The 288,358-nt window shown below is 42.4% G+C and overlaps 2 protein-coding genes across 6 annotated transcripts; one reads left to right on the forward strand and one right to left on the reverse strand.

The window, feature by feature from the left end:
• Positions 1–75,816: 75,816 nt before the first annotated feature.
• CAMK2G (calcium/calmodulin dependent protein kinase II gamma) lies at positions 75,817–197,408 on the reverse strand. 5 transcript variants are annotated; one of them, XM_086467196.1, is made up of 23 exons: positions 197,344–197,408; positions 195,388–195,482; positions 143,758–143,817; positions 128,522–128,576; positions 127,842–127,907; positions 124,918–124,990; positions 121,711–121,813; positions 120,745–120,828; positions 119,778–119,872; positions 117,124–117,246; positions 114,770–114,853; positions 114,054–114,096; positions 104,704–104,744; positions 95,964–95,996; positions 92,007–92,075; positions 90,347–90,391; positions 89,661–89,709; positions 87,493–87,606; positions 85,692–85,817; positions 82,996–83,071; positions 82,402–82,496; positions 81,056–81,301; positions 75,817–78,535 (listed from the first exon to the last, which is right to left on the reverse strand). In XM_086467196.1, exons 1-22 carry the CDS (start codon positions 197,406–197,408, stop codon positions 81,069–81,071), a joined length of 1,827 nt encoding a protein of 608 aa, XP_086323322.1. In that variant the 3' UTR covers positions 75,817–78,535; positions 81,056–81,068. The 5 variants fall into 5 exon arrangements, with proteins under 5 accessions (XP_086323322.1, XP_086323323.1, XP_086323324.1 ...); XM_086467197.1 differs by lacking the exons at positions 85,692–85,817; positions 95,964–95,996; XM_086467198.1 differs by lacking the exons at positions 85,692–85,817; positions 92,007–92,075; positions 95,964–95,996.
• A 77,767-nt stretch (positions 197,409–275,175) lies between these two features.
• On the forward strand, positions 275,176–282,503 carry PLAU (plasminogen activator, urokinase). The gene is made up of 10 exons (XM_009959014.2): positions 275,176–275,235; positions 276,313–276,367; positions 277,255–277,359; positions 277,917–278,082; positions 278,434–278,519; positions 278,622–278,811; positions 279,445–279,599; positions 280,595–280,735; positions 281,302–281,450; positions 282,309–282,503. The coding sequence occupies exons 1-10, from the start codon at positions 275,176–275,178 to the stop codon at positions 282,501–282,503; spliced, it is 1,302 nt and encodes a 433-aa protein (XP_009957316.1).
• Positions 282,504–288,358: the final 5,855 nt, after the last annotated feature.

Genomic DNA, 288,358 nt, shown 5'->3' on the forward strand with positions numbered 1-288,358 from the left:
TCCAAGGGCCACGTGGCGGTGCAGTTACGAGTACAAGGAGACAGAGCCAGGGACAGGACTAAACACAAGACATAGTATCTACAACACAGGTTCATGGTCTATGCAGGAAACAAGGCTGAAGACAGAAGAGGAGACAGGCACACCTACCATACCATGCCACTCAGGCTGGGACAGAAGGCCCAGGCCTGAGCTTGAGGGTAGTCCCTGGACCCCTGGGGAAACAGCGCACAGGTGCGGGTCCAGAATGAAGCTTCTCAGGTCATTGGTGCCCTCAGAGCTGATGCTTAGCTGGCTTCTGCAACCTCCAAACGCAAGGAAGGGCTGTGCACATCTCAAGGAACAGACAGATGATGTGCCAAAGATGTGGTATCAAGAGTGGTTTATATTCACACATTCTACTGTCCCCATGGGAATATACACAAAATTACACATATTTGAGAGCAGTTTTCCTACTTGTTATGTAAACATATTGCTATCAAACGGGGTGGGGGGGGGTGGATACTTTTTTGCCCACTTCAGCTGCACTGGAGTGCTCTCCTGTAATTGCTCTTTCAACCCACACTGGCCTCTTTATACCAGTGCAATCTCCACTCAACTATATCTTAAAAGGTCTGAAGCAGTATTGTGTCTCCAATAATCACCATCCCAAATGTTCTAAATGCTCTGGACAATACAGGCAATACAACTGCATGCCCTTCTTCAAGATATGCTATCGTCTCTCACACCCTCTTGTAATAAACCCTTCCCAGGGAAGGGGAGCCTCACCTTTGAGAGAAGGCAGTCCTGGAAGTCAGAAGGAAGGAGAATAGTGAGGAGGTGTGACATGAGTAAGGAATAGCAAACCTAGACAGAAGATAAAATCTTCTGGACCAATTCCTTCCACATAAGGAGCATTAGGCTTGTCTACACCGATACTCTTTAAAATTTCCTCTGTTTCACTGCTGCCAGTGCCCGCAAGGGTTGCGGCGTGAAGTGCTGGTCTGTACCAGTTTCCCAGGCACAGCCATTACACTTGTACACTGATTCATATGGGAGATAAGAGATACTCAATTTCCCTCTCGCCTGGGATCTCCTTGCTTTAAAACGCTTGACAAGAATGGTTCAAAATTTCAAAACCATAAATACACGCTTCTCTGCACGTTGGAGGAAAAATGGGAGCCCAAGAGTTTTTCGCTTCACACGTTCACTTAGGCCATGAAGAAAGGTACTATGAATGCAGAAAAATAACAGCCTTCTGTGATTTGCTGGGCTTTGACCCCAAAAAATTACCATAATTATTAATTTTTTTTTAATTAAAAATCATACCCCTAAACTTTCTGGTTTTGTCAAATTGCTTAAAAACGTAGAAGTACACAAAGTTGCTATCAATGTTCAGCCAACAGTTACAACACACTGACCTCTACCTTAACTCAACATGGCTCTAACTTCAAAGCCTGCTTAAAACTATTTAAATACCAACACTATTAAGCATAGCAGGCATGCTGAATACTCAAACACAGCCAGCATGCTTTATGCGAAACCCAGTCTCTGTAGTTCCACCCCCTTATTTCCCAGGCTAAGCTTAGCTGTTCTCCAGAGCAGGACTTTCCTGTCACACCTCTTCTGACAGAAAGGAGTGGTGTTTCCCTGCTCTCTCATCCTTGGACTACTGCTTTTTATTTCCCCATCTCTTTTTACTAACTGCAATGGAGGCTAAGCACATAGCCTCTTTGTTTCAAGTCACAGGCTTGCACCCTTACCCCAGTGGCTCTGCAGGCACCTTCTCGTTGCTGATGGGGGGAACCAAAGGCTGGACTGAAATCCAAGCATGGCTCTCCTGCTGTACACCTGACAGAGCTGAATGGAGATGCCCGCTACCACTGACTGAGCTGGAGGGGTTCTGGGGGGTTCATGCCTGATTGCACCTGCTTGTGCTGTTTTAGAGGCTGTAACACTACAGAGATTTTTTAAAATAAGCAGCATACAAGGAATCTGAAAGTATTACCTACAGAAGGACAAAACAATACAGGAATTTTTGCAATTGTTCATAACATTAACCAAGAACAAAGCTATTGTAAAAGGCTCTATCTCATAAGATGACAGACAAGTGGTGGAAAAGCCTGGACTGCTAAAGCCCTTCAACAGGGACTTTATAGAACTTCCATCATCTTTTTCTCTGCATTTGTTACTGATCATACACCTTGATTGTCACTGAAGCAAAACACCACATGAAGAAAATGATCTGCCATCAGCAATAGTATAAGCTAATGATGTAGCTGCGCCAATGTCAAGAAGAATTTAACTGCGCCACTAACAAATGCTTCGCATACTTTAAAAGCAAAGCAAAACTTTCAACACAGTTTCACAATCATCACTCAAAGGCTGCCATTAGTAACATTTTGATCTCAAGAGCATTCAGTAGCATTTATAGCTAATATCTGCCAGCAAAATAAATGTTTAGTAGCCCGAAAAATGTCCAAGGGGTGAAACTGCAACAGATCATTTAAGATGCAGCTATGAGGCTGCACAATCATGAGCACAATCCCAGAGGAACAAACTTCAAAAGTCTTCACAAGAATGAGGGTATTTTTGTTGGTGGTGGTTTGTTTGGGTTGTGCGTGTCTGTCTGTTTTTTAAAACTCTTCTCCCTTCTGTCTCTTAAGGGTCCTGGGTGCAGTTATGATACCCAGACTAGTACTAATCCCTGTGTTTCATGTATCATTTTCCTCCTGGTCCTTATCGCTGTGGCCCAAACACTTTCAGTCTCTCCTGACAACCAGGGTACGGAGACATACACTGTTCACTGAGACCCTTTATTCCAGACTGCTAGACTCCAAGGTACAGTCTTTCAGCCAAATTATTCTTAAGGCTTATGTCATGTGGCAAATGCATCAAATTCTTGGCTCCAACAAAACCAAAACAATTCCCTCCAACCTAGAAGACGTATCCTTTCCAGGGTAAAATTTTCAGAATTGTCTTTTGCCTAAAAGCCATAGACCTAGTGCTTGTAAGTAATAATTTGCTTTTAAAAATACTACCCTTGAACATGACTTTCTGTAAGCAGGAAAGAAAAAGGAGGAACGTGGATAGAAAGAGTCTGTCAGCACATGGGGAAATCTCTGTTCTGTGCTCACAAGTTAACCACTACTTGGCACAGGTATTGCATTTTTCCACAAGTTATCTTCCCTGCCTCCAAAGTAATATTTTTCAGTCCTATCTACAAAAGGTACATACAGTAAATGGAAATTAGGATATCCTTAAGCTTATGCACCAGCAAAGGACTGCTATTTACAGTCACTTTCTCCATTCCCTTCCCAAAGTTACTCTTAGTGTCTGGGTGAGGTCATTCTCCGGCAGTTTCCAATGATCTGTTTTACATTCTAGATACTTACTGTGTAACCTCAGAGGTGCTGGGGGACAGACAGGGAGTAAAAGGTGGATATAAGAGACCACTCCAGCACAAATAACCCAGTTCAATTACCAATATAGATCCACTGCATTAAAAGCCTCCTCTTTCTGAACCCTTCCTAAAAGGTCCCTTGAGCTCACAGTCCTACTGTACGTAACAATGGGATAAATTAAAAATGGTAGGAGGCAGAGGAAGCACAGAAGAATCCTAAACATAAGGAGTTTACCTAAGGAAAAGTAAACATGTTCAAAGAAACAATCACAAACACAGTAACATCTACAGACTCAAGCTGGAATTCAGGTACATATTTCTGGTACCTGATCTACATATCATGGAGCAGTCTTGGCTACTACAGTCAGCCTTAACACACTGAAGCCTTCTACAGCAAAGGCTTTCCACAGCATCATTGGAAAGCTTTGAGTACTAGCTCATCTTGCAGCTGCAAGACATATCTTCTTTTGCAACTTGGAAGACATACTTTGATGAGGAAGGATAAGGCAGGAAGGGACCCCAGGACTTATTTACAGGTTCAAGCAGTCTTTCCATTGCTTCAATGCAGAGTACTCTTGAGAACTTTCTTAGATCAGTTCAGAGTTGAAATCTGCCTTCCTCTCTCTCAGACATGCTTCTACCCCTCAATACACTGTCAAAATTATTACTTTGACAAGTAACTTCCAAGTTATCACTACAGGGTTAATTTCCTTAGTTCAGTGCAGAGTGCTCAGCTTGGCTAAAAGCTCAAAGGGCATGAATAATGTAAGAGGACTCCACTGAGAGGACCATTAATGCCTCAGAAAGCCTTCACTGGATCTCTCACCAGTTCTCACTTGCCATATCCTTAACTTCCTTTAAATGTTACAGTACCAGCTCTAAATCGAACTCAAAGCTCTCACATCTAGCACCTCCCCACTAGCAATGCAGCCAATAGACTACAGGGACTTAGGAGTCAAAGTAGGGCCAGGACAGGAGTGGCCCCCCACAGCCCCCTGGCTATGCCAACTAGCTCCTCCAACTTCTCAACCTATTGTCAATTGCTCCTCAACTTCTTCAACTTTTGCCTTCAGCACTGAAACATTACATCCTTGGTTTAAGTAAAATCGCTTCAACTGCCTTTGAGTTACATAAAGAGCTAACAAATGCAAGAAATAGTTTTAACACTTGGAAAGAGTACTTTTTGCTTTCAGGGATGGCTGAAATCCAACTGAACTCTTCACCTTATAACATAACATGGACATCAACCTTACTAGATGGCCCCTATCATACTAAGCTTGCGAAAATTTGTCAATAAAATGAGTTGTGGTTACAAGAAAACCCAGTCAGGTGTGTGCACAGAGGGAAATGGTGAGTCTGGACATTATCTGATGAGCCACAAACTTGATACATCGCACATCTATGAAATTACATATAGTTCTTAATTGAATCATTCCAAATCAAATCAGGAAAGCACAACCAGAATTACAGGAAATACTGGGATCTTGGGCAAATTGCCTTCAGCATCTGCTCTCAGTAATGCTATCTGCAAAATACAATCAATAAACGTAACTATTAAGTAAATGATTAGTCCAGTTCTTAAACAGAAAAAAATTAGGCGGGGACTTGTTTGGTGTCGTGTGTCAGATATCTACTTTGCACTACATTGCAATTATAATGCAATTTCTGAATGCTGCAGAGGCTGGAATATGGGAGCTGGAAAAGCGCATTACAGGCAAACAATTTGAACGTAGAAAATCCTTAGATTTGCATACGCACAACTACGATTTCTATCAGCTTTCCCTGCATGCACAGACTGAAGCAACAAAACACATAAAAACAAATTGTGAGGACTTAAGGAGGAGTATCTTATCCCATAGCTATGAACCCAACATCGCATACAGTAAAAAACCCTCTTCTGCACTTCAGTTTTTCAGTTAATGTGGCAAAGTCCACATGACAGGAGTTTTAAATGATGCAAGTAGGCACCTAAGAATAACTAAATGAAAGATCGGAAATCATGAGTATTTTCTGTGCTAATAAAACAATATTAAAAGAAAATGAGAGGAGAGGCTTGAAGAGCACTAAAGATTCTAAGACTGGATGGAAAGGAATACTTAAGCAGTTTGAAGCTGTGGTTTGAAATATTTAATATCTATAGAGGCATCTGTTCCAACCTTTAGAGGGTTAACTCAAACCTTCTACCTTCTTCTGCAAGCTATATAAACTGAGTTCTGTGTTAGAATCTACTAGACAACTATTTTGTACTAAACACTAAAATTGTAATACAAGACATCTGTTGAAGTTATAAAATGTCCTGTAGCTCTTTAAAATGTATAAATTTGCTTTGGTCATTATACTACCTAATACGTTTTCCCAGTATCATACATGATTGCCTGAAGTGCTTTGAACGGAAAGATGCAACGTAAGTGCAAAACATTACTGCAATATACTCAACTTAATTTGGACATGCTATAGTAGGATGGCTCCTTTATTGAGACATCTGCTAGGAAACCAATTTGGCCAAATCACAGTGAAATCATAATGAGTGCTGTTTAATCAAGACAGTATTAACATAAATTTTAACTTGTGTCAAGTAGCTTAATGGTAAATTACTGAATGTTAAACAGACATAGAATTTTACATTCTGGTCTTTCAATAAACAAGTTCTTGAGTAAACTAAAATGTTCAGTTTCTTCAACGTGCTGTCAAAGAGAGCTACATACAACCTAAGAAAAGAAAGAGTCGAAGCAATAGAAGATGTGAAATCATAAACTTCATTTTCAATTTTAAAAAGGTTCAGTACTGCAATGCTCTTCATCTTTGAACTAAATACAAGATCTTAAAAAAGAAAAGATGTGCTCATAATTAAAAAGTAATAAAAGGTATTTTAATTCATTTCTGGCTTGGGTACATATATGACATGTCTGACTTGGATGCTCAATCCTGAACAGCTTTTTACATTTTATATGGATAAGCATCAGGAAATTTCTGGCCTTAGCACTGTAAAGATGGCTATAAGCAATGCACTTTTCCATAATAACCCCCAATTATGTGGTTTCATCGATTAGCCATTGATTTTGCCAGTCAACACATCCACTTACTATTGGTCAGAGAAGAAGATAAAACTTTTGGCATTCAGACTCAAAACTACTAGGAACTAAAATACTGATGGTGAAGAGCCACCACACTCTGACATCAAGCATAAGCCTTTACTGCAAAAGCATAACATAGTGACAGACTCTTTTAGCTACTCTTAAAGGAAGAGAGATTCCTGAATACAATATTAATCATGTAATTGACTTGTCTGGATTTTACAATAGAATTCTAAATTATTTCATAACATACTCAGTGTGTTAAGAGCAGAACAGCACTTACTACAACGTTCCCTAGAACATACAATTCCTAAGAAAGGGAAGAGAAGTAAAGAAGACAAAAAAAAGAAAAAAATAAATCACACAGTACCACAAATTATATCTCTGCAGGAAAAGATGACAGCTTAGTTCTTTGGACCAGGATACTGCAGAAGAAGTAAACTAAAATAGTTGAAAAAATAAAGCAATTGTATTTAGGCTTGCATTAGGCGCCCACATAAGAAGAGACTGCTTCCTTAACTACAGATAAAAAAAAGTAAGCCCCAGCAAGATTTTTTTTTTTTCCCATCTGTAGTTAAGAAAGCAGTCTCTTCTTATGTGGACGCCTAATGCAAGCCTAAATACAATAGCCTACAATACATTAGCCTCCAAGCCTACAATAAAAAGAAAAAAGTAAACCCCAGCAAGATATATCTGCTTGAGAGTAGGGAAGCTCTACAGAGGGATCTAGATAGGCTGGATTGCTGGGCCAAGGCCAATTTCATGAGTTGCAATAAGGGCAAGTGCTGGGTCCTGACTTGGGCCACAACAACCCCCAGCAGTGCTACAGGCTTGGGGAGGAGTGGCTGGAGAGCTGCCAGGCAGAGAGGGACCTGGGAATGTTGACTGACAGCTGACTGAACATGAGCCAGCAGTGTGCTCACGTGGCCAAGGTAGCACACGGCACCCTGGCCTGTATCAGAAATAGTGTTGTCCGCAGAAGTAGGGAGGTGATCATTGCCCTGTACTCGGCTTTGGTGAGGCTGCACCTCAAGTAGTGGGCCCAGTTTTGGGCCCCTCTCTACAAAGGACACTGAGGTGCTGGAGAGGGTACAGAGGCAGGCTACCAAGCTAGTAAAGGATTTGGAGCATGTCTCATATGAGGAATGGCTGAGGGATCTGGGGCTGTTTAGTCTGGAGAAGAGAAGGCTGAGGGGAGACCTTATCGCTCTCTACAACTACCTGAAAGGAAGTTGCAACAAGGCCAGTGCTGGTCTTTCTCCCTAGTAACAAGCGACAGAACAAGGGGAAATGGCCTTAAGCTGCACCAGGGGAGGTTCAGGCTGGATATTAGGAAGAATTTCTTTACTGAAAGGGTTGTCAGGCATTGGAATAGCCTGCCCAAGGAGGTGCTGAAGTCACCATCCTTAGAGGTGTTTAAGAGACAGGTAGATGTTGTACTTAGGGACATGGTTTAGTGGTGCTGGCAGACCTAGGACAAAGGTTGGACTCGATCTTGAAGGTCTCTTCTAACCAAAATTGGTCTGATTCTATGATATTACTATACTTCTGTTCTCACCCACCTTTAAATGATAACAACAAGGGGCTCATCTATGGAAATATTTCAAAAATTGAAAGCTTCTTAGTCCTCCAAGAAGCATCAGATGCTGAGACAGGCATGTATACTTCAGTTTAAAACAAAGTGTCTCGCTACCTACAGGAGGTACCATGCCCAAGAGGTGGCTTAAAATTTACTTCATATTTCAATGGAGCAATTAAACATAACATGTCCCTTCGCCACAACACTAGGATGAATGCTGTGACAGAGAATACATTTCTTAATGTGACATGCAAACAAAAAGTGTCTATGAGCAGGTGGACAGAAGAATGTATACCTGGTTTTGTACGGTGCACGAACACATGCATGAAGTGGACATGGGTACTAAATGATTACAAGAGCACTTGCAAACACGATTGTTGCTAATGTCCCAGTTCCAAGCCTTTCATTTGCAGAGCTTAGAAAGAGCCATGACTTTCAACATGATCATTTTATTAACACTAAAACACACAATTAAGTAGGACTCATTCCTTCCACTGTCACTTCTTAATCACACTGGCTCCACTGAGAGTCACACTCTTCCCATCCTACTCCTTCCACTCTTGACCCGTGCAAGCTGAAATCTCAATACAGGATAAGAAGGCCAAGCTTTTCCAAAGGTCCGATTCTCAAAGCAACTGCCACCTTGAGAGGAGAAAAAAAAAAAGAAAGCGTGCTGTTGCTGTGGAAACAGAACACAAAAATACTCCTATTCAAGTACCTCTTAGAGGATCAACACCGCCAAATGGTTACTGGAACTTCCCCTAGCTTGCAGGAAGGGTTAGGACAGGGAACACAGGCAGTCCAGATGTCTCCACCATCACCCAGATTTCAGGACATCTGGGACAGCTTTTTGTGAGTCCCTCACTACACTTGGTGAGGAAAGGTTACTTGTTTGTGAAAACAGTTACCATCACATGAAAGCCCTGAACTGGGAACAGGATAAATTGCACAGCTTGCTTAAATTCTTGATAGATGTATTAATATAGAATCCAGGACATGGTGTTTAACAGCAGACTGCAGAAATACCTGGTCCAGCCCCAGAAATTTACAGGCTGAATTAGGGTCAGAAGGCTCTACAGAGGGATCTGGACAGGCTGGACTGATGGGTCGAGGCCAATTGTATGAGGTTCAACAAGGCCAAGTGCCAAGTCCTGCACTTGGGTCACAGCAACCCCACACAATACTACTGTAGGCTTGGGAGAGAGTGGCTGGAAAGTTGCCCAGCAGAAAAGGACCGGGGGGTGATGGTCAACAGCCGGCTGAACATGAGCTGGCAGTGTGCCCAGGTTGGCCAACAGCATCTTGGCCTGTATCAGAAATAGTGTGACAAGCAGGAATCCAGGGAAGTGATCGTGTCCCTGTACTCAGCACTGGTGAGACCACACCCTGAGTACTGCATCCAGTTTCGGGCACCACGGTATAGGGAAGACATTGAGGTGCTGAAGCAGGTCCAGAGAAGGGCAACGAAGCTGCTGAGGGGTCTGGAAAACATGTCTGATGATGAGCGCCTGAGGGAACTGGGGTTGTTTAGCCTAGTGAAGAGGAGGCTGGGAGGAGACCTTATTGCTCTCTACAACTACCTAAAAGGAAGATGTAGTGAGGCCGGTGTTGGTCTCTCAAGTAACTAATGACAGGACAAGAGGTAACGGCTTCAAGCTGTGTCAGGGGAGATTTAGATTGGATATTAGGAAAAATTTCTTTACTGAAAGAGTGGTTAGACATTGGAACAGGCTGCCCAGGGATGTGGTGGAGTCACTATCCCTGGAGGTGTTCGAAACAGGTGTAGATGGGGTGCTTAGGGACATGGTTTAGTGGTGGGCTTGGTAGTGTTAGGATAATGGTTGGACTTCATGATCTTAAAGGTCTTTTCCTACCAAAATGAAACTATGATTCTATGAAAGTGATAGTCCGCCTGTACTCGGCACTGGTCCTTTCCAACCTGAACGATTCTATGATTCTAAAAGCGATGCTGGTGAATGGTAAAGAAGAACACTAAGATACATCCTAGTAGAGTTGTTCTTTTCCTTGTTCTGTAAGAGATGAAATGGAATAAATAGAATGTAATAATGTAATTAAAGACTACATGATAATTAACATACAAAAATGTCTTAATTAAGACCACGTGGGCAAACTCAGTAACAGACTACTCTAATTTTCGAATGACTTGACTTTAAAATCATTCTACAGTTTTGGTCCTCTCTCCATTCCCTTTGAGATCCCTTAACCATCTAAGCCGTTCATACCCTGAACTACAAGAACACCATGAGACTGGAAGAGTCTAATACAAATCAGCCAGAGAAAACACTGTAGTGAAAAACAGTGTTAAGTAATGAGAACACCACATGCACAAAAGCCAGCTCCAGGTTTTCAGGAAGACACAAATCGCCAAGTGTCAGCATTAGAACTCCTCATACTATCAATCATCAGGTGAAACCACCAACCAGTAGCTGTTTGATACTCTAACCCACTGATTTTACTAGGACATTTTAAACATCAGAGAGAAATGGCAAGGCATTCCAAAAGGTTAGAAATTTGTTTAGTTTATCAATGCTACAATGCTACCAGACATTAATTCCCCCAACTCTGAATCTTCTACCCTTCCTTCTCATCCCCACAAAACATCTCATATTAAAAGAAACTACACATTGGCAAGCTAGAAGAATGATTTATTTTACAAGGGTGTTGTGAAGCTTAATTCATGTTTGTAAAGCCCTTTGTATTGTGCCTTTCATCTACTGTGGGAACCTCACAGTATTATCAATAAGGTCTTTTCTACACTAGAAAGGCTTTGCTAAAATAGCTATACTAGCAAATCTGCCTAGTCGAGATGTGGTTTACACAGGCAAAAAAGTTATTTTGCCAGAACAGCCAATACCAGTTCCCCGAAAAAACAACCTATACTGGCAGAAGCATGTTTTTGGTGGTAGCTAACTGAATCTAGCATAGAATATTGTATGTCAACTAAGGCTGATTTCTGCAAAATCTTAATCAAACATGGTTATGCTGGTAAAACCTTGAAGGGTAGCTCTGATCAACATATTTTGAAGACTGCAAATGAAGGATGTGTATTTACTGCTTTGACAACACCAAGCCTCTGTGTTCATTTATTCACGTGAATGAGTTAGAAGCAACAGAGCCTTCTGTAAAGAGATCCCTTTAGCAGCAAATGCGTTCGACTATTTTATACAAAATAATTATTGGGGTTTTTTTTCCCTTTATGAAGCACGAAGCCAAAGGAAAAAAGACGATTAAAATAAAGCCTTGGTCAGATATATTCCTCCAAATAGAAAAGAACAGAATATTAACAGCACTAGAATGAAAGCCTAGAAACTACTCGTACAATTACAAAGAACACAGACTGTTGTACAAGAAACTAGTTCATGTGACAGTCATTTTCAAGTGTGCTATTATTTTTATTATTATTTTCTATTAAAGACTACAGTTTTCTCACTCAAGTTTAAAACATCAAATATCCAATTGTTATTTGTCTCCTAACAAAGGTTGAGAGGCAACATCATGCCAGGTTCCCAAATGACTACTCACCATTTTTTTCCAAGTCCTGTTTAGCCTTATTCTGAGCTGCTTAGGGTGGCAGCCTGCAGCTACCAGCAGTAGTGCATTTACATTTTGCCTTTCAACATTCTGAATCTTGCTAGAAGTCTGTAGCAGATCTTATCACCTAAGGGCTTGCTTACACAGCATCTGTTCCACATCTCCGGAAGGCTTTTTCCAGTAGATACCTGTATTTATTTTAGAAAGGTGTCTCTCCATAAGCATCTGCAGTAGCACACAATTTTCTAACACCCACAGCACCAAAGGTATGCACTACAGCGTAAGACTTTGGCAGAGCCATGTTTCAAATCTGTGGTGGGTTAAGAACTGGCTAAACATCTGCCCATCTTTGGACCAGACATGCTTGAATCTGGAATGGAATTCAAAATCCAAAGACAGATATTGCCATAGTTAAGGGAAGTAAGCTACTTAACAAAATGGAAAATATGTTTTCCATATGAAAGATGGTTTCATTACCAAAATTTAAGCAAGTATATTCAGTTGCTTTCCACTGAAAAGTAAACTTAAATCTACTTTAAAGCAAAACTACACACGAAACTCAATCTTCTCTGCTATTGAGACAAATTAGAAAAAGACTAGCTACCATAAATTAATGAGTAACCATTGTTTACCAACATAGCATTGTTGAATACACAGCCCACGTACCAGGACTACCAGATGCACTGTTTTGTTACAGTCAAGAATTATTTATATGACCTCTTAAATGATAAGCATAATAATAAGCAGTAATTTATAATTGCTACATGTTCTCTCAGTCACCTGTGTACCTGTCTATATAGCATGAAGAACAGCAATGACCTAAAAACCAGATTTGACAGTTCTGGACTAGGCTTAAAAAGAACACAAGGTTCAAACGAGAGCCAAAATACATGAATCTTCTCTCAGATTGGCTAGCTATAGACCACAGCGTGCCCAGGTGGCCAAGGCAGCCAAGAGCATCCTGGCCTGTATCAGAAACAACATGACCAGCAGCAGTAGGGAAGTGATCGTGCCCCTGTACTGGGCACTGGTGACGCCGCATCTCGAATACTGTGTGCAGTTTTGGGCCCCTCACTACAAGAAGGATGTTGAGGTGCTGGAGCATGTCCAGAGAAGGGCAATGAAGGTGGTGAAGGGTCTGGAGAACAGGTCTGATGAGCAGCGGCTGAGGGAACTGGGGTTGTTTAGTCCGAAGAAGGCTGAGGGGAGACCTTAGCGTGCTCTACAACTACTTGAAAGGAGGTTGTAAGCAAGGAGGGTGTCAGCCTCTTCTCCCAAGTAACAAGCAATAGGACGAGAGTGAACGGCCTCAAGTTACACCAGGGGAGGTTTAGATTGGATATTAGGAAAAATTTATTCACTGAAAGGATTGTCAAGCATTGGAATAGGCTGCCCGGGGAAGTGGTGCAGTCACCAGCCCTGGAGTTATCTAAAAGATACGTAAATGTGGTGCTTAGGGACACGGTTTAGTGGTGGACTTGGCAGTGCTACCTTAACAGTTGGGCTCGATGATCTTAAGGGTCCTTTCCAACCTAAATGATTCTACGATTCTATAAAGCTACAGCACCAAAAGGCTAGGCTTTCTGCTTCCAGTTAAGATGCATTTTCTTGTCATGAGCATTAAAAAAGGCTGGATCATGTTTCCTTTTTCCATTAGCATACATTTTGCATGTAAGCAGCTGTTCCTAATCAATGAGAACTAGATAGTAACACTTCATACAACATGAAAATTTATGTTACAGCCTTCTTTCAAAAACTATAAAGACATTTTCCCCACTAGCTCTGTACCATAGGCCAGACAGCACTCAATTTGCTGTACCTACAGCATAGCAACAATGTACCCCTCCATTCTCCACAGCATCCTCCACTGGTATCACTAGAAGGGTTGCACGAAGATCAAGGACAGAATATGGCCATCAGACAGTAACTATATTTCTAGCTGGAAAAGTTAATTCTTGCCTTCAGGATACTCAGCAGGAAAATTTAAGGTTAACCACCTTTAAAGGCAAGGCTATCTTGCCCCTGTTTCTTCCCATTCCACTCACTTTTCTGATTTTGATCCTTCCCGTCCCTTCTTAACTGTCATCTGTCTTTAGTCTCTGACCACACTGACTGATCCCTTCGTTTCTTCCCAGGAAGAGAGCTTACACGGAATTTAAAGCGTTCAGTGCATAATCTTTCTGTATGCCCTGGGTCCTGCCTACACAAAACTGCTCCCTTGCTGAGCAAGTCCTGGCAGTGAAGTTTAGCTAAAGCATTTGGAGCAAAAGCCTAGAAGCAAATACATGGAGGCTGAGGCCAGGCTTCCCAGTGGAAGGTCACCTACTCTGAAACATCCCTCTGTCAGTGGCAAAGATATCCCACATTTAACTTCAAGTACACTTCAAGGCCAACTTTCTCTTAAACAAGAACGGAAGAAAAGGCATACACTCAGGTTGAGGCTTTTTTCCTTAGTTTTCTGGAATTTATAACCACTCAAAAGTTTCTGCAGGGTTAGAAATGAAATTTATAGGGTAGAAACAACAGTTACTCAGTATGATCAGCTGTTGTGTTCTACACTGAAGCACAAAGCCACAACCACAAAAGAAATGCTATTAAATGATGAGAAGCTCACTTCTACTCAGACAGACAGCTGAGGTGCCCTGAACTATATGCGAAGACTGAGGCTACATGTTTTCAGCAAGCTCACACAAACAAGCTCAAGCTGTTGCTTTTGACCTTTGATGCCCGTTATGATTTGTGTCCTGAACCACTAAGATTAGGAAAAAGTCTAGGACAGGTTAAAGATTTAGCCAGTAAAGAGCATTTACATCACAATGATGAACTTACTAGTTCTAACAGAATGGAGGTTCACTGACTTTCAGAGCATGCTAGGACTCACGTACTCAAACTTTATGGGGATGATGGGAGGAAGGATACAGAGGAACAAAAGATTTCATTTTTTGAGATTAGGTTTTGTAGCTCTCAAATCATCTGTATAGCTGAAGTTTACAATTAGATCTAACTGCACCTGAAGATATTTATTGGAAAGGAACAACATGGTTTGAAAAACATATGCAGAATTGAAGACTACTAATTTCGCACAAAGGGCTGTAGTACAATCAAAATCCAGAATTTCTTGCACATTAAGTCTCATTTAAAAGGTTAACCATAAATACATGAAGGGGGTTTTTTTCAGTAAAAAAAGCAGAACTCTGGGAAATCAATCAGCCTAGGAATCCATTTGTGCACATTATTTCTTTGAATGTAAAACACAAGCTTCAAATGCAGCTGCACCTATTTCATAATTCACATCTTCATCACTTAACTATAAAGGCAGCATCACAGTCTGTACTTACACACAAGGTATCTATGACAAATCATCAGTTCTAATTGAGGAAAATACATTACAGGCACAATGTTCAGAAAATTAATTGCCTTTTGGCCCTCTGAGAAACAGCACTGAAATTCCCATTTGTCCTCATTTTAACATATCTGTATTTTAACATAACGAGAATATACTTGGATGTAGTTTTATCCCTTCTTTCACAAAGGAAAAGAGCAGTCAACTTCTCAGCTGAAAATGGGTCTGAAAAATGTTACCTTAAGACTGAACACGTGAGACACTTTATATGCAGGTGCTTCCTGCACCAAAATGTTAATACTTTTTACACTTTTCCACAAACATTTTATTTATAAACAATTATTTTGTAAGTTTTTCTTGAAACAGCTGTAAAACAGTTGAAGATCAAAATTGTCCAGTGTGTTACACCTCTCCCCACTTTCCAGAGCATGTGTGAGAGCCAGTGTCTTGCACAGAAGTACAGAAGAGTACCTCTAAACCAGCAGACAAATCCATGACATGAAAATCTGCAACGTGATCTTATAATAACTGATCCTAAATTAATTTTAGAATCCCACGATTTGAAAAAAAAGATTGAAGAAAAAAAAAATCAGTGCTGGGTAAGTTTCATACAATCATCTGAATGGTTCTTTTGTGTCTTTCATCATGCTAAAGTTTGCTTTGTTGTTGTTTTTATCTTTCCTTTTAAAATAGCCTCCTGCAGCTCTAAGCTAAAGATCTTCCTGGAGCTTCTATGCGACAGCTGCAGTATCTTAGCCATCTGTTTAATTTATATCTGCTAATGCAGCTCCTGCTGTTTTCAACTGACAGCTTTTTTCTCTCTTATTACCCCCACACGGGAAATCATTGCACTTGCCAAAGTTTCTCTGTAGTCTCAGATGTCAAATCAAGTCTGGTGACAAAAGGTGATGAATGAAGCTTCTATGCACCTCCCTTTTGTTTTGTTAAAATTATTAAAATCTGTAAGGGGGTTTTATGTTATTTCTTTAAAGAACAATTATGAACAAAAAGAAAGGAAGGAGTACAGAAACAAAGAGAGAGACAGTAAAGGGAAATCATCCCCCCTTCCTCTTAACATGGCAATTCGGTGGGAAGGTTGAGGCTGGAGGATCTCCAAGATACTATCAGAAGTGGAACATCCATTCCATTTCCATTCACTAAAGCCATCATTCAGCCTCTCAGTTATCTATGCCCATCTGCCAAGCTCAGGGTTTGGCTGACTATTGTCTTTCCCCCACTTGCAATGCCTCCTAACTTTTCTGGGGTGCTCTGGATCTCAGAAGTATTCACAAGTCAATGGGAAGTGATGGAACCCCAAGGCTCACATGTTGCAATGCCAGTAGTTACTGCCATCCTGTAAAGCCTCCTGCAGGAAGGTGCAGGGCCTGCATTCTCTGTGCTATTAAGAAATACTGGATAAAAGTACAAACTGGCTCCTGAAACAGCAGTCAGCCTTATACAACAAGTACAGACGTTACTGTCCCTGTAACTCCCCTACAGCATGATAACAAGAAAATTAACGAGTCTATCCCTGCTGAAAAGTGCCATCAGGTTTAACATAAAACTTTGAAATTTAACATAGATAACTCTGTCCTGCTTAAAACCGTATCAGCTCAATCACAGTGAGCTCTGCAATACTTGTCCAGGTGATGCAACACTCCTGTGTTATAAGGACCACATTTCAGTCACTAACCCCAGCCCAGAAATGAGTAGACACATTAAACATGAAGAGCTGCTCATAAATCAAATTCAGAAGCATGATTGCTCTTTCTTTCTAAATTCCCCCTTTCAAAACAACTTTATTAACTGGAGAGGTACACAGAAACATGAAATGGGCGCTTCCCAAAGGGCTGGAAAATCTGTGCTTTCTGGTGCCAGAGAGAGCCCGGCACAGCAGCTGATAAGGAGCTACCAGGGATGCATGTTTGAAGGAGTATTGGGAGACAACAAGTCATAATCTCTTATTACCACTGTTCCCAGGAGATGACCATGAGAAATTAGATCTATTGTTCTGACACTCTAGAGTTGGCTCCAGCTCCTAACATCAAAGCAACCCATAGCATGGAACTTGTGACAGCTCCCTATATTGTGCACAATCATCTCACCGAACTCTGGAGGATAAAGCCACTTGAAACAAAATGAACATTTCTGGTTTTGAAAGTACAAGCAAGCTAGTGTCAAAATTAACTACTGGTGCACTCTGGAGAAGGTTACTGCTTCATCTTCATATCCCCACTCCTTGAATAACTGTGGTACAAAAAGTCCATCTTTGAGGAGCATATTGGACAAAACAGAAAAGCTAAAAAGAATAACCTAGAATAACCTTAGACCTAATATACTAATAGCTATACCATACATGAGGACATTACATCTTTTCCTACCCAGGAGATTTTGTCAAAGAGCCAGACCAGTCAACTCTTAATTTTCATCCTGTATCCCAGTCTTTCCATCTGTAAATATAGGTAAATGCGGATGTACTTCACTATACATACTACTATACAGCACTATAACCTAGATATCCAGCACAGATTCTAATGCTTTTATAACTCCGTGCCAATACTAAGGGGGAAAAAAAAAAAAAAAAACACCTCAAGGAGTATACAGGCCTGAAAGCCTGAAGAGTCTCTATTTAGCTTCAGCCGGTTACTTGTACTTCATTGCATTTCATAAATAACACAATTAAGAAAGTATAAAGTATTAAATTATAATAATGTAGCTATATATTAATGTCCCAAGTCACCAAAGATTTCTTTCTTCTGAGTTTCATCAACTGAACCAAAGACTCACAAAATATTAATTCTCTCCCAGTGTCTCTCTCTACTTGCTATCCAGGCCAAAATTATCCTTTATATCAATTCTTCCTTACCTCAAGAAGTGTATGTGCAGTCTCAGAAAGAGCTGTGTTGTACCAGACACAGACTGAATGAAAACACCACGAACCTGGGTAGAGAGAAGTAGTTTTGTATAAAGATGTGTACCTGACAGTGTAAGGCAGTAATATTTTCCAAACTGCAAACATTCTCCAGCCAGGGTATCTGATGCATTTCAGTACCTGTACTGCAGTTTTCAGCTCAGGAAACTAAAGTAAAGTAGTGCTGATTTTAGTGGTTCCTTCGGCCAGAAACAGGAATAACTGAACTGACTAGAAATTACCCAAAGCTGCAAATAAAATAAAAAGATTAAAGAAGAACCTCAAGTTAGACATACTGGTCTTATCTTTTTCAACCAGATTTTTTTGTCTTCCTCCTCTTTTCTGGGTTAATAAAAATTACCAAGGATTACTTTGACTAGCCTCTGGTCACAAGCTCCTGAAGGAAAGAGGAGGCTTAGCCATGCGCCATTGCTCAGACTGTTACACGTTACTGTACCTGTTAAGGAGAAATGCTTAAACCAAGGACCAGGAAGACCACAGAAAATCAGTGCACAGCGCAGTGCTCTCCTAGGTGAGCAAAGATGTCTTGCACAACGTGACATGACACTACTGAAGACCTGGCCTAACAAATGCTGCAAAACCAGGTGCAGGAAACAAATCCTTCAATGTAAGAAGGCAACAGATTTTACAACTAACAAACTGGGTTAATGTCCTCTCTGTAGACTACCACAGCTCAAGGACAGAATAATACTTTTCTACTCCTTAGGGGCAAACACAAGTACATATTAGAATCGTAGAATAGTTTAGGTTGGAAAGGATCTTTGAGATCACCAAGTCCAACTGTTAAGGTAGCACTGCCAAGTCCACCACTAAACCATGTCCCTAAGTACCACACCTACGCGTCTTTTAAATACCTCCAGGGCTGGTGACTCCACCACTTCCCTGGGCAGCCTGTTCCAATGCTTAACCACCCTTTCAGTGAATAAGTTTTCCTAATGTCCAATCTAAACCTTCCCTGGCGCAACTTGAGGCCCTTTCCTCTTGTCCTATCGCCTGTTGCTTAGGTCAAGAGGCTGACACCACCCTCACCACAACCTCCTTTCAAGTAGTTGTAGAGAGTGATAAGGTCTTCCCTCAGCCTCCTTTTCTCTAGACTAAACAACCCCAGTTCGCCCAGCTGCTGCTCATAAGACCTGTTCTCCACGCCCTTCACCAGCTTCATTGCCCTTCTTTGGACACACAAAGCATTGCTTCCTGTGGGGGGTTATATTATGGTAAGGAGTTTATTTTCACAATCCCACAACATAATACATAAGGGGGAAAAACCTGACACTTTTTCACTGGAAGAAAATTTGGTTTGGTTTTGTTTTTTTTTTTTTTCTTCTTCCATAAAATACCTCTGCTATACAACTTCTTAGAACATGCAAACCACACAGGCCCACAGGCTTTCCCGTAACCACAAAATAAAAAAGCACCTTTGCCATTCATACTACAGAGATAAAAGATACCTCAAACTGAGTATGTTTGTTTTGGCAAGAAAGCCATTATTCAAGGATAGATGGATTTGGCAGTAGAGTCAGGTACAGGATTATCTGCTTTCTCAATATTTTTCCATAAATGTTCTGAACATTGAGCATCCCAGAAGAAAACATCTGAACTAAACACTTTATTCATAGCTTGGCCAGACACCACTTGATACAGCCTTCAACCAAGCATTAATTAAGTCAGCTTTCCACTGCTGAGGATAGCGGAGGATGAAAACAGCCAGATAACAGAAAACCCCTGAGCACACAAAACCTGCTACGCAGAGGCAAAAGCCCAGTGACTTTGCACTGTGCTTTGCAGTGCTCCAGGTTCTGGGAAGACCCAGCTGGGCTACAGAGGCAGCCCTGTAAGAAACTCCATCTGACAAATCTCAAAGCAGAAGGGATCACAGTACACAGAATATGGTACTCTTTCACTGTTGCTGTCATCAGCTCCACGGCTCTAAGTCTTGCAGAGCCAGAGCTTCAGCCCAAATCTGCAAGTCGTGGACCTGAGCTGGCTCCTGAATGCTCCTCCAACTCCTCCAAAGCCAGTTCCCAGCATCCCATGTTCTGGGAGCACAAAGCAGACATCAGCAGTGGCTCTGAGCAAAGCTGGCAAAGGCTTAGCAGGTAAATTAGCTCAGGGTCTGAGCCGCGCAAAAATCTAGGTACTGCTTCCAGGTCTGAGCCTGAGATTTCTGTATGGATAACTTGTGACCTGAATAATGTACCCATGGAAAATAAAACATTAGCTGTAAAAATTACATAGAAGAAAGCCAACTTCAGTGCCTACACAGTAATTCAGAGGTCAAAAATTAATATATCATGCTTATAAGGCCTATTTGCAACATCCCCCATATACAGCGTTTGAAACCCTGTCCTCTAAAGTTTTGTCTGTGTGTATTCCTCTTCACTTCCCAGCATCCTCTGGCATTCCCCAAGAGCCACATCTGCAAAGGGTATAAAGACAATACTCTCAAGGAAATCAGACGTGACTCTCTAGTCTGTCCAATTATATGCAAGTAACACATTTAGTTAACCACAACTATCCACACATACAGAGCATTTCAACACCAAACGATTATAGACCTTAATAGGCACCCCCCCGAACCTTAACTCTGAGCTCCAACAAACAGGTCACAGCCTTCCCCCAAAAAGGCTAATGCTAATTTACTTTAAGCACAGAGGCAACAGCCTCCAACAAATTCCAAAGAATCTAAAAGTGTTACCCTCCAGAAACCCATGTTTTGCTATTCATCTACACTTTAGGTGCCTAGATTTAAAACGAAAGTACAGCTGCTCACAGCTGATAAGGCCTTATGCTACTGGCATCTATTTCTATCCATGATCCAGAATAACAAACCCATGTACTTTAAACAACTGAAGTAACTGTTAGATAAAATATGGAAATGGGAAGATGGGATTAGAAGCCACCTTGTTTATTGTGTAAATCTCTTCCCTATAAATCATGAAAAAGCAGATTTAGGTGAAGGTAATAAAAGATCCATACTGACTCTGAAGATCAAGTATCAAAGCAGAGAATCTCAAAAACAACTTCCAAGTTAGTACACAATGGCACTCCTGATATTATCTTGTTGGTTCTCATCTGAACACCGGGGCCAGCACCTCTGCCAAGCCAGTTAATGTCTTTTGACTGAGGTCACTAACAGTTTTGTGTACAGGCAGCTTCTGCTGCTCAGCATTGCTCAGGAGCAGAGGCATCTCAGGATGATGTACGGGAGCACGGGTTTAGTGTTCATGATTAACCTCAAGCAATGCCCGATTTGTGGGATTGCAAAGCACAGATGGAAACACAAGTTTATGGTCCCAATAAATAAGGAAGAGGTAATCTGTCTTGTGAGGTTAGACCCAAGAGAGAGCAAGTATGAGAGAAGAACAGAGGAGGATGGAACAGAAGTGTGCTTCCACCTGTGGCCATGCCAGCTTGGCCCAAAGCAAACGTTACTCCTGCAGATAATAGCCCAAATGAGTCCGAAAATGCCTGTGCAAGAGGACATCACAACTCACACATACACAGTTATTATACTACATTGAGATACTGCTTATAGGAGAAGAAACTGGAGCTTGTCCTGTACTCATCCACAACATAACATTGCTCTGTGCCTAGCTGGTTATCCAAAAGCATATTACAGAGAAGCATTAATAGCTTCAGGATACAGCTCCACAAGAAGCATAAACCAATGCTAGCAGCTACCAACAAAAAGGGTGGACCCACTCCCTGGCTATTCATATCACATTGATCCAAATAACTAATCCACCAAAAAATTATCAGTCAGATTTATGAGCTGATCAAATGCACCCTACAGCTGCCTGATTGCAGGAACTGAAGCAAGACAGGAATGCTTCAACTGTTGCAGATGAGAGCAAGCAACACTGACCTTTCCAGGAAAAGCATAGTCCGAGATCACCTTTCACAAAACAGTGTCTTTATTATACAGACTAGAGGGACAGGCAGGGGATATAGAAGCTAGCTAGAAAATGTCTTAGTCCATTAGACCATATTTGTGTGTGTGTGTGTCTAGTCCTAAATCTCTATGCAACTGAGACACTGGTTATTTCCATCTAGACTTTTAAACCGTAAAATGGCAACAAACTCTGAATACGTTCTAGGAGTCAAAACCCTGAACAAGAGTGAAATGCAAGCAGCATTTTCAAAAACTCTCTAGTGTGTCCTCCTGTTTCTTCTGCAGTGTCTCTCTGCTGTGAAAAATCTATTTAAAAAAAAAAAGAAGCAAATAGCACTTTCAGATATCCCTTTCCCTGCTTCTCTCCTGTGTTTCTGCTCTACTGATAGAATAAAAATCCAGTATCACAGCTGGGGAAGAACCATACAGAGCCAACAAAAGATAACCAGACTGGGTCAGGAGGGATATGTTGGTATAGAGTACTACAGCTCTGGAACGATTTCACAGGGACAAGTCTGAAATAGCCAGCAGCTGGCCTTGAGGTACAGTCTACAAAAATCCATCCAATTATAAGGGGCATCCCTGATGTTGCACCCCACGCTAATTTGCTATTCCTCATCTTTATGGTAAACTGACATCAAACACCTATTCAGAAATCCAAGGTTAGAGGGAACAGCATTTACATTAAAGATTAATCCCACTTCTTGTCATGCCTCCTATACTATATTTTGTTTTAGAGTTTTTCATTTTGATTTTGTGTTCCAATTTTGGGTTATGGCAAGACAACAGAAACTTCAGCTGCTATGCATAATGTAAATAAACAAAATATAAAGTCTCAGCTCTGAGAACCCAATGTTCTACACCTATAGATAATACAAGCATCAATACTATGTGCAAGATGTTCAGGCACAAAAAAATCAGGCAGAAAATAAGTCTCAGACACTGACCAAGGTAATTAAGTATAAAGTATGCTTTAGTGACTTGGATAGGGATTGCAGCTAAAGCAAATGCACAGTATCTGAAATTGTCACATTTTTTCTGGTCAAACCCTCACAAGTATTTAGCAATTATTCAGATCTCCCTGTCCCTGATGAGCAGTAATACTGCAAATCTGAGTCTTTTAACTAGCAGCCACACGGTTCATGGAACAGTCGCTCTGCCAGGTGAGGAGAAGTGATCACCTGTTGTGCTGACCTAGCACAGAAACACATTTCATCTCAGCTGGAAATTGTTCTTACACAACCAGTGCTCTCAATACACTACAAAATAGTTTAGATACCTGATACCATAGCTTTTAATATTCTGACTGTGGATATGGCCATCAAAATCCCCACTGCCTCTCATTCCTCACACACTTAATATGTTGATTTAATCATATGCCTGTAATTCAGTTCACATTTTACAGAAGACAAAAGGTAGAGAGATTCCAGTAAATGACACTGGAGATAAGAGAATGTAATGCTCATTCTTTGCATACAGACCAGCCTATAATAAAGGCTTAAAAATGCACTTGACCAGAGCAGGTAGGAAGCTTTAGCAAAAGCTAAATTAAAATTAATTTTCCAGACTTTAGGGTTACAAAGGTAACTTGCAGAGTATGAATCAGTGAAGAGGTGTCTTCACAAATCCGTGGGTAGATAGCTTCAGTCTGCTGCTCTGCTCAGGGGTTTTTCCCCAGCTGCAGCGAACAAAGCTTTGCCCATCCTCACTGACTGGGGCACCAGGCAGCAGGGACAGGAATGGAGCTGAAGCAAACGAGGTGAGTTCCATGCTGCACTGCCTGGGAAAGCTCTGAATGGAAACCCAGGCACTGATCACCGAGGAAAAGGTGGAGTAAAACATCTATCAAACAGAAGAGGGCTTAGAGCTGGATCTTCCTCCAGCTGCCTGCAAGTAAACAGCAGCCAGGAGGCTTTAGAGTAAGATTAGAAAATGACAAGCTCTGGCTACTGTTCAGAGGAGAAAGGAGGAGGGAAAAATGAATCAAACAACTCTCAATCTACAGTAAATGGGACATTAAAAAATTTTCCAAGAATAATTTACCCAAAGATCAGATGGAATGAAGTGGAGAAGCTACCAGATGTGTCCTAATAATAAAATTTATTGTTGCTGCTGTTAGTAAGTCAGTCCAACTCTCATCAGGGAAAATATAAAACCAAAAAAACCCCAATCAAATAAAGGTCAATCTTGGTGGAGGGAAGAGAAGGAAGCATTTCAGAGGACAAACTGAATCTAAATATATCCATCTTGAAAAGTGGAAGATCTTTTTTCAGCAGTTGAAACCTGTCAGAAATACCCAGAAAAAATTTTTGACAACCTCTAAAATGATTACCATAACAATCCTCAGAAACAGAGTGGGAGAAAAAGATTGGGGATTTCATCTCATGCAAACTCATAAGCAGGTAGGACTGTATTTGTTTCATAGAGAAAGTAATATCTAAATCAAAAAAACCCAGCAGGTACCAGAATAAATGGAAATATACATCCAAGCCTCGATGCTGATGCTGTTTCAGCTCACTCAAAATCACAGTGTTAAAACAGATGCTCACCCTTTCCCCTATCCCTTACAAATGGTACCATGAAGCTGAATGCCTATTAGGAAGGTAATCCCAAACTACAGTATCGTTTTTGTGTCCCAGTGGACTTCCCCCTTTTTATCCTTCCTGTATCACTTTCAATTCCATCTGATATGGGTGATACATTTATGGTAAAAAGAAGCTGCTTCAGCGATGTATTTTTGAAAATCTAAGTTTTTTGCAGTACCCCAGCCAAGTAGGTTCAGAAACTGGAAGTCCTGCATATTATCTCATATGGCTAAAAGCCATGGGTAACAGGGTGCATTACATGTGCTAGAGCAGACCCCCACTAGGGAATATCTAGCTTTGGGGACAAAAGTACTACTACAATCTTTACAATAAACTAATTAAGGAATGGGGTGGTATATTAATACATATTTCATATACAAATATCTATTTTTATTTTGTATGTATTGACATATGCACAGGCCTTTCTGATGCAGGAATTAAAAACTCCCTTTTAACACACCAGTGGCCAAACAGCTAACATAGTAGCACTTTGGAAGTGGCTTGCACAACAGGAAAAGTGACCACACAGTAGGAAAACTCCAGCAGGGAGACAACAATCCAACAACAAACAGGACATAAAGCATCAAAAGGAAAGCGAACTCTCGAGGAGCTAAGGCAGATGCAAAAACCGTTGGTGGTAGCGTGGAAAGATGTATTTGTTTAGGAAGCGTAGGAACATATAGAAGGTGCGGAAATATTTATCAGTGCAATGCTCTAAAAAGATGTAATGAAAGAGAGTTCACAGCTGCACATCAAGCACACCTTTTCAAAAGCACCCAGAACAAATTTCCACATATGACCTTAAACAAATTGAAATGCCACCCACTAAAGTATAGTACCAGTACTAACTCCTATGCTGGTATGGTCCTGACACAGCATGTTTTAGCAGAAAGCTCACAAAAACACTTTCCCTCTCTCAAAAAAATGTATGTTTGTGGAACACACCCAGTTGGAAAAAATATCTGAATTTAAATTCTAAAATCATAAAATTTACTAACCATTACTTCCAGAAGTGAAATCCACACACCTATCAAAGAATGCCAGGTATTCACTTCTCCCAAACTCTATTAAGTGGTCATCAATCAAAATTACCCCTCTAGTAAAAAGGACAAGCTTAAGCCTTTCAGCATAAGCTGAAAATTCTCCTGATCCCCTCTAAAACCACAGTTACCTTGCATGAAAAGTAATAAATCATAACAAAGAAATATTTTCTGTGTAATTTTACATTGCTATTGTTTTGATTTTTCTGTTTCGTAGCTCCATTACACGCACTTCAGCAGTATCCCCAACATCACATTTCAACCGTGAGCCTGTCAAGATGCACAGTACCTTACAGTTGTTATTAAAAGGTACCTTATTCAGAAAGCTGTTTTGACACTGCGCTAATAATACTGCATGTAGGCAACCACTGCATATGGGGACTGATAGAATTCCACTAAACACAGATTCTCCTGCCAACTTCAGCACTGCAGCCAGGAAACCAGGCAAGTCAGACTGCAGCAAAGAAATTTCACTTCTGATGTGACATGGCACTAAGGTGAAGGCTAAAAGAAGTATATACAAGAGGAACAGGTTACGCCAGAGCATGCATTGTATTCATCCATTTCTTACCTTTCCCTTTATATTGCAGAGGTTACATTACCCCTTGAAACATAGTCATATGCAGGAACAAGTCTCATACATGAATCTTTCTTTCCCTGGGTGCTTTGCGGAAGCGGGAGCGTGCACTCAAGTGAGCATTCATGCTCCAGCCAGCTTGAGGACAAGGCTGTGCACCGAAGTCCTTAAGACCTTCTCACAGCTGCTGATTTCATCCACAGAACTGAAAGAGCATCTCAGCAGGACACTGCCAGCCTCCTTTTCAGCTCCCTCTCTCTGACTGCCAGTCTCTGGCAAGTGAAATGTCAAGAACCAGGCAGGGGCGGTGTTTGGGGAAGGAGGGATAAGAGATTCTCACCATCCATCAACCTCAAAACCTATTCAGCCGACAACTTGAATGGAACTGGCATTTCATTCTCCATGGTAACAAGAGATGGAAGGAGGCTGGAAAAAGAGAGGGGACAGACCCAGGAAAATCTGATGTTGAAGAAGCAGAGAAAGTTGTAAACTTTGCAACTTCTCTTTGCTGTGCTAGTTGCATGTAGAAGAGGGAAAAGCCCTTTCCTTGCCTGCACAGTCCCCAAGACAAGCTGTCCCACGGCCATGATGAGATGCCCTTTCTGTGAGCAGTGTATTGATGTTGGGGGAGGAAATCCCTTATTCTGCACCAGTCCTCCCCAGAGGAAAGACAGATGCCTTCTGAACACTGGGAATTAGGAAAAGCTGCAGATTATTGTCCCACAGGAAACAGAACTGTCTGAAAGGGAAAAGATACTGTTGTTCTCTATACAGTACTTTGTGTCTATAAATCGAAGCCGCTGATGCCGACTCAGTCTGTGTGCCAGCACTAACCACAAACTGGAGCAGAGAATTAGCATCACCCTCTTTGCCTGCTTTGCATCTTACGTGGAAGTAAATGTTTATTACTTCTATTATGCCGAACAATTTAGATGCACAGAGAAACGGGGTATTATTTCTTCTCCTAGGCAAACCAAAGTGAGGCATGGAAGCAGCTATTCGGGCAGCACCTTTGCCGAGCTCACAGGAGCTCTCGGTATGTCATTAACATTTCAGGCCAGGCCATCTTCTAAACTTTTTTTTTCTTCCTATTTTACATTCATAACTTGAGCCGTCACAGTCAGAATGCGCACAACAGGGAAATTACATTCATGCACATTTGTGTTCCAAGTTGGCCCCATGCAGCTACTGAAAGAGTTTCTGGCTAAAGCACTTATGCAAGATAACCAAACAAAGGACTGAAAAGCTCCGCAAATCCTGGCTGCTGCCGCTGCCATCTTATTTCTTTCTCAATTCTTTACACAGATTCTTTCCTGAAGGACACATTTAAATCTCCCTCCCCCAACTAAACCCACCACCTCTCAATTCCGAGTTTGTTCTCACTTTTGTATTGCATATGGACACACTGTTGTGCAGTACTTTTTTTATAGCCTTACCTATACAGGGAGCTTTTTGTTAAAGGTGACCAGCAGAGTTGCTTTGAGTTCTCATGTATCAGCAAATATGTTTAAAAATCATAGCTCCTTTAAAACCAGCAATTTTTCTTCATTGTTCCCATCTGAAATTTGGACATATGGCTTTCAGTGTCTTACCTAAGTCTTTATTTACCATTCATGACACTGCAGCCCGTAAGGCATGTTAATACACACTTCTGTCCAATGAACTTCAGCCTTTATTCACCATCCACCATTTCAAAGCCCTGTGAATACATTCTTACTTTTGAAAAATATTTTCCTCTTCTGAAAAAAATGTGTTTAATTTTCTCCTTTGTCTACCAAAACTCTGAATCTTGGAAAAAACAAAAGGGAACCCTCGGAGGGAACAATCCTACAGTCACTTCACTTCTGCAGCCCCTTTCTATTTTTCTCCAACTCATCTTCCAAAGACAGCCTTTTCCTCAGGTAAAGGAGGGCATATTTACCTTTTGAAATGTACTTCAGGTGCATAGTTTAGAAGTACTTTCATTCTTTCCTGAATAATTTAACAAGAGAAACGAGACTGTCCCATTCTCTTTCTCCCAGACAAGACCAACTAAACTGGGAGTGACAGTCATCAGTTGGAAGATGTCGGCTTCCTACAAGTCTAAATAAGCAAATAAATGCATCGACACAATCAGATAAATTCACTTCTTTTCACTTACTTTTGAAGATGTTTCAGAATTCCAAGGAGATATTTTCCATCCTTTTTAAAATATATTCTACCCACATCTATTAAGATGAAGATATTTAACATAAAAAGCTTTTTATGTTCCTTTCATAGAACAATCTCAGAGTACTTTGTTATTTTGCTTTGTTACGGTAGCACAAAAAAGGAAAGAAGGTATTTTTGCAACTCATCACAAAGCAGGATCATCTCTGCACTTGCTGTTCACTGAGTTTCACCTTGATCCTCTTGAAGGTTTGAAAGCACTGTTGTTTATCCGTAGCTCAGGGAAGGGATTTTCTTTCTCTCTGAAGTTGATTCTAACATACTTCAAAGACTTGCTGGCTAATAACATCATCCACTTGTTTTCCTGTGATCCAAGAACTATACCCATAGAAATGGAGAGCTTTCCCAAAATCTGTTCCAGCAGCATGCTTTAGGCAAGGGGGAAGACACTGACAATGTTACCAATACTCAGAAATGTGCCAAAAAGCATACCAAGAGCAGAGCTGTACCAACTGTACTTTCCTACTGTGTTTTCCTACAGCCACCAGAAAGGGAACGTGGATGTGTCCCACCAGTGAGATACACATTTTGGAAACAAATCTACTATGAACTGGCTAAAGCTAGTATCTCAAAAGGCACCCTACTGAGAGGTACTGAAGTGAGGAGAGAAGCATGCCCACACAGACTCAAGGTCTTATCCAGCTTCCCACAACAGAGTACAGCACAGCCAACATTCAAAGGTCTGCCCACCATGTGTACCTGTCATGCAATAATAAAAGCTGGAATACAGCAATAGCTTCAGGCTAGCTGAGAATGAAGCTGACTTTGGTTCTGATCGTGTTTGGTGGTCTCCACACAGCTCTCGCATTACAAAAGCTACTATCTCAACTGGCAGCAATTTTACAGAGAAGCGAACCAGTGGTGAACCTGAACCAGTAGGATGGCATCGGCAATGGCACATCATAGCATCCTGTATTGCACCTGCTTGGGGAACAAACAGACCTGCTGCTGCCACAGCCATGAACCCAGAACTAAATTCCCTTTTTTCAAGTAGATGCCTGCTCTGAAAACTTTGTCATGCCTACCAAGGAAATTAACATGTGATGTGACTATGCTGTAACAGTGCTGTGATTCAGCAGTAGAAAGCTTTACTACAGCTATTCCCTGAATTACCACATGAAAATAGGGAAATGAGCAATGCTGTTCTATATTTAAAAAGAAAATAAATACATTGAAATGTAGCAAATATGCCAAATTTTGAGTTAAGTATCCATCCACCAACCAGCACAGCTGAGATTGAGCCAAAATTTAGAGTGTGCAAAAGAAGATGTTTTGAAATGTGTTTTAATACAGAGATACCTCAGCCCCAGACTGACTCACCTGATATGCAAAAATGGTGGAGACTAAACACTCTCCTGTTCCAGCTCACAACCTTGAGGGAAACTCAGTCAATCAGATACTCCATATCCAGAAGTACTCGCAGAGAGCGATACTATGCCATAAACTAACACAACAGCAAAAAACCCTAGCTAAAACCCAGAACAGCAGAGGGACCAGCAGAACAGCCATGAGTTACTGTCAACTAAGATGCTTTTCTAGTCCTCAATACCCTCTTATTTCATATAAACCAGAATCCTTCAGCTACAGAAAAATGACACCAGAGAAGGAAAGGGCATTTATCAAGTTGGCAGGGCAAAAGACTCAAGTTCAGCAACCTCCACCCAGGCCAACAGCTATCCCACTGAATACCACGGGCAAAAAAAAAGGCAACGTTGTGGGCTTCTACATCTCTGAAGCTACAATTCCTTTTCTTTTTCTTCCCTTTTTTTTTTTTTTTCTTTTTTAAAGAGGAATTTTTACTTTTGGGATTAAATAACATTAACTTACCACCACCATCTCAGAAATAAACACCCGATTTGATTTCAGTCAGAAATCACCATCACAGAAATAATTTATGCAGTTGTTAGGTTAACAGCTTTGCAGATCATATCAATGTCAGAAGTTCATCTGCTGTGGGAAAGGAACATTTATTTTTTTGGTTTGACATTCCCAATTTCATCCCAGCTAAATAAAAGACAATTTCTAATAAACATGGCAAAGGAACTACAAATTCACACTCACATCATGGAATAAAACTTGTATTTTACCTGGCCGAAATACAGAAGTGAGAAAAAAAACAAGCAAAAAAGACAGATACTCAATGATAAAGATTCAGAGGACAAAACAGTAAAAACACTACACAATCATCTTTCAAACTATACATTAAAATGGTTTCTGGGAATAAAATAAAAGTAGAAAAGGCTAGAAAACATGATTAGAAAGCACACAAAGATCTTCCAAAAAGTCCAGACCTCAAAATGTTCTGAGCATTCTGGAAAGCCAAAGCATCTTGATTTAAATTGACAACCATGGCTGAAATATCTCTGAGCTACTCTCAATACAAGTCATTTCAAAGTAGGAATGAATATGGACAGAGTTCACAGACTGAGTTGACCTGATGAAGCAACAGGTGTGTCACCAGTAAAAGAACACACCATGCCACTGAATTACCAGTCATTTCCCACTGCAAACACACCACACCAAAAGGGGAGGGATGGACTTCAATGCATACAATTTTATCAAAACATTTTTCTCTAATAAGCAAAACGATACTAATTCCGTAGCTTCCTAATTTCAAGTGTACCACAAAATTAATCAAAGAGAACAGTTTAATAAAAATCTCTTCAAAAGAATCAGCATTATTTATTCAGACCATCCCCATAAGGGTAAAGATCTTCTGAATCCCATGGGACTGAAATTTTAACATACTTTAAGCAAATCCTTTTTTTTCCCCTTTCTTTTTACTCAGCATTTTTAAAACTTTTCATAAAATAGGAACCCATATTCAACATCATCCATTAAATAATCTTCCCACTATTTTAGAAACAATAAGAACAAATGCAAAATCCTTTGCATCATAAGTGTTTCAGGTTTCATAGGAGACAGAGCGCAAATGACTACAAGAATCCTAACAATTTGTTTGGCTAGTGCTACTAAACAACACACACAGTCACCTCAATCTGATATCCAAGAACTTGCAATAGCACTAAACATTAATGACACATGAAGAGGTGAAGAGCTTTTAGAAGAGCATTAGAGGCATAAATGTTTTGAAATCTTAAGTGTTGTATCTGCAGTAAAGTTTTCAGTATTTCACTCACAAACATTTTCATGCAAATAAATACACGTTCCTCTAAACTGAAAAAGTTTACAAGGGCACAATTAGCTGTTTTCATTGTGTATAAATCAGATAGCTGCCTGTAGTTGCAACCAGGAGCCAAAGATGTATAAGAAATGCCTTCTTTGAAGATGTTTTCATGAGATTTAAGGGCAAGTTCTGCTTCAAGAAATGAACATAACACCATCCAAATCTACATGGCTTATGGCTCTAATGGGAATAGTTTGTGGGTTTTTTTACATTCCCGATTTCCTCTTGGATTTTACCTATTTCATATAAGGTTAAAACAGCTACAAAGATTCTGCAAGCCAAATCAGGCACACTGTGATACTTCTGTAAATAAAGGTATCTTTTAACAAGCAGCAGGGGGCTCGACGCAAATGAATCGGCACTAACTGCTATCACAGCGTAAAAAAGAAAAATGCTACCCCTTCATTCTAAGGGAGATCAGAAAAGGCTGCAAATTATAAGAAGTGAGTTTTACAGATGAAGAAATTAGATACAAGTTTCATATGACAGAGGCATGTCTAAATGTCTATTTCTGTCCACATTTCATAATGCTGCTGAAATGTAAGTGATGTCCAACATACTTGGGACACAGGACACTACTTACGGCACAGCACTAAGCTATGCCTTAAAGGTCCATCAGTGTAAATAATGCAAAACCAATGGGGTTTGGGGATTTTGGGGGGGGGGTGGGTGAGGGGGAGTGGAGAGAACACAACCTAACCAATCTTCTTATTTTCCCACTAAGTCAGCATCTCAACAGCTTAACTATCTATAAATGAACCTGTCCCTTAAGAAGAAACTGATTTCATTTAATTCTGTATCATTCTGCAAGTAAGAGGACAGTATTTAGAACAGATGGCACAATTTACTTCAGTCTTTGTGCTCAACTAACTTCTCTCACTATTTCTAAACCACTTCCCAGTTTTACACACAATTATTCCAGCTGGTACAAAAACCAGAGACACTTCCTCTTCAGTGGGGTGAAGGGAAAATCAGAATCAAAACACTTTCCAACATGCCAGCTAACCAAAACGTTGCAGATAGATATCTAAAGAACCATAAATTACGTATTTTTATGCACCCTCACTCCCAAGACACCAAAATAATGGAAGAACCAGCCAAGGCACCAATGCAGATGGGACCTAAGAGGCCTCAGGCACAGACAAATAAGTAACTTCTGCAACTTTCAAGGCAATGCAAGTTCCCAGCTGCTGACTTCTCTTCCCCAGTGTAATAAGATGTAACACAAATTCAGTTTACAGTATGATGCTATACTTTGGCTGGAAGGCATAAGAGATCTGAATTTAACAATGTGTTAAATTGGAGTGTAGCACCTGTGTCTTACTACCAGCCTGTTTGATTTCCCCAGGGCCAGAGATGTGCCTGTTACCTGGAGACAGGCAGCTCAGGCTGACTTACTTTTCCTCGGCAGAACCACCTGGGCACAAAGTCCAAAACCTGACTGCAGATCCTTGGCACTGTGATAGTGGTGGGAAGGGAAAGCACACTCTGAATGCTATCAGATGCTTCAGAGAAAAGGGTTAGTCTCTGAAAGAAAATATTTATCTTATCATCATTTACAAGCATATCTTACATTATCTCCTCCCACTTGTCTGTGCTGATATAGGAAAGGTGGGCATAGATTAAAATTCAGGCAACTACTTCAAGTGACTGCACCACAGACAGAAGCATCAACACCTACTACAAAAAGACACATTAGGGAGGCTTGTCTCTCCTACAAAATGCTTTTAAACAACCCTCCCTGCTGCAGCATGGACTCTAATCAAACACCTATATTCTCTCAAGGTATCTTACTAACAAATATGGGTAATATGAGGTGTAATGAAAGGGGATAAAGCCTTGCTTCCCAGAAAATAAAATCAGGCAGCTGATTTTAGCAGAGGAAAAAAAGGAGGTTGAAGCTCTCACTAATGACTTTGTAAGTGTCTGATTTCTAATGCTAAAAGCTTCCTGCACTTAGGTTATGAATTTGGAAGGAAGAAATTATGAAACAAAAGCATGTTACACATTGACTCACAGGCACGTTAACTCCTACCTCTTCTGTGAAGGTAATCAATACATCGCAGTTTTTTTGCATTTTGAAATTTCATCATCTTTTGGAGCAGTAAGAAAAGAGATATGCTGCTGAAAACATCTCATATTTTCTAGGCTGACCTTGCGTTCATTGCCTCCCCACATCAATGAATGCCAAAATTCCAAACCAATCCTTCTGACCTGCTGCCTTTTCCCTCTGATCTCCAAGTAAGTACTCCTAAATATTCAGTGACTGCTTGGAAAAATCTACCGTATTCCCACCCCTCAAACCATTCCTCTGTAAAACAGTTCATCTTGAAAATACAATGCTGTCACCGCTCTTTCACAGGTTTCTGCCATTGCTGTCACTACGGAAACAATCACAACATCAAATATGTCAGTAAGCATGATTTATAAAATACAGAAGTGCCAAAGGTAAAGGCCGTACATAAAAAACAATCAAGACAAAATTAGCTTGTTAGCATGGAAACATTGGCTTTAAAGGATTTTCAAGTTCATATGAATTCCTAAGGCAATGCTGCAGCGAGCTATGGCCAAGGAGAGAGCTGCCAGTGCAGCATCATGCATGAAGTCACACAGCCAAAGGCTGCAATTATTTGCCAGGACAAAGTGTTGTAATCACTCCTTTCCCTTCCATTTAAAACACAAAAATCAGACAGTAAAGAAAAGTCAGTATATCCCCCAAACACTACACCAACATAAGAAATATTGTAAGATACACAGACATTTGTTTCTTTGGGATTTAGAAATAAATTAAGGAAGGCACTTGCAGCTTGCATTGCCTGTATCTCAATAGCACGTTCAGTCATCTTCCCCTCTGTTCATCACCTTCATTCATGTCCGCACCAGAAGCAAAGTCAAAGACAATTATTCTTAGCTTCCCAACCAAAGAAAGATTCAAAGCAACTCTTAGAAAAACATCAGCTACAGAGCTTGGTTGGACAGCTATTCTGTTGTGTTGTGGCTTCAGCAATGCAAAAGCAGAGTGCTTATTATCACTGTAAGACAGGGTTCATCCAAGCCCTGCATGTGCAGAAGCAGCAGTTTTCCCCTGCTCCCAAAGCTCACCACATACTTCACTTTGACATGTTGACTCAATTATAGCGTACGGAAGCCTCCAGGGAACAAACATAGCTTTTTGAGACACCTCCCTCTCCACCACTCACACATGCTTCTCTGTGCTTTTTTAGAAGCTCATTTCAGGGAATGTTTTGCCTTTCATCATCCCATTATTCTCTCTTTCTCTCCCCTCACCACATTACTGTGATGTACCTACCCCTCTTCATGTTGCTGCTTTTCCTCACCAGTACTGGCTTAGAAAGTAAGCCACTATTCTACCTCAAATTCAGCTACTGAAGTTGTAATACAGACAGCAAAAGCAAGAGGGATCTCTTCTTACATCAAGACAGAACATTTCATCTTAAGAAAAAACAGCAAGAAAACAGCTCAAACACAAATTAGAGCCACAGAGCACTAGGAGAAGAGAGGAACAGACATGCAGCTGGGAGCACTTTTAAAGCGTTGTGGAACCAAAAGAACGAATGTACACTTTTCTTAATAATTACATAGCAAATGGTAAGCTCCAGGTGCCATTTCAGGTAGAGGAGACAGTTTGCCAACTAGTCAGTGCTGGACAGGTGACCCTGAAGACTGTCTGCTGCCTTAAGGACTTGGCTGGAGGACTTCTGCACGTCCACTGACTTCAATGCAACGCTCACATACAGCAAATTCCGTTACATTCAGATTTTCCCAAGTGGCTCTGTAAAAGAAGGAGTCTACAGTATTCTTGACTTAGAATCTATTTTTTTGACTGGATATCTTAATGACAGTTGGAAATTCACCAGATTATTCACTTTCTGCCACAGGACCAGCCACTTCAGCAGCAGTTCAGGTACTCTAAAATGGAGATACTCCCTTGCTGACTTAAAACGTGTACTTCTGATTCCTGATTGCCAAAATACGAGGTTACATGCTTTGCCTGAGATTCCCTCTATTAGGCTGCAGGAGTCAGCTGGGATGAATCCAGACAGGAGCTGCAAGGAGAGATCCACTGAAGGATTTGGAATTGTGCACTATCAACAGGCTAAGGAAGAACAAAAGAAATTATAAATTACAGAACTGAGAGGAAATGTAGAACAGAGGACAAGGTAAGAGAAATTACTAAGTCTTCTGTCGGAGCTTCCTTTCCACAAAAAGCATCTTCCAGAAACAAAGATAATTTTGATGCACTGTTTCCCTAGTAGTTGATGATGACATTAGTTCACAATATCAGGAAACTGTAAGATAGTACAGAACACAATTCAGAGCTAGTTTATCTTGTTCAAACATTGGACAGTTTGAAATAAGCCATTCCACCCCTTTTGAAAATTCAAAGAATTTCAGATTCAAGAAATCCTAAATTAAAATATTAATGGAAATAATCAGTTTTTATAAATTGACTCACACATTGTATAGTGTGAGTTTATATCCTTTTCTACCTGGCTCTTTTTTCTTTTTCCTCTTTTCCATCAATCATACATGTCCAGTCCCACTGATTCCTATTTACACCTCAAAATATCAAGCGTGGCCATGAGTTCCATGGACAAATCTGCACATAATAAAACATACCTCCTGTCAGCAGTTTAGGTTTGCTTCTGCTTAGTTCTTCTGAGTAGCTCTTTGTTCTTGCATAGATAAAGAAATGTAAAAAAGAGGTTTTAAACTACCTGTGCTAAAGTATTGACTACTTCCAAAATGTATTACTTTCATTTTGTCACGTCTTCAAAAAAGTTCCAAATTTTCAAACTTAGAATCATATTTATATGGCATTGTGTTACTTCTCATTTGTGTACGTACCTCTCTACCTGTCTCTTCCTCTTGTGTCCTTTCCTGCCCTTTAAAGGGACTACGAAACACTGCACTTTGAAGTCCAGGTAACAATACGGTATCTACACAGTATTTTCACTATTATCATCTACTGTGCATTTCAAGAGATTATAATACAATTCTGAGACCATAATTAAGCCACTTTATTCAGGTTGATGCTAATTGCAATATGACCTCTATTAAAGACTGCTCTTACAACTGAACAACCACCAAAGTCAGTGCCACAACACTGAGCTGAGAAAACCTAAGTGATAAATATTATGAACTCTTACTCTATGACTTCTGCCCGATCAAACATCCCACTGAGATCAATAGGGGAGATAATTAGCAAAACTCCTTGACGTACACAGAGGAAGCTTTTATTCCCTGTCCATCTGGAAAGGAAGCTACTGGAACAGCAAACTCAGGTTAAATTACTTCTGAATAATAAGTCCACATCATGATTCTTTAAGGTACCTGAGTTTAGTACATACTGACTTTCTATCTTTAAAAAGTTAATTTCACCTTTTCTCAATGCATTAGTGCAACAAGTCTTCAGCAGTCAATGTGGTGAAACTCTCCCACCTTCCACGTGCCTTCAGAAAACAAAGCGCAAGGTAGACAAACTGTTTCAAGTGAAAACGTTTTCTTGTGATGGTGGGTGTATCAAATGAAAATTTATTTTAAGAGACACTGAAACGAGTACTTTGTATCAATGGAGAAAAGGTCCCCAAAGGGATAATTATGGCACTATAAATAGCATCCCCTATAGCCCCAAGACTGATTACTTTAAACCCCGCTACTTGCATATAACTTCCAATGATCAACTCAGCAGGAAGGATCTTATTAAAAACAGAACACTGAACTTCACTAATGTATGGAGGGAAGACCTGGGCAACTGAGGACAAGGCTAATTTTATCAGCTATCTCAACAGAAATACTCAGTGCAGGAAAGAAGCTGTCCCTGAAGCCTGATGCATCATGTACATAAGTAGTCAGAAACACTGCTTCCTTAGGATGACTAGTAGTCACAATTAATCATCTAACACAGTATTTGCACATTCAACCAAACGAATATGAAACCCCTCAAGCTGGCCAACAGGCATTAAAGGCTGAAGAAACCAAGCATATCTGGATCTTTGTAAGTTAAGAGATTGATATCAGAGAACTGAGAAGCTTCATGAGCAGTTACCAACGTGGCAAACCAGTACTAGTACGGAAAAAGAGGAGTTTCATTATCCGTGATTCCACTGAAGAAGACAGAAAATTTTTATGGGTCTTATAAAAGGGCATACAAAGGAAGCAAATACAGAACTGAAGAGAAGAAAGTAATCCTGTTTAATGGAAAAATGCACCTGGAGTCTGACACATACACATTTAATCTTCTCAGGCTGTTCTTGCTTAGCATATCCAGAAAATAAAATTGTGTCCATTACCTCTCCCCTCTTTGCTTATCTCATTAGTGAACTAAGTATATTCTTACCCTGGGTTCTTGGAGTTTTAATAGATTTATGACAACGCAAGAGCCACAATATTGAGTGGCAAACACTTTGTATTTTCTTTGCTTTTCATGTATTTTAATTTTATATTTAATTTTGTATTTTAAGCTTCAGAAAATTTATTTTGGAAAATGACAGTGATTCTCACTCACGTAACAGTCGTCTTCAAAGAAAATACATGAAATCCAAAGCATCCTACTGATTTCGCACTGTTCAGGAGCCAGCACTTAACACTGCCTACATCCAAATGCAGCTCTATTGGAGCCCAGCAAGCTCTCCAGAGGAACCACACACTACCAGAATAACAGCCAAAATCAACACATAAACCCAGGTCCCCATTCTACATTGTATACGCCAGCTACTTCAAATATCCCTTCACATTAACATAAAGGGCAAAGACAACCTGTTTGGTAAAAATGAACAAGTAGTAAAAAAGATGGGATAAAATGTAATTTATTGCTGAGTAAATACATTAGTTCTATGAATCAACTGCATTGATGACATTTGTGCCCCTTTTCTTTGGCATAAACATAGTTACCCTGCTGAGAGAACAGAACCTCTAAATCCAAATGAAGTTTGCCATCCATGTAGAGAAAGAACAGATGACAATCATGTGACATACATTTAACACATTTTTAATGCAGCTCTGGAAACTGGAGATGTTCAGCAATAAGCACAGCACACAACATTAGACAGGACAAAATGAAACACCTGCAAGCACGATCATTGGCAAGAGGCTATCCCCAGGAAGGACTGAGGAAGGACAGAACTTCTCAGCAATTTTTCAGACCCAACACACATTCAAAGCTTCTACTTTGTGGAATTTCTCCTGCTTTTCCTAGTTCATGGGAAATTTCATCTCTGCCAGACAATTCAAGGGAAACTGAAACGCAAATTCCATTAACTTGAACTCTGAGACAGCAACTCGGCTACTGTGAGTCACTGACAGCTGGGAACAAACCTGCCAGCTTGGGAGAGACACTGAATTCATGCAATATCCACCACCCCACCCCCCACCCCCCACCCCACCCCCCATACTCTAGTCCACAAAAGCCAGCGCATCTGAAAGGAATCACAAGGATGCTACTGCTTACTGGAGAGGGAGATGTCAGTCTGCTTGAAAAAAATCCCTCAGCAGGAAGGGCCTGCTTCAGGCAGTTGCTGATAATACAGCCCCACATGCTCAGAGCTCCTCAGAAGAGCATTTCATGTTCCAATTTGGTGTTTCTAACACAGATGTCCAAAACTTTGCCCTGCACCCGAATTTCTGGTTTGAGTGAGGACCTGAAAAGGGGACTTAGAAGGTTTTCCTGCATTAAACTTATGTACTTAAAGTCACCTCCAAACCATCAGTTCTGTGGGTATGGAAAATGAAGAGCAGCATGCAGTATGTTAATGTAAGAACTCCAAAGATCCCTCTACAGATTCCACATGTATCAAAGGTATTGAAGCCTTCCTCCATCGTGAATCTGAGCACAAAGAAATGGATACCACAGAAAACCAGGGATGAGCAATCAGCTTCTTTTGATACTTCAAATTACATTGATAAATCAAACAATATTCCAAATAAAGAAATATTTTGTATCTCTGGTCTCACCAGACTGATTTACACATCTGACTTGTGCATTATATACTGCTTTTGTTAGCTGCATGAAGTTTCTGCAGGTCTACATTTCAGCCACAGATATGCCAGAAGGCATACAGTAACTAATTATAAAAGGTTACAGAAATTACAAGAGGAAAGAAGCAACTTGTTTCAGATCCCTAAAACTCCATGTTTTGTAGGAGTATCACATTTAGAAATAAGGGAGTTTGTTTATTTGAGTGATTTGGTTTGTTGAGGGTTTATTTTGTTTGTTTCTTTTTAAGGCACTCATGCCTTATAGAGCACAACCGCAAAAACACAAGTATCCTCAGTAACTGCCCTAACACTTTTCAACATATAAGCTTTGCTTCCTTTTAGGGCCTTGTCTATAACAGCAAGTTTTAGAGGAAAAAAAAAAAAACCCACCAAAATGCTATTTCCAGCTTAGTTGTACCACTGAGTCTCACATGATTTAGCTGCTAATGGTAAAAAGTCCAAAGATGCTTAGCCTCAAGAGTACCATGGTAATTGCTGAATTAAACTTTATTAGAAAATATTATTCTCTACAAACCCCCACGTACAGAGAATTATTCTTTATGATTATTTAATGAAATTACAACCTCATAACTGTAACTTCTTCCAGGCCAGATCCTTACATTACTGCCACCTCTTGCTGTTAAGCTTGCTCCTTGCTTGCTTGCAAATCCTTCTGCATATTGTATTCCTCATGATTGCTCCTCACCACTTCCTGACAGAAGAAATAGGCCAAACACAACTGGAAACTCTACTTCAATTCACACTGTTGTGCCAAATGTCAGTCAGGGACACACTTCTGACACACAGAACTAGCTTTTGAGCTGTATGCAGTAGACTACTTATTTTAGTGTCCTTCTGCTAGGAGACTATAAACATACTTAGTCAGAAAGATTTTTCTCATAGATGTCAGAGCAAGAGAATCACAAGATCTTGCTCTACCAAGTGTATTTATCTACACATAAAACCAGGAAAAGAATCTTGCTTTGCCTTTCATGGTTTCAAAGATACACCCTGAAATTCAGTAGACATCTCTGAAATGACCAAAGTCCAAAAATGATCCAAAACCAAAACAAACTCAAAAAGGAAATAAAAAAGAAGTAACACCTTTTGGACACTAAACTCCATGAAATATTCCTACAAGGTCAGAAACAATTGTGATACACTTCTGACATCAACAGACAAATCTTCTGAGACAAGATGAAAAGGCTTCAGAGCAGACTACTAGCAAAATGTATCATGAAAACACTATGATTTTTAAACCAAGTGGATTCAAAAAACCAATCCAAATTGCAATTACAGAACAAGAGCTCTTCCAACCTCTTTCCTTTCAACAAATACCCGTATCTCTCCCAAGAAGCATTTAACAGCTTCTTACAAGACAAGGCAATACTTAAATAATGATTTTTAGGTAATTAATAAATATTTTATTAAAAATATATATGATCATCACATTTCTCTTAATATGATAACAAGGATATCTCTATCAAAAACTTTACTACAGGAAAAATTAAGCAAACAATAACAGTGAACGACAAAATTTAAATCCATGTATCTCAGCATGTTCAAGTTTCATCAAACATAGAAGTCCAGCTTTCCAATGGAATATACAATATTTGCTTTTAATCTTGAACATTCCAAGATACTTTTCTTCATGAAGTCAAGATACTTACTTCACATACTTTCTTGTATATAAAGAGCCTTTTTAGGTTAGAAGTTTCTAGAATGTTTTATTCATGACTCTCTCTGGTTCCCAAACTATTAAGCTAATGACTAATGCAAAGTGGTTTTACAGGTAGAGGTAAATAACACCAGCACTTTTAAATACAGAACATCTTCAGAAGATCAATACACACATAACATCTGACAACAAAGTCTAACGGATGCTCCTGAAGAACGCTCTTCAAACTGTACGCACGACATCCCCATTTCTGACTGTTAACGCAGACTCATGGAAAACAGACCAATACAGACTTTACAGTACCACATATTTACTTTCATGTACCCTTCCTTAAAGTACTAATACTCTCCTATAAACAAAGTTGTGTTCGTGTGCAGATAAAACACAAACATTCTTTCTCAAGCATAAAGCACGCCAGATGTTTTTAACAGCTCCCTTTTGTGTTAATCCTCTGTTGTTTTCCTCTATTCACTGCCAATTGGAAACACTTCTTAAAACGACACATCACCCCCCCACATACCACTGCACCTTTGCATGCCTGGCACACTCAGTACTTCACTGACTTAAGGGAAAGGTTTCGAGATATTTCTGCTAAGCACTCAGCAAAGTAGTACCATCAAACTCATCCCCCATCTCAGAAGTAGCCGTCTCGATTTGTTAAAAGCCTGCTTTCGTTTTGCTTTCAGTTAATGCTCAGGTACCTCAGCCACCTTCAGAAGACAGCTGATGTGATAGACACTAGATTTGATGAAGAATTCACACAACTATGTAGAAAATGGACAGACAAACACTCTTTAAGCCATCGATTCCCATGCTGGTCATAGGGTAGGAATTGTATTTTTATTACTGTTTATTTTCAGGGTCTCGGGGATTTTTCTAGCTCTAAATTCAGATCTGCTCAAGAGATGAAACATGCCTACCTTTCAAGCTTCCCCGGTCTGCAGTGCTGCAGAATGCCACACAATTTACACTAAACTAGAACTTAACAGTGCTTTGATGGCTGACATTCATGATTTTATGAGCTGGTAGATTAGATTTTCTCCATTGCAAACATAAATACAATTTAGGGTGACAGGTTTGGTGAGTCTAAATTTATCAGTTCCTCTGAACATAAATCTGCATCAAAGAGGAGGAAAGTTAAGTACCCACCTTTTCAGCAGCACCTTTGTTCAGAAGCCAGCACATAGAGCTAAAGCCAACAATGCCTGGCTCACAAGCACACCCTCCAGCTGGGGGAGGTGGGGGGAAGTAAAATGAGTCTGCATTAGAGATACACATTAGGAAAGCAAGATCAGATAGTATTTTATTTTATAGACATATGAAGATCATTGGACATGGGCTGAGAAAAAAAACCCACTCCATTCTAAACATGAATTACTTAACAAGACAGTGCACACACTATTGTGTCTTGTTAAAAACACGGCAAGGGAAAGCGAAGACAGTATTTCTTAATTGCTGAAACCAATCCCCAGTTATGTAAAAGGGAAAGCAAGAGCTGACAGTCTACCAAAGACAGTTGTAACTTTCATGACTGCAAGCATCTCGGCACCAAGAATTTGGCTTTAAATCTCACATGAAGACCTTCCTTCATAATTAAAAAGTTAAAACACACCCTCAGATGAAGTCCTTGATACCAGAACTCAGACAGCAGCTGAAATCCTTGTACAGATTGCACGTAGAGACCATGTATGGAAATGCAATGTAGCATCATAAATTTGCTTTCTTTTAGTGCTGCTTGAAAACTAAGGTTTAGTGGGGTTTTTTTGCTTTACAAATGAAAACCACAGAGCTGGTACACCTTCCAAATTTTTTAAATAATCTCCTCAAATTAATCCCAGGGCTGCCTTCCAGTCAACAGGAGTCAGCCAGCAAATGCGAAGACGCATAGCCATGTCCCTCCTCTCACAAGCCAGCGACTCAGGCAGTGGTTCCGTAAGACTCCTCCTTGTTGTCTTCCTTCGCCACATCAGAGCCTAGCAGGCACCTGACATCTATCCAGACAAGAAGCCACTGAGTAGTGCTGACCTGAACACCTTTTACTATTTACCCTATCTCATAAGCCAAACGGAGCAGCTTAGGGCTGCTCTCCATCCTGTCAGATGCAGTCAAACTGACTTTTTGGCTGCAGTTTAAGATGCACTTTGTTTCATTAAGGAAAAATTCTCCGCTGCCTTCCTCTACACTAGAAAGGTTTTGCTCCTGTTCTTACCATTCCATCAATTGAGCAAGTTGGCCGCATCTAACACAAATAGTAATTCACAGTCTGGGAGCTCCCTCACCATCATCCACCTAGACGCAAACAGAACTAGACCTCTGTATGTAGTATTAGTTTGTTCCCATTATTTGCAGCTACAGCTTTTAGGCAGAATGTAGCAAGACAATGCTCCTGAACATTGTTCCAAAGCTTATTCACCTTTCTTCTCCCCTTATATCTTTTTACATTGTTTGCCCAACTGTTCTTTTTTAAACACTCTTCTGAAGAAAGATGGCATCTAAGATTAGTATGCAATAATGTAGATTCGAATTGGCAGGAAGCATTAGGGAGGCAAAATTAAAGAGTTAAGAGAGGCTGCCAATTTGCCTTAATACCTCAAAAGCAAACATAAATTAAATGGGTAAAAAGACACTAAATTATTCAATCTGCTTTCATCAGAAAGCTGACTCTTTGATGATGGATTATTTCCTGAATCATTCTACCAGTCTTATATATTTGTTCTTCCAAACTTTCCTTTGGGCAGACTATTCCATACTTTAATATATTTCCTAAACTCATTCCCTTGTTTCTAGTTATGCCCCTTCTCACCTTACTAAATTAATTAGTTTCTATCTTTCAAATATGTGCTTCTCAAATATTTGTAGACTCTTATCACATCTCTCAGCTACACTTCTAGTTATCACATAGCCAAGGTAGGCATGTTTGCCCATCAGTCCCCTGGTCTGTACTCATTTGTCCCTCAACTTTCTTCAATTGTTTTACATCTGTCTAGAAACAAGATGTTTGGGCCTGCACACTTGGCAAGTTAACTCTCACAGTTCTTCAAGAAGGAACTGCTCTTCAATTTGTTTAACCCAAACCCGTATTAATTGGGTTTTTGCTGCCATGACGCAAACAGATTTATCTGCTGCGCAGCTACTCACCCCAAAGGCTTCTGGTGCTTGGAAAAACACTAGTGCTCTTCCAGGTTTACTCTTCCCCTGAATACACACACAAACACATTTCAGGTTGACTGCATTCTCTGCAGTGTCTCCCCGCAAATAGGAAATATCTAATTTTGATATTCTCTCAATTATTTGTAGTATGTCTAGTTCTCTGTTAGTGTCTTCATCTACAACTGATTCACCTCCAACATTCAGCATCTTCAAAGTTTAAAAAAACCCCAGCCAGTAATAAAGGTGTTAAAAATGAAACATTTCTCAGTAAGATACAATGAGACACGGTCTCCACATGGCTAAACATGATGCTGTTCAGGACTACTGTGTTGAAATTTCTGCAACTTTCTGTTGTGAATTTCCTACTCTCAGCCTAAATTACCTAATGCAAAAGGAAAAGACCAAAACAGATAATCCGACGTATTTTAAAGCCAGGTACGACATGCAGTTAAGCTGACAGCCCTGTCAGAAAGTGAGTTGGGTATTTTTCAATTTTAGATTTAGTGCACCTGCACAAATACTTCTAATGGCACTAATGCACCAGATTATGCAGGAATAGGAGGAGTAGAACTGTGTTAGAATTTACGCCACTGAAAAATGTCCACAAGATACCGGTCCTGTATTCCCATTTGTAAGTCCCACCTCAGCATAGGAAACTAAACCTGAAATCCTATAAACTGGGAACCTACAAAAACCTGAAGGCTTCTCAAGAACAAGGAAGGAGAATCCTTCTGAGCACGTGAACACTGAAGATTTCTGCATAGTTGAGGGGACAAGATGAATTGAACACAAGGTAGATCTGTTAAGAAGCTGAATTCTTTCAAGGATTAGGAAAAAACCTGATGGAGTAAAGGAATACAAGAACACATTGTTTATTGGAACTTTCTCAAAAGATTTGGCCAAGTCCTTCACAAAGGGCTACTCAAGTCACTGTGCAGGCAAGAAGAACAAAGTACTGTCACAACTGGGAAACTGGCAAGAAGAAAAACAAGAATCACTGATCGGTTTTAAGCGTGGAAGAAGGTTATTTGCAGAGCTCTCAAAGATTAGCATCTATTATCTTTCACATTGTTATTAAATAGTTGCAAAGAAAGAAAAAAACAAAATAAAATTTCAGCTGAACACAGTGAGATCGGTTGAATAGACAGAATAACGTGGATTAGTTTAGGAAATTCTAATGGAGCGCAATGTTGGGCAGTCTGGGGACACAGCAACAAAGACAATGAGAAAGAACTAAAAAACAGAGAGAGGGCAGGAAATCTTTAATTATGAGCTATAAACTACCTGTAGTTACTCTAAGAATTTATGTTGTGAGTCAGTTAAAATAGCCATTTGATCAGCATGGTAAAAAAGTAAACAAGTAATTTAGAAAAAATAGTATTATTACATATATTAACATTCTTTAACATGTACTTATCTTAACACATATCTTCACCTTTAATGTGTTTAAGTCCACCTCGATCAAAACTGTATTTAGCAGAAAGAAAAATCCTCAGGAAAATTCAATTAAAATTATCAGGGCAAAGAATATGCTTAAAACTGAAGGGAAACTACAGACACAATTTTGATACCTTTGAAATCACAGACAATGGGCTTGGAAGGGAAGTCTTTCAGGTGGGATCAGTGATACCCAACGCATTTCCAACACATTTGCCTGTTATGTCTCCTAACACCTCCCAGGACAGTGTCCAGAAGGTCCTTAGACAATTCAGTCTACCGCTTAACTGCTCACACTGTTGGAAAGTTTTTCCTGAATTCTACTCTATGTCTGCAATTTAAGCCCTTTACCTCTGGTCTTAGCCTGTGTTAACATGATTGAGAAATTGTTCTTCTTCTCTTTGCAGCATACTCTAATTTTTTTTAATTATTTTAACTTCTCCAGCCTCAACAATCCTGATTGTTTCATTCTTTCCTCGTAGGTCACATTTTCATTGCTGTTGCTTTCTCCTAAGCTACTTCCAGTTGGTCCTCAGCTTTCCTCGAGCATGGTGTGCAAAACCAGCTGCAGCAGTCTATCCTTCCAGTACGTAGTAGAGAGAGACGTAACATGTCTCAGATGCCGGGCTCCTTCATATACGTTATCTGCATTGTTGACTCACTTACAAGGTATGATCCACTACAATACCTTCTTTTCCAGAAGTCTACTACTTAGCTAGCCTTCTCTGTTCAACATTTGTGCAGCTGACAAATCTTACCTAAAGAAGATGTTTACCTTAAGCAGCAACAAAACACTCAGTAAATTTAAAAGTCAAGTTATTTAAAGCAGAAGGGCAGAATTAACGGAGAAGCTGTGCATACCCATGTAATCCATTATCAGAGCAATATTTTAGTAAAAGCTAGCAATAAATAGAAATATCTTAGTTTCTACAGACACAAAGGAAATAGGCTTTTATACAGTTTGGGGGCTTTTTAACCTCCTTACATTTCAGTGAGATGTGTGCTTAAACACTATTGAGTGTTTCTGAAACTCTCACTCATAATTACATAATCATCCATTATGGAGATTTTATCACTTCCTCCAAAACAACTGATCATCAGGTACTACTGGAAACCGAACACCGTATTACACATATCATTTTTCTAACTGGATACGGCATTCTCATCTTCTCCTTTTTTATTTCTCATAAGTGCATTTTATGATGCAAAGTAAGCCAAAAAGGAGACTGGGTTTTATAATAAAATGAATCATGATATCAAAGAAATAAAGTCATGAAGTGACAGACAGAAATTCTTCTTTTATGTATTTGTGCATGGACATATGAGTTCTGAAAGCTATCATACAGTATTTATGGCAAGACCTAAAAACGTCACCTACAGTTAAAAACAGGAAGCTGTATTTTGCAACCAAATTGTTGGGAAAGCATCGTATCATTTGTTTCAATTATATTCTCATTGCTCTTTACATTACAGCATACATTGAAAGGCTTCAGCCCAGGTCAGGATTGCTATATATTAGGTACCTATCCAAATACATACACAAGTATACAACTGTTTCTGTATATATGAGATTTCTGTATGCCTAACAAAAGACAGTTCCTGTCCCATGTACTTTTCAAAAGAAAGAGAGGTAGCACACAAGTATTAGAACAGAAGTATAACCTTAATTTGACAAAACCAGAACTGAGGCAGCAACAAAGTAAACTACCAAGGTTCACATGAAAAGCAGAGCAAGGGACCCAGGTCGAATTTTCTAATCCCGGTTACAGCATATTAATCACAAAACAATCCTCCTGCATTCCTTTCCCTAATCAGCAAGTAACACAGATGTAAGATGCCTGCACCTAACGCTCATTCACAGTAATACTAGTGGCTAAACAACATGTAACAATTATAGAATCCTAGTTTCATTTTGGCTGGAAAAGACCTTTAAGATCATCAGGTCCAACCATTATCCTAACACTACCAAGTCCACCACTAAACCATATCCCTTCCATTCTTCACCATCCAGAATTTAAGAGGCCAGTATCACTGTTTTCATTCCTCTTTCTCTGCCAGTTCATACCAAAGGCCTACCCAGGCAGGGTTTAAGTGAACAATTTATTTTGCAACTGAAGCAAACCAAGAACTTGGTCACTGCAGTCCGTCTCTAGCAGTTGGTTGTTAAGTCACGAGAACTAAAAGTTCCTTTAGTTAATTCATCCTTAAAATAAAAGTATCATGGAGTGCTACTAGAACAGCTGGAAAGAGAAAAATCACATCTTAAGTTAAAGTACAACGCTTCTATCTGTGACCAGACTTTAATAAATACAGAATTAACTGAAGAAACATTACTAAACCTGTCATAGGCATTTCCATCTACACTCGAAAAAGCATGCAAAAAGAGGTAAGAGTGGCATCAGAAGCAAGCATGTATTTTCACAACGACAACTGGAAATGCTGCAGGAAATGATGAAAAAGAGAACAGCTGAACCAGAAACTAGGTTAGAAAGGGACATCTCCCCAGAGCCCTAATAAATCCATTACAAGACCCTAGGGACATGTTAAAAAACAAGGGGCTTTTGTACCTATCTTTAACACTCCTTTACGCATCACAGTGCATATGTTTAGCAAGAAGAGTAATGCAGCACACTGAAACCAAAAATACAATTGCGTACCGAAAGTAGCTAAAAAGACAAGACAGTATTTGATCAAAGATACACAAAAGGTAGGTACAAATGATGTGAGAAAAAACGATATGCGTTTATTTCAAAGAACAGGGAAGAAACCACAGAGAGAAAGCTGGCAGAAAGTATCACCAAGGTTATACTTGCAGTTTAGTGAAAAGCCTAACCCAGCATTAAAGCAAAGCACAATCTGCAACAAGCAAGCCAAAAAGCCAAGTACCAACACGCACAGTGGGCACACAGGAAAAATATCTAACTGGGTACTTTCATGACCTATTTTGTTCTTTTTATATTAATGATAGCTTTCTGATCACTTTATGTTTGTATCCAGGCAACAGGACCAACCATGCATGTAAGAGATCAGGATGCTATTAATATATCTTTAAGCTGGGGCAGATGACAATTTTTTATGGAGGCAGTGAAGAATCCCAGGCCTTGTTCTCTCCCCACTAACTGGAAAAAAATACCCCATCCCACTCACACTCCAGATCATACGCTCTGCTGCAACACAGCAGCAAACTACTCCCATCACACAAATTACCATGCACTAAGTGCCAATTCCACTTCTATCATGCGATACAGTTACTTCCAGTCAGAGGACAGAAAAAAGTTGGCAGGAAATGGGTAATTGGGACAATTCATAAATTCCTCAACTTGCTTTCCAGCATGTCTGCAGAGTCCTGAGAAAAGGAGGTGGACCATAGGCCAGATTAACTTTTCTGCTGCCATGGATCCAATCTGCTATCCAACCTTCTCACCTTTGAGTGAGATATTACAGTTCTTGCTCTCATCCTGTATCTTTCTCACACATCTTTCAACCTAGCAACATCAGAATGATTTACAGAAAAAAGTAAGAGTCCTCCCAGGAAAGATAACGTAATGTATGTGAACAGAGAAATGGCAATGGGACTTTCTGGCTCATGCCAGAATGAGCAGCACACCGACCTCAGCTAAATACAGAATCCGTCCCATGTATCCAAAAGAAATGCCTGCACACTATTAATATCACAAGATGAAGCTCAGCTGTATAAATAAAACCTCTCATTTCAGCTAAGTCTTCATCATCTCTCTGGCATCCACCACCTTCTCCTCTTCACAACAAAACTCTCAGGAGGGCCTTCAGTGCAAGTATTTCATAGCAAGCCTGTTGCTCAAGTATACTGGACAAGAATGCAAGCCTGGGTTTATTATCTCCTCTTGGCAAGTTAACATTTATGAACAATTACGTTGGAACTAAGGAAAAAAAAAAAAAACAAACAATGAAGTCTGAAGGAAATGCTCAAGTAAGTATTTCCAAGTCAGCATGGTTTAAAATGGAAACATACTGGCTGGAAGTCAAGGGGACCTGCACGCTCTTTTAAGACATTCGCTGATGTGCTGGATGACCTCAAGCACATCACTTGATATTTCCCACACTAAAAAAAAATCCTTACACAACCTTCCTAGGTACCTCACTTTGAGAATTAACAAATAAATACACTAAATCCTCCTATTATTATTACTGCTGTTACTATGGGGGCTGGAACTGTCATCAGCAAACAAGCAGGACATAATTTAATTTTCTTCAAATATTTATTATGCGACAACATAGCCATCTGTTTAACACACACTATATTTAGTTTCTGTCTTAAAAAACACAAGGAAAGAAAATACCAGCTTCTGCCTCTCACTTCCACATATCCTTTCCAGCCACATGTGCACGAATACACGGCCAATATCCTTTCAACTGTAGCACACAAGAAATTGCAGGAAAGTAGACAAAATTTCAGCTTGGACAGAAACAATTCCAACCACAAATTTATTCTCCAATATACCAAAACCAGAATCCCTAGTTTTAGCCACATTATACAAATTTTAATTCCAGCATCGAGGACAAAGGACAGGATATGAAGGAGAACAGTGGGATGGGAGGAGATAGGTGGCAATAAAGCACTGAGCACAACGACCATATGCTAAAAGAGGACAGATATAAGAATATTATATATCTATACAGAAAAAGTAACTTTTCAGTAGCACTAACTCCTCTCCAGTACATTATAAAATAAACCATCATTCTTAAGTAACAGCTGTTACACAAGCGTGCCTTTAGCATCCAAATGTATTCTATTTGGGCACTTTTACGAAAAGGCTTCTCTTCTCTCTGTTTGCACTGTATTATTTCATCAGCCTGTATGCAAAAATCTTTCTCTAATGTCCCACGTCATATCACTGGGATTTTGAGATAATACAAGCAGGGAGCAAAAAATCTAAACTAATTAACACACACCAAGTGAATTTGCTAGTGAGGGAAACAAAAAAAACAGAAGGCATCGTCTAAAATGCACTCATCTCCTTTTATTCTTCCCTATTCCCTTCTCTACTATTCCAGCCCTAAGACCATGAACCAATCCCAACACACCTCAGCTCCTGGCGGCAGCATCCCTTACCACGCCAATCCTGGTTCACCAATGCAATTCCAACACGCAGAGCTCAGCCCTAACTGGGAGTATGCCCTAGTCGTCTTTATAAACCGGGATACCATATCAGGTCAGTCATGCCTCTCCCAGAGGCCAGTATCTAACACCTCAATAAAAAAGGCTGCGGAGCTCAGGCCAAAGGAACTCCTGCACATAGGTTAAAATCCTTAAGTTCAACGCATAAATGCAAAAAGATACCCAAAAATACGATGCTCAGATTGTTTTAAACAGTTTATTTTCAGACCTTCTATTGCTGAAAGTCTTCCTCTGTTGCCACATAATCAAAAGATAACATGTTATAACAGCGATATACTGATATAATGAATTGATTTATTGGCATTTGATGGTTGAATGGATAGCAAACAATAACTCCTTAATATAGTGTCAGTATTTTGTCCCTCAACTACACACATTTGTTGATATGTCTTTTTCCTCATGAACTGTAGATTCCAAATACGTGAAGCAAATTAATTTTTTAAAAAAACTGTGACCAACTGAACCAACACAAATCTAAATATTAGTTTTTTGCACAAAAAAAACCCCAAAGAGAAACCTCATCATTTAGGAAAGGTAATGACTGTTTTGAAAATGCTTCTGTGCTTGTAACCATAAGCCATCAACTCAATTTCTCTCACTCTAGCTTGTGGCATTGCAAGATTATTCAGCAGCAAACATGCCAGAAAAGGTGCAGGTAGCCCTGATGAGGCCTGGCTGTGCCCTGGTGCCTTAAGGGAGCATCAACGCTACAAACAACAAACCAAATCAGGGCTGCTCTGTACCAGCATGCCCCAGCTCTTCAGGTGTGCCAGAGTAGGACTGGATAATACATGGCCTTTTTATGTGTCAATTACAAAGCAACACCAACAGGCTGCCAGAGAGCCTCTTAGTCCAATCGTACCTGATTCGTATCAGCAGCACAGAACACAGCTGCCCACTCAGGAGTCATGCTCCTGTGGAGCAAGGGTTGAGCACTGGCAGAGGCCTCTAACCTCTCTTCAGTTTCTCAACAAGGACAAAGGTTTAGACAAACAGAATAACAGACAGACTTCAGTCCAAAATGAGGTAACGCTGGACTTTGTTTAAATCAAACATGATTTGATACATGTTAAAGATGTGCCACTGTCTGCCTGATCTATCCAAAAAACAACTAGGTCTACTCTCTGTTACAGCTCTTGAAGATACCTCAAAAAAAAAAAAATTCTACGTTATTCCTCAATCCTGTCAAAAGCCTGCATTTACTTTAAGTAGCCTGCCTGCATTGCAGACTATGTTTCTATCTAATATTTTATCACCAGTGTAAATGTAACACCTTGATTTTAGTGGGATATTCATAATTGTTATGTGGTCTGGTAAGAACCATAGTTATTTAAAACTCTTCAAAATTATACTAGACATAAAAATGTCATTCTGAATTTGGCCTAAAACTCATTCACAACAGTATCCTACCATCTGTACTGTCCAGCTCCAGGTGTTTCAAAGACTAGCGGAAGAAAGCCTTGAAGACAAATTTGCAAAACAGTCATCAGAAAAAGTAGTCCTTACTCTTTACACTGTCTGTCTCTCCCTTCTGAAAGGCCTTAAAAGTTTGTTTTCATTTGCAGCATTTGTCTACATAACAATTACTACTCTTCTAATACATAAATATCAGATTACTTTTGATACCAAGAAGTTTTAGCCTCAATGATGTTTCATAGCCTAATTTGTGTGCTGAATGAAGTATTTTTCCCTTGGCCAGAACTGAATTTGTTACCTTCCAGTAACATTGACAGTGTCCCTTCTTGACAACAGCAAGCTATCTATTCCTAAACCACTACTCAAAACAAAAAATCATCAGCATCTCTTTTACAGAGAAACTATTTCATAAACAGAAAGTACTCTGCAATGACTGTAATTCAGAGAGATGCTGTAATCAATATGAAAGCTACTGACAATGCATACACTGCACCTTCTGCATCTGAGATGATGCTTCAGATGAGTAGTATTACCCTTCCTGTGCTGCTGCACTAGGGCTTAAAGAGCAGAGCTCAGAGCACCTCCCTCAGAGCTCAACACTCAGGTCTAGGAACAACAGGACCAATGTCCCATCATAAAGTTATCAGCAACACGATCATCGTGAAGAATGATGTTAAATACAGTTTTTAAAAGGCTGCTGGGTTTTCTGAGCATGTCAGCACAACTGTAGTATACTAGAAAGACACATTCCTCCCTTGATGGTGGGAACAAGCATAACAGCTGTACAAATTAGCTATTCACTGGAGTACTGTTCTTCTGAACTTGCCATCAAAGATAACTCCTACCTGCAAGATGTGAAGTTTGCAGCAGTCGGTGCCTTCATGATGCTGTTTAATAGAATTAAGAATGTGACACATATAAAAATGATCCAAACAATACCTAAAAATTACTGAAAGAGGTTACTTAGCTAACTGATGGAAAGAATACACTGAACAACCCGCTCAAAGATTCCAAAACAGTACTTTGTCCTCTTCATCCACCCCAAATTGTTCAGAGTGGGCTGAGTAAGGCATTTCCTTATACTTTTCACTGTCATGAAGTGGATCTTCTGTCCTGATCTGGCCAGAATTACTGACAAGCTGGAGTCAAACCCCCCACCAGTGTGCTGGCTAGCCTCCCCTCCATCACTTGAAAAAACCTCGATTGGAAGTGTGTAACCCTCTCCCCTATTAAGAAGCCTCACATAGCCAGTAATTCATCACTTGCAATTACAGGTGGCCCTGAAATAGATTACATAACTTGCTATCCATCTTCAGAGGTACTCTTATTTGATTTCAGTTTTTCTTGTATTGACAACTGGAAACACGGATGGATATCTAAATACTGTTAAAAGAGATCTGGTATAATCTCCCTGATGTTAGCCATGAGGGCTCCACTTGGGTCAAATAATCTCTCCATTTATTAGAAGAACAATTCCAGATGATTCAACAGTTTTTAAAATATTAAAATATGTCTCTGATAGGCCTAATGATGAGATCACCACTAATTCTGAAATGACAGAAACTTACACAATGGTTGAGTCATTTGATGCTGGCAATGACCAAGTATCAATGACACTGTGTTTTTAGGGCATATGAAAAAAGGTCTTTGGCACTTTAGAAAGGGGTTATGACAAAACAGTACTCAATCTGGATGAGCCAGAGACATTCAAACTGGTCATACACAAAAACATCAACGAAACAGCGTTTTTCAAATAGTTTTGTCATGTTTATCTAAGGCTAAGAAGTAAAATATGACGGATATTTGCTAGGTTTCTCCTTGATAACACAGGCTGTAAGTGAAGATGGTCCCACTTGCCTGACTCTTTCCTCTCTGAAGCAGCAGAGGTACAAACACTGCAGCTACTGGTACCCCTTCCACTGCACACATGCTTCCAGTGAATCTGCAACACAATCCAGTGATGCCTACGTCAAAAACCATAATTTCAGCAGGTACTGTGAAAAAACAGAACAATAGTACATGATCTACCCACAACACTAAGACGGGACAAAGACCTGCCCTGTGTATAGGTTACTGTTTTCCTTTCACCACTGAGAATTCAGCTTAACTATCTCCAAAAAGTAATCCGCGTTCTACTCAATTCTCCTGTTTTTACCTTTCCCTGAAATAGCACTGACAAATAACTAAAAATTCTTACTTGCTAATTAAGGAGTGAAGGAGGGGGGGGAACAGTAGAGACAGCAGGCACCTTCCACCGATGCATGTTATGCAGATGAGATAAAATGCAAAACCATTTTACAAAAAGGCCTCAAGCAAATGCCACTGCCCATGTGATCCCAAAAAAATAACTTTTAGCACAGACAAACTACCTAGAGCTTCAAAAGAGCCGAATTCAACATCGGGCACAAAATGAAAATGTCAATTAACAATCAACATCTCCTTTAAGTTCCTTTTAAAAACATTTTTAAAAAGGATTTCTCTGCATTGATTTTCCCTCTTCTGCCTAAGTTCCTCCTCCAAGCCTTAACACCTTGAACAATAAGTTTGTTCTTTAATATGGAAAACATCTATCCAGTGACTTTTTCCTGTGGGTGTTGGTGACAGAGGTAATGTGACTCACTTCCTGTTTGTTTTTTTTTTTTAAATCCATCAGGAAAGTCTGTGGCTGCCTCCTACCCCAACCTTGAAGATCTGATGCCCATTCCAAGAGAGAAGGTAAAAGATGCTGGAAAAGAAGCCCTGTCCCCAGGCCGGTGGCCCTCCCTCCCCCGTAAAGGGTGAGTGGCTCACCACCAGCCCTGTGCAGCCCTCAGAAATGAAAAGACCCCATAAGCCACGGGTCGTCAGGCAGCAACACCCATGTCTGCTGTGTCCCCTACTTCTCATTCTGTATGCAGACTATTCCAAGCAGTAAGCCTCTGGATGCAAGGACTGCCTCTCCCCTTCTGTAGTGGAAATGTCTTAGGGCTAAATAAATAAAAAATCAATTTAAATACCAGTCACAACTAACGGATTTCCACAAAGTTACAAAAGAGATGGACAACTCAAAATTTGCACACAGGTGGCCAGCAGCAGTCTTACAATAAAGTAGCCTTGTAACAGAGCAGAGGTGAAGCATTTGTCTTGTCTTGTTTTAACACAGTGATCAACTGATTGTTAACCTCTTTGGTCCCTTCAATGTGAGGACATGGATTTGAACTAGGTAATACGGAAAAGTAGGTCTGCTTTAATTTTAGTGCCTGATGAACCACTGATCACACAGATTTTTGTTCAGGAATGCTTAAGAATGAAGTACTAGATCACATGACTGCTCAGCTACATCACCAAGTGCAACATAAACAGGACTAATGTAACAAAAGATACTCCAGTGCACAGGAAACACAAGAACTCCACAAAGAGCCCCCAGATTTAAATCTCTACAGATTTAAACAACAAAAGGAGCGATCCTCCAGGAAAAATAACATGGAATTCTTGATGTAGAAAACAATAATAAAAAGTAGTATTTTTTTTCACCCTCAAAAGGAAACTTGAAAAAGTGTAACTACTGAAATGACTCTGTGGTAATACGCCACAAAGGCGAAAAGGAAGCCATATGTCCCCGAACTATTGCTTCAGCCTTGAGTCTAAAATTATTACCTCACAATCACTGACAATAACTTGTTTTGCCTAAAGAGTTTGCATGTTAGCTATTACATTAGCATACACTCTGAAGCTGCATATTTCTTCACAGGCAAGACAAACTCAAGGTGGTCAGTGACCTGGGTTGTTGGAACACACAGTAGATGGATTAGGAGAGGGCTCTGATCACCATTTATCCTACAGTCTGTGGGATCTGCTGCTCCAGCAGTGGATTCCTGCCTGTTCCCTTGCTCTATCTCTAAAGTTTCATGGCCTGAAAAACAACTGTGCCACTGCATGTTATTCTTGCAGTTTTTCCCCTAAAGAAACGGGGTACAAAAAGAGGCTAGCCTGATAAGGAAAAAGAAAATACCGAATCTGGACACGATGACTGCAAAAGGAAAGGAAATTACTGACTCATAAACTGTATATTAAGCTTTTCCACAGGACCTCCTAACCCTCAACCTCTCCACTTCCATTTTCCCTAGAAGTGCTTAGATTTACGGGGTTTTCTCCCTCTATGCTAGCAAAGCTTCACTGTTGTTTGGGACAGAATACTAATACTATTGTCACAAAAGAGAAGACCAAAGGACAAAATACAGGAAGTAATTCAAGGTATGACTTTTTTTTTTGCAACTCATTATTCCCCAAAGACAAGAAAAAAAGTCCTCGTGAACACAGCAAGTTCAGCTCCCAAGATCTAGTATTTCAAGGCTGCAAATTACACATACCCTCTGTAACACCAGTAAGAAGAATTAATACATAAACAATACTTTCTTAACTCACACGGTTGGGTTTCAACAATTAATACCACAGTAGATACAAAAAAGCCCCTCCAATCTGTAGCATGCTTTCTTCCTTATAGTAACTACAATAAAACATATATAGATAGTAGAATTAAAAGAACACGTTTGGGAAAATTAAATTTTTTCCCCTGTATTTTCATGATCCACTTAAGTCAGAATTGTTTTATTTAAGGGGGACACACTAAGGTTGTATAAGCAAAATTAATTCTGGTATGTTCTGTCTTATGAGTGTTTGTCCTCACAGCCTTCAGAATATCTGAATGTGGTGGTGTACAACCACACACATGCCTCCCTATGTATGTCTCCTCCTGTCTCCAATTTCCACATTAAAACAAAATCCCAAATGATGAATTCTACTACATAATCATCCCATTGATATCACGTGGGCAGAGCCCACCTGATCTGCCACAGGGGCACCCTGAGCTAACCATAAGTTACAGCAGCTACAGGTGGCTGTTCTCAGTGTGGAAGAACTATAAAGTGGAAGCAGCATTGCCAGAAGATTTTAGGTATTCTCTGACAGCCAGGTCTTCAGATTCAGAGACCTGGATTCCATCCAAGGCACAAGAAGGTGCCACAAACCTGTGTATCTACTTCTTGCTATCTGTATCTTAGCTATTTCATCTTCTTTTCTCCTCCAAAGCCGGTATCTCCCACCTAACCTGTTATAATCTGACCTTCTCATGTTCCTTGTCTTGCCCACCCATGCTGGTCATCTGTCAGTTCCCTCTCTAACATTTCCCTTTTGGCAGCACAAGCTGACAGATGCAGTACCATCCTGATGCAATATTTTCCATTTCATTAGCACCCAAAAGCCTACTATCACCTCAGCACGTCCACCATTTCCATGAACTCTGTTCATTTCCTAGAATCAGACATCTTTTTTCAACAGCCATAGTCTTCATTTCCAACAACTGACAGCTTCAACCTCTGTCTCCTTTAAGGAGCAGTCTGTATGCTGGCCTGCTCCAGCTCACAACCCCTGGATGCCCCAGTACAGGAGCTCCCTCCTATTCCCTCTATACAGAGACTGCAGAGTCTAGACTACAGGCCAGGTTCTCAGTTCTGGTGCAACTCCAGTGCTGACCAGATCTAATGGGCAAGGAGCTGCAATTTGGGGGAGAAACCAGTGTCAGTCCCAGGCTCATGAGTGCTCAGTGGGGGTGGCATCTTCACAATTTCTAACCAGCCCTACGAAGTTTTAAGCATGCTCAAGCTAGATTTATTCCCTTGACATTCTAACACTCAGATAATTCCCATGAGGACGTAGAGCATTCTAGCTGTAATGCAGTATCAATAACCACCTATTATATAGATTTTTGTACATGCATTTCTATTCTTTTTAATAGCCAAAACTACAGTAACAGATATTCACGTTCATCATAGGTCATATTCACTTCCCTACCCCACCTATCCACATTAGTGAAAAAGATCCAAGCCTCAACATACAGATTCTCTAGAGTGCAGACACAAACCCGCTACGTTGCTTAGGTAAGTTGCCAATTCTTGTAATTCTTATCCACCTACTTAAATAAAAACGGGGGGAGACTACTTTTCCCCTGGAAGGGGAATTGAGGTGTGGTGGTAAAGACTAAAACTGCAGTAGAAAATGCTGCAATCATTGTAAGTACTAGCCAAAGAAAAGACTCCATGCTTCCACCATCTTCTGATGCAAATTCATGTAGCGAAGTGCTGAAGCTGACTCAGCTCTATTTACAAATGCTTTAAATACTTCTATCTTTTGCTGAAAAGCAAGCTCAAAGTTTTCCAAGGCAAAGGTAATGTGTATTATACACTTTGAAAACATACAGTGTGGTTTAGTCAATGTTCATCACTACTTACTCACTGGAAAGAATTAAAAAAAAAAAATTATGCGAAGTACAAAAACCTTCCAAAGAGAATCAAACTTTCTCCTTTCCCAATTTGCATCCCTGTGCTGGGTGGGTCTTCGACAAAGCCAGTGGCCAACAAGCATATGCCATTTAATTGTGATGAGCAGCACAATGCTGTGTAATAAGAACAGCTCAGAAGGCTGAGAAATAGTACTTGCTGAAAATCAATACAATCTGTTAGGGGTGGAACACTTCACAGGACCTCAGATGTATGCACACCACACATCTCTCTATGAAATGAACTTTCCTGAGATAAAGCTGCTCTTCAGTAGAAAGTAAACCCCATTATACAAAGCACAGCCCGTGCAAAGTCATACAATGAACAGCTCTTCTAATCAGAAATAAACTGCTTTAGAAAATGTAGCTTTTTATTGCAACTGACTTTTGGGTCTCCTTCTGACAGCTAACATCTTTCTCCAAAGCAACACAGAAGAATGTCTGATATCTGTAAACTACTTCAGATCACATAGTAACAGAAGAAAAACATTACATTCACTGCTTGAACAGCGCAATCAGGAAGCACTCTTACAGAAATTGCCACGTCAGGTATTACAACTGGGTGGCAACTGGTTTGTAATCTCCGGCATGGGGCCTTCCACTCCCAGCACCATCTTTCAGAAAAACAGCAGTTGGCACACAAAGATCAGAAACATCAATATTGATTAAAGTTACATTCCAATTTGAAAATTTTAAAGCCATATGAAATTTTCAGACTGCTGGGCTTTGGGGGAAAAAAAGCAATGCTGGCTTTCAAAACAGGTTTCTGATCTGGAAAATCCAGATTGGTAACGTAGTAAAAGCCCACATCCCAGCAAGAATAAACCTCCCCTACTGTAGGTGCTCCCAACCTGACCACACACCCTTTCCTCACAAACCATGTGAGTGCAGGACGAAGAGGGCTTACCTCAAATTGTTAAGAGGTTGACACACTTCACTGGAGTTAGAAGCAGAAGAATATGGTAGAGGTAATCTTACAACTGCCTGGCTCTTGGAAGGGCCAGCAGGCTCTGATGAATGTATTTATTGCTGTAATCTTGAGCCAAATGCCTAAGGGTGACTGCTATTTCAAATCCTCTAAAGCCTGTGAAAACAGATAATCCATTGTTTAAAGATTTTTAACTAAAAAAGACCAAGGTTGCAAAGCCTCAGGCAGAAAGAACAACAAAACACTAGACAGGCGAGCACTTTGCATTAGTTTGCTGCCCACATACTGCTATGCTGTGCACACTACATAAGAAATAGCAGCAATTGGACCTTTGTGTAGAGAAAAAGCTTTTAGCGAAGAGGGAAGAGAAAGGGGATTCCTCTGCCCAGTCTCACAGCTACCTGCTCCCAGATGCACTATAATTCCAAGGTTTTAAGCCTTAGAAGTGATTAGTTATGCCCAATATGAGCTACATTATATAGGCACAGAATTTTTAAAGCACTTGGCACTTGATCTGCTAATGAGGACCCTTTAATAAAATGCCTCAAGCTAAACACTTAAATATTGCAGCATTCAAAAAAAATCAGTGATCATTTATAACCTCTGCAGCTAGTACATTTAAAGCATGGTGATGCTGTGCTACCAGTGTCATGGCAATGCTGACCTTGTGCCGGAAGCCTGCCAAGCCAAAAAAACCACACTGTAAGACGTGCTCCCCAGGAGAGGCACCATATCTGAGCAACCATGACAGGAGAAGAACTACTCCACTCGTTGCTCTCAATGTACTGCTTCCTAGAATTTGCCATTTCCAAAGCCAATAAAAATTAACAAACATTTCTAAGACTTTTTGATGTAACATTTCCTCATCCCTATTTAAGATGCTCTTGGGTGACAGCGATGGGACAGTCTTTCGCGCCAGTATTACCAACTCGAAGCTAGATTCAGACCAGTACTAGTACTAGTCAAAACTAGTTTCACCTTTTTTCTCATATTCCCCACTGATCTCTATCTCTGCAGTCTCAGTGAGGCCAGCCTTACAGGCAGAAAAAAGGGATGAGAAGTCTCCTCACATTCACAGGATGTATTTCACTGCACTAGCCAGTTTGTACATGAAACAAAACTTTTCTTTTTGCTTCTCCTTCCTTTTTCTTCAAGACAAATGGAATCAAGCTAGATGGCAAGATTTTCCTAAAAACGTTACCTAAGGACAATTCACTGTAGGAAATCTAAATTTAGTATTTGAGCCTTATATCCTAATGTCCGTGCATACAAGGTCATGCCCAATTCATTCGGCTGAGAGTTCCCTCATCTTATTCTGGCCATCACGAAAGTCCTGGCTCACAAGCCTTGCAACCACTTCCCCAGCTCTGTCAGCAATTTCATAGCTACGCTGGAAGACAGCTACGGTAAAAGGTCACGACTGCAAAGGAAGATGGAACTCCATACAGCCCCAGGAACAGTTACAGATATCCCAAATAGACAGCCAGTAGCAGAGGCTGTATAACACCAGTGCCAAAGGGTTGTGAAGACAGGACAAAGCAGCACAGCTCTCAACCCTCACTTTCAAGCTTGGTGCCATCAGCCCCATCCTGGCAGAGCAAGCATAAGGTTTCTAAATCACTATAGCCCACAAAACCCAAACAACCTCTGCAGCCCTACCTAATGCTTTCTCCCGATGAAGTCTAATGAGAGAAGGAAAAATGGAATCTTGCATTTCTGGTTTACACCCTACATTTGTATGAAAAGGTGTTTGTCTATTGTTATTTTTTTTTTTTTTCAAGTCTGCTCATTTTTAAAACTACTCAAAGTAGAATTCCAAGACCAAATGATATACAGATACACCCCTCAAGAACAGCCTTCCTTCCAGTGCAGACACTGTATCAACTTCCACCGCTTTGTCTTTTCGCATTGCCTCCCACTGATCTTTACCTTTACACAGGATGCATTTCAGGAAGATATAATTGTAGGAAGGGGAAGGGGCTTGAGCACTCACAACAGTTTCAGTCCCCAAAGATCTGTCCATAACAGAATCACAGGTCAGAATGTCAGTGGCAGGGTGCTAGGAAAAGATGTTGAGGAAAACACAAAAACACCTCTCTGTTGTTTGATTTTTTTAACAAGGCATGGAAAAAAAAAAAACAAAACCAAGGACCATCCTATAGAAACATAACTAGTTTTCTGAAATAATGTGCCATGTCCTTCTGGTAAATTTCACAGGAATATAAAGATAATATAGCACTGCTCATCAGAGAAGCCGGCAGGCCCTGGAGTAGGATGCAAAAAAAATACAGTGCAGAACCTGTGACCCCAGGTCTGGTCTGCACCTCGATCGAAGCAACTGCTCTCCTCTTCCCCTGGACACATCTCTTTTAGAAAGGACTACTACAATGATTTCTTCAATGTTTCCCCTCAGAGGAAATCACTGATACAAAAATGAATCCAGTGTCCAACTAAAAGTGGGAAAGAACAGGCAGCAATGAAGGGCTACAGTTACTAGCTCTCAGTTTGCTGGGCATGCAGCTCACCTCTTAGTTGTGCTGCCTGTTTCCAACATCCTGTTGGAGTTTGTCATGACCACTGTCAGTTAAGTCTAACCTAGATAGATCTGACACTTGAAAATTTTACAGGACTGATGCAAAGAGAAGTAGCGTAAGACTCCTTCAGCTTACACTATGTAAAACTGTAATTTCAAGGTGATCATCTGGCATGTGTTTAGGTGGTCACACCTTTCCTTTTCTCCAAATCGAGCAGTCCTGCCACCTCATCAATTCATCCTATCCCCAAGGCACTCTGTGGTGTGCTGACACAAAAGCATGAGAGCCTGACTGGGTTTCTTACTGATTAACTGAAAAGTAACTTTTCCTCTCCTGAAGAATGATAGTAGAGCAAAAAAGGATGTCTGGTTTGTTCTGTTTATTTTAATTTTGGCATCAGTTTCCTGATCCTACTTGGTGAGTGGTTGTGCCAGTATTGAGAAGGGTCAGTATAAAACTGGATTGCTTTCCTCAGTGGTAGCACCAGCTTAAATGCAAACCAAGACAAGAAGGTTCAAAGGGAATCTTCACCCTGTTTTTATTGAACAATGGGGAAAAGCCAGGACTGACATACAAATAAGATAATTATAGAATATCTCTACAACATGCAAAAGAATTAACTATAACAACCTCTGAGAAACCTTATACTCAACACCACCTGCAATTATGACAATCCCTGAACACTAGCTTGTTCTTAACCTGCCCACATATGCAACGCAAGACGAAAGAGGACTTTTGAGCTCTGCCTGCTACCACAGGCACTGTACCACCACGTGCGGTTAGTGAGAAACTGGTATTTAAAAGCAGTACTGGGAAAGGCAAACATGAGTATTATATGTTTATGTGGACTTGGGCCATGGAAACATCCTGTTCCATGCATGGTTACACGATACTGAACTACAGACGACACTTGATAAGAGCACGTTTTCATGGCAATCTTCACTCAGGGAAGTAAGCTTACTCACATCACGCTTTCATACAAGTGGCCAGACGTGAAACAGGAACATAAAGGAACGATACAGTTGAAAGACTGCAGACAAAACTCAATCAGGAGACAGAGACAGATCTCTGCTTGTGAGGAAGGTGATTATGACTCAGCCACAAGTAAAGCACATGCAGTTTGAGCTGAAGTATTGCTGACTGAATCCAGAACATTTAATTAAAAATTAATAAAACCAATGAAATTACAAGTAACAAATTAAAATACGTTATTTGTAACTGAAATGGAGAGGCAAGGGGAAGCTTGATGTTTCAGAGGTGTTCTGGACAATAGACCAAACATGGAGACTAGCAATTTATGCCAGGCTTCAATGCTGAAATGAATCTGCCTCTTCACAGCTTCTGGAGTGGGCCAGGATCCCACTTTAGCCCACTGAAAAGACATATTTGACATTGCGATAGCTCACATCATTCTCCTGAAAGCAGATTCACACAGCTGACGAAACAGGGAGCTGCAGCAGTCCTCACGCACAGCCACTCTGCATTGATCAATGCAATGTCTACACTAGCTTCTGCCTACTCTTTTTAATACCTCTGCAGCCCTTGGTAACTGGAAGTACAAGCAGTTCACCAACAGTAATGTGCCACTGATTTCAGTTCTGTAGCTCCACAGCTGAGACAAATGAAGCCACTTCAAAGACATTTCTATACTTGAAACAGATCTACACACAGGTGATGCCCAGAAGAGAAACATAAACAAGACACCAGTGATGACAGCTGGAAGAAGGTGCCATTTCAAGGAGCCAGCCAAGACACCAACCTTTTCTCCGCTGAAAGTTTCTGCCTTTAATTAGATTACACAGAGTTCCCAGTCTTACTGCACTCCTTGTTCACCCTGGGCCATCAAATATTAAGAGGTATTCAACTTGATGTGAAATTACATTATTAGTCTCAAGCAGGGATCTAGACGCAATGTGCCACTGTGTTGGGCCACTCCAAGCTTGACCTCACCATTCATTCAAAGTTAAAACTTCCACCAGTGCAAAACCCGGACTGTGCAGGAGAGATGCTGGTCTCTTTAGGAAAAACAAATCATAGGCCATTACCTGACACTTTGACATTCAGCTTGCTTCCAGAGCAAACTATAATCTGAGCAGTTAAGGTTCTGAATTGAACAAAGACCTACTCATGACCTGAGTCTGACTTCTCTGGGATAGGCCAGGACCACAGTAAGGTCTGGTTACCAGTTACAGAGGAACCCCAGCTGCTGAACAACTTAAGCACAAAGGCAAGGGCAAAGACAATCAAAAGTTGCAGGGCATGCTGTAACATTCAGCATTTGCAAAAGCTTCCAGAATAACATGAGTGGCAGACGACCACTCTATCAGCAGCAGCTAAAAAAAAGTAACAAAATCCCAAAACTCTATAGAGAAAAAGTGCTCTAAAGATGGAAAAGGTAGTTAAGACTGGAAGAGACAAATTTATGCAAATCCGTTATCAGTGAAGGTATTAAAAATGCTACACTGAAAGCAGTACAGGAATAAGAGCAACTTAGTGTCACCCTGGAAGGTGTTCACCTTCTGCTCAGGTATCTGTCCTGCTGACATTTTCTACATCTGGACCAATATCCCCAGTTTTCATTATATTCAGCAGCAAAAACTAAAAAAGAACTCCAGAACGTGATTCACCTCACCAAATGTGGACATCAGTGTTTGACTGACATGAACTGCGCCCTAACATACCCTTAATATAGAGGGAATTTCTAGTGCCTACCTCAGATGCGGACACTTTAGTTATAAATCTTCATGCATACTCAGATGAGTCCAACTCCCATCATCCAAGAGATGGCAGAACTGCTGGTTTTAAAAGTCCTTTGTGACATAAAATTTCCCATGCACTTTAAAGCTCTGGGTAGGGCTAGAGAGCTAATGTAAAGCCATTCAGTAAGTGGCTCTTCAGACAAAAATAGACATTTATAAAATGTTCTGGGTTTCTTCTAACCTTTCTGAAGCAAATCTCAAGTTTCCCTTCTTTTCTAAATTGTTCTCTACTACATGGAGTCTACCACAGCTAATGCCTGTCATACCACTGTTTCCTTTGAGGAATTTATACCAAAGTGATTGAAAACTTAAGAGTTAAGATCTGTCAAAGAGCTCTAATAGTCCACATGCAAGCTCTGATTTAACCTCAGAAGTACTGCCAAGCAAATTAGCATTAATTAGAGACAAGCTGAAAGACCAATAAAATATTAGGCTAATGGAATCATCTGGAACTGTTAAGACTAAACATGATCAAAGAAAAACAAGTTGCTTCATCACGTAATCTAATGGTCCTGATGTGGGAACACCGTATTCTTGGAGAGTTTCTGATACAGAAATGAAGGATGTAGGAGACTGGAGAAATAAACAGAGGAGAAAGGGCAGTGTGCTGGGGTTGTACGCTTTCAAAGAGACTGACCAGATGGCAGACCAGAACTGCAAAAAGAGATTAAGAAGGGATAAAATTGTCATTTTGCTGTCCCTCTTTCCTCATTCCTTGTTGCATCAGCTATGCCAACCCAGCTTCCAAGGGAACTGCGGAATACAGAGGAAAAATATATATCAATAACTAAAAGCAGCAGTGATCCCTAACCCTGGAGAGGGCTATGACTTGTTGGCATGTCATTTAACACATGCAGTTTCATGTCTTACTCTCTCCCCTATTGTGGAAACCCTTCCTCCCTGAGGAGGGACCTGAGAGCCCTTGTCTCCTCCCGTGAGCAACAGTACTGGGATGAGAAGGTAAGAGAGCAGGGGACAGACTCTGCTATCTCTTGCTTTACAGGGAATGCCCAAGACAATCTTTTCCACTAATGCAGACACTTCCAAAGAGGAAAAAAAAAAAAAGAATTCAGAACAACGCACTGCAGTGCAGGGAGAAAAGAGATCAGACTGGTGCAGTACAGCTGTATTTGGATCCCACCAAAACCCTAGATCACACTTCCTCATTCTCATCCCACACTCAAAACATGCGCCAAAGCTCTGAAGATAACTGCAGCCTGACACGCACACACAGCACAGAGACCAGCACGAAGACCTGCACAAGCCCCATACACTGAGCACAGAACAACACATGTCTCAGAGGACACGTGTCTCTCCTTTTCATCCTCCTCTGATTCTGAAAAAAAAAAAAAAAAAAAAAAAGTTGGTATGTAACTGCTGTTAGTTTTAATGGTTATCTTCATAATTTAATGATGAATATTAAATTTGCTTCATGGAAAGAAAGCGTGCAGTATTTTAGGCTAAGTTAAGGTGTTACCATTTCAGCCTGAGAGCAGCTGCAAACACTGTTGATATTCAATGTCTGCAACCCCAGCAGGAAGAACAGCTTTGGTTACATACAGCTATAAACACACTTGAGAGACAGGTATTTCTGAACATCTTCTTGGTGGTGTTAGCACACAAGCAAGTGGTGCGTGAAGCTGTCCTAACTTATTTTGCACTATTCATTTTACTCAACAAATTCAAAAGCAGGCTGAGTCTATATATAGAGATGGACCATGGCTATCCCTGTCCTCGTTTGAAGAGTTTGAGCAGCTTTAAAAAACAAGCAAACACCAATTTCTACTTCTGTGAAAACAGATCTTGTGACATTGCCCAGCGTAAGCCACAAATATTTTGAGAAGGTCTACACTGCATTTACAATCTTAACAACCCCCTTGCATTCACTGCTAGATCAGTTAGCTTACTAGAAATATTAGAGCAGGCAAGAAAGTGATGGAAGATATCTTCCTGGTGCAGGAGATTAATTCATCATTCGTGTCTAGAGATTTCTACTGCATTTTTAATAGGGCACATATGGATTGAGTCTAGCGATCTTATCATTTCCTTTCTGGATATGGGTCTATATTGAAAAACAGTCCCCAAACAGCAATTGCCAGAGGCCCGAGACCTTCAAATAACACTATGCAGAAAGAACAGTTATGGCTCTGATGTACATATTCCAGTAAATCATTCAGTGGTGATTTAAGACATGACTGTGCTCCACAGCTCTGCTGGAGATTCCTGCCTCCAGAGCAGGATCAGCAAAGCAGAAAGTCTGCCTGCACCTTCGCTGCTGTAGCACACAGCCCTGGATCTCAATTCCAGCGGCCGAAGCAGAGGCACGTATTCCCTTCTGATTTTGCTATAGTTGGAAAATCGCCAGTGTAAGGGGCAGGGGGCACAGCTCAAAAAAAACCCCAACAACCCAGCCTTTGAGACTTCCAGAGCTGATGTCAGAGCACCCAGAGATCACCAGCGCACCACAGGCCAGAGGTGAAGCACCTCAGTGCAGGCATAATGAAATGCAGAACTTCACCTCTTCGCATTATGTTCAATTAACCAGCTACTGCATTCAGAAAAGTCACAGTGAATTTTATAAAGACAGCTAATGTTGCTCTGGGCCTTCTAAAAATACGCTCCCAGCATTAGCCTTCTAGCAATCCTATGTTGTTGTCATCAGACAACAACAGCAGCTTAGATGTATTTGCATTCAATTGCAGAGACTGGAAAAACAGCTAGAAAGGGAAAAATTGAACTCAAAGACCCTTGCAATAGCAACAGCTACAAAAAGGCTAGAGAAGCAGAGAAAGGAGCATTCACCCCATTTATTTCCAGAATTGGGGACATACCCAGCACTCAGGCCCAGCACCACCACTGCAGACTGCTCCTGTGCCGCTGTTGCAGCATTGCTGCCTTACACCCACAAACTCCACTGCAGCTGCCTGTTGAGCTGGAAATTTGATACACTGCAAAGGTTGCTGACAGCCAGAGGCTGCTCCCTTGCCTATAAAAGATCCTGTAATAAATTACATTACAGACTGGGGAAAAGGATTCGGAAGAGAGAGAATTAAAATGCAACCTTATAAGAGCTAAATGAGACCAATTAAAAGAGATTTGCTACAAGTGCTGAGGGATTTTGACCTGAGCTGTAATCAGGGATGGATATGCATTCGTTTAAAAGAGGAAAATGAGCGAGAGATCATGTGTAAACAACTCTGCCAATTAAAATGAAATGGATTATCTTATCTACGCAGCTCTGCTCGGAGAATCACTGCATATTCCAGATATACCACAGAGATCCCAGACAGGCATTTAAACCTCTGAAACAAGGCTCAGTGATGAAGAGATATGCTGTGGTTCAGGATACATCAAGACCTCAGCTGCATTTGGGTATATCCACACACACTTTTTTTTTTTTAAGAAATCATGGAATTACAAATGCTAAATCAAAACTAGGCTCAGGCTTTTTTCACCAGATCACCTACATGAATTCTGTCGCAGACTGGACTGAAGGTTAGGCATCACAACAGTAAAACATGCCTTACACAAAAAACACACAGCAAATAGTACCATTACTGCACTACTACATACCACTGAAAAACAGGCGGCTTGCCAGTGCACAGACTCCTGTCCTGATAAACACTCGCAGGTATTATTCCATACCTTAAAATGGTGATTCTCAATTTTTCTGTATCCCAATTACACTTTGCTGCCAAGTGCCCCAGAACTCGTCTCTCCTCATGGTCAGCAATACTGGAGGGCAGGATTGGCTCCCACTCTCCATTCTGACACCAGGTCTGAGAACTTTCACCCAAGAGCAATAGCCATTTCTGCAACTGGAGAGGAAAATTTGACATGGACAGATGTACCACTACTGCTCTGTGTCCTTGTTCTGCAGCTCATTTTCACTGCTTTTTGAAATTCCCAGTACTTCCTAGTTTAGAATCATATATATGTACAAAAGAACAGTTTTACACAGGCTAAAAAAAAAAATGAAACAGAGGAAGAAAAGACACATTAGGAAACCATGTTCAAGAAGCAGAAACAAGTAAAAGAGTATCATGGACTTAGGGAAGAACAAAAACTAAAAGGGAAGAATGAACAAAAACAGGAATTCGGGATGAGGAAGAAAATTTTTAAAAGGAAGCAGCAAGCATACATGACAATAACCCTAAGAGATTATGTACTTGTTCACAGCTGCTGACAGTGGAAAAGTTTTAGAACGTTTTACACAGGTTGCCAGATTCAAGCACTGTTTTTCCACTGGCTCAAATCTGGTCTAGTGGAATTGGGCTGCTTTTGGAACCAGCCTAGCTCTTAACACAGCACAATCACTCTTGTGCAGCATCAAGTACAAACTAAAAAGCCTTTCTAAGTCCAATCTGCCAGGTGTTGGATCAATCATCTTAGTGCCATGAAAACAGCTGCACCGAGAAGCCCAGTGCAGAGGGAGTGCCTCAGCCATCTCTGCACAGCAGTCCTACAGGGCTCAGCTGTTGGACCTTACTGGTGCGGATTGGCACCAGTGAGCATGGCAACGTGAGCACATGTGGGCACCTACCCTGATAAAACTCTTGGGGTAATGCTAAGCTTGTAATTATTTCTGGCTTTCAGGGTGTTTTTGTGCACAAGGTGTCCCACCATACCAGCGCTACCTAGATTCTTCATCGTCCAAAACTTCCCAGCCCAGTTATGGTAGATAATTGAGTTAACTGCACATAACCTGAAAAATTAATCAGAAGTTTCTAGTTTACCTCTTTGCCACAAAGGGCAAGGTTACATTTCCTGATGAGAAATGCACGTACAATTAACAACTCTGAATATTTCTTTGGCAAGATTGGTCACGAAGAATCCCAGTGTGGAACAGTGTAACCTATGGTTACATTCAGATATATGACATTTGCCAACTTCTAATTCAGGCAACACAGAATTTATTCGCTCTCGCATAAGCAAATAGGGATGTTTTGCGCTTTATTTATCACCTTACCGCTGCAAATGTGGTTTAATGACTAAAGGATGGGAAACACTATAAGAACGATTCGTTGCATTCCATCAGCTTTTCCTATGTAACATAATTTTTGTGGTGTCTTCATGCTACCACAACCGCACCCGCTGTTGGCCTCTACTGAACACAAGCCCCAAACAGAAGCGTGTGTGGCACACGCAGTCCAGCTGCGGTCGTATGACGGGATACGAGCATCCTTCGCCCCGGTGCACGCCGGCTTGTTCGGCGGCGGCCGACGCCGTACCCAGCAACCGAGCCCTTCGCAACCCAACGCCGTGGGGTAAACAAAGCCGGAGCGAGGGCGGGAGCGCAGCTCCGGCCCAGGATCGTGCGCCCCGTCGGCGGCCAGGGAAAAGGGGGCTCCGAGAGGCGGGAACCACGGCGGCGGCGATGGGGCAGGAGTTGCTGCTCCGGGCCGCGTGTCGGCGGCTCGGCGCCTACGAAGAGCAGCCGGCCAGGGCTGTGCAACCTCCGGCCCTGGGCGCCGCCGGCAGACGGGGCCGCCGTGGCGGGGCCCAGGTGCCCCCGGCGTCGGCTCCCGGCAAGGCCCGGCCCACCCGGCCGCACAGGTGGCTGCAGGGCGGGCGGCGGGGCGCCTCAGGGGCGGGGGGCAGCGCCCACCCCGCCGCCCGCCCCAGCTCGGCCCCACCGACGGCGGCCGCAGCCGCTCTCCTCCCAAGGCCCCCCCCCGCCCTTCCCCGGCCGGCACACAACTTCCCCCGGCTCCGCCAGCGCCTCTCGCCCGCCCCCGCTGTCCCCCAAGCCGGGCCGGGCCGGGCCGCCGCCATCCCGCTGCGCTCCCTCCTCCACCTCACCTGCCGCAGAGAGGTCCCACCGGGGGCTGGCGTGGGCAGGGCACGGCTCCAGGCGGGCAGGCGTCCCCCGGCACCGCGGGGAGCTCTCAGGCCGGCCGCGGCCCGCCGGCTCCCGGCCGCTGGGCGTCCCTCCGGCCGCTGGGGGAGCCGCCGCCGCGACGCTCGGCCGCCATCTTCCGCGCGGGGGAGGGGCGGGAGGTCCCGCCCTCCGGCCGCCTCGCGTCGGGGCCCGCCCTGTGCGCCCGGAGCGGGACCCCGCGGGGCCGGCGTTTTGGGGGGAGGCGGCAGGAGAGGTCGGCGCAGGGCCGGGGCGGGTTAAACACACACGCACACCCCCCCCCACCCCGCAAGCACAGCCCCTCGCTGAGGTTTTGCAGCAGGGAGGCACTGCACGCGGGACCGCAGGGCGACGGCGGCAGCGCGGGACCACCGGGCAAGGGTGCCGCGCGGCACGGAAGGCGGGGGATGCCCAGAAAAGCAGTCGGTAGGGATTGACGCTGGTGGAACATCCCCTGCGGGGATGCACCCTCCCCAGAAATACAAGCACACGCAGGGTGCAGTTTCCTACTTAAAAAGACAGGGACAATTGTAGTAGGGAGCCAGAATGGGATGGGGAGCCACATCACAGCAACGTTTTTTCGCAGAGGTGGACAGAGAAGCAGACCAGTTTTGGAGTGCGGTTATCACGGTCCTGCTTTTGAATCTGCTGTGCAGAAAGCACCCACCGCCCTGGAGAGGAGTGAAAATTCGTGACAGGTTAGCACGACTAGGACCTGGAGTGGTCAAAAGCAGCAGAACTGGCTGGCGGCAGAAGAGGAGCCAGCAAAGGGAAGGCAGGTGCAAAGGGAATGAATGAGGCCTCATCCTGCAGTCTGAGAATTGCTGGCACCCTATGGATCACTCCTAGGAAACACTCAGAAAATCAACACAAGATGTAAATTTGCTGTATAGGAACCTGTTCCTCTATGGAAAACTGAAAAATCTTGACAGTCACTGCTTTTGGACACATTTATACAGGGCTTTTCATCTTCAGCTAATCAGTTTGTACCTGAAGCACTGACCATGCTTCCACAAGCCTGTTAAGCCCAACTTAGCAGGTGCATCAAATAACCAAAGTAAAACAACGGTATGGGCAATTATATCATAGTGCAGATCAAAAGCCTGCTGTGCTTCTAGCCGAGGGCACCCCCACCTCAGCAGAGGCTTGACGAGGCAGCTGCTCCCACCACCTGCACTGAGGCTGCAGTCCCATCACACCAGGTCCGAGTGCTGCCAAAATACTCAGCAGCACATACTTGAACACATGATTTTCTGTTGAATTAACCCAAATACGTGCCACAGTGCTTACATCAGATTAAATATCATCCCCCTGCCTGCAGCCATCCCGACGCTAGCATGGCAGCAGCAGGTGACACCCCATCTATCAAAGACCTCACACTTTCCCGAACAGCTGAGCAAATCTGAGCCAACGGAGGGAATCTGTGGCAGTTCAGCACTTTGTGTCATGTGCTTATAGCATTTATGATCCAGCACTACGTCCTGTGAAACTGGGTTTACTGTTTCAAACCATAGTTTGATATTCTGGTATCAAAATAGGGTTTTGGTAGTTCCCCTCTCTCCCCCAGCCCAACCAATCTCAGTTACACTGAGTCAGGGGAATCGTTGATAGGAGTTGTACACTATAGTATGCTATACAGGTACAACAATATTGGCTTAAAATTCCATTTAAATCTGCAATGGAAGAAACCACCCCAATGAATACCCCATCTCTCCAAATTCCTCCCTCCTCAAACCACCAGAGCAGAATTCACCTGCCTGCCTTCTCACTTTACCGCATCACAAATCTCAATCCCTCTGTCATCACCATCTTTCTAGCTACCTCGTACGTACCTTCCTCTACTCGCTTACAAGACACCTTTAAATCAATCTTGCATCTCCGCTCTTTTCCCCACACCAGCCTCCTCATGCTCCAAACACCCTGAGTGCTTGGCTTTATTACTCCCTTTCCATTTCCAGGCTGTGCCTATCTCACTTCGCACGTGCTACCCCTGGTAACGTTGCATTTCTCTGAAGCAACTTCTCCTTCTTAAGGCTACATAAACAAGCAAACAATCCTTCCCTGTATATTCAATAAAAATCTGAGTTATAATGAATATTTCTATTTGCCCACTTCTACAGAAGTTTTAAGGGGAAGCCTGTTTCTTTCAAAAAGGAAGGCTGAAGTATAATGCTGTATAAAAGGTGAAACGTGTTACTGTTTATGTGGAAGTTCAGTGAAGTGTTTCTAATAGGTATGAAAGATTTTTACTGATACTGTAACAGATTACAAGGTGTTCAAACTTACTAAATTATGCTGTTTAAAATAATTTCAGCATTAATACTGTTTTGGATTGAATAAGTCTGAAATCTGTTTACAATTCTTAAAAGCATTTAATACAATCTATCTCAAAGCTTGGGCCCTTTTTATACAAGAAAAATATGATAACTCCAAAGCAATTAATTTCAAACATCACATGAGTAGAACATATTCTCCCTGCATAAGTACTGTTCAAACATAAGTTTGAACTTCCAAACATGTAGTAAGAAACGAGCAAATAAATAAGTGCTTTCTGGAACAGGAACAACCATACAGCAGTAGCACTGCTGTTAACTACTGATACAATCCATAGGATGTTCCAGTGTAAACTAGGCCTCTGAAGCACAGCCTTGATGCCATGTTTGCAGCTATCTTCCGTTGGTCTGAACAGTACCCTTTTCCACAGAAACAGGAAGCAGAAATAAATCATGATGAGACAGTATTTCATCCCAACAAGAACTGGCCAAATCCCAACTCTGCCAATATGCAGTTGTGTGATGCATTACCAAAAGGTTTTCTGTGAATGTCATCCTGTCCATCTATTCATGCATAATTATGGTGAGTAAAATTATGTAAATTGTCACAGATTAGGGACAACAACCTTTCCCTCTCCCCCATCCACCTGTGCTTTAGAGGACACCACTGTGGCATAAGGAACTTTCAGACTGAGATTTTATTGACTAAATTATTTGCATCCTTTCACTGCGGACAGGATGTCTTAAAAACCACGAGCATATGCATTTTTGATTTTTAATACCCGTTAAGAATAGAAGAAATAGCTTGCATAAAATCCTACATAATACTACACACCGACCAGTAAATTCCTATTCCTTACTGGCAAGCAGGGCATTCCTGCAGGTGAGGAGTTCTCAGGCACTAAGGATCTCAAGGGAAAAATTCATAACTCACTACTCAAGCCACTTTAAGTGCCCCCAAGGACCACCTTTCCCAACGCTAAAATAAATTTATACCAAACCCAATAAACAAGCATTCCAGGTGCATTAGTCTGCAGTCCCAAACCTTTCAAATTCTCAGGGAAAAAAAAAAAGCCATCTGTGATGTGTGGCAGCAATACCACCCAGCTGCTCTGCATCACTGTTCATCAGTCTCTTCCGGAGGTTTCTACAGAGGTCAGTCTCATTATCTGCATGGACAAATGGGAAAACTGAAGCTCAGAGCACAAGTGGGTTGTCTGCAGCCACCTGCAAACCTATAGCAAAACCAGAAATCGATCACAAATCTCCTGATTGCTAGTCAAATGCTCTGTCCATTTGTCTATGTTATCAGTCACACATAAGTAAAAGGTAACAGTTTTTGTAATAAAATAGAAAGGATATCGACATTCAAGGTCTAGTTCCGCTTGTGCTTCTCCCCACATCTCGTACATACTATAAGATCCTATCAGACTTCGTGCCACTAGCCCAGCAAGTGAGAGCAGACCGATCCCAGTTTAAAGGCAAACCTGGTTTTGGGCACAAATAAAAGCTACCGTCAATCATGGGTCTTCCACAGAATGATCAACCTATGTGGTACAAGCATGCACGTGCATATACTTGGGCGGAGGGGGGACACGACACAACACTGGAACTTACAAAACCATGCACAGACACTTAAGTAGGAAAATGGCAAAACACCATCCAACAGGATGAGGTTTTGTCCAGATACAGTATACTAGAAAATAAGTTTCTAGGAATATTGCTGCTTGATAGCTTAATACTGGAGTCGTCACACTGCAGACAAGTACCATTCTCAACCCCTGCTGTCAGCCAAAACATAAGAAAACATAAGACTGAAACTCTTTCTGAAGCAGATTCTATTCCATTTTTCAGTGTCCCTGCCCAAGACTGACTAATAGAGCACCTGCAACTGGTGAACGCACATACACTATAGCTTACACGGAACACCATCACCTTTTTTAAACGTACTTAAATCACACACATACACAGGAACCCTCTGAAAGGCTCCATATATATGCTACATAAATATTCTTGACATAAGCATTAGTCTGACTACTGTGCTTTCAGTATGTGTTCAAATTACTCTTGTCACAGTTAAAAGAGTTACTAAGAACATGGGAAATCATTACTAACTTTATGGGTATCTTCCCAGTACGGATCAGATCATACTGCAACGTTTCTTCAAAGATCATTAAGATATGATTAACTGCTTCAGGAGAGACTTACCTGATGAACGATGCTGCCTTGGATGTCAGAAACGATAGCAGAACCTCTCTTTGCTACTGTAATAGCAGGAGCTATCTCTCCTGGCCATGAACAGATTGTCTTCAGTCCCAGTGAAGTGGGCTGTAAAACTCTTAGCTTCTCCCGTTAAACACGAAGGACAATTTTCCTCCTGATTCATCAGGCAGCAAAAGCAATCAGCAGCAGCAACTGACACCTATTTACTAGGTAATTGCTGCCGTTAAAGGGGATTAAGCACACTGAACGAACTTTCGGTGATGAGGCAAAGCCACCCCCTCCCGTCTGCAGCACTTCCCACCCCTGCCGGCAGCCAAGCCTGCCGAAATGACCTGGGGCACAAATGCTGCAGCCCGGACCGTAGCGAGGCGCGTACCCCCAGCGCGCTCGGGGCTGACCCCCGGCCCAGCCGCCGCACGGCCAGCAGTAGCCGGAGGCGCAGAAAAGCCCCCCGGCACGGCCGTGGCACCCGCAGCCGCCCCCGGCCCCGCCGGAGGGCTCCGGGCGGGAGGCGAGCGCCGCCCAGGCTGCCGGCCCCGCGCGCAGCGGGAGCGGTACCAGGCGGGGAGCGAACGGAAAGTGCCGAAGCAGGGAAGGCCTCGGTGGAACTAAGCCTACCCCTGGGAGCACAAACAGAATGCTAATCTTACTGACACAAAAACTTTGTGGATTGATTCTTATCCAAGAAGTGCCAATTCCACGTTATGCCATGGTTTAAGAGAAAAACATGACACTCAAAACTTTGCACTGTTTAAATGTTATTTTATTAAATATCTTCAGTTCAAGGTTTCATTGTAACAAAGCTATGAAGGTTCTACCAACATTCAGACCAAACAAACAAACACTAGCTAACTTTAATTATTTCTATATCATGCAAAAATTCTGCATCAAATGCCTTCCATTTCCTGTTTAAAATGTGATATTTATAATATATATTATATAGATGCTTATATTAGCCCCATAAGAGAACATTAAGAATGCTAAAGGTGTACAGCTGTGTTTGATAATGGCCATACCAAGCTAAGGTTCTCATTAACTTAAAAGGAAACAAAACAAACAAACAAACAAAAACCCCAAGAGAGTTTGTCTCCAAGACTGTGCAAAACCAAAAACCTCAACAGTTCTGTTCTTTTAAAATTTTCTCTGAAAGATGCAGATACTTAATACAGAGGGTTTTCTTTTTAATTATTAATAATCATCAGGTAAAGAGACAAGGAAGATCAGACCTAAAGAAGGCATGCATAATATTTTGTATTTATCTTTTTTAAATGGCATAATTGTAATCTCCCATTTGCGCTCTCTTCGTGGCTTTAAAAAAAATCTGAATAAAATATCAAGGGGTTTCACTTTTCCACTTCACTCACTGGCTTAGTGCTGTCTTAAAAATGTTTCAAAATAATAAAATCTAGTGTTTGCGCCCCATGGGTTCAATCCCCACATTCCTCCCTGGGGTGGTGGAGGGAGGAAGAAAAGAGTATTTGCGCAGACAAACCTAGGAAGTGTGGATGGTCTTTTCCTTCATCAGGGGTTAGCTGATCTAATCCTGGTGTGGCATAGCACCTCTCTAACAAAGGGAGCAGAGAGCTATCTGTTGCAAAGCAACAGCTCCACTTTGTACAACAGTGTTTATTTTCTGCATTCTGTTAAATAAGGATAAAAATTCCAAATTGGCTTTCTTCTCTTCTGTAGTCCGTAAAAAGGTTGCCTCACACTTAGTATACTGTCAGTGCAATCCACTGAAAGATCCGAAAGATGATTAGGGGTAGACAGAAATTCAGATAAAAGCCCATCGCGACTTCTGCAGGCGATTCCTTCCCTTGGTCAAGACAAATCCTATCAGGTCTGCCAGAAAGGCCATTTTCTTCTTGGGGCTCAGCTCCCTCCTTGGTAAGGTCAACAACACACTTCCACATTCCCCACCCAATGAGTAAAGGAAATGGACTCCTTTGCAGTAAAGAAAACAAAGGAAAATGAATTGGCCCAAAGGACAAACATCAGATCACATGTGCTAATTCCCTTTCCCCTCTGCTTCATGAGGTATCCTCTAACACCCAGAGGCAACACAGGGAGGTGGCCTGGAGTCCTTCGGCTACGGTTTTTGAGGTTCTGATCTGATAGTTTTCTGTGTTACAACATCACTGTAAAAAATAGAAAAATTACCCAAATAAACACTAGGAAACATGACACTTACAAACATCAGATGGGTTAGTGGTGGGGAGAAGCACCTGGCTGGGGCTGCTGGCTCCCACTGCTGTTTTACTTGGAGACCAAACAGATCAAACAGGAGGCCAGGTAACCCCTTTAATTCTATGGGTGCATATATTTCAGTATAAAAAACACACGCTATTTATGCCTCATATAGGAGTGTATGTGCAAGTTTTCATGAACATAACACTAAGTTTTTTGTCTGCCTCCTAAGGAACACGTGTTCTGCAGCACTGTGGATCCCAACTATGCTACTAGAAAGGAAAAAAAAAAAAGAAAATCACATACACGTACCCTCTTCCTCTAAAATCTCTGCTCTTAATGCAATGTTTTTTTTTGTTTTGTTAAATTAAATAAGCTGGCTTCAAACCTCCATGTTTGGCCAGGTAGTGGCTGTTTCTAAAACCAGTATCAGTAGAGCAAGCTTCTATTTAAGTTATATTCACTTAAACCCATTTTTTTAATCCCTACTTCCACCTTTAATTTTAAATCAACATCCCATTTTGTTGTGGTTTTTTTTTCTTAAAAAAAAAAAGAAAAAAAGAAAAAAAAGTCTGTTTTAGGATCCAGCAGCCAAGCAACCAGCTTTCCATAGCGTTCTTGCTGTGCAGAAATCGAAGAAGAAACAGGCTGAAGTCAGTCTGCCAGGCAACAGGAAGAGAAGCACCTCCTTCTCTCTTGAACCCCAGTCTTCACACTGGCTCCTCTGGGATCTCCTTGCCACTTCTCACCGACTGAAGTCACAGCACAGCCTGAATGTAATGTTAACTTCCACCAGGGCTTTGCGGAGCACAGTTCAACCATCCGCTGCTCAAGCCGCTTCCTTTTTTGCTCTCCCTCTCTCTTTCTCTCTCCTTCACTTTTGCTTTCCCCCTCACTTCATTTCTGAAAGATGTTCCAGCTGCTGCCATTTTCTTAGCCCTGGGGGAGGGGGCATGTTGGATAATCTGTCATTTATTTAGCATTATTCCTGTTTTTTATTATTTTATACAAACAACATGTCTTTTTTTTTTTTAGATTTAAAAACACCTTCGTACAGCAGAAACAGACACGATGGATCCATGGAAAACAACAGAAAGGCAGCGCCCGGAGCATCAGATGCATGCAGGGTTTCATGCATTTGGCTGCTGCCTGTTTGTAATTTGTATTTATTTTTTTTAACGTCAAAACAGACATGACCGTTGCTGTCACTCAGGCACTCCAGAGCTGCTTGCTAAGGAGATATTGCCCTCCAGCTGAGTATCTCCACATGTTGCTGCAGTCAGGAAGAGGTAGTGTCCACCCAGAAAGGAGAGGGGAGAACAGGATGGGAGATAGAAGGAAATAAAGCCAAACATTAGCTGTACACAATTAATACAACACATTTTCTACAGGCTAATTACTTGGTGCAGGCAGAAACCCTTCCTAACAGAACCCAGACTGAGGCTCGTGAGGAGAGCCCTGAAGACAAGACACACACACTTTCCCTTCCAGGTGGCTGCATGTGCCAATGAAAATGAACTACTTGCTAAAATCAATTGCTTACTTGATTGGGGCAGACCTGGGCCCATTATCTAACAGTGATGTCCCCAGAAGTTGAAGAAGTTTCCCAAGGGGTGATCAAAGGCTCTGGTCCTAAGGCAGTTTCTGCGTCTTCAGTAATTTTGTCTCTGAATGTTCTTAATATTTAAACAAACGTATGAGCTTTTCTGCAGTTTTGCAAAGTTGTAACTCTAGTGACAGCTTTTAGCAAAGGCTCCTCGTGGCTAATCTTCTTGTGTCAAATTACTGGATTTACTCTGATCAGTTTTAAGTTTGGATTTTTTTCACATTTGTTTAGCATTGTCCTGCCATGAAAGTGTAGCCAAAATCTTCTTTCTTAGCTTGCAAATCTCTGCTGCAAACTCTCTTATTAGTCTGCTCCCTTCTTGGTTCCTACTCTCGTCTTACACGGAAGTCCTCTGATTAACCTCAAACTTCTTTTACAGCTGCAGTTTCCTTTTAAGATGACTTTCTCAAAACTGAACTCTGCCTTCCAGGTGAGAACAAACCACTGATTTCTATTTAATTCAACTCATTCCTTCCTCATCCTTACCCTTTACTGCACATGGGCCAACACTGCTCCCAAATCATTCAGTGTGTTCAGATGGGGGCTGCCCACACTGACCCCACTTATAATTGCATGTGGTTACACCACCTTTAGAATCCAGAAATGCATGCAAATATTTCAACTTCAATTTAGTTTATAGTCTTTTTCAAATATTGTTTTAACCAACATTTTGTGGTTTGGAAATGGCTTCTGCTCTGCAGTTTTCAGAAACGCTTCAACACATAACTTTTGGATGAGGTGCAACATTTCAGCCGCCAAGTTAAGGAAACATACCTCATCTATAGCAGCTAAGACTCTCCATTCCTAAGCTTCCTCAGAGCTCCTAGGCATAGCCTAGGCATAGCCACTGAGCCATACCAATCTTTAATTTAATAATTTCTTCTGCATCTTTTTTCGACTAAATCCAGGACAGAAGTTTACCTCAACATCTCTGATGAAAACTGATGCAAGTAAGTTTTTTTTGGTTTCCCTGCAAAGGCTTTAACCTTCTCACTGCCTGGAAATTCAGCTAATTATCCATCTCTCTTGAAAGCTTCCCTGCTTCTGGTGCCCCCAACTGGCTTTTGCTTTTCAAATTCCATCTGTGACCTCTGCAGTTTGCTTGTGATAGTTCACATTCCTTTTCCATTGCCTTCAGTAGGGTTGAATCCCTCACAACACAGAAGAATAAAAACTGCTCTTGGCTTAGTAGTACAAGTAGTACACAAGACTAGGACTCAAACAGTAACTTTACTTGAGTAGTTCATCCTCAAATGGCCACATTAGAAAAGCTTTTCTCCCAGGTGTAGATGTTTTTTGTGTTTGTGCTTAAACAGAAAGACCTTAGTAAAAAGGTCCTAAGATTAGGAAACTTAGATCTTTAAAATAAATGTGACATACACTTCATCATAAAACCAGAGGAGGAAGAAAGACTGTACATCTAGTTAAAATAAACCAGTAAGCAATAAACTAGAATGCCTAAATGCTGCAGAGGTAAATGGATCTGCTGTCCTTCAGGAGCAAGCAACAAGTTTTTTCATGTCCAATTTTATAATTGAAGTTTCCTCCAATGCTGAATTGTCATAGGCTAACTGGGGGATATTTTAAATCTTCTGATATTATTATTTATTTAGATTTTTTTCCCCCCCTTGAGTTTTTTTCCACATTGTACACTAAATAGCTTCTGCTCATCAGAAAATCAGTAGTAAAATTTATAGGACTAAATCTTTACCCTTATGGAACAGAAATTGTTCTGTGTATATTTTACAATATCCTCTCTAGAATATGACATTCTCATCAGAAAAGTTCTCCAAAATCACCCCAGCATGTAAAGGTAGATCCCTGATAGCTGGGAAACAGCAAACCTGTGCACAGCATGAGATACTCTTTCTCTCTGCTCTGGATTAGCACTCTGTCCGAGCACAGACCTGAGTACCTGGGAGGAAGCACTGCTGCTACAAGGGTAGCTATACTCAGGAACAACCGTCTGGCACATGACTCCAGTTTGTCAGGAGTGGCAGATAATCCTACTGAGTCCAGAGGACAGGGCTTAGAGAAAAGAACACCAACTGATCAGCAGAAGATTTAAGCTTATAGACAACTAAAAATGGTTCTCTCACAGCCAGCTAAACAGCCTTGAATACTGAATTCCCACATACAGCAGCCTTAGCTGTGTGTATGATATACTCCTTCCCTGATAGCCCATACCCGTATTTGATCCTCACTGGAGAGGTGCTGCAGGAGCTCCAGAGCAGTGGTAGTGGACATTCAGCCACTTGCCATCTCGGCGGTGCCAGACGCGGGTCTCTTCAGACTGCGTGGTGCGGGGCCGGCCTTGGCCATCGATGTACTGTGTCAGGCGGATGTATGCGATGCAGGCAGCATCTTCGCCAATGACATGGACGTGGGGGTTCAGGATGGTGGTGTGTATTGGCTTGCTGTTCTTTGACAGTACTGGCAGAACATGCAAAACCATCAGCTTCATTTTATTACTAAGGAGGAACAGCACCCCACATTCTCCAACCTCTTTTATATTGCACTCACCTTCCACTGGATTCTGGGATACAATAAAAATTGCTCCTGCAATTTTCCAGGCAAAATCCAAGCAAATCTTTCCCCTATCACCTGTTCTTCTCCTTAGGAAATGTGTGCTTATTATTGCCTAGAATCCCCTGGTCCCTTCGCTCCCACTTCTTCTGCAAAGCATACTTGCCACTTTTTCAACATCAGTGCTGCTGTTTCTTCAATTATAGGAAAAGATCTTTTATTACATGATATTGTTGCAAAGGAGTCAATAATCAGTAGATCTTTAAGCTAGGTCTGCATGAAATATGAACAAGCCTCAGAGAAGTGTAAAAATCACTCCAGAACAGGCTTTTGACAGAGACAGTCTTTGCATCCTTAGAGCACTAGGACCTTGACCTAACCTCCAAAATAAAACAAATTGAATAGCTCAGTATTTAAATTTCAATTATCTCACCCTGTGGAGACATCCAGGAAGGGAGGCAAATTCACTAGTATAAATGATAGCATTTCTCCCAACTCTTTTTCCTGCACCAGGCTGACAAGGTGACCCTTGTATCCATGTAATGGGTTCATTACATGTTAGAGAGCTGAAACCGTCCAGGGAAAACTCAAAGCAAAGGTGTGACTGATTTGTGCGTGACTATCTTTATGTCTGACCATTCAGTATGTCTACCCCAAACATACATGTTGTTTCCATCAAAATATGCTCATTTTTTCCATTTCCATATGAGTAGGAAATCAGGTGCCTCAAACTTTTAAAGCTCCTGCAGTCCATGCTTACAAAATATTTGCACCAGGCAAATTGTGTGCCTATAGTGAAGGGATCTGGGGGTTAGAATTGAAATTGTTGCTGAAAAAGGCTTTTGGGAGAAAGCGTGCTGGCTCTAACAAATGCATCATAACCCATGCACAATCAAGTTCTTGCTGGTTCCAATAGCCAGTAAAAACAAGGGCAATTTTCCCCCAAAATGTGGCATAAAGGAAAATTAGAGAGAAAGCTGCTGGTGTTACCAAATCTTCCCACTCACAGTTCTCGAAGTAAAACTTATGGAAATCCATTCCTTCAACCAGGTTCCCCAGTGCTTCAGGTTCGAATGAGGTCAAGCCAGGATCACAGATTTTTCTGCAAAGAAAAGCACCACAGGATTACAGTCTGCATTTGAGATCAAGGGCTATTTACACAATGAAGCAGTGGTACAACATTTGACTCGCACCCTGTGTCCACCTAACTATTTCTCCTACTCCAAGGAGTAAGCTCCTGGAGGACTCAATCCTACTGCAACAACACGAAGTTGGTGCTAGTTGGCATTTCACATAAAACAAGCCTCTAGGTTTCTCACTTTTCTTTTATACTCTTTCTGCCCATCTCATTGCCTTCCCCGCTACTTTTCCTACAAAGCCAGGACATTTTCCTTTTGTCACTCCTGTTGCTGTTTGATACCTGACTTGTACCTGATGGTCATTTGGAGAGCTCTACCATATCCCTACTCCTAACTGATGGAGGCTAAAAAGCATAAAACTTTTTACCATCCTGACTGCATGACAACTCCTCATATCCAAGAGCCAGAACATCACTTGCACACAAACTGATAAACAACCTGTCAAAAGACATCTGTACTTACGTATAAGCCTCAAAGTCTCCGTTGTTGATGGCTTCTATCAGCTGCTCTGTTATCTTAATGATCTCTTGCTTACGCACTGCAAAGAAGAAGAATAAAGAGCAATTTAACTGTGCATAAGACTTCAATGGGAATATGGGGCTACTGGGTACTTCCTACAAGCAATTTGTGGAGCACCATTAGTCTAGATCTCATCGGATGCTGCTGCCTGCATTCTGTAAATATGCAGTAATGACAGCCATCCACATGAGAGTAGGGGGGGCAGTGGTATGAAAGGGGAATGGTGATCCCACAATGCAGGGAGAAAGGAAATAAAGATGTCCTATTAATTTTTTTTTTCTTCTAGAAAGTTCTAAGGCACCAGAGGTGTCTGCTGAATGACAGCCTGAGGTGCTTCTGGGGAGTCTGACCAATGAACATCAGTGAACCTGCCACTGTGAAGCACTTGTCTGGCAGCTTAAGATGTGGAAACCCTTCACCACGGTAGTCAGATACAAATGGCCACCACACAGAGCAAGCCAATTTGAAAAAGTCTCCCAACAACTTGCCTGTCACCGTCACCAATACCTCAGCTATTACGAATGCTGCAAAGAAGCAACTGGGACACGTAGGGATGACTTCCACAAGCTAGAAAGACAATCGCAGTAGGATGGATGGGTTGGATGAGCATGTCCTAGCTATATACTGGTGCACACTCTGTTCCTCAGGCAGTTAGCTTCTGCCAATCCCTACGGCACAATTACTTTCAGCACTTTGACAGTACTGCCATTAACCCAACCCAGCACACTGGACTTCAAGATCAATGAAGACAGGGGCTAGCTGCCTACTGTTATTTGGCCCCTCTCAGGCCAGCACCTCTGCACTTTGTTCTCTTGGCTTGCCACAGCTGGTTGCCCAGACTCCATCCCCTCTGAGGTGTACCATCACCCATGCTGATCTCAAGAGTTCTTAACACTTGAAAAGTTTGGGTCGGCTCTGTTAAATAACACAATTCTAGTTCTACAGCTATATGTGCACCATATATATGCCTGAGCCTACAGGCACACCCTCACATCTCTTCAGCCTTCCCCACACTTTCCCTGTAGGTAGACTATCCTGCATATTATACAAGCATTTAGGAGATGCTCTAGCATTATCTTCAATATTACCAAATAATTTACAATTCCTATCACCAGAAGTGGAATTTATCTGCCCTTAGGCATCTAAACTGTAGGTTGAAATGGAACCAGTCACCTGACTGCTCTTCCTTTCAGCCCGGAAAGAAATGGGCACTTTGGGACGTCTCACCTGAGGCATCTCAGATGCCTATCATTAGGGGGACGGTGTTTAAATCCAACCTACCACCTTTAGATGTCCAAGTAGGGGAAGGTGAATTCCACTCTAAATGATAAAAGATGCTAGTCTGAACTGCCCTCCCCTGTAAACTTTAATCCACATGTTGTCTCATCCCACCATTGATAAGTGCAGCTGAAGAGCAACAAGATGATAATCTCATTGGCTATGAACATGAAAGATGTCTGCACTCACTCTGGAAATCAATGAAGAGAATTATACTACCCGGCCAGCCACAGAAACATCTCAGAGAGGGGATAACTGGCTTGTAACAGTAAGGGAGCTGGTTTTGCCACTCAGGCTGTACCCATTTCCACACATCAAAAGATGTATACAAGGAATGGATCAAAACGACACAGTGGGCTATGTCTACTGTGACAAATGTCCTTACAAGCAAGTAATCTGGAATCGCTTCTGCATGAAGCAGGGCTACTTGTTGGACCTCCCTCCCATGCAGAGCACACACCAATGTGTGCACCGTCTCGAAGATGGGAGTCCCTGGGAAAAGCTCCACTTGGGATGAGTGAGGAAGTCTGCACACCACAGCCACCGTGTGCTGACTCATCTCCAGGAGATTTGCAGCCCCTTCCCAAGAGTCACTATGCAGCAGCATCGACCCTGTCCTTCAACACAAGTCCCGTCCATCAGACTGTGCTCGTCTTCTTGCTTTTACTACATGTCCCCAGCTACAACCAGCACACAGGAGGTGACCCCATTTTTTTCCGAAGGACAGAGAGCCTCAGGATGCCACTGGGGAAGTCATTCGCCTGCCGCCCCTTATGAATTCACGGGCCCTCCTAACACTGCAGAGAGGCACAAAGGGAGGCCAGCACGCACCAGCACGGAGACAAAAGGTGTGACTCGCGGCTATTCTGCTGTCTTTTTTTTTTTTTTTTTTTTTAGCCACCCCAGAGGCAGCCCCGCTACAGCAGCCTGCCGGCACCGCTGGCGCATTGCCGCCCGTAGGGGAGCGCAAGCGGGCGCACCGCGGGCGCGGCGGGACCCGCTTTCGGCGGAGCTCAGGGCGGACGCCGGGGCAGGGTTCACGGCCGGGCTCCCCTCCCCGGCGGCGGGGGGCCGGCGGGCCGGGCTGAGGGCACCCCCTCCCCGGCACCTCCACGGCGGGCGGGCGGGAGCGGCCCCCGGAGCCGGCGGCCCCCGCCGTGCCGGCGGCCGGCTGCCAGCGGCCCCGCTGCCCGCCGGTACCGACTGCCGGCGGCGGCTCGCTCGGAGCGGCGCTCCGACCCTTCTCCGAGGGACCTGGGGAGAGGGGCGCAGAGGTGGAGAGAAGAAGGGGGGAGCTTTACATCTACGGTAACTAGTACTGGTTGCACTACTCCACTACTGCTACCCAGCTGCTAACTTACACGGTGCACGGTTAAGTACAAAGGGAACTACTGGAGTTAGCAAAGGCTCCGACCGAGCACGCTCTAACTCCAATGTCTGCCCTGGGCTGTCCCAGGCAAGAAGCTTCTCTTCACAAGACTGTGTAGCTGCAAAACAAATGTAAGCATTAAAATAATAAACAAACAAAAAACAGAAAGCAAAATAAACCCCGACAAAGTAGTACAAACACACACAGCCCCAACCCCGGCCGGCACACAGAGACATCCACATCCCAGCAACCTCTACCCGCTCTCCTGCCTCTGCCACTCATCAGCTGTGCCGGGCACTGCTCAGAGGGGACCACCCTGGCACCGGTGCAGAAGGCCCCTCAGAGAACAGTAGGAATTGCACTAATACTGCTGGAGGTAGTTTGAGGGGGACCTAAAACACTGGTCGGAGTAGTGACAGAGCAGCATAAGGGCAAGTACAAGATGTGAGCGAAAGGGAAAGAAAGCAGGTCATCCAAACCACTGCAAATCGCAACTGGGAGCGGAGTAGGGTGGGAGAATGCACTCTCTTGGCAGAGAAGTGATTTGGCATTCCTCAGTGTACCAAGCAGGGCCTTGCTACGAGCAAGAGGAAGGAGTAAATAAGAAAGCAGTGATGGGCAGTTCACAGCAAAAAGGACTTCAGAAGAGATCATTTCCCTTCCATTCTGGCTGGGCAAAATGCCTTTCCCATTGCACCTCATGAACCAGCAGTCTGACATCCTCAGAGCTACTTCAGCAATAAGTAACAGAGAGGCTCCAACTGCTGCATTGTGTGAGATACCGGTGCTGTGTGAAGGAAACCAGGGAAGGAAGACAGGAGGCAGCAGAAGAGGGCATGCCTGTTCCTTCCTTCCGAGACTGACCTAAACAGAATCAAATACTGCAGATGTTCCCAACTCACATTAAGGATCCTTCCATTATAGCTTCAAATAGTCAGGCAGCTAGTACGGTATGTCTGTGCAGGGGAAAGGCTGGGAATCTCACCTAAATTTTCTCCAACCTACTAGCTCTTTTCATACCCATTTTCAGAGTTTTTCAGCCATAGGCTCCTCTATGGAGGCAGCCAAATCAGAAGAGATCAGACAGATGGTACTGTAACTGGCAGACTAACGACAGTACTAACTGAGCTAGCAAGACAGACACACAAGGTAAAGCTCACAACAGAGAAATGCCCCTCAGAGACAACATTATTGAAGGATTTTCATTCAGAGCACCTGACTATGGATTCAGAAATGCTATGGCGTCTTCCAGCAGCCACAGCCTCCTTGCAAAAGCATCCTTGAAGCAGACACTAAAAACTGGTTTTCATCCCTTTTGTACTTCCTGAGCACCATCCATGTCTGGGGTGCTCAAAAGTTCTTGACAAGCTAGACTTAATCCAGCCTTGTGCATCCCCTCCATAAGCAAATCTGCACCACTGACCCCATTTACCACAAAAAATCCTAAGAGATGCAGTGACTTGCCAGAGGAAACCCTGAAAGGCAGTGTCTCTGCAGAGAACTCCATGTCTTGCCCAGATGAAAGCAAGGGAATGAAATTCCTAGGATGAGGTTCTGGGTTTTTTTTTTTTCAAAAAGGGAAGGAAGGTAAGGTTTGGAAATTTTCAGTGTGCAAAGGAAGGTATTTTGCAGGAAGGGAGATGATTTCTTTTTATTCTGGAGTACTGGAAATGAAAAAATCAACATTCTGGAAGGAAGCTGAGGAAAGAAAAAGTCTTGAGGAAGGAGAAATGGGAAAGGTGGAGGGAGGGGTAGGGAAAAGATGCCATGAAGCACTGCACCCCTGGACTTACTGGCTGAGAAACAGAGAGAAAGCTGGGACTGCATGGACTCAGTCTGTGTTTTGCTCTCACTGTGCCTCCGTCCTTCAAGCACTGAGCTGCCGTCCCCGGTGGAGAGAGGGGGAGCTAGCATGGCAGGGAATTAAAACACAAACACAAACAAAACACGCAAGTTCAGTAAATAAAAAAAGAGAAAGGAAATAGGAGAACATTAAAGAAACCACAATGCTGGGCACAAAACATGCAGGAGTGTCCTCCAGGGCAAAGCCAAGTAGACAGCTCTACAACATTGACTTGCTGAGCAATTTAGAATGACATGGGGGGGGGGGGGGGGCCCTGCCTTTAGCCCCACCACAGTGGAAACAACATATCCCTGAGGCAACTGTCACTGATGGATCAAGACAGTGTCTCCTGCACCACAGCAGAACAGATCTGCGTAACCTGTTGTCTATCAAAAATAAGAAGTTGGCAGAGGAATTGCACCAGCACCTCCCTTTTCCCAGAGTCATGGCTACACAGTACGCTGAGAACTCCAACACCTCCAAACCTTTTAGTCTATTTAGTTTTGCTTGAGTGCTTGTTTAGCTTCTAACATGGAGAGGCCAGAGTGGAAAAGGAACACTGCTGAACACTGCTACACTTAAATCTGAAGCACTGAAATTACCAGAGTTGATCATAGCACAAACGATTACCGTGCAAGCTCCTTCCCTCCCAACCACCATTCAAATGCTCCCTATTAAAATCATAGCAAAATTTTCTAACCTCTGCCAAACCCCCCCCCCCCCCCCCCCCCAACTCAGTTTTGATCTGCGGCAATGCAGCCCTATACAATTCTTCATAGATTTAGCCCTGGCCAGCTGCCCTCCTTCTCCCTCAACCTCTGTTCCAGTCCTAGCCTTCCTCTCCTCACAGCACTCACATTCCTGACTTAGATGACCCAGCCTGGGGCCTCTCCTGAGCAAAAGCTGCCAAAGGAAACAAGGTTCTGGACAAATATCTGTTCTGGATGGATATCGAGCAGAGATGGAGATTAGATAAATCAATTCCATTACCCCACTACCAAAACCATCCAGTTCCCTTCCCTCAAAGCTAGGTTCTTAAAGCATGGATTACTCTTGGGCAAAAAGCTAGGAGCTAGAATACTGTCCTGTAATGAGGCGAGGTCTTATCTGAAACAATCTGTACTGCAGAGCTCATTCACTCACTGGCATGCCTTTCTGCTGGCTGTGACTCCTCAGAAGAGGAGCCAGCAGCTTGTGACAAGCCACAGGAAAAGCATCAGGAACTTGTCCAGCTGACAGAGGTGACATTGCTGTTAAACCACAGGGTCAGCATTGATTTTTCCCTGGATATGAAACTCTGACTATAGGGAGAACAAGAATACCTCTGCCTCAAAATGTGAACTACTAACACATTTACCTCAGAATGCAAACTGCATTTGCCCATCCCAAACCTGCTCATTCAGGAAAATGTCTGCTTGTCCTCTTTAGGGAGGTCAGGAAAAGGACAGCTGCTTAAACAACAAGAGCAGATACAGACAGGACTTGTAAAACTCTTCAGATGAAGGAGCTCCAAGTACAGAATATTTATGATATGGTCACTGAAAGGTGAGAAATCTCTTCTCAGCCTCTCCCTCTACTGATACCTCAGTCTAGGACATGAAAAATCATTTCCATTTGGAGATGACAGGCTGAGAATGATCTTCATCTTAAAAAAAAAAAAGAAAAAAAATAAAGAGGGAAGTGTGTGCCTGTCGCTAAAGAGATTCCCAGAAAGGGGTGAGAAGGGAGACTGAGCAGTAACAGAGAGGTTTCAACTCCCTATAACCTACAGGGAAGAACAAAACCACAACCAGACTCCAAACCTCAAGGGACTGGTAGGGATTTTTCATGCCTAGAAATGGACTGGAGATGAACAGATTATGATATTTGCAAGAAAAGAATTCTAAGTCTGACACGAAAACAAATTAGCTCAGGGCAAACAGTGTTTATAAACGACAGAGGCCAAGTCAGCTGGTTCCCTAATGCATGGTCCTACTGTGACAGGAATGACAGCGTCATGGCAAATTTATGAACTGAGTCAGACACAGAATCTGGGAAGCTAGTTCAAATCAATGGTCGAATTTCCAGGATCCCCTTCCTGCACTTAACTGTATTAGAAATTACAGGCAAAACACCTACCTTTCAGATCCTCGTCTTCAGTCGTGGTGTTACAGCTCTCTGTGGAACCCTGTATGGCAGAACAAAGCATTACCAGGCATCAGCAGTAGGGAGCATGAGTAAATAGTTCGATTTGTTTGTGAAGAAAGATGGGGAAAAGCGCAAAAACATTGGCAGGAATGGCAGGGAGAGGATGATACAAGAAAGATTTGGATGAAAGCAGGCCAAATATTCTAAGCTTTTGTGTGTTCAAGCTGTCCACCCAGAACTTTTACAAGAACTGAAGTTACCAAACTCTGTCAAATGAGATCAAATGGGAGTTGCTTCTGTTTGGAAGAAGAATAGCCACAACAAGCTAAAGAAGGGCTCCTAGACTTTCTCAGAGGAACAGGTCTCCATTTCCAGACGAAAAAACAAATGTGTGTAAATGCCTCTATCTTCTCTTTCACACCCCCCCCACCCCGCAAAAGAGCGGTGCTTACACACCGCCGTAGGAAGCAGATGATAATATTTGAACAGTTGTCCCTACTCAGCCTCTTCCAGAGATCCACAGCCATACCACACGACCCTCCCATCCTACTGCCAGCAGTATTCGGGAGCATGCTACAAACCAGACGTCAGAAAGGTAGAAACTGAAGTAAGACACACGAAGATGAGAACGTTAAGAGAGAAGCAGAGGTTTCTCTGGCAACACTCCCATCCCTTACCTTTATGCCATCTGTAGCATTATGGACAACAGTTGTTTGAGGCTCCTAGGAAAGGATGGAAGAATCATTAAACTCCAAAGTTCCAAAGCATTCTCTCATTTCTTTTCATCCCCAGCAAGTGGAGAAAAGGTGACTGACATAAAAAAAAATAAATCAAACCACAAATTCCAAACAGCACACATGTGCTTGCGTGCGCACGCATACACTTCCTGCACAGAAGGTTTCCTGAAGAGAGAGGCTGCACTAAAAGCTACAGTCGCAAGGAGACAAAGCCCCCAGCTTCCCTGCAATTGCCCCTAATTCCCAATTTGCCCCCAGAGAACTAGGCTGGCACAAACACCAGATGGCAACTGAGCAGCCAGTCTGCACCTTCTGCAGCTGTTCATGAAATAATGACCCCTCAGCAGCGTGCTCACTGGAAAATGCTTCAGAAGAGGGAGAGGAGGAGGAAACGATAATACTGGTCTGGGGCCTTTGTCTCCTAGTTTTTTTGGAAAGATTTCTTGGTATTTTACTGTAAAAAAGGGACATTCATAATTTCCACAATAGAAAGGGGATAAACCAGACCACTTCAGTGCCTCTCACAGAGGAGTTGCTAAGGGAACTGGGCTGTGAAAAAAAGGCACATTTTTCTAAAAATCTCTAAAATGAGATCCAGTTTCAGTAATAACAACAATAATTAATAATTTATAAAGGCTCTCTCAGTACCAAAACCATCATGAACAAAGCCAGTGAAGGGAAGGCAGAAAATTATGAAGTGTCCCAAGAACGCTTCATCCTACAACAAACAACAAAAACATCAAAACCACCCTCTCAGCCCCTCCCCCAAAATGCCAAATCCAACTCTCCAGAGACACACAACACAAAGCAGCTATCAGGCCTATGGGTGCTAACTAGCTCCCGCACTCATCCCTTCATTACCAGGACAAGACTTCAGGATCCTGTGCCCTCTCCTCCCACTGCTGTCACTCTTGCAGGTTCACTCAGCAAGTGCACCAGGGACTGTGATGGTGCAGTGATGTACACTCACCCATCTGCCTCTCACCCATTGCACTGCTGCCTGATTTTCCCAGCATACTGAGGCAGACCACACCAAGCTGTGCCATTAAATGTACTAGGCACAGGGCATCCTATGAAGCCCACTGCACACAGCCCAAATGGAAAATGCTAGCCCAGCAAGTCAGCGAGCTGCAGAGGATCAACCACACAACTGAGCAGGCCAAACAGGCCATCAAAGGATTCCTCTAAAAACCCTTTGCCTGCCCTTTCTTCTGTGGTGTCCTGAAGTCCCTCCTCCATTTCCTCAGTGTTGGAGAGTGGATGGAGCTTGCCACTCTTCTTCCAAACCAGCCTCCCGAAAGCCAGCAGGAACAGTTGAACGAACACACAGAATTATACAGGGATGGCACACGGGGAAGTCCAGGAAAGCTGCGATCCCCACATCCAACACAGCTCTGCTCAGCGCCCCCACCCCAAAGCCTGTGAGGCTGTGATCAGGCCACACAGCAGCACAGGGACACAGACAGAACAAAGCCAAAACACAAGCTGAAACAGAGCAGCACAAGCAGCACTCAGGATGGGGGTGGGGAAGGAGAGAAGGGGAGAGGACAGAATCAAAATTAAACCAAACAAGAAAAAAAATAGCGGTTGGGGAAGATACCATGGACGTCTGCACTGGGGGTGTTTCTTTTGCAGTGCTTACTATACTGGTTTTGTTGTTGCTCTGTGGCTGAGACAGAAAAACATGGTTTTAGTTCCCCTGCTGGGCAACAGAGGCAGCAAGAAAATGACAGTATTGCTTCAACCCCAACGATCTCCTCAGACCCGACCCTCCCCACAGGCTCGATCACCAAGAAGATGGAGGAAGAAGGAGTGCTGCCCGGCTGGCTGGACATCATCCTTCCCTCAGAGGCAACAGATGTTGTAAGGGACGTACCAAAATGCAAATATGCATGGACTGCTAGAGCTATAAGAAGGAAAACAGAAGGGAAAAAGGCAGCAGCCCAAAGGGATGGGGAGAATCTGGCAAAAAGCACCAAAAGTATTTGGTGAAGAAGAATGAGAGATGGCAGTAGTCCTGAGAGAAAGAGACTACAGAAGTGAGAGACAAACATAGTCAAGGTGCAGTCTCAAACAGTGGACCAATACGAGTCGTGTCTGAGGAGTCTGAAAGTGTGCAGGAACAGTCCTAGGTATGTGATGATGCTGAGGGTCCCAGGGAATCTATTGCAAGAAAAAGGGTGGTGAGCCCTAGAAAAGGTAGACAAAAGGTGAGGTATGGTGTGTTGTGTCCCTGCTGTGACCTGAACAAAGCGACTTCAGGATCAATATATGGAAAAGGATGGGGGGACACTAGGAAAAGGCCATGTAGTTCCCCAGGCAGCAAGTCCTCTGGATGGCGCCCAGTAGTTTTTCATCTTTCCTCTCTTCAGTCTCTCTTGTAGCTGTGGTAGAAGAATAAAATCTCCATGTCCTGCATTCACACAGCACAACAGTGAGGCAGTCACTAGCCTGCTGCAAAGAAACATCCCACTGAGTCATGTATGTCAGTTATGTCAGGAACGAGCAAAGTCTATGTCTGTAGGAAGACAAACCTGCGTCCACTAGTATATAGCTCCTAGCCCAAAAATCCAGTCAGTTGTTGGAGAATTAGGCCCACAGTTACACTGCCATGTAACCCCCACACCAACTACATAGCTCTCTTGCTGCCAGACACCAGCAACAACATCAAAATCAACACTGCAGGAGCCTCGCTCAAAGTCCTTTGTTTACACATTGAGGGTGGAAGATAGGAGCTCACAGAAGTGTGACATTGCAGCTGCTCTCCATCCCACCGTTCTTGGGGAGTGCAAACTCATACTGCAAAACATCAGGCCCTCATCACCCAGTAACCACCACAAAGAATGCAGAATGCTGTCAAATGCTGAGCTGGAAAACATCTGCCAAATGGTTAATTATGTCAACCAGAAGCAGATCCTATGAGAATGAGACTTCACACACACAGTTTTTCTTCACAGGCAGCATGCCTTGGCTTAGGTATCCCTTTTGGAGAGGCAGAGAGGAGAAACAGAAGAGGAAGATGGAGCAGGTGGAGAGGGGAGGAAGTAGAAGAGAGAGGCAGGAATGAATTCTTTAAGAGTCCATGGAAAAAAAAAGAGCATATGACACACTCATCCCCAAAGCTAAGAAAAAAAAGAGAAACACTTCACAAATTACTATTTACTGCCTCTTCCTACACATCCCTGCATTGTCCTAAGACTTTGGCCTTCCAAAAGCTTTGCTTCCTGCATGTATTTCCAGGCTGGTGGCAGAAGAGACGACAGGCTGCTGTGGATGTAACAGAGTAGCAGAGCAACCTGAAAAAATGAATCCCAAGCTATTTTGTGGCACAAACACAACCAAACTTCTGGCAACGCCTAGGTCCACCCCTCCACACAACACTGAGGTTCCCGTACTTCAGAAAATGATCCTAATGCCTTCCAAACCTTTTCCAGTGAGAAGCGCACAGCCCGTTTTTCTTAGTCCACTGGGATAAGAAGATAAAGTTAGCATGAAAGAAGCTATACAAAAATACTTCTGATTTTTTGGAAGGCTTTATAACTGAGGCCAAATGCGGAAAAATCCCCCAACATCCAGGAAGCCACTGTTCTGAAAAAAAGTTGACAGCAGCTTGTTGGGTGTGGGATGTCAACTTACAATGTGCAAACCCACACACACCCAAAACACACAGCCTGCCCTCCAGGCTGCACTGAACACCCAGTTCATCCATCATACTCTTCTCCAACCAGGGGGCTGAAGAAGACCAAGTATCATGATTGCTAGTCCACAATCATATAGCATTTTACTCCAGGACAGAGTCCCAAGGAAATAAGAGGTAGAAGACTTAGCCTAAGCATTTTTCACAGCTCTTTCTCAGATGGAGGTATCTGACATACTGAGCTTCCTGCACACACTCGTGGCTTGGGGCTGCTTAACCAACTGCCCTTCCCTGGAAAAGACTGGCCTGCCCTTCCCAGAGCCCTAGGTGGCACAGCCAGCCTTCCCCTCCTACTGCCAGCCAACATCACCGTCACTGGGCAGGCTACAATCCTTGGTAATTCACAGTGGTACAGCTCAAGTTAAAAGAGGCCAATTCACCTAAAAAGGTGCCATGCCCTACTTAAAATCTATATAACACGATTAGTTCTGGCACAGCAGTTGGCAGCGCTTCCTGAGCTAGACAAGAGACAGACAGACAGGCACAAATAACACAGAGGGTGCAAGAGAAAGAAAACAGACCAGTGATCATATCGCTAGGGACACACATTTCTAGCCAACTAAAAGAAAGTAAGTACCAACACATGGGCCATGTCTGGTTATTTAGCCACCTTCACTGCTTCCATGTTTTCCGAGGCTGACACTTACACAGTTTACATATCCCAGCTGACTTAAAACAACATGCAGAGGGAATTTAAGTATTGCTGGCACTGGGTTAAAAGAAGGGCAAGTAAGGCACAAAGAACTCTTGCCCTGGAGTTTCATAAAGGCAGGGCTGGTGAAAAGTCAGTCCCTCATATCAGATTTTCCAAGCAGTACTTTGGGATTACTTTTTTGTGTTTACATAGTTTTAAGCCATCACTGAAGAAGGAAGAGGAGAAGTATCTTCCAGATAGTAATGTAGAAACAAATTATCCTGCTTTCTCAGTACTATGACGTTCTTGTTCCTACCTGCAACAGGGGAGAAATATTTTCTGGGTTTTTTTTGATGTAAAGGAAATAATGCAGTAACTAATTTTTGTACTTTAGTTACTGTTCATATCTCAGTGTCAGAGGCAAAAGCATCATCTGGTGGGCTGTGTATGACTCCGTACAATATGGCACTGGCCAATTTTCTCTTTGCTCCCTTGAGAGTGGATTTGACTACTTTTCTTGACAAATTCTATGGATGTCAAACATCTGGATGGATGAAAAAAGGAGATGAACAGGAAAGGGGATTCAGTTACTGGGTATTTGGTCATGCTGGGATACATAAATGCGATCAAGACAAAAGGAAGTTTTGGATTATAAAGGCTCTAACAAACCTTTTCAGTAAGTATGCTAAAAAAATAAGTGACCGGCAGCTCTGAGCTGCCCAGCAGTGCTGTACCCACACGTTTCATCTGAACAGTGGAGCCCCATCAGTCTCTGCCACATTTGGAGCAACTCCCAGTTTTTTCTACACTGCAGGGCTCTCACCAAGGATGACGGCATCAACACCAGGCAAAGCACCTGCTCCTCTTTTTGGCACCTCTGCAACAGAATGACAATGCCCCATGTCCAGGCAAGGCACACACCTGCTCTGCTGAGCCCAGGAGAACCACTGCCTGTTTTCATTTCACACTCAGAGCAGGCAAGGTCCAACTGCATTGCCAGCAGTTGACTTTCTGCACAAAATTGGAACTGTGCAACTGGCTGGGGGCCAGACGATCCCAGGGCCCTTTTAGTATGGACATGGACCTTTCAGTGCACAATGGTGTCCCCCCCACCCCCCCACCCCCCTGCACAGACATGCTATGTAGGGTGATGAGCACAAGCCGAGCGTGCATGGCATGAGAATGGCGGATGCACGAATCGCAGGCAGCTTACGGGAGGTGCTCACCATCAAATGCACACTGGAGCTCGACTTCCTTTTCTGGACACACCATTGAGAGAGGGAAAGAGAAGGGAAGAGAGGAGATGAGAAGAAAAGCACAGAAACTATTCACACATTAGTGTGCTAGCAAGGGTCCCCCTGCCAATAATGCTCCCCTAAGGGCAGGTATAAGCAGCAGCAGAAATGCACAGACACGCAAGAAGGGAAGTCACCATTAAAGAGTATGACTATACACCAGGGAAAAGGGCAGGGTTGAAGAACCCCATCCACTCAAACATCAAGGTCAGAACATAGGAGCCCCACACACTGATGTAAGCAGAGAAGAAAGAGGAATATATATATGCACAAGATGTGGGATGCAAGGGGGTGCCTCTTTGTGCTCTCCCACCTCAGAAAACTGTGCAGCTTCCCAGCCACACTGAAGAGGTAGACAGAAAACCCCTGTGTGTTCACATCTGGAGGAAGCAGAGGTGTGTTTGCAACTAGAATCAGAGGGCAGGGAGGAGGGCACAATGGGAAGGACAACCCCAAAGCCTGAAGAAAGAAGGGGGAACTTCTGTGCATAATACGGGGAGGAGAAAGACTCCCTCACACAGAAATCTGGGCTGATTGGAGAGGCAAGGTGAACCCATGCTCAGACATAGAGGAAAGCTAAGAAAGACAAAGATGCTCTCAACAGCTAGAACATTTTGCACTCTCAGATACTGAGAGGAGAACAAACAGGGAGCAATGCTCAAACACTACCCAACCTTCCTGGACTCTACTCTTCTTCAAAGGCATCTTCAGACACCTTCACACCAAACTGCACTCTCCAGTAAACCCGAGTCAGCATGCATTTCTCTGCTCTTTCACTACACTCTTAGTGTCATCCTGTCCAAGGTGAGCCTGGCAGGTCTTTTCAGCATTACAATTATCCCTTCCCCCTGCTGTCTCCACACACATTTTCCATCTGCCTTTCTCCTTTGGTACTATCTAAGCTATTTCTCTGCTGCTTCCCACAAAGTCCAGCTCACAGAGTAGTGTAGGACAGCACATCCCAGCCAAAAGCCACGATGGTGTGGACTCCTGCACACTAGCATAGCCCACTTCTGGAGCAGCCCTTGAACTCAGTACAGGCCGTGGAGTTGTCCTTCCCCATTTCATACACCTACTGAGCCTTCACAGCTTTCACCTTGAATATTGCCTTCATCCCTGCTGTCCTCACATCAGAGCTCAAGCACACAAACTGGCATGTCTTTGAGAGCAGAAGTGCCTATGTTCACCTCATACCCAGAACCACATTCCTTATCACACCATACAGTCCAAAATCATGCAGCCACTGCACGAACAGACTCAAACTAGCAAAGCTTCTACCTCATCTGATCTTTAATTCCAGTATGGACAGACTCTGAACACTGATCTGTTCAGCATTTGGCTCACGAATCTTCCACTTCATGGAGGCACAACACAGGGCTTGCCATTACTTGGTTTACAAAACTGTGGTTCCTCTCATCATCTTTTAAGACAATTTAGCTTCTCCACATGCTTTTCCTCAAGCTAGAGCTAAAATAGAATGTACTAACGGTGCATGAATACAATGCTTAGACCACCAACAATCCAGAGAAATCCTTGTACCCAGTCACAACAGGGAATTTTTAACTGGAAGAAGTGGAAATTGATACCAGCTGAGAAACTGCTTCAAAACTTCAGTTTTTATTTTTAACGTATCCTGTAAGTTGCAGTAGACAAACAGAGGCTATACAGATACTGCATAGAAACTTATCTCTAAGGAAGACAGTCTCATTTGAAGTTCATACAGATTTCCAATGAGTTACAGAAACAAGAAAAGGGGTAGAAAATGTTAAGAAACAAGCAAAAAGTTCACTATGAAAGGAGAGTCAACAAAGCCATATGGAAAACTACCACCCTCCTATATTAGAGGCATAAGTAACACTGACACAGGATGAAACAGAACCCTCTGCAGATCAGAATTTAATTAGAGTACAATCTAAATTTAAACCAGCATTGCTCTATTAACATGGTGTGGTGTATTGTAGAAATCCCAGAAAGCACATTATTAGTGGCTACTATAATAACAGGGGGAAGAAAAGCTAGCTAGGCAGCATGAACAGTATGGGGAGTGAGATCTGCGTTAAGACCAGAGCATCAAAGTACTACTACAACTCAAGACACATTGGATAATGCCAACATGAAGCACCAGCAGTAAGTGTTAAAGCATCTAAACTTATTAAGTTAAAACATAGACAAGGAAATTACTAAAACCAGATCAGTCTCCCAATGCCCTCTGTAACAGAGGCATCAGAGCCATCTATGTCACCTTTTCAAGGTGTCTAGCTGAGTGAGCAAAACTTTTTGTTCTCCTTGTAATGTGATTGCAACTTAGCAAAGTAAGTAAGGTAACAGAAGTTTAGTTACAGAGAGAGTTCTCCTTCCCTTCCATAACACAGCTATATCTCTCAGTATTTCTAGGCACTGCAGAGGCATTCCAGGGGATGCAAAAAATTGTTAAATGCAGACAGACAGCCTATGGTAAAGTACCTCACTGATCACTTCAAGGATTTCCCTACATCTGAGCGACAAAATGTTCTCCCAAAGCAGTATGGATAACATTTTCCTCTCAAACCCAGGGATGAATGTTTGTTAAAGTTCTATTTCTGTATTTGTGTGAAATTCAGGTGTTCATCTCAATAGAGGAGCAGATTCTCTACAATGAAACTTAAGGAAGACTCTTCCTTTAGGTAACAATAAACAGAAGTCAGGAGGTAACAGAAGACAACCTGAAGAATCCCTGTCCCCTTCAGCATAGCAGCAATATTAGAAATGGCAGGTGTAAAATCATTCTGAACACCTACAGAAAATACAACAGATACTAGAAGATGCTATAGGAAGTAGAGTGATTCCAGGCAAGGTCCATTCACAGTTCTGGGCACTTAAATGGATATCTTTTCACAACAGCTTTTTGCATTTCTATCTTCTACATGCGGTTCTTCCCCCAGTTTGATACTGACAGTGTATTTATGTTAAAATACCATGCTTGCTGCAACTCATATTCTTACAAAGAGTATAGTAATTTCAGGACTTAAGGTAGGAAAAAAAAAGTTGAACTCAAAGCAGATCAGTGAGAGGAAGCTTGAACTAGCAAATTTGAGGTCCTATTTCTACTTCTGCTTTAGCCCTTCTGTGTGATGCTGAGCAAATAATTTCATCTTTGTCAATCTGTCTTCTCTCTTGCCCTTTGTCAGCTTGTCTATTTAAATTGTACGATAAGAGGCAGGGATTTTCTGCTTAGGCATCGCTACAGTGCTAAGCACACTGGACCCTTGATCTCGGTTGGAGTTTCTAGGCATTACAACAATGCAGTGAAAAAGGTCAATGCATTAAAGGTGGGTAGAATGTGTTACTGGATGTCAGCACTTAAACAGATCTGAAGTGCTCCCCACACGTCTTTCATAAAACGGTTCAGCATAGAACAGTGCTGTTCAGGTGAACTTAGTTTCTCCTCATTTATCTTCACCATAACAATCTTTAAACAGTATGGCTTTAAGATCATAAAAAGTTCAGATACAGAAATAGAAGCATTAACACCTGTTGGTCACTGCATGGATGTTACTTGACTCTTGCAGATTTCCAGACCCTTGCAGGTTTTCTAAGGATTCCCTGTTGGTTCACCTTGCTACTGTGCCTTCTCTGTCTAAGTCATGCTTTCACAAACTGCTTTCTCAGCAGCCATGTCAGCTTACAGAGCATCCTGCCTTCCCCACATACACCTTACTGGGCAAAGGGCAGGGAAAGCTGGTACCCACCAGGTATAAAACGTACGCTTACTGCAATATTCCCTACAAACAGCAGAACAAATGGTATTTGGTGCCTCTTTGCAGTTATGCAAGACGAAGGGCAGGTTTTACAACATTAACCTCGTCACACAAAAACCCCTGGATTTTTACTATTTCAGCTATGCTATCCAGCTTTTACTGGGAAAGAAAACTGTGCATGCAGCAGAGACAAGGTAGAAAAGCAAAAAACTTTGCACAGCATTGCAAGTGAATGCTGTTAAAATCTCCTGCATTCCATTGCATTCTCCACAAGTTACTCTTTACATAGAGTGTTACACTGGGCCTGAAAAACATTACTGATATAATTTTGTATTATTCCCCTAATCACAAGCCAAAATGCTCAGGAAAAAATAAAAAAGAAAAGAAGAAACTGACAAAGAGCTTAGAGAAGAACTAATTTTAAAATACTTAGAAATACATACTTAACTAAAAATAGAAGTTGTGCATTAACAAATTCTGATTATAAAGATGGATCTGACAGGCCCTGCTAGAATGCATCCTCTCACACCAGTAGGAAGGAAAATTCCCCTTTGGGAAAAAAGGGAACACAACTGTTTGAAGTGCTGCCCAGAGACAAAAAAAAAATCAACAGTAGGCCTGTAACCCTAACTACAGGGAGCCCAGACCCCGACAAGGTCAGAGAAAGGACATTCAGCGTAAAGTGTCCTTAATCTTCACCCTGGTGTCTGCCGCAGCCCATTCCTTAACCCCTCCCTCACCTTGCAGTGGATGGTAAATCCAGATTACAGGCAGAAAGGGTAATAAGAAAGCAAGTAGATTTGACATGAAACTACCTAAAGTAAATTTTAAAATGGTAGCTGCACAATGTTGCTTATAAATTTAGAATCTTAAAAAAAATACCTGGACCTACAGTGGTAGCCACAAGGTACGTGGTATATTACATGTCTCTGCAATTCATCACCCAGTATCTTGTAGCCTCACTTTCTGGATTTGAAAGCAGAAACACATGTTCCCTGGGGATAAAACCTGGGCCTTCCTTGTTGCGACTCCATCAGCTTGGATCCAAATTCTGCCTGAAGAAAGCAAGTGCAGCACTACCAAAGGTTTGGTGAGCAGGGACAATTTAAGATTCAAGGCAGCTTAAATCATTCATTATTTAAGATAATGGAAAAGTTCTCAAGTGCCAAGCTGATGAAATATCTACCAATTAGCAGAATTAGTACTTGAAATTGAAGCAGCAGTGCAAAATGAAAACCAGGAATGCTTCAGATAGATTTTGGAAAGGAATTGGCTAGAGAGGGTCATATGCATGGAAATTTACCAAAATAACTCCAGTGTGGACACACCTATATTGGAATAAAAAAATGTCTCCTTCCTGTCCTCCCCTCCTGATTTAAGCCCCCCGCCAACCCCTCCAAATGGTCTGATGCAAGTAAAATGCATGTGTCCCCATTTCTTTAGTGTGTTAGGCTTCCTTCAGCAAAGGATTAAAGCCGATTCCTATAGAAACAAAATTTGTGGGTTTTTTTCTTACATACCAGCTCAACACGACTTACACTAGATGCTCATATCACCACGTGACTAACACATTATTCCTTTCTCATTTATGCTAAATCAGCAACAACATGCTGCATCTTGCTATCAGATATTCACCAACACACATTTTCGTGGAGTCCTTGGGAATAAACCATGAGACAGATGTACAGGCCTCACTCAAACTTGCCTAATACTATGTAAGAGAAATTCCTACTATATTTGTCAAATAATGCAGGATTCTAGCATAGATGGCTCTGAGTACCAGCCAAAACGATGGGAAAATTACCTTGAACAGAAAGTAAATCAAGACAAACTGCAATGTTTTTTACTCAATGGGCTTAAAGCCATTAATTTTTACACTGGTATAATCATCAGTTTGTGTAAGAAATACTCTTTCCATTCTCACCTACTGTGTGGATATCTGTGGCAAGAGTCTCATGGAGCACAGTCACCCTGGACTAGATAAAGCCACTGAAGAACTTGAAACATATTTTCTCTCAAATCTCCATAAGGAATTAATTTCCAAGAAGGTTTTAAGAAACAAACAAACAAAAAACCCAGCCACCAAACCAATCCAGCAGTCTCCATATCTGGCTAGAACATGAGAAACAGCCTAATCACGTGGCACGTGGTAAGCAGCAGACTACAGTTAAAAACACAGCATGCAATGCTCATTCTAAACCTACAGCTGCTGTAAAATTATTTCTATAGGAAGTGGGAGTGAAAAGGATACCACAAAGCTGAAAATCTGTTTGGTGTTCAAGTCATGGGATTTGTGCTCTGCACTACTGCAATGGGCAGAAAAGCATAGTTTGCTAGAAGTAATGCAGGACCAGATGCTCTTAACTCAACCAGTCAATGGCACAAGTTGTTTGTACCTGGGATGAGAAAATTGGTGGGGCTAAAATTACAAGCTTCCTGCATAAGGAGCAATGCATGAAAAGTAGGCTGGTCACAACAGCGCGACCACTGAACAGACAGCGACCAACACAGAGACTCTTGCAGCCGAGTGTGCCAGTACTGCTCCAATAAGCAAATGGAAGTGGTAAAAAGCTGCACTTCCATGGGATGATGTACATGCAGACAGTAGAGGCAAGGAAGGAGATAAGCATGTAGCACAGAAATCCTACAACAGAAGTGTTAAGGATGTACTACAAACACACACAGACCACTACCTGCTCTCTGTCTTGTCCAAACTTAGCAATGAGGGGGGAAGCAACCTGTACTTTTAAAAGTCTGCATTATTGAGCAAGAGTGTTACTCAAAACACCAGTTTTAAGAATAAATAACTTCTTTCTACATTTTAAAGCTTATAGAAACGAGGACTCAAAAGCCATACCTGAAGATAGATGCTGTCTGGGGAAACTGGGAAGCTTAAACAACTCTTTGGAGGGCCCCTCAGCCCAGGTTGAAAGTCTGCAATGCCCCTCAGGGACACCACTCAGGTTCATACTGCAGACCAAGACTGCTCTAACACTTAGGAGCAAGGAAGTGGCATGCAGACTCTTGACTGCAGGTCTCCAGTGCCATGCAGAAGTAGAGACAAGGTTCCCAGAGAGCAACGCCATTCACCATGTACAAAGAATGCTATGCTTTCTAATCTACCTTCCACTTTAACACAAGTATTCAATTATATATATCAGGAACAACGTATACTGTGAAGAGTTGAAGAATACTTCAAATCAGCTAGAAAAGCAAATCCAAAACTCTTTTCACAGAGGGAGACACCATGTTCTCAGTGAACCAAAGACAACAAGCTTTCTAAGGAGCTGGAAGTCTGTAACATACAGGTCTCCTTGTAACCACATGACCAGGAAGATATGCCTCAAAACCAGCGTGCACATCATCTGTCTGTTTCTAAGATTTTGACTCAAGCTGCAGCACTCCCTGAGAGCCTGTTGGAAATCAAGAATCCTGAGAAGAAAGCCAGTTTTTCCTGGGTAGGTAACAGAAACTACGTAGACATGTTATCCGCTGCTTTTCCAGTTGCTTTTCCCCTGGCACAGATATTTGCAATTTTGAAGCAAGTATCTGATGGTTCTCAGTTCACAGTGTTTAAGATCATCCATTCTTATTCCATTGGGATTTTACTGTAATGTTTTCCCTATCAACAGATGGGACAACTCAAACACACTTGCTGTATCAGTGTGCATGTGTTCAATGCATGTCTTTACAAGAGGCAGGCATGTGCAAAGGTACAAGAGCTCACTCTTGCAGGCACATTTCAAAGATAAGTATCCTAGAGCAAGAACAGCAAATCCATGTAGTATTTTGGTCAAAAAACCTCAAAGACTTGGGTGTCATTAGGGCAGAACACAGCAGAACTGCAAGAATGCGGGTTTTGCTAGAGCAGTCCCCAAAATAAACACAACACCTATGAAACCACTTCTTTTTCCAGCAGCCTGCTTGTATTGTGAGCCCTCTGGAAACAGAGCCTCATTAAAATGGAAAAGGACTAAAAGAGCAAGAGAGAACAAGCATGCTGGTCCTGCAGTGTGCATGTCAACCCTCCAGCATAGGGAAAATGAAGACTGTCCACAGTGCAAAACCAGGAGATGAACTATTCTGCCAAACAGCTGTGGAGAAACGTTTGGACTTCAAATGGAAATGCAAACAAATAAACCAAACCCTACTTTCCTATGTAGAAGACACTTATCCTTTGCAACAGTTAGGGGAAAACAGTGCTCTACCCTGTAACTGTCTCTACCCCAGTACCAGATGGTAAAGGGCTACTGCCTGCAACAACATACAGTCTTGGGAATGGCCTATTTGACCTCCAGAACCAAAGGATGACCATGTACACAAAGACTGTAATTGAAGTGAGGAAAAAATAATTCCCCTCAGAAGGGAACAAGAGAGTGCCTGGCCCTCAGGGATGTGGACTGTACTCTAACATAAGACTCAAGTTTCCACTCTGTCCAAACATGAACATCTGAAGGCTCCTTCCCCACCCCTCTTCCCTGTTCAACTTTCAGCATCTGTCCCAGGGGGGAGACAAAGAGATTTCCATGGGGTCTGATGGGTATCATCAGTCACTGACAATTGCTCTGTGCAATTTTGATACTCAGAAGCATTCTGCACTGAACAGAACAGACTAGTCAGAGGCATGTGTCACACTTGAGCAAGTCCTTGGTCTTTCTAACCCACAGCATTGACTAGTTCTCCATACTCCACAGAAAGGGGAAAAAGTATCTTGCTGGTACAACAGTGCACTTTGCTAGTTGTGTAATGTATAAGGTGCATGTAAGGAACATTAAGATCCCACCCAGGGCTCCATAACGGTACACTGAACATAACAATCCCAGCCACAAAGCAGGGCTGTGGTTTCACCCTGGAAGGGGATGGGCACCAGAGGAAGCAGCTGCCTTCTGTTCAAATGGTGGGAGAGAGAGTGAAATGGGAAAGCAAGAACTTACCTTCACTCCATCTGATTTCTTGTTCAGCAGGCTTTTGGCAGCTGTGGAGAGAAGCAAGAGAAGTATGTCAGATTTTTATTTCAAGACTATTTTTTCTCTCTCTCCCTCCACCACTTCCCTCAAAACTGCACGAGACTTCAGGAGGACAACCAACCTAATCATCCCCTCTAACAACAACAAACCTCAAAAACGGGCCAAGTCACTCATCAAATCCATCCTGATAGCAGAGGGTCACCCATCCTGATAGCAGAGGGTCACCCATCCTATCTATTGTTCACCCGTTCAGGCACTTTCACCATCTCAGGAAGAACCAAGTCTGAAATAAGACTTTAGACCTCCTCTATTTCAATCCTCCACTCACACACTGTGACCCCATCCAGAAGTACCAGCAGTTACAGGGGGAAAAGTTAAAGAAATCTGCCAGATCTTTGCAACAGGGTAAAGGCTTTATCCTCAAGTGCAGATACACATAATAGACTTTGCTTATAAAGGGGGCACTGATAACACAGAGGCCTCCTAATTACTGCTATTCAGTTACTCAGGGGAAACATCTGGATATCTGAAAGGAAGAGACTGGAAAAATGTGAAAGGCAGCATCTGATAACTCTTAAAAAAGAAAACGAGAATGAGAAAAGAGACAGAACTAGGCTGAATTCCTTCACTGAAAGATAAAGACCTCTGCTGTGCTCAACTTGAACAACTGGCACTAGCAATGAAAGCAAGAGCATGATAAGCATAGACAGGGAGCCCACAACAAATGCCTGACAGAAGGCACACTTGGGACTGATGAAGGACCTGCTCCATCTATTACAGTGAAGTGGTATGTTGACAACGACTGTCAACAGTAAGACCCCATCTACAACCTCAACAGATATAAAACATAGCTTGCCTACTCATGAAGAACGTATTCAGTTGTTTCAACTTCTGTAAACAGCACACTAGAGACCTACTGGACCAACACACCAATATGCCTCTCCTAAGCAGCTGCTGGAAAGCATACAAGTCTGGCTACTTGACCTGGATTTTAACTCCAGCAAAGATGAGGCCTAGAGAAAAAGTAAGTCCTAAGACAACGCTCATTTGACTGTCAAAGTGCTTCACTCCCAAAGACACGCTGACCAGCTTGTGCACAGTGCTCAGTCTCTCTCTAGAAAGCAGCATTAGGCAAAAATGTTTTTGCAATATCCAAGCAACTGTTCAAGTTTTACGTCAAAACCATTTTCCACCTTGCCTTCCCTAGCATGTGTCCCTACAGATATGGATTAACTAGAGAATGTTAGCTGAGCTAGTACAAATGACTACAGCATCTCCTCACAATAAAGAGGTGGCAGCCCACGTAAGTTTATTACAATCTCTGAATTGGTCTTTCTAATTTCCACTCCCTGATGCAAGTATAAAAACTAGATTAGGATTTTGTCTTCATTCCTGCTCTCAGAAACCATCAAAGAACACTGGAAGAACCTCATGCTGAGGTTTTCTGAATGTGTCAAAACATAATTCTCCAACATGCAAAAATGAGGTGGACAAAGGGACCCAAGCAACTCATTTGCCCTGCAACAGTTACTTTGCTGAGTGTACACATAATAAAGCATTGCAAGACTGAATCTAACAGACAAGTTCTTGCCACCTTCAAGGAATGATGAAGACTAGCATGACTCCACATGCAAGTGATAAGGAGAACAAGGTGACTACGGGGTCAAAAGGGGTCCAGTGTTTATACCACACAAACATCAAGGCATCTCACATGACAACTGTTTAAAACAAGAAACTCTTACGGCCTTACAACACTTCAGAAGAAGAAAAGGATTCTGCAACTTAACAAATATCAAAAATGCAAAATCCTTGAAGTGAAATAAAAAAACCACCAGAGAAGGGAAACAGCACCACCCTATGTCCTGGGAATGACTCAGACACAAGCTGTGAAGCAACATTTTTCATACTCTCTGCACTTTCTCCAGAACCTCACATTTATCTTTGTGGACAGAAGACAGCTAAAATCACATTCTGCAGCATTAAATCGAATTCAGCCGAGACTCCCTCTGCACAGCCCAGCACTACGTAATGCTGACCCAGTGCAGCCTGCCCGACTAGCCACCTTCCCTGCTTGTACCTCTGCACAGCACATGCTGTTCTCCCACAGGTTTGTCAGCGTTCCAGCACTGCAGCAGGAAACTTGGTCTGTGGTGTATTTAGTTCATACATCATACTACAGTTTATAAGGACAACTGGAGAGCCCGTGAAATGCATTCACACACAAAGATGAGTGTGGACACCTCAAACAAAAGGGAGGCATGCAGATTTACCCACAGGTCAACCCATACATGTTATGAGACAGAAATTAAAGGAGATCCAAGTGGAATTTCTGCAGCAAGTAACAAACAAGACGTCCTGCAACAAGAATCATGTTAGAAGACAGGCAGCACCATCCAACATGCAGCTTAGCAAAGAGACAACAGCAGGGGGAAAATCCAAGGAAACATGAAGGCAGATTCTTTACTGTTCAGGAAATGGTCTTGTACCCACACTTGCAGTTTTCTAGGCATGAGATACTAGTATTTATTTTCACTATTCTTCCTGCTTCCTCTACAAGTTAAAGGAATTAAATTCCCTCTTCTCAGTGGAATTAACAGTTCCTCTATAATGAAGCAGTACAAAGGCATGTGCTGCTAACTCAGTAACTTAAAAGCATAGTTCTGTTCCTGGTTTAACAAGACACCCTCCAGTTAATCTCTGAAGAGAAACACGAAAGGCCTCCCCTGCACACACCCCATATATCCCTCCCTCTTTCCACATTTCTCAGTTTTGGCCTCCATAGGAAAGAGCCTGAGCTCTGGACCACGCTCCCGGCAGAACACAAATCCCTAATGCTGATCTCACCAGCAATAAACATTAGACACTCTGGATGTACCAGAGCCAAGGGCGGGGCAGTGGAGGAGGGAATTTCCAAGAGGGTCTGCAATACCCGTTCCAAACACAGCCATGGGTAGTGCCTTCCCCCCTGCCACCCCCACTCCTCCTCTTCCAGAGAGAATGGCCCTTTGCACAGCCTGCCCTGGGTTTGCCTTGTCCCCAGGTGTGAAATCTTAGTTATGTTTCTCATCTTGCTTAAGCTTCCAGAGAGTATTTTTTAGGATGCAGGGATAACACTGAGGTTGCTTTGATTAAGCCTGACCAACTCATAATGCTAGTCTTAACAGACAAGCCAAGTTCTGGCTTCTAAACACAAGCATTTACACCACAGAATTTTGGACTTTGATGAGACTATTAAAATAAAAATTGTATTATACCAACACAGAAGTCCCAATGACATAGAGTTGTGGCTTGTCATTCTCATATTCTCAGTTCAAACAGTTAGATTAACTAATTCTCAACTTGGTGTCACTTCCAGGGCTCACCACAAACCAACTGACAGTCAGTATGTAGCCACAAAGAGGCAGCTCTGACTACCACTACAAACAATGCCCATGAATGCAGTGTAACCTCAAGAACATCTATTTATTAAGGACAAGATAAAGACTGACACTTGAAACACTGTCACAATGGCACAAGTCACTCCAGCAGTGGCCATTTAAACACAGCAGCGTGATTTCACAGAAAAGAGGGGAGTTGTTGTCTTGTGTTCTCTGCCCTCACTTTGGTTTCTGTCTCAGCAGTCCCCTTTCTCTTAGATTCTGCAGTGATTTGCTATGGGAACTTGTGGCAATAGCAATTACATAGGAACACTATGTGTTAAGTGAGAGACCAATACAAAGACAACCTATTTGCATGGGATAACTGCCTGGCAGAATTTACAATGCAGACTTTTTTTTTTGGTCCTGCTTTGCTATTAACTCCCTCTGCCCCCTAAATGACACCACTGTTACAGAAATGCACCTGAGCAATAGACAAGCAGCAACATTTAATATTTCCCCCCCTCAATGAAAAGCCTTTCATAGGGACTTCTATTCCTCAGCAGGATAGAATGATTCTGTTCAAAGAACTGCTACAGGATAAACAAAAGGTCACGAAAAGCAGTCAGTCACTTTCAAACACTCTTTTTAAAACAAGCAGAGAGAAGGGTAGAACTAGGTGGAAAGACAGGTAAAAACCCCAACCCACTAGGCAATGCAAGCCTTTATGTGATCTGGACCCATAGGATCTCTAGACACAGCACCTTCTTTCCTATCCAATTCATCTCATCAGGCACAGCCAAGGCCTAGCACTCTGCACATTACTTCCAGTGCTTTGGGAAAATCTCAAGGGTCGATAGTGTTTGAGGATGCACGCCCATCTCCCAGACATGCCCCAATAGTTTTCAGAGAAAGATTAAAAGAGAGAGCATTCATTAAAGCTAAAGCCTGAAATACACAACCCAGTGTTGTCCTCTTGGCACAAGCCAGAGAGCTCCCAGTTCTCCCACTAGTAATAATGGAGAAATTGTGTGGGAGCCAGGTGACTTCCTTCTGCTTTTTTCACCTCTGCCAGCCTCAGAAAACCAAAACATTATCCAGCAAGACCATGTACAAAAAGACAAAAACTAGGACCCAGCCTGATAGTTTGTGAGATTTCAGTAAATTATTTCAAATACCTTCCCATCCACACAGAAATTTCACATCCTGAAAAACACTCTCTTTGCAGGTATGCACATGTGCACACGCAAACACGACCAGAACCTTAAAAGGTCGAAACAGTCTGAACACTCATCCTAGACTTTCGAGCCTGAATATCCCAGTCCGTTCTACACTGAGGAGTTGATAAAAATATGACAGCATCTCTCTTGCAGTACTGCAAAAACTCCATTTCCTGACAAACCAAGAAATGAAGGGGTGAAGGGCAAATACCACAAGAAAAGGCATGCAGAGAGTTCTCCTGAATTTTGGGGAGAGGAAGATAAAAGTAAGTGCAATTCTTACAACAATTTAAATCCACTTTTCATGATAAATTAGATTCTCAGACCACAGTGATAAACATTTAAATGCAGCAATGAAATCCATGTGATGCTGGGAAGCTGCAAAATGGAAGCTTACTTACTGAAGTACACTACTTCAGCGGGTCCACACTGTAGTAGTTGAGCACCGTTCTCTGAAACCCCTGACTGTTTTTTAAGCAACTTAGTAGATACAGAGAAATCACGTAAAGCCAACTTCATTAAATGTGACCTCATCTTCTACTTGGGAAATGTTGTTCCTAGGGATCTCATACTCGTTTATTCAAAGCCCTCTGCAAACATCTTGATAAATTTTTCCTGCTGTATTTTCATCCTTTGAATTCACACCAGGAGGTTAGTGTTCACATGAGTCAAGTTATACAAATTTCTGATCCTGAATGGGTATCTACATACCTAACACAACACAGCAGAAACTTAAAATACATTGCTTGCACAATTTTAACTTTACTTTGGTTAAAGGAAAAAACTCAAATTGCAATGTGAGTATAAATATATGTATATACACACACAAAACAGGAAAAATCCAGTTTCACTGGAAAGCAGGTATAACAGAACACTGAAATAATTCAGTACCACTTCAGTACTCGTATTTCCTTCTTGCTCTTTAGTCAGCTCAAAAACATCTCTATACAAGTTACACCAAACATGCACAGGCATAGTCAGCCCTTCTTAGTTAGAAAGCACTCTGCTCCATGGATCTGTCTCCAGCCTCTCTCAACCTCATCTATCTAGTTAAAAACCCAAACCTGCACATTTGGGAGTTAATAAGGATCTGTACAGACATGGAATGAATTCCAGCTACTGTCACAAGCTGCCATAATAGATCCCTCACAAAACTGACTAGAGCAAGCAGTGACAATTCCCAAGAAAAAAGCTCAGCATCAGTTAAAGATAGAGGTTTCAGGCATAAGGCTCAATTGCCTGCAATGTCCACCTGAGAATCTACTTTGAGCACAGGGTGGCACACAGGACTTGTGCTTCACTTGAGAGAAGTGAATTTCATAAGAGTGAGAAGACTTGTTGAACAACTCCTCCCCAAATTAACAGTCACAATCCAGTTAGGAAAACAGTGCTAAGAATTTCATGTAGTCCACTTTTAAGTCTCGCATACAAACTTAATTATGGAGAAAAGCCATTTCTCAGCACTTTGCAAGGATGGCTGTTTCTAAGATGAAAACCTTTCACTCAGTTTATAGCAGGCTTACTTACAGAGTTTTATCTACGTAAATGAGTCCAGGCATCCTTAAACACTGCAGCTATTATCTCTGAAAGCCTTGCCAACTTTCTCCTAGTAATAAATTTACATTTACTTCTCACAAGATGATTTAGGAGTTCTAATCAAACTAATCAGTTCATTTACCAGACTGTACTTGTCTATTCTGTATGTGAGCACAGATAGATCAGTGTTTGCTTGGATCATCTGAACACCAAAAGTCACAAGCAAGCACCCAAATCATCCTGTGTATACCATACTCTAAAGATCCCACAGTGAAGTTTAGATTGCAATGTTCTCTCTCTAAGCCAAGTGAATACCTACCAGAACGTGGTCAGAAGCTACAAACTCCTCATTATATCCAGATCTCAGTTTCCTGACTTACACTGAAAGGAGTGCAACTGTATCTGCTTTCAAGAAAGAGCCTACAGGTGACCTGAGACACAACCTTTTACAAAGAACCACAAACAGCCAATTATTAAATTGTTGAATATACCATAACTAGGGAAAGGAGCCAGATCACATTCCTTTATCTTTAGGAATTGACCTGGGGCAAAAGGCATCTAGTAAGCAACAGAAAGAACAGAAACTTTTTTTTTTTGCTTTGTAAAAAGATTTTTTTGACAGGGGAAAAAAAAAAGAGAAAGAGTACCGCTACAGAGTCTTTAAGCACACGATTTGTCACAAGCTAAAACCACACTGTCAAATGAAGAAACTCCACATTACAAAATGTGTGACAGAGGAGATAGTACTGACAACAGGATTAGAGAAGTCTTCTATTTCCTGCAGATAGAACTATCACACCTAATTAATTGATACCAGAGTCACATGGGCCTTCATTTTCCTCTTGGTTCAAAACATCTGTGAAGTAGCTTTCAGAAGATCTCATCCTCAGAGAGGAAGAAGCTTCTCTCTTCATAAATCTAGTTCCCTGTCTGCTGGGAATGGGGCTTTTAGAAGCCCACAGAACAGTGTCACCCAATTAGAGAAAACAGAAGCCCCTTGAAGTCTTTAGGGAAAGCAGCAAGTAATCCTTCAGAACCTTCCAAGTGCAGTTAGATGACCTGTCATGATAGAAGTCTTAGCTCTACCCAAAGTTCCCACATGGGCTCTCTACTTTCAGTTAGCATGTACTTATTCTTCAATTACAGCAGATTTACGTATTTCAACTGCAGCAATTAAAAAACCTAAGTAAGTAAATAAATAAATAATAGTCAAGCTCATATTACACACAGTCCTGCAAAGAAAACAAGAGTAGCTGATCTCCCCGCTTTCAAAACACATCAAAATATTAGGAATTGCTGCTCTCCACAGAGGCTATATATAAATGCTTTGCATCTAAATTCACAACATTTCTTTCTGGACAGTTTTTCAGAGCGTCTCATTACCTGGGATCACAGCTCATATTCAAAGCAGAACACAGTGATACCGAGAACCCTGCACTCACTATGGGCCACCTAGGATTTCCTTTTCTTCAGCTAAGTGAAGCAGATCCAGCAACTTCATCCCTTGAGACAGAGAAGAATGAGCAGAGCAAGCCTTTTCCTCCTCGATACTAGCTCAGGGAATAAGTGGATGTATAGGTCACACACCATTAAGAAGAACCCTTCTCGCAGGCATTGCATGTACTCAAAATCTGGGCCGCAGGAGATTTTCTTACCCAAGCACTTCTGCAGCTTCATTAGAAGTGACAACATTTGCAGACTAAAAATGAATGTAAAACCGCTGTTTAAAAAAAAAATAAAAACCTTGACTATTTCAGAATCATCAATTAAGTGAAATAAAAACTAGCTGTGTGAATAGTTCAAAACGAGTTCACATCAGCAGAAAGCCCAAGAAAACATTGTTTTATATAGTTCTGCAGAAGCCTTTTTGTTATGCCATAGCTCCTCAAACAGTTATTTCAGAATCATTCTCAGAAAACAATGTATAATTTTAAAGTCCTGTAACAGCACAATCCTGGGGCAGGTCAATGGAGAAAATTATTCTATCCCTTCAAGGCCAAACTATCGGAAAGGCAGTAAAGGCAAATTGCTGGAGCCACAAGTAGTCCTGACATATTGGCACAGGTTCATATGAAATCAAGAACTAAGGAAAAACCATTCTGAAGTTGTTGAGGGTTGTCCCTTAATTGTAGCTTGATTTCACATCCTTTAATTTTTGCCTTTAAAAATCACCATACAGGAGGTTAAAAATGCTGTCTTGATTTCACACAAGAATGTATGCATGAATGCGCACTTTGAATGCCGGGATGATCATTTCACAGAGAAATTAGAATTCCAATTAATAGTTTATTGTAACATCACCCAGAATATAAGTATTGATATCCACCATTAGTAAATGGCCAGATGAAATTAATATACTTCCATTTCATTCATCATCACTTATAATCCATAGTGCCGACTTCCACTTGCAAGTAACTGTACTCAGGTGCAATAAAAATCTGACTCATGCATTCAGTGATTGCCTTCTTTAAAAGCGAAAAAAAATGCAAAGGCAGCAAAGAAAGCAAACAATCCCATAAACCGAAAGCATTTGCAAATAGAGGCTTTCCACCCAAATGGAAATAAACAGAGACAAGACTACATCACCTAGATGTGCTGAGCCAAGACAATCATCTTCCAAAAAGCACTGATTTGCATGTTGAGATTTGCATTTTCAGTAAGTGCACTACGTAATGCAGTTGGATGGGAGCCAGTTATTAAGCTTAAAAGGATGAAAACCCCTTCTGAGACTCTAATAGCTAGATCCTTCAGACCCTTCTATGATGAGTCAAAGTAATACAATACCCAAATAGCTCCTGTCCCTGTTCTCATCAATATTATTACTTACCCTGTGTCCCTACCTCAGGTCTAAAGGAATCACTGCTACCTTATAAGAGTTCTTGAGTCTTGGTTTCAGACAGGAAAGCTAACAAATGCCAGCTAGAATTTCTCAAAACTAATCTGATAACAAAATATAAGAAGATTGTGGCAGCTGACTTTGTCTCTCTTTCGTACCAGACTACAGCACCACATGTTCCTCCCCAAACAAATCACTTCCTATTTCATACTGTCACCAGCCAAGGCAAAGTGATCACCATTGATTCACCATGATGAATCATGAGCGTGTTTCCTCCCCTCCTACTCAACCTCAAAATAGTTAAAATATCCTCTGGCTCGCTCACACAACACAAAACCAAGGAAGGGATGGGAACAGTAGAGAACTTACCCGAAAAATTCCGAGACACAAGCATTGTTGTGAGGATTGCACCCTGTGAGGAAAAGAAAGCAGAGACAACAGACAGTGTCACTCACTTCAGAAAGTGGCTGGGCTGACTCACGGAGAATACAATGTGTCAGGTGGCAAAACAGAGGTATCCCAATGCTACCCTGGGAAGTCCTACTGTATCCAGGATTCCCACATGTGGCTGTTGGACCTGACATGGGACCACTTGGAGTCCTGGCTTTCTAAAGCAGCAGCTAGAGGCCATGCAGGATAGCCTAGGAAATCTAAAATAGCACTAAGAGTTATGTTTAGACACACAGTTGCTTCCTAACTCTCAAACAGCAGATGCTCCTCCATGCACAGGCTAGAGGCTTTGCCTAACTACAGGCAACTGATACACCATCACTGGCAGGCAGAGAGTCATCAGAACTAATAGCCCCAGGATTTAAGAACCAGTTGCTCTCTTTCAGCTCTGTTGCAGAAAGTAGAAGAGGTGATTATGTAGCAGAAAGAGGCATGGGAAACATGCCTCTCTCTTTGGAGAAAGAAACTACCCAGCTCCCCAGTACACTACTTTAGTACCCTGTACTGGAGGACCACATAAGGTACTTCACTAACATTAGTGAGCTAATCATAAAAGAAACATTGTTGCTAGGAAGGTATTAACCTCAAATTCAGAGGATTAAAAACAAACTTAAGGCAAACTAACATATACTTACCTTTAGCTTCCTTCTAGCATTGAACTTTCTCAAGCATTCCACAGTCTCCTGCCTGTGCATCATCGAAGCGACAGTGGATCGTTGCTGAAAAAGAAGAACAGCAAAAGATCAAGAACATACTGTAACCAAATCAGCATCAGCAGTTTGCTCCACTTGGACATAACCGTGACATGCAAGTTGACATGGCCCAGTCTCTCACCACTGTGTGGCTGCGAAACACTGCAACTGGTTCATAACTTAAGAACTTTCCAATACAGCAAGACATGTTAGGTCAAGCTTGGCTATTGCAGGACTGTGCCCAAGAAACTCTGACTGAGGTACAGGTGAGAATCAATGCTGCCTGTCTCTCAGGCACACAAATAGATCAAGACAAGAAGACAACAAATTCAAATGAACAAGCATACCCATGGGGGACTGAGTTAGAGGTGCTACAGAAAAGATCTAGGTTGCATTAGTTACAGCTCTAAGGGGAAATTCCACACCATACGTGAATACTAGTGAGCAGTAGCTTTCCTGGGCATGGCGACTCCCTGAATCTTAAGTGCCTGAATAGCAGAGGCCTCAGCATCTTTGTATCTGTTTTGCAGAAACAGATTTTCAGCATGAAAGAGGAAAGATCATAGGGCTCTATTGTACCAGTGCAAAAACTGGAGCATAACCTCTAGCCAGTGATGCACAGACCTGTCACCCACAGTAGACTGGGATCCCATCAACTGCAAAAAGAGAACTTCCCAGAAGTGTTGCCAGTCATTGAGAGTACATGAGGAAACAAGAGACTGATGCCAAACTAGCTGTTGCTCTTGCATAAAGCCAGACGCCTGAATTCCCTTTACAAGGACAGTGGGTGAATTACTAGGCAGATCAGTGTGCACAAACCCTCCGTAACCTTTCTCCTGCTTACAAAAAATTCTGCAATACCAAAACCAACTAAAACATGATCATATTCAGCTAGTTTCACTGTAAGTCTCTGCTTTGATCCTGTCATCAAAGCTAATCACCTGCTGCAGTACACAGCAGTGTGGGGGGAGAACGTAGTTAAACTGCCCTCTAACAACTTTGGCAGCCACTGTTCATCCAGCCTCCTTAGGAGCGACAGTGACGTCCAGTTGTTCAATGTGGGCCTACAAGAGTCAGGACACATACTTCGGAAGTTCAGTGATAGTAAGAAACTCAGTGTCTCAGATAAGCTTCTAAGATTTCCTACCACATTTACTTCAGAGAAGCAATATGTCTCCGGAAAGAGAATGTATGTTGCACACACAGAGACTGCAGAGCAAATGAAACAACAGACTCAGCAGGAGGCAGTTTAGGTGAGAGGCTGAAATGGTGTGAAGTGATATTGAACTCCCCATAATTCAGAGAAGAAAAGACTCTCTTGAACTGTTCTACATTGTGTTGCCACAGGGAGCGAGCTATCATCATACATACAGCTTTGGTTACAGGCATTGTGACAGAAGTTAAATATACAGGAACTGCTACTGATTACAAGCATGCAAGGAGGGAAAAAAAAAAAAAAAAGAAAAAGAGATGCAAAGTCTCAGCTAATGTGAAGTTTTGACTTCCAAGGAACTTGCATCACTTCACAGCAGACACTATGCTCCTGTTACACAGACATTCACCAAAGTAAGTTTAAGTTGCTCATTTGTTGTTTTGTGGTAGAAGGAAAAAAAACCCCACAGTTTCTCAAGAACAAATGAGCAAAGGAACACACCACACATCCTAGAAAGCAGAAGTATGCTATGGTATTACAAGAGCATCTGGTTAGACTTAGGCGGGACTATTTCATCTTGTGGAGATACAAGTGCACCATTGCTGCCCTCCCCTATGCCCACTCCCAGACGCATTCTGGGATTTCCTTGCCAACTTTGCAAAACATGAAAAATACTTCCGTGTGGGGTCTGGTAAGGCAAAAACTACATACGTAGAACAGAAAAAGATTTTTTTTTGCTGATTTCAAGTTTATAGCCAGTTAAGCTTCAGCAGAAATGTTCCAACACTGCAAAGATGCAATGCAATAAACTGAAGTAGAGATGAAGAACAAAATAATCCTAAAATATTTGCCAAAGTCCCATCTAACACTTTAGGATGATACAGATTGGAAGAGGAGATGTGGGGAAAACCAGAAGTTATGTATATTCACAAAACTTCTACAAGAATAAAGGATGGGGTTTTTTTCACTACAGTGGCAATAAAAGCACCACAGCATGACCAAGTTGACTTGTTGAAAGTCAGCCTCCAAAAAAATCACAATTTGAAATATTTAAAATATTCTGGGTTCCTCTGCAGCTAAGTCTTCTTGACATGTCAGTTCAGGGTAAACCACAAATCAATCTGTAATAAAGGAAAATACTTACGCAGACCCATGGATGTTTGAGAGCCTGGTCAGCTGTGATGCGCTTTGCTGGGTTTATCGTCAGCATCTGGTTGATCAAATTCTTTGCTTCAGGAGTCACAGTGTCCCACTCAGGTGATGGGAACTGAAATACGAAGAAGGAACAGACGATGAACTGAGCACAAGAGATTCTCCCTCCTACAGAGCTGAATTCCAGATTTTCCCTTCTGATACCAGGGCTAACACATTTGCAAAAAACCGGCAATTTTTGTGGAAACACACGCTGAACAAAAATCGTACAGAATCCAGCAAATGAATGGTACCAGACAGCAGGACACACCTGTACCATTCATCAGACATAGGCAGGAAGATTAACAGTTTAAAAACCTTTTAGGAATCACTCAGACCTTTGAATTTCTTTCATACTCAACAGCCAAAAAAGTAAAGTCACAGGTCTTTTTAACTGAGTTCTGACATGAGAAACACAAGCACTATCTTTTTTACCCCAACTTGCTCTTTCTCCAGCATGCTAAAAAGCGTATGCAAAATCACAAACACTTATACAGCAAAACTTCATGAAAGCAAAATCTGCTAACAGAGAACATCCCATCAGGTATACTTTCCTCATAAAGCACAATATCCTGGAACAGTACCAGTCACTTAGGTGTAACAACCTACCAGCAAGTGGTTAGCAAGCATCTACCATACCAGAAATCATTACTTGGGGAGCAAGTGAGATGTAATGGTGGATGGGAGTACAGAAGCATGGAAACAAAGAAAAGAATCTCAAGTATTTCAGCTGATCATCCGTGAGGGGTAACTGCTCTCTCCTATAATTCCAGTAATGACAAAGATGATGTATTTATGCCATCCTCCAGATGTCTGCATGTTGAATAGATGACAGCATGCTGAGATCAAATGTAGTACCTTTCACTCCTATGAATCTAGTGTGCAAATACAGGCGAACTTCAGAACACAAAGATAAATGTGCTGTTGGGATAAAGTCCCCTGCCTTTAAGAGGGGAAAAGATTGATCTATGCTATCCCCTTACAGTAGTACATTATTTAGAAAAAGTTTATCCCATCTGTTTTCTCCTGAACTTTGTGCTTTGCTCAGCTGGGTCATAAATATACACCCACCATATTTGATTTGCATATAATCTTATTTCTGAATTCTCAGGCATCAGCGAGGCATTATACAATTTGTTCTGCAAGCATTGCAAGAGACTACTCAAAAATTATGATACTGAGCTTTCAAGTCAGGACACTTTACCTGCACCCAAACTCTGAAGTATTCACGGTAACGCCTTGCAAAACCCCTACCCAACAGCATAAAGTCCAATTCACAGCTGCCACTTCCTCTATAGAGAGAAAAACAGACCAGTCCAGTGCACATAGGCCCCTTGGTGCTGGGGTACGGACACCATGGGCAGGTATGCCAGTAAAATTTGATCTGTTTTCTATGAGGCAAAACAGGGGAGGAATTTACTGGAACTTGTCCATTATAGGCAAGAATTCAAAAACAACAGGTAGATAGGAAGCATCAGGCACTTCATGCCTCATGACTTACAGAAAGAGTTAGACATTCAACCCCTGAAGTGCCCCTGAAAATCCCCATCCATGTAATTAGCGCAAAACCACTTCAAATAAGAACAAGCAACACAGAAACAAGAGGGACAGGAAGGCAAGAGAAGAACACAAGTCCATTTAAGGCTATCAAGAACAAGGACATCACTTCCCTTTCACTCAGGAAGGCGCTGAGCTAGGACACGGAGTTAAGCAGATCTTTGCTCTCACTAGTATAGCTGCTCCCATGGTCTCAGGCACAGAAGCTGGGAGGTAACTGGTGTCCAGTAGAACCCTCACTTTATTTTTTTTTTAAAAATACAAACCACAGGACAGCCTACAAAATTAACTCCCCAACTTCCTCTCAATATTCATGCCCACAAGCTTTGAGCTAGGATTTCCAGGAGTTCCTTCTTCCCTCCCTAGCCTCTGCTTACATTTGACACCACCTTTGCTCCCCAGTACTAACTTCCTCGCTATTCCTCTCCTTCAGGCTCTTTTTACACCTCAGTTTTGCCATGCTCTAAGTTCCATGAACTGCTTGTCTTTTTATCAGAGCCTCCAACCCACCACACTAATCCCCATCACAAAGCCACCCCTCCAAAGGCCCCTGCCATCTACTCTTCTCACTGGGCTCCGCGCTTTCCATGGCTGGAAGAAATTCCACTATGGCATGGAGGAGACCAGAGGCCATAATTTAAGCTATTATTCTACAGAATACTCGCCTATACTTTTAATTAGGCCTTGATAAAGACAGGCTCCTTCATTCTACCTTCACTCTGCTCCCCTGAAAGAGTTAGCATTGGCTACGTCTGCAGTACTTTGTGGTAAATGCACTAGAAGACACCATTTCCACCATCTGCATTTCCAGCTCTGCATTTCCCTAACGACCAGCAACATCTTCATGCCCACTGCGATGTTTTCCACATATCCTTTCAGTAGCCCCAAACAGGACTGTATCCCAGGCAATGAAGACAATGAGATGTATGAAAACGCCAAGCATCACTTTGCACAGTAGCTTGGGGCCTGCTGCTGGAACCAAGTAAGATAGTGCCATGTTTGGGATGGCTTCTACACCCATGCAGGTACTCAGCAAGAAAGTGCCCTTACGTCATAGGCTCCGGCTTTGATCTGCTGATAGAGTTTGTGCTGATCTTCATCCCAAAAGGGAGGGTACCCCACTAGTAATATGTACAGAATCACTCCTGGGAGGGAGAGACACAGATACACTATGGTTAGGCTAATACGCCAATTACTCCTTCAGCCCCTCTTCCTTCCCTCTTGACAGTCCCCAAGGCAACGATTGCACTATATCTTCATTTGCCATCCTATTTAGCCTTCCGAGGCAGAAAAAGACAGTACAAACCTCTCCTCTGCTGAACCTCACTCTGGCACTTCATGTTCAGCTCTTAATGCCAGCTGCCATGAGCTAGAACAAGGCGCATGATGTCCTTCTACCCTCCTCCGGCTGTCGTGGCTGGTGAGCCACAAGTCCCAGCTGCTCTCAGGATAAAATGAAGCCACATCCCCTGGGGTTGCTGGGCAGCAAGGGACTTTTTAGGAAGGACTACATTTTTAGATGTTTACTGTGCATGGTCTTGGGACAAAAATGACACTGACAAAGCTAAGACTCCTGGCCTGCACAGAACCATTTAGTCCCTGTCAGGCAACACTGATACAACATATCTTTAAACTTATTGGTCCCAGATACATTTACACTTCATTTTTTCCTTTTAAAAAAATCAGGTCCCTTCAGTATTTCATCTTCTACATAGTGTAATAGGAAATTGCTACAGTTATCTAAACAACTGACTCTGCAAAGCATAGACAGGTCCTATCTCTTGAGTCTCAAATATCTGATAGATGGCCTGAGGAAAGGATTAGGAGCCAGAATCAAATGAGTTCAAGCTCCAATATTAACTCCATCTACACAAGGTGCTTACCCTCAAGTGTGCCTTCACCTCTCCACCTAAAAACGAAGGAGCACTGCGCACCCTCCCAGCAATAGGTTATAAGGAATTGCTCTTCTACATGAAACAGTATTGTTCAAGTGTAAAATGTTTTGACAGAATCTTACCACATGCCCATATATCCACTGGTTTTCCATAAGGATCTTTTCTTAAGACTTCGGGGGAGAGGTAGCCTGGAGTGCCAGCAAACCCTGCCAGGAAACAGATGACATGAAGTACTTACAGTATCCAAGCAGAAGAGATCTTGCCATATCACAAAATCCACTAGTGGTAACTGAAATTCCAAAACCCATTTCCCACCCCTCATTTCATATTTGCTAGAGCTACCTCTCAGGTACACCAACAGAAAAACAGGAAGGGAAAAAAAAAAGAAAATCAGATGGGATTGAGTGTCTATGTATCGCAGGAATAACAGAAAAGAAAGAGGGACCACGCCAACAATCTGGGCATAAAGTCATATGCCAGATATGCCAGGACTTATATCATTGTTACACATAATGGCTTGGAGTTTGAAAACACAAGACACAGATGGGACACATCTGATTGCCAAATGGTGTGGGCAGACCAGGAGAAGCAGCCATCTCTCCAGAATCTCTGCAGCACTGCCATCTCAGAGCTGATGTTTAGCCTGAGAGAGTCTCATTTCTAATGATGTTTTAGCTAAACAAAGATGAGGTCAGATCCAAATGTGCCTGGCAAAGGCCAGGTCAAATGCATTTCTGTAAAACAACCAATCAAAATTCCAGATGTCTACACTCCCGAGCAGTAGGAAAGTTCAGATCAGGGTCTAAACTTAGCAGCTGCATTCATCTCTGACACTAGCACCTACTAGAGAAGAAAAATAGAGAAATATATAGCCATTTTTTCTGTCTTTATTTATCATATTTTTTCCTCTATTGCATCTAGACTTATGCCCAAGGACCCAGAGGCTGAGATGCTTGGAATGGAAGCAGCAGTGCCAAAATACACACGAGCATGCTGGAAGAGCTGAGAGAAAGTACTGGGGGAGGATGCAACTAAACCAGCCACCTGGAAAGGGGGGAGCAAAAGCAGGAAAGCTCAAACACTCTTACCAAACCAGGCCTGCTGCTCTCCCTGGACTTCTATAGCCAGTCCGAAGTCAGCCAGTTTGACAGCAGCACCCTTACATTTACTTGCCAGTAGTAAATTCTCAGGCTGGGGAGAAGAAAGAAAAAAGAGGGTAAGAATGAAAGACTGACATCCTCATTGAAGACATCATTAAATTAAACCTGCTGACTGAATTTAGCAGGCATGTATTAAAGCTGTTCAGCAGGTGAAGGCAGAGGAACAGCAACAAATGGCCCTGACCTAGAGTGGCAGAAAACCCTCAAGTCTAACACAAACCCTCTGTGGGAGCCAGAGCCTCTCCCAACCCAGCCCATAAGTTACATGCTGACACCAGAGGGCACTGGCAGTACAGTTCCTGCAGCAGAGAACCCAAAATTTGTTTCTGTCATCCCCGCAGAGAGTAATTGGGGGGGGGGGGAGGGGAAGATGCAGTAGATGCAATCTGCAGTGATGTTTCTCCCCATGAACATTACACAGTCCCCAAGGCACTGGAAAAGTAAATGTGATGCTAATAAATGCTGCCAAATACAGTGTCGTTACGTGGGAAGGCATCATCTGGATAGGCAGTAGCTTTCATCCCTTACAGAGAAAGTCTCGGCTTCAAATTGGCATAAGCAGCACAGCAGTCAGTATTCTTGTAAGCTATTTTTTCATGCTACATATTCACAGCAGCGTAAAATATGCTGTCTTGCTACTGCTGCTGTCACCTATACAACAAGCAGACATGTCACTTGCTCCATGTGCTAGGAAAGGAAGACAGACTTTTGCCCCTCACATTTCCGCCTCACATAAATCTCACTTGAATCATAATTCTGTTGTGTTCCAGCAGAAGACTTCACCAGAAGGTTTAACACAACTCCAAAAACTGGACTAAGAGTCAGCAGCTTCTTCTGAAGTACCAGAGCAGCTAGTTACTTGGGACCCTTCAAAACCCCAAAGCCTTTAAGGTGGTGGCCACTACAGCTCTTCAGGAAACCCAACTTGTAGACAAGCAGGACAAATGCGATTTCTCATCTTACCCACTTCTGATCTTTTGTGCAATTCATATCAACTTGAATTTTTAACTGAGCAAGATGGAAGCCTGGAAATCCAGGAACAGGAGCTTGACTCAGTTTCACAAACTTGATCAAGGTCTTTTTTTGCAGCCTGCTCACCAGTTTCATCCCATGGCAACCCTCTATCCCCGTTCTGCCTGACAGGAATAAGAGTCTTTGTTCATTCATCTGCCTTAAAGTACTGGGCATGTGCCTTGCTTCTCCTTTGAATGAAGGCAGAACAGCCTTGCCCATCACAGTCCTTGCAATAAGTAGCATGGAAGGGAGGGGAAGTGGGTCTCAATACATTCGGATGCCACTGGCTTTTCAATATATGGCAAGTGGAAAAAATCGTGTTAATCAGGCTACACCGATGAAAATTCACCAGTGTAAACAAGTCCCTAAAGCAGAAGACCAAAGTCTTCTGAAATCCCTCCCAACTTCAGATCATACCTGGGCTTGGCTTGACTAAGAAACAGTGAAATTTAGGCCAGGCTTGTGCTAGCTAAGCACTATTTGCTTCTAAAATACAGCTACAAACACCTGAAGGCTAATAGTTGTTATCCAAGTGTATGTTTGCCAACATATGTGCTGTCTCAGGTTTCACATACTTTTTGGTAAGGATGGGAATGCATTCCCTAATTTCTTATGGTCCCTATGGGCAATTCAACATTTGAAGTTCTTTAAGAGCATGTCAGCCAAAAGACAGGCTTATGAGAGGAAGGCGCAAAAGACAAAACTTCACTTGAAGTAAGCTTTTCAGCTATTACACATAGATCCCGAAGGCCCAGCTTTTGGCAAAGAGTTAAATATTAAATAAAGAGCACAGGATCTTTTATTCCTAAAAGGAATGGCTGCTCCTCAGGCCTGGATAGTTTCAGTGAATCAGAGCAAGCAACAGAAGAAGCACACTAACTATAGTGGGGAGTATCTAGCAGCTAAGTTCCAAACAAGTTCACCACTTCCACACAAACAAATCTTGGGAAGCAAACCAGATTATATCTGAACATAGGATGCAAAGGAAAACTTAAATCATCCTGTACTGGAAAACTCTACTGATTTTCACAGAGGCCCTAATTTTGGGCAGTAGTGCCTTTTGGAAGCCAGTTTCACCAGAGCAGGTGCCAGCTCTAACCCAGAGCAGCCATTCTGCAGTAGATCACTTGCATCTTTTCACAGCGCTCTGAATCAGAAGGCCAAAAGCATTGCACGGGAGTTTGCCAGAAACACTAAGGGTTAACAGCTGTCCACTAGATCAAAACACCAGGGGAACAGGGGAACACTGCCACCAAGCTTGCAAGGTACTTTTACCTTGCTCCCTGCAAAATGTTGTTATACTTTTCCCCTTATGCATTGTGTAACAAACCAAAACCAGTAGCAGGTGTCATCCTGCATTAATTTAACCAGACCACTGGTGGCCACCACCATTCCCATTTTAGACAGAGGCCTGCAGGGCAGGCAGACTTTCCCGCACAAACCTCTTCATTCTGGAGCCTGCTCGGGTCCCAATACAGCTGGCACCGAGTGGGAAGGGAGCTTAAGTAACTACACTGTGGGGGCTCTGGGTCTATAAATGTGTTATAACGTGGCAAATGGTTGATTCACTCAATGTTTAACTGGCCAGCAGTTTTGGGTTTAGATTAAAAGCACTTCTACTGATGAGAGAAGAAAGAAATGACATGAAAAATTCTTGTTGCGCATCTCTACCCTAGCCCAATGGCACGTGTTTGGCAACAGCGCAGAATAAAAATATACACGCTCTGTGCAGACAAACTCATCCTGGCAGATTGAACAGAGATTGCCCCAGGTCTATAGAGATCTCTTCAAAGGCAGACTAGAAAGTGTCCTTCATTAGAATGAATCCTACCCAAGTTTCTCTTGAAAGTCTACTGCACTGCAAGGTTCACAATTACTCCATCCTGGAGCTGCCTCAGAGAGGCTGAGAGCTGGTAAGGTTCATGAAGACTGAAAACCTCCTCAGGAGTTCAGTATACCCTTTAGAAAACTCTGAAGGAGCAAATTTGTGCTTCAGGAACCCCTGAGCCCTGTTCAAGTGAAAAAAACCCTGACAGCTGGCAACACAGTATTCCTGTCTTGCCTCTTCCAATGATCACCTGGCTGCTCTCTTCAGCCTCTGTGGCACAGAGGAAATATTACCTTCAAGTCCCTGTGGACGATATCATGCTGGTGAATGTGATTCACACTCTCCAGTATCTGATGAATACAGTGGCTGGAAGATAAAGGGAGAGACACAGAGAGTTATGCACATGCACACATACACTTGGCACCTCACCTCATTCCAGAACTATTTCCTAACTTCGACATTTGTACCAGGGAGAGTTCAAGACCCCAAGCTGAATCCCTTCATCATGCCCACTGGATGCCACAGCTCCAGTACTATCACAGTTGTGTACTATCACAGCTGGACACCCTCAGACCCCTCAGCAACAGGATGCTAAACATCCTATCCATAGCAGGACCACAAAGCCTCTCTCCTACCTCCCATCATCTCCCTCCTTTCCTGCCCATCACACTAAGCATCTCACTTGTTCCTTCAGCCAACAGTGCCCACCCCACACAGGAGAACTGAGACACCTGAGTATCTGCAAACAGCAGCCAAGATTGGGCAAGTAAGACCAAATTGCTCCAGGAAACATCCAGCTGGGCTAGTCCCAAGCAAAGAATAAACTTTTAAAGAGCAGCAGCCTCTCTCAGCAAATTCAGGATGACGATTCCTGGGTGCCTGCCAGCTTGCAAAGCTTTCAGAGCAGCATTTCAAGCACTTTACATACACAATGTGTGCACACACTCGCTTGCTGGGTGCCTTTTAAGTACAGATCCCACTTAAGGGGTTAGTGATCTGAAAAGCAGACTCACTCCCTGTTAAGTGCAGTGTGTTGCACTCCCCCAGCTCACAGAAAACCACATCTCTTCCACTCCCAATGCTGTAACCACAAGGGCAAAAGCAAGATGTTACTTACACCTGTCACATAAGGACAGAGCAACACACCCATGGGTGAAATGTCTTGTTGAAAACATCTCTTCCACTAAACATTTACTCAGCGCCTAAAGGTGAATGTGGAATGGAGTAGGGATTTTGACAACTATAGCTGGGCAGTAAAGCACCCAGATGTGGGCAACTCAGATGGGTCTGTGTCCTCACTGCAGGATCAGTCACTCCCCTCACTGAATTCCACAAATCTCAGGGGAACCCATTTGAAATGAGTGAAATATTTGAGGGAAGGGAAATTGGCTATGGGAAAAGATGGGAAGAGGGTGAGGGGAGGAAGAGGAGAAGGGGTGCAGCACTGTGTATTTGCTACCCCCACCACTCCGGAGCTGGCGGTACAATCCTTGGGGTTGGAGTCCATGAATATCTCCCCGCTCCCAAAACAAAAATGTATAATTAGAACAGAGCTGAGTCTGAGCGAGAGAGATTTTCTGGCCAAAAATGGCAAAAGTGTGAGGTGTCCCAGGCGAGCCAAGCGCGGCGGATTGGCACAGACCTCGCTCCCTCGCTCTCCCAGCCTGCTCTGGAATTCAGCTCGGCATCGGGAGAGAAAGGGAGGAGTTTCACTCTGTTATCTTGTGGGCACTGTGAGACCTGGCCGGCTGACAGTCAGAGGGCTGAGCACCCTGAGGAAGGCTCACAGAGCAACAGACAGTTGTCCTTTTCCCCTAACCCTGACATGATTTTCCTGAGCAGTGTTGGTCACTGTCAGCTTTTGACCATTGCAGGGAACAGGCACTGGCAAGAGGGACAGGGAGAAGGATGATGACTGATAACCTCAAAACTTCCCAACTTCAAGGCAGAACAGCTTGAGTGACTGTGTATCTGTCTGAGATGCTATGCCTACAACATCTGTACAGCCCACTGAAAACATCTACAGGGCTCTCAGACCTCAGGAACTCTGTCAGAGATGATAAGCCCACTGGCCTTCCCCATCAGCAGATGGCTCATGGAATAGCACAATGCTTCATTTGAAAGAATCATGTAACGGTCAGAAGAGGAAGGCTGTAAGTGTATCACAGGGAAAGCAAACAACTGCCCACAGGCTCCTCAACAGTACCTACACACAACACACCAGGTTGTATTCTTTCCTTCCTTGCACTCAGTATGATCTTCCTCACCGTACTGCCTACAACCTCACTCTGCAGCAGCACCCACTACTCCCTTCCCACACCTCTCCTCTCACAGCTCCTCTAATTCCTGCTCCAGCAAGGGTTAGGATGGGATAAGAACATGGGTGCAGAGTAAGCAGGGGTGAAATGTCACCATTGGGCCACCCCCAGGCCCTGCTAAAGCAGAACATGAGCTGCCTAATCCCAGCTTTGATTCCAAATGCTGCATGTCCAGCAGATGGACAGGTCAGAGAACACCCTCAGCTACTGCTGCACAAAATATCCACCTTGCATAAACAGCAAAGGGACAAGCACAGGAAGCTCATGCATGGGAGAGAGGGGACACACTCAGAAAAAGAAGGGCATAACTCTAAATCTTTTTAATATTAAAATATAAAGGTGGCTCTCATATATTGTGCCTTTTCTCACTGCACCAACCAGCTCACAGTTAGTGAGGGTTTCCACAGAAACAAAGCCTTTTACCCCCTCTCCCCCTTGCCCTGTAAACCATTACCTAGACACAGGCAAATTTAATGGGTCTGCCCTACAGCAACGGCATATCACCAGAACCCCCACCAGGAGAAGGCAGAGGCCAAGTAGACAGTGCTGTCACAGCCACAGGACAGCTCTCCCCTATGTTTGCTTACTAAGGAGACACTGTCATCACCCACCAGAAAGGTCAGGCAGACAAAGCTGCTAGCAATGGATCTCCCAGCAAAGAGCACAGCATCTGCAAGTGGCAAAACCAGCAGCATCTGCAAGCAGCAAGGGCCAGAGCTGCGGTGAGTCAGGCTGACCAGTGACAACCATTTATGCTAATAGCAGAAAGAGGAATTGTTTTTTCTAGACAGGGAGCAAGAGTGTCAGAACAAAGCCGTGCACAGAACAGCAGTCAGGAAAATCATTCTACTTGCCAACACACGTGGCACATACACAGAAGGGTCTGGAAACAGTCTTACCTGGCATCTGCTTCACTGTAGTATTCTCTGGCAACGATATCCTCAAAGAGCTCCCCACCAGTAACCCTGGAGTGCAAAAGGACAAGGGAGGTTACAGTGCCCATGCATGTCTAGCTCAAGGCTGCACATGACATTCTTGGCTATCCATCTGGGTCTTTTCCTGCAGCCTATGTGGGGACCCGCAGCACAGGGGAGCCAGGGCAGACCTCCACCACCAACCTGCGGCACAGTGGAGCAAGGGCAGAGCTCCACCACCACAGCACCAGCACTGGTACATCCATATGACTGACCCCTTGGACTGCCATTTCACTGGCAGCATATAGGCCACTGTTGACACACTGAGCACGAATTGCCCACGCACCTCTACAGAGCTAAGCTTGGGCAAAACACCCCTCCTGTGACCCCCTTCAGACTGCCTCAGAGACAAAAGTCAAACAGCCTCTCTATACAGGATAGCCATCCTTTGCCATCCCATGCTTACACCTGCTGCCAGGAGCCTTCCCGGTCCATCCTCTACCACACAGTCAATGGATTTTTGTGATATAGGCAAGAGGTATCTACAGGTCTCAAAAGAGAAAGGGAGAACTATATTAACGCAGGTGCTTTTTATTTCACTCTTAGTCAACCATTCACATGCCTGTATCACTAGTGAAGCATCAAAGCCACAGACAGACACTTACAGATCAAAGACGAGGTAATGGAAACCTTCTTCTGAAATACTGTCATGGAGCCGCACTGCAAAAACATAATCAAGAAACGGAGATTTACAGAGCATGTAGCAAATATGACACTTCACAAATCAAACCCATACACACAGCCAAGTTCTCCCTCAACCCAGTCAGTCTATTAATTCCCCATGCCCTTCACTTTGTATGCTCACTTAGTGACCTATTTCCTTCCGTTATCTCAAAGGAACAGACGGGTGTCCTTCACATACATCCACCCCTCCCCAGTGTCAAAACAAACTCTAACTATCTTTGACCTCCTGTTCTTTCTCCTTCTCTACCACTTCAGTACCCTCCTTTCACATCTGCCTACTCTTTCCTCCATGCTCACATTCTGCCATCTCGCCCCACCCATTCTCAGTTCCCAAAACAAACCCTTTTCAGAATCTCTAAACAAGCCTCCAACCCAAAAATTTACTTTCAACCCCACTTGCATGTCAGTGACACTGATCTCCCTTCTGCCTTTCAACTGTAAAGCTCCATGAAGTTCCCTCTTTTTACTTACATTTCCTCACTTCGTTCTGACTTACAACCCAAATCCTTACCCAAAATTCAGTCAGTTTCTTGTCTCATTTTTTCTGACCTGTTTGTTACCACAGTCGTATCTGATCACACTCCTCTTCTCAAAACTTCATCCTCCTTTAGCTTTCTTACTTATCCCCCTGTAGTTCTGCTCCTATTGCCTAAATTAACCTTTACCTTCTTCATTGCCTTGTCCCCTTTAACCTGCAGGACTGGGGTTGCCCCCATGATGGGCCACTATCCCCTGGTATTCTTGGGTCTCTAGGGCTCTGTCCTCCTTACCCATGTTACACGTGGGCAGTAACTATTGTATCTATGCACCCAGCACAGTGCCATTTCCTCCTGTCTGAATCAAAATCTCAACTTCTTTGATGTTTCTTGGATACCTAGGCACTAACTCTAACCCAAGAGGAGAGCCCTTCATTTATATTGCTACCTACTCCCTACTTTTTCCTTTTCTCTCCTGCTGAAAAACGTCACCATTTTCCCTGCCAATCAGACTCACAAGCTAGCAATCCTATTTGACTCAATTCCTTCACACCCTGACTAGGACGAGTTGTCTTCTTCACGTGACCGTCTACAGTCTCTCCCTATTGCTTCACTCAACTAAAGCAACTAACTGAGACTAGACTGGGTCTCAGTCACTATAACACCTTGTAATCGAGTACTGACCAAAGTAACATTACTGTTCTCATCCCTACAAGAAAAATCTCGTTATTCTGCTCTGTCACTTTAATGGTACCTTTGCCTCTCTTCCTTGTCTTCCATTCCCTTCTACATAAAATACAGGTGATCTTGACTTTTCCCAACATCATGATTTTCTCTCTGCCAGTATCAAGAAGTCAGCTTGCACCTCTTATTTGTGCATGACGTCAGCTACCATCACCGTCTTGGGTATGTTTCAAACTAGCACTTGGCACATGCTCCTACCTCATATGGAACAGCTTTTGCAAATATTCTCAATGCTCTCCTCTAATCCTCCTTGCAACTCTCCTTTGCTAAGGCACCCTTCCACACGCACAAAAACACACACAAACTCAAAACTGAGAGTAGCACAGATGTGCATAGACCACTGCCAGTACCTTTCTTAAAAGGATTTAATTCTTTTCCTTACTCTTTCTGCCTGTACTTTCCTATATTTTTCCTGCCTTTATCTACAAGTTCTCTGGGCTGGTGTCTTGACTAATTTCCTTTCCTTAGCATTTCTACTGCATCTAACCGCAGGGTTTTGGGAGGAGCACTCCTCCCAGCATAATGCTGCAAGCAAGCAAGTACAGTTAGACTACTAGTACAACAGGTGTTTCAGGTGCAACATGCTGTTCCTATAGCATAAAAACAGACAGATCACCTTTAAGAACTATGTTCCTCAAATTATTCGCTGCAAAAAAAGAAAATTCTTCCAAGTAAGCAGTTTTAGTTGGCTTTGTAATAATTTCATTGCATTACAACTTTAAGCCTACCAGAAAACTTGCCTCCTGAGCACTCAGCAGAAGCCAGTAGAGGTGGCATTACAAAAAGACAAACAAGAAGAAGGGTATTTCCTAGGAAAAAAGATTTCCATTCAAGACTGGAAACAGACATTTGGATTCCCAGTGCAAGGCAGTTTTCACTCCAGTGCACAAGACTATCTGAGGTGAAGGCAGGGGACAGGCACATGAACAAGAGCTGAGGCCCAGGACACAGGCAAAGTCTGCGAGGAGACCTTACGAAGAGGGAACAGATGGAGAAACTTCAAGGAAAGCTGAATGTGCTAATAAGGTCATGTCTGGTGACGCTCGGTGTGCACAAGAAAGCATTCTCCTCTCTCTGGCATATGAAAGGTCATTGAAGCACTGCAAGAAACACCAAGCAGAGAGGAGAGTAGCATGAATGAAATCCTGACAGAGGAGGAGCACAGCCACCAGCAGACTGAGAACAGCAAAAACGTCTGCAGGTAGATGTGCGAAACAGTGAATGATAAACTTTGATGCAAAGATGTGGGCAGCAAATTACATCAGAAAATAAAACATAAATGAGCTGATTAGTGCCATTTCTTTGTCCTGAGGAAAGCAATTTTGTCAGATACATTATGAAAAGGGAAGGAAGTAGCAATTCAGCTGGCAGAGACTGGCAGAGACAGCAGAAAGTGCCCTCAAGGACAGTAAAACACTATTTGCGTCCTTAGGTGAGGAACCATGACAGGAGGACAGAGACAGTTCATAAATACTGATGCTGTACATCACCCTAGGGCTGCACAGCAAAAGAAGGCCTTGGAAGCAGGACATAGGTCATTAACTTAACAAGGGAGTTGCTTCCTCCAATGGCCCAGAGCAATGCTGGAACAAAATCTGCCAGGGATTTAATCTGCTGAGGTAACAACGCTCAGGGAGTAATGGTAGAACAGCAAAACCAAGAAAATCTGTAGTAAAGATGACAGCAGCACCCTGCACTGGAATAATTAGCAACAGCTCCAAACATTAGGCTTAAGGTGTGGAGGGGAGCAGCAATGAGTGGAATCAAAAAGGATTAAGAAAAGTCTGAATATAACAAAACTCTTGCGACTTTCAATTCCAGCCCACACCTACTTCATACCAGTGCTGACGTGAAGAAACAAAAGCAATACTCAGCAGCAGAACAGCAAGAGCACCCAGTGCCCCTTTGCCCTCATGCTTACCTACCCTCCTGCAGAGCCACAAGAGCCTTCCTGACCAGCAATGATACTGCCATTGGCAGCTGTGACACCATGATTCATTTTGCTGACACACAAGTTAAAATGCTCTGCTTTCTAACATAGCACTAACTACCAGGGACTGTCAGCTTAAAAACATGATCTGTCTCTTCAAAAACCATTCAGCCAGCCCATGAAATAGCACGTATTCAGAACTCCACTGCCTTAACTCATGTCAAGGATAAAAGCATTAAAAAAGTTTCTTGGCCTGCCCTCCACTTCGGTTCACAAATATGATCCACATTGTGGTAACATTCATCATAAAGATAAACAAACATCAGATACCATCTGACACCTCCACTTTCCAGACAGTGTAAAGCCCTCTTTGCTTTAAAGATGTCCTATGTGAGTGCCCTCCACCTGAAGGCAGGATACAGGTTCCTGAATGGCCAGTTCTAAGAGTGGGTAACAGGAGCCCAAGTACTGGGTTGCCCTCTCTTTCAGATATTTTCCCATGAAAAGGAGATCCCATTTGTTTGATAGGCTGCTGGTCCTGACACACAATCTAACATCTCCATTACTACCACAAGTTCAGCTTCAACAAAGCAGTTGAGCAGAGCCCACGTAGGCTGTTCATACCTGTGTAACCTGTTGACACAAGATGGTGAAAAATATAATCACATGTAGATGCTGGAGGTTAAAGGGTTCCCCAAAACTGAGTACCCGTTATAAGAACAATTGAAAATTAAAGTTAAAAGTATTTGCCCAGTTAACCTTTCTATTCAAAAATATTACAGAACATTTTTTTCTTTTTTTGCTTTCATCAGAGAAGCAGTGACGTCTATGTCTAGTGCAGCAGGGCTAGACAAACGTGCATCACGAAGAGTCTCAAGTCACAGCAACAGGGAAGTTGCACAACAGCAACACAAGGTCTTCCAAAAGAAGATCAAACTACAAGAGTCCAGTACTTGCCAAGGAAACTGATCTCACTCTAATCACCAGAAGATGAGCTAGATTATTTCTAATAACCGATTCTGTTGCCCAGAAACAGCAATTCACATTTCCTTCCTAGCCAAACACACCTAACACAGGGACCCTTACAGATGTAGGAAATCAGTCCCTGCCAACACCATGCACAGCCAGGGTCACCTAATGACTCTTCCCATGTCAAAGGTCTCTGATGGATGAAAAAGCACTTACTACAATGGTTAGCAAGAACAGATGAGGAGAGGGGAGTAAGAAAGAAAACAGAAGCAAGTCAGACAACAAGGCACTAAATCAGTTACAGGATACGGTGAAAGACTTTACACAAGGTTTTAGTCAGAGCACTGAAAAAAGCCCCATCCACACAAAGAACAGAGGGCTCGTAGAGTTCACAAGCACATTTAATTTTGTAAGACTGTCAGGTCTCACAGATAACTTCAGAAATAATAAATTAAAAAATCACAGCAATAGTAAGCAATGCCAGAACAAATGTTATCCAAAGGAGCAGAATTAGTCACAGACTGTTAGACAGAAACATCTTCTGCAACAATACCAGGTGGTCGGTCAGCAGAAAGTGTGCATCACCACTTGGATGATATCTCCAAGAAGCAGTGGTTTCAGTACAGCATCATGATGAAACAATGTTTTCAGCAAGACACACAAAAAGACTAACTTTCTTCATATACAGTCCTGAATCTGGTACTCCACCAAGGATAATGAGAGACTGCTACCTAAAACTGTTCCCCCAGTTTTAAATGCACACCTGTAACTCTGCATGGTTAAAGAGCTACAACACACTACACGCAAGGCACAACCTAGCTAACCGGTTTAAGCATCCTTTTCTTCCCTCAGTCTCCTCTCCAGCCTCATCCTATGTAAATTGGTCTTACCTGTACAGGAAGCATCTCCCACAAAGCTAGCCTTTTGGAAAAATAACTAACAGGAAAACAGTAAGACCAAACCACTCCCTTTCCCCGAAAGCTCAGATCTTCAACACTGCCTGATGCAAGTTATGCAAATTATTTTCTGTCTTGGGGGGGTGTCAGGTCCAAGGCCCTAATGCAATCCAGAGCATTAGCAAAGAGCGTGGCGCCACAGTGAATGGCTCAAGGGGATGTGCTGTGGTTACTGAATCTAACAACAGCTGGGACCAGGAGTTCAAGCACTTTCTAAGAACATCTGCTGTGAATATTACTCTTCTCTGCCTGATGTCTTCAGAGTCTTGCTGGAAATCTTGCCTCAAGAACAAAACTTAAAGCTGATACTTGAAAGTCTCTTGAAATCCTCATGCATGTACAGTTTTTATTTTAGAAAGAAATAATATTAATAAGCTATGATATTAACCACAGAAAATTAAACATTTTAGCGGGAAACAGCAATACAGTAACAATCGTGCCACGTGTTTTGTATTCACTGCCTGAATGAAGTGACCCTGTACAGGTAGCCTCAGCTCTCTGATGCCTGAGCATGATATGAAACAACCGAGCATAAGAAAATCTCCCTCATAACAAACTGTACCAGCCTAATAACCAATGCAAATTGCTGCTGAGTCACACAAACAAGACACTGTGAATGCAAAAGTTGAAGTGAATCATGAAGAAATCAGACGACAGCTTTCAATTTTTATAAAAGTTCACCTGAACTACAGGAACGTAAAAAGACATTGAAAAGCAACAGGCATCTCATTTTTAAAAGGTCACGTGTAAACGGCCAATTGATATTGGGTTCACAAACAAATCATGTCTAGCCTAGATTTGACCCACATCTTCCCTTCACTCTGCCCAGTATGCTGAATGTTATGATCTTTTTACTCTTATGTCAAGCATAACAGGCAAGGAGCACTTATGCCTGCCACATAAGCTCCAGGATGAACGTTCCCCTGTTTCCCATGTCCACAGCAAACAGTGGAGCCGTGCCACCCAGGGGCTCAGCCCATGCTTAGGGCAGGCAGGCTCTTGTAGCACAGGGTGGTTTCTGTCAACCTGCTGTAAGTAAATCTCTGCAAGCAAAGTAGTTATTGAAGTTACAGCAAAAAGCAAATACACAAGAACTTCATGGGGCAATTCCCAGTACCTTCACTTTGCAATTACTCATCTCTGTTCAAAAAAAGGTAACATAAGCTGATGCTTGCTCCTTCCTTAGGGACAGTGTTCAACATACAGGGTAGGTTCAGCTAAATCTAGGTTCACTGCTGTTTGTAAGTGTAAAGCATTTGAATATTATGAGAACATAAAGGACACTATTAGCCAACTACCTCTGCACCAACACACATCATGTGCTATGATTATATAATATTTGGGGCTCTCAAATTAAGTTGCATGTGTTGCAGTACCTGCAGCAGAGTCAATACAAAGCAACAGAGATTTCTGTCTGTCCCTTGGGTCATGGTAACTGCAACTCAGGAAATCTTTCACACAGCCTTAGTAGTGCAAACTCAAAAGTGTTCTGTGATCTTCTGGACTGAACAATGCTATTTAAAGGTCAGCTACTCATTAGAAACAGCCACGGCTTCACTTCTTAGCAATTTTCAACCAGACACCAACATTTGCCTAGATCATGGAGAAAGGGAGGCGATCAGAGATAACACAAGGGGCATATTTTAAGAGACAGTGCATGCCAGAAGCAGCAGAATAAAACTGGAGGCTAAAACCTGCCTAATGCCCTCTTCCAGAGATATTCTCCAATGTGCCAGAAGATGTTGAAACTATAGATACAAATACATATGGCCCGACAGACTGCAAACTGAGCACTATCGTCCATGGCAGCACAAATGACAAGTGAACCAACGCAGATGGCTACCACCCACTCGCCGCTTCCCCAGCTGCTCACCAGCCCGGGCAGCCAAGATGGGAATTGTCCCACCTCCTCCAAGCCTGGCTGTGCACCAGGATGTTTCCTGCACGGTTTGCATCATTCAGGATGCCTGTCCCATGAGGAGCCACCACCAACCTGTGACTGCCTGTGAGCTGGGTGCTCAGCTCCCACCCCAGCTGTTTCTCTAATTACATTAAACACACAGAATTCAGCTGCAGCTGCTCAGGCTGCTTCCAAAAGGACTCTCCTTTTAATTAAAAATTTGCTATTAAAAAGCATTAAATTGTGTAATGCAAATAATCCTCTAGAAATCATCTGTTCCAGCAGCTAATGACCAGCTTTGTTACAGCAGTAACTAACAGCAGTAGGACAGTTAGCTAACAGGACATAGCATGCTGCTGTTAACCAGTCCCTTAGGAACATGGACACTTTGCCTCCTCCTCCTTCCAAATCTGACACAGAGAGGTTACAGTATGCTGGATATATAGCAGCTTGCTGTAAACTCCCCAAGCCCACAGCATTTCACACCAATTGCAGTTTTAAAGCTTTAGAAAACGGAAGAGAAAAAGGGCTTGTTAACACTCTGCTCCAGTTCAGGGAGAACCAAGCTGCTGCAGGCTCTGCAAAGAAAGACAAGGAACAGTCCTAAGGGAGCATGAAAAGGCACACATGCTCATATAGGTGGGGTATTTCCCCCCCCCCCCCCCCCCATTGTTCTCACTGTAACCTTTTTAACATTCTGATCCTAAAAACTGAGGTTAAAGCAGTGCCCTTTCTGCCATACACTATGCCAAGGGGAAATTCCTTTATGCACAGAGATTCACAGCCTAGAAAGTTGTCCTAGGGAGAACTATATCTTTCCTGTTAAGAAACTGGTCCTTCTGCAGAGGTAAAAAGCAAAAGTAAGAAAAAAAAGAAAAGACAAAGAATTTTTCAAAAGCATTTCAGTGCCAAATAAATGTTATTTTTCCTTTGATTTTGCAATGTCTGTATTGAAAGGCTGAAGTTCAGCACATGATACGTAACATGTAGTATGCCCTACTTAAACATTACATGAGCCAAAAGAGGGCATTAGCAGGAATACTTCCTACTCTCCCGATAACAGTGCAATCATGACCATCCCGAATTGTTATGAATAATTTCCGATTATTCACATACCAGATAAGCAAAGTACTTTTGATAACCACTAGTATTATACGAAAGCTTTTTCTAAAAAACCCCAAAATAATAATAAGCCAACTTTATTGGTATCTCAAAGAAAATACACAGACAACATCCACTTTATTAGAATTAATAAAATAAAGATGGAGGCTATGACAAATTTAGGACTCTCCGCAACTTTGCTACACACATTTGTGCCAGGGATGAATCAGCCTTCAGTGTTGTGAAGCAGTGCTCCTGCCCGTGCAGGCAGGTGTTGTGCCTGACATCCCCCCAACCTTGCTGTATTAACCTGATTTTCACAACTCCTTTCTTGCATTGCCCAGGACGGTCATGAAACATTGCCACAGAGGCAAGCTCTGTTCAAAAGGCAGGTTGTCACTTGCACAATTTCACGAGAGTGCAGCCATCCCTCTGTTCTGTTCAATGCTCAGGCAGGGGCAACCCCAAAGGAGGCTCCTTCCATTTCCTCAATGCTATTCTAACTAGAGGGGGGAGGGGGAAGTAGGGAATCCTCCTCCTCTGACTTTTGCAGTACCTTTGAGTTTGAGTGCACTGAGTCTGGCCATCATCCAACTATTTTTTTTTTGTTTTAAGGGATTGCTTGCATACAGATAAATCTCCAGCTAAAGAGATGAATACTGGAATCCAAATACCTCTCTAGTACAGACCACGAAGACATACAGAATAAATGTTTCCCCTCACAAGGAAGCAAATGCAATTGCTACTCCATTCCTACACTGAGGGGAATTATAGAGAAACATTTTCCTTAAAACTATAGGAAAAGCTACAGGAAGAGAAGGCAGAAAAAGGAAAAAAAAAAACAAGAAAAGGTAAATAAACAGTAGGTGGTGAAAGAAGTAACTGGGAGAATCAGAATGAGGAATAAAAAGCTGGACTGCCTGGGGTTTTGGGGAGCCTTCTCCGAGCCAGATGTGCATGGGCACTCACCTAAATCCCTAGGATTGCAGGGACTGGAAATAATAAATGGTAACTTGCAGCTCAAAGGCTCAAACCTTCCATCAGGAATGCACCCTAGCTGATATTCTGTTTGGGGGTTTTTTGGTTGGTTTTGTGGGGGGTTTTTTGCAGGGGGGAGGAGAGCCAGTTAAAGGCATACGGCCAAGAACACCATTGTTAGGAAGTGCAGCAACTTGCTGTCCTCTCAGCCAGCCCCATGACACTTCCAAGGAAAAGCTGCTCAGTAACTGAGAAAGCTGTAAAGCACAACTCTTGCTACAAGGTCTCTTCTCCCCCCATCCCCTCCCTTCCTCACACTATCCCCTCCCCACACCAACTTAACCCAAGCAAAGGAGCAGTCCCAGCAAGAGAAATCACAGGGCAGCAGCTTTACACAGCGGGCCAGGCACAAGAGCATCCCACTTGCAAACCGCTGAGTTTCCACAGGGCAGTAAGCATGGCCAAACCACTGGAGAATCCCCAGCATTTTAACTATTCTTTGCACATAACATCCTTTCTGACCCAATTGCAAAGTCAGTCTGGATGTCTGCAGCCAAATGGAAACAAGGAAATCTGCTGTTTACAGCAAAACACAGCCTACGTTTTTTTCTTGTCACTAAGGAAGCAATTCAAATCTCTTGTTAAGGAAAAGGTGGTAAGAAAACATTCCAAGTAGCAGCAGGGAGGAAAAAGTGAGGGCCTCCTTATCAAAAGTAGTATCTCAAAATGAGGAATGAGTGAACCTTAAGTTGTGGCTGGTACCACTGAGACAACAAATCCAGTATTAGGTCAGCAGATGTGATCAATGCACCCCGTTTCCCATTGAGGTTAGTTATGAGTGTTGCGGGATTCTCCAGCTGGGCTGCACACAGAAGCACAGCATCCTTCTTAGTGCTCGTAATAATTTGCACCTTGATTGTAACCATCACTTAAGGGCACACGAACTGGAGGCCTTTTTTTATACACATCCATCAAAATCACTCCCACGAGACAGAGGTACTAGGAGGACAGATCACTTGTCAAAGGAAATAAAACTGAACTGGGTCAAAAGAAATTCTTCTAATTCACAGGAGATTTCTATACCATTTCCTCCCCATTTTAAATAAAGACATGTCCAAAATTGTGGTTTAGGCTGAGAGAAGCCAACAGATAGAAGTTAAAATAAAAAGAACTCAGGTGCAAGTATATTTTGGAGAAAAAGTCAGAAGTAGAAAAAACCCAAAAAAGCAGTAATTCTGATAGATGCTGAGGGCAGCATTTCACTACTGCTATAAATTCCCTCAAAGAAATTAACTCTGAAGCTGTTCAGCAAAGGATATGAAGGCAGAAATCAGAAACAGAATTTGGCTCTGGCTCTTGGCTACTACCAGCCTCTCTTGAAATAGGTCTAGAATAATAAAACGCACAGAGTGCATGCAGTTCTTCACAGCTAAGGCTGCCATGAGCTGGGACACAATAACCAACCAGAAGAGCTCAGTTTGAACTATGAACAAAAGATATTAAAGAATTGCATTTGTACAGTTGGGTTAAAAAAAAATCTAAGAAAGAGTACTAATCATCTGGTGACAGATCCAAAGAGGAGGCACATATTTAGACTGGCGTAACAAAGAAAATTCAGAAGAAGGAGAAGGGCAACACCTAACCACATGGTGGACAAAAATCTATGCACAGAGCAGACTTCATTGTGCACTGAACAAGCCACAATCCTGCTTTTGTAGGAGAACATAGGAATGCTAGAGAAGAGTTTTCAAAACTATGAATGAGACTTTTTATCAAATTTTGCATCATTGTTGCTTTGGGACTCCTAGGACAGGAAAGGTCATGCTCAGCACTGTGCTGAACTTCACATCTCCACTGAACAAGTCTGCAGGAACATACTGGGGTTCCCAGCTCTGTCACTGCTCTAGTATTTGACAGGTAGCAGGAAGAATGAGAAAAAAACCCCACATTTTCCACCAGAGAACCCCTACGTAGTGAATGAATTACAGGACCTAAAAATCAAATACACAGACTGACTGAAATTAAGATTACAACTAAGCAGAAGACCAAAAGAGCTGTTCCAGTAAGCAAAGTCAATATTCAATACATTGTAAGTTTAGCTCTGCAACAAACAGAAGGCAATGGTGAAGTTTATTTTATCTTAGCCATTTCACAAGCTCCAGTTGCACAATCAGGAAAGTGTCTGCAAATGAAGGGTCAGGGCCATAAGTGTGCTTATAGAAACTTGCTTCTTTCCTGCAAAGCAGGGACCAAGGAAGAAATGAGCCATATCATTCTCTTTTATGTGTTCCCAAATACATCCATGTCAAATGCCCACAAGATTTATACATAAGTGAATCACTGGAACAGTAATTTGTTCAAGAAGTGGAATTCCCCATAGAGCTGTGACTCTTGCCAGCTTCCACAGGCCTTTTATCTGCTTACAGATATTGGGGTTTTAATAATGTTGCCTTCTGCCTCTCTTTAACATTGCCATAGCCTCAGAAATGGGTGCATCTTTTTTGCCTTTAAAACAGAGCGGAGTGAACAGATTACTGCTTGATTGCTGTCCAATTCTGCTGTATTTGCCGAGCATGGCTGGCAAATGGTTTCTCTGGACCAGAATGCAAAATACTCTAGAAAGCTGTCAGGAGAAAAAAAAAATAGAAGTTCAAAGTTAGAGAAAGAAGTCCTTTCTCTACAGAACTAAAGTCTGAGGTGACCAGCTATAATGGCACATTCAAATGGATGGTTCACAGTGAAAACATGGTACATACCATGAGTTGGAAATCAGAAAATTACCTCAAGTAAACTTTCTTCTGTCCAGATGAAAAACCTTACTGCAACCCTAAGCTCTTAGAAGGATTACTCCACTGTGATTACCTTGGCCATAATGTGCATCCAAAGGCAAGCAAAATACCCAATTACAGAGCAATAGCCTATAATTAGGGCCGAGATTTGATGAAGGCATGTTAGGATAACTCAGAAAGTGGTCATTTCACAAAGAGCAACAGCAATTGGAAATACCACCATTATTTTGTACCTAAAGTAACCTTTATTTTACCAGAGTAGTAGTGCTATGGTTAGTGTGTTGCAGTCCAGACTCAACATAGCAGAATCAACTGTCTCGCAGCAAATTAATAAGAACAACAAATTCAACAATAGGTTTGCTTCCTATCCTGTGTACAAGCAGGAGAGAAAAGCAGCACACCTCCCAGAGTCCTAACTTTCAATCCTCTGCCCCAGACTCACCGGAGGCTCAGGTCACTGTAGAAGAGCAGGACGTGCTGCAATGCAGTTCGCAACAAAAACAGTAATCACAAAACTTAATGGGTAAATTAAAGCAAGCGCAAAATCTGCAGAATTCTTCAGGATCGGTGCAGTGCTACTAGCATAGCTTATACTGAGGCAACATACCAAATAGTCATCCAGAAGAGTTTACAACATAGAATGGCATTAACTAGGTGATTACTAACTGTTAATACACATTTCAAGGAAAGAACCTACTGCTATGTCAGAACATGTTTCCCTTCTATGACAACGTAACAAGTCCAAGGACTATGGAAGCAGCAATGCATGTAGCATCTGGACTTCAGCAAGGCTTCTGACAGCATCTTACGTGCTATTTCCATAAGCAATTTAGAAAAAAATGTGTATTTAGAACTAGCTTACAATGGTGAATATAAGTCATTGGAAAAACATACTCAAAATTGATCACTGTCAAACTGGAACAATGATCAATGCATCTTCAAGAGTTTGTCCAGAGTCTAACAGTATTCAACAGTGATATTAATTATCTACATGATACCATCCATATATGACATTGGTATTAAAGATCACATTACTGTGGGGGGAGTTGCAACCCTATTATACTATCAGAAGATAAACAAAAATGGTCTGGAAAAATCGGGGGGGGAACCCACAGAGTGGATTTCTTCCTATTTCTTTTAATAAAGACAAATGTAATGTACACTTTGACAGGAATCCTCATCTACACAAGAGGAAAAATTATTTGCTTGCCAGAAGTTCTGCACAAAGTAGTCTGGAGCAATACATTTAAACGGCAGGTTTCACAGGCTGATGTACAAAACAAGAACATCTTTGGTAGGACAGGTGAAACAATTCTTCCCCCTGTAGTCAGCACTGACATGGCCTTAGTTGTAATCTTATGTCCAGTTTTGGCCATCACATTTCTAGAAAGACGTGAAGCAACTGGAGAGAGTCCAGGGAAGGGGGTGGGGGGGAGAAGACTGGAGGTCTAGAAAACATGACGTATGAGAAAAGATTGAAAGAACTGGGTTTGTTTAGTCTAAAGAAAGAGAAGACTAAAAAAGAGACATGATAACAGTCTTCAAATATGTAAAAGATTGCTACAAGAAAGAAAAACTACTTTCCACATATACTCTGATAGAACTAGAAACAACAGGCTAAGATAGCAGCAAAGTTTTTTTTTTTTTTTTTGTATGTCTGACAGAAAAATTAAACATTTGAAAGACTGCCACTAGGAGCTATGGAAGCATCAAAGGTTTTTAAGGACAAACGTGCCTGGAACCAGCCAGGTATAAAAGGTTTTCACAGGACTGCTGAAATATGACTTCCCAAGGTCTTATTCAACACACTTTGATTTTGTGTGGTAGGCATAAAACTTAATTCCTTTATTGCTATTTGTGACCACCCGTTGAGTTTAGAATGACTAGTCTCTTTATCTTAAAAGAAAAAAAATATTCTTTCTAGGAAGACATGAAATGCTCTGCAGAAAATGCAAGAACCACTGACATTCCCCCAAACTGTCTTTTCCAAACCACAATACAACAGGACACAAGCATTGCCACTCATTACAGATGAGGAACAAGCTGCAGAAGTGAACCAGGAATGTGATATGCTTCTGTTTTCGGTACGGTTTTCTTACAAGAGTGGTTTTCCTCTTGTGTATGAGGTTTACTCTACGAGAAGCCTGGCAAGAAAAGATGTAAGAAATGATAAAAAGGAGACATGACAAACGTGAAGTTAAGGCCAAAATAAAAAGTGACATCACCTACTAAACTAAGTGCAACAGGTCTTATGAGGCAAATGAAGCTCAATAACTAGCTAATATGAGTTGTAGTCATTCTGAATATTGCCAAGCAATAAATGTACCGGCCAATATATTCATCAGTGCAAATTACTGTAGACAGTGGCCACTGCTCCTCTCCTCATGCCATACCTCCACAACTACACTCAGCTGCAACAAAGCTCTTTCTGCTGAAAAGCTGCTACTAAGGTGCTTTGCATTTTGTGAGGTCCGGAGCTTGTGGAAATTGCTTCTTCAACACACATGGGATAAGCTACAGATGCTAGTCCACCGGTATGCTGTAACGCACCTTTCCCAGGTCTTCAGAGGATAGGAGCAAATGATTACGAAGCTGAAAGTTAGGAGACCAGACAGATGCCCTTAAAACATTATCTCCACTGACAGATAGGGTTATGCAAAAGAAAGACAATGTAATGCATCACAGGTTTCCCAGACAGGGATATTTAACAGTGGTTTGGTTGAAGGTGGCAGTTCGGTATTTCTTAATGTTTTCTTAAATAAATTAACTGAAATTAGACCTTAGCTAGGATCCTGGAGGCTTTATTTATTTAAAAATCCTAAAAAGCGGATTGTTAATGGTCCAATTTTTTTGCTCACAGCAACTTCCAGCAGTGTGAAATTTGGTTTCTTTTTTAGGGTAAGTGGCCACTATAACAAGAAGAGCTGACATATTAGCCCACCCTTCTTTAGCTTTGGGCATGTCACTGAATACAAGAGACAGGTGTGGGGAAAAGAAACACAACAGCTCACTCCCATTACAGAATGTCAGATGAGCAGACAAGAGCCGTGCATCACCCAAGGAGCAGGGGCAGCTCTGCATGGGCAAGTAGATGGGAACACAGCACACTTTGCTGAACATCTGGGCCAGGATGCTAAGAATGGGACAGGGTCATACGCAGAATTTGTCAAAGAGAGAAAATGAGATGATTTCAACAGGCAACTTTGATGAGTTGTTGTGAACATTCAGAATATATCTGCTGTCTTACAGCACGCACTAGATGACACACACTACTCCTCTCTCACCCCCATCCCTCTGAGCCCAAGGAGGTTTACCAATATTTGGATGCTTTAGAAGTCGGCAGATTCGAGCTTCACGTTCCAGTTTCTGGTGATCTGAAAGAGAATAAGAAACAAGGCATTAAGCACGTCAACTCTGAACTAAGCTCTTGATCATATTCATAGAGAAAAGAACACAGTGACCCAGCAGACATCCAGAGGGCTGGGAACTGCTGGAACATGACTGTCTCCCAAAACCTCACAGCTGTTTTAGGCAAGGGCTATGCAGCTGAGATGCAGGAGGACCTCTGCTCCCACTGCAGAGCTAGCACTAAGCTGTTATTCCCTCCTTGAACTCAAAGTAAGTAGCAGCAGAGTCAAAGACACCCGTCTTCCATTAGTCTCACAAATACGCAAAGTCACTTGCACTGACATCCCTTCTGAGACTTATTCCCTTCTCCAAGGCTGGAGAGGAGAAGGAAAAGTCTCCAAAGAAATAGCCCACATGAAATGGGAAAAGGATGTGCTTCTGCTACAGAGAAACACTGGGGAAGAAGGGCAGAGTAGGAGGGAGAAATACACAGCTCCTGCTAGCGCACAGCCATCACATGAAGGACATCACATCACATCACTGGACTCTGCCAGCTCCAGTGAACTGTAAAGGTAACCGTACTTCAGTACCCATGGATAGACTTGCTGATTAAATGCTGATCAAGTGCTTCGAGATCTCCAGGCGAGAAGTTCTGCCCAAAATGCTAAGTATGCTTATTCCCGCCCAAAGGCAACATCAGTTCGAGCATGACTGTCGTCTGGATTAAAGAGTATCAAGGAGAGTAAAAAATGGTTTCCCCTCCCTAGCAATGTAACATGCATGAGTGCAAGGAAAGGAGAAGGAGTAGCTGCCCATCTCAGGCAAGAAGCAGGGGGCCTTTTAGCCATCAGGGTTTACACAGGAGATTTTTCCCTGCAGAAATGGCCTAAACTTTCACTACAAAGCCCCGACCCTCTCAAGTGAAATGCTCACATTGCACAAGCACAGAATCACCAAAAGGATCTGAGGGAGGCAGCTGCTAAACTCTAGACTTTTGGGGATGCAGACGCCTAGAAAGATGTAAGAAGCAAGGACTGCCCTTCCTCTCCAGTCCAGCCATCATAAGAACATAGCAATGGGGAAGCAGGAGTCCCTATCTGCTCTTCACGTTTCTCCTGTAGCAGAACTTCAGCACGCAGGCTTGAAAACACAGCTTCTCTGCATCCCCTGTGGCACACAAATCTTCTCCACAGGAGTAAGCAGGACCCTTGGCTGGCTGAGGTACTCATCACATCACTGGTAGGAATGCAGCATCCTCCGATTTACGGGAAACCCACTGGAGACCCACTTCAACAAAGACACACTGCACTTCTCTGCCTGAGAACAACCTGTGCAGCTCCACGGTCTCTGCATGGTCTTGCCTTCCCTTTGTAAAGGAAGACTTTGTGTGTGTTCTCTTCCCCATGAGCAGAAGACTGAGACCTAGCCAGATTTCAGCTCAAAATGCTTTTCTCTCCCAGGCTGGGAATAGCAGCTCAGGGCACTGCAGGATTTCTGCCTTCTTTCCCACTGCTAAACTGTAGAAATGTCCCAACTAATACTTTATAGGGCTGAGATGTCCTTACATCCTCATCTGCTGCTGTTCATGGATGGAGGAAAAGTAAATTACTCCTTTCATCTCTCCTTCCTTCTCAGTCCTGGAAATTATTGTTGTTGTTGCATATACTTTACAGTGCTATGCCAGAACCACTCTCCAATAAAGTAGAAGGCAGCAAGAAAGCCTGGAGAGCTTCCATGCTCCCGGGGCCTTGGTGCAGTGCAAGCGCTTTCTCACCTGCATTGCTGGGGAGGAGTGCAGGTGCCTTGGCTTTCCTTTTAGCAGCATCTCTCACAAATGAAGTTTTGCAAAGCACAGTTGCAAGGTAACCGACTGTGCTGCATACTCTGCACTTAGGCAAGATTCTCACAGCAGGACAACAGTTTAAGATAAACTACCCGTAGCCCACTTGCACGCCTGGGTCTTGAAAATTCCCCACTTACCCTCCCAGCTCTACTTGGAACTCCTACAGAAGGGGATCCTTCATCCACCCAGATCACATTGCCCTCATGTGCAGTTACACTTGCTGAGAATCTGTTCTCAAGTACAAGGATACGGGGAAGCAGACAGAAAAAACAGCTGAGCAAAGGGGGAAGGAGAGGTAAGAGCTCACCACGTGCTACTCAGCCACCAAGTCCTGACAGCCAGGACAGACAGCTGACAGGAGTAAAGCTCAAACAAAATGACATAACCATCAAAATGCCACGGGAGATGTAAATCAAGAGCAATTGCTCCCCTGAAACCCTACACCACCGTGCAGAGGGAGGGGAGCAGGCAGGGCAGCTAGTGATCATGGGCAGCAGCCACACCAGAACTTGTGACAAGAGGTCATCACCCCACACGCCATCCCTCCAGCACCACACAGCCTGGCCGGAGACCAGAGGAGGAGTACAGCACTCCAGTCACAAGGTACAGGAAACTATTTCTGGTCTGGGGGAAAGCATACCACACTCTCCTGTCTCCAGGGCAACAAAGCAGGCAAACTCAAGCACAACAAGCAGAGAGAAAGCACTCTCCAGCCCCGGGAGCACCAGCCCTCAGCAGCCAGCGCCACAGCCGGGAGCAGAGGAAGGTCAGGCTGGACGGGTGCCCTGCCGCGGAGCCCGGAGGATCGCGGAGCCCGTTCCTGCAGGATCACCCGTCCCGTCGTAGGCGGCACTAGAACACAGCCCAGCCTGTGCCTAGAAAAGGCACACCCCCCTCCCCCACCCAGAGACCCTTTGTAAATCGTTTTTCATCGCCCGGTGGCCTTTGCACAGTGTAGGCATTTGACTCTCGTTCCAGTCGATCTGGTACTTGTGGGGAACAACCCAGTACCTAAATGCATAAGGAACAAACACAGAGCTGCAATTTTTCTACCTTTCTCTGGTCTAGTAACCGTTATTCCCAGTAGGAGACAGAAAAACCAAAATTCTGTGATTCCAGCAGAAAATAAACACGCAAAGCATTCTTAACTGTATTAGAATAACGACGAGAAGACGACATGGGTTCGGATCCCTGCCTTACCAAGAGCTTGCAAAGCAAATAATTTCTCCTCCCTCTGCCCAAAAGATCAAACTTATTTCTGCAAGCCATTTGTGGAGCAAAGGTATTTATTCTTAATGCACAGTGGAAGTACAGCTCATAGCTAACAAACACAGCAAAACATCTGACCTACCCTACAGGATCCCAGGCCCAGGACAATAGGCCTATTTCCCACCTTTCACCAACTATGAAATTCAACCAACAATTTCCACAACTTGCTGAAAACACAGTATAACCTTTAGAAAACAGAAGGGTTCACATTCAAGACTTCAAGTGATTGATAAAGCCATACACTCACAGAAGTTACTCCAAATGTTAGTTATCCTTCCTGTTAAAATTTAGCACTGCTGTTCCAAGTCTGAATTCATCCACCTCCTGCTTCCAAATATTGGATTTCATTAAGCTCTTTTCCTGCTACGTTACAGAGCTGTCTAGCCCTGAACAATAGCTGATGCTTAAAACTTAAGTACAGGATATTACAAACACTCATCTAATATTCATTTACTGTTTTCCAGCCAAAAAAAAAAGATAGAATCTCACTATTTGGACAATTCTTCTATCTACAGTCTGAAGCAATGAGTACCTACACAGACAGAGAAGTTGTAGTCTACATAGCTCTTCTGTAACAAAATTTAACATGTAAATACTTAAGGAGACAGTGCTTAAAAACATCAGGAGAAAAATTTCTCATGTTTGATACACAAACTAAGGTGTGAATATCTATTTATCTTTATTAGTCCTTTATATATGACTTCTGCATCTTAGCATGTAAGTTCAGCATGTAAGACTACATTTAACCCAAGTACCTTTAACATTACTGCTCTGCAAATACTGTGCTGTCATTCTAGTATCATTAATACCACGTTTCTTCAGAATATATCTGATAAGAAACTGCCTATTCAGCAAACTGGGATTTCTTTGGGTTGGGTTTTGATCCATATAGTGATTTACTCTAATAGAAAACAAGAATGATTGTGTTATCATCATTTGTGAGAGTTAAGGACTGCAAAAAAAATGAAACTGCTTCATTTTATACAAACACACAGTCCATTCGCTGGGACAGGACTGCTTGTACACAATGGATGGACAGAAGTGTCCGTGCACAATTAATAATATCACAGCTGTAAGAATCTCTTAACACCTGAGTACAGAAGACAGCAGACCAAAACCATGATAGTTTGGCCTGTATGTCCTAAACACATCAAACTTCAGCAGATAAACAGGATAATGTGATGTAAAAGAAAGGTCTACCCAACAGAAATAAAAAACAAAATGCAGGCAGCTTTACTTCACGAAAACCTGGCAATCTCCAGCAGGGTGGGGAATATGATTAGTTTTATACGATGCATTTCGTACTCTTTTGTAAGAAAATCCTTTCCTTGTCTGACCACTTCAGTCTGTCACCTCAAAGACGCGGTGGCAGAAATTGATAAATAATGTAAGACCCAACTTCTGGGCTCCATTTTTCTTCAGGGAATCAGTTCATGGTTTTCCACTCTAGCCACTACATGCACAGCTGCTTCGCAGGAGGTTTTTCCTCACCAGGTCTTTCTCCTCCAAGGGTACTTGAGGCCTGGAGGAGAACATTTTTAGCCACACAGACAGGGCACAGGACATCTACAAATCCCAGTAGTCTAGAGCTGTCAAGTGAGAACATTTACATACAACAACAAAAAAAAAAGAAAGACGAAGAAAAAGGTCACTCTGCCTAATCAGTCTGTTAGGAAGCTGTGCTGAGGAGAAGGGGCTGCCAGGGAAGCACAGGGAGACCTGTCTGCGTGAAGCTGAGGTATACTTGCAAAAGGCAGAGTCTGGAGAGAGACACCTTCAACAAACCCAAAAAAGGAGACTAGTCCCAAGCAAGCAAGGTGAGGGCCGCACTTGAGCCGGGGAGCAGAAGGTGGTTAGGTGTCAGGTGCCAACACTACCACCCTGCACAGGCAGCACAGCACAAAACCCTCCCAGCTTCAGACACAGCTACGATGCCCTGACACAGTCCCGCGTCTGAGAGATGCAGACAGGGTTTTGTTTTGGCTGCAGTCAGCTGCCACGCAGCTTTCCAGTCAGAGTCTTACCACAAGTTCCTCAAAAGACCAGTGACTGGGGAGGGTGAATGAGATGTGCCCTTTGTGCCCCATCCTCTCCACCTGCCCAAGGAACACTAACATTTATTGCTCTAGGAACAAATGTCAGCAAAACCACACCTATTTTAGGTAGTTCCTTCTCCTGGCAAGCAGAAATAGAAGACAGCATTAAAAACTAATTGAAAGAGTGGACAAAACAGTTATTGAAATAAATCAAACCCAGAGATATCAGTTAAAGGGATTAATTTCACACCTACCAGAAAACGGGGTGGAAAAATTCTACCATGTTTACTTCAACAAGCATTAGAAACACAGCACCATTTCCAAACAGTTCCAGGTGCAAAGGAGCACACCAGCTGCAGCATTTACTGGCTTACTTTACAAAATTGCAGCTATACTGAGGTCCTGCAGCTAAAGCTTCCTCTTTATTTAGTACACCTGCCTTAAGAAGAAGAAGGAGGGGAAAAAAAAAAAAAAAAAAGGGTGTGCATGTACAATGTTTAGCAGCCAGCAGTTTAGCCACCCCAATGGGAAGGCAGATTCTTTCCCCAATGCAGTAAAAAGCAGCAGCAACAAAACTAACACTTAGTTGTGAATCATCTGTTTGATGAGAAACTGTGTCATGAAGAAAAAAACCTTGCACTTCCCTTTACCGATATATAATCTTCCTGCTCTCAACTGGAACATACAGTCTGGCTGCTCAATACTACCGTCCACCTGCCTTCATCCTGCACTAGAACCATGCTCTATTGCTGCTGTTAAAGGAGGCTTGAAGCTATCGTTCCTGTGGGAACACATTCTCGATTACATTTCTGAGAATGGGAAGAGTCCGGAAGAGGAATCAAACCCAAAGTAATAAATTCAGTTTGATTGCTGTCATCCTGCCAGTTCCGGGAGATAGTCAATTGGTGCCAGCTGCTAAGATATCATTTGAGTTCCTTCAAGACAGAAATCGAATTTGCATCAAATACATTTTGTAGTGTGAGCCTAGTCTGAGCCTTCAGGTTCCTTCATTCTTCTTTTTTCTTGTTTAAATTTAAACTTCCTCTCTGAGACATTCCCAGCAAAAGAAAGCTAGCTCTCATCCCACACTTTAGGCCACAGACCTTCCCCCATATTCTCTTATTTTCTTACCAAGACTGTGCTACAGAACAGCTGAGATCTCCCAGCATTTGCGGTAGGGTGGCACAGGACAGTATGCCATGCCACACCACCACTTTAAAGCTGAATACCAGCAAGTCTCAAATCATCACCATTTCTCCTTCTGCAGAAACTAGCAGAACCAAACAAAAAATCATCCTAGGCCTTAAGAATGACCAGAGGCCGCTGTAGATTCAGTATATCCTTTCTGACGTGAGCTAACAGCAGATGCCTAAAAAAAAATATAAAGAAAATAAGCATATAATGACACTTTCCAAACGCTCTCCCTTCCAGCTATTTGCAGCTCAGGACTTTGACATTTCAATTTCAGTGTTTCTACACTGCCATTTCAAAGACCAGCCAAAATTAATAAACCTGTAACAGCATACTACCCCCAATGCAGACGACATTTCTAAAAGCCAAAGTCTGTTTTCCAGCCTCCCAGTGCAGAACGACACCAGTGGCACGATGGCCCAAGCGCGAGGGCAGAAGGGCACCCATCTCCTACCAACACCACCAGCATCTCTGTTGCAGCAACTGCACAAGAGTCAAAGTCACCAAGGGAAAGACATAGCTGGAATGAGCAAGTGAAGATGAAACACGGAAGCTCTACTTTTCTCACTCAGTGAAAGCTAAAGAAACAAGACGGCAGTGAAATCCTCATCACTCACTTTCAACTATTGACAAAGGAGGAGGTTCAAGTGCCAAAAGGACACAATAAACAAATATAAGACTTCTTTCAAGAAATGCCAGCAGACGTACTTTCTGACAAAGGCTTTCCTCTAGTAAAACCACCAATATTATTACTTTGTAACAGCCTTTTCCCACACTTTTCCAATGTCCCAGAAAAACAAATCCACACATAAATGTGTAATACTATTGCTAAAAGTATGTACAGACATAGAGATTAAAGACAGCCAGAAAGCTCACACAGTTGGTAGCCAGCTGTGTTTCCACACACTAGTGTCTGTGAACCCCTTGATATTACTGTACTGGAAAAATAAAACCAACAAAATAAAAGGAATTAACCACACAAACTTAGAACATTTTCCACTTTTTTGTTAAAGTAAGGCAGAAATTAGACTATCAACACCACAGAGTAAAATCAAGATGGTTTAAGTAATTATATTTGTATCTCCGGAAAGCACCCTGAAGAGCAGGCCAGGGAAATTTATTCTCTTTTCCAGTATTTCATTACCGTGTACTTACTTTGCAAAGATAACCTAACTGAAGGCAGATATGAACAGGTGTACAACAGTGGCAAAACAAAAGAAGATATTAAAAATACCTAAAAGATATGGAGCTTTTTTTTTTAAAAAAAAAAAAAAAAAAAGTCACAGTGTTCCCCTTTTACCATTGCAGTTTCTATGCTCAGGGTCATTCAAAGCTGCCTTTTCTTTTCACATGCATATTTTTCAGTTTATCAGCAAACAACCTGTCCAATATTTTTCTTTATGTTATCCAGCAGGTGGACCTGGTAAGGGAACGTGAATTCCTGTCCTCTTGCTTTCAGCAGGAATGCAGAACCTGAATATTACCTATTGTACACATCATAAAGCAAAAGAAAAGCAACTTGATCAGCACATTAAGAGGAAGCCGGAAGACCACTGGGCTCTCACAGACACCATCAACTTTCCAGGAACTTCAAGAGTCAAATGAGATCAAATTACTGAATCAGCACAGGCTCACAGCTATAGGTGAGAGTCATCCCGGTCACGATTAATGATGTGAACACACAGGGGTTAAGTGTGCTCAAGCCTGACATGCCATTCCTAGCCCACAAAGGCACAGATAAAGCCAGACTGGGTGTTGTCTCTCTTCTCAGAGAGAATTTCCACCATTCAGCTTAAGTACTTGGCTACAGCAGATCCCACAGTTTGACCAAAGCCAGCACTGCAAAGCAACCTGAAATCTGAATGACTGCACATGCACCAGTATATAGAAAGGGAAGCATAGTCCTTGGCTTCACAGTTGAGATCAACTCAAGACTCCGGGCAAGGGACCTCCTTCTGAGCTTGCTACAGCACTCAGAAGGATTTTGTAAACCCCTTGATGTGACACCCCTCCACAGCACCCACTGCCCCCTCCCCACCTGACCCATTCTTCCCCACAAGGGGCCCCCAGAGCCCCTGCTCTTCAGGCTGTTTCAAAAGGTGTTCCTAGCCTTATTCAGCCAAAAGCAGTGGGCCAAGTAGAGCCCAGTGGATTCAGCCTGAAGTTTTGGTATCAGTGCAGCCACTGAAAAATGAGCCAGCACCATGACTGCATTAAGAGGGTGAAGCATATCCGCCTACAGAACAACTGACACAGGCCAAAGCACCATGCAGACCCCAGTCAGTCTTCAGTAAGCTCTGACATGACACACATGCCATCCCTCACATACAAGCCCTGCTTCTACTCCACATCTCCTCTCAGGGCATACCAGTTCCTCTTGCTGGCAAGAAAAATGCCTCTTCATCTCCCCAGTCATCCTTCCCATGTTGCCAGTGGGATATACAAGGCCTGTGCCAAATCTGCTTTATTCTGTGCTTGCTTTTCCCATCAACCAGTTACTTTAGTTACTAAAAACTGGCGAAGAATTTCCAAGAGCCTCTGATCTGAATTTTATCCCCCCCCCCCCCTTTTTTTTTTTTTCCTACTAGCCATCAGCCTATTTCATGCCACCCTGATGGAGGTTTGTCATAGAGGTAACATCCCTTACAGATTTGGTGGTGAACAGGTGGGAAGTAAACATTTCACCACTGAGGTTACCTTCCAAACTGTGCACTAGGTTAACACTTATGGCCACAGCAGTTGGTATGTACAGTCTGCTGCAATAATCAAGAATTCTACCAATTGACCATTAAAACTACCCACCAATTCACCAACGCCTCTTGCTCCATTGGCTACTGCAAAGTGTGCTATCTCTTATTTCTACAAGACTTCTTCTTGTTCAGGGTGGGATGAAACAAAAGGAAAACTAGTGCTACAGTGGGAGGTACTGGGAACCATTACTGCAGTAGCGCATTGCAGCTCCCCTCTGAAGCAACACAACCTCTAGTTCACAACAACAAAAACACAGCCACCTTCCTCCTGACCTGAAGCAATGGATATCACCAACCACAAACAATGACAGGCAGATATAAGCACAGCAAAGGGCAGGAATTCTTTTATCTTGTTTTATCTGCTGTGGCCAGGAGGCGTTAACTGAACTGCCACAGTCCTGACACAGGAAGAAATGTGGTGCAATTGTACTCCCCCTAAGAATGGTGCAACTGTCATACTGTCCAGCCTGACAAGGCATTTGCTTGAAGGCCCCCACCAGGTTTGTGATGAGTGTAATGACGTATTTTAGCTCTTCTTGGGCATATTGGGTTAGTGTAATTCCAAAAGCTTAAGAGAGCCTACATCCCAGAGAAAGGAAGAACTGTGGGATAAAAACACAACTAGCAAAAGGAATGAAGTTTTCAAAGCAGAAGATGCTGAGCTCCACAGCTTTGAATGGCCAAACAACTTCCCCTTTCTTGCACCAAAACAGAGGAAAAATTAGTACAACCCTCTGTCGTGGTCACTTCAGACCTCATATCCTGTAAGAAGACCTTCAGTTTAGAGTACTTGTCTAGCCTCTCAAAACACAGCCCCCCCATACGACCTGCACCCACCCCTGCACCAGAGCCCTCCTCTTCCTTCCCCCTGTCCCACATGCAGCACCCCCCACCTCTTTCCCCTGGTAGGGCTGCGGTTCAGCACGTTCCCCTTCATTTTGTCTCTTGCAGCTTGCACTTTCCTCTGCAGCCCCACATCCTGCAGCACACGTTCCCTCAAGCCCATGTCCCACAGCATCGTGTCCCCTCAGCTTCCTGCAACTCAGCAGGGAGGCATACCCCTTCCCCGCCCCAGCAGCCCCCGGCTGCACACAGGGCAGCCCCAGTCCAGCCCTCCCATCCCTAGTTTCCCATCTGCAATGGCACCATATTTTTTTAAACTGCATTTTACAAGTAAATCACGTGCTCAGCTGCTACTTTGGGTGCAGAGCCAATAAACACTCCAGCGCATGGGGGAGGGGAGCTGGTGTATTTTTTGTTTCATATGACCAGCTTACCAGCAATTTCACTGAGACCAAGAGCAGAACCTCCCCCCACACCCCTCCTTCACCACCAACCCCTTCCCCTAGATGCTCTCACAGCAGAGATGTGGAACAAATGCACAATCTCGCATCTCATGTGACTACAACCAACCTTGAAGTCAGAGGTGAGACACCATCCTCACACTCCAGGTGATCTCCTGAAGGGTTAATGTGCAAGGAGCTGATCTTTCCTATAAAACAATGATGGGTCATGGAAAGCTGGTGGCAGGAAAAATTAAAAAAATACAGTGTTAAAGGTAGGGCAAAGGGGAGGGGCATGATCTGTTCCTCCACAGGTGTTGGGGTGGTTCCTCCTACCCTGCTGGAAGCATGAGAGCCCCAAAAACGCTACAATGCAAACAACATCTGATGTCCTGACATGGCAATTCTGAATTTGCACCTCTGAACGCGAGGTCTGGGGTAGTGTTACGGGCAGCGTTACAGACAGCACGCTATGGTCTCCCATGCAGAGAAAGGTAGAAGTTGTGGTTTAAGGGATTAAGAGGCAGGAGGTTGCAGTTACAATGCTAACTTACACACACACATAACTACACTTTTTTGGTTAGGAAGTTGGGGGGGTTGGGGTGGGGGGAGTGTTTCAGATCTAAGAGGCCAGCTGTAGAATGTGTGTTTAAACAAACAGCATCCCAACATGCTTTTGCAGAGATTAAGAACGGACAAGTGATTTTTGAAATAAATACACTGTGTAAATTTTAGAGGGGCTCCACACACATTCTGCAATGAGATGGGCAGGCCGATATGCACAGTGCTGTCCCTTCACTCAGACAGAGCTGTGCAATAATGTGTTTTTTAGATGCCCTTTGCAGAGCTCTCTTTAATTGTCCCTAGACCTGCAGATTACAAGCAGAGATTTTGGGAAAACAGAAATTCTGGCAAATTTCTATAAGACAGATACTTAAATATGGAAAAAAAAAAAAAGATGATAGAAACAAAAAAAATTCCCATAGAAGAACAAATACTTCCACAGCTTATTTTGTCAGAGAATCTCTACGTGTGTAACAAACGTTTACTATGCAGCCTGAAAACCCCTGAAGCACAAGGGTTTTTTCCCCTATCTTTTTACAGAGATGGAGGAGAAAAGCAGAGGTACTGAAGTGAAGATAGAAACAATTCAGTTCAAATCTAATGGACTTTGAGTAGTCTCTCAAAAACAGATAGTGGCAGCATTAGCACTGCTGTGATACCTCATCATATCTCACTGTGGGAAGCATGAAATCCTACCTCAATGGCATAGCAGGACCCAATGGAGTTCTATTATAAGATCCAGTGTTCAGAAGTGAAAAAAAAAATTCAAGAATTTTAAAAAACAACATTTAGCCTGTTTGGGTAGAACTGCCACCCGATAAAGCTTATGTTGTGCTTGACATGAGCACAGCCTGAAAACAACTTCCTTCATGTAGAAGGTCCAGATCTGGCCTGTTGGGCAAGCACAACAGTTTGAAAGTAGTCACCCTACCCCATCACTTGCCTGCTTTCCAATTTCCAGGGAAAGAGGCACTTGATTTGCATCTTTTCCAAAAAAAGCAGCTGCTGTGCTACAGTTTTGATTTATTCTCTGGCTAAGTTTCTTTCTTGTTTTGATGAATGTTTAATGCTCCTGGCTAGATCAGTTTAGATCTTGTTTGCCTGGGGGCATTTAATCATGCTACATTACCATATTATTAATTTTAAGGCCATCTATGGCTTTTTTCTTCCCAACAAGTCTTTTGCTATTGTTCTTATCTAAATTATGTGGTGCATTTTGGCACTGAATTCCACAGCACTATATCAAGACAACAGACACCAAATCTCAAGAAATAGTCAGATTCACTGATTAACACACAACATACCCAGAACAGCAATCCTCACTGATTAAGTCCACCCCATATTCTGATTGACAAAGAAAGACTGAGAACAAGGGGTTGAAACTGTAGCTCTCGTTACCTCAAAGCATGCAAATTTGTAAATTGCTGCCTATCCCAAGCAAAAAGTGAGAGGGGAAAGGGAGGTGTGTCAGGAGAAAGAAAATGCAGTGAAACAGTTATTAAAGCACAAACTTTGATATCTACAAAGCAACTTTCTCTGCTGAGATTGGGTTTTAATGGGGTAACGGATAAGAAGTCGAGCCAATGTCTTAAGACTAAACCCTCCTTTTTCTACAGAACACACAAATGACGAATAGTGGCAGAGAAAGCTTCTCCCATGCTACCCACCAGACAGCCTCAGCTCAGACCTAAAAGGAGGACTTCCATCCTACAAACATTACTTTGACCCACACAAGTTGAATTTCAAACAAAAGGAGCCAGTGGAGCATGGTCTCCTGTGGCCAGCACCTGAGAAGCCTCCACAGTCCAATACAAGCTATGTGGAACACGAAGGTGGGATCCAGACTGTAGCACACCCTGTTAAAAGAGGCTCTGCTACAGCAACCATTCCCAGCAGATAGCATGGTAAAAAAAAAGTGTCCTTATGCTTCCTTTTTTGTCATCTCTACCTGGACAGCTGGTCCAGCCAGATGAGACTTGGGACCCTGCTCATCCTATCACCAAAATGGCTATCTCCATTTCAAGGTGAATGTTAGCAAAAGTGATCCCTGCCCCTTCCTCAGCTTCTCTCCTCTTCTTCAGTTCTTCTGTCAAGCAGTGTATCCAATTCAGTCCTTCAGCACAGCAGTCAGAGGACAACTTCAGATGTCTGAATACAGTATGTTGTGAAGATATTGATGCAGCCCAGCACAGAAATACATAGCTCACACAGCTCACGGGAAAGCTGAGGAATATGGGGAAAAAAAAGTACAGTCCTTTACCTTAAAACAATTTAAAAACAATTCATCTGTGCTGTAGGACTGGTTACTGCAGCAAAAAGCGGTTCCCAGGTCCTGTGACCCAGCAGGGGAGGGGGGCAGTGGCAAGGCAGGCAGCAATGTTCAGGGCTTAGGGACAGCAAGTCTCCCAAGCTGCTTATATCCAACACGGCCAGGATCTGAAGCGACAGCAGCCAGCAGGCAGGAAGACCTAGACAGCATGTCCTCCAGCCCCTAGTAAATACAAGCATAAAATGTGCTTCTAAAAGAAAAAACATTAACAGCACTTGTAGCCAGGAACATTGACAGGAGACAAAGATGACTAAAGAAGTATCCAGAGGGAAGCCATGAAAAAGTATGGAGCCTAGGAAGGACAAGGTACCCCCCAAAAAGAGCAGCACAAGTAAAATGGGATCATGTGAGAAGAGAAAACTCAGCTCAGAGATGAGACTCGTTGGCCTTGGTGAAAGGGAGCAAAGGACATCATGGTGGCTGCCCAAGGCAGGCTGTTCCCCTTCACAAGCCATAACCCTCAGCAGCAGCCTGGAGCATCACTGACCATGTCACCCACAGTTCAACAAAAAGTAAGCCTGGTAACCTCTGATGAGTTTACCAGTTGTTGTGATCACAAAGTAATCAGTTTTCCATTTTACAATTATTCAAAGAATTTCCTGTACTTCACTCTGTTCCCACATTTGTTCTTCAACATGCCATGAAACGTGTTTCTCTGCTCAGCTGGAGCAAAGCCACCAGACCCTCCAGTCACCATAGCCAAGGTGGTGCCTGGAGAGGGCATTCAGCCTAACAACATCAGCCATCGTCCAAAACAGTGATCATGCTGTTGGCTGATCCGCTTAGGAAGTTTCTGCCTCCGGCCCATCTGCTCGTTCTCACCTCCTCAGCTGAGTCCAGTGCCAGATCAGCTGTTTGGGTGGCAGCCCTACAAGCAGGGAAGGGAGAAGAGAAGCAGAAAAGCCAATTGTTAAGTCTTCTCTGAAGTCAGTTGAGCTTCCAAGGCAGTTGATAAAATTAACAACCTTAACAGAAACTGCCCGCTGCAAACAGCAACCAAATAAAGCTGCTAGTTTCCAAATGGCTGATGACCAAGCCACAGCTGCGATGGGGGGGAGGAGAGGGGGAAAGCGCACATGAATCCTTGAGTGAGTCACTCGCTCCCTGCATCCCTGCTGGCCTAGATAAATGCTGCTGCCAGTTGATGATGGGCGCTGCAAACCAACTCTTAAGCCCACAGCATCCCTGCTGCTCATCTCCTGGCAGGCACAGAGCCTGCACCGAACAACGCAATCTCTGTGCAAGTGTGCAAGCAGGAGAGTTAGTAACAATGGCCATTAGGTCTCTGAGGTTCCCATATGGCTCCAATAGACTTTTATGTCTCTTCTTGTTCTTGCTCCTGCTTTCAGAATTCCTTCCTCAAGGGCTGGGATCTCAGGCAAGTGAGGAAGCAATATAAAGCTCCTCCCTTTAGATGAGGAAAAGATTGGAAAAAAATGTGAAAGCAAATAGGTAACAAAATAACAATAGTGATGAAGACACTGTGTAGGAAGTTGATCCTCGTCCCTGTACCGGCATTAGTTGTTTACAGCGCTGGCTGCTCACTTGTACCATCTGAGCAACAAGTTCTGATGGATCACACCAGGACTGCCTTACCTAAATGCTGAAGCTTAGGAAGAAGGCAGCAGTAAGCCTGCTAACTACTCAAAGCACAAAATGCATCGTAATTAAAAGCAAATCATATCAAGTCTAAATCACGTGTGTAACGTTTCTCCTCCAGATGCACCAAGGCCAGGGAACTGGTCTAAAACAGACACTCCAGCTAGCTCAATCTCTAAAACATGAAAGAAAGCCTCAAGTGCTGTAATACTGAGGCACCACAGCTGCAAATCCTTCAGTAAAGTCATCCAGTGTTTTAAGGATGGAGGGTTTTAAGTAAGTCCTGTAGTGCCTAATGCAATCTCTATGGGAAAGCTATTAAAAGTTTTAACTATCCTCACCCACTGAGTATGTAACAGTTTTCCTTCCCCCAGTTCCCTAAGTGTACAAACACGCCAGAAGGAACGGGAAGAGAAAAGGAAAAGAACCTGAAAGGAACAGAGGGAGTCTCCATTTTCTGCATCTGCAATGCTGGTGTACATGCTGGATGCTGAGGATTTCAGCCATAGAACCTGGCTAGCTGATATTCACACCAAGAAGAAAGGGTCAGGCCACAAACTCTAAGCTTCAGGCTAATGATGTTAAATTTTGCAATTTGTAAATTCCATCTTCTACATCACACAGCTCTGAAAACGTCCCCCATGACTTTTGGTTGTGAAATGACAAAGCACACAGGACCCTGGATTGTTCTCACAGTTATAACTACCTGAGATAGCACTGGCTTCTCCCTAAAACTGTTATCATAAGTAGTTTAGGGAATGCAAAGAAATAAAAGAACAGCTTCTCCATCTATTCCTCTGGCCTGAAGACGACATATATTACAATGATTTTCCCACTCCTTACAACAAAAAAAAACCCATCATATAAGATGCACCTGCAAATCCTCCTTGTCTATAACTTTTAAGACATGAGACTAAAAGATTACAGTGTTGTCCCACCTGGTTAAAAGGAAGGAATACACACAGAAAAGAGAGCAGCACAAGGCAGAAAATAAGATGCTGCATAGGGCACCTGTCTCAACCAAGAGTACGGGAATAGTGAATCCTACCAAGTATACATACATGCAATAGCTTCATAAAGGGTCACTGATACAACTAAGCATCAAGGGAAGGTCAACAGTTTAAGCTACTTGTGCAGTCTTTATACAGCCCCCTAGACAGGCAGGATTACTTGAATGCTTTGATGCCAGGTTTCCCTACGGAAACTGCAGCCAAAACAAGCGTATCTGAACTCATTTACTTACTGCAATACTAACAAGTGAAGAGGAAAGAGATGATCATTTCTGCAGCCTTCAGATCAACACAGCTCACACTGAGAAACAGAGCAAGAGAATGAATGAAACAGAGTGGTTGAAACATGAAATGCTGCCCTACCCTACCCTAAGACAGGCAAAGCAAACTGACTATGCTAGTCACGAGAGTTACTCCATCCAGTCTCCAGCTGAGTACTCCAGCTCACTGATTCTCCTGAAGCACCTGATGCTGCTAGCCCTTCCAAGCAAGTGTCTGGCTAGCAATGCCCATGCGTCAAAACCCAGGCCAGCCCAAGACTGGGCTCATGATGTATTCACAAGGCCTCTAAAGTCTCCTAAAAATGCAAAGATAGCCCACCTTAAGAAGGCCTGTCTCCCACACAGCTCTGGCAAAGGTATCATAAAACACAGCAAATCCCTGCTGTAAAAGAAAGTGGTCCAGGGACTAAATGAACTATGGAGAGACAGAGGAAAGCAGCTTCCCATTCTACTGCACTCCAAAATATCACATAGAAACACAGTAATGGACAAATCAACCAGTGGACTTGAGACCTTGGGAAGAATCCTTTATTTCCTTCTATTGGTTGACTTGGTCCATCCAATAACTCCAGTGTAATCTCTGCTTAACTTCCCTGAGCATCTGGCTCCTGAGCACAGAACATACGTCACGTGCCCCAGTGTTTATACATCTCTGCTAGAGGCAGATTTATGTCAGCTGGCTCAGGTCCTGCTTGTGCAATCAATCACCCTTTGTCATATTTGAAAGTGGCATTTCTTCAGCTAAACTCTAGGACCTGGGGCAAAAGATTCCTCACCGAGCTGTCAGGGAGCCCAAGAACTCAGAGATAAAAGGTCTCTGGGAGGAAGTCACTAGGACTGTTGAGCCTGTGTGGGACAGAGCAAGGGTCTACGTTCTTCACAGAGAAAGAAACATTTTTAGGAGGAACAGCTTGATGCTGTTCTGCTACCAGCAATTATGCTACATTTTAAACAGCAAATATCTTTCCTTTTAGTGGACAGAGTTTGATTTAATGTCCAATTCCAGCACAGGTTTCTTGAAGTCCAAGTTTCCCTCTTACATTCCTCCTATCTCATCATACTTGTGGACCTCTTCCTTACTTCACATTTTAACTAATATATTTGTGCTTTTAAATAAAACAGTTTTTCAATTTGAAACATAAACAACAAGCTGAAAAGGCCTATAGAAGAAAATGCACACTTTGGCTCTTTATAGTAAAGTCAGCAAATAACTTCATATAAATCTTCATTCAGAAGGTACCCGAAAGACAGCTGAGGGTCACTGCTGATGACCTGTGGAAGTCAAGCAGACACATGGTACTTGGCTATCTCCACTTCTGCAAGCACCCAGGAGACCTGCAAGTGCAAGTTGAGGCAAAAGCAGGCAGCCACCCTGCCAGAGGAGCAGCAACTAAGGCCAGCTATAAGCTGGATATAAAGAGGGGGTGGGGAAAAGCTGCAGTGAAGACCTAGTGTCATACCAGGTCAGGCAGAGAGAGAGACTGAAAAGAACAGGTCATGATCTGGCTAGGGGGAAGGGCAGGATGGGAGCTGCAGCGCAAAATGGAGAGAAAAAGAGGCACCCTCCCACCAGACAAAGGACTAAACCAAAATTTTAAAAAAGCAAAAAAGGACAGTTTCTTGAAAATTCTTTTTTGTAACATTGCAGTGACATGTAAACTACTGCTTCAGCAGCCATAGAAATGTCAGATGAATGCAAGAGAAGCTGGTTTGCGGAGAGGAAAGGAGGAAGATGCACCTGATGGCACCCTCCAAAGAGGACACATGGCCAGTACTATTCTCCTTTCCTCTCTCCAGGAGGTTCAAGGCAGAGCTGGAAGGGCAGCATTTGATGGCAGTAAGACACTCTTTCCTGTCCTTGCTGCCTCGAAAATAGCAATATATTTGAGGCGCAAAACAAACTGACCAAACTTACAAGCAGTTTTCTAGATTTCTTTTTAGAAAAGGTCAATGTGACAAGCTCAGACGGGCTTTTATGGAATCTGCTTGGCAAATCCAAGACAGCACTCGAGAGCATTCTTGTTCTAGTCCCTTACAGATCTGTCTCTGGTGATGAATAACCTTTGGGACCATGGACCCAATTTACAAAGCAGGGTTCAGAGAAGTTCCGTGTTACAATTTTTCTATTTGATATACAATTTCCAGCTAAAACTAAGCTTCCTATTGAATTACAAGTCCTACTTTTTAATAACGCACTTACCAACCATATGAGTAGTGTCTCCATACACACCTTGGTGAATATTGTTTCTGGTTCTTTTGGTAGCTCATTAGCATACCGTGTCTATCTGCGAGGACCAGACAGCATGGCACTAGAACAATAAGCTTTCTCCAAGAGCTTTTAGCAAGCCCACAAGCTTCCTAACCTGCAGATTGGAAGCTGTCTGTTGGTTGAGTGCCAAGAGAAAAATGTGATGCCCCTTTGCATGGACCAGACTCACAATCAGGAACAAGCATCTGGGTACGGTCCAAATGCACAGGACTAACGGCACGCTGTCAAAGGTTTTATCAAAAAAGTCAAAGCAAGGTTTGATTCTCCTGCATTGTGGTCATGGCAAAGGTTCCAGTATGAGAAGCAAAGATCTGCTGGCTACAGCCATCGCAAAGGACTGCAGCAAGATGGAACACAAGATCACTTTAGGAGCGTGCTGTGACCCTAACAAAAATGAATTCCAGATGGTAATTTGCATATTAAGTTTCACATAAGGAAAAGGGGCAATAAGTTGACTTTTGTAGAAAAGCTGCATCCCCTGCTACACCATTGATAAGAGTGAAATAGAATCCTAGAATAATAGAACAGTTTCGGTTGGAAGAGACCTTCAAGATCGAGTCCAACCTTTGTCCTAGCTCTATCAACACCACTAAACCATGTCCCTAAGTACAACACCTACCCATCTTTTAAACACCTCCAAAGATGGTGACTCCACCACCTCCCTGGGCAGGCTGTTCCAATGCATGACAACCTTTCAATAAAGAAATTCTTCCTAATATCCAGCCTGAACTTCCCCCGGTGCAGCTTAAGGCCATTTCTCCTTGTTCAATTGCTTGTTACTAGGGAGAAGAGATTGACCCCCACCTTGCTACAATATCCTTGCACGTACTTGTAGAAAGTGATGTAAAACAAGAAGAAAGAGATCCCACCTGAGCAATTGCTTTTATTTTAGCAAGACAGGAGGGGAAGGGGAAGGAAAAAAAAAAAAGCTTAAAGCCTTCCTTAGTCACTGATAGGATAAGTTGTATTTACAAAGACTGCATTACTCATCCATTGGTTTTGTTCCAGAGGGAGCAGAGGAGGGCTCTGTCTTCCAGACTTCCACAGGAGACAAGGCCTCCATGCCTGAAAGCGCAGCCACTGCACGCTTCATTCCAGAAAGCACTCATGACAGCGTGAGGTCCCTGCATCCTCCACCCAGGCGCTGCCTTCTGCTCTCTGACAGACACCAACCAGTAAGACACAGGTGGAAAACAGATCCTTCTGACTAGTATTGGACTACACTGCCTCTCAGGGCTTGGACTATTAAACGCATATCAAAACTGCACTGCCAGCTCTGGTGGGAGGAAGACGCAGGAAAATACTGAGGCTGCAGCTTCTCTAGTGGCTGTCACCGCTCTCACATGAAAGCTTATCCACAAAGGAAGATAAGAGTGCAAGGCAAGCAATTCAGAGGTATTGCAAAGACAGCCACTCCTCCTTTCCTCTCTAAAGTCACAGCATAGTGCAGAAAGCCTAAAATACACAGAGACCCTACCCTAGGCAGGGCAGTTTGAAGTGTCTGGACTACAGTGTACTTCTGCACAGCTTCTGTGCATGCCCCAGCTCTCTGAGCACACTTCATCCCCAGCAGTCAGACAGGAATTGTCTCTTCCCTCACACCTCCTCCCCATGTGCTGGCTACAGCCATCGCAAAGGACTGCAGCAAGCAGGACCTGCCCCTCAGTATGGGGGGAGCACCGAGGAAAGGCAGTGGCTGTGCTTCTGCCACCACCACACACTAGGGAGCTGCAGGGGTAGGCAGGCTGGGGAACGCAAGACTAGTCACAGGATAAATATGCTGTCCCTTCAAATGCTGAGCTGTTATCAACCCTTTAAGACCTTCTGAGCTGCGGGGGATCTGCCTACAGTTCATCTGAGAAATTCTGGGAAGTTCTCGAACCCCTAAGAAAAGGGCTGCCAGCTTAGTGAGTGTTTTGCTGCTACTGTCCTACATATTTATTAATTCCTGTTAAAAAAAAAATAAAACAAAATCAAACCTGTAACCACACGTCTGCCCTGCTAACGGTGATTTTCCTGCCTCCTCCCCCCGCCTAGCCACTCATTCATCTTCACACAAAACAGCAAAGGGATTACGCAGATGTTGCTTTGCTATCCTGACCTTCTTAACCTATGCCCACGTGTCATCAGTGATGTTGTGCATTCACTGTCCCATCATCCGTACGTCAGAGGCTAACTCCCTTCTGCTGCAGCCTCATTCAGAAGCTGGGCGGTAATTCTTGTCTCCTACTACATAGCTTCACAGGAGCAGAGATAGGAACTACCACGCTCCCTGCACGAGTGGGAAGCAAGGTCCAAAGTGCCACGTGCTAGCTGTAAACCACAACTGAAAAGGAGAAGGACAACACAGGCAGCATACCTAGAGTTGTATCTGGCTGAGGAGCAGCAGGAACACTGCAAAACTGAACACTCAGAGAGGATGTCCACAACGGGGACAGTGTAAGGCATCTATGGATGTATGCCTGGGGAAGAGCAAGGGGGAGAGGGACAGGATTTCACTCTAGCATCCAGCAGAAGCAGCAGCTCAAATGGAGCTGAGGCTACTGCGAAGGAACCACAGAAGGTGGCTGGGCCATCAATTTGCATATAAGCTGGTTTTTACTTCTGGGTGAAAGTCTCTGTCTAATCCAGAAAGAGAAGCTGCACAAGGCCTATAGAACAGGTCAAGAAGGATGTTCACAGACATCACTTGACCACACTATGGACACAGGAAAGTCGCATCCCATCCAGCAAGGATGAACTACCTTCACTGTCCAACACCCACCTCCAGAGAGCCCGAGCAGAGATGCTAAGGGCAGTCTAGAATAAATCCATAGTCATGTCCAGAGCAAGGGAACAAACAACCTTATGATTCAGAACAACAGCTCAATAGATCTACAGCTGGGGAGGTTCCAGGTGAACAGGAGGAAAGACCCTTAAATTTGCTCAGCAAACTGGAGGAAGCATATGGCAGACACAGGACCAAGTGGCAGGGGAAGGTCTCTGACAGGGACGAGATGATAAACTTCTGCAATGATCACAGCCAGCACCGTTGGTAAGCCTTATGTCAAGACCCAAGCCCCAGCAAAGTGCAGCTGTCAACATGTCCACTATCACCCAAAACACACAGGGAAGCAGCGGGTATCTGTTATTTTGATTCCAAGGATCAGATCAATGGTTGTCTTGGGCTCAGCCTTGCTGTCCCCAGTTCTCCTCTATCTTCTGCAGTGCACGAGGTATCTGCCCCAGGGAGCTGCAGGACTGACACATCCACAGGGCAGGCCAGAGTCACCTTCCCAAGAAAAATTTTCTCTGGAGCTTTGGAAAGAAAAAAAAAAAAAAAAAAAAAAGGCCTCTTCAAAGCAAAATCCCCTAGAGTCACCTGCTGGGACTAACCAACCACATAGCTAACAGCTCCCAGAGTTTTCCAGGGTGTGTACTGCGGTTAGGAATACATCTGCCACAGCAGCATTTCCACTCCTTCGGCAGGAAAGGTGTGTGGAGGAGCAAAGCAAAGCATGCTGCAGCACACATGGGTGACTTGGCTTTTTGGTCACTTTCCTAGTTTTTAGATCTCTTTTTCACATTTCAGAAGCCATGAAAGTCACGGTAATTCCACACACACACCACAGCCATAGTACTAACTCTCCTCCAGGGCATTAAAAACACGAACATCCCTAGTTAGCACAGACAGAAGCTATCAAAACCCCAGGCTTTCCACTGCCCTCTTTTTGCTGCTCTGCCCTGAATGGACAGATTGGTGGCTCTCATCAGCATCTTCCATCTGCCTGCCTTCTCACCTCAACTAAGACAGGGAACAGAAATCACCCTTCCCTAGGGTCTGATAATGATGCATGCAGCGCTGTAGACAAGCTGTTGCCTATAAGGACTCAAGTGGTCACACAGGTTTTTCTCCATGGGGTTAGGGGCTGGAAAAGTTCCAGGAGGCTGGGCTTTCGTGAACAAGACCCTGTGCAAGGGGATACCATAAGCAGCTGTTCTCTGGGAAGCCAAGACCTTTGCTTTAGAAGTGCAGCAGCAGAGCAAGAGCTGGAGTAAAATTGAAGTGATAAGCAAACTGCATAACAATTTCCTCTGGAGCTGGCACTCACAAGCCGGAGACAAGATACCACAATATTGTTCCTACTGGGCACCTTCTGTCTTTGCAAAAGAGCCTCAAAGCTTTATGGAGATGTCTACTCTGTAATCAGAGGTTTAATCGCAGCATGAATAGACATATCCATGTTAGCACTATACTCACTAGCAGGAGTAGTAATAGCAGGATTCATGGACTTCAACGCAAATTGTACAGGCCTGCTGGAGACCTACATATGTGCTTAAGTTTCTAGCCCACAATGAAATCCACATCACTGTGACTTCAATGCTATTATCTCTACACTACTGAGAATAAAGTTAGTGAAGTATGTCCTTCATGCTGCAATCACACCTTCTGCTCTACTACCAGCAGAGAGACCAAGCTCTCTCTTCATCAGCTTCAGATACTCAGTACCTGTATATAGACTAAGATGAGTGAGATAGAGGAATGTAGAGAAAAAGGGAAAAAAGAGACACACAGTGAGAGATTTCTAGTTACACTTTTTTTTGTCCAGTCCTGAGCATTTTCCCACTCAAACACTGAACACATCCAAAGATGAGTTCAACAACAACGAAAATAATAATAATATAGAAAAACATATCAAAAGGGAGACACACATGAAGAGCAGCTCTGGGAACTCACAGCACATGTGGGTGAAGAGATTACACTTCATATCTCACAACTCCACTGCCCACAGCCAATTCCACTTTCAGTGTAGTGAGCAAGCAGCATCAATCTCCAGTTCAATGGGTGCAGAGATTTACAAATACATACACAGCAGTTCCCATTACGCTGGTCTCTGAGCACTAACTACAGGCATTCACAGGTGCCCTGCTCTCCCACACTAGCTCTGCATTTCAAAACTAGCACTACAGGGAAGGAAAAAAGCAGGAGTTAGTTTTGCACAAGTTTTAGAGCCTGCAGAGGAGATCCAGGTAAGTTCAGTCACACACAGGACTAACTTGTTCCTGCAGGGCTGGTCCCACACCTCAGCACACTGGCAGCACCAACTCCACATTCAAAATTGTGGTCGCCCCCTTCAGCTGCCTTTTTACATCACATCACCTAGCAGATGGGACAATACTGGTTCAACTTGTGCCTTAAGTCTCCACCTGAGCATGCTGTCCCTAGGTTGAGTTAATGTTCTCCCACATCTGACAGTCAGAGTGCTTTCAAATTGTACCAGAAAAGAGACTACCAACAAAAACAGGAGGCCTCAAGCAACCAGCACTTCATCCTTTCCCCTCCAAATGGCAGGTATCAGAAAGAAACAAAGTTTTCAAAAATCTGTTTCTGAATTTTGTAAAGATTGGGCCACCCTCAAAGACACATGTGTGGGAACAAAAATGAGGGCAAAGAACTGAAAAAGGCTTTGGACCAGGAAGGTCCAAACAATGACACTGAGCCATAATCAACAGGACTGAACTCCATCCAAGCTAAGCATGTGCTTGTTGTATCACCAGCACACTGCCAGGAGCTTGGGAGCCTGAGCCTTACCCAAAGTACGAGCTAGGGCTGGCTACCTGAGGCCACTGAGCCAAGGAAACTGAGAAGCTGATTAGCCATAATCACACAGCACTGCCAGCTTTTTGAGACTCCTGGAACAACAAGGTCCACAAGGGCTCAGTCGTACTGTTGCTGGAGGACTAGCCTTTCCTTCATTTCTCTTCCACAAACAAATCCCTCAAAATGCACATGCTAGAAGCAGCACAGAAAACAAAGAGTTGGAACCCTGGGATATGCAAACTAGTTCATTTTGCAGGATCAGAGGTAGCTGGGAAAGAAGGCGTGAGAATGAAGGGGCAGAAGAAGAAAATACTCTATTCAGTCTGCACCCCCACCAGCCCATTACTGGGCCAAGAAGCACTCACCAGTACTCCCACATCTACCACCTTGCCACGTCAGGAAAGCAAGTAAAAAAGAAGCCTAAGAAGGAACGCACAAACTGTTCTACAACGTAACTGAGAGAGACCAGTGACCTTGCCCAAGAATTCAATAGGATACTTTGAATGCTCACCAAAGGGGACAGACTTTCTCAATTGCTACAGAAAGCTTATACAAAATAATCCTGTTAGTTTGTTTGAGGACTCTTCCTGGGGGTGGTGGGTGGCAGTGTGGTGGAAGGCAGTGTGGTGAGAGAACCCGAGAAAAGAACAGATGTTGTCTGAAAAGGCCTAATGGCAAAGGTTACGGGCTGGAAAGTAACAGCCTGCCCAGCTTGCCTTCATCACTGACAAAGCATGCTGCCCGACCTGCACATGAAAACCCATGTGTAAGGAGAGCATTCCTGCCAGCTCCAGTGCTAAATAGTTAAAGGTCTGCATCACATCCCACCTGGGTATCGAGGGGACATTGTTCTCCCTGATGGTGGAGGAAAAGCTACATCTTGAGATGCACAAAGGCACAGAGGCAGCAGCTGAGAGGGAAGGCCTAGGGAGATTAACATGTTTAGCTCCTTGCTTAAGTCTCTTACCGGCCAATGGTTTCAGTCTGATGGTAGCAATAGGACTAAAAATAAGAACTTGGGCATTACCAGTGACTCACCCTGTGGGCAATGACACTGTGAGGGAGCACAGAGAAACCTGCTCCCAATCCTGGAGCCTAGCTCTTGAATCATAGGAAATTACTTCCCAAAAAGACAAGGGAGATGCAACATAGAGATCTCTTCATGCAAGTAATCTTAAGACTGTGACGTTCTCTTCAACCATGCAGTGGCTTTAAATAGATAATCAGACCAGTCTCAGACCTAAATTTTGAGTTCAGTACCTGCACCTCAGAGAGTGAAACTAAGGCTTGTATGAGAGGGGGCAAACACCACCATCAGATCAAGTCCACACTTTCAGAGCGTTAAAATTCTCTGTTAGAGGCAATGCTGGCGACGGGTGGTCTTCATTTCTGTGTGGATCATGTCTACCAGCAAACACATTTCATGGGCATAGAATTTCCTGCATGTTGCACTGGAAGAGTTCCTACAGCAAGGACAAGTGCACATCAGCAAAGCTAGCACCACAGCAAGACACCGTTCAGACTGAAGAACCTTCTGCTCCCTCCAAAAAGCCTGTCTGCCCTTCAGATGGTATTTTAGTAATTCAGCTGTATAGAGAGGCACTGGCATCTCCAATTCCTTAGCTAAGCTACTGGAATTGAGGATTCCAGTAGTACAGCTGTATGAGCTAAAGGTCCCACAATAGCACTGATTCCCCTCACCTTCATCCCCCAAAGGCCACAGGGAAGATAAAGCCAGACTTTTTGGAGTATCTCTAGGAAGAAAGAGATCACTTTTCTGGCACTGCACCTGTGGTGCAAGTTTGTCCAACAGCAGGTACAGGAGGTATGTTTGTTGTAAGGCTGGCAGTCACTGCAGTCCCATCCTTCCCCTCCCTGTTTCCTAATGACCCTGCATCACCTTTGCTTCTGACGCTGGCACAAGCACTTGTGCAGCAGCACACTGAACTGGACAACTGAACTGATCCATCATTAACCTGGTTAACCACATAACCACATAAAGAATTTGTGCTGGTGCAAGGAGCGAACAAATGATCAGAAGAAAGGCTACCTCTTTCAGCAGCAGCACACAGCTCACACTGGCTGTGACTGCTCATGAAGCTACAGGGTACAATTCCACTATCCTTTGCTATAATGCTGCAAGGATTAGTGCCCACAAGTGGTTTATGTCAGACTGTATGAAGTTCTAGTCTTCCGCCTGAATTAGTCTACTCCTAATTTCCAATCCCTCACAAGAGACAACAGTTCATCAGAGCTTCCCCAACACTCTCCCTTTGTAACTCCTGGCACTCATGTAAGAGGTCATCATTTTAATAAGCACAGAATGCAGATCAGTCTTTACCATCCCCTCATCTCATATTGAAGAAAAATAGCCAGTTCCACAGATTAAAAAAAGCAGAGTGAGAATAAAGCAATTTGAAAATCATAAGGAGTCAGCAGTGCAGGCAGGACTTGTGGAGCCCTAGATCCTGCGCCTAAAAGAAAGAAGAAAAACCCTGGTCATGTAATACCTGGATATCGCATGAGATCTGGATTATAGCAAGGCAAATATGACATTGCTATTGAGGCAGCACTGCTTTAGAGATGGACTGTTCAGCAGCCAGTGAGACACGTTGACTTCCCAAGAAGCAATTATGCTGTTGGCTGCCTACAGTCAGAACCAAGGACCTCATCGATGAGAACAACAGACAGTGTCTGGTCAGGTTGTCTACTGCTTTTTAACAGGGACAGTCAAAAACAGAGTGTACCAACTCCCAAATCTATATGTAGCCTCCAGCCGTTCAATATACTTGCAATAAGCAGCATCTCCTTCTGTGCTTATGAGCATACGGAGCAACCCTCTCTCTGGCTCTAGCTGGTCAGGAAACCCAGTAGGCCAGAGCACTGAAGAATTTACATGATCCAAAGTTAAAACTGGAGACTGTTAAAGCTCTCAGTTTGCCCTACAAGGACAGAATGGAGACCACACATCAAGAATTATTCAAGTATTAAAATGATAGGACACTTGACTCGGTGACTAAAAGAAATGGAAGCTTTAAAGGGAAAATAACTTAGACAGCAAGATATCTAGAAAAGCGCATCACCGATTGCTTATGGGAGAAACTTTTATTTATTACAGCCTATACATAACTCTGCACTCTAACAGAAAAATGACAAAGATGGCACCAAAGGAACAAAGAAAGTGAAGACAGGTCAATGAAGACAGACAAATTGCCATGGCAGGTATTGGAGGCAGGAGTTTCAGAAGGAAGAGTCAGGCGACACCACCAAGAGCCAAGGCTGGCAGGAAGCGCTGCGCCAGCCTCACGCTGACGGCAGCCTGCACCTCTGTAGGCTAAGATAAACCCATCTTGGCCTCTCTGATCAGCAGCACAGGGAAGACAAGATAAGCATTTGGTCCAGAGAGGGAAAACACCCAGATTACGAGGAAAAGAGCAGATTTTGAGGAGCTTGTTTTGTTTATCAAACAAGCAGGTTCCCCATGTAGAAGGGCCTGTGACAGCTCATTCTCAGAAGTCAGAGGAGGAAGAGGGCAGCATATCTCAGCAAACCAAATGTCCGGAGCTCTAAGGTGCTTTTCCAGTCTTCTCTGCCTCCTGCCAAGTTTAAACATATTTTGCCCTGTCCGAGGCAGCTATTCTGACAAGAGGCTGTCCTTAGGGACTTCTGGTTTCATTCATGATACCAAGATGCATCCTTGAGTCTTAACCGCTGGGCAAAATCAGTTTGTAGCTCTGTGTGATCAGATGCTCCCAGGAATATAATTTGGACAAGAGAAACAATGAGTCATATTTGGGCAGAAAAACAGTATAGACCACAGATATTTATTTTGCAGCTTCCTGTGCTCATCAGTGCAAGTTAAACCTGGCTGCTTCCCTTTGTTCCTCATACTTCTAAAAGAGCAATAACCATGACCCAAAAGACAGCTTTATTATTTCTTCTGATTTTATGCTGAAGCATCATATTCCCAAGATGTTAACTGTCGTCTTCATGTCTGAGTTACTCAATAGGATCATTTGGGTTCAGCTCCAATTTGAGATACAACCTTGTTCTGTGATTCATCAGCCCATGACTTCAATTCAGTAGTCCCGTTAGCACAGTCAGCTTGGGATGTACTTTGAGATCCTTCAGTATATGAAATCTTATTACAAAGATAAAAATATTTGCTCCTGGTTTGGTTTGTAAGATTCTGCTTAGTAAAGCTCTGAGGGCATCATTAGACCATCTCTAATCATCTACCTCAGTGGAGACTGGAGTGACCCAAAATATGACAGCTTATTAGCAAATATTTCACATGTACATTATAGGAAAGATCCACCTGCTCAGCATATAAATTGTTAAAGTCTGTATTTATCGTGTAGAAGGCACACATTAACATATAGACAGGTCATGACTAAGCATCAAAAAGAACAATTTGAAATGCCCTTTGAGTAAAATACAGATCCAGATTGTTCATACTGGCTGCCAAAAGAGCACGCAGCATTTCCTACAACACCTTATAGCACTGGATTTTCAGGTGCTTTAAACAGCAATTAATTTAACCTAACAGCACCAGCAATAAAAGAAGAATACACCATTTTGCAGAAACCCAATTTGAGACTCAAAATAGTCTGCATTTTAAAAGACTGAGGCCCAAAATGAGACTCTGTTTTTCCACAGATACTGCCTGCCCAACTATCACATTTGCTTTGATCAGACTTCAGCTACTCCTGAAAGAATGGAGACAGACAAAGGGGGGCGGAGGAGACAAAGGGGTATTCAGTTTTCTGTTTGAATTTAATATCAAAACTGAACGAACACCTGAATACAATGACTTGCTTATCATCACACAAGCTACAAGTAAGGCAAGATCAGACAACAGATAGCTCACCATCTTTTATCCTCTTTTTTAAGGAAAAGGGCAATATTGCCTCAGAGATAGCCATTTGCTATAGGCGCTTCTAATAAAAGGCACTTCTTTGCCCTATAAATGGCACCCCCTCTTCAACACCAGCTACTTACAAACTAAGCTCTGATATCCAAACTTGAAATGCATCCTGAAGTGGCACTCAGACATTTATACTGACCCACTCTAGTCAAAAGACGTTCCAGACATCTTGAAAGAGATGGAAGGTTATGACAAACTGCATCTTGTTTTCCCCATGCTCTTTAGTACACTTTTCAAAAGCCATAGGAAGAGAGAAAGAGATGAAGTGGCAGCTACTGCAAAAGACATTAACTTTTAGCAAAGGATTCATAGATGTAAAAGCTTTCCTTCTCTATCAGCCAACAGTTAACTCAGCAGCGTGAGTAATAAAACTCAGGGCTGCAGCCCTGAATGACCAAGCCGATGAACAGGTAGAGGAAAATCATTTACCTAGACCCAGCAGGCATAACACATTTAAGGAAAAAAAAAAAAGGTAAGAAGACTTAAGTTCCCTTCCAAAGAAATCGTTTTACAAAATACATGGAAGTTTAAAAGATAGCAGAATGAATATTGTCTATGCAAATTGGTAGTGACACCACATTATCAAAGATGTGATTACAGAACACATGATTAAATGACTAATTCCAAGGAAACACCAAAAAATTTGTTTTCAGCAATACTGGGAACACCAAGATAAATTATGACCAGCAGAAGCATGGGTGCTCAGCACTTCCATCTCTAAAACAGACAAGCTAAGCAGAGTAAGTGGCAATTATAAGGTCCAAGTTTTAGCACAAGCTCACATCATGGTGTTCAGCTTTGAAACTGCTTTTTCCCCTCCCTTCGTTAACACCATATTAGAACATACTAAAGCCTAAGGGAATCTTCTCAGTTTTGAGTAAAAAACCCCAATCTTTTCAAACACAACAGTCTAAGAAAACAGAACACAGGCATATCCTTGCAATTCTGAGTCAAATTCGCAAATCTTAGCCTTGTGGCAACACACAGCAGGAAAGCAAAACCTGGAAAAGAAAATCTGGCCAAACTGCATGCATGCAAACCTGGCACTGATGAGCAGTTTTGGCCATCAAGTCACAAAACGTTTTGCACCAAGAGCTAATTTCTCCTCTCACCTACACAGCAACGCTCTGGACAGCCCCATTAGTACTCTGCTCCCCATCGCGCTGCCAGCCACTTCCTCCTCCACGCACTGGCCTGCTTCCTGTTCAACAAGCTCACAGCTCCACTGGGGATGCAGCAGCTCGCCACACAGCATCTTTCTCCACTCCATTTTAACTGAAGCTGCTAGCCAATGCTCCTACACATCCTAGGCATCCACCGGTTTCTGATTTCCATACATAAACAACTTCTGAGGTATGTTTTCTTTTCAAGCAGTTGAGTCTCTCCCACAGATGGCTCAACAGTCCCTACAGTAGGGTTTGAGTGCTCAGTGGCAAACACTCCAACCCCCCTCTTCCATGAACAGCAGATGTGTGAGTACATAGCACATCCTGAAAAGTTACATGAACGCCCTAAAGCTCCTCTACCTCCACGTGGAAGATGCGACTGCTAGAGACAAGGGCAAGGTGGTTTGAAATGCTCTCATTATAGCACAGAAATGGTACCTCTGAGAGCAGACACTGACACCCTTCTGCTCAGCACCAGAAGAAGAGACAGAGGAATTGCCAGTGAGCTAGCCACTAGCTCTCCACCTAGGACCACTAAGCTTCAAGCACATGATCCTACCACAGATGGTAGTTAATGGGAGGGTGCTTTATTAGAAGATTAAGTCAAATTAAAACCCTAAAGGGTCTGGGACATGAGCTCACATTGGCAGCCAGGGCGTAGAACCAAGATAGCAAGTCTGTCTCCAGCAATCAGTGCTGCCCCCAAAATGGGAGAAGAAACATCCCTTTTATGTGAAAATCCCCCCTCTGTCCTAAAACCTGCCCACTTTGTCCCACAGCATAGAACTTCTCCCAATATACAGAACACCTGTAATCACAGAAAGTCACAATTCTTAAGAACAACTTAGCACAAACAGAGGAGTATGAGAACAACCAGAGAAATCCTTTTCAACAAGGATGGACAAGCTGGTCCCATATTAGGAGAAGCTATTCCAAGTCTGCAGAGTGGCATGACAGACTGTCCTATCTCAAAAGGAAATTATTAGAATGGACGTGTAGTTACAGTACCGAGTGGGAGGACATTAAGGCAGAGACAAAGGGAGCTTCCACTTCTCTAGACTTTCCCTGTAATGCCTTACTATTTATTCATAGAAACAGACATCATCCATGCAGTCTTCTCATGTCAGCTCCTAAGCAGGAATGCAGGGGCTTTTTTGTATGTCAAATACAATGTAGGTATTGCCAATACCCCCCTTTCCTTAAGCAGAATTATTCACGTACCAAAAAACAATGCATATCCTTCCCAACTAAAACAGCACATGATGCAGAGGTGGCAACACACCAAAACACAAACATAGCCAGATGAATAATTATGTAAAAACATCACTTTTCTATTCCATGCAAATGCTCTGTGTTGCTGACTCAGATGTGTTCATTCCATCCGACAGAAAGCTGGGTTTTACTACAGCTACTTCCGCTGGGGCTTGGGAAAGCAAAGTCAAGTCTATGTCAGCCTCAACTACGCTCAGGCTGGGAAGCTCTTTAGCACTAAAAGCCCCATCCCTGCAAATCCCCATTGGGAACTGCAGATCATGGGCACATTTGTAGAATAATTAGTTTCAGAGCCAAGACTGTGCTCCTCCCCCACCACCTAAATTAAATAAGCCAAGAAAGAGTACGCAGCCATCCAGTCATTCTTAGAGAATCATTTTTCTGACTAGGTCTGCACTTTAAGGATGCCATTTTTCATTATTGTTAATAGGTCTCATTAACTAGAAGCTCTTAAGCACAAGGCCATTACTAAACACAGTTTACATTGCACAAAAGCAATGCCCTTATTGTGGCAAGGGCAGGAGGGAAGTAAACAGTTTGCCTTTCCATAAACACCAATAATTCAAAAGCAAGTACAATTTGCCCTTCATTTGGGTTCACAGTTTTTCCAAATGAATTGATAGTTAAGAGATGGATGGCTTTAATGATCTCCAGTTTGCAATTAAGGTATACCTCATGACTTAAGAACAAACAACGCCTTGTTTTAAAACACAGCAACCGGGGGGGGGGGGGGGGGGGGGGGGGGCGGGGCGGCGGCCAGGAATAAAACAACCACCTCCTCTTTTTTACTTAAGAAAAACTTTCTGAGCTTTTCAGGGTTAGCGATCACATAATGGATTTACAAAGATATGCAACCACATCCTTAAATTTCAGGCACATAAGCAACTTAAAGGAACGAATATTTTTTTTTGCCCTCAAACAGCCACATTGTGGACAGTGAACTCTCACTTGAGCTGAAAGTCTGAAACAATGTGCGTTCTTGGAAGTCTAAAAGAGAAGGCTGTACAAGAATCTCACTTTTATGAAGCTACAGAGCTGCTGAGCACAGGGAAAGCTGCCATGCTTGTCGCTAGAAAAGTCAGCCCAGGCAATAGTTAAAACCCACTCTCAAAGAGTCAGAGAAGTACCTACCCAATCTGTTGCAGTGTTTCAGTGCTCCACAAAACCTGCAGAATCACCAGGGCTTTCAGTTAGTAATACAGTCGATATCCCTAAAACTTGTGCATTGAATCAGCTCATAACTTAGAATATCGTTTTCCATGGAGAAGGCTTGACATCATACTCTTCATGCTTTCAATTCAAATATTGCTTAAATCAACCTGAATTCCTAGTCATGAACGATCATCCTGTTCGTTTGGAGGTGACTAGCATGTCATGCACAGAGAGAAGCAGAATATTGATAGCTCCAGTGTAAAAAAGTTATTTCAAACCACATGCCACATCTAGGCAGTTCATAGGACTGAGCCTAGGAGGACTGTACTTCACATCCTCCTTCACAGTATTAACATTCCTTTTCATAGGAGGTAAAAAACTGGAGGAAAAAAAAAAGCAGTTTCTTAAGTGTCTTTTATGTAGACCTGCACCACACAGAACTTCTAAAGACAGCATAATGGGATGCTACATGACTGGCTCTTCAGGCTTTCTTTCCCTTCGCTATCTTCTCCCCTGCCCTCCACCAAAAAAACCCCCAACAAACTAGCAGAAAAATTCTTTGCAACGTGGAGGCCATAAAGTTACGTGAAATATTGCTAGCATAGGTCCGCACACGGGCATTAGTCCTCAGCAGATTTACATGTTATTCTAACATGCTAAAGATCAAGAAAACAAAGCTCAAGTGCAAAGAAAGCTAAACACAATTTCTGAAAGCAGAGAAAGTCAAGCCACAATGGGCAGTACTGTCAGCTCCTAAATTTAATATACACTTATTGCCAGACCACTAATTTATTTTGTCTCGCATTCCATAACCAATGGTGGCTGAAACCTGCTAATTCAGGTAGAATAGCGACAATTCAACTTACAACATGCTGGAACATTAGGATAGCCAGATGGCAGAAAAGACAGACTGAAAAACGATAGTGGTGGATGTCCTTTGTTGGTTTTGGTTTTTTTGTTTGGTTTTGGTTTTTGTTTTTAAATCAAGCTATAGGATGGATCACTCCCAACACTGGAGTCAAAACCCCACACACTACCCTATCTTCCACTCTCCTGCTGTGGTGCTAGGAAAAGGGGGTATCTTTTGCTGAAATTTTGGAAAACAACTGTCAATAATAATAATAATAATAAAAAAAAGACACAGATCTAAGTCTTGGGACTGTCCCAGTCATCTTGTACAAAAGGAAGAAGGGATTAATCTCCCAGTGCCAAACACAAATAACCTGAAGAAATAAGTCTATAAGCCCTTTACTTTTTAAAAATAATTCCTTTCCAAACATGCCGACTTTAAGTACACACAAGTTTCTCATCCTTTTTTCCAATCTCTGATATTTGTCTCAAGGCAACAAGTTTGAAATGAATTATTGAAAAGATAAATTTTCAATTTGTTGCATAACCACATTTGTCTCTTATTACAGAAAGAGCACACAAGAACATCTAACTAGTTTTCACAGCACATGTTAATTAACCTTAATCACATTCCACCTCTCCCTAGTATTTTCCTTTTCTCTCCACTCCTCCCCTCACACAGATACTCCTTCCAACACCTCCACAGCATGATTTCTAACTGCCTTCTAATCAAAACCTGAATCACACTATTTGAAACAAGAGCAGTATCCCCAACATACACACTACTAAGTGTAGAATAGCTTTCTGGTCATCCCTTCCCGTTTTTTATTCCCTCCCCTGAACCAGCTTTCAGTTAATGACAGGTCTTCAGCTCTGTCCCATAACTTCTCATTATTCCTTCTGATAAACTAGCAGTAATCTTCTTAAATGCATTCAAGATTTCATTCCTCCTTGGGTGGCAAAGGATAGTCTTCTACTCTTGAAGACTTCATATTAGTTTGACATTATCGTACGATCAAGAGGGCTTGCAGCAGTATACCTTGTGCATCTACAGCTGTTTCCTTTGGAAAGACTTCAAATACCTTAACCATACATTAATGTGAATGTTCACAAATTCTCCAGTAGGTAGGAGACATTTGCACCAACAGACTGATTAGTTAGCCAAAGAGACACAGTGAGTGGGGAGCAGGAACTGTTTCCTGACATCCCATAATCTAAATTTTCACAACTGACTCACTTTCTCAGATCCTGAAATTCAGCCAATTTTAGAATTTACCTAAATTCTTATCTTAAGATTGCTCTTATTTTCATTCTTAGGTACAGTTGCTGATCCTAGAGATCTAAGTTTTCATTTTTGCCACCTTACTTTTACCCATTTCGGAAAGCAACCCATTGCAGATGTTATTGTCCCCGTTCCTGCAGTTACAACTGAGACAAGAAAAAAATTTTATATTCAAGTGATCCCTTTACTTTTTTGATTAGTCTTCACAAACACACACGCAAAAATCATGTGCTGTTTATTGTCATCTGTATAATAGCCTTATGTATCAGTAACAATTGCCTCTCGTTTTCAAACAGTCTCGTCACCTGGAATAACAGAAAGGTAGAGTCCAAAGGTATGCCTGACATAACGTATTACAGAGCTGTATTCCATAAGCAAAAAGCAAATCAGAGGGAAAAACAGTACAAGGAACATGCCAAAAATCTTATTCCTATAACCAGCAAACTAGACTACAACTCCTCTTAATACTACATGCTTTAGCCCACATTATTTTCCTGCCAAATGCCCACAGCTTTTTTTCTACCTACACTCTTCTTATCACTGTTATACCAAAGAACACAACTTGGACTCTTCCTAACTTGTCATGGCTTATTGTCAAGTGTTCTGGAAAGCACTTTAAAATTTGCATCTCTCTCAGTATTTCCAAGTGTAAAAGAGGGCTAATACTTCCCTGCCCAGTAGTGGTACTGGGAGGATTAAAGTATGCTTAATGAAAGCTATTGATACATTACGTAGTCGATGGGGGGAAGAACAAAGCAAGACTGAGGGTACATAGCTAAAAAAAAGCTGCAGGAACACTTTCTTGGTGGCACAGAGGAGCACAGTGCAGTGGAAGGACCTTCTTTCAGGTAGGGGGAAACAAATTTTGGGAGGACAAGGGGTGGGGAGAATCAAACTCCTGGAGAACAAAACTAAATACCCATCCCTTTCCATAGGAGAGAGCAAATTCCTAACAAAACCTTGGGAAAACCCTACTTGGAAGAGAAAGTTCCTGGCATTGGCTCCACCTTTACCAACATATGAATAGAAACCATAAGGCTGTCCTGTGCAGGAGGGGCTGCGCATGCTTCTCATGCAACCTCGACACGCTTCAATTCAGCTGTCCCTGTCGGGGTTGTCCAAGCCTGCAGATCTACTTCATTCAGCCCCCAGTTTTCCAACAACACCTATGTATGATGTGGCCCTTGAATAAAATGCTATACAATAATGCAGTCTCTGGTCAAACAGTTGGATTTCTTTTGAATGAACCAAGGAAATCTATGTTTGAACTCAAATGATGGAAGCTTGGGAGGGAAACAAAACCACAGAATTTCTGCATGCTCCTAATATTGGTATTCAGTAGAATGCCATTCTTCGCTGCATGAGGCACATTGAGGGCCTGTGTCCACACAACAGCAAGCCTACATTCATCACTGATTTTTTAGCTATTCCAAAAAGTTGAGAGAGGGAAGGATGCTGGAAATGCTGCCTTGATTTGGTATTTAAGGGACATGAACAAGAGGAGTAAACTAAACAGAAAATCTTCTTGAGGGCACAGATGAATGGTTCCGCACCCAAGTGCTGAATGACTCCTCTCCAAAAGAGATAATACCTCTGCAGAAATACGCTCTTCTAACAAGAAGAAACACCAAGTCTCAAAGGATTAGAATAATTAAAAAAAAAAAAAAAAAAAAAAAAAGGCAAACCCATCTATTTTAAGACCAAGCTCCCCTAGCAATACTAGGATAACTTTAAATTAAGCAGAGCAAGCTGTAAATACAGATCAGGCTACCAAGAAATTTCAGTGAGAGATGATTTAAAATGCACATATGCACCACACCAGGTACCACCTATAGCAGAGCCACCAAAACATTTCTATACAATAGGGCAAAACGCACCATGCGTCACTAAGTTCATGCAGCAGTTAGGAACACAAAGCAGGGAGAAAGAGACAGCATGGCTGCCTCCATTCCCTGAAGAGTCCAAAAACTTGATCCTATGTACGCTAAGTGCTCAGGTACTTCTAGGTATTGTACAGAAGCAAGACAGCGAGAAGACATTTTAAGAGGAAAAGTTACCACTCGCTAAAGCAATCTTAAATGCAAGGATTACTTAAAAACATACACAAAACCGTTTCCAAGCACTGATAACTTTGAAGACACTATCTAGTCAGGGAGGAATGTCTCCCAATCTTCCTGTAACCAAGTTCCCCTTTGGGCAGCTGGCAAGGCTCCACATCGCATGGGCACAGCACCCACCCCCTCAAGACTGTTGCCATCATTCCTGCACCACAGCCACCTGGCTTCCTGGTCCCAACGGCATCAGGCCTGAAAACCAAGTTAATATTCCCCACTACTTTGATCTAAAGCCACTCAAGGGTCCCTGCTGCCCATGCCCTCTTCCAGGAGAGCAACACAGTCATGCAAGAGCTATCTCCACATCACTGGTCTGGTGCACTAACCACTCCACATCCACTTTTCTCAGCCTCAACTGCAAGAGACCCTGGTTCCCAGAGCTACACCCAAGCAACGACTTCTATGGCTGCTCCAAGAAACCTACCTGGAAACCAAATGCCTTCCCATCTCCACTACTTCAATAATTCCTTACTGAAGGGTTCTTCTGAGCTTAATTTCCTGATCCAAGGGATGAGACAGAAAAGGATGGAGACCTGCTGCAATACGGAGAAGTGAACAGACATCTGCAGAGAAAGAAGCAGGTGCTGCTTAAGCCAATACTGGCACCAGAGACTGTGTATTGTCAACTCATGGCTTTGTTCAGCTGGGCTCTGCAATTTGCCAGTATTACATCTATGCTTTGCTAGCTATAGCTGCCATAAAGGTCGGCCTTTTTAGGTGTTGCAAGCTGCAGATCTGTGGTAGAAGAGGTGTTTAAAAAGAATAGGCACACATCTTCTCCTCTAGTCTAGACCAAGCATTTGGCAGCAACCCAGTGCAACTTAATACATCCAGTAAAAGGAGCAAATTGCCTGTTAGGGACAGCCCTGTAGACCAACACACAGCTCTGCAACACTGACATCACTAAGCACAAAAAAGAAAAAGGGCAGAAACAAACTTCAGTGCAATCAAAGAAAGGCTTCCCCCCCCCCCTTTTTTTTTTTCTTCTCCGGGCCAATTCATTTGCAACATAATCTAACACCCTGGAAGCTCAGTGAGCTTTTCACAGGGAGTCATGCTGCACAGACATTGTGGCTGTCTCCCTAATCACAGCTGATATAATGGTAAGGGACTCATGTCTCCCATGAACACCCTTACAACAGAAAGATCAGGCATGCTAGCAGTGAGTTGGGAGTCCTTTCTGCATCTCAGTGACATTTTCATCACCATAACTGGCCACGGGTAGAATATCCCAGGAAGCAAACCCTAAAAATAACTTCTTACAACAAGACAGCCAGTCCCCCAGTAAAAGGGGAGGGAACATTGCTTATACATAGTTAGCACAATTCGGTTATTATGAGACGGACAACGAATGCCCAGGCAAACAGGAGAGGCAGAGAGGAAAGAGCAGGTGGTGAATCATATATATTTCTCATGCATCACCAATGACTGTCAATAGGAGATGCTTTCCCAAGTGGAAATAAAGAAACTGAAGTACAAATCCAGAACCAAGTCTGCCCAAAATACTTCTAAGTGCAGTGACGGAGGCAGCCTTTCCTGCTAAGCACCAGAGTGAAAAAGACCATGCACTCTCCCCAGCTGCAGCCACCTTTAAGGAAGGTCCTGTGGGGCCCCCTCCAGCTCTGGCCCATAGAGCTCCAGGTGTTCCTGTGGGAAGGCATCATGCTTCCCAGCTACTTAACCGTCCAAACCATGGAGGACTTTCTTCACCAGAATATGCTCAGAACCCTGCAGCTGGGGAACCAGCAAGCAATCCTACAAGTGCTTCCAGGTATGGCTGATACCCAGACAGCCTTTCAAAGGGCTTCTGCACACTAGAAAATCAGAGGGGCAGGGGAAGAGCAGAACAGCAAGCCATCCACTCCTCAGCCACGTGCTCAAAGCCACACAGTCCCTGGCCAGCCTCTCTGACATGCGCTTGAGGGGCTGCAATCCTTGCAGAGCTCCCCCTCAGACAGCGCATATGTCCCACTTTCAGCGAGGCTATCGCAGCACATGGCCACTCTCCTCCTCCTCATACCAAGTCACTTAGCAGTTCCCAGCCTGCCAGGTACAACACCTGCACAGCCATGGCACTCCAGCTGACTCTACCGGTGGGCTTCCTCCCCAACATCATCCCCTTGCACCAGCAAGGTCACTCCGACAGCCCGTGCAATGGAGGAGGGCACAGTCATACACTTGCGACTCATGATGCCTGTGTGCGCTTCTCAGTCACGTGCAGAAGCTCACAAGCTCCAAATTGTAACAGGACATCCTGTGTGGGACGGGAGTGCACAATAAAGACACCCTGACAGGATCGGCCCTAAGCAAACGCCTGGTTAGACTTTGTGGCAGAGTGAGGAGAGAAAAAGCATGACAGAACTTTCCAGTTCCAGGGCTGTTGCCTGTTGTGCTTTTCCACATTTTCCACCTCCTGAGCAGCTGGTGCAGACACAGGCAGAGAAAGGAGGGGCTCAGCACTGTGCTGCCACCTCTTTCTCCTCCTCCTGCAAAAAGTCTTTCTGAACAAGTTTCTCTGTGCTGTGGGGCGGACCCCGCCACAACTGCAGACACAGGGCTCACTTGTGCTCGCTCTCTCTTGATTTAAAGAACTTCCCACTAACAGCTGCATTGCAGATGAACCCTCTTAAAGTGGACATGCAGTAAGCAAGACAGTAGGGCATGGAGCTGCTCCAAAGTTGACACAGCTATACCAGAGACCTCATCACTGCACACACAGCAACTGCGACCTGTGCAAGAACTCTAGCCACTCTGTCTCAATCCCACTATGCACCAAGGGTCCTGAAGTGCACAGCTTAACAAAGAGAAATTCCACCAAGCGAGCTCATTTCTGGACACAAGCTCCTTTCTTCTCCCCATCAGCTGATCACATCAGGTGCCGGTGGGTTTGGATGAACCAGCTAAATAACTATCAGACTACATCTGGTTAGCAGATAAGGTAACAGTGTGGCAAGGAGGCAGGTCTCAGCAGTGCCAAGTCACTGCAATGCAGGATCCAGGAATTCAGAGATGCAGAAGGAATAATTTAATTCCTCTGGCTCAGTCGAGCTGCATGTTTCCTTGTTCCCAAGCCAGCCTCCACCACCCCTTGATAAGCTAACTGCATCAGTGAGACCTGAATTTTGTTTCCAAGATGAGGAAGGGGTTTTAGCTGTGTTTTTCAAATGAGAAAAAACTTCAGCAGTTAACATTTCACATTTCATCAGAGAGATGAGCAGCCTGAAAAGCCTAGGAAAGCCAAGAAACTTCTTGACCATTTGTGAGATGGTGGGAGGGAAAGCTTTTTAAGCTCAGCTTTGGGACTACTGAAGAAACTAAGTGTACACAGCCACAAAGAGTTAACAAGGTATAATGCGCTTCCTTAAAGCTGGGTAACCAGCTCTGCAGCAACATAAACTGCTAGCAGCAGCCAGAGTGTCCTGGACTTGTCAGCAATATTTGATAATAGTTATCAAAGAAGCAAACTACCTTGTTCCTCTTTTTTCACATTTCTGATGCTGAACTTGGCTATCTGGAGAAGACAAACAAGCACATGATGAGGACTCGACTCACAGTCTGCCGCTGTAGAAGTGCTTCCACACAAAGGACGAGCTGATCAACACTTCACTCCTCTACATCATCCTTATTAAGTGCAAGAGCAATTCAAACAAAGAAGGCTGTGGATCATTGCTCTGCACTGATCAGGCCAACACCAAAAATTTTAATCCGGGCAACTTCACAGCAAGCAGTAAATGCAACACAATATCCTAATCTGCAGAGCTGGCAGATTCTAAGCCAGATGACACACAAGTCAAACAAAAATGGGCAGAGCTGGAAGTCACTTTTCAACCCTGCAGTCCAAAAATCAGGAATATTTAAAGCAACACAAAAGCTATGAATCACTGCTTTAACTTGGACTGAAGAAGCATATCCGTCACGATCAAGCTTTGTCTCTGCACTGGCACCAGTTATAAAATAAAGCTGCGCAACTTCAGCTCTTCTAATCTCTCCGACACAATCTCAACAGAGGACATTTGATACCTAAAGCTTACATGGAGAGGCCCCGAGGCAGGCAAAATTAAACTTAACAGCACACCAGCTCTTTGGGCAAACAACAGAAAGAAATCCAGCTTGGCATCACCAGGCTATACTCTCTGTTATACTCCAAGAACTACCTTCCAGCCAGTCCCTGTGGGTTACAGGGGCCACTAAAGACAACTTCCTTCTTCCACATCTATTTTTTCCTCCAGCCAGCCTGAGTGATTTCTTGGCCCATCACCCACATTATATGCTTTGACACAAGAGAGTAGGAGAAAAATAAAACAACAACAACAACAAAAAAAACAGAAAAAAATCCCAAACAAGATACACATGGACATTTTCAGAATGGCAGCTGCTCCACTGCAGTAGAAATGCTAAGTATATTTGGCAGGCACTGGAGACCAATACAAAAAGAGGTTTAACAAGCTGTTTTCCCTGCAAAAGCTTCCAGGGCACCCATGCTATTTGAAATGTGCATCTAGTAAGTGCGTCCCAAAGAAAGCACTGCACTATCCCCTCTGAAGTCACATTTCAAGTCAGGTGTATGACATCAGGTCTCTAACAGCAAGCACAGCAGCAGGATCAACACACACATCTCCAGAGCTGCAGGGAACTTTATACACTGACTATATTCTGCTGCACAGACAAGGAGACTCCTCACTCAGAAGCAAGACCACCAACTGCAGACCCCTCTGGAACGTTTGGCAGATTTGGAACAAAGGAACAGGTTGAGGAAATAACGTCCTTCAAGACGTAAGTCAGGGTAAAACTCACCTTCTTGAGCCACCTTAGGCTCAGTCCCCCTTGTAAGAGAGCTCAGAGGAAGGAAAAAAAACAAAACAGTACAGCTAAGTTTAAAGATTTCTAGCTCGTCTCCCTCCTTTTTTCACCTCAGACTCCAGGCTGCGTCAGACCACTTCTCCTTTTCTCACTCCTTCCCTGGGATGAAGAAAACCTCCCCCTTCAAAGGAGAGTTGTCTTCAACATCAAGAATGACATCTCTCTCTTCATGGCTATCACTTACCACAGTCTACACCCACTGACTTACCAGAGATGACAGAGTAACAGTAGAAGATAAAACATATCCAAATACTGAGTTACTCCACTAGACAAGCTGCAGCCTACATGAGCTAACTCAGGTGCCCAGTAGACGAATGGAAGTGAGGGAAGAGAAAGGATCCTTTCCACAAGCTTTCAGGAACTGGCTTTGGAGGTTTAACATCCTTGTTCTCCCTCATGGCCTGTATTCACAAGGACTTAAAAAGCCCATTGGGATGTGGGCTCATGGGAAAGACCTATACCATTAATTTCCAAAGATATTAATGTCTCATTTAATGAATAAATGTTTTAAGTTGAAGAAGCCCTTCTAGAAAGAAACTAGATTTAATTACCACAATTCTCTCTTACTAAGTCTGCAGACAAATATTTTATGCTAGTACGTGTACTGCTGCACCTACGTTTGGCAGGCACGACCAGATAGGTCTTTCCTGAAGCAGCCTGCAAAAAGGTACCATAACTTGTAGTACTGCAAACAACCAAGTGGTACCTTTTGAGCTATGGGCCACTGAGATTTTGGGCACTGAGGGCAGAGATCCCCTCAACGAGCTCCTCGCTCCCCAGCCAACTGCAAATCACTAATTCTTCTAGGACCAGTCCTTATAATGGCCAACCTCCACAAAGGAGGCTGCAGCACAAGGTAGTGATAGGACTTCTCTCAGATTACAGTGAGGGGAAAACTGCCTAAGCCTAGCCTTTCTCATGCACGCCTGCCCACCACGCTATCAGCTCTGATACGCAGGGACGCCATTCAGCTCTGGGAAGGAAAACCAGCAGGGACAAAAGCAGTATGCAGGGTCAAGACCAGTATTAGCCCTAATAGTGCTGACATGGTTTTGCATCAGACATTTTCAATGACAACAGCCTTGTGTTATTGATAACACTAGTGCAGGCTGCTTAGCTTCACGTTCAATAGCCTGAAACCTGCAGGCAACACTGAAACTTGACTATTTGCACCAACTCTGATGCAGACAAGCTCTAAGCATAAAGTAGAGAACTGGAGTTATTTGTGGGTATAGGGAATAGAAAAAGGGCCAAAAAAAAAAAAAAAAAAAGACACCTACCTTTTCCCACTTCTTAGGTTTCACCTGCCAAAACAATGCCAATCCCGCCAATTTACCCAGTGAAAGCAGAATGCACTCACCTCCTCTTCAAAGAGAGGATCTGTCAGAGCAGTATAGCCCAGAGTTTAGACTGGTAAAGGAGTCTGAATCTGCCCCCTCGCCAGCCCATTGGCTATAGGAGAGCGAGCCTGCTATTTCTCACTAGGATGCTGTCCTTCGTTAATACGTCATCACCCACCCTCCTCCCCTCCCTTCTCTCTTATGAGAAAGTTTAATCCTTTGGCTCGCACGCATCTGGTAAATTTTTCAGTCCCTGTTTGCCACTGTCATCATGGCAACAGCCCCCCAGAGATAACCCAGAGCTTTGCCACAGCAGGCAGGCTGCCACTCCCTGCCTTCCCTGCCACTTAGCCTTTGGCTTAGTAGGCGTACAAAGAGCTATGCCTACTCCCAGGCTCATCTTTGCGGACACCCTCCTTCCCTAGGGATATGTTTGTATGGGTTTTGTTCTTCTTTTAAATTAACTGTGTCTTCATTCCCATAATACCTACTCTTCTCCAACATAGCTCCTAGCTCAATTTTTGTGACTCTGACAGAATCACACTAACAGCAACACTGCAAAGATAGATGCTACCTTTGCTGCCCTGGAGAAAAATGGTCTTGTGTTTAATAGCCAAACCACCTGTGCCTTCTAGCAAAGAGAAAAGATTAGCTAGCACCCTTCTCAGAAGCAGGACACTAACCTGGACTTGTCCCAGTGTCACTGCTAAGCAAACTCCAGCCACAGCAAAGACAAGACAGCCCAGGGCTGCGGGTGCTTGAGCGACAGCTAACTCAAGATGGGAACTTTGGATTGAAGCAGCAGGACAGCGGGTCCCTGCTTTGGAGAGATATGTAACTCATGCTCTCAGGAACATAACGCGTAACTGCTCAGAGTACAGTATCACATCCATATGCACACGCACACACACATTCTCTGAAAGGTCATCACATTTACTCAACTCACATCTCAGAGACGGGGAATTCTTCTGACTCTGCCAGAAGCAGAGTGAGACGGATCCTGACACGAGGAGTGAAGTCATAGTTATCTCCTCCTTTCCTGACTCCCTCATAAAAAGGCAAGATCCAACATTAACCAGCTCTCCTTACATCTCTGAATTATTCTGAGTCATCAGTACTTAGCCACTTGTACCAGCCACCATCTTCCCCAGTCTGCTCATCTAACAAGTGGGAGTAACAGGAATTCTGCAATATTCTCTGGGAGGAAAAGGGGAGGGTAAAGCAGCATTACTAAAGTGATATTTTCAATCAAAGCATTATAGATCAATACAATTATTGGTTAAAGTAACTGATCCACAAGAGACAAATGAACATACAAAACAAAATCAAAATTAAACCAGAAAGAAAGTGAGTCGGAGAGGAACAGGTGGAAAAAGCTATGAGGAATCAAAATCTAGCAACTATAGACTCAGTTTCTCCAGAAAGCTAAATCCATGCCTCACTGATCTTTGGCTACCTTCAGTGTTCAAAAAGCTGATTTCTAAAAATCTGCTGGACCATTTCTTCAGAAGTATTCTGCTACTGTTCTCCAAAAATCATGTAGGCAGCAATATCAGAATGCTTGGGGAGCCTGAACAGAAGTGTACAGTGATATTCAACAGACAGTAAATTTAAGAAGGTACAAAAAGGAACCCAAGGTCAGCCTAACTCATAGGACCCCATATTTTGAAGCATTAAGCATATTGTCATAAGGGCCAGCAGGAACTACAGTTGTTTAAGTTACAGCTTGACATTTCCTCCATACACTAAAAAAATCTAGTGAGCACTTCAAAACTTTTAAGTATGCATTTGCCCATCAGAAACCAATGGGCCTCTGCTTTCCCCAAGATGACTACTCTGGGCACTGACATCACTTCTTTTGCAGGCAAACACACAATGAGGGGAGATATTCCACATTTCTTTTTATGACATTCAAGGCTTCTTTCTTGTGCTGGTGATCCTGGTGCCAGCTGATACATTGCCCTCTTCCCCCAGCCAAGCCAACAGCAATAGCTCATTCTATAGTCAAACACTGGCAAATTAACATTTTGTTGTAAAATCTGTTATCTTGGTGAAAATCAGGAGGTTTCAAGAACAGAGGAAAGAAAAATAACACCTGAAACACCAAAACAGGTGATAGACCAGAATTAATGAAAATGGAGGGGATGCCCTGGTTGTTCGGGTTGTGAAACAGATAGATGGTGCTCACAGGTGGCACAGTGGAGACAGACAGGAAGACTAGCATGCCTTCCTTTTAAAAATTGTCTTCACCCAATTTGCAGGGCTAGAAAATCTAAAATACTTCCAGGGTGTGGAAGTGAACAAAAAGATTGTCACGGTCCTCTCCTAAAACAGTAGTGCTAACCCACTGTTTGGGGGGGAGTGTGGGGGTGGAGAGCAGTCTTCAGAAAATTCTTTATGATCCACAGGTAAGTCCTCCTCTGGCAGTGATGGTTTTGGTACTGTCCAGAGAAGGATTAAATTTGAAGGCAGTGAAATTTCCACACTACAAACCAAAACCAACAAAAAACCCCATAGCTTTTCCACTGGATCCTTCTTAGAAGAAATTCAAGCAGCTCTCCCTGTCCCAAATATCCACAGTGTGTTCAACATCCTGCTCTTCACTGGAGGGACACCTGGAAATATTTCAATAGCAGCTCGCTGATAGTAGTAAATGCTCCAACGCCAAGGGCTTCGGGACACGTGCAGGAGTTAGTCTAATCACATCTCTGCCATACATAAATCCAGTTTATATTGGGAAAACAAGAAACCTGACTCCCTCACCAAGACCCTTTCTCCAACCTCACGTGGAGGCAGTAGGAAGTCCTGTCCAATCTGTGTGCCCACTGCTCCCCCCCCCTCATTGTTAATGCTGGAAATTTAATACTCAACGTGACCACTGAGAAGACAGACACGAGCTGAAATCCTGCCTGCTCCGTTCCAGCTCCTTTATAAAATATACAGCGTAAACTGAGAGGCAACCTGGGGTAACCCCAACCATCACTGACATTCACAGTGGGAGGAAGCCAGCTTCTGGCCATAGCTAGCCACAGCAAAAGCAAGGCTTCCACCACTCTCCACCCTCCCAATCTCTGCCAGCTCTCATGACAGGGTGCTCTCCTGCCCACACAAATGTGTTGGGGCAGGCAAAAAGCCAGGCTGACCCTCAGCAGCCCCCCGATCAAGGTCCCAGCCCCAGCCTCTCCTCCAAGGTCAAGGTCTCTGCTTTTACACACAGCCCTCCTCTTCTCTAGACACCTCTTCCAGTGATATTTCCCCTAGTGACATATACCTCTTGAAGCCCTCTTCCCCTAAGCAGGGGGTTGCAGGTGCAAGTGGGGAGGAAGAGGAGGAGGAGGCAGGCTGCTGGCAGAAGGTAGAAGGCTGCAGTTTCTGACATGAGCGGAGCAGCCCCACCACCACATGCGTGTGCACTGTGGTGCAGAGCAGAGAGTTCAGCCACTTTCTATCCACGCACCCACCCCACCAAGGATTCCATCAGCCCCCCGCTGCAGTGCCCAGCCCCTTACAGTCATCCCACCAGGCAGCCCCCAGCCACACACACTGCTCTGAGGGCAGTACTCTCTGCTCTGCGCTCTACATCCCTCCATGTGCATAAGAACCTCCAAAAAAGTCCTCAGCCATCACTGTAGCTGATCTCCCATATATGCTCCCTAATCATAGCATCTCTTGGACTCCTCACAGGCAGCAGAGAGGAGGAGCTGGGGCACGGGGAAGCTCTTCACACTCAGCCTAAGGCCCACCCTGAAGGAAGGACAGCTCCTCTCCCACACCAAATGACCAGATCTGATTCGGCTGCTCAGCAAGCACAGCCGCGCAGACACGGCTCGATTCACCGTCCCCTGCAAGAAAGGACATTTGTCCCCAGCCTACAAACACAAGCACAAGCACACAGCGAGGACACCTACTACTGGACATCTATGTACGAGTTCAGATTTGCGCTTCAGCCATCTGTGACTGGTGTGTTGGGCTTCCTTGCTTTCTCACAGCACCGATTTGCCAGGCTGCAGTGCACCACCGCTGCGTGCATCTAATTGAAGCGGGTGTGCTGTAGTCCATGGGGGATTTCAAACCTGTCAGCCACAAGAGCAGTCCAAGAGAGTCCTAACTCAAACAGCGACTAAGAACATTTACAGAGCAGATCAAGATAGAGGTTAGGAACTGATGCTGCTAAACTTCCTCTGCAGCATTCAAGCTCAATGTTTCAGCATCCAGGGAAACTAGTACTGACATCTCCAACAAAACACACTGTAAAGTCCAAATCCGCAACTGCTATGGAACTGAAAGCCAGGACAAGAGAGGTGTACAAACAAAAGCTAAGTTGGAAATGTGAAGAGAGCGCTTTTTTCCTGTTTGGGGTTTGATACACAGAAGTAATTCCCTACTCTTCCCACAATCCACATGATCTCCTACAGCAACAACAACAAAATAACTGGGTAGACTGCAAATTTTGATCTGGTTTACAAATTTGGAAAGATGGAAAGCAGGAACAGAATCCACCTCTTTATTCCACAGGCAAGTGCAAAGCTACAGTAAAGAGAAAGCAGTGAAGCGGTCTAACTTCCAAGACAGCTGCTTTTCATTTTTTCATCAAGAGAAGTCACTTGCAAGAGTTGAAAGATAAGGATTTTCAGCAGCAAATGAAATTTAACAATAGATGTAACATACAGAGATTTCTTCCCCCACACTTAAAAAACAAGGGCCAAAAATCCTACACATGGTGGCAGGATCACTATACACTATTTGGTATAAACACCATTCTAAAAATTATCACAGGAACGAGCTCTGCTTACCTCTTTCCAATGCAGGACTACCTCTTAAAGTATATGCTGGAGAGTAAAATCCTGGATATTTCCCTACTGCTACTAAAGCTACTGCTTCTCTCTTGATCCTTTTGATCACTGCAAGCAATTTTACTCCATTTGAACTTCACTGATGCCCAGGAACCGAAGCACTACTGGCTATGAATTTCCATGTTCAAAAAGTATTCTGGTGACACCCACAAGATAACTTCCAAAAAGTTACAGTTATTACTTCCTTCTACCCACAGCTCTGGTAAAAGTCTGTGCGTTCAATCCCACAGGAATTTCAGATGACTGAAGCATTGTATTTCTCCCATGAGTAATAACCACTGCTCTTACATGTCAGCTGAATGCTAAGGTAAAATCTGTTTCCCCTCCTGTTCCACATGCACTTGGCCCCTATTTAACATTAAAGTTCTTGGCATACTCCTCACTGGGCAGTCTTAAGCATCAACACAATATGAATAATAGCAAATACTTCATTAAAGCTGAAATGTGGATATCAATCTAGACCAGCTCTTACTGACAAGACTAATTTAAAGAGAGAGAGAACAAGCACCCAAAAGTCATAGACAATAGAGAAACAGAGACTCTCCTCTCAATGCCTGACTTCATATTTTACAAATGGTGAAGCTTACTAGACTTAAGTTGTTAGGATCGCCCTTCACAAAGACCAGCCCCGCATTCATCCTCCTTGCTTTCACAGAGAAGCCCTGTAACAGCACCATGCCTCTTCAATTCTTCACTGCTTTAAGAAAACAGTTTGATAAACACATCAAGTAATACAGAACCCTTTAAATGCATACAAGTGTTCCCTGTGTTCCTTTCTCTCCTTTTCAGCTACGTACAGCAAGCTATTTAGCACTTTCCAGTCAGTTATCTAGTATTTCTTCATCAAGAGTGAAATAAAGGTATCAACAAGTACTGCAGAAGGAGAGCAAGGCTTTGTTACTGTTTCTCTGGACATAATCAAGGGAAGCACTACAGCAGGCAAAACTTCTGTGAAGCAGCAATGGGCTAGACATACTCCTCAGGAGCAGAAAGACGCTGGCTCTTGAAATAGCATCAGGTATCTACACAGGTTCAAATTCTGCTAAAGAAGGTACAAAACGTTTGATGTAGCTATGCTTAGATTGCAGAGGGTCTCCACATGAGGGGATATTCTGGCGCTGTAATCAAGCCTAGAAGAAAACCAACGACTCAGGAGGCAGGTCAGGAGGGTGGGTTAACCTGTGCAACAGACGGGCATGCAGCTGGGTGTGCAGGAGAGCCCCGTGCATACGTATTACCGGGCAGAGACATGGCCTCCCTGGGGAGAGATGCCAGCTCAGGGAAAGGAAGCATCAGGCAACATATATCCAGGATATTGCAAAATTAACGCCATAATTCTCCTCCTGTGGGAGACAGCTTTCTAAAATGCCTTTCCCTGAGACTTTCATTTTCAGGTTGCTGAATTGAATCTCCCTAATCACTGCTTTACAGCTGCAATGTCTAAATAGCACGCATTTTTCCTTCAGTGTTTTAAAGACCTATTCCAAGGTGAATTCACTAAGTTTCTATCAAAATATTCAGTCCCTTTTTGCACTAACGACTTGAGCTATCAGCAAACACAGCTGGAATAACTGAGGAACCTATATATTCAGCTGAAGTCACCATCCACTTTTCACTGTAAATGCAGATTCTTTAGTCCTCAAATAAGACTTCAACAAAACCTGACCAGTCCCTTGTCTTTGAAATTCTTCTGTACTAGCAGAAACATTCATTTCCTTTCTTGGCTCTCCCCACACTTGCCCTCTACCTAACCAATACCTCCATAAGTAAAACACTGCCAGCTGCCTCAAGTTATGTAGCTGAGAACCAGGCTAGTATCATAGAATGTATTTTATTTATAGGAACGTATGAAATCTAGAAAGTAAGTCATAGATCAAAACATGGCCTGCATTCACCCATACTTACTTCTCCTACTTGCTGTGTCATAAAACTGTCATCACCTTAATATGAAAACCAATTAGAATCTATATATTTCGCCTCTATAACTCATTAGGTGGCCAAACACTTAAAAACTGACTCAATCGGTTCTTCTGCTACTACATTTCTGAATTTTGTTTCAACTATATTAATGCTGCAATTTTCCTCATTTTTCTTATCTCCAGCGTTAACTTCAACACAATCTCCTTTGTAAGAAAGCGGTTTCTCTTTTGCGATCAGTTTATCAAGCTACCCTCTGCCTTCTCTAAGCAGGCTTGTATCAACTAGCGTCTGAGAAGATGGCTCTCCCGAGCTTCCGTCCTCACTACAGGATGGACAGGGAACTCTGCGGAGTGAACACAGCATTAAGGGCCGTCAGCAAAGCAAAGCCACCCTTCAAAGCTCTCCCATATGAAGCTGAACTAATTTTGAACTCAAAGAGATTGGATATCCCACCTACATCAGCGGGCACTGTCACCTGACCATGGAGGGGACACTAATTCTCACAGGACCTGCAGCCACCCCCTACACAATCTAGGGCTCCACTGGTTGGTCCCCAACACGACCCCACTCAGGCTAGACACTGAAACAACACATTATCACATATGCTTACTTCCATAAGTCAAAAAAACCCCCTCAACCTTCATGGCATGGCACTCTACTTCCAACACTACTTGTGCATACAAAGTAAAGCAAATGGAAATTTTTCACCATTCTTCAAGCCATCTTCTGCTCTTATCATCACATTTCATATTCCAGCAAAAAGGGGAATACATATTCTATTTTTCTCTTTCATAGGGATTAGGCAAAACATTCTTCATTTCTACATCATTTATCAAGATAATTTGCCTCCTCCTCCTGCTTTTTTTTCCATTTCTCAGTCAACCCCCCACTAAGCCATCTATTCAACTACCAAGACAGTCAAGGGCCTAATACGTTAATTTTGTCAAATCTGAAAGGCCTCTAAGGACTTAGATCTTGTCTTGTTCACCTCTTCTAGAAACAGTCACCTCTGGTGTCTCAACTTGTTGCACTCTCTGCTTTCAGCATCATTCATCACAGTTCAGTTTCTCTCATTCTCCCTCTCATCCAACCCACCCAAGAAGCAACTTGAATCCCTGTAAGAGATTCCCTACACACTAGAAGACAGATGTTCCCTGTGTACTGTGCGTGTACAAGGTGCGTTACCCTTTGTGCATATGTACATCCCTGAAAAACAGAAGACCAACAGTTTGGGGGAAGAGTTAAGATTTTTTTCTGTCTTCATAAGACTACAGTCTGGTTTCAGTTTTGGAAGTCTCCAAGACTAACGAAAGCAAAAATACTTGTTCTATTTTGTTGAGAAGTCAAATTTAGAAGATTTCTCCATCCAACCTACTTCTGCCTTTGAAGGCAAACTTAGTTTCCAAACACACCACCTTTAACTACAGCATGAAAGAAGCAAGGCATATAGCATCTATTCGTCAAAAAAAATAATCACACCTGTTCTGGTAAGAGCCATCTCCTAGGTAGAAAAGACATTCAGCAAAAACAATCTGCAACACTTCTCTTTATTATGAGTGATCGGTACACAGACACATAGATAAATCTTCTATAAACACACCTCTAGCTCAGCTTGCAGAAGGTCTCAAAAAGAACAAAAAACCCCATCAGAGTATCCATTTCCAGATACAGGAAATTTTCTATCATTCTACGCTACTTCCTTTCAATCTCCTCTTTGCCGCACAACTCAATTGTTTTGTAACACTGAAATAATGACCAAGACAATCAACTTCAGATCCCCTAAACTTATTACAGCTTCAACTCCAGTGAAGTATTCTCTATTAATAAAAGGAAGAAGGGTAGATTGAGACACTAACCTCTGGCTGATAGTTTTTTGGTGTTGATGATTTTTGCAGCATATTCCTGTGATGAACTTTTCTTTACACACCTGCGGACCACAGAGAAGGCTCCCCTAGAAGAAAAATAAAGAGGGTAGGAGCTATGAAACTGAAAATGAGAATACAACAGCGGCAATTTCTAACCCCGGAGCAGACTAGATTAAGGACAGGGTAGAAGGCATACAGAGGAGGGAAACAACACATGAGAATCTGATGAACAGCGCATGCTGTCTGATCAGCAAATAAAACCTAGTCTACATGGTACTCAAGCCTCCTGAACACCCCTCAAGCCCCCTCACAGACAGCGCAGTAAGAACAGCACACTGTGCAGAGAGAGAGACCATACGGGCACAGAAACAGGACATGAAGGGACTGATGAACGGGAGACGCAGCCCAGAACAACGCTGAAAACACTAGCCATTAAGTCCATTTCCCGAAGGTAGCATCCCCAGCAATTACATCAGACACCCAGGACTCATTTCTCCCACGTTCATGTGCTAGCTCAGTCACGAAATCACTGCAACACTTTGCAGAAGTTACTAGTTCTTTTACATCTCTCTACCCACCTGCAAAATGGGGATAAGCATGTACCTATTAACGAAGTAAGTAGGAAGCTACGAGGCTTTGTATATTTTATCAAGCTGGAACTACTGATATTATTACAACTATTCCAAAGAGCCACTTGGAGAAGAGGTCTGAGAGAGAGGGAAGAAGGATTTCTGTGAGGAAAAAAAGAGATAATACAACAGAGAACAAGGTGAAAATGTAGGGACTCAAAATCTACAGGACTACACTAATGAACACTTGAAGGCAGCCCCTTCTTAAAAAAAAAATCAAAACCAAACCAAACAAACAAACAAAACCAAAAACAACCAACAAAACAGGGTGGGAAAAGAATAACAACTGGCTTGACAGGAAATATCTGAAAAGCGGAAAAGGACAAGTAAGAGAAAGAAGAAAATTTCAAGTCCTTCAGACCAGGAACGCGAACTCACATCTATGGACAAATGCATGTATTTAAAGTGTAAGAAAGGGGAACAGAAGCTGCACAAGGGCCTCACAAGACAGTTAGCCCTACGGAGAGCCTAAAATAGCTTGAATCCCCCCGATACTGCAGAGCCTGTCTTTTTCTCCCCTTCCTCAACCTCTACGTACAAACCAATAAGCAGCAAGGTGAGCAGCAGCACCGGGGCCCGGGCTCGGTGACACACAGCTGCAGCAGTGTGGGGAGGGACGGGGACACCGGGCTGGAGAGAAGAGATGCAGCAAAGCCCAGCAGTTGGTGCAGGAAAGGAGGGAGGGTGGGAGCAGCAGCACCCAGGAAAGCACTGTCCCCATAATCCTACCCTGGCCGTTGCTACGCTGCTTTCCTGTCCCACAGGGTTCCCCTGCAAAGCCCTGTCCCAGGGTGCAGCAGCAGGTCTGCCAATGCGGAGACAAGTGCGGAGAGACGGAGGGAAGGGGAGTGGGAGGGAGAAGCGCGGTGCAGCAGCACCTGGTCCTTTCACAGGGACAAGGAAGTGGGGACCGAAGCACCGCAGAGTGGCAGGAACAGTGCCGTGTCCCAGCGCAGAAACAGTTGAAGGGAACGGCGTGTAGCAGGGAGACAGTGCGGGGAGAAGGAGGCGGCAGCCTGTTCCTGAGGAGGGCAAGGGGGGAAGAGAGGAAATCCCGGGGTGCAACAGGAGCGCGCAGCCCCAGGCTGCGGGGACACCCCATCCAGCGGCGGGGACGACCCAGGGGCGCAGAAACACCTCTTCCTCCAGCAGCGATGCCGCTGGGGTGGACGGGGGCTTGGAGAGCAGGATTACAGCGCGGCAGCTAATCCTCCTCCGGCTCCCGGGAGAGCCGGGGCGCCGGCACAGGGCTCCTGGCGGGTCCTGGGGCCGTGGCGGGCGGCGGGGCGCGGCGCGGGGCGCGCAGCGGGCTCCGTACTTGCCAAGCTCCTCGTAGAGCTGGTACTCGTCGGTGAAGCGGGTGCACGTTGCCGTGGTGGCCATGTTCGGGCTGCGGGAGGCTCAGCGCCGCTGAGGCATGGGGCAGGGCGGCCGGGACGGGCCAGGATGGGCCGGGCGGGCGCGCTGCTCGGCGGCCTCCCTCCTGGCTCGGCGGGGCGGCACGGGCTCCCCCCGCGCCCGGCTCGGCGCTCCCCGCTCCGCCGTGCACAGTCACCGCTCGCCGGGGAGGGGAAGGAGGCTGAGCCTGGCCAGCACCGCGAGAACTGGCTCGGAGACACCCCGCGCCGGCCCCCTCCCTCCACCCCTCCGCCGGCCCCGGCCCGCCGCGGGGTGTGGCCGCCGGGGGCGCTCCCGGGGCGCCCGCAGCGCCGCCAACGCCGCCGCCCGCGCGGGGGGCTGCAGCCGGGCGCGGCCGCCTCCCCCCGCCCGCGCCCGCCGGAGCGGGCACTGCAGTCAGCGCCCCCGCCCCCGCGCACGGAGGGGCGGGCAGACTGCGGCGGGCTCGGCGCGCCCCCCTCCCGCCCGGCGAGCGGCTTGGAGGCTGCGGGGCCGGGAGGGGACCCCCGGCCGGGCGCACCGCGGGGTATTTCGCTTGCTTCTCGCCGCGGCGGCGCCGGGCCGGGGCCGCAGCGCCCGGGGCGGGGAGCGGCGCGGCCGGATAAACTTCCTGCGTGCAGCGGGAGGGGAGGGGGGGGACACCGCCTTCCCCCGGGCGCACGTTGGCGGGGCTAGCGGCGGGCTGGCAGCGCCGGGCCGCCTGGCCTCTGCGTGCCCTGGCCCGCGGGCTGCCGCCTCGCTCCCAGCCGCTGTGTACGTGCTCCGGCTGGCGGAGGAGGAGGCGCGGGGAGGGAGAAGAGGCAGCTCCCGGCCGCAGCCGGAGGCCGCCGCCCAGCGCAGGGGACCCAGGGCTGTGCGTTGCCCCCTGCGAGAAGGGGAACCGTGGGCCCACGCCCTCCTCCTGATCCACCTCGAAGTTGGGCCCGGCGTGCTCCTGAGGGGGCAGCGCTGTCAGGCTGCCCGACCTTGGGGTGCGTGTGGGAGTCCCCAAGGAAATGAACCATCTGGTGCAGAGGTAGAGCGGTAACACACGAAATGTCTTGAAACTGCTGAAGGATGAGACCCGGCATTCGCACACTTGTATGGTTTATGGCGATGACACTTGGACGCAGAAGACAAACAGAAATCATCAGTCTCCAACTGGAAAATAAAACAAACCAGACTCTGTTCTGTCTGTACTAGCATACCATCTGAGAGTGCTGTCTGCAGTGCCTTTATAAGCAAGTTTATTTTCACCTCTTACTTAAGTGAGTCTCTATCTGAACAATTGCCAAATCTGCTTAATATGCAGATTTATATAGGGCAGTCACTGATCCAGCCGGAGAGGGAAGGACTGCCCTGGCCTCCTGCACAACTGCGGGCAGGAGCTGTGTCAAGAACATACAGAGAGACAGATGAGTGTACCATAAGCCAGGAGCAGTATTAAACTGATCTGAAAATGAAAAGTACTGTATAAGTAGCATGCATTAGTGCTCTGTGACTGGACTGCAAAATCGTCATGTTATTCAATCACACAAAAAGCAGTGACAGCAGCCACCAGTATATTCCCCCCACTCTCCATCTCCAGGTTAAATGCAGCCGGCCCAGTGCTGCAAAGTCTACACCTAAGTGATGCAGTGGGCAAAAATTCACCCAGCCTATGCAGAAAGTAGATAGCAAAAGTAGGACAACATAACAGTAGCATTACAACAAAGCAATACCTCTAGAAGGTGATTATAAAACAACAGCATTCTGTATCTTATACCATACCAGCATTTAAACCTGGAAACCTGCTGACCCAGCAGAATAATTCAGAGAGCCAACAAATGATCTAGCCAACAGGTGCCAATCAGTGAATCTGCCTCCTGCCGAGCTAAACCTGCTCCGACAGTCTCATTCAGCAGCCCAACAGTTTCTCTAACAGCTGGAAGAGTTGCAGACAAGGAGGAAAGCAGCCTGACAACCCACGGTCCTTACCGGGAGAATCAGCTGGTAACATGAAAGTCAAGTGGGAGATTCTAGATGCAGTGGTGGGCAATGTTGCTGATACGCAACCTGCAGTGCACTTCCATCATCCAAAATGACATTAGATGTTCTTTGTGCAGGAAAGGTGAGCTGTTAAGTTTGTACTGTGGTTGCACTAGGCGATGCAGTCAAGATACACGCAACCCAGTCCCCTATGTTAAAATGTATGGAGCAGCTGGAACAGGACTCTGTTCCATTCTTTGTTCCTCAACACAAAAACTGAGGGTGGATGTTTAAGACCAGATTTTAGCACACTGTGCTGAATGAGCGGGCAGAGGGAGAGGACCTAACTTTTGTGCATTTGTCCTGTGTAAACCCAGAAAAGACGATGAAGATGGGAAGGGGTACAAGCTATGACAAAGAAATACAGCAACAGGAGAAGTTTACCTAAAGCTATATATTAAACTCAGTGAGATTCTGCAGTTGAAAACTTTTAACTGGACCCAAGGACTGTTCTGTCCCCTACATAATGTACCCCATGATATTTAAGAAGCCCTGATTGCAGTGGTCTCACAAAAAGTCATCAGGAATGTAAAAAGAGGGAGACAGAAGAGGAAGTTTCTTATCTTCAAGTGTTACAAGGAAAAGTGAGGTCTGGAAATCGGAAAGCGAACAGAAGCAAGTGTGGAAAGAAAAGCTAACCATGTGTTACGCACAGCAAGTGCTACAGAAACAGATTGCTAACTGAGAAACTTGTGTTAAGCGAGAAGTGGGATATAAATTGAGTGACAGACTTGATTAAACCAAGTACTGAGTGGGAGACTAAATTATGGGAGTAGTTTTCAGAAGGAATGTAGACAAAATGAAGCAGGAGGAGAGGTGGCAATATGGATAAGAAACTATTGTGTCAACAGAAAGAAATATTGATGTTCTGGCTGACATAGCAGTCTACTTGTACTGAGAGTAAAACTGCAAACAGAGGTGAATCTTGAACAGTGCCTGGTCAGAATAATGTTGTAGGGACCAGAAGATAGCTGAACAGTAAGAAATGGTTTTGAGAGAGACTGCACTAGTAATGGGAGGTTCAGCTAATGAACAGTAAGTGAGATTCTGACCTCAGTTATGCAGGATTGAAATCTGGAAGTAATGCCTTGCTTTTATTATTAGCCAGCTGCAGATTTCACATTAGCAGAGTAGCAGTTTTGGTCTCTATCTTTTGAAGTAGCACAGGTTGACTTATACAGTACACTGAAGTGTCAGGGATTAATCTGATTTTAATAACTGAAGCTGAGTAAGAGGGACTAAAGAAAGTAAGTAAAATGCAAAGGATTTAATACAAAGCCCATGAGTGTAAATGGACATTTCCTCTGATGTTAATGGACTTTGGATCAGGCCCCATCTGTCCATGGAGCCTAAGGTCAGCTTTGGCATGTTGAAGAATGTCTGTGGGAAGGCAACAACACAAAAGCATCTGTCTTTAGGAAAGCGGCGTGAAGGACTACAAAATGAGCTCAGAGAAACTAACTGGGATTCAACGCACTGTGGAAAATGGGAAGGATGCTGGAGAAGCTGCATGATAGTATCTTTCCAGGAAGGTTGAATAAGCCAAAGGGCAGCATGTATCAACGTGCTGAGTGGAGCAGCGCTGGCTAGTGCCAGATATGAAGAGAGGGCATTAGCAAAAATAAATGACCCGGGAAAGTTAAGAATGGGTGGAGTTTGAAATCGGTATAGGAGGGAGAAGGCAAGAAGCAAAAAAGAACTAAGCAACAGACAAAATGAGTAGGCATATTTTTTAAATAGACATTCCCCGGTTTTCTGCCACTGTCCAGGTAGGTCTTACCACTCACAAGGCATTTACAGGACATAAAATTCAACTTGCCCTGCTCTTATGTGGGGTTTCCTGGCACTACTTCAGTGTAGTAACAAATGAAAATACAAAACAAAACACCCAAACCTCTAGGATTGAGTGAAATATTGCATCATCTTAAAAAGAGGAAACTTTTGGCAAGTGAAAGTGTTAAATTTTTTAACAATCATTTTGCTTCGGACTCTACAAAGAAAAATGTAGTTACCTAAATCAAACATCATTTTATCATGACTGTCCACAGACTTACTGTCATGTACACAGAAAAAACACCCCTTATTTTCATAGGTGATTGTTCATGTTGGCTATACAAGGTCTCTCAAAAAATTTTTGACTTAAGCAATTGTTGAGTATCTGCCAGAAAAATCAAGTTCCTTTATTGTGCCTGCTGGTTCTCTTCCTTCTCCCAAACTGAGGTTCATTTTTTACTTCTGAAAAATCATAATTCAAATGAGCCTAAGTGGATTTGTGGGTGTAGATGATAAACATATAAAATAGCGGGCATAGAAAGAAGGTTGGAAAGAGAGGAACTTTTTAGCGAGTGAATATAAAATTTATATTTGAAATAAACATTAGAATTCTGGAGAGAAGCAAACATTAAATTACCCTATTAGTACGGGCTATTCAGCCATCCATCTAGTTTAGTGTCTTTTCTTCAGTAGTGACCTATTCCAGATGATAAATGTGAGGGGGGAGAACAGAAGGGGATGAAAGGAAGACAGAGAAGGAGAAGGGAAAGGTATGAAAACAGGCCAATAAAGAGATCCATCTAACGCTAACCCACGTACGTACTGCGCACTACTCGATTAGAAAGTGGCTTTCTTCCTGACCCCAAGCTGATGATCAAAATATGCCCTGAAGCACAAAGATTGCTAGCCCTTGTAATTTTGATCCTAGCTTGTATCAGTGCATATGCTATTCTGTTTCATGTCAATGCCTAATCCTTTTTGATACTTACTAAGCTATTTAAGTCAATAATATCCCATGGCACTGAGTGTTGCATGTTAATTATATGGCTCATAAAACATATAACCTGATAGCATTGCAAATTTGTTCTATTTTAACGTCACCGAGTGTTCTCTCCTGTTACGAGGCAGGGTCACTAGGTATGTCCAAATGGCCAGCCCCATCCCATACGTCTCTGCTCTTCAGAGCTGCGGGTCACTGCTCGCAGGGGAGTTCAGACAAAGGAGGGGGCACTTGCAGTCTGGCAGGGTGGCAGTGTCTGGGTGCCCCTGGGCAGGCCCTGTGTGCCCGCTGGTGGCCTGCCTGGTTCCCCGGCTCCCCCAGTGACACACAGAGACACATGGCTTTCACTAGGACTTTTGCAAGCCACCTGGACATGAGGTAGTTTCCTCTCAGCTTGAACTGCTTGTGAATTTGGATTTCAGGTTAGATCCCCAACTAGGAAAGGGAAGCATTCGGTACACACGCAGCTCATTTAGCTGCCATAAGCTCACTCCACACAGTCTTTTCTCTGGAGCCTTATCCTACCTTTACTGAGGCATCAATACCAGGTTTACTGACCAATTTCACATCCAGTTCTGAATTCCTGCACAAGTACACATGATACAGGCAAAGCCTGGTGGAAGATAACACATAGACAGTCTTAAAGAGCTGAGTTCTTCACCTGCAGATCCATACAGAAGGGTCTGCAGCAGCCTGATTTAATGAAAATCCAAGTCACTCCAATACTAGCCTGAGCTCTACGTTAGAAACTGAGTGAGCTCCAGAAGAGTAGCCTTTCCAGCCTCCTCTTTGAAGTGTTCTTTGCTAGAGAGACACTGCTAAACAATTTCTGAATGCTGAACTGCAATGTCTACTGGCTGCTCTCTTAACTGATCAGTTCCACAAAATATTTATGTTTTTATCATATCTAAAGTATCCTTTGAAATGTATTAATAAGACCCTATAGAAAATACTAGCAAAGATTATGGAAATCAGATAAATGTTCCGAGCAGTCAGAACAATTTCCTCTAGTTGTGCATCTGTAGCAGTAGCAATAATACTGCATTCAAATAATTTCAGGTTTTCATTCCTATCTTCTTGAAACTGGTAAATGTCAATTGCTAATCAGGTGAAGAGCAGGGTTTCCCAGCATTTATACAGCAACAAGGTCGTGTTCCATGAATTCCTCTAATAATTATCTAGTAACAATAACTGGTATGTTAAAATCACCCTCAGCTGAGCTTAGCCTCAAAACATTTCATGTCTATTGCCTCCCTCTGTGGTTGGGCAACAGAGAAGCAGATTTTCCTGGTTCACCAGAGCAAGTGAACAGATCTGTGTGTCCAGTGCCAAGTGTTAGCTTAATACTGGCTCTAGACAGCTCTGCTGTCACTGAAGGGTTACTGTGTGGGTATACGATAGTAGGGAAACATCTTGAACATTCATTTGAATATGGCCATTGCGGTGGAATGTCCATGCTCTATTTTAAGATTCATACTGTTTGTTTAAACAAGGTTGCATGACTCAATGACTGTTACGTAAACGATGAACACAGATTTCTCCCTATATGCCAGATATCTCCACCAACTTAAAATATTGTATGGCATTATATGTATGCCATACTGAATGGTACTGATTACTGAATGAGTACTGAAAACTAATGCCACATCGTAGGGTGGGGTCACTCTCTTTTTTTAAATAAGGTCTCTGTCAAGGGGAAGGCTAATACTGCAAAAAAGATGACGGATGGACAGTCCTTATAAGCTGAATGCTGTCTTTCTCAGTGTCGAGAAGAATATGAACAAGTAAGTCCCTCGTTGCTGCAGGTCACCCGTAACCAAAAGGAATGAGAAATGAGCAGTTTGTTTTCTGTGGACCAGTCATTGCCATCTATTTCTATTGCTAAAAAAAAAGACTTCCCTTTAGTGCCAATTACAACAAATTTTGTTTCTTTGCTTTTTAAAATGGAGCGCAGATCACTGGGAAAACCTCCAATTTAACTCTCACCACCAATGTCATCATAACATTTGGCCATTACTAGCTCTGTTTGAATTAAACCCAAATCAAAGATAAACTTCATGTATCTCTCAGTATCCATCTTGCAATTCCTTCCTCTTGTCATCTTGGTTGAATTTATGGCACAGTCCTTGGGGAGATACTAAAATTTTTCCATTAAGTTCTCAGTTAGTTCTTGATTTAAATGGATGTGGATTGTTGTCCTAAAATAAGAGTACTAGACACCAAACCTACAGTGAAGTTTATGCAGACACTTGAGATTATGAAAAGACCAAGTCATTCCCTTGGGGCATCTGCTGTCATATAGTATCTTGAAAGATCAGTCCAAACTGCAGTCTCTTCAGAACAAGGCATCCGTCTGCTCTTGTTTGGCAAAATACTGTGCACATCTGGTACCATGTGATAGACCGGTCAGTTTAAACGGCATCAGCTCTCAAATCATATCACCCTACCAATTAAACATCAAACCAAGACTGGAGTTATTTAATGCAATCAGAAAAAGAGAAAGTTATTTAAAAAAAAAAAAAAAAGACAGGGTTTTGCTTTCTTCCAATTTAAATATAACTTAATAGCATTCCATAAATCGTGATTGGTTTTGATAACTTGAAGTTTGAAAGTTTTGGGTTTTGAAAAGAAGCGCCACTTAACCAAGTGGGTGTGCAACTTACTGTCCTGGTTTGGCTGGGACAGAACCACAGCCCAGCCATGCCAGGCAGGCCGTTAGCAGGTTTGAGTCAGCCAGGGCAGCTGACCTGAGTTAGCTACAGGAGTAGCCCACGCCACAATGTCATGGTCATTGTAAAGGGGTAAGGTTTACCAAGGAAGGGGAGCTGCTGTGGGGTTCCTGCTGGGGTTCCTACTGGTTTTCCCTGCTTCTAAGTGCTGCTCTTCTGTTGATTGTGACTGCTGCATGTTCATTTGGCTGAGTATAACTTTGTATACCTTTGTTGGTATTAGTGCTGTTTATTAAATCTGTTTTCACTCCAACCTGTGGGTCTCCTCCCCTTTTCCTGATTCCCTTGCCTGGCTGGTGAGGGGTTGTTGGGTGATAGAGCCACTGTTAGCCCTGGATAAAGGCTAAATGTAGACAATTATAATATGCAAAATAATAGAATCATCCAGCACTGGGATTCCCAATCCTTTTTTTCCTGAGAGGTTACTCTGAATCTGGCAGGCCTCACAAGCAACACTCAATCAACACAATCTCTTCGACCATTATAAACCATGAAGTAGTATACTTCTACATCAAAAATGACACTGCTGTAATCGGCATGAACTGGCCCCTCCTGGCAGTCTCAGGAAGTCAAGGTTTACAGAGTCTGTGCTTTCCTGTCATCCCCAGCAGAAGTCCTTTCAATTTAGGACTAAGGCAGGAAGGGTGTATTTTCACTAACAATGTCCACGGTACAAGTACAAAGAAGTAGATTCAGAAGCAATCAGTCTCCAAAGTATTTCATCATTACTTTCACCAGCACTAAACTCTCAAATAACACCTGTTAGCAGAAAATACTGCTTTTCATTTTTTCATCTCTGAATCCTCTTAGTCCAGTGCTTTATCTCCTCAGTTTAAACAGTAACTGTTTAAACATGACCTTGACATTTTTAAAGGAGCCTGTAAAATCTCTCTGCTGTAAAACAGCCAGATTAACATTTATGCATAGTCAAAAAAAAATAAACACTTTAACCAAAATTACCTGAATGTTTATGTGAGGGAAGAGATGGCTCACAGGACTCTTCAAGGAACATTGGCAGCAATTTCCTACCCTGAGTGAAATAAATTAATTAACACACACATCCTGTTTAACATCAAAAGAAAATCTGGCTCCAAGGAACAATCCAAAGGAGAGGGCCTGTGAGTGTTTACAAATACAACCTGAGCCAACAAGCACAGCAAGAGGGCATTTGGGAACCACAGTAAAGCCTCCACCCGGTAGCTGGACTCTCCAGTTTCTCCAAGGTTCAGTTCTGCCTGCATGTGACAGAGAACACACAGTGAGAAAGATGGGCCTGATTTCCCAGCCAGAGCAACAGTTTACACTCCCAATTAACAACCACCAAACCTGTGGAAACAAGTGGAGTAAATCACCTTTTACAATGAGAGAAATGAAGTGGAGAGCAGGACAGTGACTCTCTCATGACCTCATGGGAGTGCAGCCACCACAGAAAGGCAGAATTCAGGTCGCTCCTCTAACATGAGCAGATACAGACTCTTTCCCATTGATCTTGATTTTGGATGAAGGTAATGCAGTGGTGCCACTCTGAATTAAATGTACAGCTCTCAGCAGATTTCTCCCCAAAACTGTGCCTTCAGCATGGAGTGCCATTCACAATTAAAAACTCACTAGACCTTTGTTATGCTCCTGCGACAGTTTTCTGTGGAGTGGCTGCGAATGTTACTGCTTTCTATGCCTCTTCCAAGTGTACTTTGTTCCTTGTATCTTGTTAATAAAAATAAAACACAAAAGAAGAAAAGATGGTTCTTGACAGTTTAAAAAAATTACACCCAAGATCTGTCAGTTTGAGTTGGGATCCCCATTAAGAATCCACCATTGTGAGTCTGCAGTGACACAGACTTCCTGTCTTTGAAGGGCAGGAGGCAAATACACCTGACTGTGCGGAAACACAAATATTTGCACATGCAGAAACCCTCAAAGTAGCTAAAGGATTTTCTATACTGCAGAGGAGCGTATTATTTCCATGTTTAATGACCTTATGTTACATTCAAAAAATACTAGTGAAAAATACGTCACAGCAGCAGAATAAGATGCTAGCTCGTGACTGTTTTTCTTGAATATTTGCAAATCACAGACATATGTGCAAAATGCATGAAGGAGAACTGTGTTTCTGGTCTCAAAGATTTGGATAGGGTGACTCGTGCCAAGGTGTGCATGTGTACATGCAACTGGATGGTGCACAGCTTATGTGTATGTATGTACTGTACTACAGTCCCATAAATGGGAACAAAAGCAGAGATATACTATAAACTGCGCAAGGAAAGATGAAAGGTGTTTTTACATATGTACTCCAAGATGAAAAAAAAATGTCAGAATGTATAAAGGCCAAGGATCCAGAGACAACTCATTTAAGGTGAGGTCCCTACAGCAAAGAAGGATAGGCTAGCGGGTGTGTCAGAGAAAGCGTGACAAAGCATTCTATGTTTACATGAGAAAATAAATGCTGTTGATACAATTATGGGCCAAACTTCATTTAGCTTTTGTCTCTGAGTAAGTTCGGAAGAGGACATGCACTCTGTGATCCCACACAGCTGTAACACTGGGCTGTCATTATCAAGGGAAGAGCAAGCTTCCCGTGAAAATCACACCTGCTGGCTGTAAATAAAATCCACAGAACTAACATTTGTCTCAGCTTTAGCATTTGTCTCTGCTCAGAGGCAAGCATGGAGGTAGGTGAAAGCACTGTCCAGCCTGTCCGTGACTCCACTGGATGGCCCTTGAGCCTGGGGCTGGGATGGCCCATGAACTGGAGTAATTTGTTTGACAGATGGGTGGAGTTCATCTGCCATTTGAGGACTTGAAAATCCTATTCCTAGCTCACACTTCCCTTCAGCAGGGGGGGACAGAGGAGTTAAAAACTTACTTGTATTGCATGTCACTAGAAATACCATTACAGAGTAATGGTCCAAAGTTTTACAGGCACACACAAAACTTTTGGAGTTCCCATATGATTCCATTTCTCTTGCTTTGAGGATAGCTTCATATCATGCCCATATTTTTTGTCAACAACTTAGGCGCTTTCTAAACCTTAATATTGCCTACTAATTTCAATCTAGGTCTTCATTATACCCTTTTGTCTAAAGTGTATAATCCTCTTGTTCCTTGGGATGGTATGCACTTTGTAACTGAAACAATTTCTTTAGCATTTTCTAAAACCTATTTACCAAGGCTAGTAACACAAAGGTGGCTGCCTAGATCACTAGTTTTTGGGGAACATGTGGCTGTCCAATACCACTGACAACAGACCTGCTTTATTATAGGTAATGTTTGTTCTTTTCTGTATATGAAACATTGTGATGGATGCAGTTTTGAGCTATGATTACTGCTCAGCTGATTTAGAGATGCAGCTTTCTAACAGACACCAGACATGCTTTCTGTATTAAAGTTATATGTGCTTGTTTGTCCACCTGCTAACAGGCCAAACCTCACAGATATTTATCAGATTGTCAGAGACTAGGATTTAGCCTCCTGTATTTGCAATGCCTTTCTTGAGCTAAAACTTTGTTAGTGTATAGCCAGTACAATAGCAAGTGTTGTATTAAGTGAAAAGGATACTTATTATCAGTGGTTTCTGATAAGAAGTCTATCATCCCACCATTTTAGCATAACGTTTTACTCAAACACACAACATGTGGTTCCTTTGGCCTTAGGCTACTACAGATGCAAGGCCCAGCAACAATGACATTCAGAATTCAAGTTTCTAGCATAACTTCTTCAAATGCCAGCACAGACTGACAGTCAACAACGTCCTGCACATGCTGGCTTGTGTGCAACCTGTCCGTGTGAATTGCTTCTGGAAATGGTTTTGCTTCTGGAACTGTTTCTGAAAAACAGTAACAAATGACAAGCCACATTCAGGACTTGTCTGCGACTTTCAGCACCTTCTTGAAAGCACACATGCCCTTTGGGAATGATGCTTGTGGGGACCCATCCACATGTGAGTCCATCCAGCAAAACTGAAAGGGAAGAGAAGCACTGCTGTGTACTTCGTCTGTGAAGGCCAGCTTGCAATGTATATGGGAAGTTTTGTAACAGTAAATATTTAAGAAGCAGCAGGGAAAACTATGCAAGCTACATGCAGTTGAAACCGATGCAGGACATCTCAGTGGAAGATGAGGAAGAGAAAAAGTTTCAGTGACTACAGGAACAGTCCTGCTACTACTGACTCAAAAGAAAAAAAAAAAGGCCACTGTGGGAGAAATAGCAATCCATTGCCAACACAATTTAGCATTATAAAACAAGCATCAGTATGGCAAGATCTCAATTCCTACAGACAGCAGAGAAAAGGGAATGTCGTCAGGAGATCACAGTACACAAAACCGTGACAGACAGTCCAAACCAAATGGCTTCAAATTTCTTCCTTAACAGTCAAAAAATGTTAGTAGAAAGGAGGAGAGCCTTGGCTGAGCTGTGTGCTGCACTGGAAGAGTTTTGATCACCAGTCAGATAATCCAGACCGCACCGCCGACAGGCACCTGGTGGCAGTAGCTGCCCTCGCCTCGCAGAGCTGCTGCCAGGCTGACCGTGAACGTGGCGGTGGATGCTCACAGCACAGGTAATTACCTGCAGCCCTGGCTATGGCTGTGTAACTGAACACATAAATCTCTCCCAGGTGTAAAGAGACTCCAGCTGCCAAGATCTCTAGATTGCCCAAGGATTAAAACAGCATCTACAACAGCCATTTTAGACTATTTAATCCTGTGGTTTAATTAGCTAAGGAAACACTTCCAGTTTAAGGGGTTGTGAATTACCCACACTGCAAAACTATATTGCTTTTAAGCAGCTTCAGCTGTATGTCTGTGTGTCCAACTCTTGACATTACAACTTCTGCTTCTGTTGTCCTCTACACCTGTAAAACCCTCTTTGTGCTCATTTGCCAGTGTTCCCTTGTTAAAGTCTAACCTTACAATAGGATCTTGAAGCAGGTGACCCTGCCTTCTCATCATAAATCACTTCCTCTACTGAACAGTTATTGTGCCTTCTTGGAGGTAAACAAAGCTCTTTGGAAATGGGCCAGTTATTTGCACAGGTCAGCAAGTGTATACATAATAACGTACAATAATAAAATGAGATAATAAGAGAGTTGCAATAATGAGTCATGCCTGGGCATCATTACATAGGCAGAACTCCTAATCAAGGCAAAAAAAAATATTTAGAGAAAGGACTCAGAAGAAATTTGTCTCTCCCTTTTCTGTGTTGTTTACCTCAATGGAGAAATCAGAAATCATAATTTAGAGTCAGTTTACTAGGTTTAAAGAGATTTTTGGCACTTATGAAATGATCTCCATCACTCAGTAATTTTAGCTATTTAAAGAAGAATTGACATATCAATAAACATGTTTCAGGGAAATACCTGATTTATACAAGACAGCCAAATACGTATTTTCAAGTTCAATTTCTAAAAATCTATTTTAAACAGTCTTTTAATACTACATATAAAAAGGAGGGGGAAAACCACTAGAGAAAATGTGGAAGCATGCCCCATAATCCCATCATAATTTGCTTAAGTAATTTTTCCTGAAAATCGCTGCAGATTTAACATCGGGTTAGGCTAGCTATGAGGTACTCATCCCTTTTGTGTCCATCTCAGAAAGCTCCTGCTGCAAAACATTTCTAAGCATGAGGATGTACTAGAACAAACCAACCAACCAACCAACATATCTCAATTATTACTTTCTTGTGCTTTTCAGAAAATAATGGTGCTGTGCTGTACTCTGTTTGCACATACAATGCAACAGAAGAGAAATCAAAGACCCAAAAGCATATATTTCAGCACCCGGGAGAAGTCTACTGTGAATTAAGGTTTTCCAGGCTGAAGGTGCCACTTACTTCTGTCCTGTGTCACACTACAGGCAGGAGAACCTCTAACCGCTAGTTTTAGCAGTTTGTCTAGAGAACCTTTACTGAAAACTCAGTCTCCACGAAGGGTATCTCTATAGGCTTCCTCCAAATAGCTCTTTACCAGGAGAGAGTAGTAAAGGAAAAATCAACACGCAGGAAAAAAAAGAAAAAAAAATACTCTAAAGATATCTAAAGTAAAAAGAGACAAAACTCTGGGAACTGGAGGTGGGGGGGGGGGGAAGCATTTACTTAATTATGCAAGTAATGGCCCCACTGTTAATGAGTAGAGAAGATGTAAAGAGCCAGACTAGATCCGGTGGGGAGGTAGTTCCAGCATAAGGGGAATTCTGGAAACAACAAACACACAGCTTGCACTTGAGAAACAAAGCTGAATGTGGTTACTGTAACTACACAAGCACACACTGCCCCCAGAAGGCAGCATCCCACACTGGTCCACTCTTGCTTTTTTCCGTTGCTTCTCGTTTGCCTGCACTAACATTTATCCTAGATAAATGTCAAGTGACACTCGTGGGGAAAAAAATCCCAGCTTCATGCATGAAGTGATGGACTCTGAGCTGACCATTACTATTCACAAGTAAGAAGGGCAACAAGGGTAGTTCAGTATTTATATGGAACACCACTCTAACAGAGAAGATGAAATAAACTGGGACTCTTCAGATTAGAAAGAAAACAAATGAAAGTGATGCGAAACTTGCATGTAACATAACAAGGAGATTCAGAGGAAGAAAGAAGAGAAAGCAACTGTGATAAGCGCCATAAACATATACTTTCCATCAAGAAGCTTGTCGTGGTATTTTCCTCTGGAATTCACCGAGCCGGGTAGCTTTACACTTGCTAGGTGAGTATCAGGCTAATTGGCCTTAGAAAAACAGGGTGACGTGGGCCTCCAGAGTTCGTCACATCCCTGCTGCCACTCTGGGCTCCCCAAAAGTACATCGAGGCCAGTCTTACCTACAGAAACATGCTCCTTCCTGAGTGGTCTGCCCTGACCTTCACCAACTCATAAGCAGTGCTTACCACAATTCCTACTCCATAGCCTGAGCCTTGGAGTATGAAGGCAGCATGGATTGGGTAGAACTGAGCTGCTACTTCCTCAAGGAGTTGGGTAAGATCTCATGATTCTGCGCAGGGCTCTGAGTGTTCCCTCTGGCCGTCAGCTGGGCCTGCACAAACTGATCACAACACTCAGCAGAGGTATGCAGCCCTTGAGAGAACCAAGGGAACCCATCCTAAGATATCAAAGTGGCTACCACCTTCAGAGCAATTTTTTTGAATTATCTTCTCACTTGGTTTATATTTATTGATATATTCTTTTCCTCTGGAGGCCGAAAGAGTTTTAAAGCCTTTTCCAACCTTCCCCTCTGCAGAACACACACATATCTGCAGTAAGGCGATTCCCTTTGCCATTTCCTAACAGGCTTGAAATGTTAAATTCTGGTCCCACAAGACACCCTGCTGTAAATAGGCCTCGGTGCTTGCATAAATGCACTGTTCAGTAACCACACAAGCAGCGTCGTTGGAATAGCAAAGGGGCGCGATCCAGGGGGACGCCTGGCAGATGTGAGCCGGGCGTAATACAGACTAGAGCACTATGAGAAGCCCAGCAGCAAGTACCTTCCATACACCTGGGAGGGTGGTGGAAACACTCGGATGCGAGTGCGAAACCCACTTGATACCAGACAGCAGGGCCGCACCGAATGGGGGGGGCGGGGGGAGCTGAGAGAGCGAGGGGCCGGGCCGGGCCGGGCGGCGGCCGCTAGGAGGCGCCCGCGTCCCGCCGCCCGCTCGGCGGGGCCCGGGGCCGGGCGGGGGCGGGGCCCGGGGCCGGGCGGGGGCGGGGAATGACCCCCGCCGGGAATGGACCCCCGCCGGGGACTCACCGGGACCAGGCGGCCTGGCACCTGTGAGGGCTTGCGGCCTGTTTTCTGTTTGCCGCTCAGGCGTGGCCCAAGCCGTCGAAGGAGTTCTTTTATAGGTAAGGTGTTCAAACTCTTACAGGGCAGAGACTTTTTTGAGCTGTACGTTGTGCTCTTAGCAGCCTATGAAATTTTACTCAAAAATTTTAAGGACAGAACCTGTCCAAACTTGTTCAAAAATTTACACTGACAGAAACATTTAAAACAAGATCAATGCAGGCTGTACAAATTACATTGGTTTGGATTTTCTGCTACCCTAACAGCAGCTCAAGATTCCTGTAAATCCAAAATGCAAGCTCTGCCCCAGTTCCACCCCTAGCACAGACCGTAGTGCAGATGATGAGAATTCAGCACCTACCCACAGAAGGCTTGGTATGGCTCTGAGGTGTATGAGGGAACGTCTGGGTGTGGTGCTTGCTTTCCTCAAACAAATCACCTTCTTCACAGCCTAATTCCTACAACACCCCAGCAAGTAATCAAAAATCCAATCAAAATTGGGAATCTCCTCTAAGACACTTAATTGCAAACTCAACAAGAAGGAGGAATTGATCAAAGAGCAAAGGGATAATGCACAACGTGAGACGCCACAGTCCTGTGGCAACATCCCATTTAAACATAACACAGGCTGTGAGAGCTCATCATTCTTGAAAAGTTATTTTCAAATAAAGGATCTGTTTGTGAACTAAGGCACCTTGCAAGAGTTGTGCCCCGTAAGACAAGATCAATGCCATCAGACAATTTACATTTGTAAATATGGGCCTGGAGCTGTCAGATTTTCAGTTGCTGGCTCCACGGTGGCCTCAGACAAGCCCTACGCTTCTTGCTTCAATCTCTTTATTTGCAAGATAATGATAGCACTTATCTCTCCTATAAATCACATACAGGGCTATGACTGATATAAAGAATGAAGACTTGTTAACAGTCACTGAAGTTATGCCAACTAACAACCCTGCAAATTCGTTCTGTTCTTGCTGTGGGTGTATTCATTTAGCTAATGAATATCAGTGTGGGGGATTAACCAGACAAACCTGTAGCTAGTGAGAAATGAATACTACGCAGGGTGTGCATCCCTCTCAGCAATTCATGATTAATACTTATTTCTACTAGAGTTTATGCTTTTCATAAACCCCAGAATAAGAAGCCCCAGTTTGCTCAGGGGACTTAATTTTTTCTAAATTCAGTACTCTGGAGGTTGTGGCTCCCCAGGTGGCCTTACAAAGGACAAACAAAAAACTGGGAGAAAATCACTTTTCCTATGTTGAACCTAAACGTGCATTCCCATTGCAAACGGGAGGAGGGGCTGTTGTTTGCAGTTTAGAGTTCTCAGGGCTGTTTGCCATGGCCAAGGGAATTGTTTACTACAGCTGTAATGTGTTACGTGCTGTTGATTTTAATTGCTTTTCAAAATGTCAAGACAACTGTGATATTTGGAAGAGACAGGCGAGCTTCACTAATAAGCTCTGTTCTGCAGCAGATCTAGTTCACACTGTGCCATGCAGGTTCTCTGCAAAATTTTGCCAGTACCCAGGGGAGTGGGGAAGAAAAGGAAAGATCTTAGGCATGCCCTATCCAGCCAAAGAAGTGAGCCTGATTGACTGTTTATCTTGGAGCTGTATCAACAGAGGCCTATGTCCTTTCTTATAAGATCCTACAGTAAAAGCAGCTAGCCATAGCTACAGAGGTATGGACCTACTACATTAAGCCTTATTGTGAGTAAAAGCAACACTGAACATCAGATTTGGCAAAAGTAATTTGGTCCAATTGAAAACTGTCTTGGGCATTAGTGGCTTAGTACTTGCATTAGAAATGGGTAACCGACACTGCACCTTGGCTCAGGGCTCAGGGAGGTTCCTCAAATCTTTGGGAACACTCTAGTTCTGGCTAATGTCCCAAAAGGTTTCAGACCCTGGTCCCAGCTGGTGATGTGTGAAGGAAATTCATTGCTTCCATCCACTAGGCAATCAGTATTCTGGGATTTTGACTCACCTAGAAGTGGGTTGGAGGTGCAGTGGGGGTGCTGATTACAGCTAGGTGCTCTTGAGTGATGGGAAATGGTGCAATTTGCTTCATTCAGCCCCTTGGAATCCAAGTGTATAAGCTTCTTCCTAGGGCTTGTGTAGAGTCTCAGCCCCAAATGTGGAGTGCATTTCTCACTAGCAAGAGATGAGACAAATGAGAATGACATGTTAGAGAGTTAGTAAGCTTTAGCCTCAGCAAAGCTGTACTGCACAGACCCTACAGACAGCTTTTTCTTTTTTTTTTTTTTTTGCAGCTGTGAGTAAACCTAGCACTAATATCAGAAAAAGCGTTAGCAAGACAACTAGTGGAAACTGGCAGATTCAAATAGAGCAATGGAGCAAAGCTACTGCTGTCATCCTGTCACTCCTGGATAGCTGGATGCTTTACAATAAAACTGGATGTAGGCATGATTTTCAGTCATGGATCCCACTTTCTATTCCTCCGTAAGAGCTAGGTGTGACTTCTCTGTATGCAAGTTGCTTAGCTCAAACTGCTACACCAGAAGTTACATGTGTCTATTTAGAAATACAAGTGGGTCACAACTGCAGACTGATTTTCAGAAATGCTTGAGTTCCCAGTAATTTTTAAGCAAGCTGTGGATGTTCAGTATCTCTGGGGAAAAAATAAAAAAAAAATCAGTCTGCTTCCATGTGCCAAGTATTAATTCTTGGAAGACTGACCTCACACTTCTTGTTTGACATCTCTGAGACCTGTTTTCCTTCTCTGCATTATGTAAATAATAATTATATCTCTCCTTGTAATTTGGCTCAATAATACTATGCAAATACTAGATATGATTAATTGCTGTCCTTCTCAGGAACAGGCAAATCATTAATTTCACCATTTCTAAAGATCTCGGCTTTTTAACTGTTTTAATTTAAGAAAAGGTTGTACTGAAAAAAACCCAAACACTTGCAGTTACATATCTTGCTGAAATTATAGCCAAAGCCATAGCCTTACTGACATCAACACTGTCTGCAAATAAACAGGCACTTCAGATTTCTTTGCATAAACAACTAGATGCAGGTCTGAACAGAGACAAGTCTGTGCTGGCCACCTGCACGGCCCAGCCCCAGGTACCAGTGCAACACAGGACCGTGCAAGTTCTACCTGCCAGGGCCCTGCGTGCACCTCCCCTGCCCCAGGGTTTGGCCTAAGCCTCTGCTCTGGGTCTGGGCTAGTCGTGCTTGCTGTCATCGGGATTCAGACTGGGAAGCCGGGGCTTGCACTGCTTTTGCTCAGGAGTGCTGCTGAAGCTGAGACCCTCGGCCTCAGTCCTTGCTCAAGCTGTGTGGCAGGAAGGTATGTCCCAGGTCTCGTACCTCCCTGTCCCGCTGCCCTCCTGGCCTGACCTCAGCCGTGCCACTACGGGCCCACCTGGCAGCTGGCGCTGCCCTCACGGCACCGGCCTGGCTCACCAAGCTGGCCGACTGCAGCCCGGCCAGTGCAGGCACAGCCCTGCTGCCCTGGGGTGGGTCCCCGCTGCCAGCTCGCCACCCCAGGGGGCACCTGCCCCTGCTGCTCCCAGGCACCCCAGGCTTCGGAACAGCCCTATTCCCTTCTCACAAAGTGAACAGAGATGCAAGAAAGGTTTCCTGATTGTTTTTTATCTTGGACAAACAGATATATTTGACTGCTTTAGGTGAGCAGGAGGCCCTTCGTATTTCTATGCCTATGATAGCCTAGTTTAAACTTTACTGTGAATCAATCAAAAAAAATTGTGTTTAGATGGAAAGTTTTTCCAGAAATTCTGCTCTTACAAGGCAGCTGATCCTCACAAGTGAACCAACTATGTCTGGGAAATGCACAATGAAACTTCCTGTAATCTAAAATGGAGACCGAGTGCTATCAGCACACGTATGCACCACCAGCTCCTTGCCACACACACCTAGCTGGCATGCTGCGCAGGTCTGTGGAGGTCTAGTGTGTCCAACCCCTGACTCACCGAGACAGTCCGAGTCAGTCTGAAACAAACCTGCCTTGCCCTTTACCCGGGTAGGGCTCGAGGTAATAAACACACAGCCGTGGCATCTGGGCTGTATTGGCCTGCCTTTGCTAAGGGAGATGGAGCAATGCTAATGAGCACCAACAGACACTCACCTTGTGTCATCCAACCCCAGTTAAACACACTCAGGAGAGAAAGCAAAGTTGTAACTCACTGTTGTAGGCAATGAGTTACATACTATATAAAGATGAAAAGATAGGCGGAAAATCCTCTTCACTGGCTCAATGAGATACTTGTTGTCACTATACTGCAGAGAGGTAAGGTTCAAAACAAATCCACTACCAGCTAACCATTTAGACATACACACTTAGAAATGTTACTGCACTTACCTTGTACTTTTTGAAGGCACTGGGTCCTCTGCTTGTCATGTGTTTGTACAATAATTAGCACAATGCGGCTTTGATCTATAAACAACATCCTGACAGCTATTCAATAGCTGAGGCATTTAAGAGATATCGAAAAATTGCCCAGTGCAACTGGCAGATAACCTCACTGGTTGTCACAGGACGGACTAAAGATGGGATAGGACAAAGACAATAGCTTTGGAAGAAAGGTAGAGACAAAATGGTAGGTTAGTTTTGTGCTGTGCCTACACCCTACATAATCTGAATAAAAAGAGAAAGCTTTTGAAAAGTTGCTCAGTTTTAAAAGCATGCCATTAATTACCATATAAAACCTAAAGGGAGAAAGATGGAATCTAGAATGACCTTTGTTTTTCCAAGTAGTTTAGCTTTAAAAAAAGCTAGTCTTCATTTTGAGTAAATACAGTAGTCAAGAATCAAAACTTTACAATATTAATGGTGTAACCCAAAGCAAAAAAAATGTTATTTCAGGCCCACATGTACCTGTAACACACTGAAATAATCTCAGCCTTTGCGTGATGATCGATTGCTGAGATTTGCGATGTTTTAGTGCTATTAGTTTTACTCTGATTTACTCATTTTCTATATATATATCCTTTTATAGCACATTTTGTTTCCAGTGTCTTCTCTAACTAGTCATAGTTGAATGATGTGACCGATTAAAAATTGATTACGCTGCATGGGGTATTTCCATTATGTCTTCAACCTGTGCCTAATAGCACTGTTTTTCTTACTACAAAATGTTTTGGTTTTCTTGAAGAAGTCCAGTGACAGAGATTAAAACAAAGATTAAATTATCCAAACACAGATGCTCAAAAGCAAACATACAAGAACCTCAGTATAAGGTGCCTTAGAAAAGTAATGCCTTAATTTGCTAGCAAACAAATATGAAGAATGTCTGATTAAAGGACCATGCTGAGCCTCAGGTTTTTTTTCCTGGTTATTGAAGAAAGCCACTTCATAAAATCCTGTTTCTTAAAAGTGACCAATTTTCTCTGTGAATCAGCGACAGGCTTTTTGCCTCATTTCATCATTTGGGAAGGCACTCCAGACCAATAGCTGTGATCATCAGAGAACTTCTTTCAATTTCCAGCTCAAACGTACTCACAAACAGTGGATACTGTCTGTACAGTCTGTTCCAGGGGTTCCCCTAAGAACGGGCTGCCCAGGGAAGTGGTGGAGTCACCATCCCTGGAGCTGTTCAAAAACGTGTTGATGTAGCGCTTCTAGACATGGTTTAGTAGGCATGGTGGTGTTAGGTCAACGGTTGGACTTGATGATCTTAGAGGTCTATTCCAACCTAATGATTCTATGATTTGACACTGTATCACACAGCATCTTTGTCTCTAAATTGGAGAGACATGGATTTGATGGATGGACCACCCAGTGGAGGAGGAATTGGCTGGAAGGTCACACTCAAAGAGTTGCAGTCAATGGCTAGATATCTGAGTGGAGACCAGTAGTGACTCGTGTTCCTCAGGGGTTGATGTTGGCACTGGCACTGTTTAACATCTTTGTTGGTTACATGGACAGTGCGATTGAGTGCACCCTCAGCAAGTTTGGCAATGACACCAAACTCTGGTGCAGTCGACACATTAAGGGAGGAAGGCCATTCAGAGGGACCTTGACAAACTTGAGAGGTGGACCTGTGCAAACCTCATGAAGTTCAACAAGGCCAAGTGCAAGGTCCTGAATATGCATTGAGGCAATCCCAAGCACAGATACGAGCTGGGCAATGAGTGGATCGAGAGCAGCCCTGCGGAGAAGGACTTTGGGGTGCTGGTGGATGAAAAACTGAATATGAGTCAGCGATGTGTGCTCGCAGCCCAGAAAGCAAATCGCATCCTAGGCTGCATCAAGAGAAGTGTGGCCAGCAGGTTGAGGGAGATGATTCTCCCCCTCTACTCTGCTCTGGTGAGACCCCACCTGGAGTACTGCATCCAGTTCTGGTGCCCCCAGTATAAGAAAGACATGAACCTGCTCGAGCGGGTCCAGAGGAGGGCCGCAAAAATGATCAGGGGGATGGAGCACCTCCCCTGTGAGAACAGGCTGAGAGAGCTGGGGTTGTTCAGCTTGGAGAAGAGGTGGCTCCAGGTAGACCTTATAGCGGCCTTCCAGTGCTTAAAGGGCACCTACAGGAAAGGTGGGGAGGGACTCTTTATCGGGGAGTGTAGTGATAGGATGAAGGGTAATGGTTTCAAACTGAAAGAGGGGAGATTTAGATTAGATATAAAGAAGAAATTCTTTACCATGAGGGTGGTGAGACACTGGAAGAGGTTGCCCAGAGAAGTTGTGGATGCCCCATCCTGGAAATGTTCAAGGCCAGGCTTGATGGGGCTTCGAGTAACCTGGTCTAGTGGAAGGTGTCCCTGCCCATGGCGGGGGGTGGGGTGGGGTGGGTGGGGTGTGGAACTAGATGATCTTTAAGGTCCCTTCCAACCCAAACCATTCTATGATGATTCTATGAAATATATAACTGTCTTAACAGATTCTGTAATGGACTAGACCTCTCATTATCCAGGCAACTTGAGTAGATGCGTCATTTATAGCCATGGGTCTGTGAATTTTCCAGTTGACCAAAAGCAATTTTTTTATTAGCTCCTCAGCATTCCCTCATTCTTGTCTTAGCCTGAAGAAAAGGAAAACCGCACACTGACACATGAGAGAGCAGAAAACAGGCACAACAGAAAGCACAACATTGCTTAATGTATTGGGAAAGGAATGAGAATAGCTGTCTCAAAGCTTTTTGTTTACAAGGTCCTTCCTCCAACACTACATAGAGAGTGTGGACTTTCCCTGCTTTTCCAATTATCAGGCACCAAGTAACCAAGGAGTAGATTCAAGCCGGAGGGTGAGGAGGGTTATTTTTAATGTCCACTCTATGTTTATGAATAGGATCTGTGTCCCCATGTTTTGTCTCACTATGAGTTATAGGTCATTTATACGTATAAGCTAACTTTATATAAACCAGATTTAAAGTGGCAGAATCCATTTACACTTTTGAAAATGCAGCAGCTTCATTAAATGGGTTCAGCATTCAGCTAAACTATTCACACCTTTCTGCTTACTGGCTTTCTCCAACACAGATATCCTGCAATAAAGTAAAGCACCATAAATGTAAAATGATTAAACACAGTGAATATGTTCTTTTCATACCCATGTCCTAAGGCACTTTCTGCCTTAGGAAAAGAAAAAAAGAACTGAAAAATACCTCACAATGCACTACGCATCAAGGAATTTCAATGACTCAATCATTTTAAGAATATGATCCACATATAGTTGATCAAATAGGTAGGCATTCCTTCTCAAAGGCTGATATGTTATGAAAAATTACTTAATCACACTACAGTGGTTTCTGAATGCAACTGTTCTTTCAGCAGCACATAACTTTTCCTTAGTTCTACAGGAACATACTAACCCTCACCACAAAGAAAGGCAAGGCTTCAGAACGGGTGTAAGGATAAATTAGTTAAGTAAATAAAGTTGTACATAGCTGATCAGTTGAGCACAGAGACTGTGGTTTCTTTAGAGTCACTTACTCAAGCCAATGTCAGTAATGAAACTGGAATGCAATATCACATAGCATGTGAATCAGCACTGTCAAACACATTCACCTTTACACTGACAGTTGTGTACGAAGGTGCTAGCCTGCAGCCAGTTTCTCAGTCTCTGCAGAAGAAAAGGAATCGTTCATTGCTTTCCTCATTAGAGATATCTTTCCCCTATAACATCGAGGCTCAAATTTCAGTTTCAGACAGACTGAGGCACAAAGAGTGTTGATGTGTCGTATTTCCTTAGAACCGAGTTCCATTTCCTTAGAACTCCGTTAATAGTTGTCAGGCATAGATTTGGATTGATTTATCTGCATCCTTCCCAGCAGAGTAGAAGGTGGGAGTAGACTTGGTCTTCTGGTTGGTTTCCATCCACAGATCAGGTTGAGGGCTCCAAATATAGTTTGTATGTTACCATGTATTCAGCACATTATGATATACTGCTACTCTCTATTCATGAAGGCCCAAACAGAAGAATGTACTTGCAATACATCTGTGTCTTCCCATCTGCAACAAACCAGCTCCTTGAAGCTTAAACATTACTTAAGGGAGGAAGGAGATAAGCCGTCCTATAAAGGAAGCCTTGAATCAGCAATACATACAATGAAGGAAAGTAAGATCATCCTGTTGGAAAGCAGTGCTAAAGGAAATATGGAACCACTTCCTCCTAAAACTGCACACTCACCATGCTATTCATTCCCAGTGCAAGTATTTAGCTGCAGCTGCTAAGAGTTACATTATCAGTCACATCATAAGGTGAGATCAACTCCTACTGTTTCCTATGGAACTCATGCAAAAACTTGACAGGAAACAAACTGAAGGCAAAGATGTTTGAAAAGTTGGGAGAGAGTTTCCAAAGATGCACCCGCATTTTGGTGCTTTTGTCCCAGCTGTACTCATGCCATAGACAACAGAAACCTATGCAAGCAAGGTAAAGCCACTTTACCAATTATTTTTGTGAGCAGTGAGAGAGAATTGAGTGGGAAATACACTATCCACTGTCAGGAGGAAAGGCCATCTTCCTTTTTATCAAGTATGCTGCCTGACACAAACACTTCATTTAAGAGCTTCATGGCTGCAGAGGTTAAAATGCCCCAGAGATGGAAGGACACTAAATAACTTAGGGTTTGGCAAATTTACCTCCTGAATGTTGTTGGTTGCCAAGAAAATTCATTCTGACTCACAAGCAGCCACCCATATTGTTTCACGAAAGGATATGAATATATGTAGTAGTTGCATTGATGGCCCTTAAAAGCAGTTAAAAATTTCCAGCAGTTTTAGCAGATTTCTATCTGGCCTGAAGAATAGTTCCAGTTTGCAGAGGAGATCTCCTTAGGCTCTCTGAATGCCACTTGTCTGAAAAGACCTGGCGGGTCGCCTGCCTGGGAAAAAGAGAGCAAAAGCACGGAAGCGGAGGTGACCTGGCAATGTGTCAGCAAGGAGTGGCTGGCCTGAAAAAGACAATGTTGAGCCAAAATGGGATAGAGGCATATGATCAAAGACTACTTTGCTAAAACAGTTCTGCCCTGCAGAGCTCTTTTTTTTTTTTTTTATCCAGTGCAGCAGGAACCCTGAGGAACCACCACCTGACCTTCCCAGGGCTGATGCTTGGTGATTGACAGTGCTGTTGACACAACTGTCAGCTTATTTAATCACAAAATTTGGCCCCTTAATCGCTAAATTTATTTCTTAATTATTTCAGAGAATGGCTGACTCTAAAGATCTGCACACGTGTTTGTCAAAAAGATTTACAAAGGCAACAAAACCAAGCCTTAGCAGCATGGATGTTCAGACTCTCCTTTGTTAAAAACACATTTGGCTTTGCACATCTAAACAATCTTCTGTCTTGGACAGCAGCATGCTCTTCACATAGTCATTAGCCAAAGTAGACAGAACATCTAGGTAGTAAGTAAGCTTTATAGTCTACTAAATGGTTATGTACAGTGAGAAACTGAACAATTCTGACTTACCTAAAGACATGAAAGGAGAGGGTAGCAAACAATTCAGATCAAGATGATAACACTTTCCTACTTTGCTTGATGTTACTCTTTTAGGTTAACTAGCAGAACCCTTCAGCCCTCCAAAACCAAATCTTTTCATTCCATACATGTGAGATCTTCCCATTCTACACTGGCCAGACTGGAAATCATAGGTTTCTTGCCATTAAAAAAATCCAAACAAACTTATGTTTCAAAAAAGTTGTCTGCATGTCACAAGTTTCTGTTTCCACAGGTTTGTTTCATGTTTTGAATAAAATTGTTAAATCACATCCAATAAGGATATGTCCCTTATATCTATCTGATAACTTATCACTTCCCTGGAGTCCACACTCCAGGTGTAGATGTCTGTCTACATGAGGATTCAAGCATGCTAACAGTATTTGAAAGGCAGATGAGATAAATGGCCAAGACACACCAATACAAAGCAGGGATCAAAGAGGTACCTGCATCCCCTCAAAAGGTGAAACAAAGAAAAGATGTAAGAGCCTTTCTCTCTTACTGGCGTGGGCACCAGGGTGGGACTGTCCAGATTTGGAGCCCAGAAACATTGCCACTCTTTACAAGTAAAAGAGCTCAGTGCAACTTTTTTGCTGAGAATTCACTGCTTGTTTTAATTTCCCCACAAATTATTTGGCAGCAGCACAAAGGTTTCTTCAGACAGCTGTGGGATATTACTGAGCACTTCATGCTCCTAGCAATGCATTAATTTGCTAACCACTGTGTAACTAAGGGCTTTGTTGAGGTCCAGTGACATACTTGTGCATTTGAAGTGCTGCACCTTATTTTGTAGGTCAAACTGGCACACACTGAGAAAAAAGCCTAATTTCTAGCTAAACTTTTATCTGCAAAGGTGGATTCTTTAATAGTGCTTCACAGCTGCCGGAAGTGTAGTCCATCCCTAACCTGCTCCACTTGTCGTCCCCTTGGAACATAACCGTTCTCTGCGTTTGCTTCTAGTCACCGTTACAGCCCCGGTGCTCAGTTAGAGAACTGACTTGGCTCTCTCAAGATCAGAGCAGCTAAACATTGAGCCTTTTGTTCTCATTGCCCAGTGAGGAGAGAACAAAATTCCTCAGTGGATGATTGTATCTTATTTGATCATCGTCTATAATTTCTTCCTTTGTTTCCTGTCATGGATTTCCCTGGGAAAGAAACAAAGAAGCTTTCCCTGCCTGGTGTGTGATTTCCCTGCCCTTCTGCTGACAAGCCAAATGGTTGGTGCTGACTGGTGATAATATTACACTCTATGCAAGAGGCAAAAGGGAAATGACCTGTCAGCACTCAAATAATAAAACTTGCAACTGCCACATTTCACTGCTGATGACTTATTTGTCTTTCTGTCTTTTTAGAGCCTTTTCACCCTGGAAAATCCTAAAGAAATTCTAAAACGCATTCAGGAATTAAAGGCTGATTCTACCAACTTTTTGTCATGCAGGTGCTTCATGAAAATCTACACTAAAATCATGGGGATGACTCATGAATGCTTGCAGAAACAAGCACAATTCTTCTATTCTAAGTAGTAAGTACATTTACCGAGTGCACCATATACATTGTCTGCAAGATGGGAGGTTACATCTGTAAAACAGACATCAAGAGAGCTCATATAAATTTTGAACAACTTGAGTGACAAACATAGGTCACCTTCAGATGCCTAACTTTTTGTTATAAGTGCTATATCATGTTGTATGTCCCAGCAACATAAAGATATGAGAACTACTCGGGATGTTACCAATCCCCTCCATTTTTCCAGTTCATCACTATCTGCTCCTTTCATGTACAGATATTTCAGAAGATTTAAGGAATTCTGGCTCAAGCTTCGATATATGTAGACAGAAAGACGAAATATTGTCTAAAAGGATTTTAGATGAGTTTTCCAAAAATCTCACAGACAGAAAAAAAAAGAAAAATACATTTTGTAATCAGAGACTAACATGTTCAAGAAAACTCACAAGGCAGTATAATAGAGAAGTGATATTCTGGGCAAGTGTGGGCATTCCAATCTGCTGGTGTAGTAGAAACTATAGACTGACTTTTCTGTGGTGACTAAAACCCCTTGAGGCTTAATGTAATTTAACCTGCTTTTCTTAAGGAAGTATGTTCAATGTAGGTTTTGGCAATGTTTTATTCTTCACACATGATGAATTAACCAGCAAAACATCCTGCCCTTTCTCACACAGATGAAATAAACTGTATGATTTTCCATGAGAGTTTTTCTCCTCAATAGAAGATTAAAAAAAAGAAAGAAAAAAGGAAACAGAGAAAAACCCAATCTAATCTCCATTGAAAACATGATGTTTGGCAGAATATTAATTCTTATGGAAACTGAAATGAGATACCAACTTCTAAAAGTTTTTTTGGGTGGGATTTTGTGTATCCATTGTATCTGCAATTCTGGGTGTTTTTTACAACCATAAGTACCCCCACTGACTAGGATGATTTAAAAACTTCAGTCACTCATTGCTCCATAACTTTCTGGCCTATGAAGGAGGTTGGGCAAGAAAGGCACAGCGCTGAAACTCATGGTGCTCCCAGAAAACATTTCTGATTCTCTCACGGATGCTCTGCAAGACATCAGGCAAGTCAGCGTCAACCTGCTGCAAAAATCTAACGCTGGACTGGTTTTATGTATCACCTTTCTGTCTATAAAATGAAAGGACTGCCTTTTTAGAATAGAAAGTCTTCAGGGCAGGGAGGGTGACCTAGCAAGCAGCTGTAAATTTCCTGGCAGGTTGGAGGCCTGATTTCAGCACTGGCCTTCAGGCAAAGCCTTAAAGGTAATGGAAGAAATAATAAACTTTGCTGCAGCTTCCCTGTGAAGCACCTGGGTGCTATCAGTGATCATTATCTGGCTCTCTTTTCTGTTTAATGGCTACTGCATTGCTTACAAAGTGCTAAGAGGTAAAGCTAATGATGGTAGTTTCATACACCCACATGAAAAAAGTAAAAGATTTCAGGTAACTGATAGCAAAACAGGTGTCAAAGGCCTCTGATCAAGCCCTACACATCTCCAGCGGAACAGTGCTACAAGATATGCAGTTGTTAATGGCATTTTTGAAGATCTATCCAGAATAGGAGAGGCAAGGACTGAAATTTTACTTCTCCATAAACAGTGATACCTGAATAAGTGGAGACTGCTTCAGTGCAAAGGAAGATGCTAAGCATATTAATATAATAATTTGAATGCTGGCCTTTTATTGTTCTGTCCTCCTTCTGTGACTCCTGTCCTCTAGATGCACAGGCAATAAGTTTTTCTGGGTCCTTGTGCCATCAAAAAATCACAGCTCCCTTCCAAACAAGTTGCTTTGAAGTGCTCAGTGCTCAGAAGCTGGAAGAACAATGATGGCTGGAACTATAGGATGAAAACACATTTGAAACATGGTTGTACCCAGAAAGAAGAGAAGAACTGGGGACTCTCATTCAAATAAGTAGATCTGGAGAGGTCTGAAATAAAAGGCCATAGATATGGCTGGTCCTATTTATGTCATACAGAAGAATTTAATTTTATTTTCTATGTCTGTAATATTGCCACTTCTAACTCCAGAAGGGGTGGATAGAGTGATTCTGGTGTAAGACAGTTTATATAAAATCTATTGGTGATCTAGTTTAAAATAAATCTACATTATTTTAAATTACTTGTACATAAAGTCCGTCTTCATATTCTCTGCCATCCATCTTCAAAACAGCTACAGCATATCCTCTTAAGCACAAGGAATCAAGAACAGTTGAGTAGATAGCGATCTCAACACGAATGTGCTTGTAGCAGCAAAAACAGTTTCTACAAGGAGATGGACTTTTTGTAGGTACTGACATTGAATATTGTAATTTTCATGTGACTGCTAACATGGGAGCCTTCCCAACCTCTGGTAGCTTGCTGAAAACAGATGTCACATGATACATAGCTATCTAGTTGATAAATTTACTTCTATATCAAGGTATCTCCCCTAGTTCAAGTCTGGGCCAAAAGATAATAAAAACCATGTCTTCAGATTTAGGAAATTAGTATGCTTCACCTTCCACTATGAAAGCTGTTTTCTGTGTGACTTGTTCATGCAGCTCAGTGATCAGGCACTAGAAATATTGGTCACAAATTAATGCATATTCGCTTTTGGTAACAGTCCCACCTGCGAGCTGTGATGGGCATGCTTTTTCTGTGGTCACTGAAAGAGCAAGCCTTGCTATGTGAGCCTTCACTGATGCTGGTGTTGTGTGCACATACAGGCTTGCATTGCTGCACATTTCTGTTACTTCCCTTAAGCTTTGGCAATAATCAGAAGCTGAAGTGGTGTGCCCTACCCAAGAGTATGTAAAACCCAAAGAGTTCAGGTTCTAAATAAGACAGAAAAAGTAAAGAAAGTAGTGGATGAAAGGAAGCACAGGTAACCCAACTTGATAGATAACAATCAATTTGAAGAGACATTAAAAGTCAATTTCAAGAGGTACATATGCACGGCAAGACCTTCAGAGGTAGCTAGACTAGTTAAATTCTCGAAATATTCACTGAAAGAGAGTTACCTGCGGATAGGGCCAAGTTCCAAAACACAGTTCCTCTACATCCATAACTGGAGGCCAGATCTGAGGCAGGTTAAAATCAGAACGCATCTCTTGTACATGTGACAAACAGAAGCTTAATACAGCAACTGGCTTTGAAGGTTGGTATTTCGTGCTGAGACTGGCTTATTCTGTATAGCAAATACTCTGGCTAGCTAATTCTCTCCAGCTGCATCAAGCCACATCTTTTGCAGGACACAACTGTTCTCTTCCTTGAGAAGACCCAGCATCTTTCCTCCTTAAGCACTAGTAAGCTAGTTTTATCAGAAAACACCTGGGCCCATGTGTATTACAGCATTGTTGCTATGGGCCAGCTAGTCAAATAGATATACGGTCAAAAAGGAGGCAAGCTGAAGTCTGTTTTCTGATTATTTGGATGTGTGTTGAGTTCAAGTGAGAATCATCCCCTGTTCAAGATGGAAAATCGTAAGTACTCTGGAATCCCTTGAAGCTCTCAGCTTTCAACTACCTGTATTCCTTGTCCTATTAATTCTTGTATCTTCTTATTATTCCTCCTCGCCTCCCCAGTGTACTGGTTATTAGCTCCAGCCACAGCTCTACAACTGTGGGTGAGCCTGACTGCCTTGACGCCTTGCATGAAGTCAGTGGGAGAGTCTGTCTCCCTCTTTCAGCAGGCTCTGCTATCTCTGTACCACACCACTCAAATAGTTCTGTTTCCCAGTGTAGCACTGACTGACTTGCCTTATATTTAGGTACTGCAAGTCTCAAGATATTTCAGAATGTCCTCAGGTAAACTTACTAACTCCTCTGTCAAACCCATGAGTCAAGCCAGACAGCTTCTACTGTGTCACACACTAAAAAGAAGGTTAGTCCTCAACAGTCTTTTCTGATCAGAAAAGCCTGTGTATTAGATGAGACAACCACACCTACCTTAACACATCTGATTATTTGAGCTTTTCTCAACCAAACAGCCAATAAGCCTCCAATAACCAAAGGAAAGGAATAGATGTTCCCACACAGAGCTGCAATACTCTACACTGCAAAGAGAAAGTGGATTATAAAGCTCCTTCTTTAGCTAGAGCTCAGGACACAGGACAGCCAGCCTAAAAGTCAGAATTAACTTCTCATCGCCAGGGTGCCTTCCACAGACAGCCAGAGCTGGAAGAAGAGCTACAATGCACCACGTTGCCAAGATGTATCAGCAGAGAGGTTGGGATTCCTCTCTAGTTTCCATTATGTTACCACAGTCTTCTCTCCCCACAACCCTGTAATCTCAGTTCTCTTCACAGAGATACAAGTAAAGATAGTAATTTATCTTGGAAGTGATGGCTTCCATGATACTAGAGTTTGGATGTTGCCAGGATCAAAGATCAGCTTGGCCAAATAGACTGAGCAACGTGGGCATCTATGAGAGATCTGCTAAAAGGCAGCTGCAGCTGGGGAAGAGCTAACACTCAGTAGGAAACAAAACCATGAAGAGCAGGTGTAAAACAGTAAGATATGACATAGAAATACAGGAAGGTAGATTTCCTCTCTCCTGGATGTGGATCCCAGCTCATTTGCCATTTTCCTTTCAGCCATACCTTGCCTGTTTGTGCAATCTTTTCACACAACCAAGAAGGAGGTGGGGGTTCATGAAAGGCAGGGTACATGGGGTACAGTAGACTGGAGAAATGTAGTGAAGTGTCTGTGGAGCGAGATAGAGGATAAGACCACTTCTCTCCTTGGTGGATCAATCCTGCTTGCTACCTCTTTCTCCATGTACTTCTTAGGGAGCTGGCTGTTATGTCTATATCCAAACCAAGCTCTGCAAAAGCCAGCATGAGTAGCTTTCTGTAAACTACTGTCCTGTTTCATGCATGTGTCACCGAGCTCTGCTTTCATCACAGTCCACTTTCTTTCCAAAGAGCTCTCAGTCTCTCCGGTTCCCAGTGGAGGCAATGATCTGCACTCTCCTCTGCTCGCACCCTGGGGATGTCTCCAGATTCACAAACTTCTTCAGCCTCCACCCAAAGCCTTTGAGCAGTCCTTCCTCAAAGTTCACACCGCCCATTTAATGGTTAACTCCTCTCACCTGGATGCGGCACATGTCTGCATTAGTACGTGCTCATCATTGTATTAATTGTTTTCCTGATTTTTGCTCATAACTTTAAAAATGGTTTCTGAAAGATTTGGCATCTTTGTTCCCTGTCTACCTTAATGGGGAATTTACTTGTGATGCTCAAACAGCCAAAAATCCCCTTGTAAGACCCAGGCATGTTTTCACAATCATTCTGCCTGCCTGACGGCATGTTGGGAAACGTCTCAATTACAGTGTGCGCAAGTGCTCTGTAAGAGTAAACAACTCCCAACTTTCTTTAATGTGTTAATAGATCTACTATAACTGTAAAAGGGAAAAAGCTCAGCAGGAAAGTCAGACATGACCAGTTCCTTCCTTAGACAGTCTCATTGACTTCAGCTCCGCCACTCTGAGCCACCAAAGGCAACAGGGAAGGGAAATCAGGGCAAGTAAGCTGTGGCGATGAGCTGCACAATACACACACAATTTACATGTTGCAGAACAAGACATAGGCCCAGGCAAGTCAGAGCATCACTCAGGCCTGTGAGCAGCAACCAGCTGTTGCCAAAGTCCAAAGGCAGCTGCAGGCAGGTCTGTAGTGGTCACAGAACCACCTGCATGGTGCGGAGTGAGGAGGCCCCAGATTAATTGCTAGCTCATGAGACTTACCAAGACAGACTATGCAGGCTGATTAGGGCACAGTTCTGTTTCTCTCCTTGTTCTTGCTGCTTTTCACTGACTCATTGTGTCAGTAACACAGTGTAACAACAACAAATCGATTTTCAAGTTCACTTTTCTACTACTTTTTTTTTTCAAAGTAGGGAGAAAAGTGTGCCCCATCTGTCGCTTATTATGCCTCACTCTCTCTCTAGCAAAAATTGGAATGAATCTAGAAAGCCACAGATTAGCTACAAAATTCAGCCCATCAAATACCTGTAGTTTCTTCTACCAGCAATGAATGGGTTTCTGTAGTTTAGTGCTTGTTTTAGCTAGCTGCCAGAAAATAGCCCTATGATGAAGAACGGGCTTCTGGGTTGCAGTTCTCAAAGGCATCTGAGAGACTCAGGCTGATTTTATTTCAGACTCCAGAGGAGCTCACGTCACTTGTCAGCATGCACTTGTGAGAGCGGCTACTGGGAAAGTGGCCCTTTGCCCCCTGTGTTCTGAGATGCTGTCCTGGATTCTTGACTGAAATGCAAGGTCAGACATGCAGAGAACTAAGTGTTCATTCAGGCTCTGCTATTGATTTCCTCCACAACCTGGAGAAGCACCATCCCTCCTGCTGATGTCTGCACCTGTGATATGGGAAATACATACATTTCCTAATGGCAAAGGAGGGGGATTGAATTAATGAGTCTGTAAAATACTATGCGAAAAAATGAAGTATGAAGGACACTTTCAGAAAAAGAGTATATGGATGCTACATCACTGAAAAAGTCTCTATAACAGAGTGGTAATCATTAAAAACTCAACACAGCAACTTGAGTTAAAGGAGAATATGGATTTTAGCCACGTAAGAAAAACCTATACTAACCATTTGCCAAATACTTGCAGATGGCACTTTAAGACTTACTCAAATAAAGGCTCCACTGGACACCTTTGAACAAAGATAATGTCTAAAGTAGAGCTAACAACACATTAGAACATCTCAGAAAAGAGGAGGCAGTTCTACTGGTGTTGACATTCTCTTGCAAACTCCTAAAAGGCATACAGAGAGAATTAACATTTTTCCCAAGAAAAGTGTATTTTTTCTCTGACTGTACAGGAGATAGCTCACTACCGGACACGAGCACATTCAGAGTTCTGTGTGCCTGAATTGATTAACTGTCTGTTAAAGGTTTTCTAAATCATAATTTTTAGCTTATACTGTTACAGGGCTCTCCAAATCCATATTTTCAATAGGCCACAGTCTTACAGTTATGGGACGACTGGTGTGTATTCATGAGTTACTTGGTACAGCCAAGTGCCCTCTAGCTTGCTAGCATCCTCCATCAGGAGTCTGGAATTAAAATATTCTGAGTCACTGATTTGAATTTTGTTTCCTTGTCTAAAGGGTGTGAAAATAGGAACAGGACTTTGGTGATGTCAAAAGTATTTCTTAACCACCTGGTGATGACCACCAGTAGTCCTGCTGATAACTCAGAACCGGAGTTCCCCTCTGTTTCTAAGGACCTGAGCTTTACTGAATCAAAACACAGTCCCAAAGACTGAGACTTTGATCTTCTCTTGACATACTTATATATACAGTACACCTGTAGATGAAATACATTTCACTCAGATTTGCAAATCCAGGATAGTTATTTGCTTAGCTAATCCAGCCAAAGGAAAAATTTGCCTGAAGGAACATGTCAGCAGTTTGCTGAACAAAGGCTGCTTGTGTTCCAGATAAATTTCCAGCCTTTTTCTGGTTAAAGCCCTAAGGAATACTCCATAGCCTAACTTCAGTTTGTAAAACAGGTTCTGACTATGATGGTTCATCACTAATCCAGTTACTAGATATATTCCCAGCTCTATGTCAGAGCTGAGAACATTCAGTACGTAATTGGACTTTCCTTTTCTGAAAGTTTGGTGTTTATTTGACCTGAAAACAGTCATTAAAGGTCACTTCCATGAGCATGAGGAAGCAAACTTGAATCTTTTATAACTCAGGGTTATATAATAATTTTTTGGATGAAATCATAACTATGATTTGCTATTTTTGTTGCCACACGACAGATGCCAATCCAGCTGCTCTGTTCACCCTCCAGGCACAGCCTCCTCTCCCCCAGTGCCATCAGGAGAAGATGAGACATACAGAGGACCTGAAGATTGTAGGAAAATAATCTGCCGTGAGCTAGATACTTCGGTCCCCCAAGTCTGCATAGCACTGTGTGAATGAGAGGTGTCTAGATACTGCCTTTGTACGAGCAGGGCAAAGTTGCAGAAGCAGCTCTGACCTCTCCTGCACTGGAATAATTTCTTTCTGTATATAAAAAGAAACACGGAATGAGTCAGTAATGGGGAGAGAGAATATGGGAAAACGAGAGTCAAGTTTCAGACCAGGAAAAGGATGGGGACGGAACATAGCTCTGCAGCCCTGAGCAGTTAGTTCAGCTGTCCCTGTCACACTGCTACACAAGCAGCACAAGTTGAAACAGTTTCCTGCAGCAAACAGCTAGAAGCCAGAAAGGCGCCCTGAAAGCATTGGAGTGAACAGTAGAACTGTGCCCCCAAAGTTGTGAAAAGGAGCAAATCCTTAATCACCGCCTGTCAGTTATCCCAGCCTGCCTCGCCCTTCCTTGCTTAATGTGGCCTCAGGATTCTGGCAAGGAAATTTAAAAAAAAAAAAAAAAGACATATTTCTGTACTAACTAAAAGTATTGCAGCATACCAAAATCCCAGGTATAACCTTTGCACTTTATTCTGTATGTAAGAAAATTTATTTGTAAATGACAAAATGTGTTTTTACTCACTCCTTGTGAACTTGGAAATGAAATCTTAGTTTAAGTGTTTTTCTTCTGACATACATTCACACTGGCTTATTACTGCAGAAGAGCAGGCAAGTGCTGAGCTCAGAAGATTGTTTTGCCATTGTCTGAATGGTCACAAAGTGCTGAATTCTGCACAAAATAACTTTTTACTTCAAATTTTCTCAGAAGATCCAGGTTGTTTGCACAGGTTTGCTATTCTAGGGTTGCTTAAAAGTGCTGAACTGCAGATGTGCTTGTTATTACATGAAAGATACTAAGTGATAGAGAGTTGTTTGGTTCTTTTTGGTGGTTTGTTTTGGTTTTTGATTTGGTTTGGTTTTGGTTTTTTTTTGCATAGTACCAAGTATCAATTGTACTCAAAACCCCCCAACAATTAATCAAACACCCAAGCCCCCACTAAGGCTAATGCCTTAATTCTGTTTCATTTCCCCACTATCTTGTGGCAAACATGAGAACTGTAAAACGAAGTTATGACATTTCCATTTAAACTGCTAGACAGGATAAAAGAGTGAAATTACAACAACTACATGTTAAGTTTTTAATGAACAATTTCTTAACCTATCTACAATTAACTACATAAAAATCTTAGAAGTGATAGTATTCTTCTGATGAAGAAAATCTCTCTCAATTGTCTCTCAACTGCAGGTAAATTCTGCTATGATTTGCACTGTGTAAACAAAGTAGCTCCACTTAACTAAATTCCTGTGGTATCCTGAGGAACCATAATTTTCTCCGCAATTAAAAAAGCTGAACTTTATAGGTCAGGTGCAAAAGACTGTCTTATTACTTTACGGAAAGGCCCTCATTCTAAAAAAATGGAAGATCCACCACCCTTCATGCACTGTTAGGTATACTAACAAGCACAAACTTTGTCTTCCTCATTTTTAACATCCTACAAATAAAATGAGAAATAGAATAGGAACATACAGATAAGAAGCTACATTTCAGATCTCATGAATGTAGGAGATACTAATAGAGGCAACTTTTTACAGGAACTGTGTGCTCTGCCCTAAGCCATTTCAATGCAATTTGGGCATTTAAATCCCCAAGATGCATATTGAAATATCGCCTTTAAATAAGAAAAAAGCAGACTAAGAATCGTTTACCTCAAGGATAATTACATTAAGTAATAAAGTTAGAACTGACATAAAAGAAGCAGAGCATTCCCATGGCAAAGATCTTGGAATTCCTTTATAAAATTTTGAAATATTTTATTAAAGAGGTTTGAAATTATTGCTTCATAACGGACAGATATAGGCCTGTGAAAAAGCCCTGCCTTATATATGAACATATTCAAAGTGATATTTTAGAATTATGAATGCTGAGCTAATCCATTCTGAGATATACAAAGACTAAAGTCTTGTCTCATAGCAAAACCTATCTCAGAATCCAGATTTTTATTCTTTCCTTTAGAAGTATTTAGTAATTTTTATGTTATCCAGAACTCTAAAACCTGAGGCTTTGCCATCTGAAGATGATGTTGTACTAATTTTGTCAACAAGAAATTGCTGCCTCTATGCTGTTTTCAATTAGAGTACAGTTGGAATTAATTATTATGACAACTGGTTGCCCCAATCTGTGTGATTCACTGAGTTCACTGTCTAGCAATTTGGTGGTCAAGCTCTGACCAGCTAGTCCGTGAATAGGTACCACACCGTAACATTCACTCTTTGACTGTTTTGCAGCTAAGCTCCTTCTTTTCCACTGTCTCTTTTTTTCTGTGACACTCTTTCTTCTACTGGCCAGCTTCATCTCTTTTCACTGTCTCTCTCATACCAAAGTGCTGTGCAGCTTCTGGTGCATTGCCTGTTCAATGCATACATTTTCATTGCACATTTTCATGGAGTGATGTTTGGAATACTGTGGTCTTTTCACAGTATTTGTGAAACACAGTTAATCCAGTTCCTAGTGGGATGTGAGCCTGGAAATGAGTAAACAGAATGTAAACAACCCTCTGTACCAGCCTCCTAGTTTACATCAAACTTCTGCTGACTCCAAACATCTGTTTGTGACTGACAAAATGTTTGCCCATCATTTTAGAAATATTTACAAGAGGAAGTGATAAGTAAGGGGGAAAGTGACCTGTAGATGGGGGTCATCTTGGATAAGTCTTCCATCTAAATAGCTAGCCTAGGACACTCCCTCCCTCACTGTACTGTAACACTAAGAAAAGCTCCATAGATGAGTAGCTGGTTGAACTCCCAGCTGTACAACCTGCCTGACAGCCGCATCTGGCTGTGTCAATAACTGTCCATATCTTGGCAAACGTAAGGATAACATTGCCTACGGTTGGTGGTGATACAGCACTCGTCAGTATGCTCGGGGCTGTAAAGATTCTGTTGCTGCTGGTGGCAGTCTCTGCTTTTAAGTTCACATGGCATCTCATTTAACTTCAGCCTGTGGAGCAACTTCTGAGGACAGGCTGTGTGTACTACTAGTACTCACCATCCAGGGCCACGTCTCTCACTTTGGTGTAGTGAAGCTGACAGTCAGAGTGTACCCTCTCCCTGTGGCAGAAGAAAATCTGGCCCCATTTTTACAATCCCGTGCACTACAACTAGGTCAGTGAATCACACTGGTGACTCACTGTTGATTATAACTACTTTGGTGGATGCCTGTTCTTGAAAAACATTGCTGCAGAGGCCAGCACTTCAGGAAACATGTTTATAGGAATGTTGGTGGGTTTGAATTTGAAATGGGATTTACCAAAAAATCAACCAAAATCCATAGAAAAGCAGATTCATCCCTGTCAACTCATTCTGGCTGTACTGACCAATGCCCAAGAGAGGAAGACAGGTCATCAGTTCAAGTTTGCAATCTTCTATTGGCAAGATTTTGCATCATGACTTTATCATGACATGGCATTACCCTGCTGTAATATGGTGAACATACGCTGCATCAATCAGGAGACTGATCATGACCACAGGGAGCAAAATTCTCACCTCAAATGCTCTAAAAAAAGATTTTTCTTAAATTAATGACATTTTCAAAATACAATATTTTGTGGGTCCTATGATTTCCTATCTGAGTCCATGCTTCAAGCCTTTTTCCAACAAGGAAGATTCTCCACTGTTCCAATACACCAAGGAACCTTGAAGTAATATAGCACAGAAGAAAGTCTTGCCATGAAATTGTGAAATTTGGCAATACTGACAAACTGGTGGGTGGCTTGCTGCTCCCTCATAGCTAGCTCATAGAAGCATCCAGCCAGGCAAGGAGACTGAGTTACTACACAGACTCCTTTGGGCCCACTTCGTGACATGGTGCTATGTAACAACTCCTGTGTTTCTATGGTGTTATTAAACATGACCAGACTTCGAGCCTTTGAGCCACCATGAACTCAAAACTCTTGCGTTTTTTGCTTTCTTTTTTGTAACTTCCATAATTTCAGAAATTAAAATATGTTTTTCCCTCTTCCAGTGTTCCATGAGTCTGTGCTGCTAGGGTGGAGGTGGGGGTCCAACATTGCTGGGCAGCTAATTTTGGGAATTCTTCAAATTCCATGTATTCAGTCTCAGGAGAAAGGAGTGGCTTGCATGACTTGACTGTGACTGATTTAATCCATTAATTTACCCTTTTCCAGGAGTATAGTGCCTTGTAACTGGGTTTGGGAGCAGAATCTCTGACTTTCCTATGCAATTAAGAACTGTGACATGTTCAGAAGGTAAAGAACAAAATAAGGCAATCTGAACAGCATGGTGAATTAGAAATTATATTTTGCAAAATAGTTCTGATCTGCCAGATGCAGTTCTGGCTGCTGTCCTCAAACTCCGTTAGTCAAATCCTTGGGCTTTCAAACTTGTGACAGACACATCATTTCCCCTGCGGGCCACTTCCACTTACTAACAACAGGAAATTGTCTCTGAAAGAGACATGTGCTTTGCTTGGAGCACCAGCTTTGGTAGCCTGTAGGAAGGAACACTTCCTCTTAGACCTCAGAGCTCTTCAATCTAGTTCTCTGCCGTAATGCTTCTTCTCTGTTTTGACCACTGTATCTCCTTTTCACTGCAAATAACCAGCACTAAGATAGATCCATCATTGTAACATTCACTTGTGGAAAGAAAAAAAACCCCTCCAAACCATTAAAACGCAATATACATGTCAATGCTCCATTGGGGCTACACTGAGCTTGCCTGTACTGGCTAATGGCCAGCAACAGGTTCTTTATTAAGGTGTCCTCTGCTACCCTGTTACTAAGGGGCTACTGCATCATTAACACACCTATGCAGCAGGTCTGTTGCAATGTCTGCAGAATGCGGACTCTTCTCAGTAACACATTGATGTCAGAACTACTGGTGACCAGCAGTGCCTGGACAACGGTTTGGATAACAAAACGTAGGTCAAACAAATTTGGCACATTCTCTTGGCAAGTGTAACAGACTCTTACATGAGAGAAGACATGGTCCCCTAATGGGAGTGTTTGCTAAGCCTAGAAGCACCACCTACAACACCACTCATAGCCTGATGTTACATCTGACAGCTGCATTTCTAATTACAATAGCCTGTTTTTACTAGCTGGGTTATCTTGGCCAAGGTCTGATTCAGGCCATATGGAAAGGAGGAATTCTAAAAACACTGTAATGCTGTCAGTTCTTTCTGTAAAAAAATGTTCTCAGGGGATGGGGAGGGGTTTCAAATGTCTGGTGATTTGACCTCTTCCTCCCCATGTCTGTGGGAAGAAGTGACAGCCTGTGATGAAGGAGATCAGTCACACAATGGATATAGCAAGAAATAAAGAATCTCCACTGTGAAAAGGTGATGGCGCAATATTTGGAAACAAGTTATTGATGAGCCAATGTCTCTTCTCAAAAGAAAGGATGGCTGGAAAGTGACAAGTGGGTTTTTAATGAATAAAAAACTTGATTTTGGACATGAACATAAGACTTAAGAAAATCTTATCCATCCTTCATTGAGCTGTTTTATTGTCTCACCTCCTGTTTTTGCTTAGCCATCATGACTGCGAGAGCAGATACAGAAGAAGGCAACAAACCCTCTGCACTACATATGTTGCTCATTGCATTGTAGCCACTCTACAATAAATGACTATTACCTGAGTGTCTGGCTGCCCTAGTGTCAGTGACCATGCTGGCACTTCTCCATCAGTTGCAGCATTAGCAGCATGACTCCACGGTATCTATATTCAGGAGTTTTGACAAATTTATCTTCTGGATTTGTACGGCTGTGTAGGCAAGCTGATAAAAATAGTCAAATTGTTTCTACTTTACCACGGTCAATAGGTGATAAACAAGAATTTGAAACTGCCAGGGTTACACAGTATCACGATGAAGTATAAACACTGCAGATTTTTTTTTTTTACAACTAAAATATTTTAAATGCCTAAACCCTGGTTCAGAAATGCATTTAAGCGGATTTTTCATTTCCAACACATAGGCGGGTCTGAAAAGGCATGATTTCTTCCATCAAGACAATATGCATTTTAATTACACGGTGCACCCACATGACACTGACTTGATTATAAGGTGATCTCAAATTTAAGATTATGTTTAATTTTGGAAGATCGGAGATGAAAAAGGAAGAAGAAAATATTAACATTCAGTGTGTTTTGCTGCTCCACAGTCCTCCTGCCCCTGCAGTCCTTGTACTATATATGCAGGTATCTTCCTCAGTCCTGTCCCTGGCCCCACACAACTGCTTCCCTTCCCGATCCCACCGGGCTTCACGGAGCTGGTTAATCCAGCTCTCTGTGCCACGCTGCAGCTCCCCAGAGCTCTAGATTGAGAAGGGGGAATGCAAAAGCGTCCCCCGACTGTATAATAATGACTGAAGAAGGTCAGGATATTTGTATCCCCCACTACCTTCTCCAACAGCAATTATAGAATCCACATCTTCACAGGAATGGGAACAGGCTAAACAAAGAGGACAGTATCCCCTTGATACTCTCTCAGCCTCCATGTATTTCCAGTTTCATGCTGTGTGGCTGCTAGCTATTTAGCAGTACCTCCCTCATCATGTAATTATAAACTGCACAACAAGGGGCTTCAGCTAACACACTGTGCTACTGGAGCAGCATCTGCTTTTAGGTACATCTCGTTTGGGTTCATTGCAGAAATCTATTCTGCTCCCAGGTGAGCGTAAAGCCTGAAGCCTGCTAACAAGAGCCAACACAGCTTTGTCAAGAGCAAATCACGTCAAAACACGTTTCCTTCTTGATGCAGGTCACCTACTGATTTCTCAAAGGAGAGGTACTTGATCTATTTCCAGTGCAAACCCATATGATACTCTCATAGGGAAACAGTGATTATACAGTCTAGATGGACACTGCTATGGGGTGGTCCTGCTATATGAAAAAGCATACATACAGTAGTCATCTGTGTTTTGCTGGCAAATGGAGAACCCATTTAAGTCAGTTCCCACAGGCCTGGTACTAGCCAATGTTTTCATTAACAATTTGGATGACATATTGGGGATCACGCTTATAACATCGGTCACACTGCAAAACTGGTGGGAATTGCAAGCACTCTGCAGAGCAGGACAAAATTTCAAAATCATTTTGATTAGGAAAAGAGAAAGTTCAAATGCAGTAAGACGAAATTCAAGAAAGAGAAGCAAAAACTACCACCCTTGAGAAGCAAGAATGAAAGCACACAAATGAAAAATGAAGAATAATTGCTTACTAGCAGAACAGCAGTGAAACACTTGGGCAAAATGTCACACACTGAATAAGGATCAATAATGTGATGGCTACAAAAAAGGTAAATCTCAACTTGTTGTAAATTGTCAGTTTTGTTGTGGATTAGTGAATGGAGGTGAAAATCCAGTTCTTCTGGGTGCTGGCAGAGAGAAGTATGGTGTTGCTTTAAAGACAAACAAAATAAAGGTGTAGGCAAACTGGACAAAGTCCAGAGAAGGGCAACACAAATGATAGATCAACTATAAAACATGCCCTAAAAGGAAAGGTTGAAGAAATTGGGGTGATACAGTCTGGAGAAGAGACAACTATGAAGGACCATGAGGAAACACAAAGGTAAAAGGCTTCTAATACATAAAAAGATGTTATAAAAAGAATAGTGATAAACTCTTGTCTTTAGCGGTAGGAAAACAAGAAGTAAATATAATATGCAGAAGCTGAGGGTTAGTACAAACACTGCAATACTATGGAAAAAGCTCTTAAAGAAGTTAGCTGGGGAGGTTTTAAGTCCCATTCACCAGAGATTTGAACACAAATGTGTCTCAGGAATTTATAACTGTTTATATCTGTTTATAACTAATACCACCCCAGTAAGGAGGTTACATGACCTCTCAAAGTTCCCTTTCATTTTTACATTTCTGAGATCATTTTAGTCATATAGGAAAATATAAGCACAGAAGTATGATGAATTCTCTTGGCTGAGACAGACTAGAAAGAGCCAAGAGAGAACAGAGATCATGAGACTTTAAATTCTCTGCTGTAAGCAACACCTCTTCTCCCCACTATGCCCATAGCACTAAGCACCGAGCAAATTGATATGCATTCCCAAAACTCTCAGGGAAATTCCCAGCTTCCTCCTCTTTTTTTATACACTATACATTAAGTGTTGAGACTGGTAATTTAATCTTACTGAACATCAGACTAACTGTGGGACAGTTACAGCACTAATTCTAAATAGTCTCACATTTTAGTAGGGATTATGGATAGAGAATGTGAGGTTGCCTTTCTCTGCCAAGGACACCTATTTCTTTGTGGTACTTGTAGACCTGTGAAGGAATACGTGAGTCCTCTGTGTCAACAGTTATAACTCAGTCTGCCCACTGTGAAGAGAAGAGCCATCACAGCAGTGACAACCCAGAGCCATACCTAAATTCCACTTTGGGCATGGAGGCAGCATTTTGCAATCCCTTTCTCAGACATCAGTAGGTAGCACAGCCTCTGCAGGCTGGCCTGCGTGATAGACAAGTAGCAGATTTCTTACCCTGGCACACTAAACGTTCTTCAAAGCAAACCAGAGAAATATGGGGGTTGTTTTTTTTTTTTTAATTGCAGCAGAGTTGATATGGGTCAGGGTTGCATTGTGTGGGGTTTTAAAAACTAGTTTGTCCTTGACCCAGGGCTGTTCAATATTTTCAAAACAGCAAGATAAGTGGAACAGAGATTATCATGCAGGGCTCAAATACCGGTGAAGATCATGTTAGAACCTAAGGGAACTGTGTCATACTAGAAAAAACAGCAAAAAAAAACAACCCAGTGTAAATCTCTTTTGGCAAATACAAAAAAAATGAGCTTCAATGAGAAGATGAATCAACAACATCATGCAGTTGTGAAAAATGCAGGCATTGAACTGAAGTGTCTACGCTGGAGTATGGCCTGTACAACACATGAAATAATCCTGCTTCGCTATCCACTTTGGGACTCATAAAGCCTCAGCTGAAATACTGGGTGCAGTTCTAGGTGTTGAGAAGGACATGGGTATGAGACAGAAGGAGAACAGTAATGCATTCAGAGGTACAGGGAATACTGCCTGTGAGCAGACATCAGACATACTGCATCAGTCACAGAAAAAGGCAGGAGAGGGGATGCCATAGCAGTGTTAAATTACACAAGGAGTGTAGAAATAAGATGTTTAAATGCCTGTGGTAGACAGGACAAGAACTAATAGATTTCAGTTACAGCAATTGTAATCCAAATTTTCATTAGAATAAAGTGATGAGGAGCATACACTGTCTCTATTATCATAGCCTTTTTTAAAGCAGGTGAAACAATGTCATGGATAGAGTGGCTCTGCTTTTGGACAGAGAGATGAACCTAACGTTCTTTCAAATATGACTTTTTTTCATAATTTAAAGAAAGAAAGAGTAACACAGGACATCATTGTGTTGTAGATGGCTCATTCCTGAGCTTAAGACTATAAAAGAAAACAAATCTTAAAAGGTGGTGTACAACCCTCTGCCTCTCAACTTCCTTCTCACAAGACCATGCGGATGTGATTGTTATCAATTCCTGTTATGATATGCAGAAACATAAAAATACTAACATGGGAAAAAAGGACCTCAAGCAAATCATCCTCTTCCTCTTTAATCTTTGACACAAGTTCCTTCTGTCCAACAAAAAAAAAATTTCTCTGGTTCATGCCTATTATGGAAATGAAGAACTGTTTGACTGATCAGCTGCAAATCTTTCTAACAAACATTACTCCTTCCAGAAATTAATTCCTTGCCTAACATTATAATCCATTATGCAGCCCAAAGCCTCTGTGAGACACACTGCCTTCAGACACTGGTTAATCTTTTTGATTTGCTATGACTGCAGGTTTATCTAATTTCTCTATGCCTCTACCCCTATTTCCTGGGAATACTACAAGGTTAAAACCATGACTGTCAAAGAAAAGACACTAAACAGATACATCACAACATACTTAAAACAGTCTTTTCCATGGAATTTTGAATAGGGAATGGGCTAGATAGTACATTGGCTGGAATGCATATCAGCTACTCTCCTTATACAGAGCTTTTTAAATTAACAGTACTTTAGGAGCACTTTATTTTGGTTTTATCTGGAAGATGCCTCCACTAGTCATAAAATCTCAAAAGGATCTGAAAACCAGCAAAAGCACCACTCCTCACTTCCTTTCACTTAGTAAAAATGGCTGCTGTAATTGCTAAAAGAACTTCAATGACTTGCATAAGTTCAGTAAACATATTTTCCACATGAGAATATCTGAAATTAAAGATTTCACAGATTGAAGTATTACTAAAATGAAGATCCTTATGGGAGCATTTCTATGCTGACTGAGGATTCAAAATAAGAAAGAAAAAAGAGTATGTATAAATCTGATTCAGACGTGGGGTTCAGGATGCTGGGGTCAAACGTTACTGATTATAATCCTGCAAAGAGCAGTCTGCAGAAGAGAAGGAGACAGAGACATTACTACTATCTGCTAAGCAACCAGCTTTACATAGTGTAAGTACTACAAGGAGTAGAAGAACTTGGATTCTGACAGGGAACATGGACTGTAATCCTGCAGCCAGAGAGCTCTTGGGTGCTTGCCTGGACAAGAGAGACCACCAGCACTGACAGAGCTTCTACTGCCTAGAAAAATCTGTCTGAAGACACAGTTATCCATCATTCAGTTTGGTGAAGACAGTTGTAAGACATGAAATACTGGTGTGGTGATATGAGAACTTTTGCACGCCTTTCTGCACCTGAAATAACCGCTCTGAATGAACTTTCCTATTTGACTCTTCAGATCAAAGTTTGTTAACATACAAGAAATTTCAGACACACATTATGCTCTTAAATATAAGGATATTAATAGACAAATTGCTAAACAGGAATGACTTTCTAAACAAGGCTTCCGAAGTCATAAAATGCAGAAAACCAGAAAAGAGGACAGACCCAGCAACCTCAGTTCTGAAAACAGCGCCAAGAACAATACTGTGGACATTGACTCATGGAAAGCTGTTTAAATTCCCGAGTAAACTCCTGCACATCTGCACTATATCCTGGAGAAAAGCCAGACTTGAAGATTTTATCTTCTTTTATGAAACTCCTTAACATGACTCTTGGGCAATCTCAGGCAAAAAACAAACAGGGTTTAGGAAATACAGGACTCCATTGGCTAAACTGGTTGAAATAAGCTAAAGGCAGGTAACTTGTAAGCATGCCAGCTTCAGCCGAGTAGGCCATTTGTGCCTCCAGAAGTTCACTTTAACCCAAGTTCATTCGACAAAGGCAAGGAAAAGCTGCTTCACCCATACAGAAGCTCAAATAGTAAAATTCAGATTGTCTCAGACTTTTAAGAGCATATCTTGACTTTTGAGAGTGTACTCCCAAATGCCCCGTTCAATACAAAAATCGTTCTGAACAGTCTTAGCCTGCAACATCTCTTTTTTCAGCACAAAAATCCCATGTTTTTGCATACAGCAAGAAGTCTATTATAGCCCAATAAAAGAGGGACTGCACTGTAAATAGGTTTGGCTGTAACATTTACACTGAAGGTTTTTTGATTTGCAAGTATTTCATGAGTGAGTTCTGATTTCTTCACATGTAGTCATTGGGTCATATGAACACACTACAACATTTTCACAAACACCTGAAAATTATTTGAATGAAATCTCACAAACAATTGTGTATCACAGTATTTGCAATGTTGATTCAACAAACTCCATTTGTCCTCTTCCACACATTTCTCTCTAGCATTTATATTGTTAGAATCATAAATTTACATTAGGCAATGCCAGAATTGCACTCAAGATACTTCAAACTATCACGCTATATTTAATACAATCTACCAAGCTATCACACTGTATTTAATAAAAAAAGAGAAAGACTTGTATAATCAGTACTGAGCTTTTAAAACTAGCAAAAAAACCAACTTGACAGCCTTCTCCATATACTCACAATTTGTGGGAGAATTATTTTCTTTCCTAGGTTAGGCTAAGTGTCTGAACATGTCCCTAAAATATGCAGCTTTGCCATGAACTGCATAAACAATTAACAGAAAAAAACAACAGCTGAAGCCAAATCTGAGAGGAAGACTATTTCCATGACAGAACAAACCAGAATAATCATGGTTTAGTTCCACATCAATATCTGTAACCATGCCAGTATGGGGGAAGAAAGATGGAAGGTCCACAAAACCATTCTTTTTTTCCATTCCAAATATTTTTTTGTTCTTATCACATGATTATCTAGCTTCTTTAGGACACAAAAATCATCCTGTTCATATCAATTCCTCATTCTATTGACACATTCAAAGAATTCTCAAATAACAGAAGCAAGATTTACCCTTGCAAAACCTGGATTCTTTCATTCTCTGAGAACATAAACTTCCAGTGTTCCATTTTAGCTACAGTTTCAAATAATTTTGGGAGATAAAGGTAAGGGGTTTTGATATACAATACTCTGAGTTAACCTCAGAATATTTTTCAACACAAGAGCAATACTTAATAATTCTGATCCTCTTCAGTAGCAGCAATTTTAATTGAGAAGCAGCATTGTTTTTAACATTCCAGTACTTCATGTGAAAGTTCATTCAGAAGTTTCTGTTTTGATTTTACAACATTAACCATTTTCTGAACGATTCATAATTATATCTTCCCTCTTAATACCTTTCATAATTTATATTCCAGTTTACCGATTTCATTTGTCAACAACTTCTGTATGGCTTTAGTGGATTTTCAAACCTCACCATGTAGCCAAAATGATTCTTTGGAATGGAATAGGGCAAATGTTTCTTGAAACCTCTGTATTTCACTCCAATTCCTTTTAGAAGAATTTCAATAGACTGAAATTGAGCAATCATGGGTACAGGATCAAATACTACCCTGTCATACCAATGCAATGCCTCTTTGAAACAGCACAGGTGTCAAACAAATTAGGCATCAATGCCATAGAAGTGGGCTGCTAAAAAATGCAGGCCGGATGGGAAAAACCTGAAACAAAATCACAAAGTTCAGAAAGGAGTGTGGGTGTATCAGTCAAAATCTGAGGTATAAATTCAAAGGAAAAACAAAATACAATTTGGCTGGTGGTTAACAGTCATTAAACTCCAAATAACAAAAGAAGAGAGACTACAATGTACGGTATGCAGTATCTATGCAGAGGAAATGAATAAAGATGACCCTACAAGGTTGACAGACATATTCAGTCTTAAAAGCTACTTAAGTCACATCCTACTTTGTTTGGAAATGCAGCCCACAGTTATGTAAAGCAAGACAGACTTAGCGTCAAATCATGATTGCATAAACTTGTTTACAACAATAGCATAAATAAAGGAAGCAGCATGAAAAATATGTTGAAAATCTGACTGACGTTAAGCAGTCCTCTCGCTCATGTTATTGCAATCATTTCGCTGCTGTGGTGATCAGCAAACTTGCATAGGGACAAATATGTCTAAAGATTGTTCCTTGCCATCAAAAATACTGAATATGCAAACAAAGCTTACTTCTGTGTTGGATCTGAGGCACGACTCATGTGGGTAATGACACAACTAATAGGGTTGCAAGCATCTGGATTATACTCTTCTGTGGATCCAAGTTCAGATAAGGTGAAACCTGAGAAGAGGCAATATGGTATGTCCTTCTAAGGAGATACACTACGATGCTTCAGGAGAGCTGTGCTATTTCCTATATATTTGAAACCTCAAGAAGTACTATGAAAGGTAACCTTATTCTTCAGATCCTCAGTTTGTTACAACTAAATCAATTAATATTTCACGCATGTAAGACTTCGATTTTGAATTCTTTGATAATTGGATGGAAAACCGTCAGTCAGTCCTTGCTCTGGCACCAGTACTATCAAAAGAGGCACATCTCTATACACCTTGATGATTTCTATCATCACTCTGACGACAAACATGGGGAAGGTTGCTTACTAAGATGTACTTGTACAGTATTATATCCAAGTCACTTATCCAGATCTGGCATGTCATGAAGGCTATTGGTAAAATAGTTGAACTTTATGATCTGATTTACATATCTCTTGACATCAGTAGAAACACCGGTATTAAAAGATACTGCCCAGCAGACCCTCACTATACATTTAAACATCTATGAAACATCAGAAGAAACTCATGCAAGGACATCATCTAAATACTTTTCTTCTTCTTCCCCCAATTCATTACTGAATTTCAGAACTTAATTCTGCATCTTTCGTATACAAAAAATTCAAATATAGATTTTAATGTATGTATTTAAGAATAAAAATCTGCCCCTTGAAAGTTTGGGTAGGTAAACCTCGCACAGCTGTGTGACTGCAAGAGTCAGAATCTATTTGTGCATGACAGCAACAACAAAATAATCCTATAGATTAGCTCCTGACAAGGACGCTAAAGCATTCAGGCTTTCAATACTGTCAAAGAGAAGAGACAGGTCTGTTGCACGGGCAGAACACAGAGGTCCAAGCAATACAGGAATTTACAAGGCTTAACTGTCAGTAAGACCTTTCCTGGCATGTTAAGTAAGTGTTGTAAGTTTAATTAGCACGTATGATTCTTGGAAAGCAAGGAGTTTTAACATACATAAATCCTTTGTTATTCTTGGTGAAGAAAAGCTAAGGAAATACACTAGTTTAAGAGTACTTGTTCATTAGTCTTCTCTGAGAGTTGCAAGAGGATCAGTATTATGTGCAACCTAGGAATACACCCATAAGATTTACAGATTTTAACTTTGCAAAATTTCAGATGAAAAAGGATTTTCAGGTTGCATTAGAAAGTGTTGCCCATGACAAGTGAGTAGGAATTTTACGGTATTTCCATACTAGTAGAAGTCTTTGTACAGGTATTAATTACTGTGCTAGAATGGAAGAGGGTTAAGGATACCAACATATTTTGTTTGCTGACAAAACTGCTATGTGCTCAATCTGCAAAGCATTCCAAACAAAAATTTCTATAAGAAACTAGGCCAGAGGTAGGGATTTTCCAAAGAACATGAGAAAATGGTATGATAAATCTCATTGAACTCCAGCTCATTCAAGAGCTCACCTGAAATAAACCTAAAGGATTAATGCAAGAATTTGATACTTTTATCTTCTGAACCTCTAGCTTTAACTGTATAATTTGCATACATGATGAACAGCCTTTTGCATGAATTATGTGAGATCTGTGAAATAACAGATAGGGAGAAATATAAAATTATCAGTATTGTCCAGTCCTAGTTCAAAGAACATTAGTCCAGCTTTTCATCTGGTAGAGATATTAATGATAGGAAGGAAATCCTTATCAGCATTGGAAGAAGGGGTATCTTTATCAGCCAAACAGCAAACACAATATCCTATTTTTTTCTTTTCCTCATTAAAATTAACATCTCCAGAGAAGTGGAAGTCTGATTCAGAATTTCTACAGATTTTTAGTGACTAAAAAAGCCAGGAAATGGCAATGGTGATACAAAAAGTATCTACTTCTCATCTTGCTAGGGATGAATGCAGTTCTCCTCTTGAGTGAGCACAGTACTTCACTGCAGGACAATGTGATGTGTGTCAGTACACTGTATATGTTCGTGTTGCTGCTCCCCTCCCACTAAGTGTCAGTTACTGCAGACAACACAGAACCAGATGGGAATTTAAATCCACTCTCATTTTATTTTAGCTACATTATTCTTTTACATTAAATACATAAAATAATGGACAGCAGAATACTGAAAGAAAAGGGAAATGGGCCTTAATGAATGGTACTCGAAGCAAGTAGTTTGTTGTGGAAGAGGAGTAAGCACTATTTTGACCAGTGAAAAAAGCAGATAGGTTTCAAATTTGTTTAGCTTCATTCTGACAAAATCATAAAGACTTTGAAGGTTAACTCAACTTCCATTGTCCAAAAGGTCTGAATGTTTATCCAGACTTCAGAATGATGCTGGTTTTATCAAAATTGAACTACTATTTTTCCTCCCAACAGGCCCCAAACATACCTCTTCACTCTTTCTAGCAGGCACTAATGTCTCCATTGTATCTTCTCCTGTCCCAGTAGGACATGGTATTTGCTTTTTTCCAACATGCCCTTCTTGCTCCCTACTGGCTTTGAGGAGCCTTTGTGCATGTAGAGCAAAGGAAAACTGCTCAATTTTTATCTCCTAATTACTCTTGCATTACCCTTGTTAGGTGCCTGGGGAAGTATATTTTCTTCTCAAAGCAAAGCATCTTGGAGTTCATTTAATATTCCCTGTTAGTACTCAAACTAACTATGCCATTAAGTCCTGAAAAAATGCAGTCTTCAGTCATCTACACTCTGAGGGTGAGAGAAAGACTAGCAGGTCATTAGCCTTTTCTCCTTCCCTTGCAAGACGTATCAAAATGAAAATGAGTGACTGATGGCAGAAGAACTGTTGAAATCCTTTCATCCCTTTGGATACTCAGCAGGTGAGACATGTTTGTTAAATGAACTTTGCAAAGGTTTAAGGGTGTAATGGTAGGGATTTATGTGCAGAAAGTTCTTTACCCATCTTTCCAGCTCAGGTGCAGGAATTCTACAGAAGGTTTGGGGATTTTTTGCTGCAACATCTATCATCATAAACCAGAAAATTGTCACATTGTCATAAACCAAAAGAGACACTTATAATTTTCTTAAAATATGGGCCTTGACCACTAACATCTGTATTCAGTGGCAGTCCTTATTCCAAATTGTTAAAATTACGGATTTGTTCGTCATTTCAGAGTGATCAGATAGATATGCTGTCACTGTCACCAGCTGCTGAACTTTGCCTTCCACACAGGAAGCTGTTTTCCCTCTTTTTTTAGGATACTTCAACGTGAACAACATCTTGCTTGAAAGATGTAGGATCTATAAAATGTCTGACAGAGAAAAACATAAAATTGCCAGTACTGACTGATCCTGATTCAAAGACTAATAGTCCAGCTTTTCATCTGGTGGAAATATTAAGTATAGGAATTGACAGATAATGGCAGATAATACTGCTGAAGCTGGGAAGCAGCAGATGGGATTGCTGCTGTTAAGTATGCATGTGTTTTTTAAAAAAGCCTGAAGTTTCATTTCTTAAGTATTGTGCTCTCCAAACAAATATCATATAAATATACTTTTGGCAGCCAGTAAACATTCCAGATAGAATACCAATACCATGTATTAGTGGAAAGTAAACACCTCCTGATTAACATCTCAGATGGAGGAACTGAGTTAAATTACTGGACAATCAAACTCAAACCCCTAATTTCCACAGAAATTAACACCATATCATATCGTAGTAAAGACTGTTTCTGATACATATGTCATGTTTAAGACTGGAGATCTCAATTTGTTGATATTCCAACACATATCTCCTGAAATCTATTAGGTGGGCAGATGTCTACGAGTGATGTTGATTTTAAGAGAACGGAGATATATAGGAATTGACTTTGCAGCTGATGGAAATGATTTGGTAAATCTTTCTGGTACTGCCATTGATTTCTCTTTCCAGATTTCATTTTTATGACCTTGATTTAGCCAGCTGAACTTTCAATACCTTAGTTTCTCATTTGCTGTCGTATCAAATAATGATGTATTATTTGAATTGTGAATTTTTTGAAAGCATGACTTTCTATGCATTTATAAAATGCTTGAAACAACAAAATCCTGTTCTAGTTTAGGCTTTTGAAGGACCGAACCCAGAAAATATGTATAGATTGCAACAGCTTTCAAAAAATACCTGAAAAAAGATATGGTTTTGGGTGGTCAGCTTTTCATCAAACTTAAGTTCCAACACAAGAATCTTTAAAAGGGGTGAACAGAAGCACTCATAATGTACTCAAGGCAATTACATACACTTTATGGACTTGAATCTTCTGTTAGCATGGCACATGAGTTTCGCTAGCTTTTTTATTCTAAATATAGACCACACATATTAAGGTCCCTTATGTAATCTTAAAAATTACTCCACACCCAAACTAAACTAATCTACCATGAATGACCCAGAACTCCTTCAACTCCATTAGAGAGAGCAGGCATGTGAGGAAATGTAATGTCCTGAGTGCTGTGGGAGAACTGTATACTTTGGACTGACAGGCCATTTTTTCGAACTTAATGAAAAAACAAATCTGTTCCAATTAGTAAGTATTAAGGGTTCCTGTAACAGCTTGTCTTTACAAACTGGAAAACATTAAACGCCATGAAAGAATGTGGAGTATGCAACAACATGAAAACACAAATATTTATCATTTACTTTAAATGACAAACCCAAAGTTTCCAAGGAAATGCTGATATAGAAGTCAGAGAAATACGGGCATCTGAAAAGGTCTTACTTTCAGGGAGTTCTGTACTTCTTTACAAATTTTTCCAAAACTACTCTCTGGTCTCTAGAACAGCAGGCTACTTTTCTTAATATTCTCTGAAAAAGAGAAATAATAATCAAGTGGATTTATCACTGTGGAGCCATTAAAAGTGGAAACAATGAAACCAAACACATCATGCATAGTCACACGCCCTGTCCTCAGGGCACTTCAGTCCTCACGAGATTTCACTGAAGATATCTGTAAGTAGAGCCCTGGAATGGAACCTACAAGACTTAAATTTACACCCTGTTTTCCCACTGACCTATAAGCAATATCATTTAAACTTCTGGTGCCTCCTGCTGCAGCTAAACTATTTATTCATACTATCGTCTATCCAGAATATCAGATGCAATTTACAGCTGGTATCACACACAAATGTAGTATGTTTATCTGGGTTTTAGTCTAGGCCATGTTACAAAAATTTTACTTTAAGACTATTCAGAAGAACTTTAAGACTTTGCATGAAGACCTTTTCTTACATTTGTGGGTGGGGTCAGTTTTAGTACAGGTACATGCTGGCAGCTGCCAAGAGAGGATGATTGCTAGGGCACAACTGGAAATGAGTAATGACCAGAGCTGCAAGCACTCAGCTGTGCTCCTGTAGTTGTCTTTAGAGGATGGATCAGGGTGTGGGAGACGACAGCTCCAGCTGGCAGTAAGGGGAATATATGCCCTTAGCTATACCAATCTTTGCCATGGCTTGCCTTCCATCCCTCATATACACTTGGGAGCAGCAAAAGCACCAAGTTGGTCTCTCCTCCAGTTTAAACTGTGTGTACTAGTTTTATGGACATGGGTTTCATTTTGTCCCTTGTTCTTAAAAAGGGCAAAACAAGAGCTGACCTGCTAGTTAGGAAGCATTTAAATACTTTAATTTTTGCTTAACGAGAAAGGCAATTAATATACCACTTATAGTTGTATTTTTAGTGGTAGAGATTTTTAACGGGTTGACGTGAAATCAGGATGAAACTTGGATGACCGTCTTCCCAGTTAATCTCAAGGGACTGAAAACAGTTTCCCATCTTTGTTATGGAAAAAAACAATAAATGGAGCCCCCATTGACCAAAAGCACCACAGAAAAATATTTGGCGGCTGTGACTATTAGTGCTATTTCCTCCTACTAACTGTATCCTTATAATCAGAGTTTTTGCTATTACAGCTAATGCTTCTGTGAAAGTAGCATACAATCCCACCATCTTTACATTTCCTAATGGCATCATTGGTAGCTATGAATACGACTGTTAGAAGGTCACAAACTGTGACATCAGTGCAACTGTGAGGGTGTAGCCAGGGACAAACCTTGACTCACTATTTATAAATGATCAGTCTGATGACCAGTCCGATACTGAGCTACTTCATCACAGTGGAAGATGTTTACTATTTTTCTAGAATTTTTTCAAATTATTTAAGTAACTTTCATACATTAGTAACAAAAATGCAATGCTGCTCTCTTCCTATAATGCACTGAATAGTTTACTTTTAAAACATAGTGTGACAAGCACAGTATCTGATAGTGCCACAGTGTCTTTTCAAAACTACTGTCAGCTGTCAAAATTGAACTGCCCTGGGCTATATATTTGCACATGAGAAACAGTAAACAGGAACTTGAAGATGTAACTTGTTGAGTTGTTTTTGAAACACCTGAGAGTTAAAAAGGTAAGCTGTTTATATACTTTTAATCACAAGTTTTGGTCGAGTCTATGAAATAATTTAAGCCTGTGGACAATGCAACAGTTTCTTTAGTCCATCTATGAACACTGATTTCTCACTGAAATGCTATCTGGGGACCGGGTACTATGGCAAAAACTTTGGCATTCCTGAGTTTTCAGCCCAGCTGGCAATGTCAGCCATTTCTGTCAGTTCTGAGCTCTGCCTCTACTTCAGCAGTTATAAAACAGCAGCAACAGTTCTCACTATACCCACTTCACAGAACTACACTGAATTACCGTCAGATAGAAATTTTACAGAACTACGCAGAATTGCCATCAGATAGAAATGCTCAGGCATGGATGGAAACCAAGACACATGGGAATCTTAACTACTCCAAACTTTCATGCTTTTATTTAAAAGAAGAACCAACCCTGCAATTCTTCTGTAATTTGACAGAAGATAATTACTTGACCTTACAAAACCCAGCTGAAAGGTGCCTGCTAGGCTTGCAAGTTGTGATCCCCTCACTCTTGTAGTTACTCTCTACTGTGAATAAATTGGTGGCTCACAAACCCAAATCAGCAGCATTTAGGAAAGAAGTAAAGGATACCCTTTTTTTTTGCTCCATCCTTGTGGAGTCACATCATGACATTCAGAGTTCCACACAGCAGTCACATGAGAAAAACCTATATAAACAACTACGATTGCCACAAGTAGCAAACAATCTGAGGAGAGGAGGGAAGCAAAAACCATGAGAGATGGGGGGAGCTGATGAAAGGGTAGCTGAGTTGACGGTCTTTGCTGGGCATGCCTCTGATAGTACAAGGGTATCTTTGTGGGAGTATATTCTGGGCTGTCCAGGAAGATCACCCACCGTGACATAGTTGCAGAAAACACGGTAAGGCAACTGTCCATAGGACGGGAGGTAAGAGGAAAAAGGACAAGTCATCAATATCTTTCACATAAATTTCACAGAGAACAGCACCCACAGACACCTATCTTAGGAACATGTCCTACTGTAAATACGACATTCTACAGTAAATATGACTAATTCATAGTTCTCCGTCACTCAGCTACTTTGCTCATACCACCTTGTTTTTCCTCTTTTAGGTTACTGATTTAATGAAGAGCTTCCTGCACTATAAAGTCAACAAGAAATTTTATGACATACCTCCCCACACAATATGTTACACCTACCTCAGCAAACAGAATGGCAGAAGCATATACAGCTTGACTAATTTCAGGAGATAGAAAAATTATGTAGGACAAGGAAACACACACGCTTTAGGTGAGAACTTAACTTGCCCCACTACCTTTACACCCAGAAGCTGGATCAGTGCATCACTGGGTTGGCACTTCAGCAGACAGCAGGATAGTGCTGCTCAGAGGATCAGTTTGCAAGCCTTGGCATAAGAGATGTGCTGGAGAACTGGAGGTCAATGAGCCATGCTCTACAGATTTGAGACAGTGGTGCAGCTCACAGGAAAGCAGCTTGTAAATGGTTGTATCTTGGATGCCTGTACAACAGAGGTTTGAGTGGGGTTCACACTTTTGAATCTGTCTACAGGGCAATCTAGTGGCACTGCAACTTGTGTAGACATATCCCAAGAAGCTTTAAGCATGAATCTTCAGTGCTGCCAGCATAGCTGTGGCACCTTCAGGTCTGCATGCCCAAAAGGGACTCCAGGCCAAACAATGAAAAAAACCTACATGCTCCTGCAGCTCTACTAGATGTAGCTAAGTTAGCAAGTGTAAAGCTACCTTAGGAATACTTACACCAACTGTGCTTCCCATTTGCAATACAGGAAATTTCAGATAAGTTTTCAGGGAGTTTACAGTAAGGCATACAGAGCAGTAACTTCCTTTGAAATGAACATTCACTCTTAGCTCTTTTAGGTTCAGCACTAAAATAGCCAAGTTTCTTACTGTGTGTCAAATCTAGCAAGAACTGGACATGGTGCATGACAGTTACATATCTTTCCTCCAAAGCCTGCTTGTTCTAATATTTTTGACAATAATTAAGAAGTTACCTGCCTCAATCTTCCTATATTTGAATGGTCACTTTGGTTATTCAGCTACTAATTAAAGAATTTTAAGAATTGTTTTGTTTTCTGCTATTTTATTTCAAAAAATATAAAAAGCCAGGCTGAACCTTATTCTTTCCTTTTTAACCAAGAAGATATCTTAATTAATTTCAACTGTGTTTACAGTCATACTTCTTGTTGGTATCAATTCTAGATTACACGATAAGCCAACAATAACTTTGAACTCCACAGGGAATTTATTCTGGCTCACTGGAGTACTCTTATCATATCTTAAAAATCTTCAAAAACTAAACAAAACTAATCAGCCCCCTCTTGTTTACATAGAAGCAGTTCAAATATAATGTGACTGAACACACATGCAACATCAGGCAGCAGGATGCACTGGTGAGCTCTAAGATGTTGCAGACTAGCAGTGAGAACACACAGGGCATTTTATTGAGAAATTCATACTGCTAGCACTCCTTGAAACATCCCTTTGCAAATGTTGGCTCATTTGGAAGGGTGAAAATAAAGTTTCCATAATAGGACAGAACAGAATATATTGTGCACCTTGCTTTTTAATGCAACACCAGGTGATTAAGTTCCTTGCTTTAGAGTTTGAAAATTTTTATTCTATTATCACAGACTACTTCCAAACATATAACAGAAACCTCTCTCTCCAAATGTCTTTGGAGTAAGCCAGCATTTCTTCCCTGTGAGGATGTCATTTCAACCCATGACTCTTGCATGCCAGATATCTTCTAGAGTGAATATGAGAAAGATAAACTTCTTTCATTTCTTGTTGCTTGTGTGGCAACACCTAGCTACACCTTACTTTCAGGTGAGGGCTATTTTATTATTCTATCTGGAACTCCAAGAAAAAACACTTCCTCCCTAACAGATCCCAATGGCAATAGGTTTACCAGTTCAGTGCAGTGCAGAGAAGAGCCCTAGCCTTCCTCTGTGGAACTGTTTTTCTTTACATCTTTTCCAGGTGTGGCAGACACTTTTGGTCTTTGTGGAACAATACTTTGGGGAACATTCTGCTACTTTTTGAGGAAAGCAATTATAAAAATAATTGTTTTTCTTAGAAGGCCTTCCTGAAATCATTACTGTGAAAGAAGTAGTATTTCTTTCTTGAAAGCAATCAAATGTATTTATTGTGCAGGCAAAATAATTCAATTTACTAGTAGAAAGAATTGAAGTGTACTACAATTTCACTCATTCCTGCCTGGTCACCACCAAACCTGAACAGGTTTCAGGTTATATGGCACCTTCTAGTTTCTGTAAGGTCAAAACTATCAACTCTTTGTTTTCCTGTTTTGAAACAGGGTGTTCATAAACATTAAAAAATGGAACTTAGAAACTCATTTCTGCCAAGTTAGAGAAAAAGAGTCAAAATTGAAATTTCATTTTTAACAATTTAATTTGAAACAAGGACAATGAAAAGGAACTAAATTTCCATGAAGTTCTATCAGAGACAATGAACTTGGCTTAACTTTTAATATCATCCATTCTAAATTATTTTATTTTTGTATCCATGAAACACAGACAATCAAAGGATTATGAACTCTTCAGGAATATCTTGATCGAGGTTGAATCACACCTCAACAGAGAACTTGCCCTACGCTTACTTTCTTTCATAGCTGCTTTCATATGCTTACCTCTCATTCACATTCATGACCTCCATAGCAATCCATGGGAACTTGAAAAAGTAGTAGGAAAGAACCATATCTTTCCAGCAACTTCAAGAAAATTCATGTTCCCTATCATTGCTATCTGTGGTACTCCTGATAATTGCTGATGGATATATATATACCCAGTGGGCCTGAAAATTACTTTTCTTCTCCCCTGAAGTCTGAGGAGCAGGTGGAGGGAAGATGGTTGAGCTTTGCTTCCATTTCTTTAGCTGCTCTGTATATTTTCACATTGCTATGTGTCAAAAGTTGAGGATTATTTTGAGGCAGCTGGAAATAACAGAATGAGGGCTTGTACTAAATAATAACCCAGCCTTCTTCAGGCAGAGGTTTGGGAAACCTCTGGCTTAAAATTCAAGAACTAGAATAAAACATGTCTGTCCTACTCTTCATCCTGACTGCTTATGACCTTGAAAAATTTACTTTCCCCCTCTTATCAGTAGGAAGTTAAGGCAAATGAATGTGTGAGGCAGAGTCAGGTAAGATGCTGCCATATGAACATCTTCAGCTAGATGACAAGTAATATGGATGACAGAGGTCTACATCTGGTGACTATGCCTACTGCCACACTTCAGATAAAATCTCATGGCTAGAAAGGGAACTGTGACAATGTAATGCTGTTATCCTGCACCTGCAAACAACCTCAATTAGCTACTTTTAGAGAATGAGCTGACAATCATTTCTTACCAGGGTGAACCACTGGGGAAGAATCTGCTAGCAGAGCTTTGTTTGCTACAGGAAATAAAGAATGAAGAAGAGTCCTTTCTCAGGAAGTGAAAGAAACAGAAACTTCCTGCTGCCACTAAACATGGTGTTCTTGTTTATGTATCTGAAGGAAATGGGGAAGTTGCCCCAATATACCCAAAAAGACCTTTGGGTAAAAGACGTGCTTCTCATCAATATTTGACCTTCAGTATCTCTTAATCTTCATCCCACAGAGCTGTGCGTACCCTGGCTAAAACTCTTACAGTTAGGTGAGACGGCATCTGGTTTCTGCTTGCTGCTCAGGCTGTATAAAGCAGAGGCCCACTGTAAGCAAATGAGTTGTACAAGAGCAATGTATGCAGACATCAAGGAGTGGTGCCAGCTACTCATGTCCTTGCAAAACCCAGTGAATGCTCACAAGCCATAAGCACTAACGCTGCTTGCATTCTCAAGCAGTAAAACACCCCTGTTTTAGCCATTTTATCTTCAACCTGCTGTTCCAAGGAGAGGGTGAAATAAGCCTGCCTTTACAATTCTTAATCAGATACACAACACGTGCCTGTTCATGATCCCATTAGGCTCAGAAATAGCAGAGTGCAGGAAGTGGCAACAAATCCTATTCATGAACCAGGTTTAGTGCAGGAAGGGACAATGCCTTTTGTTTGCTTAATGATTTTTCACTGATACACTGTAAAAAAATCTCCCTAAAGCTAAAATTAGAAGGGATTTGAGCTGCCTAGTTACTTAGAAATGTAAGACCTTTCCAGTAAGTCTTCAACTATCAACCTTCCCCCATGACTTGAAATGAGTAGCTGCTTCAGTATGATACCTGTATCTTCATGGTTCTCCAAAGACTAGAAAAGAGGTAGTTGAGTCATAAAATTCTCAAAATAACAATGTTACTATTTTTTTCAGTTCTTTTTTGCCAGTCCCTATGCGCAGAATTTGTTGGGAAGCCAGAACACTTGCAGAGGGCCTCCACTACCTGTGATCCCACAGCTCTTGCCAACTCACCTTCTAGCCCAACTCATCACCTGCACACTGCAAGCTTCCACACTATGGCAGTACAGATATAAAATACCAGCATTTCTGACTTAAGAGCTTTTTAAAGTTTTTAATTTTCTGCACTTTTCATCATTACAGAGAGAGAGCAATACCCTATAAAATCCCAACATGCTCACAAACAGGTTACTTGGCTTCTATAGCTGTTCACAGAACTACAGGCAGAAAACGTACTGGTTGAAGAAATACCATAAAAGTGACTCTTAAAACAAGCTAAATTTGAATAATTGAATGAAAAACTACTTAGGATGGGCTAACACAAAATACATTAGTGCACAGTGAAAAAAACAAGTATTTGACTTTTTAAATAAACAGACACTAACATACACATGCAATGTACACCAATATGGTAACTGGATATGATGCAATCAATTTCTTTTGTTGTTGTAAGTTTTTTAAACTGTCAGAATGTAGACAGCCTAAATCATATCTGAGGGGGAGAGAGAAGTCACAACAGGCAGGATATGACAGATGAAGGCATCAGTAAGGATTCTGATCAAAACAGAGTTATGGTCAACAAGTGAGCTTCAGCATAGGCAGGCTGCTATGTGGGTGGATGGTAGGGCAAAGGGATACCAGGAATTTCATAATGATTGGCATTTCTGGTTCAATACATAGTGAGAACTGGCATTCTATATCATGTTGCTAGCAGTTGGTCTCACACAAGGCCACAGACTTTGAAAGCTTCCATTACAAATTGCATATGATTAGATTGCTTTGCCTATATTATCCCCTTTCCTCATTTCTTTAGAAGTGTTTCAACATATTTCTAGTTCAAAGCCCTGTATTTAGAACCTTCTTTTTCACTGACCATTTCCTTCTCCTCCCTTTTGCTTGACTAAGTGACCCAGCCCTTCCTCTAGCTTTCTCTCCTGGGGTAGCATCCAGGCTCCCTCACTTCCTTCATGATCAAGTGGAAAATTTTGTTTTGGAGGGTGGAGGAAAGATAAAGGAAGGGGAAGGGGAGAGACCAGGATTAATTGGTGTGCTGTGCATAATCAGTGCGTTCTTTATATGACACCAAGAGTACTTCATCATGTTTCCGAGTGAAATCTTGCAACTGTTTCTCACATTGACTAATATCCTATTCTTCACTCTGATGGAACGATTTACTCCTTTAAGAATAAAGAGGCTTAGACCTGCAAACCCAGTTCCAGCAGGTGCTCAGAGTTGGTACTGTTCTTCCCAAGGAACTGAATTTTGCATGCTTATGTCTCTTTCTCTGCTGTGGAAGCTACTGCATCATCCTTGATGAACCGCATCTTGTTGCTAAGATGATACATCTAATGTTTAAACACGTTCTCAACATTAATGGAGGTACTCACATGTTGACAAACTCCACCTGCTAAATGAGCTACCTAATGCTTAATATGTTCCATAACTCCAGAAATCGGTTAACCATTACATACAGATTACAGAGGTTAACTAAATAGTCCAACATCTTCCTGCTACAAAGTTTGAACCGTTTAGATGTAGACTAGTAATGATTTTAACAATAATGCTAGCTAACATTGCCCAGAACAAACATTACTAAGAGTCCTACTAAAAAGTTATCTAAAATAAAGTCACATGAAAATCAGGAACACAAGAAAACAATAAAAAGATTTCTGTGAACAATTAAACATGAAAAAGATTTACAATCCAAGCACTATGTCACCAACCACACAAAGGATCACAGCACCTACACTGCCTCTGTTGAAGAACTTCGGATTTGAAGCTGTGATCTTTCACAGCAGCTTCTAGCATCACTTTGTAACTATGGGTACCAAAATTTGCTGCCACAAACCTTCACATAAATTAGCGTGTGGATAAATGACATTAGACATCGGTTTTAAGGACTTGTTTTTCTTAAACTGTAAAGTTGGGATTTTTTTTTCTATATAATAATGGGATTTAAAAAGAAACAAAACTGAAAACCTATTGAGTAGAGATCAATTCTCTACTGGGCATGAGGAAGCCAGTAGGAAAGATCACACGTGTGGAGCATCTTCAGTTCAGACTTTGCCGAGAAGTGTTCAATTCCTATCCATAAACTAAGACTTTGTTTAGAAAAGGCTATTCTGAGTCACTGTGAACATCTACCGGGTCATGAATCCTGAGAGGAAATGTACTACAAATGCCTCAGTGCATCCCTTCAGTTGCAAAATTGAACTAGCTGAAAAAGCTCAGGCATGTTACAGTGATGGTGTCTGTCTGAAAGACAGTCTCCAAGTGGGACAAGTCACAGGATTGCAAAACTGCAGGTACCAAGCCTGGCACTTCCAGCAGTGCCCACAGAAAGACAGATTGCTCATCTGAGTTGTGGTACTCATCCTTCAAACATGCCTAGAGGATGGTGACCAGCTAAGTGCAGGAAAAAGATACAAGCTTAGAGGAAAAGAGGAGAATTATTCTCCCAATGAAGTGGGGGAAGGTTGTAACTATTATTGTCTGGAATCTGAGATGCTGTAGTTTATATCCCCATTCTCATTAATAGTTCAATAAACTTCCCAATGGCCACAAACAGTCAGGAATTTAGTTTTGTATTCTACACTCTAGAAACACATTCGGACACTAGCTCAACACTGACTCAGTGGGCAAGGTGCCGTTTACTGAATCACAAATACCATTTCCTGTGGGACTGTTTCTGCCTGCAGTATTTCAAAGGAGTGCTTGGCTGGTTAGCTGAGAATCAGCCTCACAATTTAAGACAACAAAGTCACAGAACATATAATCATAGAATGGTCTGGACTGGAAAGGACCTTAAAGATCACCTAGTTTCAACCCTCTCGCCATGGACATGGACACCTTCCACTAGACCAGGTTGCTCAAAGCCCCATCCAACCTGGCCTTGAACACTTCAAGGAGGGGGCAGCCACAGCTTCCTTAGGCAACCTGTTCCAGTGTCTCACCACCCCCACAGTAACGAATTTCTTCTTAATATCTAAGCTAAATCTCCCCTCTTTCAGTTTGAAACTGTTAGCCCTCGTCCTATCACTACACTCCCTGATAAAGAGTCCCTCCCCACCTTTCCTGTAGGCCCCCTTGAAGTACTGGAAGGCCGCTAGAAGGTCTTCCCAGAGCCTTCTCTTCTCCAGGCTGAACAGCCTCAACACATGCAGTTTGTGTGGAGTTTGAACAAAATACATTATTCCATCCGACAGACTTTGAATAATGTTATTCAAATGCAGAAGCATTTCATATGTATTATACAACATCCATTTTTTGTTAGGAAAATAAACTAAGTTTTTTCAAATGAAAAAACAGAAAGCATGTCTACCTTTATGCTTCTCTTGCTTTGTGCCCTTCAATGGCACTGCAAAGCACTTCATTATAACAGAATGGACATCTTATTGAATAGGATGAGTTCTCATTATCAGGAAGTCATGATAGCTAAAACTTTCCGAGACAGCTGGATTTCCATATCTTAGGTTGTACAACACTTTTAGAAACACACAAAACCAAAACAAGCAACTCTTAGGTCACTGTAAGATTACACATTTTAAAAACAAATAAAGTACTAGTGAGGGAATTTTACTTGGTACTATTATCAGAAATTACATGTATAATGTCATGTGCACGTATTGCACATAACTATTCCAGCTCATAAATTCATTGCTAAGTCTCTGGTCAATAATGCTGGTAAATGTACTTGTCCTTATGGTATACAAAAGACAGACAGCAATATCTTCCTCTTGGTGATACACTGTGGGCTGCGAGTAGCTAAACTGTTAATTCCTAGTGAGGATCAGTGAGTTTACTATGAGGTCATGCTTGCATGCCAGTGCTAACCACTTCAGCTGCACACGGGACAGCAAAGCTGTTTCTGCAACCCAGCCAAGCCTAAGCACTCTCCTACAGTTTTGTGACTTTCTTGCTATGATTTCGATTAGCAAAAGTTTTGGCAAGTTGTGCTTATAAAAATGTTTGTCAAGCACTAGGAACATGCATGAAATAAAGCTGTAAACAGAAGTAATTGATGCTTGTTTAGATTTCTCATTGCTAGCCCAGCTGTAACTACCCTCATTTGAGAGCTTATTTAAAATACGTTGGACTACTTGCATGCCTGACAAAGAAGCCAATGTTTCACATCAAGTATCTGCTTCAATTGGTAGTAAGTAGTAAGTCAATTTTCATTCTAAGAGTGACCAAAGATTTAATTAGTCTGGAGGCTCAATTAAATAGCTTTCTGAAGAAGTTTGTCCATAAGGAGAGTAGTGGTATGAGAAGACATCTGTATAAGCCTGACTGTGAACTGCTAACACATTCAAATTTCCTTCTTAAGTTTAGTGCACAAGGAACTAGGACGTTATTTGGCCAGTGGAATAACAGCACTGACCTCTTGTCTCATACCTCTACGATGAAAACAAGAACGACTAGCAGACTTAAAAATTCATATCAGAAATTCTCAGACATAAGGTGGGCTGCATATATGCCAGGCACTAAGATCTGAACCAAATCTTTTGCAGTGGATATAATTTTTTAGCAGCCCAAATAGATCTGTAGCATTCACAATATTTCTGTATACTTAAACCTTCAGCTTCTAAGTACATTACTGTGACATTTCCCATAGCAACAACCCAATATGATGCTGCAGAAGATTGCCCTGCTGTGGAATACAGGTTTCAGCAGAGGTGAGATGGCAATAGTACTATACAAGAATTCATGAGTTCCCTGTTTCCTTCAGTCATTGCAGAAGATATACCATTCTGAGTCTTTGGGATAGAGTATCAGATAAGGACACACTCTCATCGTTAATCACCTGCTTAAAAGCAGTGCTTATAAGCAATAAACACTTTTGTTTTGTCAAGAAGTAAAAAGAAAATGCGATGTTGACTTTAAGCTGCTCAGCTTTCTTCTCTTCCTAGAAAGACTTCTTTAAAAGGAGTGTTACTATTGCTTCGAAAGGTAAATCTCATGTCAGGGTTCAGAGGACTACCTGTCAAATCAAAGGTGCCTCAGCGCCCCTGATGTGTCACAGCTCCTGGGATTCTACTGGCTCTAAGGGCATTGGTCCATCTAACATCTGAAGAAATCCTTTCATGACATGAAAGTCATGCCAGGTATTTAGGTATCTATTCTTATTTTCACTTTTATCAAACTGCTGAAAAAATTCTATGTCATTTATTAATAACCGAAACATAGCTTACAATATTTCTTTTGCCTTTTGAAGTGTCTGTACTACATAGATACATATTAGAGCTTATGTTTATATTTTTGATAGGTTTTTTTGAAGATACTTAAGGTAAAGTTTGCCTGTGTATCTAGTCTGAAGTTACTTACACAAACTGTTTCAAGTTATAATACTTGATGTATGCTCACACAGACTTGTAGGTCACATGCTTAAACTGTGGTTTCCTTATGTTCCTTAAATGATTTTGTCTTTCCTCTTTCTCCGTATTTTCTCATTTTTTTGAGGAATCAGCTGGGGAGAAAATGTTAAACATGCCTATAGAAGGCAATGCAGAGAAACACAGAGGTCCGAGTGTGCCAAATTATCTTACTCCAGAAATGGGAGCTGTGAAATGGTAACTGTGTCAGTATAATGAATCTGACTTTCAGGAATTATCTTATGTTAATGTAGTGGCATGCTTTGAGGATTAAAGCAAACACCTCTGCCTGGCACTGAATACTATTGTGGGATCACCTACCAATACATCATCAGGCTGCCAAAGAAAAGATAAATTCCTTTTCAATATGAATCACACAGTGAGGAGAATGAAAAGCAGAGGAATAGCATTAATCACCTAAAACTATCTGAAACAAGCAAGTGACCTAGTAGCCTACATTGCCTTTATTGGAATTTAGCTTGAAAATCACCACTCCTATGTGCTTAATTTCCACACATATCAAATTCAGGCATTGAAACATTTAAAAAAAAAAAAAAAAAAAAAAAAAAAAAAAAAAAGAAGGGTGCTTGAAGGTGCTTGGCCCAGTTCAGAATGTGTACAGCGGTATTTGATGCCCTTATGTCCCTTTAGAGCACCCCTAAAACATTCAGCATGTCCTCTGGTATATGACCTCATGCTTTTGTAGAACCATTGCAAAACAGATATTCCGCGCCTGCACTAGGAACACTCTTTCCCCCCTTAAGACTCATATCGAGTTATCTTCTAAGAGCAGGAGCTTAACAAAAGAGCCAGCAGTAGCAGCATCCACTTTCTGCAGTTACTCTGAAAGGAAAGACTGGGATTCCAAGCTCCTGTCAGCCTAAGGCACGAATTTCTAGCTTTTACAGTGAAGAGGGTGGCAGGGGGCAGGAGCCATTCTCCACCCTTTCCTGGTGAGAATAAGGCACTGCAGAGAGAGAAATGGGAGATCTATGAGGCCCAAGAGACAATGACTAACTAGGTAGCTTTCCAGGAAAAGCTGTTCCATTGGAACACACGTTCTACAGCAGGGGTTTTGTATAATTTTGTGGATTCAAGAAAACAGCGATGAGCTATTACAGGACAAATACTGATCCCTGTTACACCAGTATAAATATGTTATGGAGTAACTGAGCTTACAGATGTGTATTTCAGAAGAGGGTTTGTGTCTCTGATTTAGCAGGTATTTTGGTATCCAGACCAATCCCATCTAAATGAACAGAAGAAAAGGATCTCCCTAAGCTAGTTTTCTTTTAAATAACATTCAGTGCAGCATAAGGTAGTTTTAAATAATATTCAGTATAGCATAATACAGTGGCCTAGGATTTGTCCTGACGTTCCTTACTCCCACTGAGTAATGCTTATTCATAGAAGTAGTTCCATATAATGAACTGTGTTACACAGACTGCGTTAGAAATTTCCATTTATCTCAGGGGAATTCACATAGGCTAGCAAAAGCTTTCCTATTGGACTACAACATGAATGTTCATCACCTAGTGCCAGGAGAGAAAATCCAATTCTTTCCTATAGTCTGTCTTACCTTAACAATATCCCCCTCTTTACAATACTTGCAACTCTTCATACATTGATCACTTCAGAGCTCAAATATACAAACTTAACAGCGGAGTTTGTCCTCCAACTCCAGTTTAGGCTTTCTCCAATCTTTCTCTGTCCTTTGCGTGCAGTGGAAGCTATTCTCACCAGAACTATGCAGAGCTCTGGCCTTGTTCTCCTGGGCTTGGGAGCTCCCTTTACACGTCGCTAGCCATGTTCCAGAGCTCTCTCCTTCACTGCCTCTCTTCATAATCTTCTAACTCAACACTTCCTGCCTTGAAATGGCTTTCTTGTGGTTCCCTCTTTTTTCTCATTTTATGTCTCACTTGGAAACACATACTAATTTGCCATCTCTGTGTGGGTGATATTACACCTCTACTGTAAAACCTCCCTCACTCTGTCAAAGAGTAAGTAAGTCTCTTTGGTATCACCTTTTGTAAGACCTTTCATAAGATCAAACCCAACTCCATTACACCAGAGCTCTGTCTTTCCTGGTCCTTTTGGGTCTAAAGTCATTGTCCTCCACCTTCTTTCTCCATCATGGAAAGAAATGCAACTTGTCTGCCTGCCAGAACCCTTGACAAATGCAATTCTGCTTCTCTTGTCTGCACTCAGAAAAGCTCCTGCAAAGGCTTCTCTTATGGGATTCTCTTTGATCAACTCATCCTGTATCATCTGCCTGTTCTTCACTGAGTCAACCATAAATCATCTGTTTTCACTGTCAGAGCATCTCATGACCTACACCGTCTAGGCCTATCCTCTTACATTCACCCTTTGAATGTTGACTCCTCCTGAATAACCTATGTGGCCAATCTCCACTGTCCACTTACTAACTTTTCTGATATTAAGTCCATAGATAAGTGGTTTTCAACCTTCTCCAGCACATCCTTCGTTTGCTGCTGTGTTTTTCTTCTATTTCTGACAATAATTGTTACTTAACAACACTTCTTTCTTACCCTTCTCCTGGCTAAACCACAGCAGTTTCTGAAGGACAAACAACATTTAACACTGCCTCTTCACGCCCTGCCCTGCCACATTCCACCCTGCCTTTCTAATCATGACTACAACAGTACCAGCATGCAGCCCAAGATGCAGAGCCTTACAGATTTATTAGCATGGGCTCTGCTGGACACCTTGCCTTCTCCATCTGCCCTGTAACTGCCTGCCTCACTCACTCCTGGTCTGTACAGACAAGTAAGCATACTCCCGACATCTCTTGGGAAACAACAGGAAGACGTACTCCAAAGCTGTTTCAAAAACTCCCAATGATGGAGGCTTTGTTGTGTCTCAATTTGAGACATTTTACTCAAAACCCACACATTTCAGAAGAAACCAAAATCCTCACTTCCAACAATTCTAATCAAAATCACAGAATGGCACAAGTGATCATTATTGCCAAGAAAAAGCCATGGAGACAGAGGAGGGAGACAGAAAGTAAGTATTTCTGCTTTCTGGCAGGAATATCTGTGGTAGTACTGATGATAGGTCACTATATGCCAGAACCTCCCTCTGGAAGACTTCGCACAAGGATAAAAAAAGGCCTGTTTTGCAAACAGAAATTGTTTTTAAAAGTTTTTTTTTCTGTTGTGCTTATCATATATCAGAAGGCTCTGTAATCTCTCTTTTTTCTTTTTTGTACTCTTTGTCCATCAACAAAAGCTGCAACTGCCATAGACAGGATAGGTGTTAAAGTTATTGCAGGAAAGCAAGCACAACTTTCTTTAGAGACATATTTACTTAAACTCTGTAAACTTTGAACAACAATCAGCAAGCAAAGTCTAGGGAAAATAGCACAATATCTATACTAGAAATAAGTTACAGGAAACTAACTAGAAAAAAAAAAAAAAAAAAAAGACGACTGCAGCCAAAATATCCCAAGGAGCAGGAGGGGGAGAAAAGATACATACTATTTTTAGAGCACCCGAGATACACACTATTATTAGAGTACAAGTTAATTCTGTTTCCACTTTCTTCTTAGCACAGTTTCTTTATGATCTTATGCAGGAAGAATGCTGTTGTTCAACAGCGCCCAGGAAGCACTTATTTTTTCTCCTTAAAACTCCTTTTTCTCTGAATTGTTCAACAGCTGTTCACCTGAAGTGTACTGAGAGTCTGCCTGACACACTGGGCAGTACTGCCCTATGGGCTCTCTACACTCCCAGCTTTCTGCATTTGGTATCCTTTTCTTTCAGCTGTAAATTCACAGGGGTGTCTTTTTTCTTCAGAGATTTTTCAGTACTTCATAGAACAGTCCATGACTAATGTAATTAATGTTATGATTACAGAGTTATTTTTCTATAGCTTGTATTTATTTAGATAATTAATGCTTTAGAAATTTATACTGCTGCCCACCATTATGGTGCCTGGATATTTACAGTCAAACCAATCCTGTCTTCAAGGATTGTAACACAATTCTTTCCCATGGCTGCAAGCTATCTGCATCTCCGGTGAGCAGCTAGGAATACACTCAGCTCAGCTGCTACCCTCTGGGCAGACAGGGCTCCCTGCCGCTGATCCTGCACCCCTGGCTTCTACCTGAGAGTTGCAAGACCTACACAACATGCTGTTTTCTCCCTGGAGGCCAAACTGATAAGAGCAGGCAGTGTCACACCCTACTGAGAACAGGAACAATTAATTGCATCTCCACTAAGACATCTGTTATAGTATTAGTGCTGCTTGGCAGGGTAGCCTGTAAAATGACCACTTCCTTCCTTGTAGGTAGGAACTGTCTATGTTAGTTTAGGTATTTATCTTCCTTCATGAGTAGGAAAGCCAAAGACAGAGGAGGAAGGAGTGGAATCCTAAATGATCTTCCCAGGCATCCTCTTGCGGAGTTGAGCCGTGACAATTTTCTTGACTGGACTGTATTTCACAGGGGGTGTACGCTGCTTCCCTGGATACACCATCGCTGGGATACAGCATGCAGAACTCATCCCCCAAAATTTCCTTTCTTCCCAGTCTTTAGCAAATCTTTTTTCTCTAGAAGTCTGCCAACTGGCGCGCTCTCAAATTGTTGGTTTTCCTGTGGAATGTGAATCTGATTGACTGACGCACTGCAGAAATAATAGTCCAAGACAGCTGTTTCTGTAAATTTCCAATGTTAGAATTCAATGAGCTATTCCAGACCAGTAAATGGCAGGCAGACACAGAATTCCCCTGAAAAATATCCTACTTCATAAGTTAAGATCACCAAAAGAAGCATAGCTTAATCCCTAAATCAATCTGTATTTGCTTTCTGCCTTCTAGCTTCAGTCAGAAGTCTTCTTTTCTATGTTTCCCCCAGTGCTACCAGCAACTAGAAACTAAAGATAGGTGTAGCCCTAAATGCAAACATAATTTTAGGATATTAGGATCTGGATGCAACATCTGTAGCTCAGACTAATCTTTGCTTTAGATATTAGCTGTCTCAACTGAGCAATTTCAACAAAGATCAAAGAGATTGATGATTTTCATAACTGATGGATTTTCACAAATGCCCAATGAGATACAAAACATAGTTTAAAATCAGGTGCACATCAAGCTGATGAAGAAATCCTCAGATGTGATCATTGCTGTTCAAAAAAGTATCCATATCCGGACAGCTCACTGAAACAACAAAACATTGTATACAAAAAAAGAACATTCGTCAAGTAGCTGCTTTCTATGCATGAATGAAATGGGCCCAGTGACAGGGGATTTCACAGGTGCTCAGTATGTACCTAGGGTCAACTTCTAGTACAGTCAGTCACTTTGAAGGATACAGCTGGAGTATCCAATAAAACTGTGCTCAAGAGGGATTGTATTGTTTAAAAGCTTCAACCACATTCTCTCCTAGTGTAATAAAATAGCTGAGCCAACAGCAGTTGGTTGGTTGTTGTGACTGAAGCAAGTTTGCAAGTTTTTGATTACACCGGCTTAGTTCAGAGATAATGGCTGGCTATTCCTGTATCTCGCAAATCAACAAGTGGAGTCAACAAGTATCCGGAGAGAGTCCAGTGGCCCTCGACTGGTACACTCTGCTACTTCTACCCACACAGATAACACAGATAAGAAAAAAAAAGCAGGCAGTAAGGAAAGGGAACAAAATTTTAGATAAACAAAGAAACTTGAGTAGCTGAATTATACCTAAAGGAAATGAGATCACCATTTGCTTCAGATTCCAACCACAAACAACTGACAAGTAATCAAGAGTCATTAAAGTACAAGAACTTTTATGAATCACATTCGACTTAAAATCAGCTACTCTGGAAATTCCTGGGACTCATATAAGCTGTAATTTGAAAGAGAAAGATTAAAGAGTGAGATGTATACCTTTAACTTTACGAATGGTGATAAAGTGACATTTGAAATCTATTGGTTTACATTTAAATATCTGTTGGTTTATTCAGTTATACCTGTTATTATCTCAAGAGCTAGAAGTAAACTGATTTAAAAAATTAACTTGGCTAATATCAAAGGGAAACTACAAAATGCTTTACTGTAAAAGTGCCCGGGTTTTTAAAGGTGAAGCTAGAATATTCTAAAATAACTTTATACGGAAAATTTCCCTTAAACTTGTAGCACATCTTATGACGGCCTTGAAATCCTTTCTGCCATAATCCAAATTTATTGTAATCAAATACCGTTTGATTTTGAAGGCGCATTCCAATAGACAAAGAACTTGTAAATATAGCTATATTCTTTATATCCTATACCCTTAGTTGGGGCTACATAATTCAGTGACAAGCTGTTTTCCTTTAAAAAAACCCAACAACAAATTATTATCATTACAGAGATGACAAGTCATGCCAAATGGATCCAGGTGTTTTCTTTGCTTTTGTATTCTTAACCACTAACTAAATGCTGAATGTGAGGCTTAAGCCTGCTCTTTTGTATGAGATGACAGAGGTTTAAGCACACATAACTGCCTATATGCAAATTTAGACTTCTCCGTTCTTAATGCACCATAAGTAGAGAGGACTAGCCAAAGGACTAATTCTGATATTACTTATGTGTGATACAAACCAGGACATGCTCCACACAACCAACAGACTTAAGGTAATACAAAGCCTCAGGCATATCTCTGCAAGTGCCTTGAATAGAAGGGACTGCTCCCCCTGCACTGAGCCCCATTACCTTCAGCGAGCGCTTCCAGAAGTGCCTGCAAGACCTCCGCCTGACCTCAAAGCTGGACCTGCCTGCACAGATAGGAAATGCGCAGACCCAGGGAGTGGGAGGAGTGAAACGGGACCAGTTATGCTACTGAGGGACTTTGGGTAGCTTCAGGGTCAGGACTTGTTCATTACTGCATGTCTTGAGAGTTTAGAGGGGGCCTGTTACAAGCCATGTTATCTCTCCAGAATAAGATTGTTCTAAGACAAAGGAAAAGAAGGTCTTTATGACTCAAAATCAAAGTTGTTTGGGAAGAACAAGTGAACAAAATGAAATGCCTACTGAAAGACTCTCAGTGGAACTTATTTGCCCAGTAAATACTGATTAATGACAAGCCATGGGGCTTAAGAGGGAAACTCTTATACAGACCCATGACAAGTTTTGTATTTTGAGAGCCACTTTCTGCTTTCCACTGTTTAGTTCTTTTTCCTTATACATATCTGTGGTTTCATCACTTCGGTATCTTATCTGAATTTGGCAGAGGTGTGGGCAGGATGGACAGGGGGAAAACTTCTGAAGAAAAGAGGGGTGCTACAGGAAGTGGTATGGGTGACCTTGTAGAAGACACTTTACCTGCTTGGTAGGAGTACAGAGCCTAAACAAGAAAATGCAATTCACAAGATCTAAAGTCATTCTCTCATTTACGTAGTCAGGGCTGTTAATAATAGGGCTTTTTATATTTCTCTTGTCTGTACCTGGATTATAGCACAGAATAAAGAAAAAGTGTACACCTACTATGAGCTGCTCATGTGATCCAAGTCTGTGAATCCCTTCCAGTCGTATAGTACTTCTCTCAGAGGTTGGATGCAGTGGATCCAACCCTGAAGAACTAGTAGGATCAGACCTATAGTCAGGCAATTCTTGGTTCACTGTGGTTCTGTGATTTAGTTTTCCGTTGCTGATAAAAATCTTGCAATTCTTTTAGTTTACAGTTGAAGTAAGCTGAATGTTTCAGACTAATCGGCCAGCCTGACTTAGCAAATTCAGAAAAGATAACATTCCATTCCAACTAAATGAGGACACCAACCCTCTTAAAGAAATACAGGGTTTTTATCTCATGGTGGTGCACTGAAAGAGATTGTGAGGTTCACATTGTTTTGCAGAAGTTGCCAGGGTGAAGGTATTCTTAGTTCCAGTGTTCATTTTCACAGCTGATGATAAAATACTAAAACTAAAGAGAAATACCATCCACCACACATTGATTCTGGTGGTCCATCAGTAAATCCCAGGACAGAATTCACAGAGAGTTAAGTAACCCTGTAAATACTAGTAAAAAGAACTGCCAGAGAAGTGCTGTTCTATCAGGAAAAATTTCCCTTTCAGTGGTACCCTGATATTCCACATTGATTTTCTCAGAGACACTCACTAGCCTAATAGAAATCTCCACGTGCTTAAAGTTACAACAATGCTTAGAAATCTGCCCTAAACCTGAAATCATGGCAAGACTGCCAGGCTACAGATTCGCCAAGGTCTCTGCCTTAAGGCAGGGCACGTAACAAAGGTCCAAGGGTTTATTTACCTGATACCTCACTTCAGATCTTCTTGTGCCAGCCATCAGCCAGCTCGGTGAACTCAGGCACTGGAAATTATCTCATCCATTCCTGCTTCCCTGAGAGTCACTTAATGCTCATAGAGGTCATGCAGCCTTGTTTGCTGTGCGATTACCTGCAGTACCAAAGCAAACTCATTTTCAGCTAGCTTGGATAGCTCTCTGCTAAACCACAGTTTCAGTTCAATCATTCCACTATAATTCACTCACCTAACTAGGTGCAAGTATTTAGAGCAAAGGAATTCGATGGCACTAAAGCAGTGCTGCAAACATGTCAGAGCTTCTAATCAGTAACTCTCACCAGTCCAGTTGAAACAAAGTGATACCACAGCCTGGGTCACTTCTTCTGGTGGCCTTTTAGATATATTTTATCACTGAGAATAAATGAATACAGTATTTCAGTAAATATATGACAAATGGTAGAAAAAAGGAGTTTTCAATCTTGCTGTATCTTGTGTCACAGTGAAGACAACACAAGTTTTTGGCGCTTGGACCTGAGAAACAAGTATGAACCTTCAGGTTTTAGGGGGAAAATGAGGAACAGTGGACATCTACACAGCTTGGTCAAAAGTTCAGGGAGAAGATCATTGCTCACACTTCTACAGCATGTCTCAGGGAACAACAAATGTGAAAGAGAAAACCCAGATGCTCTAGGGTTGACTCTTTTCACAGAAAGAGAGCTTGAGGAAGCCACCAAGGCCTAGCACCTCTTCCTTGGGAATGTGGAGGAGGAAGGAGAGGAGCTGTCCAGCCCTGAGGAGCCAGACTCTTCCCGGCACCTTGTCCTTTCCCTGCTCTCCCTGCTGAATCAAACCATGACCCATTTCTTCATTTACTATGTGTAAGGTTGGTGTATTAAAATTCATGGAGTGAGTAAATGTTTCAGACTGCTTTTAAAACCTGGATTATTTCCCCCCCCTGGAATTTAGTCCCTAGGCTATGTTTGCTCCACAGCCACTCCTTTAAAGTGAAGGGAGTGTCATGGGGATTCTATCTTGATATTTTCTGCCATGTTCCTTAGAGGATCTAATTGCTTGTGATGTTGATGTATTCAGTCACCACAGAGAGAGAAAATTCCCTGAAATTCAGAAAGATTTATTCCTTACCTATGTTCATTTTTGGACTTCCAGTTTGAGCTGTTTCTCTTGACTCAGTTCCTATCATTCAGTGAAGTGAATTCAGCGTGCTTTCAGCAGATGTGAGGTCTCTTCTGATGTGAGCTTGAAGATCTGAACAGAAAGGAATAGCAAATGTAAGCGGCCAGTACCCAAATAAAGGTACGGTTATACAACAAGACTTGAAACAAATAGAAGGTGAGGAGGGATGAAGAAAGCTAAGGCATACTCATACAAGTGAAGTCAGATGTCAAACATAGAAGGCTGCTCTCCTTAAAGTCTGAATTGTCCAGTTAGGAAAATATTCGTCTTAAGGGAAATTCAGGCAAACTCCTGCTCTGACCTGGCCTCTGAAGGCACTGCTTTTCATCAGCTACACAGCCTATGGAGGCCTGCCTCAGCTTAGTCACCTGCACTACTTGAAGCTAAGCTCTATGAATATACCCACAAATACTATGTACTGGTTTGCTGTTATTCACTGCATTGCTACAATGTCACAGCATAATGTGCAAAATCACATTTGACTGGGATAGAAAAGAATGTCTATTTTGCTGAGCCTGCATTCCTAGGTAGATGCTTGTCAGTTCACATCTCCATCCACATCCTGTGAAATGACCCCACTTTGAGTATTTATTTGGAAGACAGAAATTACAGGAAAACCATGACCAATTTCTTGGTAGCAGAAGATTGTTCAGGGGCGAGGGAGCTGTAAGTAGCTTTGGAGAAGACGAGTATAGCCCCTGCTGTGAGGCCCGTGTCCTAATAGATCCCAGCTGGCTTGAGGAATGCACCCCGCTCACCCCAAACGTCCTGCGTTTCAGCTGGAGGCAGCTCTCTGCTGTCTAAAAACACGCTCTGTGACTCAAGCACACATTCTGGCCCAATACCCCCTCCCAGCGGGCTGTGTTTAACCCACACCTGAATCCTTATTAGTCCTCCACTAATTAATAAATCATTTGCACTTCTCTCATTACGGGCAGCGCCATATCAATAAAATACACCTCGCTTGTTCATATCTCTAGGGATGTTTCACAGCTGTCACTCACACTTCTCTTCCGTTTTTTCAAACGCCGCTGAGAAACCGCAGCCCGCCGCGGGGAGGCCAAGCAGCCCCTTACAGAGGCCTAGCTCCGAACAGCGCCGCCCGCCCCCCGAAACCAAAAAGCAGCACCGAGAATTCCCCCTTGAGTCACGGCAGCAGCTTCTGCTCGCTGCGCGCCCCGGCGGTCGCAGGTCCCGGGGGGCGGCGCGGCGCGGCCCCGCCCCAGGGCGGCAGCGGCGGCCCCGCCCCGGCCCGGCCTTTATAGCGCCCGCCCCGCGCCGCACCAGCAGCCGCTGCCGCCGCTCCGCGCCGCTCCTCCGGGCTCCCGCGCCGGTAAGTGCGGTACCTTTAAAGCTGAATTATGATTTAAGGACAAAAATGCCAGGACTGGGTCGGGCAGAATTGAGGGGCTGCGCTTTAAATGAAAAAAACAAAACCAAACCCAACCCTAAACAGCGTTGGTGTGGTGCCGCGTTAGGGCAGCGGGGAGGGTCTATGCCGCGCGCGGCCGTCTGTCGTGGTGGTCCCGAGACGTGAGCGGGGCTGCTCTTTGTGATGCTGAGCTTGGGCTTGAGGAACTAATTATCGTAACAAACGTCGAATTACTTGCATAGCTGCTGAATAGGCTAAAAAATTATCTTAATATGAGTAACGCTTGAGGGAACAGGTATCTGCTGAAAGCACAGCTGGGTCTGGAAGGCGTGCGTGCCCGAGTGCCTGGGGCGGGATGTGCTTTCTTATGTTATGAAACGTGCTCACAAGCAAAGGGTGCCTTTACATTAGCATTTTGGTTTGGATCATGTCAGCTTTTTTGAATGAACCCAGTGATCTTCTCTGTCCCCCATGTTTTGGTTCACACCCCTGAATGGTTTCAGAGTACTTGCACTGTATTTCTTTTGACTAAAACCAAACTGGATGATGCACTCCAAGTATTGCAGGTGTTCAGTCTGCAGGATCAAACTAGAACTAGTCCAGTGTAGAAACTTCTGAAGCAGATACAGTGTGGAGCAGGTCTTCAGCACCAGCTTAGTTCTGCATCCCCTCTCCTACTGCATTGTGCTGCTTGCCGATGTCAATGTAACTAAGATTCCCATGGAATCTTTTAAAAATCAAGTTTTCCAGTTTTCTAGAACTGAGGATGCTTTAAAAAAAAATCCCATGACTTGCATTGTGATGTTAAAAAAAAAGAAGACTAGTACTTTATAGCTCTCTTCCCCCATTGTTTTTACAAGTTAGTTTTTTAACAGTCACTCTTGGGAAGATTGCTATATGTCCTTGGCTACGAGCACCAGCTGCACATAAGCAATCAAGATGGAATATGTTCTAAGCCCCTCTGATACTGTCAATAAGCAAGGTAACATCAAGACCAGACTTTCCAGAGTTCACAGTGGTCAGAGGCACTCAGTGAGGTGGCCAGGCTTATCTAAGTGCCCAACATCAACAAGATGCAGTCAGCAACTATAGAGGCAATAGAAAAAAGGAGCTTTCCCTTTCATACCCTGTGTGTGGATGTTCAGTGCTTTTGTTGCAAAGTAGTAATAATCAGCTAAAGAGGTACAAACAGCTGGACAGCAGCTAAAAACATCTGCCAGTTTCTGTGTTGGTCCACACTGCAGAAACTGAATATGGATTTTTCCAATTTCCCATTCTCTGCTCCATTTAATCTGTAAAAAAAATCTGGTTTTATTGCTAAATGTGCAAAAAAAGCTTTAAACAATAACCTCTAATTTCATATATGGAAATAATAAGCAGATGTTCCACAACAAGTCAATGCTTAATTCTTCTGTCAATTGTGTTGTGACTTATTCTGAAGACAATAGAAGCAAGAAAGCTGATGCTGCAAAGTACAACATGACACCAAGTTCCTCTTTTATTTTCAGAATCAAAATAATACAGACAGAAGAGGAACAAAGTGAGAAGTTAACAACATGAAGTTGCTCATCTTCCTCACAGTAACCCTGGGCATACTTGTCACGGGACTAGATTCTGTAAGTTTTGAAATAAATGTTGGGGGTTTGACTTGGAACCATTTCTGCTTTGGACAGTGTAGTAGGCTTGAATTCAATTCTCCTTTTGTTGCCTTTGCATGTACACGTACATCTGCTGCTCATTTACTTCTATGTAACAGGTATTTGAACCCTTTGTGTTTTCTTCTGCTCCACCCTAAGGTGCCTGCAGCATTCAAGTAGTGAAGACGACATGGAATAACCAAGAAATCTAGCTTTCTGTTTTTCTCTTAAAGCAATTTAGACCTGGACACTGAGTACCAAGAGCTCACTGGTCTTTCATGGAGGTGGATATTGGGCCTTAACCAAATTTCCACCTCCCCTACTTGAAAGTGTCATGCTAAAAAAGGAGTAACAGATATGAATTTGAGTATTTTTGACTATTAACTTGTGTGACAGTTGATATCTATCAGCAGAGCCATTCACCAACATTATGAAATTATATTGTTACCATTACTTGTTTTAGCTCAGGCAAGCCCACCTGACCTCTGTGAAAAGTATACTAAAAGCCTAATCTTATTTAGTTCCATGGAGAAAGAAATATTCAACCTGCAAAGCAGTGGCAGAACCTGAAGTATAGGGCAATAGTATATTGTTATATAAATCTACTGGCTTTTATTCCATGGCACAAACATGAAGCACCAAGGTCACCAAAATGGCACAGGCAGGTGGAGCATCTTGCTGTACTGCTTGGTGGCTGAGAGGTGAAAAGGGAGAAGTTTCCTTCCCTGTTTTAGGGACATTGGCCACTGAGAGCTGCTTAGGTCCTTATTGCAGAAATAACTGCAATGTTGACCTGATGCAGTGGACCAGCTTGGTGGCATTCTTTTGAGGTTTTTCTTGTGTGCTATATTGTTTTCCTTCCCCATTCTGCTGTGCTTAAGTAGAGTTCTACTTCCCATTCACATCCAGATTCCACAGAGCAGGTTCAGCTGGTAACGACATGTGAAAAAATAAACTGTTGAATGTATGCAGTAATGAACTAAGCTTGGGACGATAAAAGATAATCAAACCACATAAAAGAAACTGTTCCCTTAAAATCTTTTTCTTTTCCCTTAGGTTTATAGCAAGAAGTACTACAAGCTGCCATACAAACGCAGATCAACTCACAAGGGTAAACACCTGACTGTTCTACTTGAACCTAAAAATAACTTGTTCATAGAATCATTAGGTTGGAATAGACCTCTATGATCATCAAATCCAACTGTCTACCCAATACCACCATACCCACTAAACCATGTCTAGAAGCACTACATCAACATGTGTTTTGAACACCTCCAGGGATGGTGACTCCACTACATCCCTGGGCAGCCTGTTCCAATGTGTGACCACTGTTTCAGTGAAGAAATTTTTCCAAATGTCCAATCTAAACCTCCTATTGCACAACTTGAGGCTATCCTCTTGTCCTATTGCTTGCTACTTGGGAGAAGAGACTGGCCCCCACCTCGCTACAACCTTCTTTCAGGTAGTTGTAGAGAGCAATAAGGTCTCCCCTCAGCTTCCTCTTCTCCAGTCTAAACAACCTCAGTTCCCTCAGCCGCTGCTCATCAGACCTTTCATGAGCTTCATTGCCCTTCTCTGGACACGCTCCAGCACCTCAATGTCCTTGTAGTGAGGGGCCCAAAACTACACACAGTATTCCAGGTGCAGCCTCACCAGTGCAGAGTACAGAGGCACAATCACCTCCCTACTGCTGCTGGCCACACTATTTCTGAGACAGGCCAGGATGCTGTGGGACTTCTTGGCCAGCCTGGGCACACTGATGGCTCATGTTCAGCCAGCTGTCGACCAGCAACCCCAGGTCCCTTTTGCTGTGCAGCTCTCCAGCCACTCATCCCTGAGCCTGTAGCACTGTTGTGTTGTTATCCTGCAATTACATCTTCAAACAAGAAGGAAGACTTAATGATACTTAAACACTGAAAACTTAGTTTGCAACTACATCTCACTTTACTTTGTCATTCAAATGTTTTGCCTCTAATTAGTGACATCTGTTACTTGCAGAATGCCATTGTTTGAACGGAGGAACCTGCATTACCTATTACCTCTTTAGCGGAATTAATCGTTGCATATGCCCAGAAGGATACACTGGGATTCACTGTGAACTAGGTAGCGTACCTACCTTCCTTAATACTAACAAAATTGATTGAAAATATCTAAAAAGATAGGCAAATCATGAATGTGAAATGCCAAGTGAAAGTATTACCTGTAAACACAACTGGATATCCTGTAACACTTTACAGTAACAGACTAAGTGAGGAGAAAAAATCAGTGCAAAATCAGATTTTTTTTTTTTTTTTTTTTTTTTTTTGTCCCTGCCTCCTCACTAATATTGCCTACCTCACAAATGTTTTACTTTGGGGTGGAAAAAAGTGAACTTGTTTGGGAGCATTCAGAAGAAGCAGCAGCAGAACTGATTATGTTGTGAACTACATTAAAACTATTAAAGAAGCAATATGCATGCTTTAAAGCGTAAGATACTTCATCCTCAAGATTCATATAGAACAAATTAAATAAGAATATACAATCAGTCCAGATTTTGTATCCTCTGTTTTCAAGTGTAATGTATGAACTTTTTTCTCATTAGAAGGATCCATACAGATTATTTTTGTCTCCAAACAATTATAAACAAGAATATGCTGCTAACAAAATATTTATTTTCTCAGATACTGACAGTATATGCTATGCTGACAATGGAGAGGACTACAGAGGAATGGCAACAGAAGATGAATGTCTGCCGTGGGACCTTCCCTCAGTAATCAGGAGGGGTCGTTACCATGCTCACTTGATGAATGCTCTGCAGCTTGGACTGGGCAAACACAGCTACTGCAGGTAAAAAAAGCAGCACTCTTCCTGGGATGATTTCTGTTGTCACAGGGCCAGAAGTGCCTCAAGTGATGGTACATGTTTAAAGAAAAAAAACCCACCACAAAATATTAGAGATAAATTTCAACTGAAGATATTTGGAATGTGTCTCTTTGAAGTGTCTAGAGTACTTGCTTACTACTGAAGCTGATCATACTGCAAAATTCCCAGTATGTAACAGCAATAGTCAGTTGTTAAATAGTTTCTCTGGCATATCTTGCAACAGGACACTTTTGGCCTTTTCAAGACAGAGTTCTAAGATACTATCATTTTTTTTAAGCTGTCTTTATGAAAAGAACACTTCCTTTTATCTTCTAGAAACCCAAATGGAAGGAACAGGCCCTGGTGTTACACCAAAAAGGGATTCACCATTCAAGAAACACCCTGCAACATAGAGAAGTGTGGTAAGTAACATTAGTTTCAAGACAACAGATTTTTTTTCTTTTAATAGCACAAGGTTGGTGCTTAGTTGTGAGAACATCTGAACAGTATTTCTCATTTCATAGGGTACGCATGTGGTCAAAGGAGCATCAGCAAGTACTTCAAGATTGTAGGTGGAAGCCAGGCAGAGGTTGAGTCTCAGCCTTGGGTAGCTGGCATCTTCCAAAACATAAGGGGCATCGACAATTTTCTGTGTGGTGGCAGCCTCATTGACCCTTGCTGGGTGCTTACAGCAGCACACTGTTTTCATAATCCGTAAGTTTACAGTTCCGCATCCTTCTTATTTGCAACTTTCTTCCACTGATTTATTTGTGCAATGCTCACTGAGCAACCCTTCAAAATGTACCATGGTAAGAATGTTCTTTTCATTGAGCAAAACAAGAAGAGCAGCCATAAACATTAAGCCTCTGAGTGTCCAAGTCTAGCAGAATGAGCTAGCAAGGTGCAGAAATTCTGGTGGATTATGCAATTTAAACAATCTTAGCCTAAATTGGAGCCAGAGTTTAATTTTACCTTAGCTGTTCCCGAAACTTAAAAGCTGTACTGAAAGGTGATGAGCAATACATTTGTGGGTGGTTTTGTTGTTTTTCCTGTGGAAAGCTGATCCTCCCAGCATCCTGAAGAGGATTCTCACTGCTAATGCCTGGCATTTGTAGCAGCTCACTAGGTGTGCATTTCAAAATGCCTGAACATCTAACTTAATCCCTCCAAATGGAAAATAAGGAGGGTTTCCTTTAGAATACTGAATCCACTTTCAAAGCTGACTAAATTTTCCTTTTTTCATGTCAGCATTAAAGTAAACATGAAACAGAACTAGGACTGAATCTAGACTGTTGACCTTGCTCTCAGAAACCAGTAGTCTTCATGAACCTGTTTACTCTCACTCAGGTCAAAAAAACCACAAGACAAATCCATCTACAAAGTCTTCCTTGGCAAGTCCATACTGAACATTACTGATGATAAGGAACAAGTATTTATGGTTGATGACATCATCTCTCACCCTGACTTTACAGATGACACAGGTGGCAATGAGAATGATATTGGTAAGTGTCACCTTAATATGAGCCTTTAAAACACTGAAGATAGCTGAAGGCTATGTAATTGTAGCATAAGTATTCTAAAAGAAGTAGAACCAGATAGGAGATGAAGGGGAACAGGAGCTAGGTGCTTCTAAGAACTAGGCTTGTGCTGAGCAAGATTTTTGCACTTGTATAAATATGGTTTTCTGTGGCACGTCAGATGCATTACATGGCACACAGTCAACTATAAGCCTATCTTATCTTTGGACCTGTACAAGGCATGGCTTTTCCATCAGCCCTGGTGGCAGCATCCCATTTCGACCATCTTATTCTGTCTACAGAGGTCACACTGTATGTACAGTAAATGATGAAAAAAACGCATGCACAGAAGGCTTTGTCATGTAGTAGAGGAATGCCATAGCAAGTACCAGATTAGCTGAAGGTTATCCTGAATTAATCCAGACTTTGATATGTCTCTCTGGCTTTCACAAGCCTACCCCTGAACCAATGAAGTCAGAGATGGGTTTTTGCCACAAAACAGACTTGCCACTCTTGCACTTGACACTTAAAGCTCTACCACCCCTTCTAAAGTCCTGCTGCTAAGGAAAAAGACCCAAAGAATAGCTTTGCAAGCACTTCTGGTGAGAAGTACAGTATAAACTGCCCCCTCTTCAGCAGGGCAGCAAGTGCCATCCTCTACAGCCAATCAGGAAACTGAGGTTCTAAAACATCTGAAGATACACTTGCATAAGAATCTTCCCTGAGCTATCAGCCCCTTTCCTTCCAGGAAGTTCAAGTTCGAATGTTTGCTAATTTTAGTGCTGGGAAATTAATTTTGTTGTTACTAAATGATGACCCAGTGTCATTCCAAAAGCAAAGAGAGGAACCATATGTAACCAGAACTAAATGGAATTGCAACTATTCACATTACCTGTACTGGATACTCCTATTGTTGGAGAACTTGAGGGTAAAAACTTGCTTTACAAATCTAACTGCATCTTCTCTGATTTGTTTCTTAGCTTTGATAAGGATAAGAACAAATTCTGGACAGTGTGCAGCAGAATCCAAATATGTCAGAACAGTCTGCTTGCCAGAGAAGAACCTTTACTTAAGAGACAATACCCGGTGTGAAATAGCTGGCTATGGAAAACAAGATTTTTGTAAGTGAATGACTTCTCTTTCCAAAGTTGTACTTCCACAATGTGAGAACCGGATGGGGTTTACACTATTGTCTACAAAGGATTAGAAAAACATTCCTTCCTATTATTCTTGTGTAGTCCATGTGCATCTCTCAAAGATTACCTTTGCTGTCATCTTCTCTAGTTGTCCATGGCATTTCCTGTCTGATGCTTCTCACTTGTCAACCATACAAAGTAAGCAAAGGTGTGAAACACAGCAATTTTCTCATTCCTGATGTGGTGAGGAATAGAGAAACTTAAAGCTGTGTTGGAGGATTAACAAAGGATTTCATTGTGTATTTCCTTCAAAAACTATCAAACTCTCTCTAAAAAGCAAGATTTATCATTTGCATTTGGAACACTTGGTACTTCCTCTTTAAAACTTCATCATTAACGGTAAACTAGAATGCATGAGCTGGAAATAAAAGAAATTCCAGTTCTGATTTTAGACTCTTAAGTGCTGAAAGTGTGTATTATGGGTTTGGTTTTTTTTTGTTGTAGTTTTTGTCTTGGATGGTGAAAATAGTTAAATACTCTTCTGTTTGCAGATGACATCTACTATGCTCAAAGACTGATGTCAGCCACTGTAAACGTAATATCACAGACAAAATGCAAACATGAATACTATGACAATATCAGAGTTACTGACAACATGGTTTGTGCTGGAGAACCCACATGGCAGACTGATGCATGCAAGGTAAAACTGGTTTGTTTAATCTTCTAAATTTTAAATGCAGGTACACTATATGGATCAGCTGGTGGCACCTTACAATTCTACTAGTCAGCAGAGTCTCTTTCTGTAGCAGGAATTTAGTACATCCAGTGGAGTTGACCCATAGTGTGCGACATACGTGGAAAAAGGCTGGGACCTGGAGTTAGGTGTAACCCCCTCCAGACCCTTCTCTGGGATGTGCAAGAAGTGCAGTATCTTAGCCATTGTTTTTCCTCAAGGCCTGATTTACAACCTGTTCAAGCAATGGCTGGTAGATAGGTATTAGAGGAATACAGCAACTATTCCAGTCTTGGCTTGTACTTCCTTAACGCTAACTATACTCTGCAAAGGTATTAAAGTTGAATTACAGGGGGACACTGAGCCCCTTCACAGATTCCTCAAAACTAGATATACTTCCCTGCACCCTTACTGGGCAGAGTGGCCATATTAGCCACTAAAAAGAGCAAGTGTTGTCCTTAAGTGTAAAAGTACCTTATGGACAGGGAGAGAATTAATTCTGTGATGAAGAACTGGGCGTGATGGCTTTGACCTTATATCACTAGCCTAATATGTGTGATTATAAACTTTAGGATAGTGTTGTGTGTAAGATAACTATTCTCTCTGTGCCCTGCTAGGGGGAAACTAGAGAACTCCTTGCCTTACAGACTATTCAAGTCACAGCAAATGCTGAGCCTTCTGTTCCATCTATGCAGTGTTTGCAAAAATCAACTTTAGTTCATAGGTATTTACTAGCTTGTTTCACTCGAGAAAAAGTCACAGGTTTCCTGTTACAAAGGCTCCATCTGCAGAAAATGGCCTAATATGTTCTCTCTCTGTTTTCAGGGAGATTCCGGTGGCCCCATGGTCTGTGAGCACAATGGCAGGATGACACTTTATGGGATTGTCAGCTGGGGAGATGGCTGTGCAAAGGAAAACAAGCCTGGCGTTTACACCAGAGTTACTAGATACCTTAACTGGATTGACTCCAATATGAATGCAGTAATTGCCAAGAGTAGTTTCCTTCCTGAACCAAAGTGACGTTTTTTCTACAGCTGGACTTAAACGAAAAAGATTAAGCCCATACTGATGCCAGGGCACTGAATGTCATGAGAGGCTTTCCTTTTAAATGCTCGTGTGATCTGCCACTCACATCAGTGATCCTGAGGCAGAGACAGTTGATGTATTATGTTACTACTCTGAATTACCTGAAAACCACTCAGTGGGAAGCTAAAATATTTAACATTTAAATGAGTATTCCCATGCACAATACTATGCATATCAGGCTATCTGTCCACTCCATTTATGAACTGGCATTTGGTCTGGAAGTATTGGTACAGTTTTAACTTAAGTGTTCGTTTTATACATGGCCTGTATACACCTTTCCTCATCACACTAAACAACACTAAGACTGAAGTCCTAGAAACCTAACCTGTTAAGAGCAGTACTGAGAGGGTGATCAGGCTTTGCATCAAGGGGTGAAAGAAACTGCATCAGCATTATCATCACTAAAGCATGAAGAGGGACCAAAGTCTACTTAGACTGAGGCAACACTTGGTGTACAGGGTTCATTGCTATAGACCCAACATATAGTAAAATCTTAAGGATGGCACCTGTAGCTGTGCCAGCATTACAAACTTAATGTATTCCACTTAAGAACTGTGCTGCAAGAAGGAAAACTGGAAATTTGACTGGACTTCCAGGTCACAGCTGAAGGTGTCTGGGTCCCCTGAAAGGTCTGATTATGCAACTTTCTACATGTACCTATGCACCAAGGAGAGGATTTAAGGACTCAGCACTCACTGAATACTGCAGATGTCAAAAGGCACAACTTTATTTCCATGCATTTAACTGGTATTATATGGAAACTACTTTTTTTTTTTTTTTTACCAAGACTTAAACTGGTTTTATTTTTTAACTTGTCTTTGTTTTATAGATTTGAGTTATTTGTATGAGGGCTGGAACCTCAAGCTTTATTTAATTATTTTTATTGTTTAACTTATTGTTTGTATTATGGATGTTAAAATATCATTAAAGAAACCCTGTTATTCTTATGTGTCTGTTTCTCCTCTCTTGAAAGCAGAAGGGTATGAATAAAAAGAGAACTACCATTATTAAGTTCTAATCTGAACCATTAAGTCCCTTGGTAAAACATAAATGTTTGAACTTCTTGTTTATTAAAGCATTTCATATTAGAAATTAATGTCATCTACTCTGGGCTAGAGTCCTAAAAACCTGTGTGCACTAGCAAGAGACAGAGTATAGGACAAACAACAGTGCTGCGGATCCAGTGTCTGTGCTGCATGCGCTTCAGGACTACCCTCTAGCCCTGTAGACTGGACATTCTCAAGTGTTGTAGAACTTGTAAAGCAAAACATTATCCTTAGGCTTTGCCCTAAGGCACTGTTGTTCTCCTGATCCAGAACTGCTCTGCAAGATCCAAATCACTTGGTGGGGGAAAATCAAGAAACTAGTTTTAAAAGTTCACTCATTAATTTAACTAAAATGCTACTGCCCATGGAAAAATGCAATGCAGCAATATCACAGAAAGGTGCTAAAAGGAAAGCAGTATTTTCAGCTTTTCTCAGTACTTCTTTGTGGACACTAATTTTTAAAGAGAAGGATTTGCAGTTGACCTCAAGTACTGCTAAGCAAAATTTTAGGTAATAGAAATTATATGTGAACAGCAAGATTTATTTGTTTCTCAGTTTACTTTCTTTTTCAAGAAAGAAGTTTAGCTAGAACAGAATTCCTAGTAGAGAGTGCTAAGAACAAAGTACTACTTAAAGCCAACTGCATTTCTAATTCTGGACAAAATGTCACAATTATTAAACTCAAAGTAAGTCCTTGCTGAACATATGTTCTTTTGTTTGGGCAGACTGCAAAGGCAGAAAATATTCTCAAGGTCTTTTCTTTTGGGTGGTTAAGGGAACACAGTGAGATCCTAGCATCACTTCAACATGTGCTGTCTGCTTTGATTTCATTTCTTTTAAGGAAGCTATGAGACAGACTGGAGACACTGCTATAAACCGTGTTGTAAATAGTGTTTATAGCAAATTTACAGAGAAGAGTTTGTATCACGGCATCAAGATGTCATGTATTTGTATGATGTTTGTAATCGTGAAAGTAAAAGGCTTGCAGATATAATAACAATATCCTGCCAAGCATTAAATGACGCTGAAATGGCCATCATGGAACAAATCAGCAGCCTAACTAGCTGATTTCTGAAGTTATCAGTCCCATCCATTCTAACCAAATAACACAGTGAGCCAGCAAGACTCTGGTTGTTACTGGTCAAAAGATCTCAGACTAGCAATTTGGCTTGATGGGTTTTGGCCTATTTTAAAAAAGTTAGTACCCAAATGTTTTGTCAGTTATCTGTCTCCTATCACAAATGCAGAATTTGGGGTCAAATTACAGGACTGCTAGCAAAATGTAACTGATTTTTGTAGATCAGACTATATTAACATTTACTTTCTCATTATAGTTCATTTAAGAACTCAGAAAAAAAAATCAAATATATATGTACAATCATTCCTTATGGAGCTCTCATAAAAACCTTTTGGTCTCAGTCACCAGCTGCTTAATGATGAATTTCAGAAATATGAAATCTTGAGCAAGATATTTGTTGCGACCTACAAACAGAGTGCTCTGACTACAAATGAGCAGAATTGGCTCTTTTTAAAAAGTACTCATAATAACATTTTGGTCAAATGGGTTTTTGTCATGTTATATGCACCAAAGAACATAAAAAAACCTTCAAAAAGAGAAAAACTTATTTTCTTTTTTTTTCTTTTTTTTTTTTTTTTTAATCAAGTAGAGATGAACTAGATAGACTCAACTCATTGTCGACTGATTGATGTCTTCACTTCATAGCAGGGCATCTGTGAATTCAGAGTTGCTCAGACACAAATTCAGCTAGAGCAATCCTTTCAAAAATCAAGGGAAAATGCATAAACTAAATTCTCTCTTTCAAAAAAGCACAGTGGTATTTGCGAGAAGCATGCTACATCTTGTAGCTTATTGCAGTCGGGGTACACGAACTTTGCACATTGGTGATGGAATGATACGAATAATGAAGTCTTGTCCTTTAGACTCAAGACTGAAGCATGTCACATCTGGCTATTTCCAGCTCCGTTATTGTTAAGTCACATGTTATACTTAATTTCCCTTCTATAAAATGGGTGGGACAGTACTTCCTTTCTCCCATAAATCTGCCTGGGAATGATTTGTCAGGAGAAGGGAGAATTGACAATTGTGTGAATGTACTGTGAGTAACATGCTGACATCCAAGTCTCATACAGGGACAACAAGCACTACTTAAACACAAAATTATTATTGACAATATTGTGTTGTGAATTGTTTGGCAATACAATCTGTGTTTGGGATCTGCAAACAGAAATTTAGCAGTAGACGTTACCACTGTGTGTGGTAGAGTTACTCAGCAAAAGCATGCTGCTTGTGGACTGCTGATTAAAATTTGTGCAGGGAGCTAAAATTGTGTTGTTTCTAGAGAACAGGTTGGAGACCTCCTGTGAGAGACTATGAGACTGGAGACTGTGCAAGAAGAGAAGGCAGGCACCTCTTCACTGCTTTTCTAGACAGTAACTAACAGGACAGCCTGACCAGTGTTGGCAGAGAATACTCTGCACACAAAGCAAGCAACGGTAACATAGTTTTAGGCAAAGATACACTACACTTTAGTCAAGTCTTTTGGGATGCTCCAGCTTTCTCACTTCAGTATTTCTTTCATTTAAACATCTATCGAAGTACTAAAGTCAACAGATTTCCAACAGGTGGAGAATATAAATATCTTCAGAGTGATTGCATAGTATTATCATTTTAGTGAACAGCACATTTGTCATCGACTTCTATGGGCTTTTTCTATGAATAAAATCAATACAATTTAAATTTCAACATTTCCCCATCATTATGAATATAAGTAAGAATGAAAAGGGAGCGATAAAATGTGCATTTAGGTCACTCTCATTTTGAAATTTAGTGAGGTCTGGAGAAAGTACGAATAAAGAGAGTGTCTTGAGAGCAGAGGAAATTTAAATGCTGGTTTTGGTGTACAATCTTATTTGTTCTTTAGTTTATGTTAAACTGCCCCAAGAAAAATTAAATCTTTAAACAAACATAGTGTACATACATCTCTGCTTTGGCTGCTATAATACTTCATATACTGTCTTTCAATGTTCTCTGCATGACTTTGGCCCCACAACTACCATACCATCTGGCTGGCTAGTCGTCAGAGCCTGGGAAAAAGAAGGGCAGAAGATGAGAGCACTGTTTTCCAAAACTTTCTCTTCCTGCAACAGAATCCACAGGGAACATTTTCTTTCTCTCCTTACAGAGAGTGAGCAGAGGATGATCCAGGTTGCAATGTTGGTGAGGATAAAGAGAAACAGCCTAGAGAACTATGCATGGAGCTTGGCAAACACCACTGCAGAATGACAAGAGAAATACTAGACAGAGGAGGTTTTTGGAAGATATTAGGTATCTGGTGGGTACTAACATCCATGCAAGACAAATGCTGGCTGATATCATAAATCTGCTCTTACTTAAGCATATTATTCCTTGATTTCAGATATGTGGCAGGCAACAGAAAGGAGTAGAATAGGAGTCCAACAAGCATTTAGAAACAGCTGAGAGGTGGGCATCAGCCAAAAAGAAGAAGTCTTACTCTCTTAGGAGCCTTAGGAACATAACTAATATGAACTCAAGTTCCTACTTGTCTTCAATACTTCCACAGAAGAAACATATTAAGCAATGAGAATAATGCAGTATCTGATGCGTCCAGAGCACAGGAAGCTAGTTTAACCTGTCAGCTCTTAGAAGGAAGTGATGTATCCCAAATGGACAGACCACTTTTTACCTTATTTAGCTGAAGTTTTCTTCACGGAAGTGAAACTAAAATGTGACTCAAAGCACTTAAAATCTGTTTTAAATAAACTAAGTTATGGTGAAACATGATATATAGTCACCTGTTTGTGGCATATGTTTACACCACTTCCATGTGGAATCATATGCGTGGGAGAATTTTGTTTGTGCATATCAAAACCTGAGCTAATATAAAGTAATATGACTATTTGGTCACTGAGCCTTTGGCTCACTTCCAACAGAACTTAAGAGCGCTTGCTTTGGGGCAAATGAGAACAGAGCTTGCCCATGAACAGAGAACCAAAACTTTCTGCACCCATCAAGCTTGCGATCTGAAGTTTCAGATACCTCAATCTCAAGCCAAAGTAAAAAAAATGTAAGTGACATGCGTGAAACAATGCGTATTCATTAAAGAGCAAATCTGGGTTCAAACCTGGTCTGGCATACCCCTTCCAAATCCATTGCATCCCATGCAATTACACAAATGGACAATCTGAGCAGAATTTGTGTTGTGTTGTTTAACCTTTTGGCAAGTGAAGCAAGTGGAAATTTAAGAAGTGAAAACACAAGAAATTTACGGAACAAGTTCTATGTAATTCATGAACAGTAAAATGAGATGTAGACCCATAAGTCAAGCATGAAAACATATGCAGACCCACATGAGCAGTATGCTCAATTCCTGTGTCCTGCTCCGCTCCATAGCTACAGCCAACTAATTGACTCATTCAAATTTAGGCTAAATCTGTCTGGTAGGATACGCAAATTACACTTGAAGTTGGGAAGGACTGCAAGTATACCAGCATCCAAACAGAATTCAGAGTGAGCTTGGCAAGCCAGAGTTATCAGAAATGAGTACGCTAATAAAGACAAACAGGAATAACGAAACGCACAGATGTAGATGAGTGTTCAAGCAGATCCAGAAGGCACTGCAGACCACAAGCTGGATTTAAGTCAACAGTATGAATAAAAAAATGTAAACATACAGACACATACACCAGAGCACAGTTTATAAA

Source organism: Leptosomus discolor, chromosome 6 (assembly GCF_034619465.1).
Source record: "Leptosomus discolor isolate bLepDis1 chromosome 6, bLepDis1.hap2, whole genome shotgun sequence".
Classification (NCBI taxonomy): domain Eukaryota; kingdom Metazoa; phylum Chordata; class Aves; order Leptosomiformes; family Leptosomidae; genus Leptosomus; species Leptosomus discolor.

Excerpts from the sequence above, each read along its gene's own strand:
- CAMK2G (XM_086467196.1), bottom strand. The coding sequence starts at position 197,408 with ATGGCCACCACGGCAACGTGCACCCGCTTCACCGACGAGTACCAGCTC. Across the intron at positions 117,247-119,777 it reads TCAAAGCCGGAGCCTATGAC|TTCCCATCACCTGAGTGGGA; the intron begins GTAAGGGCACTT and ends TTCGTATTTCAG. Across the intron at positions 90,392-92,006 it reads CCCCAGTGCAGACGTCCATG|GAGCCTCAAACAACTGTTGT; the intron begins GTATCTTCCCCA and ends ATCCTTTCCTAG.
- PLAU (XM_009959014.2), top strand. The coding sequence starts at position 275,176 with ATGAAGTTGCTCATCTTCCTCACAGTAACCCTGGGCATACTTGTCACG. Across the intron at positions 278,812-279,444 it reads GCACACTGTTTTCATAATCC|GTCAAAAAAACCACAAGACA; the intron begins GTAAGTTTACAG and ends ACTCTCACTCAG. Across the intron at positions 280,736-281,301 it reads CTATGGAAAACAAGATTTTT|ATGACATCTACTATGCTCAA; the intron begins GTAAGTGAATGA and ends TTCTGTTTGCAG.